The following is a 243,793-nucleotide window of genomic DNA, read 5'->3' on the forward strand; positions in this document are numbered from 1 at the left end:
GGGAGTGGGTACCTGTCAAAGCCAGGTACCCGCTCCCCCCAAAAGGTGCCAAATGTGGCAGCAGAGGAGGGAGGGAGGCAGAAAAGCAGAGATTCCACTTTTGGGTGGAATTCCACTTTAAATGGGCCCAGAGTATCTGGGAAGGTTTAAAGATGACATAAAAACTGAAAAAAGCCATGTAACTTTGTTTATATTGTGTATTCTTACATGAGAGGACGAGGGCTGTATCAGCTAAAAAAATTGTTTTGGAAATGTTATATTTTGAGATTCCTGTACTTGCTTCTAGCAGAAACACCTGTTTTTTTTTTCCACTAAGAGCAGTAGTTTTGACTGGTGTCATCCGGTCTCTTCCCTCTAAGTGGTGTCCCTGCCAGAAGTGAATATTGACAGTTCCCACACCACACAGACACATGGGGCACAGTGATGGTACAATAAGAGCTGCTTGTGCCGGTCTCCTGTACCCACATCACCACTGGTGAGAAACAGTGATAGCTTCCTCAATGGGGCAAATATCTTACGACCCACATTTGTGCTACAGCTAGAACACTTATCATACAGACATGTATAAAATGTATACTATGTCAGTGACTTTCTTGCCACACACTACAGAAATGCTAAGAGCGATACTTACTGTGTATATGTGTGTATACACACACACTTTATAAGGTACACCTGTTCAATTTCTTGGTAACACAAATTGCTATTCAGCCAATCACATGGCAGCAACTCAATGCATTTAGGTATCTATACATGGTGAAGATGACTTGCTGAAGTTCAAATTGAGCATCAGAATGGAGAAAAAAGGGGATTTAAGTGACTTAGAACATGGCATGGTTAATGGTGCCAGAGGTCTGAGTAACTGCTGATCTACTGGGATTTTCATGCACAACCACCTCTAAGGAAATCAAGACTCATCAGACCAGGCAATGTTTTTACAATCTTCTATTGTCCAATTTTGGTGAACCTGTGCAAATTGTAGCCTCCGTTTCCTGTTCTTATCTGACCAGAGTGGCACCCAGTGTGGTCTTTCTGCTGCTGTAGCCAATCTGCTTCAAAGTTCGATGTGCTGTGCATTCAGAGATTGTATTCTGCATACTTGGTTGTAACAAGTGGTTATTTGAGTTACTGTTGCCTTTCTATCATCTTGAACTAGTCTGCCCATTCTCCTCTGACCTCTGACATCAACAAGCCATTTTCCTCCACACAACTGCTGCTCACTGGATATTTTGTCTTTTTTGGATCATTCTCTGTAAACCCTAGATATGATTGTGCGTAAAAATCTCAGTAGATCAGCAGTTTTTTAAATACTTGGACTAGCCCGTCTGGCACCAACAATCAAAGTCACTTAAATCCCCTTTCTTCCCTATTCTGATGCTCAATTTGAACTTCAGAAAGTTGTCTTCACCACGTTTAAATGCCTAAATGCATAAAGTTGCTGCCATGTGATTGGCTGATTAGCAATTTAATAGCAGCCCATCTGGCACCAACAATCATGTCACGTTTAAAGTTTATTTCAGGTACCTATATAGCCCCGTCAATTTACACAATACTTTACACACACAGATATATATATATATATATGTATTGTACATTCACATCAATCCCTTACTCTCAAATGGTGTACAATCTAAGGTCCCTAACTCACATTCATAAACTAGGGCCAATTTAGACAGGATCCAATTAACCTACCAGCATGTCTTTGGAGTGTGGGAGGAAGCTGGAGTACCCGGAGGAAACCCAGGCACGGAGAGAACATGGAAACTTCAGGCAGGTGGTGCCGTGGTTGGAATTCAAGCCAACGACCCTAGTACTGCCAGGTGGAAGTGCTAACCATTTAGCCACTGTGCAGCCCCCCTTTTTTCCACATTCTGATGCTCAGTTTAAGCTTCAGCAAGTCATCATCACCACTTCTAGATGACTAAACACATTGAGTTTATATTTTAGTGCATGTATACATATCTCAAGATCATATGTGTTGTGATCCAGAGACACAAAGCTCATTCTCTTCTTTTTCACTGCATACTAGTGAATGTACACCACAACGTACAGTATACAGCGAGGAACAGAAGTATTTGAACATCCTGCGATTTTGCAAGTTCTCCCACTTAGAAATCATGGAGGGGTCTGAAATTCACATTGTAGGTGCATTCCCACTCTGAGAGACTGAATTTTTTTTAAAAAATTCAGGAAATCACATTGTATGATTTTTAAAGAATTTATTTGTCTTGCACTGCTGAACATAAGTATTTGAACACCTAAGAAACAGCAAGAATTCTGGCTCTCAAAGACCTGTTACTGTGCCTTCAAAAAGTCCACCTCTACTCCACTCATTAATCTAACTTCATAGCACCTGTCTAAGCTCTTTAAAGACACCTGTCCATGCCACAATCAGTCAGACGCCAACTACTACCATGGGCAAGATCAAAGAGCTGTTAAGACACCAGAGACAAAATTGTGGACCTCCAAAAGGCTGGAAAGGGCTACGGGGCAATTGCCAAGCAGCTTGGTGAAAATAGATCAACTGTTGGAGCAATTGTTAGAAAATGGAAGAGGCTAAAGACGACTGATAAGAAAGGTGAGGAATCAGCCCAGAACTACAAGGGAGGAGCTGGTCAATGACATAAAGAGAGCTGGGACCACAGTTTCAAAGGTCACTGTCGGTAGAACACTACACCGTCATGGTTTCAAATCATGCATTGCAGGGAGGGTTCCCCTGCTCAAGTCATCACATGTCCAGGCCCATCTGAAGTTTGCCAATGACCATCTTGATGATCCAAAGGAGGCATGGGAGAAAGTCATGTGGTCAGATGAGACCAAAGTAGAACTTTTTGGTCTAAACTTCACTCGTCGTGTTTGGAGGAAAAAGGATGAGTTGCATCCCAAGAACACCATCCCTACTGTGAAGCATGGGGGTGGTAACATCATGCTTTGGGGGTGCTTTTCTGCAAAGGGGACAGGACGACTGCACTGTATTAAGGAGAGGATGAATAGGGCCATTTATTGTGAGATTTTGAGCAACAACCTCCTTCCCTCAGTCAGAGCATTGAAGATGGGTCGTTGGCTGGGTCTTCCAACATGACAACAACCCGAAGCACCCAGCCAGGATAACCAAGGAGTGGCTCTGTAAGAAGCATATCAAGGTTCTGGAGTGGCCTAGCCAGTCTCCAGACCTAAATCCAATAGAAAATCTTTGGAGGGAGCTGAAACTCCGTGTTGCTCAGCGACAGCCCCGAAACCTGACAAATCTAGAGAAGATCTGTGTGGAGGAGTGGGCCAAAATCCCTGTTGCAGTGTGTGCAAACCTGGTCAAGAACTACAGGAAACGTTTGACCTCTGTAATTGCAAACAAAGGCTTCTGTACTAAATATTAACACTGATTTTTGCAGGTGTTCAAATACTTATGTTCAGCAGTGCAAGACAAATAAATTCTTTAAAAATCATACAATGTGATTTCCTGAATTTTTTTTTAAATTCTGTCTCTCAGAGTGGGAATGCACCTACAATGTGAATTTCAGACCCCTCCATGATTTCTAAGTGGGAGAACTTGCAAAATCACAGGGTGTTCTAATACTTCTGTTCCTCGCTGTGTGGGACAAACGTTCCAATATATTTCCCCTCCTGAGTTCTGCTAAACCACCAAGTATAATCTGATCTGTTGGGCATATGTGATTAAAAAAAAAATAATAAGAGTAATATATAAAGATAGCCTTAACAGACATCAAATACATTTAATATTTACATGTTTTTCCTGATCAAATGGCTTAATCAGTGTCATTAATAACAAAATATTTGAACCAATATATTTAATAACTAGTGAAGGTTCCTTCCTCTGCAGTCAACAAAATGCTTTCTGTAGCTGTTGGCCTGACCTGCACAGCAGTTATAATGTATGTTCACCATTCTGCTATACTGAATTACTCTAGGACATTTTTCTTGATTTTACCTTTTGGATCCTTGTCACACTGCATAACTTAACAATCGTCACTGACATTCTGATGTAAAATCTTATACAACTTCAAATTCATGAATTCATCAATGACAACATGCAGTCCAGATCCTGAGGCAGCAAAGCAGCCCCACACTGTCATACTCTCTCCACAATGCTTCACAGTTGGGATGAGTAAGTGATGCTGCTTGTGCTGTCATACTAATGGTTAGCTGACAGCTAGCCAACAAAACTGACAGAAGCAGCGTTGTGTTTCATTGCATCTGCAATACAATTACATAAACTGCAGTTACAATATGATTGTAGACATATCTCTCACAAATGCATACAATTAACACATTTCTTGCAAACAGCAACCTACAAATCACATTAACCACTTACCGTCCGCCCTATTGCAGAAATACTGCTACAGGATGGCACGGGTGTGCAAAATCACGTGTGTATATATACGTGATTTTGCATTTCCGGGTAGGGGGCGTGTCGATCGCAGCTCCGGGTGTCAATCACTGGGTCCTGGCCAGTGATTACCAGCTGGCACCAGGTGATAGCCGAGGATCACTGATGGGGAGGAGGGCTGCTTTGTTTACCAACAGTCCTCCTCCCTGTCAGTTTGGGCATACTGCTCTGGATGGCTGAACAGATCCATCCAGAGCAGTGTGCTTTACAGTGAAGCACCCCCCCCACCCCCCAGTAAAACACTCCCAGCACACAGTTAACCCTTTGATCACCCCTCATTATTAACCCCTTCCTGCCCAGTGCCATTAGTACAGTGTCAGTGCTTTTTGTTAGCACTGATCACTGTATTGGTGTCACAGTTTTTTTTTTTTTTTTTTAGCAAAGACATGTTGTAGAATACATTTTTGCCTAAATTAATGACAAAATTAGATTTTGAAATTTTTTTTTTACTGGACATGTTTAACCGCTTCTGCGCCACCCTATAGTAGAAATACTGCTACAGGGAGGCACGGGTGTAGAAAATCACATATATATACGTGATTCACGCTCCCAAGGTTTTCGCGCCCCTCCCAGATAGCATCAGATTGCCCATCAGTACATCAGTGCACTAGTAATCACATTTAACCCCTTGATTGCCAAGAACACGCTCACATACACAATAAACCTCCAATGCTAGTATAGTATCTGAATGGATCAACATCTTTGATCAGATCAGCACTATACCAGCGTTCATATTAGTATGGGGTCCACAAAAATACATTGTTTTAGCGATATCACCCCTGGCACCTGCCAGCACCTGCGTTTAGTCCCTATGCTTCCCCCCCCCCCCTTCTCTCCCAGCAAGTGCAGTGTCAGTAGGTCACTGTCACTTGATACATTACACACAAAACCACAGTGTTTGTAGAATCAGGCTTGATCTCTGTTAGCACTTGCCGGTAAATTTTTTAGTAGCAGTTCAAGCAGTCCCTGGCAGCCAGGTGCTCCGTGGTGAGTCCCATAAGTGCAGTACAAGCTGGTGCAGTGGCAAGCACAAGCATTGTCCCACAGCCACCAAGAATTCACATATAGGCCCGTAGAGTCCCTAGTCTCCATCCGGATGTGCTTGCAAATCCCGATTGGCAGCCTACAAATTCTGCAGCACCCGTACTTCCACCAACCCGGAATTCAGGTGGAAACAGCAAATTTAAATACTCCCCTTGATATTTTGGAGCTGTTTATCACAGAAGATCTGTATGCATTGATTGTGGATCAAAGCAATTTATATGCACAATAGTTTATCGCCGCTAACCCAAATTCAAACCTTGCCAGACCATTCGCATGGAAACCTATTATGGTTTCCGAATGTAAAGTTTTTTTTGGGCCTAACCCTCAACATGGGCATTACTAAAAAAAATTAATTGCAGTTGTATTGATCCACAGATTCAATTCATCATATGCCGTGTTTTCTCCTGCCATGGCCAGGCATAGATATGAGAGTATAATGTGTTTTATGCATTTCAATGACAACACACTGTCATCTTCAGGGTGACCCTGAATTTGACTGGCTCCACAAAATTCGGCTCCTCATAAATCACCTTAACCAAAAATTTGCAGATGTCTATACTCCCCAGCAAAACATCTGTATTGATGAGTCCCTCATTAATTTTCCTGGCCGCCTTCCATTCAAACAATTTCTCCCCAGCAAGCGTGCCAGATATGGGGTCAAGATGCATAAGACCTATGAGAGGGCAACAGGCTATACATATAAGTTTCAGATTTATGAGGGAAAAGATAGTCACGTGGCGCCTCCCAGATGTCCAGACTACATGGGGAGCAGTGGCAAGATAGTTTGGGACTTGGTATCATCCATTTTCCATACGGGGTACGATTTATACATGAACAATTTTTATTCAAGCGTGCCAATATTTAGACATTTGCACAATCTTGAAATTGGTGCATGTGGCACCGTGCGACCTAATTACCGGGGCTTCTCCCCATCTTAGAAAGGGAGAAAAAGCCTGCTCAAGAAATGAGGATGTCATTCAGCTGGAGCACCGACTTGTTTATTCTGACAGCAACAGGGTCTTGCTCTTAGAATATACAAGTCAGTGTGGGCAGCACTGTTGGATGAGATTTTTCATCTGCAGTTAAAAAGAGAGCATATATGCTGAAGCATGGGGGCCTGGGGTGGCCAGTGGGCGGGTGACCCCTATGCTTCGGCATATATGCTCTCTTTTTAACTACGGATAAAAAATGTCATCCAACAGTGCTGCCCACACTGACTTGTATATTCTAAGAGCAAGACCCTGTTGCTGTCAGAATAAACAAGTGGGTGCTCCAGCTGAATGACATATATTCTAATGGTGGGCATACCACACACTTTTTCTGGCAGAGATTTCTTCTGTTTTTTTCATTCAGCCCACATAAAAAAAAGAACCTAGCATTAACACTCAACAAGGACCAGCGACGTACTGGTACATCACTGGACTTTGAGTGATTATAACAGGATGATGCCTACAGCTGCAGGCATCATCCTAGTAACATTTTTTTCAGCCGGCAATCAGCTTTCATGTAAAAGCAATCCTAGTGGCTAATTAGCTGCATGATTGCTTTTACAAGCAGCGGGAGAAGATGCCCCCATCCCCCACTGCCTTCAACGGCCTTCTTGGGCAGTCCCGTGCCATCGGGGTACCTGAGAATGCAGCTGGTGTTTCTGCCAGACGATCATAGAGCTGATTGGAGGCTGGAATGGTGCCAATAATCTCTATAGTCTAAGAAATCGGAAGCTACGAGCATTTCATCACTTCAGTTTTGCAGGATATAAACAGCGCCATTTGTAAATTGGGAAAGCATCTGATCACACCGATCTTGGTGAGATTAGATAATGTAAGGGCAGCGGAGATATCTAGAGTCTGATAGACCCCAGATTACAAAAAAAAAAAAGAAATCAGAAAGCAAGGTCACGCTCCACTATCAACGATGATGTGAAATATATAGACATACATAAATAGGAATAAATGGAGAAAAAAAAATATATATATATGAATTGAATAAAATGAATGAAGTGAATAAGTCCGACAGTAATTCAGCAGCGTGATGTTATAATCATGCTGGTGCTGCATGCGTTTCTTTGAATAATCTGTGACTTTGATGTGTCTTCTAATAAAAAAATAAATAACGTATACTCCACCAATCTTTAAATTATGTGCTCCTTCACCAGTTGTGCTCTTACCTGACATGTATGACCAAACCGTTAAGTGAGGTCAAAAAAACTTGTGTCCCTTTAATTGGACTCAGAGATGAACAGATGAATGTATCCCTGTTTCTCAGACCGATGGATGAATGGAGTTTTTCCCTTTTCCCAGCAGGGGGTCTCGCCGCTTCCTAGAGACCTATTTCCTGGAGGTGGATGGATGGAGTTATCCCTCTTCCCACTAGGGGGTCTCTTCACTCCTTTCAGATTTTTCTCTCCATGTGCATAAGTACATGTAATTTAAAAATAAAATCTAGTGCCTTATCTTCTTTTTAAAATATTTATTAAACAAATGTAGAGCATTCGCATTAAATTTGAATTAAAATAGCTTTTTATACAAAAATATAGGATCCTCAATGTGTTTGCCACACTCCAATATACTTACTGTGTAGTTGCCTGTAAGCGTCGTGATGTCAGAGCCCCTCCCCTACTTTCCAAAAAGGGGTCATTTGGGGGAGTTTGGTGCTATCTTGGCATTTCCGGGCCTCCGAAACTGTGATAGGTAGTGAGGAAGTGAAATGAGGAAGTTATGCACCATCAGGCTTTCAAAGTGGTCATTAGATTTCAGGCTCCTGTATGTGGCAAGGCTCCCAAAAAAGTCTCACACATGTGGTATCCTCATACTCAGTAGAAGTAGCAGAATGTATTTTGGGGTGTAATTCCACATATACCCACGGCTTGTGTGAGCAATACATCATTTAAGTGACAATTTTGTGTAAAAGAAAAAAAAAGTTTTTTGTCATTTTACAAAAACTTGTGGAAACAAATAAATCTTCCATGGACTAAATATGCCTCTCAGCAGATAGCTTAGGGTGTCTACTTTCCAAAAAGGGGTCATTTGGGGGTGTTTATGCTGTCCTGGTATTTTAGCACCTCAAGAAAGTCAGAAAGTTTATAAATGCTATAACTTTCACACAAAGCAATCAATATACATTTATTGGGATTTTTTTTTTTTTACCAAAAACATGTATCAGAATACATTTTGGCCTAAATTTATGACCAAATTTGAGTTTTTTGGATATTTTTTTATTGCAGAAATGAGAAAATATCGTTTTTTAAAAAAATAATTCGGTCCTTTTCTGTTTATAGCGCAAAAAATAAAAAGTGCAGAGATGATCAAATATGCATACAGCATTGCATGACCGTTCAGTTACCAGTTGAAATAGTGCAGCGCCGAATAACAAAAAGAGGCCTGGTCAGGAAGGGGAGTAAATCCTCTGGATGGCAAGTGGTTAAATAAATTTAAATGCAATCTGGATATATGTATACATGATTTTAACAAACACAACCAATGAACTTACAGGCATATGTATATCAAAGGGAGAATGGAGGATACCTTCACTGGTGTTCTTCAGGAAGCTAAAATGGCTGCAGTGGTAGATGGAAAATCTTTATTACCAAGACACTCCCTATTCTTGTTGAAAGGAATAATAAAAACAAGCGCAGTTGCAGTGAACACTCAATAATGTCTCCCTTCTCAACACAATGATGAAATACAGAATACTGATATACAGTGTTTTTTTATTCAAGCATAACACTATGCCTTATCTATCAAAATGCGGTAATGCTGAGTAACTTAGAGGTGGTATATTTATAGCAGTTGATGACCCCTGATACTTAACTGTCACCTGAGGCTACTTTATAATCTCTTTGAGGATTGTAGGACATGCAGTCATTTTTCTAGAATGGCAGCTCTTAGGGAGTGTAATAATGTTGCTGGATTTGAAATTGAAATGAATGGCTATTTATAGACTGTGATCAAAACTATTATGTAACCCCTTTTGTGAACCTCAAGTGAGTCCTCCTTTCATAGACTGATATACAGTATGTGTAGTGAATTTCAAGGTTTCTACATCATTTTAATGGATAGGAAGGAGGGGGGGTGTCACGATCGCGGCATCAGATCCCAGACCTTCTCACCAAACTCGTGACCGAAGGACTGGCTGATCTAAAACCGCGATGTGACGTGCGTAACAATGCCACACCCAACTGCACCCTACACAGCGATTTTACAGCTAATGGATTTCAATCTGTGCCTGCAGCCTGGATGCGCTTGTTACTGGGTCAGGTTAATTACGCAACTGACCCTTGCACACTGCCACCGCCCCTTTTTTTGTACAGAAAAAAGGAAACTCTCTTTATCAAATATACCCTATAATGGTTGAAAAGTCTTCTGTCCAAATACGGTCACCGCAGGCCAATTGGGCAGAGGATTAAACAAACACAGTAGCGTCTCTTTAGAGGCAGGAATTCGTAGATTGCAATTAAGCGCTTTAGAAACAGTCTAACACTTTCAGAAAGAAAGATTTATTACTAAAAGAGTCGAACAGGTGCAGTAAAATATTTACAGAAAAAGATGTAACTAAGATATATATATATATATATATATATATATATATACAAAGAACCATAGCACAGCAAAGAGATGACAGGGAGAAGTTAAAGGGTTAAGTTACTTGCCATTTAAGCCTTTGATGTAAGCAAATCCAAGTTGCAGAGCGAAAGGGTCTCCCCAGGTGGTATCTTGATGTTAAAATTGGGAGAAGACTTTTAACTTACTTATTAGGCCTGCTAGCCTGTGTTTTTAAAGTCCCCCAGCAGGAGGGTAGCTCTGAGTAACCGACCAATACTCTTTAGGGAGGGATCGTCGGGTGGAACTCTGAATTAGAAACAACATCTTTCCTAATCCATATTTTGGCCTATAACTTTCCAGCTGCACAAACGACAATCTCTCTGCGGGTATTTTATTATGCAAATAAGTCTAAGGATCATGTAGATATGACTTATAAGATTGTAGGCCACACGGTTCATGAGATCTATGTTTCTGCTTCCCTGAGTGTGCAAAACGAATGGAGAGACCTATCAGAACGTTCGTCTGCGCGTTGGCCATCTGACGAGGTGCCCGGTTTTTATGTAAGTCTTCCATATTTCAAGATATGACACATAGGGGAAAAACTGATTTGAGGAATGTTCATTTAATTCTGTCACCTACGCTGCTAGGTTTTATGAGGTTGCAATCTCTTTCAATTCCTGGGAAAAGCTGCCTTATCTTGGTTACGAGGTGAGAAATTACACATGTTCTCTGGCAGAGCTGCACCACGTGGCTCCCTGCTGGGATCTGGCCTGTGACACTTTTAACACACACACATCTGTCACTGTGCCTCTCAGAAAGGTTGGGGGAAGGAGAATAAAGAATAAATGAATACTTTTAATAAAAGGGGGAATCTACGTTCATCTCTGATGCGCAAGTTTGCTACAGGGGGTGCTAAAAAATAATCCACTCCAGGTACCAATTCATTGGCATGTACATCTGATCTGAAATTGACCTACCCAGCTGTATTTGACCTGCTGCAGGCAGCTTTTGCATTCTAATAGACTTTGTTGGTCTATGGTTTGAAGCGAACAAAAGCCTATAGACACAGGTACCACTAGTTACTGTAAGGTGGTGACAGCAAATGAGTTAAAAATGTATAGGTTTTTCTTTATTGTACATTACAGGACACAGAGCAGCCTTACTATTCTTTATTCATAGGGTTATGTACCACCTACAGGTAATTAGCCACACTGAGGAGGGAGGGTTTTGGAGAAGGTGGCCACCTCATTCAAGTTTCCTTTACTCAGTTCCATTCCAGACCTTTGCAGAATGTTCTGTTGGTATGAGACAGGGGCACACAGTCATTGGATTCTCTAATGTCCCTTCATCCCAAGACTCTGCGGTCTCTGAACTAGTGGATGTCTCCCCAAAGGTTGAAGGCAGAGAAGTATTTTCTACCCTTTTCTTGAAGTTGCTAACGGTGTGTTGCCGTCGATCCCAACAATTTTCTGGAACTGCAGGTGCTACACTTGGTTCCCCACCATTGGTCAGTACAGTTGCAGGGTCTCCATTTAAGGACCAGAAAATACCACAGCCGTGGTATGCATAAATAATCAAGGAGGCTCCAGAAGTTAAGCGGTCCAGGAGGGGGTTGATCCCATCCTGCCTTGGGATGAGTTTCTTGTCCCTGTTCTGGCTGCTGTTCAATGCTAGGAGCAGAAAATTGGCAGGCAGATTTCCTCAGGCGTCGACATGTTAATCTACAATGCAAAATTGGACGGGTTCATTTCCAGGACCAAGGATCCTCAAGCATTATAGTGGAGACCTTGGTGACCCCTGGGACCAGTTCTCCCTTATTATTCCCTTTATCTTTTGCAGCTCTTTCTGCTCCTACTTTCCTGGCCCACCGGCTGAACAAAAACTACTCATCTATGGCCAGCTTAAGGCTTAGTTTACACTTGCAGTTGAGGGGGAAGAGGGGGGGGGTAGGAGGCTGAGCTACATTTGCCCCCTAACCACCTTCCCCCCCAAAGCTACAAAGGCAGCCTCGTGGGGTATACACATGCCACATAAATTATCACCCTCGACCATTCACTTGAACATGACCCAAGTGAATGGGGACGCATAACAATTGCCCGCAACCCGATGCAATGCATGTGATTATCGCTTGATGGTGCAGGCTTTTAGGGGTTACAACAGGGCATGAGGAGGTGGCATATCATCTCCTCACTGCCTGTCAAACACCCTCTGAAAAGCAATCAACCATGCATCTCTTCAGAGAGCTACTACATATGTTAATGAACCCAAATAGTCACAAGTAACAAAACTTATGGTAATTACATCCACAAGACATTCAGATACAAATACAAATTTCCATGAAATGATTTCTCTATAATAACAAACCTGTAATAGCACAATTATCTGACACTTAGCCACACATGATTCAGACAGAAACAAGTTAATGCGGCTTTATCCTTAAAAAGATCATCATTTTTGCTGCTTAGAATTCATGACTAATCATTCACTCCTACGCAGAGTATTTAGGGAATAACACGATCATCGTTACATCTCCTATACCTGGAAACTGCAAAAAGAGCTGAAGGTTAACAATTTATCAGGCTTAATCATATTAATTTTGGTCTCCAGCAGAGACAACAAATATATTTTCCTTTCAAGATGACCTCACTGTGTGTAATCTATGTTGACTGGAGCTGAGCAGTCAATAATAGTTGTTTGGTAACAAATTCCTGCTTTCATGAAGCACGACTGATGCTTTATTTGGATGCCATTCTGTTTTGTACATCTTCATCTACACTGTTTCTTTCCACATGGGAAAGACTACAACATTGCTAATGAATGATTTATGTGTTTCAGAAAAAGGATGCATGCACAGAACTAAACTGATTCTCTGCCCTGCAGATATGAAACACAAAACATTACTGTTTTTAACGTTTAGAGCAACAGGCACAATAAGTATTTGAATTTTAGGTAAGTGGAATGAAACTTAAAGTGTATCTAAAACCAATTTTTTTACATTTTGGAAAAAATAGGGAATGGTTCAAACCACTGTCAAGTTTTTCCCATGTTTGTGCAGTTGAGGAAATTTACCTATACATCAAGTTCTGCAGACACAACAGGAAGTAAGATAAATCCCTCCAAAGTGAGGGTAATGTATTAGTTGTTACAGGGTCAAGTGTCCCCAATGGAAATTTTCCCTCTATTGCTTTTCTATTGACAACTCAAAATTTGGGTTTCTCATCACTTTCAGTTCTAGTGACAGCAGTCAACATGACAAACAGTGAAGGTGAATCTTCCCAAAGGGGATACAGGCAGCTCTACAAATCTAGAAAGTCTGAGATTGAAGAGCCATACCAAAAGTTGAAAGTCCAGACACAAATTTTTTCCAAAATAGGTTAAACCAACTGCTGACAGACACTGTGCTTTTAAACCAGCTAGGATCAAACAGCACCTACTGTATACCTTACTACAGTGTTTCTCAACCCTTTAAAGTTATGAACAGTCTCAAGGCACCCCATTCTAAAATGTAAAAAACTATTCTAATAGTTTTACATAATACAGCATCATCCACACATGTAGGACACCCAATGTTAGAGCGGTTTATTCTCACAAAGCAAATACACTTTTGCACACTGATACTGAATAGTATTCCAATGTTTCTCTTCTCCCTCAGTTTCTCTCTATCACTCAGCTAATGTGACCCCATTACTGACAGAGGGACAGGGGAGGGGCAGCACAGTGGCTAAATGGTTAGCACTTCCACCTGGCAGTACTAGGGTCATTGGTACAAATGCCAACCATGGCACCACCTGCCTGGAGTTTGCATGTTCTCCCTGTGCCTGTGTGGGCTTCCTCTGGGTACTGTGGTTTCCTCCCACACTCCAAAGACATGCTGGTAGGTTAATTGGATCCTGTCTAAATTGTCCCTAGTATGTGTATGTATGAATGTAAGTTAGGGACTTTAGATTGTACGCCCTTTGAGGGTTACGGACTGATGTGAATGTACAATATATATGTAAAGCACTGCATAAATTGAAAGCACTATATAAGTACCTGAACTAAAAAAATAAATAAAACAAGGATGCCATGCAGGCAACCAACATCCTCCATTACAACTGATGGCATCATTGGTTGTTAGGAGGCTGACTGCTAGAAGGTTGTAATGGCGCACAACAAAAAACCTATGGCTTTGTGCAACTAAAAGGTACGTTTGATCTACTTGCTGTCTTGAGTACAATGTGCCACAATGTACAATGAAAACTTCAAGGCACCCTGGTTGAATAAGGCTGCCTTACTCAATCCAGTATGCTCCAATCTTTTTCTTCAAGCCCTGATTAGGAGGGAATGTTCTGTCCCTGGAAACATGCTTGTTCTGCACTAAAATCTTTTATTCTATTCTGAAATAAATTTTTACCTGGACAATGAATTTCCATTCAGTCTTAAGCTGCCCATAGAAGATTTGAATCTTGGCCGGTTTATAAGAGACCTCCCACGATTCTAACCATCTATGGGCAGGCTGATTGTACCCAATTTGATTGTTGCACGACTTGGGTACAACCAGCTTGTCAGATTTTTCATGCGATTATTGCCAGTGACTATAGCTGCTAGCAGTAATCACTGTGTTCCCAGGCAGCGATGGCTCTCCCCCATGGGGAGAACACGTTCGCTTCTGTGTTTTTAATATCACGTATTTCTAAATTTTAACTTACTATGTAGGGCTATTAGACTGCGTATGCAGCCAGGTATTTATTATACTCTGATTGTTTGAACTCTTGATCATGGGTGTCAGAAGTATTATTTACTTTTCTTACGTAATCATGATCTATAATTTATAAAGGACTTAATCAGCACTAAGGTGAATCATCCTTCGATCTATGAAATATAAATGCATGATTGGTACATACTGCTCTTCCTTTATTTACCCTTTCCTCAGTTTTTTGCACAGTGGCTAAGTGGTTAGCACTTCCAACCAGCAGCAATAGGGTCCTCAGTTCAAATCCCAACTATGGCACTACCTTCCTGGAGTTTTCAAGTTCTCCCGGTGCCTATGTGGGTTTCCTCTGGATTCTTCGGTTTCCTTCCACACTCCAAAGACATGTTGGTAGGGAAATTGTATCCTGTCTAAATTGACCCTAGTATGTGTATGTATGAATGTGAGTTAGGGACTTTAGATTGTGCACCCCTTGAGGTTTAGGGATTGACATGAATGTATAATATATATGTAAGGCACTGTGTAAATTGACAGCACTATATAAGTACCTGTAATAATAATATTAAAGACTGTTAATAGTGTATCTGTATGAATCAGAGTTAGGGCTCATTCACCAGCCCATGCAGAGACCTGTAAGGTGTGAAAGAGACATCTGTTTATATTTCTGAGCAGTGTGAAGCTGAGTGAAGACAGCCTGTGTTAAATCAATGTACGCAGCGGCTGTACAGGCTCACCTGCACATCTGAGTTTGACATGCGTGCAGGGATGGGCATCGGATGCAGACAACGTATCTTGCATGGTCTAGGGACCTCTGCACCAGTTTGAATCAGCTCTTTTCCTTATATTTTAACCAGGCACCAACTCAACTTTGTTCAGAAAAACACTAACATTATGATAAAGAAACTCATGCATTTTTTAACAACAAAATCAGCATTTTGTTTAGCTTTCCTTAGGAGTAAAAAAAAGTTCTTCACTTCGGTACACTGCTCTAAAAGTTTTGTTTTCAAATAGTTTTTTTGCAAATTCATTCTTCAGTTTTGCAGGACCTAGTCAACTGCCATAGTTTTGACTTTTTGTTCTTCTAGTGATTCTGCACTTCTTCAGCTGATGAGGTGTGATTTCTGGCCAATCTACCCTTGAAAGTCCTCAATCACACTGGACGTTTTTACAGCTGCTGTTTTTGGCTTTTGACAATTTTTTCTACAGCTAGTGAACCCCCCAGCATGTTATCCTATGTGTCCATGCACACAGACTGTAATCAACGTTTTTTGGCAGGGATGTTTTTTGGCTGGAAAAATGCTCTAACACTGAAAAATGCGGTAAAACGTCACAAACCAGCGTTTTTGGCACTTTTTTTTTTTTACAATAAAACCCCTTTTTTTGTAAAACAAAAAGCTAAAAAAAACAAAAACGAGGGAAAACGCCACTAATCTCGGCAAAACTCCGCTAAACGCTAATGCAAAAACGCTAAAAAAAAGCTGAAAAACATTACACAGCTAACGTTACCAGCGTTATCAAATTGCCCAGTGTGCATGAGGACTAAGTGGGGTTTATTTACTAAAGCTGGAGAGTCCAAAATCAGACTCCCTTCTGCATAGAAACCAGATTCTAACCTCAGCTTGTTCAATGAAGCTTTGGCAATGAAACCTGGAAGCTGATTGGTTTCTATGCAGAAGTTAGTCTGATTTTGGACTCTCCAGCTTTAGTAAATAAACCCCAGTGTGTCATCTATAGACTTCTATGCTACGCAGGTATTGACTGTGTTTGCTGTGTTTTAGGTTTGTTATATAGTTGAAATAACATTTTTGTAAATTTTGTAGGTTCCTAAATAAAGTCACCATGAAACAACAACATTTTTATTTCCACCATTTCTTGTGCCATCATTTTCTTAAATAAATTCTTTATTTAGGAGAAGCAGTATAAAGATAATATAAATGTAGGCAATCATGAAGTGCCAAATGCAACCAGCAATTATACAATTCAATATTATCAACATCACAGAAACCACCAAAGCTGGTAATGCCTAAGACATACATGTCGATAACATGACTCATGTGGCCTGATCGAGGTATCTTTGATCACTGTCAGCAGGCAAGCAACTACCGTTTCTCAGCCATTTTTTTTGTAGTTGAATTAATCAAACCAGGGGTAAAAAGAGAAGAGGAAAGGAGGCAAAAAAAAGGGGCCAGGGGACGGTGCAGGCGACTTGGGTTAGAGGGAGGGAAAAGAGAGGTGGAAAACATTATTAGGGAAAGGGAGAGGGACATATCCACCTCTCTGCTTCAGCAGGACATCAGTTTGATACGTAGAGGAGTAAGGTGTAGTCCATCTTACGCTTTGGAAGTCAAGGGTGTTTGGTCTTTATAGAAGAAATATGACGTCCAGGTCTACCGGTATTTTTTCACTTGTTCATTCATGGCCATAGTGAGATTCTGGCATGTCAGTGCAATTTGGTAGGAAGCGATGATTTGGGACAATTTACTAAAACTAGAGAGTGCAATATCTGGTGCAGCTCTGCATAGAAACGAATCAGCTTCCAAGTTTTTGGGAGTCAAAGCTTAAAATAACAAGCCGAAGATAGAAGCTGATGGCTACCATGCACAGCTGCTCCAAATTTTGCACTGTCCAGTTTTAGCCCATTGTTTCTTATTCCTTCATTCTTGATTAGGTCCCCCAACACCCTCTGCTGAAATATTTTCCCAGGCCATAACACAGCCACCATCATATGTCACAGGAGGCATATTTCCTATTTACTTGTCTTCTGATATACTGGCTTCTTTGTAAACAAAACATTTCAAATTTGCATTTCTTTTTCTTAATTATATTTTGCATACTGAAATCCCTTTTGTTTGTTGCCTTACTGCAAAAATGGCTTCTTACCTGCAACATGCTGTACAAGGCCTTGTACTTTGGTGCTAAATTACTCTGCAAATTGCTAAGTGAGAATGCCACTGCATAGCCTTCTGTCTCTTTAACTAAACCTGTCACACCTATGTTAGGAACCTTCTGGTGCCTCTACTTACTTTACATTCATTTCCAAAGACTCCAGCAATTGTCACCAATACACAGTACAGTAGTTTTCAGACTAACTCTAGGATATTAGCACTAACCGCTGGTATGGGAAAAAAAGACCATCCCAATGATGTATTGACTTTCCAAAAAAACCCATTATACTCACCTAGGTGGATGCAGCATTGATCCGATGCTGTATCTGTCCCCCACTGGCGCTTCACTGAGAACTGGTTGCTCAGTTCTTCCTTCCATCTCCCTGGCCCTCAGTCTCTGGCTCTCTGCTCTGCTCCTCCAGCGCTCACTTGAGCACTAGGCTGTGGAGGCAGCAGGAGGGGCTGGCTTAGGCTCTCAGCAGATCTATGAGAGGCTGAACCAGATGCAGGTCCAGGCATCTTGGCTGATCTCGACTATATGGTTGGGATCTTTTCAGAGCCTGGACCAGCTCTGTGATGTCAGCCGACAATGGTCTTTAGCCCGTTGTTGGCTGCAAACAGGTCACAGGAGTGCAGAATGAACTGCACTCCTGTGATCCATACGAGAAGTGAAGCCATCACTGTCTGCTTGATGGTCACACCTCCAATTGGTATATGAAACACTTCCAATGACCAGGTCCCCTTTCCTAGGCTGTAGAGGCAGGAAAACTCACAGGGAGTTGAGGTGCAGGAACAAATGTCTGGTCCCCAGGGCAGGATATTATCTTGGCTCAAAGAGAAAACTGTGACTTTGACCTATTATGCTGCAGGATGGCTTAGGAAGAAGTGTTTGGAATCAAGCCTGAGGCGTAAGGTGATTGATGTACAATGCGCTATTTAAATAAAAAAATTTTTTCCAGGAGTTGGGCTTTAACCTTCCTAGCGGTAATCCCGAGTGTGGCTCGGGGTTAATTTACAGTACCAAAAGCGGTAACCCCCGAGCCACACTTGGAATTACTCTATAGTGCTTCTCCTGCAATCCCCCGATCCTTACCTTATCTTGCGATCCCCCGATATCCTTCTGCTGTGTCCTCCGGCCAATGACGGTATCCGTCTTCCGGGTTCCGTTCCCTTCGAGCGTCGGCACGCAGGGGGGCGGAAATGGCAGGAGATTCAAAAAAGTAAAAACATGACATACACACAATACATTGTAATCTGTTAGGATTACATTACTGTATCAAACCATTTCACCTAAATTGTGTCCCTAGTGCTTTGTCCAGTGCCTGCACTTTTACCATTCTTTCTGCCTGGAAACGTGAGAACGTTCATGGCATCCAAAAAGCATCCCTTTAGGTCAAAGGTGGTTTTGCACCAGCTAGAAAACAGTAATAGTGAATTACATTCACTTGCAGAATTGAGCGATAGTGATTCGTGGGGAAATTTGTCATCAGACACTGAAAGTGACGACTGCGACGATTCTGCGACTGAGCTCAGTGATGTGCGAACTTGGTGCTCTATTCTCAAATTTCAGTGTTTTTGGTTTGATTACATTATATAATTAAATTTATTATTATATTATTCGTGTTTCAAACTTTATCATACCCGGAATGTTTACTAGACTCTTGTTTGGACAGATTTAAGTGAGTTATTCCTAAGAATTACAGGCCTACAATATAAAACAACAAATTTCCATGCAAAACAATGTACCGCTTTGGCATTCAAAAATATTGATTAGCTAGACTGCCAGGGAGGTTAAAGTAGTACTGTGACCTCACCTTCTGTGGTAGCACCCAGATGTTGTAGAGCTCCCCTTTAATCTCTAACACTTCTAGCAGCCTGTGTTTGTAAAAGCAAAGTTTTTGGCTCATCTTCCTCCCTCCCTTATTTCCTGTGAGTATAATGTGTACCTGGTACGTAGCTGGTATTCTTATCTGTAGCTGCTGTCCAAGGTTATTCTGTAGAGTTTAGGAAGACTTTTGAGTCTATAGAAAGTGAAAGAAGAAATGTATGCCTTGTGACATAATTGTTGGTATATACGCTTGTAAGAAGTTTTGTATAACTCACTTAGCAGCTGAGAGCATGAGCCATCTGTTGAGTCAAAACAGTGCTGTTTTTAATAAATTGGTTTTATTCCTTAAGAGTCCATGTCCGGAGTTTTCCTGATTTTCCAAAAATTGCTACTACACTTCAACAAAAAAATATGTGCCACAGTACTTAATTGTGAGTGCTCTTACAGCTTTCTCTTCGTCCCAGTTACTGCCGAGCCTTCCAGTTCAGTACACCTAATGGAGCTTCTTGTGATGGAGTGGCAACAGTGCTGCACTGCCCCTGAATTCAGGGCAGAGTTGTCACTCTCCCGTAGACTGTGCCTGCTTGCACTACAGTGGGAAGAAAAAAATTTGCATGAGTCTGTAGCACCTGGCCACACTTATTCCTGCCCACTGGGTTTTGAATTGATAGCACTACCTCTGTTGCTGCACCTCCCACTCCCAATGACAGCTGCGGTGTCTGGGGGGAGAGATACCAATAAAAGTGGATTTGGCTTACTCAGAGAAGGTAAAATAAGTTTTTTGCTTACTTTATGAAGCTTATGCATCACATAGTAACTGGATTTGGGACTTATTTAGACTGTTATACAGGAGTCTTTACATCTACTTGAAAAATTTTGTTCATGACAGTTCTTAAACCTGGAGACATATAATTACTTTGCAATGCAATGGGGACACTAACCTTTAGTATACTGGGAGATACACTGTCAGTGAATCAACCCCCCCAGCCCTTCCTTTTCCACGTCTTTTTCCTGGATAGACTGCACTTTGTAACAACATGTATAATCATAGTTCAAATAGATATGCAAATTGAAGACAAATAACTATTACTGAAGTACTGGGCTGCATGCAGCAGAGCAGGCTTTGTCCACAACCATCTTTTAATTAAAGCATTTTAAGACAAACATGGCAGATTGTTTCATTTTGACCAATAGTAGTGCACAGGCATGGCCTTATTTAAATTAATTTGTTTAATAGCCTGGAAAGGTCCTGTTAGTTAAAATCGGTTATGAAAGTGGTAGTTTGGTTTCCCAAAATCTACTGCAGGATTGAAGCAGCTTTAAATATTAATCCGTGTCCTTGGGAAAGGTTGTTTTGCTTGCTCCAGTTCCTTGTTTAATGTGACAAAGATTTCAGCAGCTAAAAATACAGCTTGTGACCTGAAGTGTCTGCTACATTTGTTTCCTTTTCTCTTTGCAGACAAACAGGTCATCGATTGAGCCTTTCAATATAGAAACAAGAGGTTTATTGTTACTCCCATTCTATGAAAGGATGTTTGCTCTCTTGCTAGCTCTGCAGTAAGCATAAGAAGACAAATTAAAAAGAATGTACTGTTTGAGCAAGTAAACACACAAAAGTTGACAAAAAATTAAACAATGATTTTGCAAATTGCTGGATTATGTAGTATTATACAATGTGGAAATTAATATATGATTTTTCATTTTGACCATAGATACAAAGATAAGGCAACACCTCTCACACAGCGGTGGGAAGAGTTTGGTAGTCCAGGTGGGCAGTGGTCCTTTACCACTTGAAAGGTCACAAATATTAAATCATGTGCCCCATCCCCTACTTTCCTTAATATACAATGGTGCTATTCCTAAAATGATAAGCAAATTTGTAAAGTACAGTTTGTTTTTTTGTTTTTTTGGAGGAGGGGTGAGACAAGAGATTAGTATGTTTGGGAGCTTTGTTTAGAGCAGGTACAAGACTTTAATGTGTGCATTCCTAATTTGACATTTATCAGAATGTTTATGTAGTGGGGTGCACCTTTACTTATCATGATCAGATGCAGGCTTGGGCTCCTTTAACTCTGTTTCCCACAAACCCTCTGGATTCCTGGACTCGCCCAGGGGGTATAAATTGCTGTGTCCTGTGCCCTCTCATGCTCAAAGAGACTGGGCTTGGGAAAACATTAAAGAGTTACTAAACCCAGGACCCTGCATTCACTATATTTTGTCTCCCACAGTACACGCAACATGGAAATGCAATTATTTTAGTAAATATAAACTGCTAAATACCTTTTCTCATCAGCAGTTATAGCAGTCTTGTGACTTCAGCAGAGCACTAGTTAAAGCTTGTAAGAGGAGTTTTCTTTCTGCTCTATGAGGATATGAAACTCCTGACCCTCTGTCTGGAGAGTGCTGATTGGCCCTGTGCTGATCACATGCACCCTCTCAAGAAAAAAAAAAAAAAACCTCGCAATACACACCAAACTGAGCATGTGCATGGGATCACAGGTTCAGTCTGTATCAGGTGGTCATTTCAACAAGAGGAGGGGCAGAGAAGAAAGGATCAAACAGCCTTTTTACACAATGCAGAGGATTAACCCCTTAGGTTCCACAGTGAGTATAACAAGCATGCTTTACTGCATATATAGACTGATTTTACTGTTTAGTAACACTTTAAACCAGGTGTGCAGGCTGCCTGGTTTGAGCACAAGAGCATGCAGCTTACTTTCGAGCACCAATCACTACATTGAGCACTGTGTCAGCCCTGTCCTGAGAATTGAGTCTAAAGTGGGGTAGTCCAGTGCATGCAGCCATTATTCTGTGTATCCTGAGCAGACTGTTCTTGCCACTACCCAGTGGAACACAATTCCTTCAGTTGTCCACCTAGACTACCAAACTTTTCCTACGGCTGTGTGAGAGAGGTGTTGCCTTATCTGTGTATCTATGGTCAAAATTAAAAATCATATATTAATTTCCACATTGTATTTCAATTACTCCAATTACACTGAGTGATCTTGAAATTTGTAAAATTGCAACATATGTAATGGTAATGTGTACTGAGCCCTCACAAGCTGTGTGAAAGGGCAAGGATGCCACGTTGTTCAGATTGCAGCCATGACAGTTTGTATCACAAGTTGGTGAATAGCAGCACTAATTCCCTTCTCTTCATCCCCAGGAAGCCTGGTGCAATATACAAACTGTTAACTGAATCCAGTGATCAGACACACAAACCTCTTTATTACTCAATCCACAATTTCAGGCTAGAACCCCTAATAAAATTGTCACCCTTGTAAACTTGAGCAATCTGGATGGCTGTGGAATACATATGTCTGACAGATTATCAGCCAAGATTCTAAAACATCAGCATGTTTCATAACTCATGAAGTTATTGGGTAGGATTTTGAACCCAAACATCCCTATGGAGGTGCCATAGTGGATTAGACCTCCACACCCCTGCCATGAGAAATGGATGTCCGAGACCTGCCATATTTAAATCCATTTTGAAGCTAAATTCATGCTGGACAATAATCTGCATGGTAGCAGACTAAAGGACAGGTATTCAGAAATATGAATACTCATAGGCAACTGTATTTGGGGCTTGGTCATAAACGTGATGACCTCCTAGCACTCACTCCTTAAACCAGATGATTGGTCAGATGGTCTCTGTCAACACCCCTCTGATACCACAGAAAAGGGTAATGGCAGGACCTATTGTCAAGCTCTCATTTAACATCAACCAAGGCTAACCAGACTGGAGAGAGCCACTGCATTGTTTTTGCTTGAACCAAGGACTTTGCAAATATTCTTCATTTTCAAATCCTTCTTAATTCTCTGTTGCTTTATTGTTTTCTTTATTTCTTTGTAATATCCTTTTTTTGTCAATATTTTATTTACACCAATTTGACCTTTTTATCATTAAAAAGTTTTGAATTGTGTTAAACTATCCCTGAGGCTTTTAATTCAAACTAAAGAATCTCTGTATCTTGAAGAGTGCTACTGTATATGACAAATCTCTCAATATACCTGTCTGTGGTGACAGTGCATGTACAGGCGTTTATTTTTCATTTGTTTTTGCTAAGATTATGAGTTCCTCCTTCTCAATCAAAAGGGAGTGGTAATAGCTTAAAGGGATAACAATATATGAATACCTCTTGCGCTTATATATTTATTTTATATATATATATATATAGCTTAAAGGGATAATTGCTAACTAACTTAACCCAGTGACAATCGTTTTCAGCTGTGGCACCTAGATTGTGGCCCCACGAGCTGGAAAATCGTTGTGCAGGATGCAGCTGAGAGTGGCATTGTTATGTAAGTGAGATTGGCCAGTCCTTTGTCACAATTTGGGGAGAAGTGCGGGGGTCAGGGCAGCGCGTTCGTCACAACATATGATAGCCAGCATAGCTTATAAATATCCAGCTTCTGTAATAACTAAAATCATTAGGGAAATCAGAAGTGTGATTGAAAGACAGCACAATAGTTCTAAATATACTATAGATTTTAAAGCTTAAAGGGTAAGTTCACCTTTGGGAACATGTTACATGTTCCATCCGTTTTTATTGTGAAACATGTAACATGTTCCCACTGCTGCAGCTGCTGCCTGCTGTCCTCTCTCCCTGTGATAGCAGTTCAGGGAGAAGTTCCCCATACTAGCTGTCACTTTTTGAAAACAGCGCCACCCACACAGCCACATCATTCATTAACAGAGTTCTGTGAATGAATGAACTACAAGTCCAGACAGCCTTTGCAGCTGTCGGCTTGTAGCTCCAAAGAAGTGCAGTAGTTCATTGATTCTTCCTGTCAATATTCATAGGAGGTGCGAATACATAGATACACTGACAGGTTTGCAGGAGTCCTGCATGGCACCAGCAATCTACTGATTGCTGGTGCAATGCTTTCCAGGCTCAAAAAAAAGTAAATGCACATATTTTTATCTGCAAAAAAATGGGTATTTATTATTTAAGTGAACGTATCCTTTAATCGCATTTCCGCCACCCAGATATACTGCTACAGGGTGGCAGGGGTGTGCAAAATCACATGCATATATAGGTGATTTTTCATTCCTGGGAAGGGGGCACGCGCGAGGCCATTCGTGGCCGCGGTTGTCAATCATCAGGTCCAAGCCGGTGATTACTCGCCGGGTGATTGCCAAGCATCTTCGATGGTGGGGGGGAGAACTGTTTGTAAACAAAACAGTTCTCCTCCCTGGCAGCTCCTGCACACTGCTTTGCATGGCTGTGCATAGCCATGCAAAGCAGTGTGCTTACAGTGAAGCACAAACACACAGCCCCTAGTAAAACAGCACACAGTTAACCCTTTGATCTCCCCACATGTTAACCCCTTCTTGGCCAGTATCATTAGTACAGTGTGAGCGCTTTTTATTAGCGGTGTCACTGGGGATGTCAGTGACACCAAGTCAGTTCCCCCCAGTGTCAGAATGCCTGCTGAAGTCCCGCTATAAGTCACTGATAAATTCCAGTATATATACATCACCATTTGTAAACGCTATAACTTTCATGTAAACCAATTAATTTACACATATTGGGATTTTTTTAGCAAAGAGATGTCGCAGAATACATTTTGGCCTAAATTTATGATGCAATTTGATTTTTAAAATTTTTTTTATTGAACATGTTTAATAGCAAAAAGTCAAAAATATTGTTTTTTCTCAAAATTGTTGGTCTTTTTTTTTCTTTATAGAGCAAAAAATAAAAACCACGCAGGCGATCAAATACCACCAAAAGAAAGCTCTATTTGTGGGAAAAAAGGACGTAAATGTCATTTGAGTGCAGCGTTGCATGACCGCACAATTGTCGGATATAGTAACTAGAGATGAGCGAATCGAAGTATCCGAAGTGGAATGCGAGTCGAATATCTGAAAAATTTCGATTCGTGCCGAATCCGAAAAATAGCCTAATTCGGACGCGCGAATCGAAATTTTTCAGAAAATGGCGGCTGACATGTGCGGCGACGGAGCGGGGATGTCTGGGAAGGCGCGCAGACAAGGCGCGCTGACCCATAATGCATGCCTCAACTACATGTGATCGCATCAGCCTATCAGCAGCCAGCCAGCCAGCACTGTGTAATGGTCGAGCTATAAATAGCGGCCATTTTGGAATTCTTCATTTGCCTGCAGTTATTGAACAGAGGCAGACCGCTCTGTACTAGGGACAGGGACAGAGTTAGGGCCACAGAAACGATAATTGGGGACAGAGAAAAGTTACTTAGGGACAGAGAACCATTACTCAGGGACACAGACTTGTTAATGAGGGCCACAGAATCGTTATTTAGGGACAAAGAAACGCTAGTTAGGGCCACAGAATTCATAATCAGGGACAGACAGAATTGTTACTCAGTGCTAGAGAATTGTTACTTAGGGCCACAGAAACGTTATTAGGGCCACAGAATTGTTACTCAGGGACAGACAGAATTGTTACTGAGTGCCAGAGAATTGTTACTCAGGGACAGACAGAATTGTTACTGAGTGCCAGAGAATTGTTACTTAGGGCCACAGAAACTTTAATTAGGGCCACAGAATTTTTACTCAGGGACAGACAGAATTGTTACTCAGTGCCAGAGAATTGTTACTCAGGGACAGACAGAATTGTTACTGAGTGCCAGAGAATTGTTACTCAGGGCCACAGAAACTTTACTTAGGGCCACAGAATTTTTACTCAGGGACAGACAGAATTGTTACTGAGTGCCAGAGAATTGTTACTCAGGGACAGACAGAATTGTTACTGAGTGCCAGAGAATTGTTACTTAGGGCCACAGAAACTTTACTTAGGGCCACAGAATTGTTACTCGCACAGACACAGAATTGTTACTGAAGGCCACAGAACTGTTACTTAGGGCCACAGAATTGTTACTCGCACAGACACAGAATTGTTACTCGCACAGACACAGAACTGTTACTGAGGGCCACAGAACTGTTACTTAGGGACAAAGAAACGCTAGTTAGGGCCACAGAATTCATACTCAGGGACAGACAGAATTGTTACGGAGTGCCAGAGAATTGTTACTCAGGGACAGACAGAATTGTTACGGAGTGCCAGAGAATTGTTACTCAGGGACAGACAGAATTGTTACTGAGTGCCAGAGAATTGTTACTTAGGGCCACAGAAACTTTAATTAGGGCCACAGAATTTTTACTCAGGGACAGACAGAATTGTTACTGAGTGCCAGAGAATTGTTACTCAGGGACAGACAGAATTGTTACCGAGTGCCAGAGAATTGTTACTCAGGGACAGACAGAATTGTTAATGAGTGCCAGAGAATTGTTACTTAGGGCCACAGAAACTTTAATTAGGGCCACAGAATTTTTACTCAGGGACAGACAGAATTGTTACTGAGTGCCAGAGAATTGTTACTCAGGGACAGACAGAATTGTTACCGAGTGCCAGAGAATTGTTACTCAGGGACAGACAGAATTGTTACTGAGTGCCAGAGAATTGTTACTTAGGGCCACAGAAACTTTAATTAGGGCCACAGAATTTTTACTCAGGGACAGACAGAATTGTTACTGAGTGCCAGAGAATTGTTACTCAGGGACAGAGAGAATTGTTACTGAGTGCCAGAGAATTGTTACTTAGGGCCACAGAAACTTTAATTAGGGCCACAGAATTTTTACTCAGGGACAGACAGAATTGTTACTGAGTGCCAGAGAATTGTTACTCAGGGACAGACAGAATTGTTACCGAGTGCCAGAGAATTGTTACTCAGGGACAGACAGAATTGTTACTGAGTGCCAGAGAATTGTTACTTAGGGCCACAGAAACTTTAATTAGGGCCACAGAATTTTTACTCAGGGACAGACAGAATTGTTACTGAGTGCCAGAGAATTGTTACTCAGGGACAGACAGAATTGTTACGGAGTGCCAGAGAATTGTTACTCAGGGCCACAGAAACTTTACTTAGGGCCACAGAATTTTTACTCAGGGACAGACAGAATTGTTACTGAGTGCCAGAGAATTGTTACTCAGGGACAGACAGAATTGTTACTGAGTGCCAGAGAATTGTTACTCAGGGACAGACAGAATTGTTACTGAGTGCCAGATAATTGTTACTCAGGGCCCCAGAAACTTTACTTAGGGCCACAGAATTTTTACTCAGGGACAGACAGAATTGTTACTGAGTGCCAGAGAATTGTTACTCAGGGACAGACAGAATTGTTACTGAGTGCCAGAGAATTGTTACTTAGGGCCACAGAAACTTTAATTAGGGCCACAGAATTTTTACTCAGGGACAGACAGAATTGTTACTGAGTGCCAGAGAATTGTTACTCAGGGACAGACAGAATTGTTACGGAGTGCCAGAGAATTGTTACTCAGGGACAGACAGAATTGTTACTGAGTGCCAGAGAATTGTTACTTAGGGCCACAGAAACTTTAATTAGGGCCACAGAATTTTTACTCAGGGACAGACAGAATTGTTACTGAGTGCCAGAGAATTGTTACTCAGGGACAGACAGAATTGTTACCGAGTGCCAGAGAATTGTTACTCAGGGACAGACAGAATTGTTACTGAGTGCCAGAGAATTGTTACTTAGGGCCACAGAAACTTTAATTAGGGCCACAGAATTTTTACTCAGGGACAGACAGAATTGTTACGGAGTGCCAGAGAATTGTTACTCAGGGACAGACAGAATTGTTACGGAGTGCCAGAGAATTGTTACTCAGGGCCACAGAAACTTTACTTAGGGCCACAGAATTTTTACTCAGGGACAGACAGAATTGTTACTGAGTGCCAGAGAATTGTTACTCAGGGACAGACAGAATTGTTACCGAGTGCCAGAGAATTGTTACTCAGGGACAGACAGAATTGTTAATGAGTGCCAGAGAATTGTTACTTAGGGCCACAGAAACTTTAATTAGGGCCACAGAATTTTTACTCAGGGACAGACAGAATTGTTACTGAGTGCCAGAGAATTGTTACTCAGGGACAGACAGAATTGTTACCGAGTGCCAGAGAATTGTTACTCAGGGACAGACAGAATTGTTACTGAGTGCCAGAGAATTGTTACTTAGGGCCACAGAAACTTTAATTAGGGCCACAGAATTTTTACTCAGGGACAGACAGAATTGTTACTGAGTGCCAGAGAATTGTTACTCAGGGACAGACAGAATTGTTACGGAGTGCCAGAGAATTGTTACTCAGGGCCACAGAAACTTTACTTAGGGCCAGAGAATTTTTACTCAGGGACAGACAGAATTGTTACTGAGTGCCAGAGAATTGTTACTCAGGGACAGACAGAATTGTTACGGAGTGCCAGATAATTGTTACTCAGGGCCCCAGAAACTTTACTTAGGGCCACAGAATTTTTACTCAGGGACAGACAGAATTGTTACTGAGTGCCAGAGAATTGTTACTCAGGGACAGACAGAATTGTTACTGAGTGCCAGAGAATTGTTACTTAGGGCCACAGAAACTTTACTTAGGGCCACAGAATTGTTTCTCGCACAGACACAGAATTGTTACTCGCACAGACACAGAATTGTTACTGAGGGCCACAGAACTGTTACTTGGGGCCACAGAAACGTTAATCAGGGACACAGAATTGTTACTGAGGGCCACAGAACTGTTACTTAGGGCCACAGAATTGTTACTCGCACAGACACAGAATTGTTACTCAGGGACACAGAATTGTTACTCAGGGACACATAATCGTTTAATTAAAGAGTATGTCAGACAACATGCAGAGGAGTGGCAGAGGAGGCAATGTTTTAGGAGCGAGCAGACGTGGCAGCAGAGGAAGGGGTCGAGGCAGCACTATTCGCAGCCAGAGGCCAGTGCTCCCGGTGTCATCCAGCGGTCGTGTCTCCACCGACAACCCTGCCGTCGTCGATTGGTTGGCTCGGTCGTCTTCCTCTTCCCAGGTCACCTCTGACACCTACAGCCAACGGTCGGTGGGTACGTCAGACACAACCGTTAGTTGGCATGGCCCGGGACCAAGCCCACTGAAATCACGTGTCCTCTACCTGCCCCTGTCCTTTGGTGTTCCCTCACCAAGCGAAGTATCGCATGCTGTGGGCTCAGCCCCACTGTACAGTGAGGAAGAGCTAACAGAGGGCGGTCAGGAACGGGGGGAGACATCCGCCTTTTCAGCAGCCAGGCGAAGAAGTAGTGGCGAGGAGAGTGGCTCGGTAGCCGGTCTAGAGACAGGTCTGTCTCCTGACCCAGACGCAGCCGAGGGGGCTAGTAGTGAGGCGGAGACCCTACTTGATGATGAGGAGGTTGATCGCACTTGGCAGCCTCGTCGTCATCAGGCAATTTCTTCCGCATCATCAGGAGAAGAGGGTGGCAGCTTGGCAGCGAGCAAAACAGTCGGTGGGTTGCCCAGGAGACAGCAGCAGGGTCGCAGCAGTGTCAGTGGAGCCAAACGGCCACGGAGTAGAGCACCAGCTCCACTGCAGCCTACCACCACGGCCAGTAGTGGTGCCGGTGTGCACGGAGGAAGCAGCAGTCAGCCAGTGAGGAGTATCGGGGGCAAAGTTTCCTACTCGGCGGTGTGGCAATTTTTCGTCAAGCCGCCCGAGGAAGTAAACGTAGCCGTATGTCGACTATGTGGCCAGAAAGTCAAGCGTGGCCAGGGGGCCCATGTTGGGACTACAGCGTTGCGGCAGCATATGCAGCGTCGCCATTTGGTGGCCTGGGAAAACCGTGATAAAGATACGGCGGTTCTGCCCGCCCCAGCCCCCGCTCCATCACCCGCTCCGTTACTTGCTCCGTCACCCGACGTCAATCGCCCTCCATCAGCCAGTCAAGGCTCCAACACCTCTGCTGAGGGGAGTTGTCGCTCGTTGGCATCTTCCGCTCGTTCAGATGCTCCTTCTCCTGCTACTCCTCTTCACGGATTCCGTCAGCAGTCTTTCTTGGAATCCGTTTCCAAGAGACAACAGTTTGCGAGCACGCACCCGACGGTGCAAAAGCTGAACGTCCTCCTGTCCAAGTTGCTGGTGCTGCAGTCCCTCCCTTTCCAAGTGGTGGACTCAGCACCTTTCAGAGAAATGATGGCTTGTGCCGCGCCGCGGTGGAGAGTGCCAAGCCGTCATTTCTTCGCCAAAAAGGCAGTGCCAGCCCTGCATTCACATGTAGAAGACATGGTGGGCCAGTCTTTGAGCATGTCGGTCTCTGCCAAAGTGCACGGCAGCGCCGACGTGTGGAGCTGTAACTACGGTCAGGGACAGTACATGTCATTTACGGCCCACTGGGTGAACGTGGTGCCGTCACAGCCGCACCAGCAACTTGGACAGGTCACGCCGCTTTTGCCTCCACGTTTGCACGTCCTTGGTCCGGCAAAGATGTCCGCCTCTACCACCTCTTCTTCCGCCGTGTCCTCAGCCGCCACCCCCGTGCCAAGTCCCATTACCCGACCGGCATATCACATGTGCAGGGCGCAACGGTGTCACGCTGTTCTGCACCTGGTATGCCTTGGCGAACGTAGTCACACAGGGGAGGAACTTCTGAGTGTAATGAACAGAGAAATCGACAGATGGCTGTCTCCGCGCAAACTGAAAATCGGAACCATGTTGACCGACAACGGAAAGAACATGGTGTCTGCTCTGCGTCAAGGAAGGTTGTGCCATGCGCCATGCATGGCTCACGTGTTCAATCTGGTTGTCAAGCGGTTCTTAAAATCCACCATCCCACTGCAAGACATCCTTAAAATGTCACGTAAACTTTGCATGCATTTCAGCCATTCCTACACCGCAAAGCACACCCTCCTTGAGCTGCAGCGGCAGAACGGAATTCCACAGCATCGCCTGATCTGCGACGTTGCAACAAGGTGGAATTCAACCCTACACATGTTAGACCGCCTTTACGAACAGCGAAAGGCCATCACCGATTTCCTGATGTTACAAGCGGATAAAGGTACTCCCCTGTGTAACTTAGATGTCAGCCATTGGCAGCTCATGCGTGACACCTGCCGCTTGCTCAGGCCCTTTGAGGAGGCCACGCTATTCGTGAGTCGGCAGGACTATGGGATGAACGACGTCATTCCTCTGTTGCACGTCCTTGAACAAATGCTGTTAACAATGGCTGGTCAGGGTGCGGTAGACGTGGCGCACAGATCTCAACGCCACATGACCCCTGTGGGGGCAGGACAGGAAGAAGAGGAGGAGGTAGAGGAGGACATTTGTGCTCAGGAATTATTGAGTGAAATGGGTGGTTTTTCCACTCAGCGGACAGGAGTGGAGGAGCAGGAGCATCTGGTAGAGGAGGAGGAGGAGGAGACAGAGGACCCAGACGCACCGTGGCAGTATGCTGTGGAGATGGAGGCAGGGAGTCCCTCGCATTCCTTGGCACAAATGGCCCATAGCATGCTCGGTTGCTTGCGTAGCGACAGCCGAATAATAACCATCAGACAGAGGGATGACTTTTGGCTGTCCACCTTGTTGGACCCTCGCTACCGTTCCAAAATGGTGGCCTTTTTCACACCTGCTGAGAGGGAGGCCAAAATAACGTACTATAAAAACCACCTATGTAGTCAGTTGGTCTCTGCCTTTGTGCGCCAACGTCCATCCTCAGACACTGTGGGCCCTGTGCGCTCGCGTTCCGCTGCCATGGCAGCAGGGGAGGGGTGGGGTGGTAGGAGCAGTGGCAGCTCCACCAGCAGCAGCTGCCTCAGTCTGCAGTCGATGATGAGTAGCTTTCTTCACCAGCGCAGTGAGGAAACTACTAACCAGCCGCAGCAGCAGCAGCAGCAGCAGCATCAGGTGGACCTGGAGCAGGACCTCAAACAACAGGCTTGGGCCTACTTGGACAGCACCCTGCCAACCGAGGTAGACAATCCCCTTGACTACTGGGCAACGAAACTTGACCTTTGGCCCCAACTAGCTGAATTTGCCCTTGAAAGGCTGTCATGCCCAGCCAGTAGCGTGGCATCGGAGCGCGTGTTTAGTGCGGCAGGAGGTATTGTAACTCCGCGGAGGACACGACTGTCCACCCAAAGTGTGGAGAGACTCACGTTTGTGAAAATGAATCAGGCGTGGATTAGTCTGGATTTCAAACCACCAGTTCCTGACACAACTGACTAAATCCGCCATGAATCATGCCTCAAACATGTGCCACTTTGAGGTCTCCTCACACACTGCTGGTGTGTAGAATTTTTTGACATAGGGTGCTGGCAGATTATGGGCCTCCTATAGCTGCTGCCAGGCCCCTAATCTGCCATAGGCCCCTATATACCGCTTCCTCATGCTGCTGCCAGGTCCAGAGTCTCTCATGCCATGTGCCACTTTCAGGTCTCCTCACACTGCTGGTGTGTTGAATTTTTTGACATAGGGTGCTGGCAGATTATGGGCCTCCCATAGCTGCTGCCAGGCCCCTAATCTGCCATGGGCCCCTATATACCGCCTCCTCATGCTGCTGCCAGGTCCACAGTGTCTCATGCCATGTGCCACTTTCAGGTCTCCTCACACTGCTGGTGTGTTGAATTTTTTTACATAGGGTGCTGGCAGATTATGGGCCTCCTATAGCTGCTGCCAGGCCCCTAATCTGCCATAGGCCCCTATATACCGCTTCCTCATGCTGCTGCCAGGTCCAGAGTCTGTCATGGGTCCCTGTACGGCCTCCCATTGCTGCTGTCTCCATCGCCACACTCTGCCATGTGCCACTTTCAGGTCTCCTCACACACTGCTGGTGTGTAGAATTTTTTGACATAGGGTGCTGGCAGATTATGGGCCTCCCATTGCTGCTGCCAGGCCCCTAATCTGCCATAGGCCCCTATATACCGCTTCCTCATGCTGCTGCCAGGTCCAGAGTCTCTCATGCCATGTGCCACTTTCAGGTCTCCTCACACTGCTGGTGTGTAGAATTTTTTGACATAGGGTGCTGGCAGATTAAGGGCCTCCCATAGCTGCTGCCAGGCCCCTAATCTGCCATGGGCCCCTATATACCGCCTCCTCATGCTGCTGCCAGGTCCAGAGTCTGTCATGGGTCCCTGTACGGCCTCCCATTGCTGCTGTCTCCATCGCCACACTCTGCCATGTGCCACTTTCAGGTCTCCTCACACACTGCTGGTGTGTAGAATTTTTTGACATAGGGTGCTGGCAGATTAAGGGCCTCCCATAGCTGCTGCCAGGCCCCTAATCTGCCATGGGCCCCTATATACCGCTTCCTCATGCTGCTGCCAGGTCCAGAGTCTCTCATGGGTCCCTGTACGGCCTCCCATTGCTGCTGTCTCCATCGCCACACTCTGCCATGTGCCACTTTCAGGTCTCCTCACACTGCTGGTGTGTAGAATTTTTTTGACATAGGGTGCTGGCAGATTAAGGGCCTCCCATAGCTGCTGCCAGGCCCCTAATCTGCCATGGGCCCCTATATACCGCCTCCTCATGCTGCTGCCAGGTCCAGAGTCTGTCATGGGTCCCTGTACGGCCTCCCATTGCTGCTGTCTCCATCGCCACACTCTGCCATGTGCCACTTTCAGGTCTCCTCACACACTGCTGGTGTGTTGAATTTTTTGACATAGGGTGCTGGCAGATTATGGGCCTCCTATAGCTGCTGCCAGGCCCCTAATCTGCCATAGGCCCCTATATACCGCCTCCTCATGCTGCTGCCAGGTCCAGAGTCTCTCATGCCATGTGCCACTTTCAGGTCTCCTCACACTGCTGGTGTGTAGAATTTTTTTGACATAGGGTGCTGGCAGATTAAGGGCCTCCCATAGCTGCTGCCAGGCCCCTAATCTGCCATGGGCCCCTATATACCGCCTCCTCATGCTGCTGCCAGGTCCAGAGTCTGTCATGGGTCCCTGTACGGCCTCCCATTGCTGCTGTCTCCATCGCCACACTCTGCCATGTGCCACTTTCAGGTCTCCTCACACACTGCTGGTGTGTAGAATTTTTTGACATAGGGTGCTGGCAGATTATGGGCCTCCCATTGCTGCTGCCAGGCCCCTAATCTGCCATAGGCCCCTATATACCGCTTCCTCATGCTGCTGCCAGGTCCAGAGTCTCTCATGCCATGTGCCACTTTCAGGTCTCCTCACACTGCTGGTGTGTAGAATTTTTTGACATAGGGTGCTGGCAGATTAAGGGCCTCCCATAGCTGCTGCCAGGCCCCTAATCTGCCATAGGCCCCTATATACCGCCTCCTCATGCTGCTGCCAGGTCCAGAGTCTGTCATGGGTCCCTGTACGGCCTCCCATTGCTGCTGTCTCCATCGCCACACTCTGCCATGTGCCACTTTCAGGTCTCCTCACACTGCTGGTGTGTTGAATTTTTTGACATAGGGTGCTGGCAGATTATGGGCCTCCTATAGCTGCTGCCAGGCCCCTAATCTGCCATGGGCCCCTATATACCGCCTCCTCATGCTGCTGCCAGGTCCAGAGTCTGTCATGGGTCCCTGTACGGCCTCCCATTGCTGCTGTCTCCATCGCCACACTCTGCCATGTGCCACTTTCAGGTCTCCTCACACTGCTGGTGTGTTGAATTTTTTGACATAGGGTGCTGGCAGATTATGGGCCTCCTATAGCTGCTGCCAGGCCCCTAATCTGCCATAGGCCCCTATATACCGCCTCCTCATGCTGCTGCCAGGTCCAGAGTCTCTCATGCCATGTGCCACTTTCAGGTCTCCTCACACTGCTGGTGTGTAGAATTTTTTTGACATAGGGTGCTGGCAGATTAAGGGCCTCCCATAGCTGCTGCCAGGCCCCTAATCTGCCATGGGCCCCTATATACCGCCTCCTCATGCTGCTGCCAGGTCCAGAGTCTGTCATGGGTCCCTGTACGGCCTCCCATTGCTGCTGTCTCCATCGCCACACTCTGCCATGTGCCACTTTCAGGTCTCCTCACACACTGCTGGTGTGTAGAATATTTTTGACATAGGGTGCTGGCAGATTAAGGGCCTCCCATAGCTGCTGCCAGGCCCCTAATCTGCCATGGGCCCCTATATACCGCCTCCTCATGCTGCTGCCAGGTCCAGAGTCTGTCATGGGTCCCTGTACGGCCTCCCATTGCTGCTGTCTCCATCGCCACACTCTGCCATGTGCCACTTTCAGGTCTCCTCACACTGCTGGTGTGTTGAATTTTTTGACATAGGGTGCTGGCAGATTATGGGCCTCCTATAGCTGCTGCCAGGCCCCTAATCTGCCATAGGCCCCTATATACCGCTTCCTCATGCTGCTGCCAGGTCCAGAGTCTCTCATGCCATGTGCCACTTTCAGGTCTCCTCACACTGCTGGTGTGTAGAATTTTTTTGACATAGGGTGCTGGCAGATTAAGGGCCTCCCATAGCTGCTGCCAGGCCCCTAATCTGCCATGGGCCCCTATATACCGCCTCCTCATGCTGCTGCCAGGTCCAGAGTCTGTCATGGATCCCTGTACGGCCTCCCATTGCTGCTGTCTCCATCGCCACACTCTGCCATGTGCCACTTTCAGGTCTCCTCACACACTGCTGGTGTGTAGAATTTTTTGACATAGGGTGCTGGCAGATTAAGGGCCTCCCATAGCTGCTGCCAGGCCCCTAATCTGCCATAGGCCCCTATATACCGCCTCCTCATGCTGCTGCCAGGTCCAGAGTCTGTCATGGGTCCCTGTACGGCCTCCCATTGCTGCTGTCTCCATCGCCACACTCTGCCATGTGCCACTTTCAGGTCTCCTCACACACTGCTGGTGTGTAGAATTTTTTGACATAGGGTGCTGGCAGATTAAGGGCCTCCCATAGCTGCTGCCAGGCCCCTAATCTGCCATGGGCCCCTATATACCGCCTCCTCATGCTGCTGCCAGGTCCAGAGTCTGTCATGGGTCCCTGTACGGCCTCCCATTGCTGCTGTCTCCATCGCCACACTCTGCCATGTGCCACTTTCAGGTCTCCTCACACTGCTGGTGTGTTGAATTTTTTGACATAGGGTGCTGGCAGATTATGGGCCTCCTATAGCTGCTGCCAGGCCCCTAATCTGCCATAGGCCCCTATATACCGCTTCCTCATGCTGCTGCCAGGTCCAGAGTCTCTCATGCCATGTGCCACTTTCAGGTCTCCTCACACTGCTGGTGTGTAGAATTTTTTGACATAGGGTGCTGGCAGATTAAGGGCCTCCCATAGCTGCTGCCAGGCCCCTAATCTGCCATAGGCCCCTATATACCGCCTCCTCATGCTGCTGCCAGGTCCAGAGTCTGTCATGGGTCCCTGTACGGCCTCCCATTGCTGCTGTCTCCATCGCCACACTCTGCCATGTGCCACTTTCAGGTCTCCTCACACTGCTGGTGTGTTGAATTTTTTGACATAGGGTGCTGGCAGATTATGGGCCTCCTATAGCTGCTGCCAGGCCCCTAATCTGCCATAGGCCCCTATATACCGCCTCCTCATGCTGCTGCCAGGTCCAGAGTCTCTCATGCCATGTGCCACTTTCAGGTCTCCTCACACTGCTGGTGTGTAGAATTTTTTTGACATAGGGTGCTGGCAGATTAAGGGCCTCCCATAGCTGCTGCCAGGCCCCTAATCTGCCATGGGCCCCTATATACCGCCTCCTCATGCTGCTGCCAGGTCCAGAGTCTGTCATGGGTCCCTGTACGGCCTCCCATTGCTGCTGTCTCCATCGCCACACTCTGCCATGTGCCACTTTCAGGTCTCCTCACACACTGCTGGTGTGTAGAATTTTTTGACATAGGGTGCTGGCAGATTATGGGCCTCCCATTGCTGCTGCCAGGCCCCTAATCTGCCATAGGCCCCTATATACCGCTTCCTCATGCTGCTGCCAGGTCCAGAGTCTCTCATGCCATGTGCCACTTTCAGGTCTCCTCACACTGCTGGTGTGTAGAATTTTTTGACATAGGGTGCTGGCAGATTAAGGGCCTCCCATAGCTGCTGCCAGGCCCCTAATCTGCCATAGGCCCCTATATACCGCCTCCTCATGCTGCTGCCAGGTCCAGAGTCTGTCATGGGTCCCTGTACGGCCTCCCATTGCTGCTGTCTCCATCGCCACACTCTGCCATGTGCCACTTTCAGGTCTCCTCACACTGCTGGTGTGTTGAATTTTTTGACATAGGGTGCTGGCAGATTATGGGCCTCCTATAGCTGCTGCCAGGCCCCTAATCTGCCATGGGCCCCTATATACCGCCTCCTCATGCTGCTGCCAGGTCCAGAGTCTGTCATGGGTCCCTGTACGGCCTCCCATTGCTGCTGTCTCCATCGCCACACTCTGCCATGTGCCACTTTCAGGTCTCCTCACACTGCTGGTGTGTTGAATTTTTTGACATAGGGTGCTGGCAGATTATGGGCCTCCTATAGCTGCTGCCAGGCCCCTAATCTGCCATAGGCCCCTATATACCGCCTCCTCATGCTGCTGCCAGGTCCAGAGTCTGTCATTGGTCCCTGTACGGCCTCCCATTGCTGCTGTCTCCATCGCCACACTCTGCCATGTGCCACTTTCAGGTCTCCTCACACACTGCTGGTGTGTTGAATTTTTTGACATAGGGTGCTGGCAGATTATGGGCCTCCTATAGCTGCTGCCAGGCCCCTAATCTGCCATAGGCCCCTATATACCGCTTCCTCATGCTGCTGCCAGGTCCAGAGTCTCTCATGCCATGTGCCACTTTCAGGTCTCCTCACACTGCTGGTGTGTAGAATTTTTTTGACATAGGGTGCTGGCAGATTATGGGCCTCCTATAGCTGCTGCCAGGCCCCTAATCTGCCATAGGCCCCTATATACCGCCTCCTCATGCTGCTGCCAGGTCCAGAGTCTGTCATGGGTCCCTGTACGGCCTCCCATTGCTGCTGTCTCCATCGCCACACTCTGCCATGTGCCACTTTCAGGTCTCCTCACACACTGCTGGTGTGTATAATTTTTTGACATAGGGTGCTGGCAGATTACGGGCCTCCCATAGCTGCTGCCAGGCCCCTAATCTGCCATGGGCCCCTATACCGACTCCTCATGCTGTGATGTTGCAACAAGGTGGAATTCAACCCTACATATGTTAGACCGCCTTTACGAACAGCAAAAGGCCATCACAGATTTCCTGATGTTAAAAGCGGATAAAGGTATTCCCTGTGTAACTTAGATGTCAGCCATTGGCAGCTCATGCGTGACACCTGCGCTTGCTCAGGCCCTTTGAGGAGGCCACGCTATTCGTGAGTCGGCAGGACTATGGGATGAACGACGTCATTCCTCTGTTGCACGTCCTGGAACAAATGCTGTTAACAATGGCTGGTCAGGGTGCGGTAGACGTGGCGCACAGATCTCAACGCCACATGACCCCTGTGGGGGCAGGACAGGAAGAAGAGGAGGAGGTAGAGGAGGACATTGGTGCTCAGGAATTATTGAGTGAAATGGGTGGTTTTTCCACTCAGCGGACAGGAGTGGAGGAGCAGGAGCATCTGGTAGAGGAGGAGGAGGAGGAGACAGAGGACCCAGACGCACCGTGGCAGTATGCTGTGGAGATGGAGGCAGGGAGTCCCTCGCATTCCTTGGCACAAATGGCCCATAGCATGCTCGGTTGCTTGCGTAGCGACAGCCGAATAATAACCATCAGACAGAGGGATGACTTTTGGCTGTCCACCTTGTTGGACCCTCGCTACCGTTCCAAAATGGTGGCCTTTTTCACACCTGCTGAGAGGGAGGCCAAAATAACGTACTATAAAAACCACCTATGTAGTCAGCTGGTCTCTGCCTGTCTGCGCCAACGTCCATCCTCAGACACTGTGGGCCCTGTGCGCTCGCGTTCCGCTGCCATGGCAGCAGGGGAGGGGTGGGGTGGTAGGAGCAGTGGCAGCTCCACCAGCAGCGGCTGCCTCAGTCTGCAGTCGATGATGAGTAGCTTTCTTCACCAGCGCAGTGAGGAAACTACTAACCAGCCGCAGCAGCAGCAGCAGCATCAGGTGGACCTGGAGCAGGACCTCAAACAACAGGCTTAGGCCTACTTGGACAGCACCCTGCCAACCGAGGTAGACAATCCCCTTGACTACTGGGCAACGAAACTTGACCTTTGGCCCCAACTAGCTGAATTTGCCCTTGAAAGGCTGTCATGCCCGGCCAGTAGCGTGGCATCGGAGCGCGTGTTTAGTGTGGCAGGAGGTATTGCAACTCCGCGGAGGACACGACTGTCCACCCAAAGTGTGGAGAGACTGACGTTTGTGAAAATGAATCAGGCGTGGATTAGTCTGGATTTCAAACCACCAGTTCCTGACACAACTGACTAAATCCGCCATGAATCATGCCCCAAACATGTGCCACTTTCAGGTCTCCTCACACTGCTGGTGTGTTCCATTTTTTGTCATAGGGTGCTGGCAGATTACGGGCCTCCCATAGCTGCTGCCAGGCCCCTAATCTGCCATGGGCCCCTATACCGCCTCCTCATGCTGCTGCCAAGTCCAGAGTCTCTCATGGGTCCCTGTACGGCCTCCCATTGCTGCTGTCTCCATCGCCACACTCTGCCATGTGCCACTTTCAGGTCTCCTCACACTGCTGGTGTATTCCATTTTTTGTCATAGGGTGCTGGCAGATTACGGGCCTCCCATAGCTGCTGCCAGGCCCCTAATCTGCCATGGGCCCCTATACCGCCTCCTCATGCTGCTGCCAGGTCCAGAGTGTGTCATGGGTCCCTGTACGGCCTCCCATTGCTGCTGTCTCCATCGCCACACTCTGCCATGTGCCACTTTCAGGTCTCCTCACACTGCTGGTGGGTTCCATTTTTTGTCATAGGGTGCTGGCAGATTACGGGCCTCCCATAGCTGCTGCCAGGCCCCTAATCTGCCATGGGCCCCCGTACCGACTCCTCATGCTGCTGCCAGGCCCGTAATCTGTCATGGGCCCCTGTTGTCGCTTGTTGGCATATTCCGCTCGTTCAGATGCTCCTTCTCCTGCTACTCCTCTTCACGGATTCCGTCAGCAGTCTTTCTTGGAATCCGTTTCCAAGAGACAACAGTTTGCGAGCACGCACCAGACGGTGCAGAAACTGAACATCCTCCTGTCCAAGTTGCTGCTGCCAGGCTTGTAATCTGTCATGCGCCCCTGTACCGCCTCCTCATGCTGCTGCCAGGTCCAGAGTGTGTCATGGGCCCCCGTACCGACTCCAAATGCTGCTGCCAGGCCCGTAATCTGTCATGGGCCCCTGTACCGCCTCCCCATGCTGCTGCCAGGTCAAGATTGTGTCATGGGTCCCTGTACGGCCTCCCATTGCTGCTGCCAGGCCTGTAATCTGCCATGGGCCCCCCTACCGACTCCTCATGCTGCTGCCAGGCCCGTAATCTGCCATGGGCCCCTGTACCGCCTCCTCATGCTGCTGCCAGGTCCAGAGTGTGTCATGGGTCCCTGTACGGCCTCCCATTGCTGCTGTCTCTATCGCCACACTCTGCCATGTGCCACTTTCAGGTCTCCTCACACTGCTGGTGGTTTCCATTTTTGTCATAGGGTGCTGCATGGCCTCCCATTGCTGCTGCCTCCACCGCCACACTGTGGCTCCACACTCTGGTTTTGGCCCCGTGACTGGCCAAATGAGTGAAGTGTGCGGTGATTCTAAGATCGACGGCACTCATCTGCATGTCATACTGCCTGACAGTATTATTTCTCTTCCCCAGCAGACTCCAAGGGCATTTAAATTAAAGGTACAGTGTTCAGCACTAATATTAAGTCTCTCTGAAGCCTAGAAACACCCTTTTTTAAGTTAAATTCACAGCGAATATATTCGACTCGAATCGAATTTTTTCTACGAATTCGCCGAATCAGTCGAATCGAATTTTTGAATACTTCGCTCATCTCTAATAGTAACGTAGTGCCGTAACACAAAAAATGGCCTGGTCAGGAAAGGGGGTCAATCCTCTGGAGGGCAAGTGGTTAAAGAGGAATGTAAGGTATGGTTATTTTATACATAATTACTTTGGTCCAGTTTGGACCAATGTACCTATGCATAAACCATACTTGGCCAATGCTCCTAGATGGCATGGGACCAGGAAACAAGTGGAGATCACTGGAGCAGTAGTATCTACCAGGGGCAGACTGACCATTTGGAAACTCGGGCACTGCCTGAGGGCCCGGGGTCAGTAGGGGGCCCCATGAGATGCCCCTGGTACCTTTTTCATAGGCTTTTTTGAGTTTGGGCAAGGACACAGGGGCCTCATGATCCCCTATTGCCCGGGGGCCCCATGAGTTGTCAGTCCACCCCTGGTATCTACAGTACTTTAGTGGCTTTCAGCTTCCAGGGGCTTCGGCTAGGTATGTTAAATACAGTTACATTGGTCCACATTGGACCAATGTAACTACTATGTACAAAATATCCATACCTGGAATTCCTCTTTAACTGTAAGCAGATGTTTAAAAAAACACCAGTTAATGACATAAAAACATAATTACATGTCTTTGGAATGCTCCTGATTTTCACTTGGGTTAAGCCTTGTAATGCTGCATTGTATGTGCTGGAAGGAAACATGCTGACAGGATAAGAAAGAAAGGTGAACTGAGTGATGACTCATTATTGTGCTGCTGGTACTTGTTATCTAATCAGCAGGCTGTGGGATGTGTTCTTGGCCATCCTATATTGCTGTAGAAGTAGAGGTACAGGACCTGGAGAAGAGGTGCCTGGATAACATGATGAGGCATCTGGGTCAAAAAAATTACATATTTGTCAGTGGGTTAAAATATTTTCCATAGAGTGCCTTGAAAAAGTATTCATACCCCTTGAAATTTTCCACATTTTGTCATGTTACAACCAAAAACGTAAATGTATTTTATTGGGATTTTATGTGATAGACCAACACAAAGTGGCATATAATTGTGAAGTGGAAGGAATATGATAAATGGTTTTGAACATTTTTTACAAATAAATATCTGAAAAGCGTGGCATGCATTTGTATTCAGCCTCTCTGAGTCAATACTTTGTAGAACCACTTTTTGGTGCAATTACAGCTGTAAGTCTTTTTGGGGATGTCTCTACCAGCTTTGTACATCTAGAGAGTGAGATGTTTGGCCATTCTTCTTTGCCATATAGCTCAAGTTCTGTCAGATTGGATGGAGAGTGTCTGTGGACAGCAAATTTCAAGTCTTGCCACAGATTCTCAATTGGATTTAGGTTTTGGCTTTGACTGGGCCATTCTAACACATGAATATGCTTTGATCTAAATCATTCCATTGTAGTTCTGGCTGTATGTTTAAGATGTCGTTCCTGCTGGAAGGTGAACCTCCACCCCACTCTCAAGTCTTTTGCAGACTCTAACAGGTTTTCTTCTAAGATTGTCCTGTATTTGGCTCAATCCATCTTCCCATCAACTCTGACCACCTAACTTGTCCCTGCTGAAGAAAAGCATCCCCACAACATGATGCTGCCACCACCATGTTTCACGGTGGGGATGCTGTGTTCAGGGCAAGGGCAGACTGACAACTCATGGGGCCCCTGGGCAATAGGGGATCATGGGGCCCCTGTGTCCTTGCCCAAACTCAAAAAAGCCTATGAAAAAGGTACCAGGGGCATCTCATGGGGCCCCCTACTGACCCCCGGCCCTCGGGCAGTGCTCGAGTTTCCAAATGGTCAGTCCATCCCTGGTTCAGTGTGAAGTGCAGTGTTAGTTGTTTGCCATACAGAGCATTTTGCTTTTAGGTCAAAAAGTTCAATTTTGGTCTCATCTGACCAGAGCACCTTCTTCCACATGTTTGTCCCCCACATGGCTTCTCACAAACTGAATACTGGACCTCTTTCTCTAAATAATGGCTTTCTTCTTGCCACTCTTCCATAAAGGCCAGATTTGTGGAGTGCACCACTAATAGTTGTCCTGTTGACAGATTCTCCCACCTGAGCTGTGGATATCTGCAGCTCCTCCAGAGTTACCATGGGCCTCTTGGCTGCTTCTCTGATTAATGCTCTTCTTGCCCAGCCTGTCAGTTTAGGTGGACGGCCATGTCTTGGTAGGTGTGCAGTAGTGCCATACTCTTTCCATTTTTGGATGATGGATTGAACAGTGCTCCGTGAAATGTTTTTTTATAACCTAACCCTGCTTTAAACTTCTCCACAACTTTATCCCTGACCTGTCTGATGTTGTTTATTTACTAATGTTCTCTAACAAACCTCTGAGGGCTTCACAGAACAGCTGTATTAATACTGAAATTAAATTAAACACAGGTGGACTCTATTTACTAATTAGGTGACTTCTGATGGCAATTGGTTCCACTAGATTTTAGTTAGGAGTATCAAAATAAAGGGGGCTGAATACAAATGCACACCACACTTTTCAGATATTTATTTGTGAAAAACATTTTGAAAACCATTTATCATTTTCCTTCCACTTCACAATTATTTGCCACTTTGTGTTGGTCTATCACATAAAATCCCAATAAAATATATTTATATTTTTGGTTGTAACATGACAAAATGTGGAACATTTCAAGGGGTATGAATACTTTTTCAAGTCACTGTATATGCATTTAAACTGTGTATTTAGCTTCTTGCCTGCAGTTAAGCTTTAAGCAATATCTCTAATCTAAACATAATATTCTAATCCCTTGCAATCTCCCGTTTTTCTGCTACATTGTGGCCTGTGAAGGTTATTCCATTGATTATGCAAGGTCAACCTACAATGGACAAGGGTCCAATCTAATTTTTTACTGTAAAAAATAAAATCATTTATATTTCAGTGTGTCAAGCTTTATTTACTTTTATTTTTTCATTCCTTATATGAGTCTTTACAGCAGTTTCTGTTCTTTCTGGATACACAGTATGTGGTTCATAGAAATAATATTCAAATATTCAGTTTTTCTCTACAAGCACTGTATCTCAGCTGTTAGGATGTTGTGAACTGCATGGTTCATGGCTAGTATGTCTCCAGCAGTCATTTTATGTACACATGGATGATCTATTTACAGTAATGGTGTGCAAATCTGAAAATCCAGGAGTAGGCTTAAAGATACAATATCTGATAAAAAATGTCATTCTGTTATCCATGACCAACTCCTATGATTGGCAACCCAGACCTGCACTTTCCTGCCTCTCTCAGCTCACTTTTGTCCGATAAGTACAAAATGTAGGAGGCAGTAGGGGGCCAGGCACTGTGTAAATGCTGTTAGTCTATAGGGGAATGCTAGCGGCCATGAGTCTGGGGTAGGATGCCTGTGAGTGTAGGGGTGAGAGTGACTATGACTGAGGTGTGATGTTGTTGGTGAATAAGAGTCTAGGGGGCAATTTGTTGTCCATTACTGGCAATGGGCTATCATTGCACAGTTTCCAACTTTCTGCTGTCATTATACCAAATGTGTGCTTAAACTTTATTAGAGTGGATCATTTGTATATGGAACCAGTTCATTTGTAGATTAATGTCCTGGTTATGTCTATATATAGAAAATGATGGCTGAAGGTTGAAAGGAGAAGACTGAGAGAAAGGGCTGTGGTAGCTTATGACATATTCAGGGAGCAGCACATATTACCAGAAATGTGGGCAGTAAGTTACCTTTAGTTGCAACCAGGAAAACCCCTTTTGGGGTCAAAACGTTGATGGGTAAAAGCATGTTGGTGCAAGAAATGAAAGTCAGGTCTTAGCCCTCCTTCCCTTATACTCCCTTATGCTCATTCAGCTCCTTGATAAAATGGCCCCCAGATATGTCCAAATTTGAAGAACTCTGTTATAGGCTGTGTGAGTTTGTTGAAAAGCTATGATTAATATTTGTACAAAAAAGAAATAAAATTCAGGCCGCAGTCCTGCAGTGTTAATCTGTGCAGAGCACAGTTACGTGACATTTGATTTATTAGACTATTATAGCATTACTGTTGTTTTTGATAAGCAAAGCTAACAAAGTCGAACAGTGTACCTAATGAAAGTGTCACTGTGGAATATGTCTAATCAAGATTGTTACCTTGGCATATTGTAAACACATCACAACAGCTAGTTTTCAAGTACATGAAACACTTTGATGTTTGAAAAAAGATTAGAGGTACATAAAGGTGTCAGCAATGGTAGCTGCCCTTGATCTGTACTGTACTGTTCAAGTAGACATGTTCTTGTCCTCTGGTTCTGGCACCCACTGCTAGGTTGGCTGAAGTAAATGGCTATTCCCTTATGTAAAAACCTTTTGTGTTCTATGTTCATGTCCTCTGGTTCTGGCACCCACTGCTAGGTTGGCTGAAGTAAATGGGTATTCCCTTATGTAAGAACCTTTTGTGTTCTATGTTCATGTCCTCTGGTTCTGGCACCCACTGCTAGGTTGGCTGAAGTAAATGGGTATTCCCGTATGTAAGAACCTTTTGTGTTCTATGTTCTTGTCCTGTGGTTCTGGCACCCACTGCTAGGTTGGCTGAAGTAAATGGCTGTTCCTGTATGTAAGAACCTTTTGTGTTCTATGTTCTTGTCCTCTGGTTCCGGCACCCACTGCTAGGTTGGCTGAAGTAAATGGCTATTCCCTTATGTAAGAACCTTTTATGTTCTTGTCCTCTGGTTCTGGCACCCACTGCTAGGTTGGCTGAAGTAAATGGATATTCCCGTATGTAAGATCGTTTTGTGTTCTATGTTCTTGTCCTCTGGTTCTGGCACCCACTGCTAGGTTGGCTGAAGTAAATGGCTATTCCCTTTTGTAAGAACCTTTTATGTTCTATGTTCTTGTCCTCTGGTTCTGGCACCCACTGCTAGGTTGGCTGAAGTAAATGGCTATTCCCTTATGTAAGAACCTTTTATGTTCTATGTTCTTGTCCTCTGGTTCTGGCACCCACTGCTAGGTTGGCTGAAGTAAATGGCTATTCCCTTATGTAAGAACCTTTGTGTTCTATGTTCTTGTCCTCTGGTTCTGGCACCCACTGCTAGGTTGGCTGAAGTAAATGGATATTCCCGTATGTAAGATCGTTTTGTGTTCTATGTTCTTGTCCTCTGGTTCTGGCACCCACTGCTAGGTTGGCTGAAGTAAATGGATATTCCCGTATGTAAGATCGTTTTGTGTTCTATGTTCTTGTCCTCTGGTTCTGGCACCCACTGCTAGGTTGGCTGAAGTAAATGGCTATTCCCTTTTGTAAGAACCTTTTATGTTCTATGTTCTTGTCCTCTGGTTCTGGCACCCACTGCTAGGTTGGCTGAAGTAAATGGCTATTCCCTTATGTAAGAACCTTTTATGTTCTATGTTCTTGTCCTCTGGTTCTGGCACCCACTGCTAGGTTGGCTGAAGTAAATGGCTATTCCCTTATGTAAGAACCTTTGTGTTCTATGTTCTTGTCCTCTGGTTCTGGCACCCACTGCTAGGTTGGCTGAAGTAAATGGATATTCCCGTATGTAAGATCATTTTGTGTTCTATGTTCTTGTCCTCTGGTTCTGGCACCCACTGCTAGGTTGGCTGAAGTAAATGGCTATTCCCTTTTGTAAGAACCTTTTATGTTCTATGTTCTTGTCCTCTGGTTCTGGCACCCACTGCTAGGTTGGCTGAAGTAAATGGCTATTCCCTTATGTAAGAACCTTTTATGTTCTATGTTCTTGTCCTCTGGTTCTGGCACCCACTGCTAGGTTGGCTGAAGTAAATGGCTATTCCCTTATGTAAGAACCTTTGTGTTCTATGTTCTTGTCCTCTGGTTCTGGCACCCACTGCTAGGTTGGCTGAAGTAAATGGATATTCCCGTATGTAAGATCGTTTTGTGTTCTATGTTCTTGTCCTCTGGTTCTGGCACCCACTGCTAGGTTGGCTGAAGTAAATGGCTATTCCCTTTTGTAAGAACCTTTTATGTTCTATGTTCTTGTCCTCTGGTTCTGGCACCCACTGCTAGGTTGGCTGAAGTAAATGGCTATTCCCTTATGTAAGATCATTTTGTGTTCTATGTTCTTGTCCTCTGGTTCTGGCACCCACTGCTAGGTTGGCTGAAGTAAATGGATATTCCCGTATGTAAGATCGTTTTGTGTTCTATGTTCTTGTCCTCTGGTTCTGGCACCCACTGCTAGGTTGGCTGAAGTAAATGGCTATTCCCTTTTGTAAGAACCTTTTATGTTCTATGTTCTTGTCCTCTGGTTCTGGCACCCACTGCTAGGTTGGCTGAAGTAAATGGCTATTCCCTTATGTAAGAACCTTTTATGTTCTATGTTCTTGTCCTCTGGTTCTGGCACCCACTGCTAGGTTGGCTGAAGTAAATGGCTATTCCCTTATGTAAGAACCTTTGTGTTCTATGTCTGTATATCCTGCTACTAGTTAAAGTGATACTAAACCCTATTTTTTTTAAATGTAATTAAAGGAAGTCAAGACTTTCATAGGATGTATAGGCATTGACAGGCATATTAGAAGAGGAGTGTTTACAGACAGAAAAAAAATCACCAGCGCGTTTAAGAGTGCAGCTTTTCAGCAGAAAAAAAACACATGACACGCGTAAATGTATCTAAACGCGCTTAAACACTACATGCGTTAAATGCTCAAACGCTTGACATGCCTAAACATGTCTAAACGTGTGCAATAGCAACCAGTGTATACATCAGCAATCCCAGAAGCTCCTCTCCTTTGCTTGCATCCACCTTATATGCAGCTATGCATGGCTCTGCTACACAGATTGCACAGCGTTCCACCCCTTCCTGCTCCATCAGCCTGGCTGGCTCTCATCTACAGTGGCTCCCCTGTTCAGGTAACATGGCCGCCTGGGAAAATAAGGGCTGAATTCTGCCTCCTCATTGCAGGCTGCACACAAAACCGCAGCCCAGACATCTACCCTGGCTGTCTCCTACCTGCCTTCTGGACTACCTCCTCCTCCTGAGGGATCCTGAAACCCAATCTACAGAGGGAACCTGACGACTTCTCACACAGTCATCAATAAATCCAGTTACTTTCACAATTAATCTCCAAACATTGGTACATTATTTAAAGCAGGAGTTTACCCATAACAGTTTGAAAACATTGGATAATACAGAGTCCGGTTGCAATAAACAGAACTTGTATTGACGATAAAGCTCAATGATACAAACAGCCCAGTAGGAAGGCACCTGCCTGGGAACACCCACAGTATGTCTGGCAAATTAGAACTGAGTGGGTCTTGAGCTAGCTGACAGTGTCTGTCTTAGAGGACGGAATACAGCCTGGCCGTACGTATGTACAGCCTGGCCGTAAGTATGGCATGTCTCTAGCCTGTCCCTACTTGTCTGGAACCTCTCTCTACTACTAGTCACTTTTCCCTGACAGACGGGTGAGCTATCCCTATCCTGTCCACTCGCAAAATGCACACCAAGCCCGGGTGTCAGTGTCTTAAATAGACTCTGCCTGACCCAAGATGACCGCCACAGTCACACGGGTCAGCAACATCCAACCAGATCGCTTTCCAATGACCCAGGAAACCATAAAGCAGTAAGTTCCTCCTGACTACTCCCTCTGCAGTGCCACCTATATTGGAGAAAAAAACTGCACCTTCCTAGAAACAATTAAAGTTCTTTAATAAAAGAACATGCATTCTACATTAATAATTATGCTACCTAAATTAGTGTGTGCTGTAAGCCTGAAGTGATCTAGCGGGACTTAAAATGGTTCTAATATTAGAAGGTTTTTTCTTTACCTTAATGCGTTCTCTTCATTAAGGTAAAAAAACCTTTTGTGTTCTGCTCCCCCATAGCCCCCTTAATACTTACCTGAGCCCGATCTTGATCCAGTGCTGTGTCTGAGAGCAGCGGCTCACTGCGCTCTCTCTTCTCACTGCCCATTGAGGCAGTAGTGGAAGCAATGTCAATCACTGCCTGTAGCTGGCCAGCTAAGACCAGTCCTAGGTTGTTAATATGGTTCACATATATGTGTATACCAAACCTGCCAATAACCTTAGTACAGTGTATATGTGCATATGTTAAAGCCAAAAGCAGAATCATTGCTGTAATTTATGTCTTTGATTGTTATATGACATTTATATATTCATTGTGTTAGCAGAAGCAGAAAAGGAAAATATGCCTTTAAGAGTTAGTTAAAGATGAGCCAATCACAGACAGCCTTATACTGTACAGAACCTTAACCAATCCCAGCCAGTTTCACATTTATGCCTGTGTAAAACTCCCTGCTAGGATTTCCTAGAGACACATGCTCACCAGACAGAAGAGGAAACAGACAGTTCCAATCAGAAGAGCTTTATGGAGGCAGAGCAGGCCAAATAGGTATTTAATGCACTTGTGTGTTCCTCTATTGTTTGGCAGTGCAGGTGGATCTGTGTGTTGAAACTGTTGTGTGTGTTTTACTTGTAGTTCCACCGAATATATCGAACGAACGAATATAACGAACTTATCGAATCGAACTTACAAATTTACCGAATCGAACAAATTTATCAAGCTATCAAATCAAACCACTGTAATATAAAGAAATAAGCTACTGTATGATAAATGAAACAAGCCATTGTAAGCAGTTATATGAAGAAGATTGAAGTTATTAAAGAAGTTAACTAAAGTATTCGGTGTGCTCTTTAAACCTACTGCATCCATAGAGCGGCATTGGAGGAATTACAGAGTAAAGTCAGTCTAATCAAACAAACAAACAGCAATTGCATAATTTTTCTAATGCCACAGTGCACTAGGCACCAAAGGGTGCTGCGCCTGCCACACTGCCTGTGAGGAGAGAGCAGGAGGCATGGCTGATATGCGCTCTGTGTGGGGGCACAGCCAGAAGTGTCGGTGGGGGACCCAAGAAGAGGAGGATCGGGGTTGCTCTGTGCAAAACTATTGCACAGAGCAGGTAAGTATGACATGTTTGTTATTTAAAAAAAAAAGTTACCTTTTAGAATCACTTTAACCCCTTCACACCGACATCACACAAATGTGATAGCCTTTGATTGGCTATCACAGTGATCAGTCACTGTACAGCTTGCCCCTTTGTTTTTTTATCTCTCTGAATGGAGGAGAGAGATACATTGTATCTCTCTCTCTCCTTGCATAGAGGAAAAAAAAACAAGTTTGTTAAAAAAAAAAGAAAAGAAGATAAATAAAGAAATATTAAAAAATAAAATAAAAAATACCCAGATCAAGGTTTGATCTAGTTCAGTACCAGGGTTAGTGTTTGGGTCCAGGTCAAAAGTCAGGATTTTTACATTTTTAAAAAACATTGGTATCAATGTCAGTCAGTGCCAGTGTGTTTTAGGTAAAAAGAATTAAAAAATGCACGCTATTGCTTCCGGGCTGTACTACGGGTACAAACAACAAATAACATACACATATATGGTAACGCTGCGATTGTCAAGAGCTTGAAAATTTATTTTGGGTTGTTCTTTGGTGGTAGGTTATGGTAGTAACAAGAAACACACAGCTAAATTTAAAAAATTATTATTTTTTTACTATTTTGGGTCAGTTTTTCTTTTGGGTTGTTCTTTGGTGGTAGGTTATGGTAGTAACAAGAAACACACAGCTAAATTAAAAAAATTATTATTTTTTTACTATTTTTGGTCAGTTTTCCTTTTGATAATAAAGTAAATCAATAGATATCCATTACCATTTACCACCAAATGAAAGCCCAATTTGTCCTAAAAAAAAAAAAAACAAGGTGTAATTCACCTGGATGTACAAAGTAGTTGTGATGATATGTACGGTTTTACTAACACATGTCAAAGTTGCAAAATTGTGCTTAGGTGTTAAGATTTGTTTTACCCTTAGGCGTGAACGGATTAATTTTCTGACTAAAGTTCCACCTTAACTGTTGAAACCTGTGTCTGGCTGATCTTTTTATTGTTTTACATTCTTAGGAAATTATATGATCAATTCCTGGCTACCGGCCCCATTTTTTTTATTCCTTTGAGTCCTCATGCACAGTTGATGTTTTTCCAGCTGCTGTTTTTGGCTTTTGACGTTTTTTTCTACAGCCAGTAAACTCCCCAGCATGTTATCATATGTGTCCATGAACACATAGACTGTAGTCAACATTTTTTGGCTGGAAAAAAACCCCAGGACTAGTGGGTTTCTAGAGGGGTTTTTTAGCTGTAAAAACGCTCTAATGCTGAAAAACGTGGTAAAACACCACAAACCAGCATTTTTGGACAAAAATTTTTTTGGGGTAAAAAAAAAAGCTAAAAAATGCAAACATGGGAAAACACCACTAAACACCAATGAAAAAATGCTAAAAAAGCTGAAAAACTTACGTTTTTAACGTGACTTTATACAGTTAACGTTACCAGCATTATCAAAACATTCAGTGTGCGTGAGGATTAATTCATTCAGTTCTATAGCTCCTCCTCCCCCTGGTTCAAGCATGCATCAGATTTATGCCAGTATCTAAACTCATTTATTTTTGTGCAATTTGTTGCTTGCTATTTCTTTTTCTTAGTGTGCAAAATACATCAAATGACAATAACACATAAAAACACAGAACGCAAGAAAAAATATTTTAAGCCTGACTAATCTTTAATAAAAACTATTTTTGTCTTAAATATTAACTCTAATACATTTGTTGTAATGAAATGAATGAATTGCAAAATAAAAAAATCAGTCAATATAGCAGTTCCCACAGCCCGCTCACAGCTGTCAAAATGAACCACTGATAACCTCAGAGAACACAAAGGGAAAGAAAGGGCAGACCACATAAGATGATGTTGCTGGGGGAGCAGGAGCTCCTGTCCCCTGACGAAGTTTTCTTTGCAACAAAACGGATTGGCCAGGGCCTGCCCTGTGATGTCCTCATGCCCAATGACTGGTTAGCAACGTGATGCATGCTTAGTCTTTCTATGTTCCACTGCGAGTATCTTTAATTTATAAGCACATTGTATAGTGGTGTTACACAATGCGGTCTGCCTTTGTTCCCTCTTGTGTTCTCTGAGGTTATCAGTGAGTCATTTTAGGAGCTGCGAGCAGGCTGTGGGAGCTGCAGATATCTTATAACTCACTGATATCTGTTAAGATGCTGAAGCAGTTGGTATGACAGGTGGTATGACACACTAAAAGAAGCCCTGGATTATACATATTCTGTCTGTATTATTCTCAGTGAACTTTTATTTGATTACACAATTTAAGGGATAAGCACTTGTCTTGCATTACTTTATTTAAGCAATCTGGTCCCTGAAAGTAAGCATCAATTATTTATGGAATTATTACCAATTTATTAATAGCGCGCTTATTTTCGTTTAAATCAATTGCAGGTTAGTAGTAGTAATTCTTGGGTGCACAGTGGAGTATAGTTCTCAGTGTAGTAAAGCTGGCCATACATGGATCAAAATTCAGCCGGTTCAGTAAGGACCTTGTGTGGCCGTTGTGATTGAGCACAGTAGCCACACAAGGTTGATCTACGATCGACTTCTGTTTAACCACTGTCAGTATATTTTTGCCTATTCAGTGCTGCAGACAATAGGCTGCAGAGCTGATCTGTGTATTCTGATGGCGGGGGAGTCTTTTAGAATACTTCTCTCTTAGATTGTAAGCTCCAAGGAGCAGGTCCCTCCTATCCCTCTTGTATTGAACGGTATTGTTGCTGTATTGTCTCCCGTTATATTGTAAAGTGCTGAGCAAACTGTTGGCGCTATATACATCCTGTATTATAATAATAATACAATGACACACGAGAGGATTCCCCCACCCACCTCAAATGTTTGGGTGGGAGAATTGGGTCAGTTTTTTTCCATTCAACCCACTGGCTGAACAAAAAAAAACTGACCGTGAATGGCAAGCCTAAGAAAAAAAATGATGTGTTCAACAGGTGAATATATAACACAGCAATCGGCAACCTTTTCACATTGTGCCAATTTACAAGCATTAGGCAGCCAGCATGTTAGTGAACAATAGTATTCCTCATTTTTTAGTTTAATTTTTTATACTCAAAGTAGCAAGTTAGACTCATTAGTTATTACTAGATCATTACTAGATCAACAGGTGTACACAGAGAACGTTTTCATATTTACTATTGACGTGTACTGAACAGTAAACTGGTCTTTGTTTCAGTGTGATTCCTGTCCCTGACTTTTACTGCATAGTTGTGCTATGTCTAGATTGTAGGATGTTCATTTCAGCTGCACAAACACCTCGAAATTATCTATTGTAAGGCTAGGCTCACACCTATGCAGTTTGTGTTTGAGCCGTTTCTGCATTGCGTTTTTGCTGCGTTTTGTTTTTTTTATTTTTCTTGTTGCTAGGCAGATTTAAAATGCAGCAAAACCGTAACAAAAATGCACTACATGCTTTTCAGCAGCGTTTCCATTAAAGTCTATAGAACCAAAAATGCAACTTTTTGCATTCAAAAAAGTCCCTGACTCTTTCCAAAAAATGTATAGATTATGAATGTGAATGTGTTCCATGGGAAATCATGTCAAATGGACTGTACTGCGTTTCTGCAAAATGCAAAACGTTGCAGAAAACGCTTAGGTATGAACCTAGGGTAAGCCAGCTTCTAGATGGTCAAGGATTTTTACCTGCATGCATTCTTCTGTGTGCAGCAGTGCCCCCAGCTCCCTCAATACTTACCTGAGCCTCATCGTGATAGCGATATGCACAACAGCCTCAGCTGTCCCATGTCTCTGCATCCTCATTGGCTCCCACTGCTGTCAATCACAGCCAGTCAGCCAATGAGGAGAGAGAGGGGGCAGAGAAAGACACACAGAGCAGCGGGTGCCCCCATAGCAAGCTGCATGCTGTGGGGGCACCTGACAGAAAGGAGGAGCCAGGACAGCCTGTGGGGAACCAGAGAAGAGGAGGATCCAGGCTGCTCTGTGCAAAACCACTGCACACAGCAAGTAAGAATAACATGTTTTTATTTTACAAAAAAAAAAAAGAACCTTTAGTATTGCTTTCACCACTTGCCCTCCAGAGGATTTACCCCCCCCCTCCCCCTGAACAGACCATTTTTTGCGTTATGGTGCTGCGTTACATTAACTGACAATTGCGCGGTCATGCAATGCTGCACCCAAATGAAATTTACATCCTTTTTTCCCCACAAAATGAAGCAGAATCACAGCACACATTGTAAAACAGCACACAGCACACAGTTAAACTTTTGATTGCCCCACATGTTAACCCCTTCCTGCCCAGAGCCATTAGTACAATGTCAGTGCTTTTTATTAGCACTGATCACTGTATTGGTGTTACTAGGGATGTCAGTGACGCCAAGTCAGTTCCCCCCCAGTGTCAGAATGCCCGCTGTAGTTCCACAGTCCCGCAGTCCAGCTATGGGTCGCTGATCACTGCCATTACTAGTAAAAAAAAATCTCAGAATATATATCGCCATTTGTAACACTGTAACTTTCACGTTAATCAATTAATTTACATGTATTGAGAATTTATTTTAGCAAAGACATGTAGCAGAATACATTTTGGCCTAAATTTATGACGAAATTTGATTTTTAAATATTTTTTTACTGGACATAAAGTCAAAAGTATTGTTTTTTTCTCAAAATTGTCGGTCTTTTTTGTAAATAAAAAAATAAAAACCACACAGGCGATCATATACCACTGAAGGAAAGCTGTATTCATGGAAAAAAAAAAGGACATAAATTTCATTTAGGTGCAGAGTTGCACAACCGAGCAATCGTTAGTTAGTGTAACGCAAAAAATGGCCTGGTCATTAAGGGGGTAAATCCTCTGGAGGGCAAATGATTAAAGGCAGAATTTCTTTGTTTAAAAATAAGAAACATGTCATACTTACCTTCTCTGTGCAGTGGTTTTGCACAGAGCAGCCCCGATGCTCCTCTTCTCCGGCCCTCCACTGGTGTTCCAGGCCCTAACCTCCTGCCTAGTGCCCCCATTGCAAGCAGCTTGCTATGGGGGCACCCAAGCAGGCTCCCTCCTAAGCTGCTGCTTTGTGTGTCCATTTACACTTTGAGTGCTGTTTGACTCTGCCCCCAGTCTGTCCTTGTTGGCTCACTCACTGTGTCTTGGACTAGGTCACTTACAGACCATTTACCGTGATCTACCAGTGAGCCAAATTAATATGAGAATACGTGCACGTGGAAGTAAGACACTGACACTTCGCAGTCTGCCAACTTCCTAAAATTCTGTTTTATTGAGGAACTAACAGTATCATTTATAGGGCATATGATGCAGGCAAAGCATATACATTGATTGGGTGAAAAGTCCACTGGGTTTCTGCGTGTTCGTCCATCCGTGTTGATATCTTCCAATCATTGTCCCCAAAGAGACTCATTCCCTTTTATGGGGGTTGTTTACATTAAAAGATACTTTTCTCCTAATGAGTCACCAAGGGTGAGACTCCAGATGAAGGCGCCATCTTAATTATCATCATTGTTCTGTCAACCTATATCTGATTGTTTACTTAAGAGAGTAAGGAATTTAAAGAGCAAGATACAGACAGTAGCAAGACTATAAAATTGTCATTTTACTGATCATCTAATAAAACGTGGACTGTCAATCACGATCCACTACAATCCCCCCTTAAAATGGCTATTTTATTCCTGACTGTCCCTATATCTTCTAATGTCCTAACTGCCTGGTGGCCCTCCCTCTGGAACTCTTTTAAGACGCATATAGAGCCCCTGAGTGGCTAATCCATCCCAAGAGTCTCGATACATCCTGAGAAGGCCACAGTCAGGCACTGTCTTTCCCTGCTTATAGTTGTCTGTTAGGGGGGGGGGAAATTTGTAGCATTCCCCTTTTTTTATAAGTCTGAAATATGATGATCAGGGGCCATAGTCTGTAAGGGAGTATAGGATTCCCTTTCTTCACGGGGGAGTTCAACATTGTTATAGTTCAGGAATGTAGGGGAGATCTCGTTCACAGCTTTTCCTATTAGCCTCTTAATGCAAGGGATCACACAGCAGGCGACTATTGCCATTAGAATGATAATACCCAGGATAACCACCCCTGATTGGGCGAGGGCTTTCTGCCAGCCACTCAGCCATCCAAACCACTGATCCCAGGGATGTGTAATACCTGAGTTTTCCTTATGCTCATTTGACAGGTCCTCCAACCTCTTGATGGCCAGTGTCACCTTCCCATTTGGGCCTGTGTTATCTGGGATATACGTACAGCAGGTCATGGTCTTTGGTATCATTTTACAGACCCCCCCTTTTTCAGCTAATAACATATCGAGTGTCATACGATTTTGAAAGACCATGTTAGAAGTAGCCTCCAACTGCTCTGCTATCCCCTTTAAGGCATCTCGTGTGTAGTTTACAAATCGTTGTTGATTATAGTAGATGTAGTTTATCCAATCTACATTCTTGTTCTCAGTGATGAAGAGGAATAGGGATTCAAATCCCGCAGCCACCTGGTCTCTGGCCTTGAATTCATCGGGTACCCCCCTTGGGACTCCTATCGCATCTATATAGACATGGGGGTCAAAACTCCCTTGTGGGGCACTTCGTTTGTGCTTGGTTGCATGGGGGGGGTTGGGCGGCCCCTTAAGTAATGGATCTGAGAGGATGTGCAATGGCATTATGGCATTGGCAAGGGTACATTCCCCTCTCCATTTCCCTATCAGTCGGGTCCTAATCTTCTGATCACCACAGATCCAGAATATATCCCCCAATGATATGACCTGGTTCTGGGTGAGATCTGACCGGGCTGTACTATAAGCAGCACAGAATCCCTTTGTGAAATTCCCCAGGAACCTTCCTCCTCCCTCATAGTTGGCATAGCAGGTATAATTACCGGGATATATAGTTAAACCATTTGGGGCCTTTTCGTCTCCTTGGATCAAGGGGTAACGCTTCTTCCAGTCCTCACATAAAGACTGGTTCGTAGAGATGTTAGTATACAGGCTTAAGACACACTCCTCTATGGAATCTGGTAGGGTTAGTGGCACCGTCCCCAGATGTGGTCTGGCATGCCCACACACATAGCAGTTGGACTTATTATGCGAGTTTACATTGTATCTCATCCATTCTAACCACAGATTAGTGTCTGAGAGGCCGGTTTCTACTGCTATAGTATGTAGGGTTTGCTATGGCCACCATCTCTGCCAACGTTTTGATCTTTGGCATAAGTGGGTTATAGATAGGAGCGGTATCTCTGGAAGATTTCCATCGGTTTGATCTATACATATCCCTTATCCAGAATTGTCCCATCACTCCCCCCATGTCCCCAGTATCCCAACCAGTAAAGCCCCTCATCTCCTGGGCTGGGGTTCTCTATGGTGAGGGTGAGTGGCATAGTTCTCCCTGTTGGGTTTTCATATGAACATGTGCCTTTTTTAAATATAGTCAATCTATCAATTAGGCTCTTCCCATTTTTATCTTTGCGGTTTAAGGCACTTAGCAGTTTATACCCCCAGTCAGGCCCCGTATTCCATCCTACTGAGCCCCAGTATCTGCATTTGTCTCCCCAATAGTCATCCGTCACACATATATATATATATACTACTGGAGTGATCCTGATACGTAGTACACTGCCAAGGTTGTTTAGGACAAGGCGCTATGAAGCAGAAGTCAAAGGCAAAAGTGGCCACACGGGTGTTGGAAGAATTGTACCAGAATGTTATCAGGCCACTCTGTTCGGGTGTCCCACCTTCCCTTGTGATTGCCACTCTTTGTCCCCTACCCATTCCCGAAAGCACATACAAAAGGATATATGTGTATAGTCTCATGTTTCTAGTTGTCTTCTGGGGGTGCAACTTTCTTGCAGTGAGAGGCGTGGATCCAGGTACTCTTTCCTTCTAGCTTCACTGAGGTGGCCGTCACCAGAAGCACCTGGAAAGGACCGTCATATCTGGGTTCCAATGTATGTTTCCGCAGAAACTTCTTGACCAAGACCCAGTCTCCAGGTTGCAAAGTGTGCGTTCCAGTGTCCGCCTCAGGATCTGGAATGGAGGAGAAAACTTGCGCATGGATATTAGTCAACACACGTGCCAAAGATATCACATACTTTGTCAATGAGTCAGACTGCAACTGTAATTGTTGAGGATAGTAGGTACCCAGTCTAGGGGCGGACCCAAACAAAATCTCATAGGGAGACGACCCATGACTTCCCCTTGGTGTGTATCTAATGCTGAAAAGAGCAATAGGCAAGCTGTCCGGCCATCCCATGCCTACCTCTTGGGCCATTTTTAACATTCTTGACTTCAGGACCCCATTTAGGCGCTCTACCTTCCCACTACTCTGGGGATGATAGGGTGTGTGAAACGCAAGTGTGACCCCCAGAGCCCCCCAGATCTCTTTTGTGACATTGGCAGTAAAAGCCGGTCCCTGATCGCTTTCAACCACCTCGGGCACTCCATATCTGCAGACTATCTCCGTGAGCAGCTTCTTGGCAGTGGTTCTTGCCGTCTGGTTGGTTACTGCGAATGCCTCTGGCCATCCTGAGAACATATCCACCACCACTAGGGCATATTCAAATCGTCCACTTTTTGGCATCTGGATATGATCTATCTGGATCCTCTGAAATGGATATAGTGCCCTGGCCAGATGCTTGCTTGGAGGTTTCTCAGGTCTTCCAGGATTGCACTTGGCACATACAACACAAGACTTACAGAATCTGTCTGTGTAAGCTGTAATTCCGGGTGCCACATAGTATTTACTGATCAAAGAGTTCATTAGCATCTTGGACAGGTGTGACGCTCCATGTGCCCACTGCACTGTTGCCGGATATAAGGATCTGGGAAGCAAAACCTTCTTCCCCACCACCCAAAATCCTTTGTCCTCAACTGCTCCTTTCTGTATCCATTCCTTCCTTTCTTCTTCTGAAGCATTATCCTGGGCTTCCTGGAGTTGGTTGTCCTTGGGCTGATGAATTAACACAGACATCACCTCACTGCACATCTCTTCACCCTCTTCCTGCTCCCTGACCGCAGCTTGCTTAGCAGCCATGTCTGCCAGATGATTTCCTTTTGCTTCCATAGTGGTCAATTTACAGTGGGCCTTCACCTTCAGTATGGCCACTTGGGCTGGTAGTAAGAGTGCTTCCATAAGGCGGTTGATCGCCTTTCCATGCTTTACAGGAGTCCCAGCTGCCGTGAGAAAGCCCCTCATTTTCCAGATTAGGCCAAAATCAAGTGCAACCCCCAGTGCATATCTGGAGTCCGTGTAAATGTTAGCTGTCTGTCCTTTTGTTAATTCACAGGCTTTGGTGAGGGCCCTTAGTTCAGCCTCTTGTGCAGACATAAAAGGTGGAAGAGGTCTAGCTTGCAGTACCATTGTGTCGGTAGTCACAGCATATCCAGTGTGGTAGGTGCCAGCATTATCTGCAAAGCGGGATCCATCCACAAAAAGTATTAGGTCAGGATTTGATAGGGGCGTATCATGGACTGTTGGTAGGTGTGTAGTTTCTGCCTGCATAAGTTCCAAACAGTCATGTACCACATCCTCTGGTGCCATGTCTTTGGTGTCTTCTTCTGCTTCATCTACCCCCCCCCCCCTGGAAAAAAGGGAGAAGAGTTGCAGGGTTTATCTGGGTGCATCTGACCAGGGTGACATGATCAGGTAAAAGAAGGGAGCCTTGCAGTCGCAGATGCCTGGCGGCAGATAGATGTTTTGGTTGGGTTTGGTTCAGTATTGCGGTAATGTCATGGGGGGCCAGAAGTGTGAGTGGATGTCCTAAGACCAAATCTGCTGTTTTATCCAGAAGAAGATGAGCAGCAAAAACAGCCCTCAGACAGGAGGGACCACCTCGTGCAACCGGGTCTAGCCTGCAGGAGTAATAACCCAGAGGCCGGAGGCGACCCCCATGGCGTTGTGCCAGAACTCCTGTTGCATGACCCTGTCTCTCAGCCACAAAAAGCTTGAAGGGCTCATCATAATCTGGTAGACCTAATGCAGGTGCAGTGGAGATGGCTTTTTTCAGGCGATGGAAATCAAGTACAGCTTCTTCTGTCAGGGAAAAGGGTTCAGATTTCAGGGCATCATAAAGGGACTGCATCAAGATGGAAGCTTCTGGGATCCAGGAACGACAATAGGAAACCAACCCTAGAAAAGCATGCAGGGTTTTTGGTCCCTGAGGTATTGGGACATTCTGGATAGCCCGTACTCTATCCGGTGTGAGGTGACGAGTGGCTTGGGAAATGCAATGTCCCAAGAAAATGACAGAAGTTTGGCACCACTGTAACTTGTCCTTAGAAACCTTGCAGCCCTGTTCAGCCAGGTGGTGGAGGAGGCTCAGAGAGGCGATTTTTCCTTCAGAATGGTTGGTGGCACATAGGAGCAAGTCATCCACATATTGGAGCACTATGACTTCCGGGTGTGACTGTTGCCAGGTGCTGAGGATAGTTGTCATGGCCTTTGTAAATTGGCTTGGCGAATTTTGGGCCCCTTGGGGCATAACTCTCCAGGTATACTGTCGGCCAGCATGGGTAAAGGCGAAGAGATACATGCAAGAGGGGTCCAGCGGAACACTGAAGAAGGCATTTGCCAAGTCAATAACTGTGAACACTTGGGCTGTGGGAGGTACCCCTGCAAGCAGGGTGTGGGGGTTTGGTACAATGGGGGTTTCCAAAATAGTTGCCTCATTGACTGCTCTCAGATCTTGAACCATGCAATATTTGGTGGGCTCACCTTTTGGAGTTCTTTTCTTCACTGGGAAAAGGGGTGTATTGCATGGGGACACACAGGGAATTAATGCCCCATTTTCCAGAAGTATATTGACTTGTTTGGAGATGGCGTCCATCTGGGCTTGCTTCAGAGGGTATTGAGGCTTCCGTGGCAATGGTGCTCCAGGCTTAAGCTGGACTAACACTGGAGCAACTTTCAGATGGCCAATATCCTCAGGGCCGGTGGACCAAAGAGTGAGTGGCAGCTCCTGTAAGGCCTGTTCTACATGGTCTGGCAAGGGGTGGCCTGAAACTTCCTGTAGAGACATCATCAGTGGTAATGAACATAGAGCCGAGGTGTCTTCCTCTCCCAAGGGGGTGGAGAGCTGAATGGTGCCATCTGGTTGGTAGGATATAGTTGCTTGCAACCTGGACCAGACATCAGCTCCCAGCAGATTCAATGGGCAAGTATTTGACACCACAAAACGAGACAGAAGATTGGGTAAGGTGCCGATATGTAGAGGTTTTGTAAGCCAACTGCGTTGTGGGCAGCCGTCTACTCCAACGCAGGAAACATCAATGTTTGAGAGGTATGTTTCATTGGGTAAATCTTCTCTCCACAAAACACTTCTGGCTGCACCTGTGTCCACTAAGAATTGTGTAGGATGTCCCTCGATGGGGACAGTGACCTTTGCTAGGGGCCCACTAGCACAATATCCATGAGAAGAAACTGTCATAAGGGGAGTGGACACAGGTTTGCCCCTGTCCTATTGGAGAAGGTTTAGATGTTCTTGGGTAGGACCTGTGCGTGGGGGTCCTGGAAGCGGTGGAGGTGGTGGCATTGCAGATTCTTCCCACCCTGAGTTGTAGTCATTGGGTCGTCGTGAACGTCTGGGAGCTCTGCATTCCCTTCTGAAATGTCCTGGTTTTCCACAGTTGAAGCAAATAAGTGGGTTTCTTCTAGAGACCTGCTCTCCAGCCGACAACATGAGTGGTGTCGGCTTCCGGGCCACCTGGGCGGTCTCTAGACCTTTTGCCACCAATAGCAGTATATCCAGGTGGAGGGTACGGTACTCTGGACGGGCAGTGATCAAACCCTTGCGAACAGACTCCTTTAGTCCTGATACAAATGCAGAGGCCAGCATTTGAGTATGTACCTTGTTATGGACACTGAATCCCAGGTCTGTAAACACCTGTGTTAGTCTGGTATGGAACTTTTCCACCGACTCAGTCTTGTCTTGGGTAATGTCCTGCAATGTGGTTGCCTGGTCCGCCAGTCTCTCTCTGGCCCACTGCTGCAACTGGTCACAGAAAGAAATTCCCGAGGCATAAGTGGTGTCCTCATTTGGCTTTACTCTGGTGAGATCCTTTTCTATTATAGGCCAATATGCATCCCCAGCCTTGATCTCACACAGACTGACCAAATCCCTCCAGGCTGTGGAATAGGTCTTGTGGATCTGGGCTATGCGCCGGTAAAAAGGCATCGGGTGTTTCTCCGGGTTCGGGAGAGTTGTGACTAGTGCGGAGGCTTGGGATGGAGTGAAGGCCACATACATGATAGGAGCATCAGGTAGGTTGGGCACCGGGCGGGGATGGTCTTCTTCAGATCCTTGGGGGCGATAGACAGGATTGTGGTAAGTGGAAGAAAAAGGATGAGGTGCTGAGTCTGCTCCCATTCCAGACTCATACATAGATAATTTTTGACGATGGGGTTGTGTGGTTGGGGGAAGTTGAACGAGTGGTTTGCTTTCTGGACCATGGCCTTCTGAGAACGGATCATTCTGTTGGGAACAAATGGAAACAGCATCATCCTCTCGGGTACCCTGGCGGACTGCCGCAGCCACTGTCTTTTCTTGAGCCCATCCTCTTCTGTCTGGCAGAGAGGTAGGGGTTACCACATCTGTAAAATTCCAGCCCTGCCATTCTGTGGGTGTCTTCAGTTCAACTTGGGCTGAAGCCTCTGTTTGTTTTGGTGGTGGTGGTACTACAGGCATTAGGGGTGTGTGGAGGGCCGAAGGTGGTTGGGAGCCAGAGACAGTAAGCACTGGGCACAAGGTGGTAGCTGGTATGAGGTGTGTATGGTGTATCGGTGTACTAAGCCCAGAGTCAACATGGCTTCCGGTGGCCTCACTGGGCGCCGCCATCTTTGAAGAGGGCGGAAGCGGAAGGGGCGGGGCCGGAGGCAGAAACGGAGGTGACTGGGTTGGAAGCATCGGATGTTGCATAGTCAGCTTCCGGTCACATCCCTTGCAAATCTCCTCCCACCCCGGATTCTTAACTGAACACCCCTTACATATCCGGAGGTTCTGACTACACGGTATGCAAAAATCTGGACTCTCGGGGTGGGGCCTTCCTGTATTTCCACATGCCTCGCACCTCCAGGACGGGCCATCATCATAGGGGGGCGGCGCCTTGCCGGGCGCATCTCCTTTCCTGTAATATACATATACAACTCCCACGTCCTGATTCAGTTTTTGCTCCACCCACCCCTCATGGTGTAGGGCGCGGGCCACATTAAACCAAGTTTCTGCTGTCTTTAACATGTTATATTTCAGTAGAAGCCCTTTCTTCTCTTTACACAGCTTTCTCCAGTCCTCCGCCTGCAACCTCCCACCGTTCTTACATGTTCCACCCAGCTTGTTTAACTGTTTTAACTTTTTTACATACTCTGGTCCCTCTCTCTCCTCCACCAGTTCACAAGCAAACGAACTGTTCTCTGGCTTTATAAGTTTCTGTCCCATTTTGTTTTACTTCCCTCCCGGGGACCCTAAGGTGGTCCCCAAAGCCGTCACTCTGTTCTGAAAGTGCTGTGCCGTGAGACAGTGTAACCCGCGCAGCACTTTGCCCCCTGCTTCTCCTCCAGTAACTTCCCTATTTTCCTGCTACACTGAGAATAATGTACATTAACCCTGTAAACCAATATATCAGGAGCTACGATTGTCACTGTACTACTACTACTACTAATCCCCACACTTAGTGGGGGGGAATAAAATGTTTTTTTTCTTTTTTTCCCCACAAGCCAATCCCTGGCTGTGGTTATTTTTTCCCTCGAGTCACCATTACTGCGACTACGAGTTTCCCCTCGACAGTCACCATCACTGTGACTACGAGTTTCCCCTCGACAGTCACCATCACTGCGACTGCGAGTGCCCGGCACCCTCTCTCAAATCAGAGTGTATCCTGTCCACTCCTGACGAGGAATATTTTGCCGTAATTCTCCCCTACCTCACAGGCGCATCAAGAACAACCCAACCAATCACACTGGTACACACAGACAACACAAAAGACAAGACATATCACACTGGTAGATGACGTTACACTGACAGGTGGGTTCAAAGGAGCCCCGGGCAAGTATACCTGTCACTTTGCTGATCAACGGACAGCCAGACGGGTGAGTAGTCCCGCTGGGCAATTCCAGACTACGCAGGTAAGGAATTATTAGACATAAAAATTCACTTACCGCTTTTTGGAGGTGATCAGTCTCCGCGTCTGGAATGCTCCACGGTCCCCCTCATCCACTCTGGGTCGGGCTGAGCCGGTGTGTTCAGAACCCGGGCCCCACGTTGGGCGCCAAATGTCTTGGACTAGGTCACTTACAGACCATTTACCGTGATCTACCAGTGAGCCAAATTAATATGAGAATACGTGCACGTGGAAGTAAGACACTGACACTTCGCAGTCTGCCAACTTCCTAAAATTCTGTTTTATTGAGGAACTAACAGTATCATTTATAGGGCATATGATGCAGGCAAGGCATATACATTGATTGGGTGAAAAGTCCACTGGGTTTCTGCGTGTTCGTCCATCCGTGTTGATATCTTCCAATCATTGTCCCCAAAGAGACTCATTCCCTTTTATGGGGGTTGTTTACATTAAAAGATACTTTTCTCCTAATGAGTCACCAAGGGTGAGACTCCGGATGAAGGCGCCATCTTAATTATCATCATTGTTCTGTCAACCTATATCTGATTGTTTACTTAAGAGAGTAAGGAATTTAAAGAGCAAGATACAGACAGTAGCAAGACTATAAAATTGTCATTTTACTGATCATCTAATAAAACGTGGACTGTCAATCACGATCCACTACAACTGTGATTGACAGTAGCAGGAGCCAATGGCTACCACTGCTGTATCAGGCAATGAAAAGGGAGAGATCCTGGGGAACCCGAGGCTCTCATGCTCATCAGGTAAGTTTGAGGGGGGGGGGGGGTGCTACACACAGAAGGTTATTTACCTTCATACATAGAATGCATGAATGTAGAAAACCTTCAGCCTTTTCAACCACTTTAACAAGCTGTACTACAGTTATGATTTAGTGGAAATATCAAATCAGTTTGTAGACATGTAACTACTGCTTTTCTCGGTGAAAATGGCTTTGCACGATCATGGTATGCACGGCTTCATTTTGACCTTGGGTGGGGGGGGCACTCACTTTAGGATCGCTGGGCTCCTCACACACCAGTGTCAAGCTACACAGCAAACCACCAAATTTACACATAATGCCTCATGTACACTGAACATGAAAAACCCTGCTTATACAGACACTTGGCGTTTTTTTTTCTTTCAGCCCATAGAAGCAACTCCGCTACCCTCTGTGTCCGTGCTCATTTGGATGTTCGAAGGCATATTTGAAGAGGAGCATAAACAGGCTGTAAAGAAAAAACACATTACAAATTCGTATTTGAGAGGAGCTTCCATGCAGAAAAAAACCGCTTGACAAGTTTAGGCATGTTCAGTGTTTCCAAGTGTAAATTGATTATAGGGAAAAATCAGCAGAGTGGAATTTTTGGCCAAAAATGCTTATAAACGCACATACAGTGCCTTGAGAAAGTATTCATACCCCTTGAAATCTTCTACATTTTGTCATGTTACAACCAAAAATGTATTTTATTGAGATTTTATGTGATAGACTAATACAAAGTAGCATATAATTGTGAAATGGAAGGAAAATGATAAATGGTTTTAACATTTTTTTACAAATAAATATTTGAAAAGTGTGGTGTGAATTTGTATTCAGCCCCCTTTAATCTGATACCCCTAACTAAAATCTAGTGGAACCAATTGCCTTCAGAAATCACCTAATTAGTAAATAGAGTCCACCTGTGTCTAATTTAATCTCAGTATAAATACAGCTATTCTGTGAAGTCCTCGGAGGTTTGTTAGAGAACACTAGTAAAAAAACAGCATCATGAAGGCCAAGAAACACAGCAGACAGGTCAGGGATAAAGCTGTGGAGAAGTTTATAGCAGGGTTAAGTTATAAAAATATATCCCGAGCTTTGAACATTTCACGGAGCACTGTTCAATCAATCATCCGAAAATGGAAAGAGTATGGCACAACTGCAGACCTGCCAAGACATGGCCGTCCATCTAAACTGAAAGGCCGAAAAAGGAGAGCATTAATCAGGGAAGCCGCCAAGAGGCCCATGGTAACTCTGGAAGAGCTGCAGAGATTCACAACTCAGGTGGGAGAATCTGTCCACAGGACAACTATTAGTCATGCACTCCACAAATCTGGCCTTTATGGAAGAGTGGCAAGAAGAAAGCCATTGTTTAGAGAAAGCCATAAAAAGTCCCATTTGCAGTTTGCGAGAAGCCATGTGGGGGACACAGCAAACATGTGGAAGAAGGTCAGATGAGACCAAAATTGAACTTTTTGGCCTAAAAGCAAAATGCTATGTGTGCTGGAAAACTAAACACTGCACATTACCCTGAACACATCATCCCCACCGTGAAACGTGGTGGTGGCAACATCATGTTGTGGGGATGCTTTTCTTCAGCAAGGACAGGGAAGCTTGTCAGAGTTGATGGGAATATGGATGGAGCCAAATACAGGGCAATCAGAAAACCTCTTAGGGCAGGCACTGCGGAGGGTTGCACTCACGAAAAGAGCCCAATAAGGGACACCACATAGTGTGATATTGTATGGATGAACTTTATTCCAATGTAGGTACAGTGGGGATCGAAAGTTTGGGCACCCCAGCTAAAAATTTGTATTAATGTGCATAAAGAAGCTAAGGAAAGATGGAAAAATCTCCAAAAGGCATCAAATTACAGATTAGACATTCTTATAATATGTCAACAAAAGTTAGATTTTATTTCCATAATTTACACTTTCAAAATAACAGAAAACAAAAAAATGGCGTCTGCAAAAGTTTGGGCACCCTGCAGAATTTATAGCATGCACTGCCCCCTTTGCAAAGCTGAGACCTGCCAGTGTCATGGATTGTTCTCAATCATCGTCTGGGAAGACCAGGTGATGTCAATCTCAAAGGTTTTAAATGCCCAGACTCATCTGACCTTGCCCCAACAATCAGCACCATGGGTTCTTCTAAGCAGTTGTCTAGAAAACTGAAACTGAAAATCGTTGACGCTCACAAAGCTGGAGAAGGCTATAAGAAGATAGCAAAGCGTTTTCAGATGTCAATATCCTCTGTTCGGAATATAATTAAGAAATGTCAGTCATCAGGAACAGTGGAAGTTAAAGCAAGATCTGGAAGACCAAGAAAAATATCAGACAGAACAGCTCGCAGGATTGTGAGAAAAACAATTCAAAACCCACGTTTGACTGCACGATCCCTCCAGAAAGATCTGGCAGACACTGGAGTTGTGGTACACTATTCCACTATAAAGAGATACTTGTACAAATATGGTCTTCATGGAAGAGCCATCAGAAGAAAACCTATTCTACGTCCTCACCACAAAAATCATCGTTTGAACTTTGCAAATGAACATATAGACAAGCCTGATGCATTTTGGAAACAAGTTCTGTGGACCGATGAGGTTAAAATTGAACTTTTTGGCCGGAATGAGCAAAGGTACGTTTGGAGAAGAAGGGGCACAGAATTTAATGAAAAGAACCTCTGTCCAACTGTTAAGCATTGGGTTGGATCAATCATGCTTTGGGGTTGTGTTGCAGCCAGTGGCACAGGGAACATCTCACGAGTAGAAGGAAAAATGGATTCAATAAAATTTCAGCAAATTTTGGATGGTAACTTGATGCCATCTGTAAAAAAGCTGAAGTTAAAGAGAGGATGGCTTCTACAAATGGATAATGATCCTAAACACACCTCGAAATCCACAGGGGATTACATCAAGAGGCGTAAACTGAAGGTTTTGCCATGGCCTTCACAATCTCCTGACCTCAACATAATTGAAAATCTATGGATAGACCTTAAAAGAGCAGTGCGTGACAGACAGCCCAAAAATCTCAAAGAACTGGAAGACTTTTGTAAGGAAGAATGGGCAAAGATACCTCAAACAAGAATTGAAAGACTCTTGGCTAGCTACAAAAAGTGTTTACAAGCTGTGATACTTGCCAAAGGGGGCAGTACAAGATATTAACTCTGCAGGGTGCCCAAACTTTTACAGACGCCATTTTTTTGTTTTCTGTTATTTTGAAAGTGTAAATGATGGAAATAAAATCTAACTTTTGTTGACATATTATAAGAATGTCTAATCTGTAATTTGATGCCTTTTGGAGATTTTTCCATCTTTCCTTGGCTTCTTTATGCACATTAATACAAATTTTTAGCTGGGGTGCCCAAACGTTTGATCCCCACTGTATGTAAAAAAACAATACTGACCAGAGATTCAGAATGGCCACCAGCGGTGGCTAGATGTCTAGATGCTGTAGCCCCACTGACGTGTTTCGTGCTAGGCACGTATTCATAGGGTGCAGGGTTCACCTTCAAGCAGGACAACCACCCTAAACATACAGCCAGAGCTACAATGGAATGGTTCAGATCAAAGCATATTAATGTGCTAGAATGGCCCAGTCAAAGTCCAGACCTAAATCCAAATGAGAATCTGTGGCAAGACTTGAAAATTGCTGTTCACAGATGCTCTCCATCCAATATGACAAAGCTTGAACTATTTTGCAAAGAAGAATGGGCAAACATTTCACTCTATAGATATGAAAATCTGGTAGAGACATCTCCAAAAAGACTTGTAGGTGTAATTGCAGTGAAAGGTCGTTCTACAAAGTATTGACTCCGGGGGGCTGAATACAAATGCACACCACACTTTTCACATATTTATTTGTAAAAATGTTGAAAACCATTTATCATTTTCCTTCCACTTCACAATTATGTGTCACTTTGTGTTGGTCCATCACATAAAATCCCAATAAAATACATTTACGTCTTTGGTTGTAACATAACAAAAAGTGGAAACTTTCAAGGGGTATGAATACTTTTTCAAGGCACTGTAAGTGCTGTGCGATATGACAGTGTGCATGAACCCTGAAAGTATCTTTGATGCATGTCATTGGAACTGACAAGTTATACATACACAAATGAGTTTTATAGCTAAAGAAAATTCCTGTATATGTGTAAATTCATGCTAGCAAAACTCCAAGTCGATTTTTCAGAAGGCAAATTGCAAGGAATATAGCCCTATTATGCTATGTACTCTTTAGTTTCTATAGATAACAATTGCAGACTCAACAATTTACACAACAAAATTAAACTCTGAAAGTCAGTGCTAAAGTTATCTAAGCTAAGTAAAGTAATTTTTACCAACTTACCACTACATGCATCACATTATAATACATACAAAAAGGCTTTCTTTCTACTCTTATGCTGGGTATATGCTAAGAGAATTTTGTTCAAAATTTTTCATTGTAAGAAAGTTCATTTGTCTGGTCTATCACATAAAATCCCAATAAAATACATTTACATTTTTGGTTGTAACATGACAAAATGGGGAAAATTTCAAGGGCTATGAATACTTTTTCAAGTCACTGTATTTAATAATGCAAACAGCATAAGGACTAAAAATTGTTAATGTTAAATGAGAAAGTTTAGTTCCACTTTAAAGATGTTTGTCAAGCTTTATACATTTCTAAAAAAAAAGGTCTCTTAGCCTTTACCAATAAAGTGCATCAAGAAAAAATAGTTGTCCGTTTTAAGTATTTATAACGACTGACTGAGTGACTTCACAGATCTACATATTTTAGAACCAGTATTGAACTTTGACAGTATTGAACAACTTCAGAGCAGTTGCTGAGGAGGAATGTGCTGGACCCTGGTAAAGGTGGACTGGAGTTGCCCCGAAACACATTGGATGTTTTTATGTGACTTTTTTTTTATTATCAACAAGTAAAATGATCTTGACTCTTTTATCTGATTTTAATCTGGCACTCCTTCCTGTATTTCTATTGTACCATTTGCGATACATTGGACTCATACATAATAAAAAGAAAAATATATGGTTTAAAATGCTGAATTTGTTTCTACTTTTCTTTTACTTGGAAATTAAGGTAGATGCTTGTATCTGATCTTCAATATACTGTTATCAATGTCTTGTATTCTGTTCTAATTTGCCAGATACTATGATACAGCTGTAATAAGGGTAGTAATGGAGTACACGCATCGCCACTTTCAGCTGCCAAAATTGTAAGCTGTCTTTGTAAAACTGAAAATAATGAATGTTTTTTATTTTAAAAAAAAGTTATTTCTTAAAGTGGAGCTAAACTGTGTCTGAGCATCACAAACTGAAAATGCTATTTATTTAGTTTTTAATATTCAGAACAAACTCACCCATCCTTCTATGTCTCCATGCTTTCATTTATTGAGAATTAGCTTTGAAAAACACCACCTATCATTTCTATCTGCAGCCATCTTGAGTAAGGGCAAATAATTCATGTAGCATTTACATCCTGGAATCCATTTGCTCATGCCTAACTTGTCTATGGCCTGCCTAAGCCTGGAAACCAGGAAGTAATTGTTAAAAGAAAACAGTTTAAAGTGGTAGTAAACTCCTTCTGTATACTTTTACCTGCAGGTAAGTTTATAATAAAGCTTACTTGTAGGTAAAATGAATATCTCCTAAAAGTACACCGTTTAGGAGATATTCCCTCCTTTTGACGGCCGGTGCTGAAGGAACGGCATACCTGTGCTATTCCTTCAGAGCACTGTGCCATGACTTCCAAGCGCAAGTGTGGGTCTGACGTCATTGTGGCATGGCCAGTCAGATGGCCGGAGCTTGCGAACATAGAAGGAAGACCAGGTGAAGATGGAAGCCTATGCACTGGTGAAAGCGTGCCGCTGGAGGGCTTCGTTTTAAGGTAAGTCCTTCATAATGTGCACACTAGCACATTATGACATTAATTGCAGGGGAAACTTTTTTTTAAGTGCAGTTTACTACCACTTTAAAACAAGTAAATATAATCTACTTTCCTATCTATGTACTAAGGCTAGCAGCATAAGGAATAAAATAGTCAATGCTGAGTGAGATAGGAAATGGCAGGCTAGAGGTGGCTGTCATTTTGGGAGGATGGCATAGGACGTCCTCCCACTCTAGCTGTGCATGCGTGGCCCCGGGGGCATGTGGCATGATGATCGGTGGTGCGCTGTGTCCCTCGATGACACAGGCTCTATCATGTGATCAGCTTTGTCCAATCACAGCTGATCGCATGTAAATAGGAAATGCCGGTTATCAGCAATCCTCTCCTCATGCTGACAGCGCATGAGGAAAGGAGAGCCAGTAATTGGCATTCCTCAGAGGGGACATCTACACTGATCATCAGGTCACTGATCATCAGTGTCCTGATTATCAGTGTAGCCCCATCAGTGCTGCCTTTCAGTGCCTAGTCTGACTCAGATTGTTGTGATAGCGATTTATTCCTTGTGAGACCTCTCTGCCTAGCCTGTATAAGCAGATATAATCACTGTGGACAATCCTTATCAGATAGCTCGAACTCACCAATACTGTGTTCATCCAGAAGTTGCTTTATTCTGTACATGTGAAACAGGATACAGCAGAATGAATGGTTTCCAGTATTATGCGGTCAAAAGATGATACTTTCTGTAGCGTACTATGCAGAATACATGTGTCCCTGTTACATGTGGTCTGTTAGCTGCCTCCATGACACAGGAAGTGCTGAACTCAAGAAGAAGGGAGGAGCTTCATATACAAAGGAACTTCCTCATAGATCTCAGGGAGGCAACATGAAAAACAAATGCATTACCAAATAAGACCACTGGATGGCAGCATTACTAACTATAGAAATGTCCATAGGAAATGGTACAAAGAATAAACTATATGAATTCTCATGTACATTAACATAAATATTAACTGTGTAACAGCATACTCCCCGTCTGGCATTGTAAATGTCACTATTTAAACCATAACGGTAGTTATACAATTGCAAATAAAGAACAGTGCAATTTGCTTGATGTCTTGAAGACCTGAAAGACATAAAAAAGAGAACATGCATATAGTGCAACAATTATAACATAAGGCTTCAAGTTGTATCAATTAAAGTTCAAGACACTTCCTTCTTGAAGTCACAGGTTGGATCCAGCAGCATACGCAAGCAAGTTCATTCTCCAAAGGGCAAGAGCAGAACAAGTTCCGTGATAGGTCTGCTGAAAGTCTTTACAGTCCCTTGTCTTGCAACTTTCACCTCCACCTTGCGTACCTTGCCGTCATCGCTAGGAATGCTCTTTACAATGAGTCCCATAGGCCACTGGATTCTTTCAGCTTGCTGGTCCTTCAGCAGAATGAGATCTCCAACTTTAATGTTAGGGTTCAGGCGTTGCCATTTTCTGCTTCTTTGCAGAGTAGAAATATACTCCATTCTCCAATGATTCCAGAAGCAGTTGGAGAGGTGTTGTACTCGTTTCCACTGGTCATAGCACAGATTTCCTGCTTTAAAGTTTCCAGGTGGAACAGGAACAGACCCAAGCTTCTGGGTAAGTAGAGTAGCTGGGGTAAGGATAGTTGGGGTCTCTGGATCTGTAGAGACTGGAACAAGTGGTCTTGAATTGATTATGGCAGATGCTTCTGCCAGGAAGGTGGTTAGAATCTCATGGGTAAGTCTTGTGGAGTTCAAGTCCATAAGCATAGAGTCCAGTATTTTTCGTATGGCCTCAGTAGATGCATCTGAGGAGATGTAAAGCTCTTTTCTCTGATTTGTAGCAAGGGAAGCTGAGGTGTAACAGCGTGGTATACTGATTCCATCTAAGGCATGTAGAGATTGTTTCCAGGACTCCCACTTTGGAAGCTTGTCTGTAGGCAGCGGAGCATCCCCACCTTTAATAGACTCTGAGAACTGTCTAAGTAAGGCTTTACCTTGTATGGTGATGGGAGCCACGAATCCCAATGGATCATATAAGCTGTTCACCACAGACAGAACACCACGCTTGGTAAACGATTTGTCTGCAGAGCCGACTTGAAAGCCGAAGGTATCTTTTAATAAGTCCCACCGTAGGCCCAGACTTCTCTGTACAGGTGGCATGTCCATCCCAAGATTTAAATCTTTAAACCCAGTGGCATGATCGCCAGGTTGAAAGGCTTTCATAACAGCGACACTATTCGAGGCAATCTTGTGTAGTCTGAGGTTAGCCTCAGAAAGCATACCTTGTGTCCTTTTGAGCAGGTCTATGGCTTCTTTGTCTGTAGGTAAAGACTTAAGTCCATCGTCAACATAAAAGTCTCTCTCAACGAAGTGTCGAGCATCCGCACCATACTCCTTTTCTCATTCAAAGGGCAGTCCTTCGTAAACCATATGTTGCAACAGCGGGTGAGGGACTATTTCCAAAAACATGTACCTTCATGCGGTATTCAATGATCTCATTGTCCATGTTGTTGTTACGGTGCCACAGAAACCTTAGGAGGTTCCTATGGTCTTCACGTACAATGAAGCAATGAAACATTTGCTCAATATCAGCAGTTATGGCAACTGGTTCTCTTCTAAATCTCATAAGTATACCTACAAGGTTGTTGGTTAGATTCGGGCCAGTGAGAAGAACATCGTTCAGGGATACGCCTTGATGCTTGGCACTGGAGACAAATACTACCCTGATTTGTTTTGGCTTACGTGGATGATACACTCTAAAGAAAGGCAGGTACCAGCACTCATCGTGTCTTTGAAGTGGTGGTGCTGGTTCGGCGTGATCATTGTCAAAGATCCTTTTCATAAAAGCAATGAAATGTTCCTTCATTTCAGGCCTGTTCTTTAGTGTTCGTTGAAGCGAGTTGAATCTGGATAGAGCCTGTTCACGATTGGTTGGGAGTGTGGCCCTTGTAGCACGAAGAGGTAATGGTGCCATCCAGCTGTTAGACTCATCCTGGAAGAATTCTTCATCCATTATTTTGATGAACTCTCTATCTTCCACTGACAAGGCTATTTTGTTGTCATCACTTGTAGTACAAAACACTGTGGTACCTAGGTTGTCATCACAAAGAACAGGAGTAACATCAGGTACTTGGATGATGTCAAGAGGCTTCTCCTTTACTTCATAATGGTGAGGGCACTGTTTGAAGTGGGATGCACGTCCATTTCCCAACATGTAAGTTTTGAAGGAGTGGATCTCAGATAACGTTCTGTCCAGGCATACATCGCCCACTATTACCCTGCCTAGGTCAAGTCTTTGTGCATAAGGGGCATTGTTAGGTCCATTGCATTGGTTGCGTACTTTATGTACTCTGAGAATGTCTCTTCCTAGCAGGACCAAGATTTCAGCACTCTTGTCCATCGCCGGAATCTCATCAGCAAGGTGCCTTAAGTGAGGATGATGATATGCAGCTTCTGGAGTAGGAATCTCTTCTCTTTCGTCTGGTATCTGATCACACTCAACTAATGTTGGGAGGGGTATGCCTTCTCCATCCTTGATATGAGAGACCATGAATCCATCGACCCTTCTGCCAAAGGTCTCTACACGACCAGAACAGGTTCTGAGAGTATACGGTGTGGCGTGACCTTCTAAGCCAAAGATCTCAAACAATTTAGGCTTAACCAGGGATCTGTTGTTCTGTTCATCTATTATGGCATACATCCTAGCAGCTTCCTCAGGATGATCCTTTGGGTATATCTTGACTAGGCATATCTTGGCACAGCATTTGTGATCCAGTCCCTCTCCACAGACTTCTGTGTATGAAGAAGAAACATTACTTTTGGCTAGAGCATGACTTTGTTGCTCCCCGCCATAATTTGAGACAGGGGTTGAGGTAGGTAGCTGCTGCGGGTTGTCTGGAAGTGGAGTAGGATGCATGGCTGTAACATGTCCGTCGCTACCGCATTCTGTGCACTTGATGACAACTTTACAGTTTTTAGCAAAGTAGTTATAAGAAGCACAGCACTTGTAGCATATTCCAAGTTTCTGGAGAATCTCCCTGCGCTCTTGCAAAGGCTTTGCCCTAAGCACACGACATTTCTTAAGAGGGTGAGGCTTCTTGTGAATAGGACACTGACGATCAGGGTCTTTATCTCTGGCATCCACAATGCCTTGGTCAGTAGGTGAGGTTGTGGAGGGTGAGATGTCTGTCCTGTTAACAGATATTGCTCTAGTACAGTCTCTACGTTTAGCTGCTGTGTTATCATACCTTGATGATGATGAGGATGAAGCAGGCAAGTTTGGTTCGCTGAAGCTGGGATCGTTTCTCGTCCAGGCTTGATCACTAATGAACCTGCAAAAGTATGAGAATGGAGGAAAGGATACGTTATAGTCTCTTTTGTACCTTGAGCCCTGTTGTGCCCATTTCTCTTGCAGGCCGTATGGCAGTTTAGACCTCATTGGGTTGACACCATGAGCAGTGTCCAGGAAGCTTAGACCAGATAGACGTGGGTCTGTCTTTGCCAACTCTAGCTCCATGAGGAGGTCACTTAGATCTTGGAGCTTGCGATAGTCTTTGTTTCCTATTTTTGGGAAGTTTTGCAGTCTCTTGAATAGAGCGCTCTCTATGGCTTCAGAGCTACCATAGGCTTGCTCAAGTCTTGCCCATGCAGCAACAAGACCTGCGTCTGGGTGGTCAACATGTACTGTTCTCAGTCTTTTAACACGATCTGCAGATTCTGGTCCCAGCCACTTTATGAGCAAATCAAGTTCTTCCTTAGTAGTAAGGTTGAGATCAGCAATAGCAGCCTTGAAGGTTGATCTCCAGGCCCTGTAGCTCTCTGGACAGTCGTCAAACCTTGAGAGGCTGGTGTTAATGAGCTCACGGCGAATCGTATATCTGGCAAAGTCATTCAAGTCTGATCTCTCACTCTTTGGTGCCAAAGTAACTTGTGGAACCCCTTGGGTGTGAAAGTTCTCTGGTGATGTAGGGTGAGGTTTACCAGGGTAAAATGATGTTGCATGAGCGTTTAACTGTGGTGTAGTCTCTAAGGCTTGTGCTGGCTGTGGCTTGAGCTGCGACTTGTCACTGGAAGTCACCTTGTTGTTGGCAGGAGTTGATGTGGTTTGCTGCATAGATGTACTTGTGTTGTAGATTTGAAGAGGCTTAGGCATATGGAGCTGAGAGGTCTCTGTGTTGAGTGTCAGAACAGTGTTGTTAATAGGAGGTACAGGAGATGACTCTGTATCTTCGCACATGTTATGCTTTAATACGTATTCACTGGTGCGTTCAACTGGATCTTCCAGTTCTGCTGGGATAAGGCAATCTGAATTTGTACTTTGTCCCATTGCTTGTTCAAGAACTTTCAGCCTTGCTAGGGAAGCTGCTTCCTTCCCTTCCATCTGCAGAATCTTTATTTGGGAATCTGCCTCTGCTTGTTGGGAAGCCATTTGTGCTTGGAGAGCTTTGCTTTGAGCTTCCATCTCTGCTTGTTGAGCTTTGCTTTTAGCTTCCATCTCTGCTTGTTGAGCTATCTTGCGTGCTTCTATCTCTGCTTGCTGAGCTATCATCTGTGCTTGTTGAGCTATCTTGCGTGCTTCTATCTCTGCTTCCTTTCTGGTAAAAGAGCTTTGCGCCTTTTTTGATTCAGCATCAGCACGGGCCTCTATTAGCTTATCGCTTAACGTCGAACTTCTGGAGCGAGAGGATCCAGAAGAAAGTGCAGTGCGCTTGGTTGAGGTGGATCTGTGAGATCTGGTCTCCTGCAGTTGAGTAATGCGGAGTTCTGCTTTAAACGTAGCATTTTGCACTGCAAGATCCCTTTGTTGGTTTAGTGCATCAGTCCTGGTCAGTTCTGCTGAAGAATCCTCTATATTAGAGTCCTGCAAGAAAGCTGAGTATTTTACAGACAGCCACTGGTAGCGTTCATACGCAGCAGATAGGCGATTTATAGAGTCTCTTAATTCAGCTGGTTGATCATTAAAGTGTGACAAAACTGACATGCATTGTGAAGTTCGGTCCCAGAGGTCTGACAGATTACTGGAGAACTCATCTCTAGTGGCTTCATAGTTTTCCCTGAGTTTCTGTGTCGGTTTTATTGTACGTTTGGGTTTTACGCTCTGTTCGGGAATGTCTGCAGAATCTGCTCCCTGTACGTCTGCTGGTTCAGAGGAATGATGTATCTGCGTTGCTTCGGTCATAAAGGAGTGTTCAGAGCCTTGTCTAGACATTTTTTACTGTTCTGCAAAAATTGGTACTGTCTCTTTAAGAAGACGAACAGCAGCTTAGACAGGTGGGGTAACACAGTTCAATGCAGAGAAACAGTTTTCAACATTCACATAAAGAGCAGTAAGCTTGTGCGACCATGTGCTTTGCAAGATGGCGGATGGCACTGAGCTTGATTGCAGATTAGGCACACACATATACACAGTGGGCTGTAGGGATTCTATGCATCTTTTGACTATTCTGACTCAGATTGTTGTGATAGCAATTTATCCCTTGTGAGACCTCTCTGCCTAGCCTGTATAAGCAGATATAATCACTGTGGACAATCAGATAGCTCGAACTCACCAATACTGTGTTCATCCAGAAGTTGCTTTATTCTGTACATGTGAAACAGGATACAGCAGAATGAATGGTTTCCAGTATTATGCGGTCAAAAGATGATACTTTCTGTAGCGTACTATGCAGAATACATGTGTCCCTGTTACATGTGGTCTGTTAGCTGCCTCCATGACACAGGAAGTGCTGAACTCAAGAAGAAGGGAGGAGCTTCATATACAAAGGAACTTCGTCATAGATCTCAGGGAGGCAACATGAAAAACAAATGCATTACCAAATAAGACCACTGGATGGCAGCATTACTAACTATAGAAATGTCCATAGGAAATGGTACAAAGAATAAACTATATGAATTCTCATGTACATTAACATAAATATTAATTGTGTAACAGCATAGTGCCCATAATTTCAACCATCAGTGCACATCAATGCCACATATCAGTGCACATCTAAGCTGCCTTTCAGTGCCAACTATCAGTGCCACCAATCAGTGTCAACTATCAGTGCCCGTCAGTACCGCCTATCAGTGCCATATATGAGTGCTGCTTGTCAATGCCCATTAGTGATGCTTCTCAATTCCCATCAGTGCAGCCTATCAGTGCCCATCACTTCAGCCTCATTAGCACACATCAGTGAAGGAGAAAAATTACTTATTTACAAAATGTAATAACAGAAACTAATTTTTTCTAAATTTTCAGTCTTTTTTAGTTTGTTTAGCAAAAAATAAAACCCAGAGGTAAGTAAATGCCACCAAAATAAAGCTCTATCTGTCTCAAAAAATTATAAAAATGTTGCTTGGGTACAGTGTTGCATGACCACGCAATTGTCATTCAAAGTGCGACAACGCTGAAAGCTGAAAATTGGCCTGGGCAGGAAGGGGGTAAAAGTGCCCAGCAGGCAAGTGGTTAAATTACAAACTTTCAGCAAAATTGACGGTGAGATCAACACTCTTTATTTATTGTCCCCCGTCAAGGATTGGCACCTCTGGGGAACATGGGGGGGTGGGTACCCGAATTAACAGGTACCCGCTCCCACTTCTGCTGCGATCGCCTAAGGCGATCGGAAGCGGAAGTTGTCCTCCTCCCTCCCCATAGTTTTCTGGGGCACGTGACAGGTCCCAGAAGACTACGGGACCATTCGCAAAGTGCAGCACTTCTTGCACATACGCAATGGGCACCCAGCTGTGAAGTCACAAGCTGTCACAGCCAGGTACCCACACTGAAGATGCCAGTGCCGGGGAGATAAGATGGCTTGTGAAACCAGCGGTGGTGAGGACACCGCAGGACCGAGGGACAGGTAAGTGTCTGTATTTTAAAAGTCAGCAGCTACAGTTTTTGTAGCTGCTGACTTTAATTTTTTCTGTAAGCAATCCATACATATGATGAACTTCAGTGACCATCTAAGTAACGTTTGTGAATTTCAAAGAGATGCAGTACTTTGGTGAGAAGAAATGTTATGGATACATTCAGATCATGCATCCTAACTGGCAGAAACAGTGCCAACTGCTGTGAACTGATTTAAGAGCATTATTTTCCTTTGCTTACTTGCCAGCTGATACAAATGCAGTATTAAATATTTATCGGATGTACTAGATACACCAAAAATGTTGCAAAGAGGGACGATCATATCCTTGTACAAAAAAAAAAGTGTTAGCATAAAAAGTACAGAGTTAGATTAAGGGCAATGCCATACAAGCGATCAAACATAGTACACAAAAAATCATACTGTGTCTACTCCCTACTGAGCTACGGTACATCATCTTGGCTTGTATATGGATAGAAATCACTTTCTCTATGTCGGACAAGGGTGGGGGGAGAGTAATGCATTTCAAAAACACTATAGCTACCATTCTTGAGTCTGGACCACTATGTCATTCTTATGTCTTTCTTCTATAAGGTAGTTAATATAGTTGTTAGACGGGTTAGGAGAAGTCTTAAAGTATAACTAAAGGCAAAACTTTTTTTTTTTAATTTTTGATAGAAGGGAGAGGGATTAGAACACCTGTCAGATTATTATTCGTGCCTGTGCCTCCCACTAGGGAGATCAAAAGTGAAAGTAAAAGAAAATCCCACATTTTGGGTTGTCTCCAAAAAAGTAAAAGAGGGAAAATGTTCCAATGAGGACACTCTGATAACCTGGGGGGTCCCCAAGCAATTCTCGTAATTTGCAGGGGTTTCCTCTCACTTCCTGTTTGACAATGGGACAGTAATTGAAGGGAAATCTCCACAATGGAAAAAGATGGTGGAAAAAAAATCTGGTGTTATAACCTTCCCTTACTCTATCCAAAATGAAGAAAAAAGTTTTGCCTATTGTTCTACTTTAAGATTAGGTAAAAAATGTTGTCCCGGATTTCCACTTTAATATCTACCTGAAGGCCTAATCAGATTGACTCTCATTGAGGCCAAAACAGACACTCTCACAGTGTCTATTCACACATGCTATTTGTGCAACAGCTTGCCTCCAGGGGGAAAAGCCCTGAACAATAGACAGCTTCTGTATTAAAAATGCTGTGCAAACCTGCACAGAAAAGATGCAAGTTTCCAGTAAAATGTAAATCCAGAATAAGAGACTTCAGCCCTTCCAAGTCTCTACAAAGCCTCTGAGCTCCAGAACCCAATCCAGGAGTTACCAATCCTGGAGAAAACCGTGAAAATAGTTCATTCAAAACAGACATCCCGGTGCTCCTAAACCTTCATAAGTGAGGACCCTGGCTGACATCTAACCTTCAACCACTGTGATAAGGTGCGACCCTGTCATGACATGCAGAACAAAATGTAAAAAACTTCCACTTCTTTGCAGTAGGAAGATCCCTCTACAAAAGATTTGACCGTGCCATATGTGCCAGCCCAAAGATGTCCCTACTGGCCTTACGATGTGGATGACAGTAGAATCAGTAGTTCAAAAGCCACATACATGTGCAGCTGAACAGTTGCATTTTCTATCCTACTGAGTGGTAACTGAGCAGATAACTATAGAATTAGTAAGCTGGGTATTGAGACGTAATTATTAAAGGTAGAGAATGTCTAAAATGTATTCCTTAGCACATGAGTCATTTTCATTCCGTTGCTTATCAGAAGATAATTTAGATCTTTTTCCATGATGTTCAGTATTATCTGCTTGACAATAGTCCAGCTGCTGCCTAGGATAGATCAATTTCCACACTCAAATATTCCTGAAGCCTGACTGCACTGTATAAATGTGGTCTATGCTAATAGACGTGTATCTAAAAAGTACTGGGCTGTGAAAAATATTCCGTTAAACACATACTGGAGAACAGAGGCAGTGTATCTCTACGTCAATGTTATGAATAATTTTTTGTTTTCATTATTTTCTGTATCATGGCTGTCTTGAAGAATACAATATTGAATCATAAAACAACTACACCAGCTTTTATAAATTATGTGGAACTACTATTCCCAGTAGGATTTGTCAGCTCTTGATAACAGATTCGAGGCAGTAATAAATCTAATCAGCATGCAGTCCTTCAGGCCTTGCTTCCACCTCCCTGAATGTTACCATGTCCATTCGGAACACCATCTTTCATGCAAATTTGCTGGCACTTTCACAGAGTAAAATTTAATAATCCGCACTTGATCAGCTGATATCATATGACTATAAATAACAAAAAAAAAGATCTAAGGAAGTGTAGGAAATGTTCAGAGCCTCACTTCTCACTAGAATCAGTACATGAAGTATTCAGTATATGAAAATGCCAATGGAGTTACGGATATAGGTTCCAAATAGGTCTTACATAGAAAATGAACATACAAGGAGATCAGTTAAAAGTGTAAATTGTTTTCATGACAACACTGGGCACTGGCTTGTCCAACACTACAGTCCAGTTGGAACCAAGGGTGGACTGACCATTTAGACACTCGGGCTCTGCTCAAGGGCCCGGGGTCAGTATGGGGCCCCATGAGATGCCCCAGGTACCTTTCATAGGCTTTTTTGGGTGTGGTTTGAGTGTGGGTGAGGACACAGGGGCCCCATAATTTCCTATTGCCCAGGGGCCCCTTGAGTTGTCAGTCTGCCCCTGGTTGGAACTATTCATTAGCCTCTTGTATACCTGTTATATTAAAACTGATCCCCAAGCAGATTTAAAAGACACAATTGAATGCAGTTATGTATGCATCGACACATCATTTAATGTCTTTTTTTAAATACAGATAATGTATTTCCAAGAATTTGACTTGATATCACCCTTTTGTAGTCCTCCGCACAGTATCACTCCCGTTGGGAGAGGGAGGGGAAGCCCTGGAATCCAAGCAAGTGTGCTACATGCAAATATGCCCACAAAGTACATGCTGACAGTAGGAAAGTTCAGAGAGATGACTTCATCAGTCTCCCACTGCCTCTTCACTGTTTTATTAGCAGGCTGGGGGCAGGGAGATGGTACAACTGTATTTGATAAAGTGTATGTAGACTCTAGTAATGGACTAACTGTTGGTATGAAAAAACAAAAACCTATCAAAAACCATATTTACCTGAAGCCAACATCATAAGACAATCCTTCCTTAGTCTTATGTTTGCTTCCTGGTGTCCTTCTTTGGGTGCCCACATTACTGTCTGCTCCAGAGGTAGGAGAATTCATGAGGGTGGTGAGGAGCCCAACGCCCAAGAAGATAATGAGTGGGGAAAAATGTCAGATTCCCAGGTTTTGGAAATTAACTTGACTCATAGATGAAAATGCGACTTTGGTCCATTACACTGCAGGTTGGCCTAGGAAGAGATGTTTGGAATCAAGACTCAGGAGTAAAGTAATTGATGCACAATCAACTATTTAAATATCATCTTTGCCCGGAGCTAGGCTTTACCTCCTTCTGTCTGGCCTATAGCCAAATGATGAGTGGGAGCTCTCTTATCCTGGGTGGATGTCACATAACATGCTTCTGTGATAGCGCCTTGCCCGTTCCCTGTTACCCACTGTGTTCAGTTGACACAGTGGATGAGAGATCAGTGTATGGGGCCGCTGTCGGTACTATTTGATCGCTGTGACCAATCACAGCATATCACATGACAATTATACACAATGAATGGATTTCATTCATACCATTCATTGTGTGCTATTGTGTTGATCTCTGTGAATGGTCACAGTGATGACATGGTACAGACAGGGCCAATCGCACAATGAATGAATGCATTTCATTCAGAAAACATGGTTGCTTAACCCTTTGAGGACCGTAAGATTTTGGAACGCCAAAAGAATCCATTTTTTTGTTTTTAAAGTTCGTATACTTCAGTTGCTGTAACTAAGCCATTTCATGAAATAATTGGCAAAAAGCTAGATCCATTTGTTGTTTGTTGATAAGAACTAATATTTTGACTCAAACCAAAAAAAAAAAAGATTTTTAAGTTCTTAATCAGATGATATACGCAATTAAAAACATGGGACAAATACGTCCCTTGGTCCTCAAAGGGTTAAAACAGTTATTATCACTGTTCTACGCAATCTGATTACCTCCCCAGAGTATTACACTGTTACTATGGTAACACTGTATTGCTCTGGTCACAGTATGATAAAAAATTTAAAAAATAAAGAAAAAAGAAAAAAATATAAAACATTTTTTTTCGCATATTGCCACCAGTGTCCCTGATCACCGCCACACTAGTTATATGATGGTGCTGCACTGCACTGGTGACAGTATGTTAAAAAAAAATGAGAAAAAACTATTTAATTTCTTCATTTTTCAAAATATTGTGACAAAAAATTACAACTTCAATAAACTTGCCATGCCTCTTGCTAAATACCTTGAGCTATCTATTTCCCAGAAAGGGGTCATTTGGGGGGTATTTGTACTGTCCTGGCATTTTCAGGCTTTAAGAAATGAGATAAGCAGTTAGTACATCAGGACTGACCAATTTCCAGATACTGTATCTACGATAGTTTGTAGACTCAATAACTTTCCTACAGACTAAATATTATACACTGATTTGGGTTATTTTTACCAAAGAAATGTAGCAGTATACATTTTGGTCTAAATTTATTAAGATAGATTATTTATTTGCAAATGTTTATAGCAGATACAAAGAAAATTTAATTTTTTTACATTTTCAGTATTTTTTATTTGGCAAAAAATAAAAACCCAGTGGTGATTAAATACCACCAAAAGAAAAATCTATTTGTGTGAAAAAAAATATAAAAATGTGACAGCTCTGCAAGCTGAAATATGGCTAAGGCAGGAAGGGGGTGAAAGTGTCTGGTATTGAAGTGGTTAAATACACCGATTTGTTTGATAAGTCAATACCTGTTGATCATGTCAGAAATTCAAAGATGTTGTGTCCATAATTCCTGTGGTATTTCAAGGAACCTAGTTAGACCTAGCCTAGTTAGACTATAGAATAATATGTGTCTATGTTGTAGAGGTGATGAAAATGGATTGATTTAAGTAGTTTAGCTAAAGACAACTGGGCAGGGCTCACACTACTCAGTCTACAAAAAAAACTGTGTGTTGTCAGGCATATGAAGTGCACTTTTGTCAGATTAAAAAATATTTTTCTGTACTTGCAGGGTCTTTAAAGGGATAGAAACATGGAAAAATGTGCATGTATTGCAGATGAACTGCATATGTTTCTTTTAGTTTGTCATAATGTACGCTTTAAAGAGGAACTTCACCCAGGCATGTGAAAACTAAAAGTCACCACCTACAAACACTGTAGCTAGCTGCTGACTAAAGACAGAAAACACATACCAGTCTAATAAGTCCTGCCTTCCCTGCATTCAATTCTTCTCAGGGTTTTGGGTTCTTTGCTGACAACATCTAGGTTTTGAGAGCTGGCTGTCAGTTCCTGATGAATCACAGCTGGCTCCTCACTGCGAATGCATGAATTTGAGGTCCTGTAGCCTTCTGGGATGTATGACATTACCCCGGGAGGCTGCGGGAAGGAGGGAGATGGCTGTCTGCGGTGACATCATTCTCTCCTAGGTGAGGATTGAGTAAGTAGGACCAAGTACCATAAAAAAAAAGTACTGGCTCCCTGAAAAAAGCTGTAATTTAAAATAGAATGAATAGAATAATGTATCTCCTTCCTAGTTTAGCTTGGGGAGCTAGATCCTAATGGTTAGTCAGGAGCTGGTTAGCAGTTCAGGTGAGATAGCCAGAGGGGTCAAATTCTGGTCAGGACTAAGAGACTCTGCAGCCAAACCCCTCTGGAATTTCCCCTGCTCTGAGGCTTTCAGAGGAGGCCCTTGGAGGTCGTGGGTGGATCTGAGGAGCGGCTGGCTGCACTCTTGAGGGACCTCAGCCAATCCTCAACAGAAGGCTTGGCAAGGTGCTGGGACTCCCTTAAAAGTGTCGGAGCCTGCTCAGCAGCAGGAATAAGAAGGGAGAGGTGTAGCGAGGAACAGGAAGATGTGAGGCTGGAGGTGGGAGACTGCCAGGAGGCCCAGTGGGTTGCGGCCTGTCTGCAAGTCTGGAGCTGGAAAGGAGGAAAACTCAGGACGCACTGGCCCCCTGAGCGAGGACCACCTGTATGGCAGGGAAGGAGCAGCCCAGCTGATCGGCCTGATAGCAGCAGCCATCCCACAAGCGGTACAGGAGAAGATCTGAGTGAGTACACCTGCACCACTTGGGCAGATAGAGGAAGGATTACTCTGTTGGGAGACCAGATTAGCCCTCTGCTACTGTCTGTGCACCTTATGTAATGGAACAGGAGCCAGATCCCCTGCTCAGGAAGAAAGTCTCCAGATTGTTGGGTGAAAAGGAATTTATCTAGGGTATGGGGTGGCACAACTAGGAGCTGTTGGCTAGCACTCCAACAGAGACTGTGTTACAGAAAAGAAACTGTGAATAGTTTAGGAAGTTGTCCTCAGATATCAGTTCCATTTTGCATCCTATACCCCCTTACCCTATCTTGGTTCTAATCCCCTTAATAAATACCAAAACCAAAGCTCAAGGACTGGTTTCTGTCTCCGGATGAAAGTTTATTTGCAGAATACTGAATGACTGGCCATATGGGGGGGCCAAATTCATCAGCAACCCCTAAGGGGGTAGTTCTACAATAGTAATATAATTCATAATATGAAATAAAATAGAATAGAAGAAAATAGAATAAATAGAGGGCAATTTTCATTATCGGCTGAAGGTCCGCTTTAACTGTAACAAAGAAAGTGATGTAATCTGGCTAGGCTTGCTATGTGACAGAGCTGTGTAAATCTTAGTGGATCGAAATGCAAATCCTTTGGCATGTAAAACAGGTCCCTTATATGTATTCAGTCTGTGTAATTAGCTATTTGCCCTGAGTTCAGCTTCACAGCAGAAATCCAGGCAACCATAGCTGAGTAATGTATTAATTAAAACTCATCAAATGTATTATTGAAATACTTCTCATAAAATTGCAATGTATTTAAAACAGACTTCATAATTATCCCCTATAATATTCCCAACAATATGCATCTCAGCAAATGTCCATTGACATGCGCTGGTGATGTGCATTGTGGTGCATTTGTACATGCACTGTGATGCATTTTTATGTGTTTTGGTGTATACTTGTTTGATATTCTTTAAGAAATGCATTATTTTGCTTTTTCACATCCGCATCCCATTGCGCTACAATGCAATAAAGTGCTGCCTGTCTCATTTTTATAAGTGCACACCAATGCTGCATTGGAACTGGAGAACAAAGCTGTTTGCCTTGTCCATTCGTTGGGATTGCATTGACCAATGCAGCCAAACGTGTGCTGTGAACAAGTGTGAGGTTATGTACTGACAAACAGTCAGGCCTTATTGTAAAAGAATGTAAGTAGTGATGATACATAGGAAGCTACTGAGCTGCAGTAATAAAAAGCGATGCCCCCTTCAGATTATGCAGTGTGGAAGAGTTCTGTGAACACAACAGGGGGCAAACAAAACTGCTAAAATTCTGGCAGGTTAAAAATCTGGGTTAGATGTATTATAATTATGTATTCAGCTGTTTGGCTGGAGTTCTGCTTTAGGTTAAACAATGGTTGTACAAACGAACATGTCAGAATAAAGAGTAAAGCTGGCCATTCACTGGTAGATTTTTGAACGTAGGAAAATTCTCATCACTACTATCAACAACTTGGTGAATATTGTTCAAAAGCACTTCAAAATTGTGCTTGCTTTTAACATTTAATTTTGGAATTAATATAATTTCCCAATGAAAACCACAATGATGGCAGAAATACACTCATTAACCACTTCCCGTCCCGCTGCTGTATATAAACAGCCAGATGGTGGCAGTGCAGGGGTGGGTTGCCGTTCATAAATGGTGCCCGCCATTTTGGATTGTGCACGCTTCCTGGGAGCACGCGGCACTGCTATCCGGTGCCTGCTGTGTCCGATCGCTGTAAGGGACCTCTGTGTGAGGTTACGATCATGTGATCACTGATTGGCCAATCAGTGATCACATGAATAGGTGAAAGCAAGGTGTCACTTCTGACATCATTGCTTACTACATGTGAAATCTGTGAATGATCACAGAGATCACATGGTACAAGGCTATTCACAACAGCCTTGTACCATGTGACAAGCTGTGACCAATCACAGCTCTCACAGCAATAATGCAGCCAGAGAGAAGGAGAAATGATTGCTTTTGCAGCCTTTATAGGTGTAACAGCAATCAGTGTAAAAAAAAAAAAATCTTCATCACCCCCCACAAGTAGTACAGTGTCACTATGGTGACACTGTACTGCTAGGGTGACAGTATGTTAAAAAAAAACCCATAAATAATATAAAAAAATAAAAATGTAAAAAAAAATTTTTTTTAAATTATAATTTTTGGTTATACACTAATTTGGGTTATTTGTTTTTTGCTAAAAAGATAACTGAATATATTTTGGTCAAGTTTTATGAAGAAAGATTATTTATTTGCAAAATTTTATAAGAAAAACACTTTTTTTCAACTATTTTGGACTTTTTCATTTATATAGCAAAAAAAATTAAAATCCCAGTGGTGAATAAATACCACCAAAATAAAGTTTTATCTGTCTCACAAAATGCTAAAAATTCATATGGGTACAGTGTTGCATGACCGCGCAATTGTCATTCAAAGTGCGACAACACTGAAAGCTGAAAATTGGCTTGGACAGGAAGAGGGTAAAAGTGTTCGGACATGAAGTGGTTAAAGAAAAAATTTCCATCCTGCTTTTCTTGTCACTGTGGTGGAAAATGACTGCCAATTTAACCGCACTAACGATTTAAAAATCAGACAAACGTCCTTAAACAAAAGTTTTCAAACAAAATTCTTCTAGTGTATGGCCAGCTTAAATTAGACAAAGGTTTGTGTGGTTATCTTTGGTTTTAAGTTCCTGCCAGATGAGCCAAATGTTGATTTAATGGTAGTATGTCTAGGGCAGAGAGTAGGATTTCCTAGTTTCCACTATAGTAGCAAAGTTTACTAAAACAGTCCATTTATGAGGGAGTACCAATTGTTTTCCTGTAGAAGGAAATAAGGGATTTGGCAGTGTTAATTAAAGCATGAAGGTAAAAAACCTTTTGTGCGCTCCAGCCCCCCTAATACTTACCTGAACCCCACCCCGGTCCAGCGATGTGCACAAGATCCTCTGTTGTCCGGGGACTCTCCCTCCCACTGGCCATTGGCTCTCACTGCTTTCAATCACAGCCAGTGAGCCAATAAGAATAGAGAGAGGGCGCAGCTCTGTGTACGAATGGAAACGCAGAGCAGCAACTCGGGAGTGAGCCAGCTTGAGTGCTGCTTGCTCCCAGGACACTCGGCTGGAGGAAGAGGCCAAGAGCGCCAGTGGGATACCCAAGGAGAGCAGGATCGGGGCTGCTCTGTGCAAAACCACTGCACAGAGCAGGTAAATATAGACATGTTTGTTATTTTGTTTAAATTTGCCTTTAATATCACTTCAAGTGAATTGTGAAAAATGTTATATGTATATACTGTATATATACTGTATGTTAAGCAGTGAATATGACATTCATCAAACATTTGCAAGTAGTTAATTAGCATCATGTCATTTAAAGCTCAACTGAACCCACTTTATTTATAAAATTATCACTGTAATGCAGCCAGGCTAATTAACAGCAATGAATATGCCTCTTATTTACTTATTATACCTTCTAAGTGCTGCGGCAAGCGCTAAAAAAAACCTTGTGCTGGCAGCGCTAGGAAAGTTGAAGCAGCTCCAGCTCTTTGACATGTCCTCCTACTCCTATCGACAACTGTGGTCAGCAATGGGAGTGAATGATGTTGATAAGAGCAATGTTCACTGGGCCATGTCAGACTGCAGGAGAGCTCCTGTGTTAGAGCCTTAGTCCTACTCCACTATGTGCTGGCAGTACCTGATTTAGTACTCTAGCTAGGGTTGCCACCTCATCCCTTTAAAACTGAACACATATTAATTACACAGGTTCTGCGGCTGATTAAGGTGGTAATTAAACTCACTTAGTGCCTTCTCTGCATTAAATTAGCCTCAGAATCTATATAATTAATATGTGTTTGGTTTTAAAGGGATGAGGTGGCAACCCTAGATGCAGCCCCAGTGCTGGATTATCAAAAACGCAGAGTAGGCACCAACCTATGGGTCCCACGCTGTTTAAGGGCCCTATGACAATAAAATAAAATATATAAATAAATAATATTGATTTGATCTTGAAAGAAACTTACAATAAAGCTTCCTTCAATTGTTTACAAAAGATAAAACAATAAATCAACTCAAAGAAAAGAAAACTTTACATTAAGGACTCTATAGAGAAAATACTGTATTAATGTAATGTACCCAGTAACAACTTAAAGTACCGGTACATAAATCATAGACATCAGGTTCACATTACAAGTTGTCTCTTAAAAGATCACTTTCTTTCAGCTGTCAGTTTGTAAAAAAATTTGGTGCAACCTCCGTAAGTGTAATGTACAGTAGTGATAGTCATCTCCATCTAGCAACCAACATGCGCACTATTCAATATTATTCTACTAGAGTGCATGCATGAGAAACCTCTAGAAACCTGTGAGGGGAGTCCCAAGGCTTTAACTGCCTGGGGGCCTCCACAGAGCCTAAAGTGTTACTAAACCCAGGAGCCTGCATTCACTATATCTGGTCTCCCACAGTACACAGAACATGGAAATGCAATTATTTTAGTAAATAGAAACTGCTAAATACCTTTTCTCATCATCAGTTAGAGCAGTCTTGTGGCTTCTATCAGTGTATCAGTGTCCGGCCCAGCACTAGCTGTAGGAGGAGTTTTCTGTTTGCTCTAGGAGAATGCAGAACCCCTGACCTCTGTCTGACCAGTGCTGATCACATGCACTCTCCCAAGAAAACAAAAACCTCTCTAGCAACACACACCAAGCTGAGCATGTGCAAATGCCTACGATTCACTCTGTTTTATCAGGTGGTTGCTTGAAAAAGGGGAGGATCAGAGAAGACAGGATCAAAGGTCCTTTTTACACAATGTAGAAGATTAACCCCTTAGGTTCCACAGTGAGTAAAACCAGCATGCTTTGCTGCATATACAGACTGATTTTACTGTTGTGGGTTTAGTAACACTTTACTCCAGCACTGTATAGCCCTATAAAAACATGAACCTCTCGGTATGGAGAAAACAGGCTTGTGTCTTCCCCATCCCCATTGTGCATTGCTCAGTGCCTGAGTGACCTATATACAGTATATATTGTATATGTATATTTTGAAATTAAATGGCTGTTACCCTTTAAATAAAGGCTAAGAGACATACCAAGAGAGTGAGTGTATTCTTGTGTGAAATTAGTTAACAGCACTTTGACGTAATTGCCAGACTCAACGTGCTGTTTAACAATTGATTTGTGGAAGGTTGGAATTCATTTGACATCTTGGAGAACTTGATCAATGAATCCATATATTTTAATCCTGGGGCTGAAAAGATGCAATCATCAAATCCATTTTATAACCATAAGATGCTTTCCTTCTCTAAATAAGCTCATTATGTCTATTACAACTGAAGTACAGGTATTATACATTATTAAAATTGATGTAGTATGAGACAAAATATACAGGACGTTGTTTAGGGTTGCTATACACAGGTACAGTATATGCTTTTCAGGTTCTTTCCTGTCTTATATAAATTAGAGTAAATGCAATTTGAATAAATTCAGATGCAACTTAAAGCAGCGCAAGCAAGAAAGAGGCTGAAGCAGCTCATACACTAATCATGATCAGCCAGGTTAAAAGCAGGTCACAGCAGTACAACATAACACAGACACATACTGAATTCAACTTTTTTCAGTGTGCTTAAAACCCCGACAAACGTGCAAATACAGTTGTAATTTATGTGCATGAACTGTTTTACCTACCAAAGGATTTAAATTAACAACTTAAGCTCCGAAAGTTTTACACCCTTCATGCCCAGGTAATTTTTTGCTATTTGGCATTACGCTACTTTTATTGGCAATTGTGCAGTCACGCTGTACCCAAATTAAATTTATATCATTTTTTTCACACAAATAGAGCTTTCTTTTGGTGGTATTTGATCACCACTGGATTTTTTTATTTTTTGTTATATAAATGAAAAAAGACTAAAAATATTTTTTACTTTCTGCTATAAAGCATATAAGATAAAAAAAATTGACAAATCAAATTTCTGCATGAATTTAGGTCAAAATGTATTCTGCTACATGTCTTTGGTAAAAAAAATTATTATTTTATACTGTAATGGCAAAAATCAGCAACTTTTAATGGGTGGGCAGACAATCTGACACGAACTGGCACTTTGCAAGAACTAACTGACACTGACATCACCAGTGACACTAATACAGTGATCAGTGATAATAATATACACTGTCACTGTTTAGGGGCAATCAAACAGTTAACTGTGTGCCTAACAATGTTTACTGTGTTAATATATGTTGCACTATATGTGCAGTGCATAGTCCGCAAGTGGTTAAAGTAGATGTAAAACTAACTGAATGACATTTAGTTTGCTAAAGCACTGTGTATCATAAGCAAGTGGCTTTTTTTTAAATAAGATATTTGTTGACATCTTTTTAGATTGTAAGCTCTGATGAGCTGCCACCTGGTGATCTGGCCAGTAACACACCTCCTGTATTAGGATGCCCACACTGGGGAGAGGAGAGTATTAGATGGACTAGCAGATTTAGATACACTAACAAACACTGTTTCAACAGTTACAGCATACAGTTTTTTCCTTTTGGTATAAAGGTTTTACATAAATAGATACATTATGATCATTGTAGGTATCAATATTCAAAGGTTTGTCTCAACCATCTAACTGCTATATCTGCAGGACTGCTAATTCTGTGGAAAAATTACAGACTTATTGGTAGGATCACCAAGTAAAAATAACCGAAAGACAGCCTAACAAACGAAAACAAATGCAGCCATCACATCTAAGAATTGGTAAGCTGCAGTATAGCAAATGTTTGCTTTTGGCTTTAACCGCTTGCCAACCGCGCTATAGCTGAATGATGGCTACAGCGCAGTTGTCCAGTTCTGAGAGGGCATCATATGACGTCATCCCAGAATGCGCTTTCCCGCGCACCCCCAGTGCTGCGCACCCGGTGATCTCTGTGATAGCTGTGTCCTACGGACACAGCTGATCACTTGATGTGGTAAAAGGCCAATCACAGTGGCCTTTTACCACGTGATCAGCCATGTCCGATGACACAGCAGATCACCGGTAAATGCAGTTGCCGGTTATCAGCTGCACTTTCCTCTCGCTGTCACAGCGTGAGGAAAGTACTGCCGATAACCAGCAATTGTCAGAGGATCAGCACCAATCATCAGGGCACTGATGATCAGTGCCCAACAGTGCCACCCACCAGTACCGCCCACCTGTGCCCAGCAGTGCTGCCCACCTGTGCCCAGCAGTGCCACCCACCTGTGCCCATCAGTGCCCAGCAGTGCCACCCACCTATGCCCATATGTGCCAGTAGTGCCACCACCTGTGCCCAGCAGTGCCCCCATCAGTGCCACCCATCAGTGCTGCCCAGCAGTGCCACTCATCAGTGCCCAGCAGTGCTGCCAGTCGTGCCCATCAGTGCCACCTATCAGTGCTCATCATTCTTGCATATCAGTGCAGCATCAGCAGTGCCGCCTCATCAGTGAAGGAGAAAAATTACCTGTTTGCAAAATTTTATAATAGAAACAAAGAAAAACTTCATATGGGTACAGTGTTGCATGACAGCACAATTGTCATTCAAAGTGCGACAGCGCTGAAAGCTGAAAATTGGCCTGGTCAGGAAGGGGGTAGAAGTGCCCAGTAGGCAAGTGGTTAATATCACTTAAAGTAATGGCTGTATGACATTTCTCAGAGTAGGACTGCTGATGGCACTAATAGTGAGCCATGAGTGGGTAACGTGTTTTGAAAGACCACTTGAAGTCTCCTTCAGAAGCCCGTGACAGGGTGACAATGAAGAAGAGCGATTGGGAGACAAGGACAGAGTTTTGTCACTCTATAACAGGATGTTCCAGAATAAGGACCTTCGTGGCAGGATTACCAGTTATTTAATGAAAGCTGCAAATTTAAAATATTGACAATTATATAAGTAAATCAAACATTATATGAGATTGAAGTAATTGAGAGTACATCTACTTTAATTTCAGCTAGTCCTTCAATCCAGGGACCTCAATTGAACAGCATAGCTAGGTACTTTTCTCTAGAGTAGTTAAGCGATACACTTTGGTTGCCAAACTGTACAACCTTGGACTGGACAATGAAGGAAAAGTAGTACACTAATGAAGGTCATCCCTTCATTAGAAACCTAATTGGCTCCAACAACTGTCCTTCAACCAGCTTGTTGGAAAATGTTCTCTTAAACAATGCTGCCGGCTATAACCAACAGTGCTGATGAGTGTATACTGACAATGGGGAAGACTTCCTTGCCGTCAGAATACAGTAGCTCTTCAGGAAGGAATCCCCCATCCACATCAAGTGTGTGGATGTGGAAATCGAGTCATTGTCTTTCGTTCAACCAGCGGATTGAACCAAAAAAAATTAACCATATATGGCCAGCCTTTCCAGCTAAGCAGCCAAAAAAAAATTATATCGTCTAACAATTTTTGTTCAAAATTTTGGATTTTAGATATAAATATATGTGGAAGGTACACTGTCTTGTCAAGGCCCCTCTGTGTAGTGTGATCCCTAACTCTAGTCTATGAGAACCTCCATGTCGGAGCATACAGTATGTAGCAATATACAGGCTTATTTTAATTTTGAAATAAAAAAAAAAATAGAAAAGGGAGGGGGGAGGTAATAAGAACTAATCATTAATAAGGGCTCTGCTGTGAACCGGCTGAGCCCTAAAGTGTTATATAGGAGCTGCTTGTAGCACTACCCCCTTAGGAATTGCTAAAAGATTTGGGTCATGCACAGCCAGCATCATGCATCTTCACACAGGCTTGCATCCAGAGTCAGAGATCAGTCCTTGAGCTTTGGTTTTGTTGTTTTATTTATGGAATTTGACCTGGGTTAGGGTTAGGGGTGTACAGGGTGCCCATGGAAACTAATAAACTAAGGACAACTTCCTGGAACTATTTACAAGCCTTCTCTGCAGCACAGTCTTTGTTGGAGAGCTATCCAGCTTCTCCTTAATGTACTACCCCAGACCCCAGACTCCTCTTCTTTACCCAGCAATTTGGAGGTATCCCTGAACAGGGGTTCTGGTGCCTGTTACTTTAATAGTGGACGGTCCCAAATAAGCAGCGAATCTGGTTTCCCACCAGAATGCTTTTTCCCCTATCTGCCCAGGGGGTGAAGAGGTACTCCCTCAGATTCTCTCCTGTTCTGATGGTGGGCTATAGGATGCCACCAGGCCTTTCCAGCTGAGCCGCTCCTTCCCCTCCACACAGGCGGTCCTCACTGTGGGGACCAGTGAAGGTCTGAGCCTCCCCCCTTCCAGCTCCAGGCCTGCAGGTAGGCCTCATCCCATTGGGCCTCCCATCAGCCTCACAGCTTCCTCCCTGTCTTTCACCCGAACGCTCCTGCAAATGAGCAGACTCCAACACATTAAACGTGTTCTGGCCCCTTTCCAACCTCCTGTTGGGGATTGGCCAGGATCCCTCAGAGTGCAAGCCAGCCACTCCTCAGATCCGCCTACTGTCTCTAGGACCTTCCTTCAAAGCCCTAGACCAAGGGGGAATTCCATAGGGGCCGGCCTGCAGAGCCTCTCAGCTCTTAACCACAATTTGACCTTCTGGCTATTTTACCCAGGCTGCTACTCAGCCTTCCTCACTGACAATCAGGACTCTGGCCTCCGCCTAGCCAAACTTGGAGGGTACTACAAGTTTTTATTTATTTATTTTTTATTTGAACAGCCTATAACCAAAACACCATACAGTATATAGGCATTTTCAATAGGACAGTGGAAAGTGTATTGATACACAAGATGCTGCAATTCATTTTTAATTGTTCTGATACCTCTAAGGCAATTAGGCTATTCACCTTTAAGGGAATTTTCATTTTTCAAAGGAATTTTCCCTTAATTTGGTGAATGTGGTAAAGCACTGATGACTTCCATTATCCAATCACGTGCAAACAATAATATATTTTTTAAAATTGTTCTTTCATATGATTGGGTATTCTTTGAAAAGTGAATTTTCACTGAGGTAAGGGAATATCCTCTTTAACCGCCTTCCGCCCGCCATATAAGGAAAATGACGGGCGGGCAGCGGCTCTCTCATTCTGGGAGGACATCATATGACGCTCTCCCACTCTAACTGCGCATGTGCGCCCCTGGGGGCAGCGATTGGTGGTGCTCTATGTCCCTGGGACACAGCGCATCACCGATCACAGTAAAGAGCCGATTACACAGGCAGTGGTGTATTTTGGTCTCGTGCTGCCCTAGGCAACACAAAAATTGCCCCCCCCCCGTGAAGAGAGCCTGACATTGGCCAACAACACCCCAGCCCCCCTCCTGAGAGAGCCTTCCACTACCACTGCTCCCCATACACTGGCAACCCCCCAACCCCACTCCGGGAAGAGATAAGATGCTCACCTTCACAGTTCCAGACATGCTCGGGAACAAGAGTCAGGCTCTGCATACACCATCAAGTAGCCCGCAGCCTCTGTCAATCCCACCTGGTCCTCATGCTGCGTGTGTCCCTTCTTCCATCCCTTCTTTCATGGGGCGTCGCTGTCCCCCTGAAAAATACTGCGGCCCCCTAAACACTGCCGCCCTAGGCAAATGCCTTGTTTGCCTTGTGGTAAATACACCCCTGGACACAGGCTCTATCATGTGATCAGCTGTGTCCAATCACAGCTGATCGCATGTAAACAAGGAAATGCTGGTTATCGTCAGTCCTCTCCTCACGCTGGAAAAAGAGAGGAAGGCGCCTCTAAGTGCAGTATTGACAATTTATTCAGTAAACATTGGAAAATTTGCACTTACAAGATAAACGGGTAAAAGACTCATCGTGTGGTAATTAGATCCAGGTGGGACATCCAGCTGTCCAGCTGACAGCTCGTGAGGAGAGGAGAGCCGGTAAGTGGCATTCCTCAGAGGGGACATCTACACTGATCATCAAGGCACTGATGATCAGTGCCCTGATGATCATTGTAGCCCCATCAGTTCCACCTGTCAGTGCCCATCAATGTCACCTGCCAGTGCCCATCAATGCCACATACCAGTGCCCATCAGTGCACATCATTCCACATATCATTGCCTACCAGTGCACATCAATGCCACATATCAGTGCCCATCAGAGCTGCCTTTCAGTACCACCTATCAGTGCCACTCACTTCCGCCTATCAGTGCCACCTAACAGTTCCAAACAGTGCCAGTCAGTTCCGCCTATCAGTGCCATATATGAGTGCTGCCTTTCACTGCCCATCAGTGATGCCTGTCAATGACCATCAGTGCCTCCTCATCAGTGCTGCCTATTATTGCCCATCATTGCAGCCTCATTAGCGCACATCAGTGAAGGAGAAAAATTACTTATTTACAAAATTTTATAACAAAAACTAAGAAAAAACTTTTTTTTTCAAAATGTTCAGTTTTTTTTAGTTTGTTTAGCAAAAAATAAAAAACCCAGTGGTAATTAAATACCATCAAAAGAAAGCTATATATGTCTAAAAAAAAAGATAAAACTTTTGTATGGGTACAGCGTTGCATGACCGCAATTTTCAATCAAAGTTGAAAGCTGAAAGCTGATAATTGGCAGGAAGGGGGTAAAAAGGCCCGGTAAGCAAGTGGTTAAAGGCTAAGTTCATCTTTTGTAAAATAAATAAAATAAATAATAAATACACATGATTTTGCATGTAAAAAAGTGCATTCATTATATTTTTTTTTCACTGCAACCTGCAGAACATTGCATTTGCGGTTAGAGGATTGCGGGTGCAATGCCAGGCTCCTGCAGTCACTCAGTACAGCTGTCTGCCAGCAACTCCGTAGGGGAAGACAGTTACTGACATGCAGGAAGAATAAATGAACTACTAGCATGCTCGCCAAACAGCCACACTGTTCTTGAAATGTGACAGTAGGGGTGGGGAGAGGATCCCCTGCTTGCTGTCACAGAGGGTGAGGGGGGGAGAGGTTGGCTACTACAAAGATGTTACATGTTACACCCTACGCATGAGTGTAACATGTTACAACAAGCGAACCAAGGTCCCTTTCACATGGCCGAATCACTTTTTCTCAGCAGCGGCGGAGCGGAGCGTGCGGATGACGGATCCATGTCTGCTCCGCTTATGCAGAGCAGACACTGACACAGCCTGCTCTGCTTTATGGGCAGTCAATTGTAAGTGGACCAGCTGTCTGCATACACTCGATTGCCATCTGATCCAGTCCGGACAGATGGAGGTGAACGAATCCCCTTCCATTTATTTTTAGCAGATGGGATTGGAGGTAGACGAGTGTAAACAGACGCAAGTCCGTTTACATCCGCTGCTCCATAGAGAAGAATGGAGGGTCCTACAGGGTCCAGCTGAAAAATGTACAGGTGGACATGATCAGACCGCTTGTGTGAAAGGTTTATAAGCAGGTTAAAATTAGTTAGATAGGTGCTGCACTGGATGGGAGGATAGGGGTTTAATGCCTGTCCCTGTTTTTTGGCTTTTGGTGGGATCTTTGGGTCTGACCCACTGCTCCTGTGTGTATAAAATGGACAGTGGGCTGAGTTAGAGAGTCTTGCCTTTTTCCAAATTCCCCAGTAGGAGTTTGAGAGACTTGCGACTGGTCTATTAGCAGTGTTCTGTGAGGGATCCAGCCAGTGATGAGCCCTAAGGATGTAAGAGCCATCCAGCCTGGGGTTCGCACTTGAGATACCAACTACTGGAGGATGCCATTACTGGACCTTGCTTTACATGGACTCTACCTCTACAGGTGAGCCGGGGCAGCACATAGCCTAGTTATGAGTAGGGACTTAGAGATCTTGACTGTTTTAATGAAGTTCTATTGGACTGTCGTATCTGCTTTGGACTCTTTTGTATTGTTGCACTTTAATTCAAGTAAAGTGTCAAACTTTGCTGTTTGCCCAGTCTGGAGTCCTTTGAAAAGGGTGCATTGCCAGTAACCGGCACTGTTGCACACTTAGTCTACAGCTTGGGTCACTAGCATATGCGGTATGAGTCACCACGTTAAAAGTCACTTTAGTGCAAGTTGTACATGTGGTTGCCAGGAGCAACAGAAGGTACAGTCAGCAAGCGGCTGTTATAGGTGGAATTGCCTCTAGTCGTGAGGGTGATGTTGTCGGCACTCCCTATGCCGCATTCTGTCTCCCATTGCAACCGCAGCTGAACTGCACTGCAGAGGTTCCCATCCTATACAGAGGTGCAGAAGCTCAAGAGTTAAAATCAAGTGCATGTTGGAGCCTGCATAACTACTGGGACTGGTAGTGGAAAACGCTGGACAGGTGGCTGCGGTCAGTGTTCAGCATGGCCCATCTAATTGCAAGCTACAGTGGGAAGATGTACATGTACAGGGAGACACAAAAAATTAATTGGAGAACATTTGTCGTGCAAGTGTACACAGTGTATCGGTGATCTCTAAACTCAAAGGCCTGACTTAAAGTCGAATATTCCCTGACTGCAATCACAGCCTTGTCAAAGGGCATTGATGAAAGGGCACAGAGTAAAGGTACCCTATGCATGTGAAGTAGAGTGACCCTGTCTTGGGTGCCTGGTGTAGCCCAGAAGAACCCACCCCGGGGGTAGGCCTCTTATGTGACCCAGATTTGGCATCCAATGGGTTAATTGGTAAACATAGAGGATATCCTTTAAAATGAAAATTCCCTTGCAAACTGAGCAGCGTTTATGCCTATATAGTAAATTAACTCCTGAGTGCACTTTGTCCTACAGCCTTGCAGCTCTCAACTATGACCTAGTGCAAGCAGATTTCATTGTCTGAAAAGTATTATGCAGTCAGTGACACCAGTAGCAGGAATCAGAGAAGTGAGCTCACTTATAATTCCTGCAGACTGATGACATTATTATTATTATTATACAGGATTTATATAGTGCCAACAGTTTGCTCAGCGCTTTTCAATATAAAAGGAGATAATACAGCAACAATACAGTACAATACAAGAGGGTTAGGAGGGCCCTGCTCCTTGGAGCTTAATATCTAAGAGGAAGGGGCTAGTGGTACAAAAGGTAATACCTGTGGGGTATGGACTAGTAGGAGGAATAGAAGATTACATTATTAGCTGGAGGCAGGAGAGGCTTCCCTGAAGAGATAGGTTTTCAGAGATCGCCTAAAAGTGGGCAGAGTAGGCGATAGTCTGATAGGTTGGGGTAGAGAGTTCTAGAGGATGGGGGAGGCTCTGGAGAAGTCCTGGAGACGAGCATAGGAGGAGACAAGGGAGCTAGAAAGCAGGAGGTCCTGGGAGGAGCGGAGAGGACAGTTTGGGTGATATTTGGACATAATCTCAGCATAGGTACAGTCATTCACTGACTGGAGCTTCTCTCACAAAAGTTATACAGTTGCTATGTATTATGACATGTGACATATTATTATTACATGTGACATGTAAAAAAATGTTTATTGAAGAAATGAATCAGACAAATGCAAACAATATACAAAATTATTTGCAGGAGGGCAACACCAAGAAAGGCTCAAGAAATGTTCTAACCAAATCAATGAAGAACAATCTAAAAAACAATCTATCAAACACAAATGCAGAAAGAGTTGATCCACATGGAAGATTGTGGAGTGACATCAGGACATTCTTGAAGCTTCAGAAATGTGGAGAGGTAAAAAGAGGGGAAAGGAATAAAGTGATGGAGCAGAAAAGATGCTTATATTTGAGGGAAGAGGGAAGAGGTGTAGGGAGAGAAAAGGGGAGAAAGATAACCACAGAAAAGAAATGTTGCGATAATGACTAGGCAAACAGCCTCTAGTAGGCAGTATAATTCCACTGCCCTAGATAAATGGGTTAATTTACACACCAGGAGTCTATCCAGGCAGATCATATCTTGTTGAAATGTTTAGTACAGTTGCCACTCATGTAGGTTAACTTGTATATCGGTAAAATGCTATCAATAGCTGCACACTATGAAGTCAAAATAGGAGGGTGAGATGATGTCCACTTTAAAATTTTATGCAGCGTGGACACGGACAGAGCCCGTTTTGCTCTTTGGGTGGCTGAGTGTAAACGGACCAGCTGACTACCCTCCAATACACCTACATGGAGTTGAAAGGATCAGATTGGAGGTAGGGGGGATGTAACTGGACACAAGTCTGTTGACAACCATCGGTCCATAGGCATACAGTACACAGACCATCCAATCAAGCCCGCCTGAAATACTGACAGGCAGACCTGATCGGATCGCCCACTTGAAAGGGGCCCAAACTTCAGCTACTATTGCAGTCCTAAAAGGTCTAATGGAGGGGTATGTGCACAACATGTGTTGGAAGGTCCCTACAGAGGAGTGGCAACATGTGCAAGAGAAGAATGGGAAATAGCAGCCAGCTGTTGTGAAGTGAAACATGCAGCTGCTTTAATTGCATAAACCTAAATACCATAAATCTCTAGCAGAGATCATATACGTAATATAATAGCTGGTGTAGGTCTCTGTAGCAAGTCAGCGTTACATTGCTGGTTCAAGTCAGTTAAAGGCAGCGATCAGGGAGAGACTAAACAAAGAGGATAGCATCTTGATAGGAACAGACTCTAGAGTAAGTGGGGTGTGGAATTGTGCCTGGATCGCATGTTTCAACTGCAAATAAAATATCCGAAGAACAAACTATTAGAACTATTAGAAAGTTGTTATTTGACCCTAACATTAGAGAATCCCATCAGTCTGTGCGTCTGGGATATTTCGAGGGTGAGATAGGGTGGGATTACCCCACAAGGATGTTTGGAGAACAAGGGTCAGAGGAGAACATTATGCCACACCATAAAGGTTTTTCTCGTTGGACCAGGGTGCAAATGACTAGCAAGACTAAAAAGGCAAACTAAAAATGCAAACTGGGGGCAAAAGACTAGCAAGAAGCCCATATGCTCCCTGCAGCTGATTTTTTCACCATTACTGACTTACTGTGCTTTGTTCTGCTCTGTGTCTCTCTGTGGGGGCACTCATTATAATAGAGTAGCAGGTCTTTGCTTCATCATGTGAGAGCTATTCTCCCAGTGACTGGTGATCTGATGACTAGTGTGGAAATATACAAGAAGCAACAGTAGAGGCTCGCAAAGTACAGATCCACAGAATAAGTGAAACAAAGCAGGGCAACTCATTTAAAGCAGATTCTGTTCCAAGTAACAGCACAGTGATGACAATTACAAAGTATTACTCCCAATCCTGTGAGACTAGCAGTCCCAGCCAGCAGTACCTTGGATGATCTCACACTGCAGATATACAATGTGTGAACTTATTTTTAGGAGGAATTCAAGACAAAAGATACAGTTTTCAGGGCACTGCTCAAACACTTTGAGATGTTCCCTAAAACATAGCATATCTTCACTTTTTGAGTTTAGGTCCACTAAGTACTAAATATGTAAATTAAGCAGTCCTAAAAGAATTTCCCAGCATACAATTAGGGCAAAAATGAGACAGCCTGATTATTTATTGAATATTTGTATTTTTGTAGTGTTATCAGTCAGTCAGACTGGTTAGGAAAGAAATAGATGATGCTGGATGTCCTCCAGCCAGGAAATACAGTAGATGTAGGACATCCAACACAGTGGACAGTGAAACCAGAATAGCAGCAGAAGCAGGATCACACCTATCTCCCCTATGCCAGAATGAAGAAAGAGGATAGACCAAGCCAAAAAAAATGTAAACAGACGTCCAAAAAAAGATAGTATTTTATTAATAACAGAGAGGAGAGATTTGCATTTTGGAAAAGTTTAAGAATGAAGGACTGCTTTAAAATTTAACAACATACCGAAATGTAACTACATATAAAGACTTTACTATAAAAAAATCATCCAGACACTAGGGCAGAGTCCATGGTGATGAAAATGTCTTTTAGTCTGGTAATTATTAACATTTTTGTATTCAGGTCTAGTTAGCCTTTGCAGACTGTCTGCAGCTTTAGTTAGGTTGATAGTTCTTGTGGGATAATTCCCACAAGCTCCCTCCTGATAGGGCTGTTGAAAAAAGCATGAGCACATTCATATTCCTGTAATAGCTCTTTACAAAACTGAATTTCAATTTTTGGCAAAAGACAATCTATTAGATATACGTATATTTCAGTGTGGATCTTTGCAATATACTTCCTTTATTGTTATCGTTAATATCTTGTTGTATTTTAATGTGCAGTTAAGGATATTATAGAAACATTTTAAATGCCTTCAGTTGGAAGCATTCTCATGCATAATGTGAAAGACTAGTCTGATATTCTGGTTTACCATGTAGGGATTAACAAGGGAATGAAACGAATGCAAGTTTTTTGACAGTGCTAAACAGACATTTTCCTGTACATGCCTTTTCCTGTACATGTGCCACTCACTCACCCTCAAGATGCTGTTAGGGACCCCCATAGCTCAGGTGAACTAGCATTTTGCTTCTGGGTCAGATCCTTGGCAGTATCAATGTGAAGTGTACAGATGGGTGCCAGTCATGTGTTAGAGCAAGTATGGAGTTCATTAAAGGGGTTGTAAACCCTCACATATACCGAGTGAAGTGTTTGGCCTCAGGTGATACACAGAGATAAAAGAAACCCTCCTACATAAGTTGTACCTGTTTATCAGCAGTCTTCATTTCTCTACATCCATTTAAAGTGCAGAATTTACTTAATAGGATCTCTCAGATTTGAAAAGCAGGGGGCGGAGAGCTGAAGGTCCATCAATGAGGAGAGCTCTGAAAGCTGATTGGAGGTAAGGGACACATCCCCCTTCACACAGCACACAGAAACAGAGCTGAGGCTGCCAATCACAGGCTGTGCCCTCCCAGTCACCATTTTTCTCTTGGTGTCAGAAAAACTTGTCAGAAGTGACTCATGCTGATAGCACAGGAACGAGACAACAGACAGAAATGACACTTAGTACTCTGGAGTGAGACAAACACACACTAAGTGATATGATTTGTTCATATATGATGTCTGTGGTTTACAACCACTTTAACTCTACTCAACATCTTGAGAGAGGGGGTTAAGGCACAGGACACCAAAGAGGTGAGGCAGACTCCAGAGGAGGGACAACAAGTACACACAGCCAACCCAGGTTTTGTTTTCAAACAGGGACATACCTGGTTGCAAAATACTCAGTGCTCCAGCTGCAGACTTCTTGGGGAGAGGTGACCATACTTCAGTCATGGAACAAGCTTCTACCCTGCTTTGCTGGTACTCCACTTAGTCTGAAGATCCTCCATGGTGCTTCAATCCCCTTGATGAGCATTCTAGACCTCAGTCCAAGGCCTCTGTCCTGGACACATGATCTGCCTCTCCAGGTAGCAAGCTCAAGAGGATCAGACATATAATAGTGTTCCTCCCACAGCCAGGAGTCTAGTGGAAGACTTCCATTCCAAGGTCACTGCTGAATATTTATATCCTCCCCCAGCCTGCACCCACTTCAATAAGCCTCCTAGTGGTTGGCCAAGGAGATATAAATATTCATAGCTCTGATTATTTTAGCTTCCCTCTCTATTAACAGGGACACTTCCCAGCAGCAGGCGAAAGCAACAATAACCAGAGCTTAGGAGAGACCTACAGAATATTGAACTACCAATTAGGCTTAGGCTGACTACAACCAGTCATAACTAGATTTGATAAGTCATCCTGCTTGAGGAAGTGTGACTACATATGATATTCTCTCGTGGTAGCTGAAAACAGATACAGCATCATAAACATTTTGCGTAACCACTCGCCCTCCTGAGGGTTTACCCCCTTCCTGACCAGGCCATTTTTTGCTTTGCGGTGCTGCGTTATTTTAACTGACAATTGTGAGGTCATGCAACGCTGCACCCAAATGAAATTTACATCCTTTTTTTCCCATGAATTGAGCTTTCTTTAGGTTGTATTTGATCGCCTGTGCGTTTTTTATTTTTTGCGCTATAAATAAAAGTGACAATTTTGAGGAAAAAAAACCCAATATTTTGGACTTTTTGCTATTAAACATGTTTGGTAAAAAAATTTAAAAAATCAAATTTCGTCATAAATTTAGCCCAAAATGTATTCTGCTACATGTCTTTGCTATAAAAAATCCCAATACATGTAAATTAATTGGCTTTCATGAAAGTTATAGCGTTTACAAATGGCGGTATAGATACTGGGATTTTTTTTTTCTACTAGTAATGGCGGCGATCAGCGACTTTTAGCGGGACTGTGGCAGGTATTCTGACACTGGGGGGAACTGACTTGGTGTCACTAACATCCGCTATTATATTTGACATGAAAAAGTATTGCGGTTACAACAATGTATCCATTTGTATCCATTTCAGATACAGCTGGTTTTATTCGGATACAAATAGATACATTGTTGCAACCACAATACTTTTTATGTCAAATATAATAGCAGACAGGAATTCTTATTATTTTTCCTCTTCTTTTTCTTCCTCCTCTCTTTTTTCTTCTTTTTCTTCTCCTTGCAGGTCACTGCTCATGTGCAGATTCGGCCGATTTGCCCATCATTGCCGGGAAAATCGGGCGATCGGCAAAATCGCCTGATTTTTTTCCAACTTTACTGATAAAAAAAATGTGCCAAAACCCTGAAAAATGGCCGACCAATTAACCCACTAACAGGTCGAAAATCGGACGATTTTTTTTTTGGCCAAAAAATCGGCCGTTTTTCGACCCGTCTATGGCCTGCATTAGTGTGCAGACTGGTGTGAACGAGCCTTTGGCATGAAATTCTTAGAAATGTAGAGGCTTATGAACTGTTTACATATACCCCTGTAAGTATTATTATTATACAGGACAATACAGCAACAATACAGTTCAATACAAGAAGGTTAGGAGGGCCCTGCTCCTTGGAGCTTACAATCTTTTATGTACACATAAAGGGCGGTATATATTTTCAACATGAGGACAATGGCAACTGTCAGACTTCAGGTGGCTCCTCCCCTTTAAAATAAAACTGTATTCCATGTAAAAACTGTGAAAGGCATAAGAATTGACACAACACAAATATCTGCCAACTGCCATTCCAGAAGAGACTGTGAGACTGATACCTCCTAGGCACCTTCACTAGACAGGGTGTTGCAGTTGGTGGAACGTAAAATGGAACTAAACCTGAAATTTAAAAAATTGCGAGCAGGCAGCACTTTAGTGCAGAAGAGAAATGTCTCTATATCTATGTCTTATCTGCAATAAGATGCACTTACCTGCCTGCTTGCAGTCTTCTAATTAATGTACGCTGAGTTGTACATGCACAGCTCAGTGTGCATTACCGACTGTGCCAGAATGATTGACTCCCATGTACATGGGCCAGATGATATTATCTCCGCTGGCCAATCAAGAGGCTGAAAATCAGTGGTTGGTGAGGAATATAATAATTGCATTGTTGGAAGGTGGAGGTAAGTATTTTGCAGAGTTTAGTTTAAAGTGGCGCTAAGTTCAAAAAATAACACATTACTGGGAGGTACAGATTTTTGGTGCCCAAAAACTCTTTGCTTTCCCCCCATCTTTATTTTTAATTTATGCTGTACGGCTCATGCATCATGCAGTGCCGTTCCTGCAGAGAACTGTGCCGTGGCCTGATACTCTGGCGTGCATGCTCGGGAGTGACGTCATCATGGCTCAACCAGTCAGACGGCTGGAGCTCACGAACCCGGAAGATCTGGTGAAGATGGAAGCCTCTGCAGCCCTGACAGCATGCCACTGGAGGGCTTTGTTTTAAGGCTAGTATACAATGCATCCTAGCACATTATGACATTACCTTGCAGGGGATTTTTTAATACTTTTTTTTCAAACTGCGGTTTTCTACTGCTTTCATCAGCCACAGAACCTGTGTAATTAATATGTGATCAGTTTTAAAGGAATGAGGTGGCAACCCTAACCGGCGTGCATTTCTACTAGTAACAGACTTCATCACATACAGTCATGGCAAAAATATTGGCACCCCTGCAATTCTGTCAGATAATGCACCACTTCACCCAGAAAATTGTTGCAATTACAAATGTTTAGGCATTCTCTTGTTTGTCTCTTTTGTTTGTATTGTTATGACACAAAAAAGTGGAGAAACAAAAAGCCAAATCTGACACATTCCACGCAAAACCCCAAAAATGGACTGGACAAAATTATTGGCACCCACAATTGAATATTTGGTAGCACACCCCTTGGAAAAAATAACTGAAATCAATGGCTTCTTGTAACCATCCATGAGTTTCTTACACCACTCTACTGGACTTTTGAAGAACTCTTCTTTCACCAATTGTTCCAGGCCTCTCAGATTGGAAGGGTTCCTTTTCCCAACTGCTGTTTTGAGATCTCTCCACAGGTGTTCTATGGGACTGAGATCTGGACTCATTGCTGGCCAGTTCAGTACTCTCCAGCTATTTTAAACCATTTCTGGGTGCTTTTTGACCTCTGCTTTGGGTCATTATCCTGCTGTAAGACCCATGACCTCTAACAGAGACCCAACTTTCTGACAGGGGGCCCTACATTGCACCCCAGAATTCTTTGGTAGTCTTCAGATTTCATAATGCCATGCATATGGTCAAGACATCCAGTGCCTGAAGCAGCAAAGCAGCACCAAGACATCAGTGAACCTCCGCTATGTTTGACTGTAAGGACTGTATTCTTTTCTTTAAAGGCCTCATTGCTATTTCTGAAAACAGTAGAATGATGGGCTTTAGCAAAAAGCTGTAATTTTGTTTTGTCTCTCCACAGCATATTCTCCCAGAAAAGCTTTTGGCTTCCTCAGATAAGTTTTGGCCAAATCCAATCTGGCTTTTTTATGTTTCTGTGTCAGCAGTGGGGTCCTCCTGGGTCTCCTACCATAGCATCCCTTTTCATTCAGAAGGCGACATATAGCGTGAGCTGACACATTTGTACCCTGTGCCTGAAGGTCAGCTTGAATTTGTCTGGAAGTTGATCGAGATTCTTTATCCACCATTATATATATCGACCTTTGTTGCAATCTTTGATCAATTTTTCTCTTTTGTCCATGTCTCGGGAGATTAGCTACAGTGCCATGGCCTGTAAACTTCTTGACAATGTTGCACACAGTGGACACAGGAACATTGAGATCTCTGGAGATGGACTTGTAACCTTGACATTGTCCATGCTTTTCCACAATTTTTGTTCTCAAATCCTCAGACAATTCTTTGTTGCTCTTTCTCTTCTCCATGTGGCACAAAACATAAGGGTTGAGTCAATTTTCCACCATTTTACCTGGTTGTTGGAGTGATTTCTATATTGTCAGTACCTGCTAATTGATACAGATTAGTTTAAATACAAATTACAGGAGCATCACAAACTTGGAATGCAAAAATTTGGAGAAGGTGCCAATAATTTTGTCCAGGCCATTTTTGGGGTTTTGCGTGGAATGTGTCAGATTTGGCTTTTTGTTTCTCCACTTTTTTGTGTCATACCAGTCCAAACAAAAGAAGTAGACATGAGAATGCCAAAACATTTGTAACAGTTTTCTAGTGCATTATCGGACAGAAATACAGGGGTGCCAATAACTTGTGGCAATGACTGTATTTTTTCCCTGGGAAGTGTAAGGTGACAATGGGTTCTAGCAGGGGCGGACTGACAACTCATGGGGCCCCCGGGCAATAGGGGATCATGGGGCCCCTGTGTCCTTGCCCAAACTCAAAAAAGCCTATGAAAAAGGTACCAGGGGCATTTCATGGGGCCCCCTACTGACCCCGGGCCCTCGGGCAGTACCCGAGTTTCCAAATGGTCAGTCTTCCCCTGGTTCTAGTAGTATTTGAATGTTGGAGTCACCACAAAACACGTCAGATGGCCATTTTCACAGCGCTCAGCCTTTATTCCGGCTTATGTGCTTACAGCCGTCATTTTCCTGGAACTTTTTATTGCTTTTGTAATTAGTCTGCTTATTTTTGGACTGTGTGTTCATTTCTGGACGGTTGGCTTCCATTGTTGGGGGGGTAATTGTGTACATAAAAGGTGCCTTCTTTCCTCAGCACGCTCATGTCACCCAGCAAACACCACACAATGCCTTATTATTGTGGAGCACAGCACACTGGACTGGCAGCGGGTCACGTGACACACGGAGTCCCGAAGGAGTACCGCTTGTCAGGTGACGGCTTCGGAAAAGGACGCGGGGGCGCGCTAATGAGTGCACGCGCAGGCGGGAGGTGACAGCCGGTGTACGCGCTGTGTCGGTTGGCCGGGGCCGGAGAGCTTGCTGAAGAGGAGGAGGGCAGGGAGCGCATGCCGAGAGAGTGAGGAGAAAAGTGGGCAGGGACCGACGGGAAGAGTGAAAGAAGGAGCCCAGGCCTGCGTAGCGGGGAGACACAAAACCGAGGCGGCTCGGAGTAGAGCTGTGAGGTGAGTGTTGGATGAAGCCCGTAACGTTCCAGATGTTTCTCCAGGCCAGCCTAGGAAGGGGGAGAGCCCGGACGGCCCTGTGTGAGCGGGGACCCCCAGACCTCTCCATTGGTGTTCCTCTCCCAGCCTTTGTTATACATCTCCCCCCTCCTCCCTGTTCCCGGGCTGTGCTCCATCCCCCTTCCTCTCCTCCCCCGGGGGCTCTCTTCCTGTCATGATCCCCGGGGCTGTCCTCGTGTGACATGGTGTCATTCATCCCGGGGACACACATGTGCTGCTGCCGCCACTGCACTAACTCCGCCGAACTTTTCTCGGTCCTCCTCTGTGATCCCGGTGCAGGTGTGAGGAGGATGCTCGGTGTGCTGTGCTCCTCTCCTCCTCTACTGTGTGCTGCCTGACTCTGCTCTCACTGGACAGACATTCCATTGTTGACATGCTGCATACCTGCCATTCTTTGTCTTCTTTTAATGGGTTGCTAAGCATTCAATACAAACTAGTGTGAGCTTTTATTACTAGGAGTGTATGGATGTGTAACACTGCCAAGATCATCCTCCCTGGAACACAAGATCTTTCCTAGAGCAAGATCATGGTCTTCCCTGACTGCTGGGCTATGTGTGTCAGGTCCTGATCTCTGAACCTGTACAAGGGGACATCTACCTAGGCTGTGCCATTGCTGCAGCTCTTTAACTTTCTGTCCTGATGGGGTTCAGGCATAGAAGACTGAACTCCTGCTATGTGTACTGGTTCTGGGGCGCTGGGTCAGAAAGTAAGCCATTGGATCAGCATGCCCTCCAGATAACAACAGCAGTCATTGACCTTCCTGAAAATCGTTAAAATGATACTAAAAGCGGAGTTCCAGTGAAAACGTAAATAAAGTACACTTCTCCAAAAACTGTAGCTGCTGACTTTTAAAAAAAACAGCCACTCACCTGTCCCTCAATCCCGCGGTGTACTCACAGCAGCACATGCACACCAGCTGTCTTGTGTTCCTGGCGCCGGCAACTTCAGTGTGGGAACCCAGTTGTGACAGCTTGTGGCTTCACAGCCAGGTGCCCACTGCACATGTGGGAGTAGGGCTGTGCTTCCTGATTGGTCTGAATGGTCCCATAGTCTTCTGGGACCTGTCCCAGTAGATTATGGGGAGGGAGGGGGTGAGGTCAACTTCTGATTGCCTAGGTAATTGGAGTTGGTACCTGTCCATTTGGGTACTCACTGCATCTTTCCCCATCTCGCTCCCCAAAGGTGCCATTCCTCAATGGGGAGCAGGGGACCAGTCCTTAAAGTGGACCTTCCTCTTTTGCGTGGAGTGGCTTGTGCACATATAAGTGCATGAAAACTGATGGAAATTGCAGATTTCACTTGCAGAGATATCAGTTTTCATGCATGCTTTTATACACGTTGCATGTGCAGAAAAAATGCACATGATACCAGTGTTGTGGCGTGAATGGGGCACATAGAGAACAATTGATTTTGTTGTGCCCTTGCAGAACGCATGCAGAAAATTTCACATCTCTGCACCATGGTGTGAATAAGCCCTAAAGATAATCTAAGAGCTCATTAACACCATGGCGCAGAACTGGTATCTGCATACTAGTGTTGTGGTTTGAACAGGGGCACATAGAGAACAATGTATTTCATTGTGCCCTTGCAGAACGCGTTCTCTATGTGCCCTGTTTGTACCACAACACTAGTATCATGTGCAGATTTTTTTCTGAGCAGGAATCTGCAATGTGTAAAAAATGTTTGCTCAATCAGTGCTGCTGGCTATAGCCCATGGTGTTGATAAGTGTATTCTGACTGCAGGGAAGCCCCCCGCAGTCAGAATACAATACATGTGTGTATGGAGTAACTGATTTTCTTTTGTTCTACCCTGGGGTTGAGCGAAAAAAAAGTAATGTATGGCCTGCCTTTGGACTTGTTTATACCATTTCCATGGTCTGGCAGCTACAGTTTCCTTGACAGTGTTCTCTGTATAATGCTGCAAAGAACATTGTATGATAGGAGGAGAACCTGCTCACGTGACTTGTCAGTCATGTGCCCAATTTCCTCTCCTTCCAACATATTTTTTACATTTTTGTTAAAATGAATTGGGCTTTGTTGGTTCAGTCCCAAATCGAGCTAAGCAAAAAGCATATTTTTAAAGAAAATGCTTTATTAGTTTTTAGAAAGATTTTTGTCTTTGAAAAGCAGTAGTATGGCCCCAATATAGCTTTATAAGTTGGCCCCTTATGCAGGCCATAGATGGGTCGAAAACAGTCCATTTTTAAAGAAAAAAAACGAAAAATCGGTCATTCAATAGGCCGATGTTGCCACCAACGGTAAAAAATGTCGGTCGATTTTCGTCCCATCTATGGCTGGCATTTAATTACTTCTGTCCCTTGCAGAGAGCTCCACTATTATATTTGACATGAAAAAGTATTGCGGTTGCAACAATGTATCTATTTGTATCCATTTTGGATACAGATGTTTTTATTCGGATACAAATAGATACAATGTTGCAAACGCAAGACTTTTCATATAAAATATAATAACTGACAGGAATTCTTCTTTTTCCTCTTTTTCTTTTTCTTCTTCTGTCTTTTTTTCTTATTTTTCTTCTTCTTGCAGGTCACGGCTCATACGCAGATTTTTTATTGGTAAAACGATCGGCCGATTTGCCCATCATTGCCGGGAAAATCGACCGATCTGCAAAATCGGTCGATTTTTTTTTTTTTTTTTTTTTTTCTCCAACTTTACCGATTAAAAAAAAAAGCGCCAAAACCCTGAAAAACGGCCGACCAATTAACCCATTAACGGTGCGAAAATCGTCCAAATTTTTTTTTTTCGACCGGAAAATCAGCCGATTTTCGACCCGTCTATGGCCTGCATTAGTCTTACATTAATAGAATTCTACAGTCTTACCTATAAAATATTTATATTTAGCCCTTTGTTTAGCTTTACAAAATCTGGCCATAGATGGGTTTTTTTTTTCCTTTTTGTAGTTCAGACAGCGGGGTGAACAACGAAAAACAAACCGATTCCTCTGTCCACACTTGGTGGATATAAGAATATCCCCACTGAGACATTGTATTCTGACAGTGGGACTCTCTGCTGTCAGAGCACATTGATCAGTGGCTGCAGCAGAAACACATAAAAAACACAAGCACTGCGATTTTGATGCGTCTCCACTAATGTAACTTTTGATGAACAGGGACTGCCACACACAGGTCAAAAATTTGGCTGGTCCCTGCTGAACTTGCTGAATTTTGATCAATCTATGGCCAGCTTTTATTTTGTACAAGAATGTCTTTTGTAACTAAGGCCTGGTTCACATCTGTGTGTTTTCCACTGGTGTGTTTTTTGGAACGGGTGAGAGACTTTTTTTTTTTTCTCTGCAGCGGGTTGTGTTTTTGATTCCATAGACTTTAGTGGAAATGCATAAAAAATGCAGTGCTTGTGTTTTTGATGTGTTTTTGCTGGTTTCTCCTTCAAGACAACAGGCACCTCCCAAAAATGCGTGTGAAAAAATGCAAAACACACCCCAAAAATCCATTAACTGCAACCTGAATAGGTGTGAACCAGGCCTAAAAGGTCAGAGGTGACATATCCTGAAAGTTGCTTCTTTGTCAGGTTTCTGAAGTTAGGGCTGGTTCACACTAAAATTGCTCATGAACGTGGTCCACATTCCTGTGCTTTACTCTACAGTGCGATTTGACAGCCCTGTCAACTGGATTGCGCAAAAAGTAGTCCATGTACTGCTTTTAAAAACATCCCACACCAAATCACATGGAACTGTCTGTGTTTGGGGTGCTGTTAACCATGTATTTGCACCCGCAACAGGCATTTTGAATGCAGTGCAGGAAAAACGCACAGAACGTGCCTTTCCCGTACTGCATTCTGGTGCGAATCGGCCCTCAGGCTGTTGTATTCTGTGTTCTGGCTCCTAAGTATCATAAAACAGGGCCATGTAGTTTTTGGTAACTAAAGTATGCTGTCATGTGGTGTTTTTCCGCACACTTCGGAGCTGGTGTGCATTATCTGCATGAGGTCACCTGCCACCCAAACTTTGCATATTCTTTTGTATTTACTGTTTGTCCATAGGCACCATATGTGGTTAGTGGTTTTGTTAATTCCTAGGTGTTTTCAGACATCCACTTGTCACTTACAACAGTATGGTCTGTGGCTCTGCATTGTGATGTTGTTACTGGGTCCTGTGCAAACGAAGTAGAGAGAAAAAGCCCTTTTTGTAGCAATGTGTGCATGTGGTTCTACAGTACAACCCCCAATTCCAACAAAATTGTAAAAATCTACATAAAAACAATGCAATGATTTGCAAATCTCATAAACCCATAGTTTATTCACAGTAGAAAACATATCAAATGTTTAAACTGAGAAAATATCATTTTAGGGAAAAAAAATTATTGAAACGGATGGTGGCAACACATCTCAAAATAGTTGACAGGGCAACAAAAGCTGGCAAAGTAAGTGGTACTAACAAGGGAGAGCTGAAAGAACATTTTGCAACTAATTAAGTTAATTGGCAACAGGTCAGTAACCTGATTGGACATAAAAAGAGCATCTTGGAAAATCAGGGGCCCAGGACTGTTGTGTAGTTAGAATCTTCTATCGGGCAAGAATGGGATGTCTCCCAAAACTCTAGCAATATGGCCCTGTCCAAACTTTTTTCAGATGTGCTGCTGCCATTAATTTCAGAATGACCGTATTTTTTTCTTAAATATGCTACATTCTCTCAGTTTAAACAATTGATATGTTTTCTATTTTCTTCTGTGAATATAGGGTTGTACATGCACTGTACCACAATATATGTAAAGCTGGAACCAGAACTTGGATCAGGTAAAGAAAGCCTTAATTAGAATGATTTTTGCTTGCAAAATAGTTTGGTTATTTCTTTCACAATTTCTTAGTGTTTTTTGTTCATTCCCTTTCTCATTTTATGTGTTTTCTTTTTTTTTTTCTTTCTTCTTCCTTTTGATGTTTTTTTAATGGAGGTTGTGGGCAACTAGTTGTTGAGAATTGCAGTTTCAGCTTAAAGGATAAGTTCACCTTTTTGACCAAAAATAATAAATGCACATTTTTTGCAGGTAAACCCTTGCACCAGCAATCAGCAGATCTCTGGTGTCATGCAGGTCTTCTGCAGATCTGTCAGTATATCTGCTTGTCCGTACGGGATGTACAGGCAAGCAGATATACTGATAGAATGAATGAACTACCACAGTGCTCCATAGTGCTGTGGTAGTTCATTGAGAACTACATACCTAATTGGCTGTTTTTAAAAAGTGACAGTTTGCCTGGGGAGCTTTTCCCCGTATTTCTGTCCATGGGGGTAGGGGGGAGGGTTGGTGCAGTGGCCACAGCATTGGGAACAATATATTGCATGTTCCACCCTAAAAAATGGCAGGGGCTAGAAGCAGACAGCTAGCAGTACCACTGTGCTGGTAGGCATGCAGGTATTTTGGGAGAGCTGTATCTTAGAAATGCGTGCGTGCACAGAGGAAAGGGCAATTGACATAATATATTTGCCTACTGCAGGCCTAACTTCCTGGGGTTCTCCTTTGAACCATAGCATCTTTCTTGAACTGATTGGACTCAAAACGTTTGGATAAACAACTACACTCACCGGCCACTTTATTAGGGACACCTTGCTAGTACCGGGTTGCCCACTTTTGCCTTCAGAACTGCCTTAATTCTTTTTGTTGCATAGATTCAATTAAGTTTTGGAAACATTCCTCAGATTTTGGTCCATATTGACATGATAGCATCATGCAGTGGCTGCAGATTTGTAGACTGCACATCGCTGATGTGAATCTCCTGTTCCACTACATCCCAAAGGTGCTCTATTGGATTGAGATCTGGTGAATGTTGAGGTCATTGGAGTACAGTGAACTCATTGTCATGTTCAAGAAACTAGTTTAAGATGATTTGAGCTTTGTGACATGGTACATTATCCTGCTGGAAGTAGTCATCAGAAGATGGGTACACTGTGGTCATAAAGGGATGGACATGGTCGGCAACATTACTCAGGTAGGCCATGGCATTAAAACTATGCTCAGTTGGTACTAAGGGGCCCAAAGTGTGCTAAGAAAATATCCACCACACCAATAGCCTGAATCATTGATACAAGGCAGGATGGATCCATGCTTTCATGTTTACGCCAATTCTGATTCTACCATCTGAATGTCACAACTAAAATCGAGATTCAGAAAGGGGTGTGAAAATGATTTAAATCTACTTGTCCTTCATGTCAATCTACATGTCCTTACTAAAAAAAAAAAAAATTGCCAGGACAGAAAATATGATGGGTTGATGGTTTGTGGGGTTTTTTTTGTTAGGCAGAGGTGCTTTTAGGATTCTGGGGCTTTATGGCTACTTTAAACGTTTTTTAATTTTTTGCTAGAAAAAGTGGAGGCCCTAGAGAATAAATAGGTGGGTGTTGCAAACTTTGTCACTAGGTGTTTCCACAGCGGTTTTTCAAATGCAGCTTTTTTTTTAAATTAAAATACATTTATTGAATTTTAAAGCAAAGAAAATACACACAATTTTTTTTGTAAAATATAGAAGATAATGTTACGCAGAGCAAATAGATACCAAACATGTCACAATTTAAAATTGCACACGCTTGTTCAATGGCAACAAACAACGTACATTTTTTTCTATCCATAGGCGACGCTGTAAAAGCCTTTATATGTTACCGCTTTGGATTTACCCAGGAGGTCTGGTGCTAGATTTACTGTCCACGATCTGATGTTCGCAGTGATGTGTGTGGGACGATCGCTGTTTGCGTGCCTGCAGGACCAACGCGTGCGTTTGCCTTTGTGTGTTAGGATGTGGGTTCTTTACTTTTTTTTTTTTGTAATTATTTTTATACTGTCACTTTAATTTTTTTTTTTTTTTTTGCACTTTTACTGCTGTCACAAGGAACATAAGCGTCCTTTGTGACAGCAATAGGCAGTAACAGGTACACTTTTATGGAGAGATCTGGGGTCAAGAAGACCCCAGATCCCTTCTCTTCCCTTTAACAAATTTGATCACAACAAAATCGGTGTAATCAAATGTTTTTTACATGTTTAGAATGGCGCCATTTACAACCGGGAAGCGATTTATGATCATTAATTCCCGTTTCCAATATCAAAGGTGTACAGAGCAGATCTGGTCTTTCTTCGCCTCTATGATCAGTCTGCAGAAGCGCTTTTTTTTTTTTTTGTAGTATACACTATAGGACTGTAAAAGAGCTGGGACATCTTTGGATGGTCCAAGGAGGGAGTGCCTGTAGGGCAGTGGATGGAGTCAGAGCAGGGGACGGTGCCAGTAGGGCAGTGGACTGTGTCGGTAGGACAAGAATGTGGCCCATTCAAGTGAACGGGGGCTTCCCGCATTCACTTCCTGTCCCATGTGCAGTGCATGCAGTTGCAGGGTGCTGCTGTGGGGTGTAAACAGTTGGTGAGGAATTGACATAACACCTCCTCACTGCCTGTCAAGTGTCCTCTGAAGAACAATCTGAATGTGGATTTCTCTTCAGAGGGCACCATAGGTAAATGTGCCCTAAGGCTGTTCAGCTATTCCAGTATTTTCTGTGCAATCAGCAGGGAACTGGGGACAGGAACATAATTACTGCTGAGTAGCCTCTTGTATGCCGAAATTATAAAAAAACTTCTGCTGTGTTGGGGCCAGGGGATAGAACATAACTATTTAACCCCTGGGCTCAAGTGCTTACCTCTTGTAGTTCTCTGCACCGTTCCATGTTTATCAAGCACCAACGGTCTCATGTTTATGCAGCGGTTCTTGATCTCCACTAATCCTTATTCAGCAATTCCCACAATTACACTAGAGCCCTGACCTTCACTGCTAAACCAATCTGCTGGGGCGTGTAATTTCTGGGAACCTCAGCACAAGGATTACTCCACCTGTGCCCGAAAATCTACAAATTGTCCTGGCGGAGTAATCCTTGTGCCTCGGTTCTCGACAATTACCTGCCCCAGCGGATTTCTATAGAAGCGAAGGTTGGGACTGCTGCACAAGGATTAGACGGCTGTGTTTTGATAAACGTGTCTTGTTCTTCCCCCGGTCCCGAGCTGAGCAGATAGAGCCCAAGCCCACAGTCCCTAGATGGGACAGCTCGCAGATGACGGCAGGAGGGGGGTTGCACCGACTCTAGACCCAGCAGGGCTTAATGTGGGGAAAAAAAAAAAAAAGAAAACCTCTTGCCCAGTACCCGGAACTGCATGTCCCGAGCGTTGGGCGATAGGAATTAAACATCCCTGTCAGACCAAGCAACGTTTTTCCAATCTTCTATTGTCCAATTTTGGTGAACCTGTGCAAATTGTAGCACCCGGTGTGGTCTTCTGCTGCTGTAGCCCATCTGCTTCAAGGTTCGACATGTGCATTCAGAGATGGTATTCTGCATACCTTGGTAGTTGTGAGTGATTATTTGAGTTACTGTTGCCTTTCTAGCATCTTGAACCAATCCATCCATTCTCCTCTGACATTCAACAATTTTCTCCACACCACTGCCGCTTGCTGGATATTTTCTCTTTTTCGGAACATTCGCTGTAAGCCATAGAGAATACTGTGCATGAAAATCCCAGTAGATCAGCAGTTTTAAAATACTCTGGCACCAACAATCATTCCACATTCAAAGTTACTTAAATTCCCTTTCTTCCCCATTCTGATGCTCAGTTTGAACTTCAGAAAGTTGTCTTCACCATGTCTACATTCCTAAATACATTAAGTTGCTGCTATGTGATTGGCTGATTAGTAATTTATTAAAGAGGCCGGTGAGTGTGTGTCAGCAACTAAAATAGCATTAAATAACATTTGGTGTTATTGAACACATTGTTGCCTTATTAACGGGAACTTGGCATGCTTACATATAAATTATACTAAGTATCTAAAACATCACACTCAGATAACATTGTAAAATCTTACTTCAGCTTATAGGGTAACGTTGTTAGGTAACGGATACGTTCACCTTTTGCCCAAAAATAATAAATGCACATTTTTTTTCAGGTAAAAAAAATGTGCTTTTATTATTTTTGGCTGCAGAAGCCTGTAAAGCATTGCACCAGCAATCAGTAGATCACTGGTGCCAGGCAGGTCTCCTGCAGACTTGTCAGTATATGTTACCACCTGTACAGGTGGTGACTGCAGCATTGGTAAAATGTTACATGTTCCACTCTAAAATCGGGTTGAACATGTAACATGGTCCCAAAGGTGAACTTTTATGCTTTAACAACTGTAACAAGATGTTCATCACAAATGCCACCTTTTCATTGCCGCCTTGAAAATGCCATTGGCTTAACGTAGAGGACAGCTATCACACTTAGTATGGGCATACTAGATTGAGATACAAGGGGTAGCTGTAGACGGCCTGCAACTACATGGCTTTGACACTCCAGGAATTATTGGTTTAATGTGAAATAAGCAAACTCCTTATTCTGTATAGATGTTTGTATCAATGGGGACTAGTTTAAGTGGAGCCATCATTAGCTGATATTGTAAAATATTTGGTATGTTTTTTTTTTTTTGAAGTGTGCCCTTGCCTGGTCGTATTGGTGCTATAGATGCATTGTCATACTCAGTAAAAATTGTCAGGTAGACTTGTGTAGTGAAAGACTGCACCTCCCATGTATATTATGAACACTATAGATACAAGGTAACAAGTGCTCATTATTATTCATTAATGCATGCACTACCTTATTATCATTTTCAGTGCGTAGATTGGTTGCATTACTGGCAAAACTAGCATGATGTACAGGTGCCCTAAACCTCATATTAACCAGGTCCATTTAGGAGTACCTAATGGAAGCTGCCATGGAAAACTGCTTGGGATAATAGTACTTTCACAACTTGGTGTTTGCTTTCAAATAATGAACATTTGCTATGTTTTATAAGGAACATCTAGAACGTTAAAATTGTACTTTTTTTTTTTTTTTTGGTCACAAATTCCTACTGACATGATTGAGCACTTCAGTTTCATAGTTGTGTATTTGTAGTGTGAGAAGGTATTGAGCGGTAATGTGATTACTGTACCGCTCACTGCTGTAGAGCAAACTGTATCCAATGACTTGCAGTGGAAGGATTTCCCTGCTTCCTTTATTTTGTGGATCTGTGAATTCCATAATCCTCCTCTGGGATGGTTGTCTAGAGAGATGACTCTGAGCATCTACAGGAAACATGACTAGATTTCCCAAATCATCTTCCAGGGCAGCATATGATACAGGCACCTCCTCCAACAGGAACTGGAAACACAACACCAAATACACTTTAAAAGTAAGTCCTGCTGCTTAACTGATCACTTTTTGTGTTTCTTCAGGCTGGAGGAGATACATCACCTGGGAGAGGGAGGCCTTTGTTTCTTTGACTTTTCTTTTCTTCCATCTACTTCTTTGCCTATTTGGCTGCCTGGTACCAGCTGTTAGGGTACTCTGTGAGGTTGCCAACACTATGGGATAGAGGTGGTTTGACTCCCTTTCTCCTTCTGTGCTTGATGACAGCTGTGTCTGGAAGTGGCACACCCCATTGACAGATCAGCATGGGTTCCCAGTCTGGGTGTCAAGGTGTGTGTGCTGTAAGGCACTTTGGGGTTGGTGCTCACGCAGTAGTGGTGTTGGTATTTGACCTGGCTGTGTTCCTGTTTGACCAGATGCTGCAGGGTCTTTAATCCCTGGTAGGGTGAAGACATTTCAAGGCATCGGAGGCTGTGGTTCCAAGCCTCATTCTCTGGGAAGGGGTAAGGACAACTGGTGCCTTAATGAAGGTTTCTTCCAGCAATGGATGTCAGGGTACTGCAGGTGGAAGAGCTAATACTGCATTTTAGATTCCTCAATGCAGACTGCAGCTCAGGCAGATACAGGTGTCCTTAGCACCAGCAGGTAACAGGCAAGTTGGAGGTTGGTGCACCTACTTGCTCTCACCTGTGGCTTTTTTTCCTAAATTTTCTCTTAGCCTGTAATCTGTCACCTGGGGCCCCTTGATATTGGGCTTAATGTGGCAGGGCACTGTTGAGCTCTTCTATTTAGGGCTTCTTAGAGGGAGTTTGGGGGTCCTGAGTGTTTTCCTTGCTTCACTGGTTAACTCCTGAGAGAGGAGGAGGTATCTGCCAGTGCTTCTTAAAACCTCCTTTATACTGAAAGGGGAGTTGGCCTCCACCTTTTAGGTAAATATGAGACCTCTGCTCAAGGTGACCAATGTCGAGATCCCTGACTCCTGTGCTTTCAGCTCTGGAGTTTCCTCAGAAAATGGATCTTGTGGGTGATATACTAGCCCCACTACTTTTTAGCTGGATCCATTTAGTAGGTCTAGTGAGAGGAAACTTCCTTTACTTTAATGGTTGAGGAGGAGGAGTCTTCTGTGAGTATAATTGCTAATTTCTCATCAGTAGGGGAATACAATAGAATAAATCCTCAAGGTTAAATGTCTTCAGAAGATGTGGATGCCCTTTAAAGGGCAATTAGGCCTTTGACATTGAAGGGAAAGTATGTGTTTTTGCATATTGGCATGTGTCAGAGTTTAAAGCTGGCTACACACTGGCCACAAATTAACCGGTTCATTGCTGTCAAAATTCAATAGAATCCACCTGGCTTGAACGAAAAAACTTTCAGTATGTACCCAGCTTTAGAATAAAAGGTCTTCTAGTCAACTCAAGGCTCACAGATTACAATAATCTTAGTTTTCTGTTAGCCGTTACCTGGGAGTGGCTCCCTCAGGAGTGTTTGGCTTGCCTTCATACACATGGTAAATTTGCAGACTGGTATGCCCTGTACATAGAGGCTGAATACCATCTGAAATCAGTCATCACTGTAAAAACTGCCCGACTTTCAGCCTGTGTGTACAGTTGCTTGTCTGAGAAAAGCAGATCTCGCAACTGGCCAACATTTGATCTGTGCCTATTACTATCACAGGGGATATTTTCATTCCCTGTGATAACAATAAAAGTGATTGAAAAAAAAATGAAAGGGACAGTGTAGAAATAATAATAAAAAAAAAAATTCATGCCTATACTCGCATGTAAAGGCAAACGCAAGGGGCAGTATGTAACCAGAGATTGCACCATACATGTGAGGTATCACCGCGAATGTAAGATTGAGGGTAGTAATTCTAGCACTTTACTTTCTGTGTAAATCTAAAGTGGTGACCTGTAAAGGCTTTTAGAGCATTGCCTATGGATATTAAAAATGTACGTAATTTGTTGTGAGTTTGCACAATTTTAAAGCATGTTTGGTCCTTTTACTTGGCGTAACATCATCATTTATACTTTATCAAACATTTGGGCAATATGTGGTTTTGTGCATTAAAATTCTAAAAAGTGTATTTTAAAATTTTGCATTTGAAAAATTGCTGCGCAAATACTGTGTGACATAAAAACATTTCAACATCCACCGTTTTAGTCTCTAGGGCCTCCTGCTTTAAAAAAAAAAAATGTTTGGGGTTCAAAGTAATGTTCTAGCCAAAAAAAAAAGTTTTCAAGTAAACAAAGTGCCAGAAAAGGGTTGGTGTTCAAGTGGTTAGAAAAGTGGGTGATGTCTGGCATAAGCTTCAAATGTTGGCCCTGAACTGCTAGGATGGTAGAAGCACCCCCCCAATGACCCCTTTTTGGAAAGCAGACACTCCCAAAGTATTTGCTAGAGGCATGGTGAGTATTTTGCAGATCTCAAAATACAAGTTTTTGAAAAACAGAGAATGAAAATGTATTGTTGTCTTTTTCAACACCGTGACAAAAATATCTGCAAAATACTCGCCATGCCTTTTATCAAATTCCTTGGGGTGTCTGCTTTCCAAAAAGGGGTTGTGTGTGTGTGTGTGGGGGGGGGGGGGGGTTGCACTTTCCTTTCATTTTAGGGCCTCCGAAATTGTGATAGGTAGTGAGGAAGTGATATGAGGAAATATGCCCTTTTGGAGAAGGAGCACAATGTGTTTTGGGGTGGTATTCCACATATACACATGGCATGCATGAGCATTATATCATTTAAATAACAACTTTGTGTGGAAAAAAGTAATTTTCCATCAATTTGTGGCAAAAAATAAAATGTTCCATGGACCCAACATGCCTCTCAGCAAATTTTTGGGGGTTTTTATACTACCCTGGCATTTTAGCACCTCAAGAAATGTGATAGGCAGTCAGAAAGTAAAAGCTGTGTAAATTCCAAAATAAATACCATAGTTTGTAGACACTAACATTTTCACACAAACCAATTTAATATACATGTATTGGGATTTTTTTTTTTTTTATATATACCAAAGACTTGTAGCAGAATGCATTTTGGCCTAAATTTATGACTAACGTTGAGTTTGCTATATATTTTTTATAACCAAAAAGTATTTTTTTTCTCCTAAATTTATGGTCTTTTTTTCATTTATTTTACAAAAAAAAAATACAATTGGTGATCAGATACCAGCAAAATAAAGCACTATTTGTGTGCAAAAAAGGGGCATAAATTTCATTTAGGTACAGCATTGCATGACTGCGCAATTACCAGATGAAATAGCACAGTGCAGAATAGCAAAAAATGGCCTGTTCATTAAGGGGGTAAATATTCCGGAGGGCAAGTGGTTAAGCTCCACGTTTTAGAGGCAGATAAAAACACTTCTGTTTTGTGTTTTTGAGCACCTTTTTCTGGCAGAAAAAAAGATAAAACGCTAGTACAAAAAACACTTGAAATTAACGTTTTTGTCTTTTGTTTTTTTATTTCTGCCCAAAGCACATTTTCTTAAGCCAGTGTGCATGGAGCCTAAAAACCTTTATGTAATGTCTTCTACTGATGCAGCACTTGTTTTGTTCTACTGCTGCAGCCAGTTAAGCTATAAGCCGTTGGCAGGACATGTCTGATACTAATGCACTTTGTGTGTTCTCCATCGTATACCACAGTGTTAACCTCTTTCATGACTTCCTGTCTATATGTTGGGATACTACGTGTTTGTGGAGGTTTTAGACATTTATGTAATGTACAGCATGGCAAAATTTGTCTTGGAGAGGGGTGCAGCCAGTTAATGTTTTCAACATCAGAACCTTTACAGGGCAAGTGTGGTTCTTGTGCACTTTTGGTGGTGTTCATCCTCGACCACTTTTTTTCGACCTCTACATGACTTCTTTTGTTTATGTCTTTTTTACTGCAAAGGTTTACAACATTTATGTAGATAATATCTTGTGCATGTGCTGTAGCAGGGGTAGGCAAGAGGTGGAGATCTACCTGAACAACATGGGAGCAGCCAAAGATCACCAAAAACATTGTTGCCTCCTCCCACCTGATTTAAAACTCTAATTGCCGTGCTAGTGTGTCGTAATTGTGTGCATTGCATAGCAATCATGGGTTTAAATTAGGTGTCGAGGAGGCAACATATTGCTTCCTCACCACGTGTCAAACACACTCTGATTGCTTTTCAGAGGAGCAGTGCAGTGCCTGTTGCACTTGTGAATGAGCTTTTAGTTGCATTGAGCAGCAGCACCCTTAATCACGGTTTTACCCCTATCCCTACCCCCTATAGCTGCTGAGGCAGCAGTTAAAGGTGTACACATGCCTCAGCAGAAATTAACCCCTCTGTTTTTGGTGGGTGCTACTGCCTGCCAATCAAGACCCATGCAGGCAAATAAGGCCCTGCAGCTGCATGCTTCTGTTGGGGTTCAAGGGGTTAAAGCAGGTGGTAAGAAAGCAACACAATGCTGCCTGCTCTAACCCCTTGTTTGTTGTACTGACACTACAGCTAAAGGGGTTGCGGTTGGTGCAGGGGTGGTAAAAATGCGTCTTAAATGTAAATGAACCCTAAATGTTCTGAACCCCCTAAAAGACTGCTTTCACAATCGTGTGCTGTGGTTTGCCTGCACCATGGGTGCAGCGCAGTGCATCTGTGACATTTCTGGATTAGCTGTGCTTTCTTTGCCATTGACTTTTATTATATCGTGCAGTTGTGGTGCCCTTTCTGAATGCGTACTAAAACTCCTGCATTCAGGAGTTTGGGTACACTTTCAGAAAGTGCACCAAACCCACTATGGCTAAGCACAGCTAACTCGCAGGAAAGCTGCAGGTACGCTGCACTGCACAGGCGGTGTGGGTAAACTGCAGCGCATCAGTGTGAAAGGAGCCCTACACTATTATGGCCAGTGTATTGCTTCACACTGACCTGCAGATCTCTATTTTCCTGCTGCTGGCACCACTCTGGAGACCGCTAGCCGGGATAAGAGGTGAAGTGCAGTTGGTATGGCTCCGGATGGGACAGAAGCTGGCACTAGAAGAGGTATTATTATTATTATTATACAGGATTTATATAGCACCAACAGTTTGCTCAGCACTTTACAATATAACAGGAGACAATACAGCAACAATACCGTTCAATACAAGAGGGTTAGGAGGGCCCTGCTCCTTGGAGCTTACAATCTAGGAGGGAGGGGCTAGTGGTACAAAAGGTAGTAACTGTGGGGGATGGACTGGTAGGAGGAGTAGATGATTCCATTATTAGCTGACGGCAGAATAGGCTTACCTGAAGAGAGAGGTTTTCAGAGATCGCCTAAAAGTGAGCAGAGTAGGCGATCGTCTGATAAATTGGGGTAGAGAGTTCCAGAGGATGGGGGAAGCTCTGGAGACTAGCAAGGAAGGAGGACACAAGGGAGCTAGAGAGCAGGAGGTCGTGCGAGGAGCGAAGAGGATGGTTTGGGTGATATTTGGAGACAAGATTGGTGATGTATTTTGGGGCAGAGTTTTATAAATGGCTTTATATGTTATTGTTAATGTTTTGAATTTTATCCATTGGGGAACGGGAAGCCAGTGGAGGGAATGGCAGAGAGGGGTGGCAGATACAGAACGGTTAGTAAGTTGGATGAGTCTGACAGCAGCATTCATGATAGACTGAAGAGGGGATAGCCTGCGATAAGGTAGGCCAATGAGGAGGGAGTTACAATAGTCAAGGCGTGCGATAACCAGGGAGTGAATAAGTTGCTTAGTAGTTTCCGAGGTTAAGAACGAGCATATCTTGGAGATGTTGTGGAGGTGAAGTCTACAAGATTTGGACAGAGATTGGATTTGGGGCTGATAGGACAGGTGGGAGTCTACGATTACACCTAGCACCCTGGCATGAGGGGAGGAACTGATGGTGGTGTTATTGATCTTGATGGAGAAGTCAAGGGAGGGGGCACGGGTTGGAGGGAATACTAAGTGCTCAGTTTTGGAAAGATTGAGTTTGAGGAAGTGGAGTGACATCCACTCATCGATATGTCGCTTAGTAGGTTAGTAATGCGAGAGGAGACTGAAGGGGTGAGGTGAGGAGTAAAAAGATAGATTTGTGTGCCATCAGCATAGAGATGGTACTTAAAGCCATGGGAGTTTATCAAGTGACCAAGGGAGGAGGTGTAGATGGAGAAGAGTAGGGGTCCAAGGACAGAACCTTGAGGGACCCCTACAGAAAGAGGGAGTGGAGAGAAGGAGCAGGAGTTATAGGTAACGTTGAAGGAGTGCTGCGATAGGTAGGAGGAGAACCAGGAGAGAGCAGAGTCTCAGAGGTCAAGAGAGTAGAGTTATTTGAGGAGGAGGGGATGGTCAACAGTATGAAAAGCTGTTGGGAGAGATTGAAGATGTGAGGGGGCATAGGATGGAAGAAGAGGGTGACCGTAGTAGTTGTGAGGGGACAGGATCCAGGGGGCAGGTAGTAAGACGGGCTTCTGAGAAAACCTTAGTGACCTCTTCGGTAGTAGCAAGGTCAAAAGAGTAAAGTGTTGAGGGAGGTTTAGTATAAGGTAGGCTAAGTGGGATAGATGTCTGTGCGGTGGAGATGCCCCTACGAAATGCATCAATCTTGTTTTTGAAATGATTTGCAATCTCGTAAGCAGTGAACGAGGTACTGGGTGAAGGTGGAGAAAGTAGAGTTAAAAGTGGAGAAGAGATGACGAGGACTGGATGACCAGCTATTGATGAGAGTGACAAAGTAGGCTTGTTTGGCAGCATGGAGGGAGGAATTGTATGTTAAGAAAGCAGATTTATATAGGGTGAAAGCTTGGTGAGATTTGGTTTTACGCCACAATCGGTCCAGCGCATGTCTACGTCATTTAAGATTTCTGGTGTCGTCAATCTGCCAAGGTTGTAATGGTCGGGGCCTGATGTTTCGTGTTGTTAGAGGAGCAAGTGAGTCTAGTGTGGATGAAAGCAAACTGTTGTAGACAGCAGTGGGCAGGACAGGGGAGAAATTCTGTCATAGAGGCGGTCAGTTGCAGAGTGGAAAGGAGCAGGGTTCAAGTTGTGGAGGTTTCTGCGGGTAATTGTTTGCTGCCTGGAGGGATAGGTGTTTGAAGATGAGGACACTGTGAAGGTGATGAGGTTGTGATCAGAGAGAGGAAAGGGGGTGTTTGTGAGGTTGTAGGGAGTGCAACGATGGGAGAAAACAAGTTCTAATGTATTCCCATCAGAGTGAGTGGAGGACTCTGTCCATTGTGTTAAGGCAAAAGATGAGGTTAGGTTGAAGAGTTGGGATGTAGCCGGGTTGTTCACATTAATGGGGATATTAAAATCTCCAAGAATGATAGTGGGCAGTTCAGAGGAGAGAAAGTAGGGTATCCAGGCGGAGAAATGATCAAGAAAGCTGGACACTGGTCCAGGAGGCCGATAGATCACTGCAATCCTCAAAGAAATGGGAGAAAATAGCCGAATGCAGTGAGTCTTGAAAGAAGAGAAGGCTAGAGAGGGAGGGTTAGGGAGGACTTGAAAGGTGCTCAGTGGGGATAGAAGCAAACCAACCCCACCACCTTTCCGACCACTGGGTCTGGGTGTGTGGGTCCAGAGGAGGCCTCCATAGGAAAGTGCTGCGGGAGAAGAGGAATCTGCTGCTTGAAGCCAGGTTTCTGTAATTGCTAGTAGGTTAAGGGAGTGGGAGACAAAAAGGTCATGGACAGAGGTGAGCTTATTACAGACAGAGCGGGCATTCCAGAGCACACATGAAAAAGGGAGGGTGGTTTTTGGGAGAATCGGGACTGATATTAAATTGAGCGGATTGAGGCTTTTCCTGGAGGAAAGAGGGTCCCTGGTGTGGGGGTGAGATAGTGGAGGACCAGGGTTTGGGGCGATATCCCCAGAGGTTAGGAGAAGGAGGGTGAGGAAAGTAAGGTGGGAGCGGGATGTATACAAGTGTACATGCCGTCCAGTTCTGGTGTTTGGGTCAGCAGGTGAGTAAAATATCAGCAGGAGGTGATGAGAGCAGTAGTAGGGAGATGGTAGCAGTGAGGGTGAGATTTATAAGCTTTGAGGTGGAGCAGAGGGGTAAAGAGATGAGATTTTGGGAACACAGGATAGTAACATGAAAAGGAGGAGTAGAGGTGGCATATTAAAAGGTACATGGAGTGGGACTCAGACTTGTAGGAGATGTTTCTTAAGGTGATTGCAGTCCATCCAGCGTGCAGTAGAGTTCTCTGTTATTTCTTCCTGCTGCTCGAGTTATCCTGCTTTGGTTAAACTACTGTGTTCAACTGCATCTTCACACTACAGCATAAACCACACTCACGCAGAGAACTGCACCTCGTCTGACTGTGCCCCCCCGTCTGTGACCTCCCCCATGAGCTGGTCTAAAATTATAGGGAGATGGTCAAATGAGCAACTCTTCTCCACCCCAATTAGGAACTGGTAAGGATCACATGAATTGGGGGGATGTTTCTCAAAGACAGACCAGACACAGGCCAGAGTCATACAAGAAGTGCAATAGGAGGTGAGAATCAATCACCACAAACAGACCAAAGGATATACACTAAGAGTTTTGCAGATAGTCTATGCATTGCTGAAGTTACAGTTTAGAGTGGAGATGAGAGTAGCAATTTAACTGTGAAAAAGCGAGGCATCAGCTTATGCGGCTCTTGCTCCCTACTAATGTAACCATTAACAACAAACCTTTAACCACTGTGCAGGGGCTGGTGGCCATTTATAAATGGCCTCCCCGCTCTCTGTTGTGTGCGCTCACTGGGAGCGTGCAGCACCGCGATCCGGTGCCCGCTGTGTCCTCCAGACACAGTGGAACACCGATCGTTTGACGGGACCTCTGTGTGAGGTCCCGATCATGTGATCACTGATTGGCCAATGAGTGATCACATGAAGAGTAGCAAGCAAGATGTCACTTGTGACATCAGATTTCACACGTAGTAAGCAATGAATGATCAGAGGTCACATGGTACAAGGCTATTCACAACAGCCTTGTACCATGTGACAAGCTGTGACCAATCACTGCTCACACAGTATTTCTCAATGGCTGCAAGAATGCAGCCAGAGAGGAGAAATTATTGCTTTTACAGCCTTTATGGGTGTAAAAGCAATCCGTGTAAAAAAAAAAAAAAAAAAAAAAAAAACCCCACAAGTAGTACAGTGTCACTATATTGACACTTTACTGCTAGGGTGACAGTATGTAAAAAACAAAACAAAAAACCCATAAATAATATAAAAAAATAAAATCACTTTTTTTTCAAAATGTTTGGACTTTTTCATTTATGTAGCAAATGGTGAATAAGTACCACCAAAACAAAGTTTTATTTGTCTCAAAAAAAGCTAAAAAATTCATATGGGTACAGTGTTGCATGACCGTGCAATTATCATTCAAATTGTGATAGCGTTGAAAGCTGAAAATTGGCCTGGACAGGAAGGGGGTAAAAGTGTCCAGACTTGAAGTGGTTGCTTTACTCTAAATACAAGCAGTTACATTGTGTGTTGCATATGGAGCAGTACACTGACTTATCGGGAAGAAAAGACTGAACTGGACAAGTGTATGTGTGTTATTTATTACCTTGCTTGATGCAGTTAATTCCTGAAAAGCCTCGACCAGCAATGATTGCAGGTAGTTGATTGATAGAAATAAGGTTGTCCCCAATCTTTAATATCAAATAATTTGAAGATTCTAATGAAGATACTAATGCAGTAAAAGCTTATTTTTATTCCTTCAGCATTAGAGTATTTTTACTATATGGTTTTCACCCAGGATTCACACTTTTTTTTTTTCCTTTTTTGCTTGATCTAATTAGAAAAATGTGTGAATCTAGAGTGAAAACATTTATAAATAGACCCGTAAGAGAATCAGCTTGCAACCCTGTTATGTATACTTTAGTAGGTTGAGCTTATTATGAAGGATTACTGCACCGAGTGTTTATTCTTGGCTGAAACACTTGCATAGTGTCTTAACGTCTGAGAAAATAGCTAGATATGCAGTGTTAATGACACAAACTTTGAGCTTGTAATTATTGTATTTGCATGGCTCTCTTCTACTTTCCTAACACCAGGAAAAAATTAAATTTAAATAGTACATTGTGCATCAGTTACCTAACTCCTTAGTCTTAATTCCAAACACCTCTTCCTAAGCCATCCTTCAGTGTAATGGATCAAAGTCACATTTTCTTTACTGAGAACCTAATATCCTGCCTTGGGGACCAGACACATTTTTCCTGCTCATCGTCTTCTTGGACACTGGTTCACTCACTGCTCCAGGAGTACTCTTGCCTCTGGAGCCTATGAGGGAGAACCCTGCTGCTGGAAGTGTTGCCTCCCTCAATAGAAGCTCTTCACATCGAGTAGGCAGAAACCCAAAAAAGGACCCCAGGAAGTATTCAGAAGGCGAGAAGGATAATCCTGTTGCCTTGGCTTCAGGTAACTAAAATGGGCATTTGGATAGATTTTTGTTTTTTTTCATATCGGCAGTCAGAGGGAGGAAGGGTTGCTAATATTTTGGAGTTTGAGCTTTAATATAATTGCGGTACAGGCAGTTCCCAAGTTACGGACAAGATGGATGCTGTAGGTTTTTTCTTACTTTGAATTTTTATGTAATTTGAAACCAGTCCATTTTTTGTAACGCCAGCCACAAAATTATTTTTAAGTTTTGGATAGCATAGGGAAGGGTTAATACCCCTGTAATGTTTATTTTTCTATTTTTGCCCCTGTTCAGAAGATTTCACCTCACTTTCTGTCCCTGTGACAATTGAATTTTGAAAATTTTGGGTTGTCATGGAAACAAGGATTGATTATAAAGCCTCAGTGGAGACACTTTTTTTTTTTTTTCCCATGATAACTCTCTCACAGGAGTGAATATCCCTTCCTAGGGATAGATTTTTTTTTTTTTCTCACTTTTTTGTCTCGGGGACAGGAAGTGAGATTTAAATCTTTCTAATGAGGATACAAAAATCAGTAAAAACCTCACAATGGCTCTAACCCCACACCATACTAACCAAAACTAAAAAAAAATTAAATTTATTGACCAACTATAAACAGTACAGTAAGTTACAAGTGGAAACTAGGACATACTCCCAATAGTAGTGGGCACAGAGTAATGCCCACAATGCACAGGTTCTTCCAGCCTGGGGGACAACGGAGGTAGCTGGGATTGTTATAAACCTTGTCTCACCAGTTCCACACATTCTGGCTGCTTCTGGCTATGCAATGATGCCGGATTGCTGACAGGTCTGCCAGACAGTAGGCGCTTGCATGTGGTGAGCAGCAAGATGGACGCCCAGCAGTTTTCGGGACCAGCATGGAGCACAAGCAGCATGAAAGTGACTACACACTGACCCCATTTGTACATAGGAATCATACATAAGTCAAATGTTCGTAACTCGAGAACTACCTGTATATGTAGTGGCTTGCCAAGATGATGCAGCTGAGTTGTATTTCGAAGATTAAATATGCATGGTCTGGTGTATACACTATAATACTAAAAGTATTGGGATGCCTGCCTTTACACGCACATGAGTGGTTAGTTGTAAAGGCTCAGCAGTGTGTAGCAGTGCCTCCAGACCCCTCAATACTTACCTGAGCCTCATCGTGATCCAGCGATGTGAACAACAGCCTCGGCTGTCCCGGGTCTCTGCCTCCTCATTGGCTGAGACTGCAATCACAGCCAGTGAGCCAATGAGGGGAGGCTGGGCCAAGCCGTGGCTCCATGTGTATATGGACACATGGAGAAGCGGGTGCCCCCATAACAAGCTGCTTGCTGTGGGGCCACCTGACAGGAGGGAGGGGCCAGGAGAGACTGCGGGGCACCCGAAAAGAAGAGGATCCAGGCTGCTCTGTGCAAAACCACTGTACACAGCAGGTAAGTATAGCATGTTTATGTTATAAAAAAAACCAAAAACCTTTAGAATCACTTGGCAATGGCATCCCAGTCTTCGTCCATAGGGTTTAATATTGAGTTGGCCCACTCTTTGCAGCTATAACAGCTTCAATTCTTCTGGGAAGGCTGTCCACAAAGTTTAAGAGTGTGTCTATGGGAATGTTTGACCATTCTTCCAGAGGCACATTTCTGAAGTCAGGCACTGATGTTGGGCAAAAAAGCCTGGCTCGCAGTCTCTGCTCTAATATATCCCAAAGGTGTTGTATCGGGTTGAGGTCAGGACTCTGTGCAGGCCAGTCAAGTTCCTCCACCCCATACTTGCTCGTCCATGTCCTTATGGACCTTGCTTTGTGCACTGGTGCGCAGTCATGTTGGATCAGGAAGGGGTCATCCTCAAATTGTTCCCACAAAGTTGGGCTCATGAAATTGTCCAAAATATCTTGGTATGCTGTTGCCCTAAGATTTCCCTTTACTGGAACCAAGGGGCCAAGCCCAACCCCTGAGAAACAACCCCACACCATAATCCCCCTTCCACCAAACTTTACACTTGGCACAATGCAGTCAGGCAAGTACCATTCTCCTGGCAGCCGCCAAACCCAGACACATTCAACGGATTGCCAGACAGAGAAGTGTGATTCCACACTCCAAAGAACATGTCTTCACTGCTCAAGAGTCCAGTGGCAACGTGCTTTACAGCACTGCATCTGACGCTTTGCATTGCACTTGGTGATGTAAGGCTTGGATGCAGCTGCTCGGCCATGGAAACCCATTCCATGAAGCTCTCTACACACTGTTGTTGTGCTAATCTGAAGGCCACATGAAGTTTGGAGGTCTTTAGCTATTGATTCTGCAGACAGTTGGCGACTTCAGCGCACTGTGTGCTTTAGCATGCACTGACAGACTCTGTCATTTTATGTGGCCGAGTTGCTGTTCCCAGTTGCTTCCACTTTGTTACAAGAGAATGAAACAGGAAGGCGCTTCTAAGTGCAGTATATCCAGATGGATCTGGATATACTGCACTTAGAAGCGCCTTCCTGTTTCATCCTCTTCTACATACAGAGTCTGCTTCAACTCCCAGAAGTGCTGCCCAGTGCATGTGTTCCAGATCCTCTTCCATCTTTGACTGACAACTCCCTGTCCACAGTCTCCTCCATAGATGCGCCCTATACACATCCTCTATTCCACTTTGTTATAATACCACTAAAAGTTGAATATGGAATATTTAGTAGCAAGGACATTTCACAGATGGACTTATTGCACAGGTGGCAATCTATCACGGTACCACTCTTGAATTCGCTAATCTCCTGAGAGCGACTTATTCTTTCACAAATGTTTGTAGAAGCAGTCTGCATGCCTAGATACTTGGGTTTATATACATGTGGCCATGGAGGTGATTGGAACACCTAAATCCAATGATTTTAGAGGGATGTCCCAATATTTTTGGCAATATAGTGTATGTCCTACACCGACATTTCAGATTCAAGTCTCTGCTTAAAGGAATCTTTCTCTCTGTATTGATGATTGCATTAATGGTCAGGAGGCATTTAATCCCCATGCCAATATCGTGCTCCTTCATTGGTAAAACATTGTTTAATATATTTTTTTGTGGGGGAATCCTGTCACAGAGCAGACATTCAATTCAGATATGCATGATCATACCTTCTCTGTGCTCTGGCTTTCCTTGTAGTCATAGCACACTGTACAATGGCATGTAGTGTGTGTGCTGGAATTGTTTTTTACTTGCAATGTTTGTTTTGCAAATTAATATTTATTAGATGGCAAATGATTTCTAGAATATTACAGTTTAACTAGAGCGAGCTTAGCAGGCACTGCTTGCTTTACTACTCCTTTTGACTGACTGAAACCTTTGGGGGAGCCTTCTGATAAGGAATGTATCACTTCTATAAGTCACCCTTGTGTAAATTGCATCTATGAAGCCCATAAAGAGGCACTTTTAAAAGATTGAAAGTACTTGGCGCTACAGTTGGGAATAAGAAGCCAAGAGCTCCACATGCTAGACAAAAAAAAAAGCCATAAATCTAAATCGTACAGGACACAGGCAAAGTTATTCATAGACCCTGGGTTATAGGTTCTTACCTTTTTTAGGTGTTTTGGATACTGGAAAAGCTTTCAAGGACAACCCCTGAACACCTCCCCTGAAACCCTACCCTAGTCCGTGAATCCTCAGTTATATTGGTAGTGTTTTCAAGGTGTTAGACCTCCTCTCCCTTTTGGAGAAATCACTCTTGGCTTAACTGTGTGTTTTGTTTTTTTTTGTTTTTTTATTTTCAGATTCTTAAACTCTTCAATCCTCTCCTTCACTGACTTCTAATATCAAAAGTAGAAGCATATGGATTGGCACAGCCTCCTTAAATCCTAGGGAGCTGTATCTCTAGACCCCTCGCTTTGGGGATGACCTTATTGTTTCAGGCTCTGGATCCTGCAGGGGTGCTTACCTTATACTTATCCTTTCAGTTCACCTTTTGTAACATGTTACACCCGTATACAGGGTGTAACATGTTATGAAAGGACTTAGCCCTGATTCCCCCCCCCCCTTGTGATAGCTAGCGGAGGATCCTCCCCCCCCCCACTAGCTGTCACAATTTATTTTTAAAAGTGGCGGTGCGAGGCTCCTGACGCATCACTCATTCACAGTATTCTGTGAATTGAAAGCTACAAGTGCTGACAGCCTTTGCAGCTGCCGGCTTGTAGTTTTCAATGAACTACCAGAGCACTGTTAAGTGCTGTGGAAGTTCATTGATTCTTGTCGTCAGAGTGTATCTACTTACTCATACGAGGTACGAACACACAGATACACTGACAGGTCTGCAGGAGCCCTACGTGGCACCAGTGAACTGCCGATCACTGGTGCAATGCTTTACAGACTCCCAAAACAAAAAATAGTAAATACATATTTTTTTTTTTTCCTGGAAAAAAATGTGCATTATTTTGTTAAAAGGTGAACTTATCATTTAACCTCGAAATGATGATGCTTCCCTTGCACCAAAGGCAAGAACCTGTATTCCAGGACCATGATTTAGGCATTTTTATTCTCTTTTGTGTGGATGATGTAGAGCAGTGGCCTCCAAACTGTGGCTCAGGGGCTAGATGTGGCCCTTTGCTTGCCTTTATCTGGTCCTTGGGGCACTAATCCTCCCACTGACACCAACAACGGGGCATAATTTCTGTCACTGATACCAGACACTACTGATGAGGCACTATTCCCTCCATTGACACCAATGGCAGAGCACTATTCTTCCCACCAATGATGGAAAACCATTCCTTCCCTTGAAACCAGCAATGGGGCAGGGAAAGGAATAGTTTCCCAGGTGCTGAGGTCAGTGGCATATGATGATTTACATCCACTGCTGATCCCTGGTCAACCATGGATCAATGTGGCTTTAGCATACTACTCAATGGTCCTTTGTTCTCTGTCCTACCCATTATTACTTTGACGTGCTTGCTTTGGAAAACGAGTGAAGTACTGTGGAGGTGGAGGAGACCCCCCCCCAATTGGATGATTTCTGCGATGTTGATTTGTTATCATTTGGAGTTCATTACCATTTGGTAAGAGAACTGGCATGCTTGTCTGAGGTGGTTTGGGATTCTTACACGTGAACTTTAACCACTAGCCTACAGGGCACTTATACCCCCTTCCTGCCAAGGCCAATTTCCAGCTTTCAGCGCTGTTGCACTTTGAATGACAATTGCGGAGTCATGCAACATTGTACCCATATGAAATTTTTATAATTTTTTTTTTGTGACAGAGCTTTATTTTGGTGGTATTTAATTACCTCTGGGTTTTTTATTTTTTTCTTAAACAAACCAAAAACCACTGAAAATTGTGAAAAAAAAAAAGTTTTTTCTTAGTTTTTGTTATAAACTTTTGTAAATAAGTGATTTTTCTCCTTCACTGATGTGCACTAATGAGGCTGCAGTGATGCACACTGATGGGCTGCAGTGATGCACACTGATGGGCTGCAGTGATGCACACTGATGGGCTGCAGTGATGCACACTGATGGGCTGCAGTGATGCACACTGATGGGCTGCAGTGATGCACACTGATGGGCTGCACTGATGGGTGGCACTGATGGGCACTGCTGAGGAGGCACTGATGGGCACTGCTGAGGAGGCACTGGTAGGTGGCACTGATGGGCATTGACAGGCATCACTGATGGGCACTGAAAGGTAGTATTCATATATGGCACTGATAGGCAGCCCTGATGGGCAATGATAGGCGGCCCTAATTGGCAGCACTGATAGGTGGCACTGACTGGCATTGATAGGTGGCACTGATAGGTGACATTGAAAGGCAGCTCAGATGGGCACTGATATGTGGCATTGATGTGGCACTGATGGGCACTAAAATGTGACACTGATGGGCACTGCCAGGTGGCATGGATGAGCACTGAGAGCTGGCACTGATGGACACTGACAGGTGGCGCTGCTGGGGCTACACATATCATCAGGGCACACTGATCATCAGTGCTCTGATCTGTGTACATGTCCCCTCCGAGGAATGCAGATTACCGGCTCTCCTCTCCTCACGAGCTGCCAACGTGACAGCTCGAGAGGAGAGAAATGCCGATAACCGGCATTTCCCTGTTTACATGTGATCAGCTGTGATTGGACACAGCTGATCACATGACCGAGCCAACATCTTTGGCTCTTTCCGTGGATCGGTGATCCGCTGTGTCCGAGGGACACCGCGCACCACCGATCGCTGCACTCCGGGAGCAGCGCATGCGCGGTTAGAATGGGAGGACGTCATATGACGTCCTCCCAGAACGAGTGAACCACCTTGAGTCCGTCATAGATTTCACATTTGAACTTTGATATATTTATTTTTGAAGTTTTCTTCTTTGTTATGCACAAGTGAATTATATGTTATGGGAAAGCTGTTTCACCATTTATATGATGCACATTGTTCATTATGGTTTAATATTAGTTGACTTTATTTTTTGTGCACCTTTTTAGATTATTTTTGTAAAGACAAAGATGTGCCAAATGTTTTCAATTGATGAAATATCAGGACTGCAGGCAAGCTATTTGGATACCCAGACTTTCTACTACAAAGCCATGCTGTTTTCATAGATTCAGTATGCGATTTAGCATTGACCTGCTGAAATATTAAACTCCTTCAATGAAAGACATCTGGTTGGGAGCAGATGCTGCTCTAAAACCTGGATATATCTTTCAGCATTGATGGTGCCTTTCCAGATGTGAAAGCTGTCCACTCTACACACACTGATGCACCCCCATACCATCAGAGATACAGGCTTTTTAAGTGCGTGCTGAGCAAGCCAGAAGGTCACTCTTCTCTTTAGCCCGGAGGATACAGCACACATGGTTGCCAAAAAATGCCCAATTTTGATTTGTCTTACCACAGAACAGTATTCCACTTTGCAAGAGACCATTTTCAATGAGCTTTGGCCCAGAGAAGATGGGGGCATTTCTAGATCATGTTCAGATATGACTTCTGTGCATGATGGAGCTTTACCTTGCATTTTTGGATGGCACAGCGAACTGTATTTACAGACAGTGATTTTTGGAGGTATCCCTGAGTCCATGTAGTGATGTCACAGAATAATGCATGTTTTTGATGCAATGACGTCTGATGGCCTGAATATCACAGGCATTCAGTATTGCATTTTGGCAGTGTCCCTTGCCATAGAGTTTTCTCAAAATTGATGGAATCATTTGATAATATATACTGTAGATGATGATATATTTAAAATCTTTGCAATTTTCTGTTGAGGAACATTATTCTGAAATTGTTACATTTTTAGACGCAGCTTTTCAGATTGGTGAACTCATGCCCATCTGTACTTCTGATACACTCTCAGAATGCTCTTTATACACAATCATATTACTGTCCTGTTGCCAATTAACCTAATTAGTTGCTAATGTTGCTAAAATGTTCTTCATGCCCAAGTTTTTTGAGACAAGTTGCAGCCACCAATTCCAGGGTTACATTACTTTTTTTCCTTTAACATTTTCTCCGTTTAAACATGTGTTATGTTTATTTTTGTTGTGAATAAAAGATGAGTTTAAGACATTTAAAAATCATTGCATTCTGTTTTTATGTAGATCTTATACAGCGTCCCAACTTTTTGGAATTGGGGTTTTACAAGCCTATAACTCAAGGACTATGAATACTTTGCCTGTCCGTTGTGCTGTACTCCATGATATGGAATTTACAGGCAAGTACAAATTCCTTTTTATTTCATAATTAACTGACCAAAAAAACATTTTGAAGCACTTTTTATTTTTTTACTTCTGACTACAAAAGAAATAAAATGTGTAAAAGTACTATGTTTCCTTTTATTAGAAAACAGACACCATAGTTTGCATTGACACCCTAACCAGGGCCCGTCACTACCACTAGTCATTAGCGTACCAGCTAATACGTAGCTTCCGGTGCGCGGTGACGCACTTCCGGCGTTCGACGCCATCTTGGTACACTCAGGAAGTCCCACTCACATGCAGTATACCCACACATCGGTGAGGAGGGAGAACTGCAGGACATGTGAGTGGCATTCTTCTTTTCTGAATAAAGGAGTCTTGGTTTCTAATAATACTGCACTTAGAGGGTCTTTTCTTGGCTCACTGGGCTGGTGAGCTATTGTCCTTTAGAAACTCCTGGTCTGACCAGGGGCAACGGAGCCCCATAAGGAGATCCACTGGAGGAGGAAGGTTGCCAGCCTTTATGATTAAGGATCCAGGGTGATCCTGCAAGCGGTTTGGCCCCTTGGGGTCACCCGGAGGAGGTGAGGAGGCAATCTAGCCGTAATAGAAGAAGTGTGACACAGTCACGGAATTGCAAAACACTATTGCACATTGCATGAATTCATATATCACCTATAGATTGTTTATGGACGTTTTTTTGATCATTTGAGTATTTTGAAGTGTGGACACTTTATTGCACTTTAGCACCTTTTTTTAACCCCTTTGATTTGAGGGGGTTTTCTGCATCTTATTTAGTGTGTGTGCACGGTTTTTGAGTGAGAGGCACATTATATTGATTTATAGATATTGTTATCATTTTTGGTTTTGACACTTTATCTGCTTAGCACTTTTTAAGGTATGAATTACACTTCACAATATTTATTATATATATTTTTCCTATAAGCGCTGCACTAACAATGGGAACCTGGTGCACAGGCAAGCTCAGAATTTCTGTTTTTTAAGGCACAGACAGAGATACAGCCAAATGTCTGTATGCAGACATACAGCACCCTCTGTACATTGTTGATGATCATCATCATCATAATGATGACGATCACATAAGCACAGTGAGATGCTTCTTGTTCTTCTTTGCACTTGTGTTTGAGGGACATTAAAATGTGCGGCTGAGCCACACTTTTACCATCCCCCAACCACTCCCCATTATGCAAAGGCACTACTACCATAGTATGGCAATAGCGGCTGTACTACATTGGCAGTGCCTTTGCAGAATAATGGGTAATGATTAGGAGACTGTAACCGTGTGGCTCAGCCGCCACTAATCTCCCCTTCCTGGTAATGACCCGGAAGCAATGTGTAAAACATCACTTTTGGGCCCTGGTGCCGCTGTTCCCAGACAGGTTTGGAGGATGATAGCTAGAGATGAAGCCATATCCTACAAACTTCAGCCAATCCGTGAAGAAGAGGTATCCAGCCAATGAGGTGCTGTGTAAAGGTTTTTGTTTTTAATAATAAACCTGTTATATTTACCTGCTCTGTGCAACAGTTTTGCACAGAGCAGCCCCAATCTTCCTTTTCGTTTCCCCCCCACCAGTGTTTCTGGGTCCATTCCCCTTCCAAGTACCCCCATAGCAAGCCTCAGAAGATTTTTTACCTTTAATGCATTAAGGTAAAAAAAAAAAACCTTCTGTCTTTACAACCACTTTTAAAAAATATTTCCAAGTATGGTATTTTTTTTTTACTTCATTGCATTGGTCAAGCTTGGAACAATGTAACTATGTATATTACTGTGGAATCTATCTAGAAGCTGAAAATTACTGTTTGCCACCCGTGCCCAGAAGCCAGTCTCCTGTGCTCACAATGCAGCAGGGCAGCCACTCAGCGTGGGACCCATAAGCTATTGGAGATCACTGGAATAGTGGTGTCTATTGTAGTGATTCCCAGCTTGTAGGGGGATCCCACAAGTATGGTATATACATAGTTACATTGGTCCAAGCTGGAGCAGTGAACTTCCGGAAAAAAAAAATGCCATACTTGGAATGCTTCTTTAAATCAACACTGTTTTGGGGCCTGTTAAGGTCCAGCCACACTAAAGTCATCTGTTGCCATGCGATAATGTGTGGTTCTTTAGGCCAGCCTATTGATTGAACACACCACAGTGCATGAAAAATTGCACATTACTGATACAGAGGTGTGGAAATCTTTTAGAAAACTACTTGTCCAGGGGACTAAATCGTTTCCCCAATCTACTTGTCCTTCATGACAATCTACTTGCCCTGATTAAAAAAAAAATCAAAATGATCATTTTACCCAAAACCGTGTTTACATAGGGTCTTTATTGAAGCATTGATGTTTTTTTTTTTATTAGGCAGAGATGCTTTTAGGAATGTCTGGGGCTTTTAAAAATGAAAGGGACTTTATGGCAACTTAAACTTTAATGTTATCAACATCACTCTATTTATCTCCTATTCACTTCCCTGCCTGTCTTCAGCACCACACCCAGGGGATTAGCAGGGAGGGGAGAGATCTTGCAGTGTGACAAGCAGAGATTGGGTGCTTGTCCAGAAAGGGTATTGTCGAGCCGATTCACACACGTGCAATGCAGATTGAAGCTTTTAGGTTCAGGACAGGATTAGGTCAGGATCTTATTCTGTTCACACATATGTGGTTTAGAAATGGTTCCCGTAGAAGTCAATAGCCTGTAATCCTCACCTGAACCTGAAGGCACTGCTCACAAACCGTACATGACTCTTTTTCAAACCGCAATGAATCTGCACCACCAGTGCACCGGACATCTGTGAACAGGCACCATAGGAAGCAGTGTTTTTTTTTTTTTTTTTTCCATGTCATGCAAATTTGATGCAGTTCAAACTGTATCCAATCCACTAACACTTAGAAGAGCATCTGCTGAGCGAGTAAATGAGACGCCAGCCCCATTGAAACAAAAAAAAAAAAAAAACTTTATTCCTTCAGGTTACCCTCACACCTGAAAGCACTTGGGTGCTCAGTACAAGCTCCTGCTGAACAGCCAAATCAAGCTCCAGTGTCTGCTCCATTAGCTACTTGAAGAGCCTTTTCTGGCCCTTGATGTTTACATGTAACAATTAGTATTTTTTGCTAGAAAATTTCTTAGAACCCCCAAACATATTTCTAATGCAGAGGCCCTAAAGAAGAAATTGGTGGATGTTGCTACTTTTTATTTATTTATTTATTTATTTATTTATTTTTTTGTCACACAGCATTTGCACCATGGTTTTTTTTCAAAGTAAATTTTTTAGGGAAAAAATACACTTTTTTGGTAAAATGTAAAAGATTAATGTTAGGCAAAGTAAATAGATACCAAACATGTCACGCTTTAAAATTGCACAAGTCTGTGCAATAGTAAAAAGTGACATAAATTTTACTATCCATAGGCGACGCTTTAAAAGCCTTTACAGGTTACCACTTTAGATTTACAGAGGTCTGGTGCTAGAATTACTGGCCATGATCTGATGTTCATGGTGATACCTCACATGTGTGGGAGGATCACTGTTTGTGCGTGGGACCGACACATGTGTTTGCCTTTACACTGGAGGACAGGGGCACTTTAAGAATGTAAAAAAAATTCTTTATTGTTACACCGTCGCTTTAAAATTTTTAATTTTTTTTTTTCAATCACTTTTATTGCTATCACAAGGAATGTAAACATCCTTTGTAACAGCAATAGAAAGTGACAGGTACTCTTCATGGATTTCCTCTGCCCTTAAAAGCATTTGACCACACCAAGATCGGTGTGATCAAATATTTTTCATTTTTAAAAATGGTGCTGTTTTTGTCTGGGTAATACAGAAGTCATGTAAGATCATCACTTCCAGTTCCCTATATCAGAGGTAAACAGAGCGGTTCCGGTCTTTTGTTTGTCATTATAATAAGCCTTTGGAAGCTCCAGCTGGTCGATGGGCATCTCAGTGGGAAGGGACAGCCTGGTAAAGTCATATGGGTGTATGATGGAATCAGACAGCTACAAGATAAAGATTAGACATGATACCAAGTTCTAAGATTAATGGGGGGGGCATGTCGGATATTCTGGGCTCATGGAATGAAGCAGGAAGGCCTGCTGTTAGAATCTTGCTTCAGAAAACATGAAAATAGACTATACAGAACAAAATGGCACCCAGCATGCCCATGTAGAGATAAGTTCAGGCCTACCTCTTTCATTCTGTGAACCCAGAATATCCGACAGTACAGTATAGTGCTTTGGGATGCCATTTACAATGAACAACACTGTAACTTATCGCGCAGTTGTAGTACCACGTGTTAACGTGTGTTACCACAATGCACAAGTGTGAATTGGCTCTTGCAGTTGATTGGGCCTGACCTACCTGCCATTTCACAACTCTGTAGCTGTAATTTCATGCCTTCATGCATTATTTCCTGCATTTTGGGTTGGTTTAAACGCACATTGTTTGATAATGGATCATTTCCTGTTCATGTGTTAGAACGTATGAGTTGATTCTGTCTATGTTTTCAATAGACTTTTTATTTTGTGTGTCAGCATTTAGCATGGATGTTGTTAAACCTGTCGATCCTTTGCATGGTATAATTACAAGTTTAAATCTTGCTGGTGAATTTGTCAATTTGCATTTCTGTCTTCATTAAATGCATCTATAAATACAGTGTGTAGATGATCCAGGTAATCAGATGTGACTGAATATAAATGTGTAAATGCTGCAGTTGTCAATGTTGTGTTTTTTTTGTTTTCAAATTTCACACTCCTTTTCTGTCTGATTCTCGCTTTAGTTCAGCTAAATTGTTAAATTGCACAAGGTCTTGCATCCTTATTCCTCAAGCTCATATTTGTTCTTATTTGTACAGGACATTGTAATTATTTCTTCGACCATGGGTTATAAGGCACTACCTTCAGGTGACTGGACACTGGCAAAATCTTTGCTGAGGCTGCCCCTTGGTGTATCCATGTAACACCTCCCACTTCTTGAAACTTTTGTTTTTTGCTAGTGTCCTTAACCCCTTCATGCCTAAGGGTAAAACAAATCTTAATGCCTAAGCACAATTTTGCAGCATTGACGTGTTAGTAAAACCGTACATATCATCACAACTACTTTTTACATCCAGGTGAATTATACCTTGTTTTTTCAGGACAAATTGGGCTTTCATTTAGTGGTAAATGGTAATGGATATCTTGTGATTTTTTTTTTATTTTTTTTATTATTATTATTAAAAGAAAACTGGCCCAAAATAGTAAGAAAAAAAAATTTAATTTAGCTGTGTGTGTCTTGTTGCTACCATAACCTACCACCAAAGAACAACCCAAAATACATTTTCCAGCTCTTGAAGATCGCAACAATACCATTTGTGTATGTAATTTGTTGTCTGTGCCCATAGTACAGCCCAGAAACAATAGTGCGCATTTTGTTTACCTGAAACAAACTGACACTACTGCCAATTAAAAAAAACAAACAAACTAATCTTTTGACCCTGACCTTACATAGCTACGTAGTTAGTCTGGCTGAAAAAAGACAAAAGTCCATCCAATTCAACCATAGGAAAAAAAAAAGTTATACTTTTATACCCACAGTTGATCCAGAGGAAGGCAAAAAAACCCCAGCAAAGCGTGATCCAATTTGTTCCTGCTAGGAAAAAAATTCCTTCCTGATCCCCCCGAGAGGCAATCAGATATTCCCTGGATCAACTTTACCTATAAATGTTAGTATCCAGTTATATTCTGTGTATCTAGGAAAGAATCCAGGCCTTTTTTGAAGCGATCCACTGAGCTGGCCAACTCTTGAGGGAGTCTATTCCACATTTTCACAGCTCTCACTGTGAAGAAACCTTTCCATGTTTGGAGATTAAATTTCTTTTCCTCCAGACGTAAAGAGTGCCCCCTTGTCCTCTGTGATGACCTCAGGGTGAATAACTCTACACCAAGTTCACTATATGAACCACTGATGTATTTATACATGTTGATCATATCCCCCCTTAATCTCCTCTTCTCAAGAGAGAATAAATTCAGTCCCTCTAATCTTTCCTCATAGCGGAGCTCCTCCATGCCTCGTATCAGTTTAGTTGCCCTTCTTTGTACTCTCCATTTCCCCAATGTTCCTTTTGTGAATTTGTGCCCAAAACGGAACTACATATTCCAGATGAGGTATTATTAATGATTTGTACAGGGGTAATATGATTTCTCTCTCTCTCTCTCTCTCTCTCTCTCTCTCTCTCTCGTCTATACCTCTTTTAATACAAGAGAGAGGATTTTGCTCGCTTTAGAAACCGCAGCTTGGCCATTATTAACCTCCCTGACGGTATTCCCGAGTGTAGCTCGGGGTAAAGTTTCAGTACCAAAAGCGGTAACCCCGACCTACACTCAGGCTTACCATGCGGTGCTGCTCCGGCATCTATTCTTCACTTACCTTGTCCTGCGCTCCCGCGATGTCCCTCCTGCAGTGTCCCCGGCAATGTAATCCAGCGGATGCCGGCATCTGTCATCTGGGTTCCGTCCCCTGCGACGTCAGGACGTACGGGGGACAGAACTGGCGGGAAATTTGAAAATGACAAAAAGTGACATTCACTAAATACACTAAAATCACATAGTAAAACATTACTGTATCAAACCATTTCACATACATTTTGAATGCTTTGTCCTGTGCCCTGCATGCATTTTTACTGTTCTTTCTGCCTGCAAACTGAGAAATGTCCATGGCGTCCAAAAAGCGTCCCTTTTAGGTCACAATTGGTTTTAGACCGGCTAGAGAACAGCGATCGTAAATCAGAACCACTCAGAATTGAGTGCTAATGATTCGTGGGGAAATTCGTCATCAGACACTGAAAACGATTTTGCGACTTTGCTCAGTGATGTGCGAACTTGGCGTTATATTTCAAATTTCAGTGTTTTTGGTTTGATTATATTATTGAATTAAATTTATTATTATATTGTTATTATTTATGATTATTTATTAAAATATAATTTATGATTTTGTGTTTCAAAGTTTATCATACCAATGATGTTTACTAGACTCTTGTTCAGACAGATTTCAGTGAGTTATTCCTAAAAATTACAGGCCTACAATAAAAAAAATACATATTTCCATGCAAAAAAATGTACAGCTTTGAGCACAGAAATATGCACATAATCAGACCGCTAGGGAGGTTAACCCCTGCGCCGGCCGAACACAAATGTGTGGCCTCCCGGTGTCTGGGCCTAGATGCCGAGCGGCCGCACATTTGTGTTCATGTAGCAAAAAACGTGTGTAGAGAGCGCGCTCCCAGCACACGTGTGGTACTCACGGAAAGGTCCCGGTCCGCTCTTTCGATCGGGACCTTTCCTGATCATGTGACCGCCGTGTTGATGCGTCACGGCGGTCACATGATTCCTAAACCACGCCCCGCCACCTGGCTTCTGAAACTCGTAAAGGGCCGGGAGGCGCCGGCGGGAAGGGGTTAAGCTTGTAAACTATCAGAACTCAGCCTTGGAAAATTAGCTCTCTTGAAATTAAGCATTTTTATTTTTCCCGTATGTGCTTGCTGTTTACCTTGACCCAAACACTTACCCTGGCGCTGAACTAGATCAAACCTTGATCTAGATATTTTTTCTTTATTTTTTCCTTTATTTTTTAATATTTATTTATCCTTTTTGTTTGCAAAAACAAAAAACATTTTTCCCCCTTTATGCCAATACAATGTATCTCTCTCCTCCATTCATAGAGTGAAAAAAAAAAAGGGGCCAGGCTGTTCAGTGACTGATTGCTGTGATAGCCTATCAGAGTGATCATGTGACCTGGAATCGGGGATCCCGATCGTTAGAACGGGATCCGGGTCTCTCAGTGACACCACGGTCTTTGTGCTGGGAGCACGCTGTGCGTCGCGCTCCCAGCACAAAGACAGTTACGCAAATATGCGGCCCCATGGAAAAAAGCCCAGTTTTGTGAGGCCACATATTTGTGTGATGTCGGCGTCAAGGGGTTAAGTAATGAACCCATTTTTTGGGTAAAGATATTATACAGTCATGGCCGAAATTGTTGGCACCCTTGATATTTCTCCAGGAAATCATGTATTTCTCACGAAACGTATTGCATTAACACATGTTTTGCTATACACATGTTTATTCCCTTTGTGTGTATTGGGACAAAACAAAAAAAGGGAGGAAAGAAAGCAAATTCGACATAATGTCACACAAACCTCCAAAAATGGGCTGGACAAAAGTATTGGCACCCTTTCACAACTGCGGATAAATAAGAATGTTACAAGCATGTGATGCTCCTGTAAACTCACCTGGGGCAAGTAACAGGTGTGGGCAATATAGAAATCACACCTGAAAGCAGATAAAAAGGAGAGACGTTCACTTAACCTTTGCATTGTGTGTCTGTCTGTGCCACACTAAGCATGGACAACAGAAAGAGGAGACGAGAACTGTCTGAGGACCTGAGAACCAAAATTGTGGCAAAATATCAACAATCTCAAGGTTACAAGTCCATCTCCAGAGAACTAGATTTGCCTTTGTCCACAGTGCGCAACATTATCAAGAAGTTTGCAACCCATGGCACTGTAGCTAATCTCCCTGGTCGTGGACGGATGAGGAAAATTGATGAAAGATTGCAACGCAGAATAGTCCGGATGGTGGATAAGCAGCCCCAAACATGTTCCAAAGACATTCAAGCTGTCCTGCAGGCTCAGGGAGCATCAGTGTCAGCGCGAACTATCCGTCGACATTTAAATGAAATGAAACGCTATGGCAGGAGACCCAGGAGGACCCCACTGCTGACACAGAGACATAAAAAAGCAAGACTACAGTTTGCCAAAATGTACTTGAGTAAGCCAAAAGCCTTCTGGGAAAACGTCTTGTGGACAGATGAGACCAAGATAGAGCTTTTCGGTAAAGCACATCATTCTACTGTTTACCGAAAACGGAATGAGGCCTACAAAGAACAAAACACAGTACCTACGGTAAAATATGGTGGAGGTTCAATGATGTTTTGGGGTTGTTTTGCTGCCTCTGGCACTGGGTGCCTTGACTGTGTGCAAGGCATCATGAAATCTGAGGATTACCAAAGGATTTTGGGTCGCACTGTAGGGCCCAGTGTCAGAAAGCTGGGTTTGCGTCCAAGATCCTGGGTCTTCCAGCAGGACAATGACCCCAAACATACGTCAAAAAGCACTCAGAAATGGATGGCAAAGAAGCGCTGGAGAGTTCTGAAGTGGCCAGCAATGAGCCCAGATCTAAATCCCATTGAACACCTGTGGAGAGATCTTAAAATTGCTGTTGGGAAAAGGTGTCCTTCCAATAAGAGAGACCTGGAGCTGTTTGCAAAGGAAGAGTGGTCCAAAATTCCGGGTGAGAGGTGTCAGAAGCTTATTGATGGTTATAGGAAGCGACTGATTTCAGTTATGTTTTCCAAAGGGTGTGCAACCAAATATTAAGTTAAGGGTGCCAATACTTTTGTCCAGCCCATTTTTGGGGTTTTGTGTGACATTATGTCATATTTGCTTTTCTGCCTCTGTTTTATATTTGTTCCAATACATACAAAGGGAATAAACATGTGTATAGCAAAACATGTGTTAATGCAATACCTTTTTTGTGTGAAATACTTGATTTTCAGGAAAAATATCAAGGGTGCCAACAATTTCGGCCATGACTGTATATATTTTTTTTCACCAGATTTCCCTTCTTCCACTGACACTTCTATTCTGCCTGTTTATTGAATTAGGGCTCACTAGTATTTTTTTAGATCAGTTTAACTTCGTATATACCTTGGGAACCATACCTGGACCGTGCGACAGCAGTGTCTGCCCTGTAATGTTTGTTTCGGGCACTGAATCCTGCATGTGTGTAGTTTACTGCCAGTTGCCATACAGTTCCAGGGCTGTGGTACATTTCTGTGGCACCCAGAGCCTGAAGACCTCTTTTGAGGGTATTAATACTGTGACAAGTAACCCTTGGACCCTGGATGGGCCTAACAATGTGGACAGGGTAAGACTGTGTCCTTGTACCTTACATACCGGTTTCTGGCTCTGCATGTTTTGTTGGATCATTACTTAGACTAGTAATATACACTATATTATATCCTTTTATCCTTTAGCACGCTAAAGTTTTGAAGGCACAGTTGGGTCTTATGGTTTTTCTATAGTCATTGATTTACTTGTTTCAGCCTGTTGGGTATCATTATAGCATTAATATAGCATTTTCCTTTTTTTTTCTTTTTCCCACCCCAGAAGTCCCTCTTAGGCTAGGGACGTAGGGAGTATAAAATTTCTAGCTGCACACTTTCAGCCATCATTTTCTGCTGATGACGCAATCTGATTATTTTCTGTCTCACCTGCCACAAGAACATGGCACCTGGGTTATTGCGATTCCTTCATAGTGAACCCCTTGAGGCTGCATCCATTTCATGAGTACCCGACAGGGAAGAGATGGCAGATTACAGACACATGGGAGCACGTCACAAATAATGAGTTCTGCTGCAGCCCCTGAGGAAATTCCGAGTTCCTACCTAGTTGATAGCTGTTCCCTTGTTTCAGAGTCTTACACTGACACAGCTCCATCCCTCTGATCGGGCTTCTTCACAGAAGTGCAACATGTGGCCTGTCTGACTAAAGCAGAGTTTTGTGAATCTATATATCTATTCCAAAAGGCTGTTGCCACTTCTGAAAAACGCTTGTGCCAACAGCTGAAATGCTCTTTTGCCTCGCTAGTGTCTCTTCTGGTCCATTGACCCTTGTTTTTTTCCTGTGGGCTTGTTGCTGCTGTTGGTTATTTTTTTGCCCACCCATTGACTCATTGCTTAGGGATAGTTCATGGTCTAAGAATCAGTTCTGGTGTCCCGTACTGTACAAATAGGATAAGTAAATACCTGTAAATTCCATATTTTGAATTGCAGTACAGGACAGACACAGGTCCCTCTCCCCTTTCCTTTGTGATCTCCTGACTGCTAGCTAACAAACCGGACATCTTTTCTGCCATAAAAACTCCTTCCCTGCCTGCTAGCATTTTTCTTCTAATTCTACACGGTGTCTCACATGCCTAGCTCAATGTACAATCTCCGCATGCTGTGGATTCTAGATCAAAGTAACTTCCATTTGCATGTATGTGTAGTCGTGGTGTCATCCCTGGCTAGCCATTTAAGATATCTGAAGACTGAGACTGGGAAAAGATATCTGAGGGAGCTGCAAGTGGGAGAGCTGACCCTGCATTTTTAGGGGCGGGCACTTGGGAAGGCAAACGCAAGATCACGTGGTCTACAGCAGCTCTGCCTTTTGGGGGCTGATGTCATTGAAGCCGCCTTTCTTTTTAGGCGCATCACTGCATGGATGTCCGTTCCCCAGTTCATTGCCACTTTAGTTCATATGAAACAGAAATGCAACACCTTACTCACTTTCCAAAACTCCCTCCTGTTTTAAAACACAAGTTTAATTCTGCCTAAAGTTGCATTCACGCCTGCATGACTCAACATGTGTGTGGTTTTTTTTTTTTTTTTTTATTGTGCGTTTGTCATGTGGTAGTAAAGGGCAGCCCACTGACTTGGAACGCACTGCCCTATGCATGGAAAACGTGTCAAAGTAGCTCCTGCTAGTGTTGCGCTCTTTTTGGCTTGCTTACGGGAAAGTATTCAAAAACATGTCTTTCTGTGCATGTTCCCGACACAATGGTGTGACTGGAGCCTCAGTGATATAAAATAATTTTAGAATATCTACTAAAAAAAAAAAGATACATGATGCCTGGCTCCCAAGAAATACAACAAACATTCTTTTACTAATCGGTACCTACGTTTGTAAATGAAATTAATAAATCAGTACCTAAATTTGTAAAAGAAAAAACCTTCACAGATACCTAACAACAAAGCCCAGATGTTGCCTGGACCCTTTGCAGGGAGACAGCTATTAATTTTATATATAGTAATGTGTTTGAGAATTTATTAAAGTGTTACTAAACCCCAGATCCTGCATTCTCTATATCTGGTTTCCCACAGTACGCACAACATGGAAATGCAATTATTTTAGCAATTATAAACTGATAAATACCTTTCTTCATCAATAGTATATAGCAGTATTCTCTCAGTGTCTAGCTGAGCACTGGATAAAGCGTGTAGGAGTTTTCATTCTGCTCTGACTGTCCTATGAGGCTGCATAACCCTTGACCTTCTGTCTGGGCAGTGCTGATTGGCCCTGTACTGATCACAAGCACTCTCCCAAGAAAAAAAAAAACTCTAGCAAAACATACTAAGCTGAGCAGAGTGACTCCTAGAACTCTATACTGTCAGCAGATGGATTGGGGACAGTAGAAAAAGGGAGAGCCAAACCTATGTTGATTACTAAAACTTTCTGCTCTACTGCAACAAACCCTAGGAATGAGATTTCCAGTTCACACCCAGCTTGTAACACTAGCTACGTGGACCCATACAGTGTAATGTATGTTGAGAACAACCAGCACATCGAAATGGAATGATTACTCAAAAATTCTACTTTCAATAATTTTTTTTTTTTTATCACTAAAATTGCTTTATAAAAAAAAAAAATCTAGAGACATTATAAATCACTAATTCTACCTGGATTGTTATATAATGGGAGTATAACTTCCAAAGTTTTTTAATATTCATGATCAGACACTTAAGACACCAGAATGATTTCACAGCTGTTTGTGCTTGAAACACCTCTGTCCTCATTATTATTTTTTTTTTTTTGTTAAAGCTTGTTTATCACTGTCACTACAATTTTACCTCCTACGGTTACCTTTTTTGCTCCGTGGCGGGGACAACAACGTATTTAATTTATTTGTACTTTGTTTCCTAACAAAATATTTGGAAACGAAAAAGCTACAGTACATAGGCATGATTTGTTAAAGAAGTGTTTCTAATATCCTGATATATGTAGTACACATGATTCCCAAGTGTTTGCAGGTCTGATCAGAGCACTGCAAGTCCCACCAGCAGTGTAAATATAGGCTGATAATATAGCTGCCCCTATTGATTTTACACTCAGAATCAGGAAGAGGAAGAACCAGTAATTAGGTTTTAGTGTTGTAGATTTGCATTACTACACCACTGCTCCATCTATTCGTTTTTCACTGAGCAAGCCTTAAGCAATGCTAGAGGAACCCAGACTAAAGGGATTCCTCCTGGCCTTTTATGCAGTGTAAATACAATATGAAAATTATGTTCTGGCTTTAAATCATTAAAACAATAGTAAATCACAGAACACCGTGCCATCTATTTGTACAAATAAATCTACAAACCTATACATAGAGTAATTTGGTGGGTGATTTTAGCTTTAACTTTTGGGTCAGTATCTTCTTGGAGCCATGACCTGTGATTGAATGAGAGCTTTGACATTAGACAATTCTGATCCTGAATGCCTTGATCATTTTGAGGCTGTTTTGTGTTAAAAAAAAAAAAAAAAAAATCTTATAAACATAACCTAACCTCCTTCATGCTTTACAGTAGGTATGGTGCTCTTTTCCTTCAAAGCCTAACTTGTCTGTGAACATAGACCTGCTGTAACTTGCCAAAAATGTCCAGTTTTGTCTCATCTGTTCAAAGGACAGTCTCCCAGAATCATTGCAGCTTGTGAATATATTGTAGCAAATTTCAGTTTTGCATTTTTGCGGGGTTTTTTTTTCCACCAGTGGAGTCCTTTCCTTGTCTCTTTCATTCACATAATTCTTATGTTCACTCTTTGGTTGATTTTCCTCTTGCAGGCATGTCCAGGGAGGTTGTCCACATTCCCACAAACCTTAAAGGCTAAGTTCACTTTTTTTTTTTTTTTTTTAATAAAATCCAGCTCCCCTATGCACCAATATACCATTAGTGTACCTCAGTTGCAAAAATATTCAAGCTCTCTTTGATATGGAGAGCAAGGCCCTTAGCCCTTGGTAAATTTCTTGGAAAACTTTTTCAATTCCTGAAATGTAGACAGAGGACAGAGTATCCAGTAGGACCCTGGAAGCAGGTTACCAGCTGATCTCATTAGCACACACATCCTGCACTGACCTAATTAGTACACGCCCTTCACTCATCAACTATTTTTTCACTGCATCCCTGGAATCTCTCAGTGCATTTGCCTGGCTACCCCAGTGTGCCTTCTGATGGGCTTAGGCCGCATGCAGGCCACGGGACACCCTTGATGTAATGCAAGGGCCGGCTTGATTGGATATAAAGTGATTGGATAGATGGTGTCTTCTCCTATTACACTGCTCAAAAAAATTAAAGAAACCCTTTTTTTAATCAGAGTATAGCATCAAGTCCATTACACTCCTGGGATTTTGATTGGTCCGTTAAGTAACAACCCCCTCTGCTAATCGGTTTCAGCTGCTTTGTTGTTAATGAAATTAACAGGTGCAATAGATGGGCAACAATGAGACAACCCCCAAAACGGGAATGGTTTTACAGGTGAGGCCACTGATATTTTATTCCCTACTCCATCTTTTCTGACGGTTTTTCACTAGTTATGCATTTGGCTAGGGTCAGTGTCTCTACTGGTAGCATGAATCGATACCTGGACCCTGAAGAGGTTGCACAGGCAGTCCAACTCCTCCAGGATGGCACATCAATACATGCCATTGCCAAAAGGTTTGCTGTCTCCCAGCACAGTACAGCACAGAAGAGTATGGAGGAGATTGCAGGAGACAGGCAGTTACTCTAGGAGAGCTGGACAGGGCCATAGAAGGTACTTAACTCATCAGGAGGACCAGTATCTGCTCCCTTATGCAAGGAGGAACAGGATGAGCACTGCTAGAGCCCTATAAAATGACCTCCAGCAGGCCAATGGTGTGAATGTCTCTGACCAAACAATCGGAAACAGACTTCATGAGGGTGGCCTGAGGGTATGACGTCCTCTAGTGGGCCCTGTGCTCACAGCCTGGCACCATAGAGCTTGATTGGCATTTGCCATTGAAAACCAGAATTGGCAGGTCCACCACTGACACTGTGCTTTTCACAGATGAGAGCAGGTTCACCCTGAGCACATGTGACAGACATGAAAGGGTCTGGAGAAGCCATGGAGAATGTTATGTTGGCTGCAATATTGCTCAGCATGACTGTTTTGGTGGTGGGTCAGTGATGGTCTGGGGAGGCATATCCATGGAGGGACGCACAGACCTCTACAGGCTACACAATGGCACCCTGGCTGCCATTATCGGGATTAAATACTTGGACTCATTGTCAGACCCAACGGTGGTGCAGTGGGTCCTGGGTTCCTCCTGGTGCATGACAATACCTGGCCTCATGTGGCAAGAGTATGCAGGAAGTTCCTGGATTAAGGAATTGATACCATTGAATGGCCCCCTTGTTCGCCTGACCTAAATCCAAAAGAACACCTCTGCAGAGGACTACTTTTCCCCATTTAAATTGGCTGGCTGACTACAAGATTAAAGACGTGATGCTAATTACAGAAAACAATTAGTTTTGAAACACCCTAAGGATCCAAATATTTATATTCTTCTAGGTGTACCAACTAATCTGCCAAGGCCATTTAAGAATCTCTTTGAAGAATTAGCTATAATTTATCTCTTTTCACACTGTCTTCGTTTTACTCTGCCATACTGATGGCATGCAGCTATATGTGAAACAATTCGTTTTAATTTAATGACTTTTCAGGAGGAATGAAGCAGTTGTTTCAATGAGCTGTGAGGGCACCAACAAATTTGTCCATGTCTGTGTACTGGATTTAAGCGGGGTGTACACAGGGAGGTTTTTTGTTTTTTTGTTCAACTGGTGGCTTGAACAAAAACAACTGACAGATTCCCGATTCTGCACAAGTGATGTAGATGCAGGGATCTCCCCTGCAGCGCTTGTATTCTGACAGTGGAGACCCCATCCTCCTTGTCAGGATAAACAGATCAGCGCTGCGGCCATTGGCTGCATCCATTGTTCGAATGCTGGTTTTCTAGCATGACCATTGAACAGACAACATAACACCTAGGGCAAAATTCAGCCTGTTCCTGCATGTCTGTGTATACCAACTTGTGCCATGTACATTTTTTTGAAAAAGTATCCTGTTCTTTTTATTTCTTCCTTTGTGTGAAATCCTTGGTCTTCCTGCCAGTCCCTCTGCTTTCCTATTACAAACTTACTACACTAAGCAGGAGAACTCACTGTGGTCAGTTATCTAGCTGTGCTGGGAACTCGGCCTACTCTCCCTCCAATGATCAGAGTGGGTCCCCCCCACACAACCATTCACTGGCAAGATTAGTGTACTTCTGTTTCTTCTCCCCCAGGGGTTGAAATGTTTTGCCTTTCATTTTAAACTGAATGGGTTGTTTTACCAGGTGAGGGTTTACATATACTTTAAGAAGTCAAATCTACAGGGTTGTATAACCCCTGCTACATTTTAATATGTGCCATGTAGATGTTCCTAGTTTCTCAAGCTGTGCTGCAATTATAAATTCTAGCTCAGAAAAAACAGGCTTAAATGTCTGTAGGTGTTGGTATAAAAAAAAGCAGTAAAAAGCTTTGTTTTGGGAGGATTATTAAAGTGGTAGACAATTTGCACAGATGTGCCTTAGGTGGGGGGAAAAACAGCAGTGCTCTGACATTTTAAATAAACAAAAAAAAAACATGTCATACTTACCTGCTTTGTGCAATAGTTTTGCACAAAGCAGCCCTAACTCTCCCTTCTTGGGTCTCCCGCCGGCACTCCTGGCTTAATTTCTTGTTTACAGCCGGCGAAACCAGAAGTGATGAAATATTCACCGCTGCCAGTTTCTTAGACCATAGAGATAATCGGGGCAGTTCTGAACCCCAATCAGGTCTGTGGTCAGCTGGCAGAACCGGTGGGAGAGCCCAGGAAGGCGACAGGGCCGGGCATCCTGTCGCTTGTAAAAGCAATCCAGTGGCTATTTAGTAGCTAGGATTGCCTTTCCAAGAAAGTGCTGCGCTGGCTCTAAAAAAAAAAAAAAAACATGGTAATGCCTGCATGCATCATCCCAGTATAACCACTGAAATTTGCACAGCATACAGGTTCGCCGCTGGGCGTGAAGTGGTCAAATCATGTTGTCTATTTGACAGGTTCAGCTCTATCAACAACATAAGAGACACTATATAACATAACCTCATTTAACCACTTGCCCTCCAGAGGATTTACCCCCCTTCCTGACCAGGTCATTTTTTGCGATACGGTGCTGCGTTACTTTAACTGACAATTGTGCAGTCATGCAGCGTTGCACCCAAATGAAATATATGTCCTTTTTTTCCCCCCCCCACAAATTGAGCTTTCTTTTGGTGGTAATTGATCACCTCTGCGTTTTTTTTTTTTTTTTGTTGTTGTTTCTTTTTCATTTTTTGCATTTAATAGTAAAAAGTAAAAAATATTGTGTGGTGTTTTTTTTTTTTTTTTTTTTGTTTCCCCCTCAAAATTTGCTGATTTTTTATATATATATATATATATATATATATATATATATATATATATATATATATATATATATATATATATATATATATATATCTTCTGTTCCAAAATATTATGCAGATGATATTTTTCTCATTTTCCTAAATAATTGATGTAGATAAGTCAGCATAATTCTCATGTTATCAACTATTAAGAGAACAATTCAAATTTTATTGAACAAACCTCCTAATGATAACTTTATTTTTTTTTAAACATAAACTTCCAATGCACTGTTCCAAATTATTCCGCACAATAAGTTTCAAAACACTTTATAGGTTGTAAAGAACTGAAAATTGTCATTTGTTGTGTTTGCAGCATATTTACTGAAATCAACAGCTATTTCAATCAAACGTTTAACAACATTTTAACTTTTTAAAAATTTTAACAGGTCGTATTACATTGTAACATAGGACCCCTTATTTGATAGCAGCTTCACAAGTCTTGCATCCATTGAACTTATGAGTTTTTGGACAGTTTCTGCTTGAATTTGTTTGCAAGATGTCAGAAAAGCCTCCTGGAGCTGCTGTTTGGATGTAAACTGCCTCCCACCCTCATAGATCTTTTGCTTGAGGATGCTCCAAAGGTTCTCAATAGGACTGAGGTCAGGGGAGGATGGAGGCCACACCATGACTTTCTCTCCTTTTATCCCCATAGCAGCCATTGATGCAGAGGTATGCTTTGCAGCATGAGATGGCGCATTGTCATGCATGAAGATGATTTTATTACGGAAAGCGTAGTTCTTCCTTCTGTACCAGGGAAGAAAGTGGTCAGTCATAAACTCCACATACTTTGCAGAGGTCATCTTTACACCTTCAGGGACCCTAAAGGGGCCGACCAGCTCTGTTCCCATGATTCCGTCCCAAAACATGACTCCACCATCGCCTTGCTGACGTCATAGCCTTGTTGGAACAGGGTGGCCGTCCACCAACCATCCACTACTCCATCCAGGGTTGCACGGCACTCATCAGTGTACAGGACTGTTTGAAAATTAGTCTTCATGTATTTTTATGCCCAATGCAGCAGTTTCTGCTTGTGAGCATTGGTTTTAATGGTGGCCGAATAGAAGGTTTATACACAATTGCAAGACTCTGGAGGACTCTACACCTTGATGTCCGTGGGACTCCAGAGGCACAAGCAGCTTCAAATATCTGTTTGCTGCTATGTAATGTTATTTTAGCAGCTGCTCTCTTGATCCGATGCATGGATCTGGAAGAAATCTTCCTCAATGTGCCTTTATCTGCACGAACCCGTCTGTGCTCTGAATCAGCCACAAATCTCTTAATAGTGCGATGATCACGCTTAAGTTTTTGTGAAATATCTAATGTTTTCATACCTCATTCAAGGCATTGAACTATTCCACTCTTTTCGGCAGCAGAGAGATCTTTTTTCTTCCCCATATTGCTTGAAAATGTTGCTCTGCTTAATAATGTGGAACACCCTCCTTTAGTAGTTTTTCCTTAAATTGGGCTCACCGGCCAATCTAAGTATCACAGGTGCCCGAGATTGGTTTCAGTGATCAAAAGAGCCCTGAGACACAATGCCATCCATGAGTTAAACTGAAAAACAAAATATTTAATTTTTGTGACACGTAAAGAGAATTTGCATAATAATTTGGAACAGTGTGTGTAGATAGATAGATAGATATATATATATATATATATATATATATATATATATATATAATATATATATATATAATGTCCAGTAAAAAAAATCAAATTTGGTTATAAATTTAGGCCAAAATGTATTGTGCTACATGTCTTTGCTAAAAAAAATAATCCCAATATGTGTAAGTTAATTGGGTACGTGAAAGTTAGAGCGTCTACAAATGGCAGTATAGATACTGGAATTTTTTTTTTTTATACTAGTAATGGCGGCGATCAGCGACTTATAGTGGGACTGCGGCAAGCATTCTGACACAGGGGGAAACTGACTAAATGTCACTGACATCCCAGTTGACACCAATACAGTGATCAGTGCTAATAAAAAGTACTGACACTCTACTAATGACACTGGGCAGGAAGGGGTTAACATTTGGGGCGATCAAAGGGTTAACTGTGTGCTGTTTTACTGTGTGCTCTGTGTGTGCTTTACACTGTAAGCACATTTCTTTGTATGGCTTTTTTTAATTTAAATATTTTATTAGTTTTTCAGATTAACACGTTGTACAAACAAACCCTTTAAAATTGTTAACACAGTATCAAAACATTAATCATTTTATATTTACCCCTCTCCCAACCCCCCCCCCCACTGATGTATCGCCCACCTCTCCCCCCCCACTGATGTATCGCCCACCTCTTTCCCCCCCTCCCATCCAACCCTTCACCGCATCTACTTTGCAAAAATAAAGCCATATTAATTCTATGTTAATCACCCATAAACTCTAGAATTAACTTTGACTTTTTAAATTCCTCCCATTTGTTCCATCTTATATGGAAACTCTCTATCTTATCTTCATTCATATGGTAAAGTTCCTCCAATCTACATATTTGATCCACCCTGTCTACCCAATCCTTTATTTTTGGCACCTCTTGTTTCTTCCAAAATTTGGGTATCAATCACTTTGCTGCATTCAAATAATACAATAAACCAGATTTCTTATTTTTTGACTGAAATCTTAGTACCATGAAAAAGGCAAATCTCTGGGTCTTTTGGGATATTAACCTCTGTAATTTTCTGAATCAGGCGTACTATTTTCCCCCAATACTCTTGAATTTTAGGACACTCCCACCATATGTGATACATTGTGCCTCTACCTTCGTATCTACACCAACATAAAGGTGAACTGTCTGCACTTAATCTGTGTGCCACACTCGGTGTGATATACCATTTTGCCAAACATTTATAATTCATTTCTACCTCCTGCATATTTACATTTCGATGAATAAGTCTGTACATTTTCCTCTGTTTTTCCATGTCTATTGTTACTCCTAAATCCCTTTCCCATTTCTCTATAAATGAAGGTCTTATATCTGTGTTTACTTCAGTGAGAATCTTATATATTTTAGTAGTCCCATGTTTCCCATCTCCCCATGTATCTAATAAATGCTCAAAAGGGTTCCAATCCTCTCTTGTTCTTAATGGATTTGAAAGCTTCCCTATAAAGTGTTTCAATTGAAAATAACGCCACTCATCCATTCTCGTGAAAACTTCATGCATTTCTTTTCAATTCCTTAAGTGAACCCATTTCCTCACCCACCATTATATCCCTTAATTGTACATCTTCCTTCTTTATCCACTTCCCTGTGATACCTTCTTTACCCGGAGGGAAAAACTCTGTGGACCCCAAAGGCATTAACATTGAATTACAGTCAGGTCCATAAATATTGGGACATCGACACAATTCTAACATTTTTGGCTCTATACACCACCACAGTGGATTTGAAATGAAACGAACAAGATGTGCTTTAACTGCAGACTGTCAGCTTTAATTTGAGGGTATTTACATCCAAATCAGGTGAACGGTGTAGGAATTACAACAGTTTGCATATGTGCCCTCCCACTTGTTAAGGGACCAAAAGTAATGGGACAATTGGCTTCTCAGCTGTTCCATGGCCAGGTGTGTGTTATTCCCTCATTATCCCAATTACAACAAGCAGATAAAAGGTCCAGAGTTAATTTCAAGTGTGCTATTTATATTTGGAATGTGTTGCTGTCAACTCTCAAGATGAGATCCAAAGAGCTGTCACTATCAGTGAAGCAAGCCATCATTAGGCTGAAAAACAAACCCATCAGAGAGATTGCAAAAACATTAGGCGTGGACTAAACAACTATTTGGAACATTCTTAAAAAGGAACCTACCGGTGAGCTCAGCAACACCAAAAGACCCGGATGACCAACGAAAACAACTGTGGTGGATGACCGAAGAATTCTTTCCCTGGGGAAGAAAACGCCCTTCACAACAGTTGGCCAGATCAAGAACACTCTCCAGGAGGTAGGTGTATGTGTGTCAAAGTCAACAATCAAGAGAAGACTTCACCAGAGTGAATACAGAGGGTTCACCACAAGATGTAAACCATTGGTGAGCCTCAAAAACAGGAAGGCCAGATTAGAGTTTGCCAAACAACATCTAAAAAAGCATTCACAGTTCTGGAACAACATCCTATGGACAGATGAGACCAAGATCAACTTGTACCAGAGTGATGGGAAGAGAAGAGTATGGAGAAGGAGAGGAACTGCTCATGATCCTAAGCATACCACCTCATCAGTGCAAGCATGGTGGTGGTAGTGTCATCGTGTGGGCATGTATGGCTGCCAATGGAACTGGTTCTCTTGTGTTTATTGATGATGTGACTCCCGACGAGCAGCAGGATGAATTCTGAAGTGTTTCAGGCAATATCATCTGCTCATATTCAACCAAATGCTTCAGAACACATTGGAAGCCGCTTCACAGTGCAGATGGACAATGACCCAAAGCATACTGCAAAAGCAACCAAAAAGTTTTTTAAGGGAAAGAAGTGGAATGTTATGCAATGGCCAAGTCAATCACCTGACCTGAATCCGATTTGAGCATGCATTTCACTTGCTGAAGACAAAACTGAAGGGAAAATGCCCCAAGAACAAGCAGGAACTGAAGACCGTTGCAGTAGAGGCCTGGCAGAGCATCACCAGAGATGAAACCCAGCGTCTGGTGATGTCTATGCGTTCCAGACTTCAGGCTGTAACTGACTGCAAAGGATTTGCAACCAAGTATTAAAAAGTGAAAGTTTGATTTATGATTATTGTTCTGTCCCATTACTTTTGGTCCCTGAACAAGTGGGAGGCACATATGCAAACTGTTGTAATTCCTACACTGTTCACCTGATTTGGATGTAAATACCCTCGAATTAAAGCCGACAGTCTGCAGTTAAAGCACATCTTGTTCGTTTCATTTCAAATCCATTGTGGTGGTGTATAGAGACAAAAATGTTAGAATTGCGTCGATGTCCAAATATTTATGGATCTGACTGTATATCTCTCACTTATTTTATTAAACACTCTTCTCTTATCTTCTTCCAGAAAATGTATTTAATTCTTCTCTTTTATTTGTTACCCTCTGCATAATCTCTTTTGTTACTTTGTTTGTGTGTCTATTCTAGTTTACAGAGTTCCCTGAGAAGCGTATTTATTTTTTCTCTTCTTTCCCTCTTTTCTTTGCTCCAATTGCTATCGGGATTCCTCTACTATAGGCCTTATGAGCCTCTCACACCGTTGCTACAGACACTTTCCCTGAATCATTATCTTAAAAAAAAATGCTCTTTCTTTTTTAATTTTTTGATCTGTCTCTTGATCCTGCAGAAGTGTCTTATTTAACCTCCATACTTTTCCCCCATTCAGCTCCTTTCCCCATAATAATTGCATTGTGACAGGAGCATGGTCCGATATTGACATTACTTCTATTTTTACTTTGACCAAAGACTCAATAAGTCAATGGTCTAGCAATATATAATCCAATCTTGAGTACATCTCATTTGCATGAGAATAAAACGTATAGTCTCTGTACTTCATATGCTTAATTCGCCATATATCTACAAGTTGGCATTGATATATCATTTTTTTCAAGGATTTCAAAGACCTACTTTCCTCTCTCTGCACAGGAGACATCATGTCTATCTTCGGATCCATACAAAGATTGCAATCTCCTGCCACAATTAAACTGCCTTTTTTGAAATACATAAATTTTTTCAGAGTATTTTTTAGGAATAACTCCGGTTTCTTATTCGGGCAATAAATATTTGCTAATCTACAATCTATTTCTTGTAGTTTTCCCTTCAGAAACAGAAATCTCCCTTCAGGATCTACCAATCTATCTTCCAATTTAAACCTTATATTTTTCGCAAAACCTATTGCCACTCCCTTGGCTCATCTAATTGGGGAATCTGCATTAAACCACAATGGATAATATCTGGAATTTAGTTTCACATTTGTTTCTCGTACCAAATGTGTCTCATGTAAGAAAACCACTGAAGACAATCTATGCTGAATTTCTTTAAATATCCTAAATCTCTTCCCAAGGCTATTTAATCCATTAACATTATAAGTCACAAATTGAATCTCTTCCATTCTTCCCTTCTTCTCCTCCTATGCTCTCCTCCATCTCCTCCTCTCTTGTCCATATCTTCCCCTTCGTTCTCTAGGACTTCTCCAAACTAAAATATCTCCTACTGTTTCACAGAGTCTTAAACTACCTGCCCCCTCCCTGTACCCTCCGCCTACCCACCCACCTTCCCATCCCCCCTCCCTTATCCCCCCCCAATGCCCTCCCTAACCCCCTTTAGGCTTATAATTTGCCTACCAATCATTTGTGGTCCTAATCCCACCTTTGATTCAACTTTAAGGTGGAGCTCTGACTATGTACTTCCTCCAGATTGCGTGTCCCGTCTCCCTTGTCCCGCCTTTCTCTGGTAACCAAGGGAGAGGGGGAGGATGGATAAAGAAAACGAAAGGAAGGACAGAAAATCTACTTTCCCTTCTCTCCCCCCCTTCACCCCCACAGATTCAAACGTGGGGTGGATAATACAAAAATGGGGATAGAGAGAGAGGAAAAAAAAAATAAAACCCACACATCCCGCCTCCCCCCCCCCCCCCCCCCACACACATTATTAATTATTATTTCTATTTATTCCCCCAGGAGCTGCCTGCCACCTCTTTTTCTATACCCCCCCATCTCCCTCTCCCCTTCCCCCCCCCCCCCCCAGGAATAACTATTTTCTGCAACTCAAGACTTTCACAGAAATCTCTCAAGTCCTCTGGGAATCTCAGTCTTGCTCATTGGCCATTTTTCCAACCGATTAAACATGCTGGGAATCCCCAGCTATATCAAACGTTCTGCTTTCTCATTTGTTCTAGTAATGGTTTCCGTGTTCTCCTTCTTATTAAGGTTTCCACTGCTAGGTCAGCAAAGATCTTCAAATTTATTTCACCATATTTTATTGCTGCCCTTCCTTTTATCTTCTTCCAAAGCTCCTCTTTATCTCGGTAATAATGGTTTGTACAATCACATCTCTTGAATTTTCTTTTCTACCTTCTTTCTGTAATCTTCTGATTCTATAATACTTTATCAATTTTAAGAGGCTCTGTTGCAGGTCTGTTCATTGCTATAACAAGCATTTTCTCTATTGTTTTCAGCAAATTTTTCTCCTTGGGAGATCTCTGGGAAACATCTTATCCTTAAGTTGCGTCTTCTATCCCTGTTCTCCTGGTCTTCCAATTTATATAGCAGATTCCTCTGTTCTTTTCTCATTTCCGTCATCCGACTCTCTAAATTTAATATGGCTTGGGCATGTTTATCCAGTTTTTCCTCAGTCTCTTCCACCCTCGACAATACCTGTCCCAGGTCATTGTGCAATTTCGCCATCTCCTGTTTTATTGATCTTTCTAATCCTTTAAACATTTCTGCTATTTCTATTTTAGTGGGCAATTGTGAGGTCTTCTTTTGTTCTTCTGTGTTCTCCAAATCCACTATTTTTTCTATATCTCCTTCCTCTATATCTTGACAAATATTTGTCATTTCCAGGGATACTCTAGAGCATTCTCCAGTACTGTTTTCCATCTCAGTTCTTCCACTTATTCCTTGTCTCTCGGGGGTCTGTTTCTCTTGTTTTGGTATATATTTTTTAATTGAGCTTGTCTGGGAGGCCTTTGGCCCTCCTCCTTTTTATCGCTTTATTTTTCATACTGTTGAAGTTTTTCTTTCTCTTTTCTCTTTTTCTTCCCCCTCCTAGAGACTTCTGTTAGCATCTAGAACCCTTTTGGGTCCTATCTATTTTAATTTATCCTCCTTCTTCTTTTGACAAGACTCCCTGGGTGCAGTCCCCTGGGTGCCAACCCCCCCTCCCCTATTTTACTACACAGTTCCACTCAATTTTTAAATTTTAATGAATTTACTTCATTACATTTCATCATATCTGCCGCTCTCACTTACCCTCTTGGTCCCTTTTTCCTCCACACTGAGTGAGGCAGGCTTCCAATGTTCTCTCCTGGGTGAGTGGGATGCCAGCTTCAGTGACAGATGGTATAAGGTTTCGGGGGGGGGGGGGGGTCCCTCGATGTGCCTACAGAGGTCCCGACAGCTCCAGCTATATTCTGATGGTAACGGGGGGAGATAGAGAGGGGAGAGAGATTCGCTGCTTCCCTCACTCCTTCATGCCGGCCGGCCACTCTCACCTCCCAGAACTCCTCTGTGGCGGATCACGTGACCGCTCGGCATCCACGCTGCTCTTTCCAGCTGCCAGGGATCTCTGCTCTCCTCCTCCACCTCAGCCACGCTTTCTGCCGCCGCTAAGCCCAACATGGCAGGGTCCGCACGACTCACTCTCTTCCACAGGGGACCGTACCCGTATTTAGGTATGTCACGACGGCAGCTCCTCAGGGATTTCCTCCTATGTTCTAGTGGGACATTGGAGACACGTGGTGCTGGGAGATCTCACATTGATCTCCCTCTTGGCGCCATGTTCAGGCTCCTCCCTCGACCAAAATATTTATTGATAAATTTGCACTTGCGTAGACTTCAGTAAAAACCGGCTTGTCAATTGAGTTGTTTCAAACTGACAAAATGGCTGCTGTCCTTTCGGAGCGCGATGTTCATTATTATCTTTTGCCTTTTGAATGTGCAAGCTGCTTTTTCTGTTTTGGTAGCTTGGTGTATAAGCGCAAGTGCTTTTTACACATTGTGTTGGTCTATAGGTTGGGTTTTCACTCTGCATATTAATTTTTCATCATGTGCTCAGACTAAAGTGCCTAGGCTTGTGATAGCTTGACTTTACCATAAAAACTACTCTAGATCAGAGCATGGGCTTAGTGGAAATACACTACATTTTCCCTTTTTAATGGTAAGGAAACGTTCCTATAAAGTTGTATTCTTTGCCCTCACCTTCCTACGTAGATCCCAGTAGACCCATTTTTTTTGGAGTTTTATAAATGTTTTCATGTAAACGAAATGCACTTTCTAGGTGTGCTCAAAATGGAATGGCCCCAGCAGTAAAAGGTTTAAAGCCCAAATCCAGCCTTTTTTTTTTTTTTTTTTTCTTTGTTTTGAACAGAATGGAAAAAAATTGAATTTTTGTTTTCTTTGTCCTTGTCTGGGAGATTTCTTTTGCTTTCCTGTTTTTCTCCTTGCCATCTGCCTTGATTGTGACAAAGCACAATGGGAATACAGACAGCAGTAAACACTAATTTTGTAAGTGTTACAACTTCTGTCAGATTTGTATTGCTGTGTCATCATTTCCTGCCAACATGAAGGGTGTGCAGCAAATTCTAAATTCGGGTTGAAGCTTTTCAATGGGGATACAAACAGCATTTAATACCTGACAAAGGTTCTAACCCTTTCCCACTTCATCCAAAGCTAATAACAAAAAGTTTTGGCTGCTGTAAATGGACATCTTTTTATTAAAATTGTTAATATCTTGGTTTTAACAGCCAGAATATTTTAAGGTGAAAAGCACTAGGTAAAATTATAATTGTGCATTTAACTTGACACTAATTCTTAAAAAGAAAATCACCTTTTTTTCCCTTTTCTTTATTTTTTTTAGATGTCCTGCAGTTTAATGGATCATTCTTTTCTAAAATTCGGTCAACACTTTGCATGTAAGTACTGTAAAATGGTCTGTAATATAAATCAGTTCATTATCTGGACTGCAATGTATGAACTTCTCTTGGAAGTAATGCGGAAACTGACAATAGTGCAACTTGAACCAGAACTTGTTGTTTTCCCTCAGGCAAATGGGTAGCTGAGTGGTAACCTTGACATTATGTCCCATCCCTTCCCCACTCAGTCCAAAATTTTCACACCTTGTTGAAGCTGAGCTAAATTCCACTGTGTGGGGGTGGGCTGTTACCATAATGTGCAAGTAACATGGTGCCTTCTTCCATCAGTGACAGGTCTAGGTGACATCCCCCCCCCCCTACTGCTACCATATTCTCTGCTGCTGCTTATGTCTTGTGGCACTTCTTTTTGACCATTGGGCAGTCACTGAGGATGTAACCCCTTTTGCACAGGAACTGAATTGACCCCAGCTATGTTATGACTGCTGGGATTGTACACTGCATGGCAGATATGTTGTGCAGTGTACCTAGCAAAAAAGAGACTTTGCGTGTATCTTAGGAGACATTAGTTTACTTTAGCCCCTTGTGTAAGGAGGTGCTTTTTCAAATGTCCTGGTATTCAAGGGGTTTAAACAAGCTCACTGCTGCTACAGCAGCTATAAGCTTGGTATTGTTTTTTTTTCAGCCCCCGACTTTCATATAAAAGTGATCCCTTACAGTATAGTGGATTTTTTTTTTGCCTCATTTCGGGGCAAGTGTAACTTTAAGGCTTGGCATGTTTGTTCTATATTTGACAAAACCCCATTACTTTAATTTACCAAAAATTAGGTATTGTATTGTGTTTGTATGCATTAAACTTCATTTTAGTATATTTTGTCTGAAAAATATGCATTTGACAAACCGTTGCAAAAATATCATGCTACACAAAATATTCCACCATTTTATTCAACATGGATTTTGTTTTTATAAAATACGTAACTGTTTAGGGCTTTAAAGTAATCTTCTAGATAATAATTATATTAACATGCTAAAAATGAAAAAATTGCCCTGGTAGAAAAGTGGGTAAGAAAAATAATCAACTTGAATGGCTAGTTCAAAATGGGTTTTTAGGTGTTCAGGTCAGTAGTAGTGTAGCTTACATAGGGTTTTATATTAATTATAGTTCATTATAAACTGTTATTAGTAATGTTTCATACATTCAGAGTGACAGTTTAAAATGACTTCACCAGAGGAGCATTATGCTGCATGACTACCGCAGCTGGTGTTGCATTGTAGCTATACATGTACAGTGGGATAGAAAAGAATCACCCCCACCTTTAAAGCCTGAAACGAAGACAGAGTTTTTGCTGTATTTGTCCAGCTGTATTTACTCAGTGCAACTTCTAACATCTAAGTGAAAGATATAACATTAACACATCAGAAAAAAAATCAAAAACAGAATCATTGAGTTGGAAAAAGGATCACCCCCTTGTGTCAGTATTTTGTTGAACCACCTTTTTTGCTTTAATTACAGACTTTAGTCTATTGGGATATGTCAACATCTAGACCAGTTGTTCTCAACCTTTCTAACGCCGCGACCCCTTAATACAGTTCCTCATGTTGTGGTGACCCCCAACCATAAAATTATTTTTGTTGCTACTTCATAACTGTAATTTTGCAGTAGGAGGAATAGTGCCACGTCATTGGTATCAGTGGGAGGAATAGTGCCCCGTCATTGGTGTCAGTGGGAGGAATAGTGCCCCGTCATTGGTGTCAGTGGGAGGAATAGTGCCCCGTCATTGGTGTCAGTGGGAGGAATAGTGCCCCCTTCATTGGTGTCAGTGGGAGGAATAGTGCCCCGTCATTGGTATCAGTGGGAGGAATAGTGCCCCGTCATTGGTGTCAGTGGGAGGAATAGTGCCCCCTTCATTGGTGTCAGTGGGAGGAATAGTGCCCCGTCATTGGTGTCAGTGGGAGGAATAGTGCCCCGTCATTGGTGTCAGTGGGAGGAATAGTGCCCCGTCATTGGTGTCAGTGGGAGGAATAGTGCCCCGTCATTGGTATCAGTGGGAGGAATAGTGCCCCGTCATTGGTGTCAGTGGGAGGAATAGTGCCCCGTCATTGGTGTCAGTGGGAGGAATAGTGCCCCGTCATTGGTGTCAGTGGGAGGAATAGTGCCCCGTCATTGGTGTCAGTGGGAGGAATAGTGCCCCGTCATTGGTGTCAGTGGGAGGAATAGTGCCCCGTCATTGGTGTCAGTGGGAGGAATAGTGCCCCATCATTGGTGTCAGTGGGAGGAATAGTGCCCCCTTCATTGGTGTCAGTGGGAGGAATAGTGCCCCCTTCATTGGTGTCAGTGGGAGGAATAGTGCCCCGTCATTGGTATCAGTGGGAGGAATAGTGCCCCGTCATTGGTGTCAGTGGGAGGAATAGTGCCCCCTTCATTGGTGTCAGTGGGAGGAATAGTGCCCTTTTCATTGGTGTCAGTGGGAGGAATAGTGCCCCCTTCATTGGTGTCAGTGGGAGGAATAGTGCCCCGTCATTGGTGTCAGTGGGAGGAATAGTGCCCCGTCATTGGTGTCAGTGGGAGGAATAGTGCCCCGTCATTGGTATCAGTGGGAGGAATAGTGCCCCGTCATTGGTGTCAGTGGGAGGAATAGTGCCCCATCATTGGTATCAGTGGGAGGAATAGTGCCCCATCATTGGTATCAGTGGGAGGAATAGTGCCCCATCATTGGTGTCAGTGTGAGGAATAGTGTCCCATCATTGGTGTCAGTGGGAGGAATAGTGTCCCATCATTGGTATCAGTGGGAGGAATAGTGTCCCATCATTGGTATCAGTGGGAGGAATAGTGCCCCATCATTGGTGTCAGTGGGAGGAATAGTGCCCCATCATTGGTATCAGTGGGGGGGAATAGTGTCCCATCATTGGTATCAGTGGGAGGAATAGTGCCCCATCATTGGTGTCAGTGGGAGGAATAGTGCCCCATCATTGGTATCAGTGGGAGGAATAGTGCCCCATCATTGGTATCAGTGGGGGGGAATAGTGTCCCATCATTGGTATCAGTGGGAGGAATAGTGCCCCATCATTGGTGTCAGTGGGAGGAATAGTGCCCCATCCTTGGTATAAGTGGGAGGAGGAATAGTGCCCCATCCTTGGTGTCAGTGGGGGGAGGAATAGTGCCCCATCCTTGGTGTCAGTGGGGGGAGGAATAGTGCCCCATCCTTGGTGTCAGTGGGGGGAGGAATAGTGCCCCATCCTTGGTGTCAGTGGGGGGAGGAATAGTGCCCCATCCTTGGTGTCAGTGGGGGGAGGAATAGTGCCCCATCCTTGGTGTCAGTGGGGGGAGGAATAGTGCCCCATCCTTGGTGTCAGTGGGGGGAGGAATTGTGCCCCATCCTTGGTGTCAGTGGGGGGAGGAATTGTGCCCCATCGTTGGTGTCAGTGGGGGGAGGAATTGTGCCCCATCGTTGGTGTCATTTGGGGGAGGAATCGTGCCTCATCGTTGGTGTCAGTGGGGGGAATAGTGTCCCATCGTTGGTGTCAGTGGGAGGAATAGTGCCCCATTGTTGGTGTCAGTGGGAGGAATAGTGTCCCATCGTTGGTGTCAGTGGGAGGAATAGTGCCCCATCGTTGGTGTCAGTGGGAGGAATAGTGCCCCATCGTTGGTGTCAGTGGGAGGAATAGTGCCCCATCGTTGGTGTCAGTGGGAGGAATAGTGTCCCATCGTTGGTGTCAGTGGGAGGAATAGTGTCCCATCGTTGGTGTCAGTGGGAGGAATAGTGCCCCATCATTGGTATTAGTGACACCAATGATGGGGCACTATTCCCACTGACACCAATGATACTTACCTTGCAGACCCCTGCTCCAGCCTGGGCCTGCTCGCTCCCTCCCTCTCCCATGGTACCAACACTTACCTGTCAGATGTCTTCCTTCTCCGGCCGCTCTCCTCCTCTTCACTCGCTCGATCTTCGCGGTGCCGCTCGGCTCCTCCTCTCCAAGCTCCACCTCTTTGCCGGTGATTGGCCGCCTGTGTGCCTCTCCTGAGCTACAGTGCCAGCGGCCAATCACAGGCGAGGATTGATCTCGAGGTGTGTGCAGATGACAGGGGCGGCATGTCATCCCGCCCACACCTGGAGACGGCGGCGGCGGCGAGGAGCGGTGTCTCGGTTCCTAAGACCATCGGAAATACCGTATTTGCCGGCGTATAAGACGACTTTTTTGCCCTGAAAAACATGCCTCCAAGTGGGGGGGTCGTCTTATACGCCGGGTGCACTTCAGTTGGGATAGATATAGCTGCCATAGTGGCCTCCCGATGCCCGCCCACCTCATTCTACATACCATCCAGTGCGGCCGCAGCGGGTCATCAGCGTGGCTGCGGCGAGCATCAGCAGCGATACAGGGGTGCCAGCCTTTTCTGCTCGGCGGGAAGCAGCGGTGCTCCGGCCCGCCCCTTGTCTATGCAGAGCTCGCACATGCGCACTAGTGCCAATTACAGGGAGATGCAGGGACTGGCCGGAGGCGCTGCGGTCGCGTACAATGGTGACAATGACAGGTACTGTAGTGGCACTAATACTAATGGCACTCATGTGAAACCGGTAACAATAAATGCACACAGGGGTATACTGCGAATATAAATTAAGATGTTGAAATCAAATCTGATGTTCTTTTACGTTTTATTTGGTGTGTGGAAGGTGTGCGGAAGAGGGGGTAGTCTTATACGGCGAGTATATAACAAACTCTATATTTTGAGTGGAAATGTTGGGGGTCGTCTTATACGCCCAGTCGTCTTATATGCCGGCAAATACGGTATGTGTTTTCCGATGGTCTTAGGCGACCCCTGTGGAAGCGTCGTTCGACCCCCAAAGGGGTCGCGACCCCCAGGTTGAGAACCGCTGATCTAGACATTGCAATATTTGACTTCTCTTCTCTTCTTTTCAGAACTGCTCAAGTTCAGTTAAATTTGATGGCAACTGTTTGTGGACTCAGTCTTCAAGTCATTCCACAGATTTTCAGTGGGGTTTAAGTCTGGGCTCTGACTAGGCCATGCAAGGACATTCACCTTCTTCTCCTTCAACCACTGTGTGGTCATTTTCGCTGTGTGCTTTGGGTCATTGTCAATGGGGAGAAGGTTTACCTTCCAACATGACAACTTTTTGGCAGAGAATAGCAAATTCCTCAAGAATTTGTCGGTATTGTGCCCCATCCATTTTTCCTTTTTATCTAGACACGTGCTCCAGTCTCTGCTGCAGAAAAAACACTCCCATAACAGAATATTACCACCTGAATGGTGTTATTTGGATGGTGAGCTGTATTGGATTTCTGCCAGACATATAGTTTTAGTGTTGAGGCCAAATAATTCAATTTTAGTCTCATCTGACCATAACACCTTTTTTCCATGTGGCCTCAGCATCTTCAAGGTGCGTTTTAGCAAAGCTCAGTTGTAATAGCATGTGGCATTTCTTGAGGAGTGGCCTTTTTCTTGCAACCCTCCCATACAAGCCACATTTGTGAATTTTTGATATTGCCACATGCACAGAATGACCACTCTTTGTCATAAATTCCTGCAACTTCTTCAGAGTTGCTATACGCTTCTTGGTAACCTCTCTGACCAGTTTCCTCCTGGCTCTTTAATCCAGTTTGGAGTGGTGTCCTGATCCAGGGAGGAACTGTGTTGTACCAAATACCTTCCACCTCTTAATATTAGACTTCACTGTGCTTCTAGACCTTTGAAAGCCTTTTGAAAAAAACATTTTTTGTATCCATCTCCTGACTTGTGTCTGTACACCACTTTATCCTGAAGATCTTTTGATAGTACCTTGCCACCCATATTTGATTATTCACTTCAGGTGCACTACCAGGGACTGAAATGTTCCAGGAAAGCTCTTTTCATTCTGAGCTAATCAAAATGACCACAGCTGTTCACAGTTAACCACTTGAGCCCCAGAAGATTTACCCCCCCTTAATGACCAGGCCTTTTTTTGCTGTTTGGCACTGCACTAATTCAAATAATAATTGCGCGGTCATGCAATGCTGTACCCAAACGAAATTCATGTCCTTTTTTTCACACAAATAGAGCTTTCTTTTGGTGGTATTTTATCACCTGTGCGCTTTTTATTTTTTGCGCTATAAACAAAAAAACCATGAAACTTTTGAAAAAAAACAATATTTTCTACTTTCAGCTATAAAAAATATATCGTAAACTCAAAGTTAGTCTTAAATTTAAGCCAAAATGTATTCTGCTCCATGTTTTTGGTAAAAAAAATCCCAATAAGTGTATATTGATTGCTTTGTGTGAACGTTATAGCGTCTACACGCTATGGTATAGATACTGTAATTTATGCCTTTTTTTGCTATACAGCACTGCACTAATTCAAATGATAATTGCGCGGTCATGCAATGCTGTACCCAAACGAAATTCATGTCCTTTTTTTCACACAAATAGAGCTTTCTTTTGGTGGTATTTTATCACCTGTGCGCTTTTTATTTTTTGCGCTATAAACAAAAAAACCACGAACATTTTGAAAAACCATGAAAATTTTGAAAAAAAACAATATTTTCTACTTTCAGCTATAAAAAATATATCGTAAACTCAAAGTTAGTCATAAATTTAAGCCAAAATGTATTCTGCTACATGTTTTTGGTAAAAAAAAATCCCATGCATTAGCGGGCAAACTGGCGCTATCTAGGAGGGGCGCTAACACTATCGGAAGTCACCAGTGACACTAATACAGTGATCAGTAAAAATCTGTTCACTGTAATCAATGACACTGGTGACAGGGCAGTGAAGGGGTGAACTGGGGGGGGGGAGGGGGCGATCAAGGGGTTAAATGGGATTTCTGGTGCACTAGCGGGCACACTGGCGCTATCTGGGAGGGGCACTAACACTATCGGAAGTCGCCAGCGACACTGATACAGTGATCAGTAAAAATCTGTTCACTGATCAATGACACTGGTGACAGGGCAGTGAAGGGGTCAACTCAGGGGAGGGGGGGCGATCAAGGGGTTAGACGGGATTATTGGTGTATTAGTGTGCAATCTGGCGCTATCTGGGAGGGGCGCTAACACTATCGGAAGTTGCCAGCGACACTGATACAGTGATCAGTAAAAATTGGTTCACTGTTCAGTGACACTGGTGACAGGGCAGTGAAGGGGTTAACTGGGGGGGGGGGGGGGCGATCAAGGGGTTAAACGGGATTACTGGTGTACTGGCGGGCAATCTGGCGCTATCTGGGAGGGGCGCTAACACTATCGGAAGTCGCCAGCGACACTGATACAGTGATCAGTAAAAATTGGTTTGCTAATCAATGACACTGGTGACAGGGCAGTGAAGGGGTTAACTGGGGGGGCGATCAAGGAGTTAGACGGGACTACTGGTGTATTAGCGGGCAAACTGGCGCTATCTGGGAGGGGCGCTGACTCTATCGGAAGTCGCCAGCGACACTGATCAGTAAAAATCGCTTCACTGATCAGTGACACTGGTGACAGGGTAGTGAAGGGGTTAACTGGGGGGGGGGCGATCAGGGGGTTAAATGTTACCTAGACTGTTCTAACTGTCAGTGTGTAGTGTTTTACTCACTGTTTGGATGTCTTCTTCTTTGTCTGGAATGGAATGTGTCCAGGCAGAGAAGAATGACATCATATCCTGCCCTGTGTAAATGTCAACACAGGACAGGATAGGACAGGGACCGATCATGTGATTTCAGCCAGAAATCAATGGCTGAAATCTAATGATTGATCCCTCCGGGATCGATCCTGTCACTTGCGGGTCGGCGGGAGCGCGCGCCCCCTACCCGCGAATGTGTCGGGAGCGCGGAGCACGTTTTAAAACGTACTTTTGCGCTCCACTGCCGCCCTGCACACGTATATACACAGTGGCAGGGCGGCAAGCGGTTAAAAGTCAAATGGCGTTGTGTGCCATTGAGAGGGTGATTAGTTACACCAGATTAAGTTTACAAGTCATTTTTAGGAGGAAGGTGATCCTTTTTCAAACTCAGTTATTCTGTTTTTTATTTTTCTGACATGTTGATGTTATATCTTTCACTTTGGATGTTAAAAGTTACACTGAGTAAATACTGCTGAATAAAACAAAAATGTCTGTCTTCATTTCCAGCTGCAAAGGAACAAAATGTGATTATTTTAAAGGGGGTGATTCTTTTCTATACCCACTGTACATGTAGAGCTACAATGCAACACTAGCTGCGGTAGTCACGCTCCTCTGGTAAAATCATTTTAAACACTGTCACCGTATCTATTCCTCAGTAGCAGAATTCCCTATATCTGTGTACGAAATGAAGACTTCTTTTAACCCTTTGCAGTGTAATGCATTGTGTTCTGCAGACATCTACCATCTTTAGGAGGACCTCCTTGTCCCCTTCACATGCATGTTGCTGAGCACATTGTGCTTCTGTGCAACCAAACAGATATTCTGCTGGGCAATAATTTCATACCTCCCAACTGTCCCAGATTCTGCTTGGCTGTCCTAGGATTTCAACAAAACCTCAGCCTCCTGCGGATTTGGACAGAGTCCCAGAGCCCAGTTCAGAAACGAGGCAAAATAGAACCAGGGGGGAAAAAATCTCCTTCTGCACTGAATCAAGCTTCAGAGGGAGGGCTCAGGATGGAAGCGGGAGAGAATTTTTGTTGAAGGGAGGAATAGGGAAGGGGATGATTTCTGCTGGGTGGGGGGAGAAGGATTTGTGCTAATGAGAATTCGGGGGGGCACAGGATTTTTGCTGGGATAGTAAGGTGGATTTGTGATGGGATTTTGGGGGCAGGGAGAGGAGGATTCATGCAGGGAGGGTTAGAGAATTTGTGCTCAAGAATTTGGGGGTGAAAGGATTTTTCCTGAGAAGGGGGTGTGAATGGGGGTGAATTTGCTCTGAGATGGGGGAAGGAGCATTTGTGCCAGCAGTGGGGATTTGGAGGGGAAGAATATTTAAATTTGGGGGTGGGGTGATTTGTGCTTGAAGGTGAAGAGGATTTGTGTTTTCTGGGGAAGGGCGGAGTAATGTGCTAGGTTGCTGGTGGTGGAGGGTGGTATTTGTGTTTTGAAGCGTAGAGGGAGGATTTGTGCTGGAGGCATGGGGGTTTGGGGGAGAAGTTTGTTCTGGGAACTGATTGGGGGGGGAGTATTTTCTATAAGGGGAATACGTGCACGACAGGTCACGATCTCCCTGAAGTGTCCCTCATTCTCAGGTTCTAAAGTTGGGAGGTATGTAATTGCCATCTTGCAGACAAGGAATGTGCCATATTCTTATATCCATGCAATACTTAAGAATATCTGTTCTGTGTTAAGAGTAGCAATATCCATTCATCTATTCAGCTGTCACACTTCTCAAACACTTACCCCAAGATTAATAAGCAGTATTGTCGTCTTACTCTGAGAACAGACATAGTAAAGGGTTCAACCATACAGTATGTCTGTATCTTTCGTGGAGACTAAAAGGGGCATTTATCAAAACTGGAAAAGAGAATCTGGAACAGCTGTCAATTATAACCAATCGGCTTCTGTCTTTTGCTTGTTCAGTTAAGCTTTGAAAGAGATAGATGACTGGTTGCCATGTATACAGTAGCTACTCCTGTCTTAACCAGGGTATACATGTATTGAAATTCATATGGTTCAGCAGGAACTAGCTGAATTTTAGTACATATGTATCCTTTTCTGTTTAACAGGAGGTTGTCTAAAGACCGGCTTCTGACGAACGGTCTTGCTGGAAAGTGTGCAATCGATCAGTGCATGCAGCCAATGACTGCAGCCTTGATTTTTTTTTTTTTTTTTTGCATTCTGACAGGGAGGAATGTCTCTGCTGTCAGAATGCAATAGCGCTGTGGGTGGGGATCCCTGCATCCACATCACGTGTGGATGTGTGGAACTGTCAGAATGGTCTGTGTACTGTGACTGGTTTTGTTATTTGTATGTGCATTATTCTGATTGTGTGTACACATGCACTCCATTTGCTGTATTCTTTATGTGGCGGTGAACCAAAGCCTTAATTTTCTAAGTGTGCGTTACTCCAGAGTCTATGTACTCTGAGGGCTTAGGCAGTCAGGTTGGAGGGGGAAGGACAGGAGAAACCGTTTTTAATATATAAAAGAGATACAAAGACATCTATAATGTACCGTATTTTTTGCTCCATAAGACGCAACTGACCATAAGACGCACCTAGGTTTTAGAGGCGGAAAACAAGAAAAAAAATATTCTGAACCAATGGACAGCAGACACAGTACAGGAGATGACCTGATACTTCAGACATAGTACAGGAGATGACCAGATACTGCAGACATAGTACAGGAGACGACCAGAGACTGCGGTCACAGTACAGGAGACGACCAGAGACTGCGGTCACAGTACAGGAGACGGCCAGAGACTGCGGTCACGGTACAGGAGACGACCAGAGACTGCGGTCACGGTACAGGAGACGACCAGAGACTGCAGTCACGGTACAGGAGACGACCAGAGACTGCGGTCACGGTACAGGAGACGACCAGAGACTGCGGTCACGGTACAGGAGACGACCAGAGACTGCGGTCACGGTACAGGAGACGACCAGAGACTGCGGTCACGGTACAGGAGACGACCAGAGACTGGGGAGGGAGGGGGAGCAGGTACCTGAATTTGACAGGTACCCGCTCCCACTTCCGCAGAGTTGTCCCCCCTTTAGTGTGGTCACCCAGCTAACAGCCAGGTGCCCAGTGCGCTGCACTTTGTGATTGGTCCGGCATCTTCTGGGACCTGTCATGTGTCCCATAAGATGCAGTACCATTCACAAAGCGCAGCGCTTCTCGCCAGTGCGCACTGGGTACTCGGTTGTCACAGCCAAGAGCCCACACTACAGATGCCATCATGGGAAGACTGTACAGCGCAGGACCGAGGAACAGGTAAGGTTCTGCTGCAGGGAAGAGACGAGCGGCCAGCCCGGTATTCTTAGACGGCGGTGGGATTACCGGACCGGCCGCTCCATAAGACACACTGACATTTCCCCCCTTTTTTGGAGGAAAAAAAGTGCGTCTTATGTAGTGAAAAATACGGTAATTTTTAACTTTTTTTTATATTTACTACTATCACTAGGGGGACTAAAAAGGCCCCCATGTAAAAATAACAAGTCCTCTTTGTGGAGACATCTAGGGGCTATTAGACAACTAGTACGTAGCCCCTGATCTGCTTCTGCACCCAGCATCTGTGCCAGGAGTTTGATCGTTCTGGCCTGGAAGTGCTCAGTGCTGCAGACTTGTGTGTTCAGTCTCACTAGGAGGAGATTTGGACCACTCGACACTCTGAAGCTCCCTGTTTCAGTTCGGGCTCACAAAGCACCAAAGTGATCTCTGAGAGCAAGTGGGATGCTGCATCTTTAGTACTGCTAAAAGGTAGAAGAGATCAGGTGATTTTACAGCTGCCTGGATCCCCTTCACATGAAGATTTACAACCGTAAAAGAAAACAAACCTGTATTTGCAACTTAGGCTCCATGCACACTGGGCGTTTTAATAACGCTGGTAACGTTAGTTGTGTAAAGTCACGTTAAATTAGGTTTCTTTTTTTTTTTTTTTTTTTTTTTTAAGCAGTGTTTTTTGTTTTTGTTTTTTTAGAGTTTTTTGTTTTTACCAAATAAAGTCCAAAAACGCTGGTTTACCCGCTGTACAGCTAAACTCCTAGAAACCCACTAGTTCTGGAGGGGTTTTCCAGGCAAAAGCGCCGATTACTGTCAGTGTGCATGGATGCATAAGATCACATGCTGGGGAGTTTATTGGCTGTAGAAAAAAACGCAAAATCCAAAAATAGCAGCTGTAAAAACGTCCAGTGTGCATGAGGACTTAAAGTGATACTAAACACACACTGTTTAATTTACATTATCCCTTCTATTTCTGTATGTGGATGATGGCGCTGTAATTATTTAGGAAAAAAGAACTTGGATGTTTCTTTTTTTTTTAATCAATATACAGCTATCACATGACCCAGATCTTTCCCAGCCTGTCTGCAGGGAACCATAAGCAGGAGAAGCTTCTAATCCTCTGCTGTTAGTCACATGTTTTTGTTTTTTTTAAAAAAAAGCATTTGGAATATAGAGTAAAAATAAATATCAAACTGTTTTAAACCCACAACAGTAAAATCAGTCTTTATGTGCAGTAAAGCATGCTTGTTATATTCACTGTGGAACCTAAGGGGTTAATCCTCTGCATTGTGTAAAAAGGCTGTTTGTATCAGGTGGTCATTTCAACAAGAGGAGGGGCAGAGAAGAAAGGATGAGACTGAACCCGTGGTCACATGCACATGCTCAGTTTGGTGTATATTGCTAGAGGGTTTTTTTTCCCCCTTTTCTTGGGAGGGTGTATGTGATCAGCACAGGGCTAATCACTGTCAAGACACAGGGTCAGAGGTTTCACATCCTAGAGAAGAAAGAAAACTTCTACAAGCTTTAACCAGTGCTCTGCTGAAGTCACACGACTGCTCTAACTGCTAATGAGAAAAGGTATTTAGCAGTTTATTTATACTAAAATAATTGCATTTCCATGTTCTGTGGGAGACCAGGTATAGTGAATGCAGGGTCCTGGGTTTAGTAACACTTTAAATTGGCATACACATTTATATATTTTAAATCAAATCTTTATTATTTTTTGGAAATAACATGGTGTGAGTTGATTTCATGCCAGTCACAGGCTGTGTCACACCTCTCCAACCTGTATCTTAGAATAAGAGGGAGGTGATTCTTACATGAATCTGCATGTAATATCCCACCCCCACTGTGTTTAGCTGGCTAGTGGGCATGAAGGAAGAAAAGGGAGGGAGTGGGCTGTCATTTACAACTGTGTATATCAGTGGTTCTCAACCTTTCTAATGCCGCGACCCCTTAATACAGTTCCTCATGTTGTGGTGACCCCAAACCATAAAATTATTTTCGTTGCTACTTCATAACTGTAATTTTGCAGTGGGAGGACTAGTGCCCCATCATTGGTATCAGTGGAAGGAGTAGTGTCCCATCGTTGGTGTCAGAGGGAGGAGTAGTGCCCCATCATTGGTATCAGTGGGAGGAATAGTGCCCCATCGTTGGTGTCAGTGGGGGGAGGAATAGTGCCCCATCGTTGGTGTCAGTGGGGGGAGGAATAGTGCCCCATCGTTGGTGTCAGTGGGGGGAGGAATAGTGCCCCATCGTTGGTGTCAGTGGGGGGAGGAATAGTGCCCCATCGTTGGTGTCAGTGGGGGGAGGAATAGTGCCCCATCGTTGGTGTCAGTGGGGGGGAGGAATAGTGCCCCATCGTTGGTGTCAGTGGGGGGGGAGGAATAGTGCCCCATCGTTGGTGTCAGTGGGGGGAGGAATAGTGCCCCATCGTTGGTGTCAGTGGGGGGAGGAATAGTGCCCCATCGTTGGTGTCAGTGGGGGGGGAGGAATAGTGCCCCATCGTTGGTGTCAGTGGGGGGGGAGGAATAGTGCCCCATCGTTGGTGTCAGTGGGGGGGGAGGAATAGTGCCCCATCGTTGGTGTCAGTGGGGGGGGAGGAATAGTGCCCCATCGTTGGTGTCAGTGGGGGGGGGGAGGAATAGTGTCCCATCGTTGGTGTCCGTGGGGGGGGGGAATAGTGCCCCATCGTTGGTGTCCGTGGGGGGGGGGAATAGTGCCCCATCGTTGGTATTAGTGACACCAATGATGGGGCACTATTCCTCCCACTGACACCAATGATACATACCTTGCTGACCCCTGCTCCAGCCTGGGCTCGCTCTCTCCCATCTACAGCCTGCATAACTGGCTGCAGCAGCAAAATTTGCACTTACCTGTCAGCTGTCTTCCTTCTCTGGCCTCTCTCTTCACTCGCTCCGGCAGCTCCCTCGATCTTCTTTGATCTACGCGCACTGCCGCTCGGCTCCTCCTCTCCAAGCTCCACCTCCTCGCCGGTGATTGGCCGCCTGTGTGCCTCTCCTGAGCTACAGTTCCGGTGGCCAATCAGCGGCGAGGAGGCGGAGCTGTTGAGTGATCCCGGAGGTGTGGCCAGGTGACAGGGGCAGCATATCATCCCGCCCACACATCGCCTGAGACAGAGGAGCGGTGTCTCGATTCCTAAGACCATCATAAATATGTGTTTTCCGATGGTCTTAGGCGACCCCTGTGAAATGGTCGTTCGACCCCCAAAGGGGTCGCGACCCACAGGTTGAGAACCGCTGGTGTATATGCTTCCATCTGTGACTCTAGCCACAAGGGCTGCTCAGATGTGATAGAGAGGAAATGCTCAGCATAGAAACTCACTGAAAACTGAACATGTGCAGAGTTGCCTCTACAGCTGTAAAATCTCTAGCTGATTTGGGGACATAAACAGAAGGTGGAGATAGAGAGCAGCAGGATAAACCAGATTTTTTGCAGAATACAGAAAACTAATCTCATTGTGACTGAGTGTGAACAGCATGTAATTCAGCATTTATTGATAGTGTTTTTATGATGTGGGTTTAGTAACACTTTAACTACAGGTTTTGTTTTCATTCTTTAATTACACTGCCCTACCACACTTACAGTGGTGGCAGTAAAAGGGTTAATTATGCACAAGATTTGAGCGATTACCAAACAAATCTTCCACTCCTCTTACTGCAGTCGGCATCTATCTCAGAAAACTAGAGTGATTTCCAGGTGCTGCAGTTGCACACACTGAACTTGCATAAATGCACTCCCAGCATGGGGTACATGTACAGATGGTGGGCGGGAAGGGGTTAAAGAGAAGACATGGCATTACAGAATAAGCTTTCAGAGTCAAAATAGTAATGACAATGGCTGCTTTAGCTATTTGTGGCTAATAAAACAAATACTCTTTAGCAGCAATTAATGTCTTTGCAGAACACAAAGCTGAGGCAGAAATGAAGAATTTAGAGACTGATGTTTAGATAGTGAGTGTGGTGTGTGTGTTGTGTTTTGTTTTTTTTTTGTATCAACAGCAGCATATCAAGCATGCAAACCAAAGCTGTTTCTTCTCCCTTCCCTGGATATCTCCTGTGCCCTGTTTTTGTATGGGAAAACAGTGCAGTCTTGTCTTGTAGGTTCCTCCTATCTTCCATATGTACCTTTCCTCTGCTTTTTATACATTGGTATTATTGGGGGCTGCCAGTTTCAGGTTTGTTGTATGGTGCAGACACGTGGCTCCTTTTGTGTGAGTTGTGTGTTCCCCTCCCCCCTTCCCTAGTGGGTATGGGTCTGACTGGGGGGTATGAAATGCGGGAAATAATAATAATTCTGCCCTCTTGGTGTGTGGTCAGTGCCTTTTATTGCTGCAGGTACTTTGGGCTGCCTGTTGTTTTTCCGTTGGGCTTTCCGTGGGTGGGGGATTTCTAATCAATATACAGCTGTCACATGACCCAGATCTTTCCCAGCATGTCTGCAGGGAAACATAAGCAGGAGATGCTTCTAATCCCCTCCCCCCTTCCCTAGTGGGTATGGGACTGGCAGCTGTGGGGGGTATGAAATGCAGGAAATAATAATTCTGCCTTCTTGGTGTGTGGTCAATGCCTTTTATTGCTGCGGGTGCTTTGGGCTGCCTGTTGTTTTTCTGCTGGGCTTTCTGTGAGTGGGGGGTTCCTAATCAATATACAGCTGTCACATGTCCCAGATCTTTATAATAATTCTGCCCTACGCTTAAGGCGGTGCTGGTTGGAAGTGGCTGGCCCTTTTTAGTGCCCACGAGTCGGCTCGCTTGGCTGAGATTTTTCTCTTGTCCTGGATAAATTTATTTACCTGGATGGGAAAAGGCACAGATGTTCTTTTTTATTCAGCATGTTACTCCTTTTGAGGAGACCCTTCTAACATAGTTGACCGCTCCTTCTGTGGTAGATTCCCCCCATCTCTAGGTTGAAGGAGATAACCATGTTAACGGTCGGGAATCTCTCCTTTCAGGTTCCTCTGAACTGTGAGGCAGACTAGGTCGCATGAAGTAAGTTTACCTTCAGTTTGGCATTGTGGACTGGGATGGTGCAGGTTCAGGTATATCAGATGTTTTCTGAGTGAGCTGAGATGGTACGTCAAGGTTTGAAGCCGGCACAGGTGTGCCTGGTGTATTGCGGACTGGTGGACCTGTTGGTACAGAGTCTGAAGTAGGTGTGTGTCGCATCTCTTGATTCAGCCCCGTTTCTGTCTATACCGTTTTGGTGGTTACTTTGGCTTCAGTATGCTCCGCTGACTGAAAGTCTATGACCCTGGTGGCATTTCCCTGCCTGGGTGAATGTCTCCCTGGGTGACATTATCAAGAAACTTACAGGTGGCAGGAGTACTTCCGCCCACAAACCACAAATATATATTAGCCACATTGTAAGCCCGGTTCCTCCTCCTCTCCTACACTCGAAGGATTTGTCATTCTTCTGACAAGGACTCTAAGCACTCCAAGGCTCCCACGAGTATTGCCAAGGGCACCTGGCCTCACAAAGCCTGCAGATTGGACCTCCTCGTCATGTTGATGCACCCCACTTCAGGATGTGTACCTTCTTGATTCCTTTCTGTGCGAGCATCAGTGTCTTCCCAAGATGTTGACCCAATCCTACTGTTGCTGAGACAATGGGGGGTTGCTGTAATTGGTTACCTGGGCAACCTGCTTCTTCGAGCAGGGGCTCACTCTCTGCTTATGGACAATATGGGGATAATGATGTGTACTCTGAGGGATTTTGGATGGGATCTCAAAGTCCACCGTAACCCTGACCAGGGGACTGAAATCTTTGGGTCTGCTCCATGACTCAATGGTCAAACTCTGGTCCGTCAGACTGAGGTCCAGCTGTTTTTGCTCTGCGGATGTTTTTTCCTGTGATCTTGCTTGCTGGTCCTTGATCACCTGGTGTCCACCTTTGCTGCAGTCCTGTATGCATGGTCCTTCATGAGGGTTGTGCAGAGGGAAATCCTGGTGAACTGGGCTAATTTTTCTGCTTCCGTGGACATTGGGATTTGTCTGGCTTGTTCATGCAGAGCCTCTCTCCTGTGGTGGCTTTGATTGCCCTCCCTAGAGGCCAAGAAATCCTCCCATCCCCTTCACTGGATGGTAGTCACGATGGGTACCACCCTATCCAGCTGGGGAGGAGTCCTGGGTTTGAGATCAGTGCAGGGTTGCTTGTTGCTGGAAGAGGCTTGGTTACCCACCAAGGTTCTGGGGCAGGTTGTAAGAAGGCTGTGTCTAGTGGGCAAGACAGCCTTCTCCGTGGATGGCTGGTCTGGATCAGAACAGACAGCACAGTGGCCTAGGTCGACCTCCTAGAATGGCACAAGGCATGCAGCAGTGGTGCTGGAGGCCTCCTGCATTCTTTGGTGGGTGGAACTGCACATGCCAGCGGTTTCTGGCGTGTATATCCCAGGTTTCGGGAACTGGAAGATGGATTGCCTTGTACAACGCTGGATCAGGAGAGTGGACCCAGATGTGTTCTGTCCAAACTTCCGGCACCAGAGAACCCTGGACAAACCTTTCCTGATATGTTGCTTCAACTGGAAGGTTCCAAGGTCATAGTGGGAGTGAGGGATCCCCTGGCAGGTGCAACTGATGTACAGGTTGTCTCGTGGGATCGGTGTCACCTTGTCTACGTGTTTCCTTCTCCCAAGCTGGGTCCCCCGTCTGATAATCGGGATGAAGGCAGGAGGGGGTCCAGTCTTTCTGTTGGCTGCGCCTCATCGTCGTGGTGCGGCTGGTCGCTGGCACTCCCTGGCAACTGTTTCTTTAAGAGGCTCTTCTGTTCTATAGGACATTTGGTCACCCTGCTTTCCTACCTCTAGTTTTGATGGCATGGCTATTAAAATCCTGATTCTGAGAGTTAGGGGGCTGTCAGATCAGTGAGCCCTACAATGCTGATGACATGCAAGTATATCTCTTGGGGATTTATCATCGCAACTGGCAAGCTTCTCTCCTCTGGTGCGAGACTCTGGGTGCCCCTACTCGCTACTGCTACAGGTTTCGGTATTTTCTGATAGGGTGCTGGTCCTGAACTTACCTTGAGTACCATTTAAAGGCCGAGTTCTCTCCTGACCATAATTGGACATCTGTGTTTCAGATTACAAGGCGGCTACCTGCTCGTCTCTTAAATTGATGTGCTGTCAGCACCTGTGGATGCTTGTTTGGCTGAAAGGTTTTGCTGGCTGTTGTTGGGTTCCTTGTCCCCCCCCCCCTTTTAAGGGTTTGTGTGGGTGGTTGTCATGTTTGCACTGTTGCTCCAGTTCTTTGCCTAATGTCCATTAGGGCACTGCTTTGGGACGTCCCTATTGTCAAGAAAGGAAGAGCTGTGCCCATTAATGAACCTAAGAGAAAACCGGATTTGTTGCTACTCTACGTAAAAATCCCTTTCTCTTAGTTCATTGATGGACACAGCACTCGCCCTTCTTTGCGCAGTCATTATTGGTGTGAACCTTCTCTCTGCTATAAGCAAGCCAGTTAATCCAAAGCAGTGTAGAGTTCTTATTCTGCCTAGTGTCCTACTCTTGTAGGTGGCACTATAAACCCTATGGTCAAAAATTGAAGAGCTGTGTCCGTGAATGAACTCTGAAAGAGATCTCAGAAAAACCCTTTCTTTTGCATAGTGCATAGATTTTCCATACTCGCATAAAACTTTATGCGGTTCAAACAGTGTGTGTGTGTGTGTGTGTCAGAGTAGACATACATTTCACTCTGTTAGTATCCCAGGTAGGATTGCACTCACAGCTGCAAGGAAGGTTTATCCTAATTTTGTGTGTAATTAGCCATAGCATTGCACTATCTAGATCAGGAGTGGGAAACTGTGGTGCTCCAGCTGTTGGTGAACTACAAGTCCCATCATGCCTCTGCCTTTGGGAGTCATGCTTGTAACTGTCAGTTTCGCAATGCCTCATGGGACTTGTAGTTCTACAACAGCTGGAGGGCCACAGTTGCCCACCCCTGGTCTAGATAATAGACTACAACTTTTTCTAAAGAAAACATGTCCGTTTTACTTGTTTTGTGTACATAAGTTATGGCTACTTTTCCTCTTCAATATCCCAAATGCTAGTGGTCTATTAGAGTATTCTACAGTTCCTGCTAAGCAAAAGGACAGATGTGTTCTTACAGTATGCAACACCAGAAATTTTGTTCCACTTTGAGTAGGCAGGCTTTTTATTGGAGAAGAGTTATGCACTGTCTCTTCTGCAAGAAACTACACCTGCCTTCTTACATCAATCCCCGGAATGTAAACTGAGCTGTGCATGTGCAGCTCAGTTTACAACGGCCAGCCCGATACCTGTGAGCCGGAGTGACTGAAGATGTCAAAAACTGGCACAGAGGAGAAGATGCTGGTGAGGGACCATTGGAAATGTGAGTATTGATCCCTTTAGTTCTACTTTGAGGAGTTGGAGCCTATATGAATTCCCCCAAAATATAAGCAGCTGGCCTTTTATGGAACTAGACTTTTGTATCAGTCAGTTTTTTAAAGTGTTTTTGAGTATTGAAATGGGAGAAATTTATTTCTACTTTTGCACCAAATTGAGATAACACCTACTTTATATTTTAACCACTTCAATCAAGGACACTGTTACCCCCTTCCTGCCCAGGCCAATTTTCAGCTTTCGACACTCAGTTTGAATGACAGTTGTACGGTCATGCAACACTGCTCAGACTAAATTTTTTTTTTTTTTCACACAAATAGAGCTTTCATTTGGTGGGATTTAATCACCACTGGGTTTTTTCTTTGTTTCTGTTATAATATTTTGCAAATAATTTTTCTATATAAATGTAGGCCAAAATGTTTTATGCTACATTTCTTTGGTGAAAATAACTAAAATTTAGTGTTTATTACTTGATATACTGATGGCCAATCTCATTTCATGAGGCCCAGAAATGTCAGGACAGCACAGATATCCCCTAAATTACTCCTTTTTGGAAAGTAGACAGTCTGGAGTATTTAGAAGGAGGCATGGTGAGTTTTTTTAAGTTGTAATTTTTTTGGCATAGTCTTTTGGAAAATGAAGACATAAAACAAAAAATGCATAAAGTGACCAGAGTAATATAATGGTACCATAGTATAACATTGTACTACTCTGTGGAAGTGATAAGTAATATTAATATATATACAGTTGTGTTCAAAATAATAGCAGTGTGTTGAAAAAAGCGAATACAGCTCAAAATCCTTCTAATAGCTTTTATTTCCATACACACAAATGCATTGGGAACACTACACATTCTATTCCAAATCAAAACATGAAGAAAAATATATCAAATTTGTGTTGTTCCTCTAAAAATTATAAACTGAAAAATGTTTGAAGATTTTGCTTTCCTTTGAATCACTTAATTAATATTTGGTTGTATAACCACTGTTTCTGAGAACTGCTGTACATCTGTGTTGCATGGAGTCAACCAACTTCTGGCACCTGTGAACAGGTATTCCAGCCCAGGATGATTGGACTACATTCCACAGTTCTTCTCTATTTCTTGGTTTTGCCTCAGAAACTGCATTTTTGATGTCACCCCACAAGTTTTCTATTGGATTAAGATCCGGGGATTGTGCTGGCCACTCCATAACGTCAATCTTGTTGGTCTGGAACCAAGATGTTGCACGTTTACTGGTGTGTTTGGGGTTGTTGTCTTGTTGGAACACCCATTTCAAGGGCATTTCCTCTTCAGCATAAGGCAGCATGACCTCTTCAAGTATTCTGATGTATTCAAACTGATCCATGATCCCTGGTATGCGATAAATAGGCCCAGCCACTAGACACAAAAAGAACAATCTTACTTTCATCAGTCCACAAAATGTTGTGCCATTTCTCTTTAGGCCAGTCAATGTGCTCTTTGGAAAATTGTAATCTCTTCAGCATGTCTTTATTTTTCAACAGTGGGACTTTGCGGGGGCTTCTTGCAGATAGCTTGGCTTCACATAGGCGTCTTCTAATTGTAACAGTACTCACCTGTAAATTTAGACCACCTTTGATCTTCCTGGAGCTGATTGTTGTATGAGCCCTTGCCATTTTGGCTATTCTTCTATCCATTCGAATGGTAGTTTTTCGCTTTCTTCCACGTCTTTCAGGTTTTGGTTGCCATTTTAAAGCATTTGCGATCATTTTAGCTGAGCAGCCTATCGTTTTCTGTACTTCTTTATATGTTTTTCCCTCTCCAATCAACTTTTTAATCAAGGTACGCTTTTCTTCTGAACAATGTCTGGAACAACCCATTTTCCTCACAATTTCAGAGAGAAATGCACTGTAACCAGCATGTACAACATTTGCTGCCTTCCTTCCTTAAATAAGGGCAATAATTGCCACCTAATTTTCAAAGAATGAATGACCTCACTAATAGAATCCACACTGCTATTATTTTGAACATGCCCCTTTCAATTAGTGATTCAATTACACAGAATCAGCAGCAAGCATGTCATGACTGTTGGGTCTGTTGGATTTCTTTTACTCTACTATACCTGCTAGTAAATTATTTCCCATGTAGAAATATTTCTACCAAAAACAGTGATTGATCAGGTTGGTGATGTCTGACTGCTATTATTTTGAACACAACTGTGTGTGTGTGTGTATATATGTATATATGTGTGTGTGTGTGTGTATGTATATGTGTATATATATATGTATATGTGTATATATATATATATATGTGTGTGTATATATATATATATATATATATATATATATATATATATATATATATATATATATATATATATATACACACACACACACATGACACAGGCTGTGATTGGCCCAGTCTGTCTGTACATGTGAACACTGTGACTAATCACAGCTAACACAATTGTATACAATGGATGGCATGAAAGGAAGACATCCATTGTTTACAATTGTCATGTGACCTGCTGTGATCAGTCACATGGTACCAGCAACGGACTGGTACAGAGATTGGATATTGGCTGTGTCCTATGGACATAGCCGGTGACAGATTTTGCCACAAGGCGGCGATCCGGGAGGATGCCATATGACAGCCATCCTTCTCCTATAGGCCGGGCAGGAACTAATTAAGTCCATACAAAAAAGGCCACACACTGATTTCAATCTTCAAAGATAAGTTTATTCATGACCTGTACTCTGACAGTCCCTGCCTGTAGCCATGCCCTCTGATGTGTTTTGCCCTGATTGGGTGTAATCAAACTCCCTACAACTAAGCTGAATCAGTGCAAAACACATTATTGCAAAATGGCTATAGGAAATTACTGTCATTGTGTTTTTTGTATACACACTTGTGCACACTTTTTAAAATATTTTTAGGTATTCTATTTAAATAGGGACATTTAACAAACATATAGTGGGGTTTTCTCAAATTTGACTACAAAAGTACAAATTCACTTTAGTACTAAAATTTTTCGTATACTGTAGTTGTTTTTTACAATGAGTGTTGGTCTAGACTAGTGTAATTTATGTGTTTGCTAATCTCACATTCCAGACAACTGGTAGTTAATGAGTATTTACAAACCAAGACCTGGTTATTTGGGTCACAATGTTCTTTGCCTTTTAACACTTTAATGCTAGCTTTACAGTGCTTTGAAAAAATATTCATACCCCTTGAAATTTTCTACATTTTGTCATGTTACTACCAAGAACTTAAATGTATTTTATTGGTCTTTTATGTGAGATAGACCAACACAAAGTGGCACATAATTATGAAGTGGAAGCAAAATAATAAATGGTTTTCAAAATTTTTTTTTACAAATATCTGAAAAGTGTGGTATGCATTTCTGTTCAGCCCTCCTGAGTCAATACTTTGTAGAACCACCTTTTCGCTGCAATTATAGCTGCAAGTCTTTTTGGCGATGTCTCTACCAGCTTTGCTCATCTAGAGAACATTTTTGCCCATTCTTCTTCGTATAATAGCTCAAGCTCTGTCAATTGGATGGAGAGCTTCTGTGAACAGCAATTTTCAAGTCTTGCCACAGATTCTTAATTGGATTTAGGTCTGGACTTTGATTGGGCCATTCTAACACATGAATATGCTTTGATCTAAACCATTCCATTGTATCTCTGGCTGTATGTTTAGAGGAGTTGTTCCGCTGGAAGGTGAACCTCCGCACCAGTCTCAAGTCTTTTGCAGACACCTAACAGGTTTTCTTCTAAGACTGCCCTGTATTTGGCTCCATTCATCTTCCCATCAACTATGACCAGCTTCCCTGTCCTTGCTGAAGAAAAGCATCCCCACAACATGATTCTGCCACCATCATGGTGGGGGATGGTGTGTTCAGGGTGATGTGCAGCGTTAGTTTTCTGCCACACATAGCGTTTTGCTTTTAGGCCAAAAAGTAAAATTTTGGGTTCATCTGACCAGAGCACCTTCTTCTACGTGTTTGCAGTTTGCGAGAAGCCATGAGGGGGGGGGGACACCGCAAACGGAAATTCTTATGGCTTTCTCTAAACAATGGCATTCTACTTGCAATTCTTACATAAAGACCAGATTTGTGGAGTGCACAACTAATAGTTGTCTTTGGACAGATTCTCCCAGTTGAGCTGTGGATCTCTGCAGCTCCTTCAGAGGTACCATGGGCCTCTTGGCTGCTTCTCTGATTAATGCTCTCCTTTGCCCGGCCTGTCAGTTTAGGTGGCCATGTCTTGGTAGGATTGCAGTTGTGCCATACTCTTTCCATTTTCGGATGATGATGAATTGAACAGTGCTCCGTGAGATGTTCAAAGCTTGAGATACTGTTTTACAACCTAACCCTGCTTTAAACATATCCACAACTTTATCCCTGACCTGTCTGGTGTGTTCCTTGACTTTCATGGTGCTGTTTGTTCACTAGTGTTCTCTAACAAACCTCTGATGGCTTCACAGAACAGCTGTATGTATACTGAGATTAAATTACACACAGGTGGATTTTATTTGCTGATTAGGTGACTTCTGAAGGCAATTGGCTCCACTAGATTTTAGTTAGGGGTAACAGAATAAAGGGGGCTGAATACAAATGCACGACACACTTTTCAGATATTTATTTGTAAAAAATGTTGAAAACCATGTATCATTTTCCTTCCACTTCACTATTATGACACTTCGTGTTAGTCTATCACATAAAATCCCAATAAAATACATTTACATTTTTGGTTGTAACATGACAAAATATGGAAGCGGTATGAATACTTTTTCAAGGCACTGTATGTGCTGTGGTATCAACAGCATGTCTGACCGACACAGGACCAGCATGCCTAATAAACATCCTGTAAATACAGTAAGTCTGTATATAATTTTGTTGTGTAGTTTAGTGGTCAAAATATTTCCACTTTTGCTATTTTCAGGCTGCTGCCTTAATTACCACTGAATTATGGTACCTGTAATTAACAAATGCGAAGTAAAAAAACAAAAAGTTTGAATTCTATGCTTGTGACTTGCCTGTGAATCTATCTTCAAATTACAAGAGTATAAATGTGTAATTTCTCATTATATCTGCTGGAAGTGTTCTATGTAAAAGTTTAATTCCAAGAAAATAGCTAAGTATTTGAAAGAGATACACAGAAGCTGCTTTACCTACCAAACGATTTTACTTTTGTCCATCCAGTCCTGAGCAATGCAGCCTATGTCGCACAGCAGGTTTTTTACCTGACGTTTTTTTTCTGCTGCAGATAAACACAGCTCGGTCATCGTCACCTTCTAGTCCCCCAGCCTGTGAATGGATAGTGAAAGAGCAGCAACAGACTGATGAGGTTCACTTTGCGCTCCTCCTGGCAGCATATACCTTGTTAGCACGTGTGAATGCAGGACGCCTAATTTGCCTCAAACATTGCCATTTCTTTTCCCAGTGCTTCTGTAAAGTGGATAACAGGCAGAAATCAAGTCAAATTCAGGTATTTATACTACTTGCATTTAAAATATATTTGTTAAATATCTTACTGCTAGAAGAACCAGATGATTGCGCTGAAAACTTCAGCGGTTAAAGCCCACCTCCACTCAAAAAATTTTCTTAATCCTACAGTACAGGATACAAAATCCTGCATTTAACTCTGAATTATGTGCAGCTGCCTTCAGGTAATTGGGCACTGGGAAAAAAGACAGCTGCAGGGTTCTCTCCTATATAATCCTTCCCACTCCCAGCTAGTATTGTTTTTTGGTTAGTATTCTTAGGTGATGGACCTCTTCTGTCTGAGAGAAGCTTACTTCTTTCCTCTGGCGGCTTTTTTTGTCTAAGACGTACCTCCTGTCAAAAATCCTGGCTGCACCTTCTGCAGCTTTCAGATAGGTTTGTTTGTTTATTGGTTGAGTCTTGGCGAGCCACACGCTGACCCCACTTGGATGACAGCTCAGGACTGACCTGTAAATTTGTATTTATTTATTTTGGGTGCTGGAGGACTGGATTCTGTACTGTACTCCAAGAAACTGATTTTATTGAAAAGTCAAAAATCCTTTACTTTTGGATGGCCTTGGGAAGGGTTAGAGCCATCTGTGTCCCCCATGTGGAGCTTTCCCCTCAGTTCTTGTCAGGACAGGAAGTTTTTTTAAATTTCTTAAATTAATAAATAGATAAGACAACGTTTTTGGTATTGTGGAGAAAAGTTAGAATTTCTGGCAATGTTGTTGTTGTTGTATTTGCCTTTTGTCACAATGACAAAGGCTTTCCCACTTATTTTTTAGGCCTGCAAATCTTTTCCACTCTATTCCAAATACAAAAAAAAAAAAAAATTTGGTTGAATTTTGACTTTAACACCTTCCAGGCTGTGCTAATTCTGATGGTCCTCTCCTATGTGTAAAAAAAACTTTTCTTTCTTTTGCTTAGAACCCCTAAACAATTTTATTTTAAGCAGAGACCCTGGATAATAAAATGGTTGGTATAGTTGCATATTTTTTGCAGCGCTTTTTCAATCGCAAATTTTTTAGGAAAAAAAAAAAAAAGTTTAATTTTAATGCACAAAAACACAAGATAATACCTAACTTTTTTTTTTGTAAAATATAAAAGCTATTATGTCCAGTAAGCAGATGGCAAACATGTGACTCTTTAAAATTGTCTATGCCAGTGGAACTGTCAAACTGTCCCTCCAGCACTGGACCCCCCCTACTAAAGTGAAATCTGATTAGGATGCAGTCAGATAATGCCACCAACAGTGGCATATATCAGCCATCAAGGGAGCACAAGGAGCCAAGCTGTCTTGAAGGAAGCAAACCAGATTCTCTCATTATTATTATTATTATTATCATCATCATTATTATACAGGATTTATATAACGCCAACAGTTTGCTCAGCACTTTACAATATAACGGGAGACAATACAGCAACAATGCAGTTCAATACAAGAGGGATAGGAGGGACCTGCTCCTTGGAGCTTACAATCTCAGGGACAGAATCTCGCTGTTCAGAGATTTTCTGTGATCCACATCCCAGGAGTGGACAATTGGCAGAGAGATTATGTTAGTCTGATATGCCAAAACTGGGGAACTCGAGATGTAGATATCCTAGCCTCCAGACAACAACAAAGTACCCGTGTTTGTATTCAGAACCAGGGATCCTCTAGCTCAGGGTTGAGATGCTCTAGTTACTCTGTGGTCACAGTTCAGTGTGTGGTCTTACTTTAGACAGTGAATCTTCTGACACCAAACTGGCCCCAGAGATTACTCTGTACCCCATATTCTGGCCTTCCTACAAATAGATCTGGGCCAGCATCTAGCTCTCGGAACCCTAAAAGGGCATGTTTCGGACTTATCCTTCATTTTCCAAAAAACTCTAGATTTTCCTTCCCTCATAAAAACCTTTTAATCAAGGTGTTTCTCTAATCAACCCCACTCCCCCACCCCTTACAGCACCCTGTGCGCCCCTGGGACATTAACTTGGTTCTTTCTGGCTTGCAGAGAGCGCCCTTTGAATCCATCAGGGATATTTCCTTGGAATCTCTTGCCAATAAAGTAGCTTTTCTGGTGGCCAAATAACACATCTGTTAGATGTACTCAGAACTGACAGCTCTTTCCTGTCAGGTGCCCTTCCTCGTACTTTACATTGGCAATGTCATATTACATCGTAGCAACACTGCAATTAAACCTGAATACTGCGGTTTTAGTTTAGAAAAAACGACTCATACAGTTGTCCGAACTAAATAACATCTTTGCCTTAAAAGAAAAATACAATAACAGAGCTTTCAATGACAGAAACCTCATTTCTGCATGTGCATTTATTTTTCCAAATGACTCTGTCCAGGTCTCTTGATCTTCCACGCTCTGTTTTCTGTTTTGCTTTTTTTGCTGTGCTCGTTTTTTGGTGTTCAACACTTGAGTCTAGAAAAACACAAAAATAAGAAAAATAATTTACTAACCCCACCCATATAGGATATGGCTGTAAATGTTCTCAAAATATGGCTATTTACAAGTCTGGATGAGAGCAACTTACATTTTTGTAGACAGATATAGGTATTGCCTTAGTCCAATGTCATGTGGAACAACAAGGCGAGTTGTACCCGGGTAAGAAAATCCTCATGGATACCTCTGTGCTTCAGGTGACACTGCTGGGTGTGGAAGCCAGGTGTGTGTGTGTGTGTCTGAAGGATCCAGAAGAGAGGGCTGGAACACTCAGAAGCCAGGTGTCAGGCGCAATGACGTCACTGGACAAGCCGGGGGGGTAGCAATCCATTCAAGTGCCCACAGAGAGGGCTCTGTGTGCTGGCTGTGGCACGTATGCCATAGGTTCGCCGTCGCTGCCCTAGACCATCCATCCCTCCAACAATGGTTTCAGCATTCATCCCAATGATGACATTTTTCTGTCATCCTTGTGCCCTGCTCCCAAGTACCCACAGGAAGTCTCTCCACATTGCCTGAACATTGTAAGAACCAATAGAGTGTACCTAAAAAGCTTATGCTCTAAAACACCTCCTCCTACACACACGCACACGCACACACGCACCAAATCTCTGTTGCTCAACTCAGTAAAGCCGCCACTTGTTCTTTTTTTCATCATTTTCAAAGTTTTACCAGGTGCATGTACTCTTTTGCTGATGCAGCATTCGGTTACAAGGTTCTTGCAGCAGCACTCTGAACCTGGATTTTTTATGTTTTTGGGCTTGTTGCCTAGTTGTTGTCCACCCTTGTGTTCATTGCTTTGGGATGTCCCATTGTATATAATTAAGTTGCCTGTATCCTGTATTTTATGATTCAGATGAGATCCATTTGACTTGTGTGAAGTCCTTATCTTGGAGTGTAGCACAGGACTCTGGTCATGCTCCCTAAGCTCTTCTTGTTAGTTTGCATTGCTTGCTAATACACTTAGCACTCACGGAGTGGGGTAGGGGTATAGGGGAGGCACCCAAGAGGCGTGTTTCCTCAAAAGCTTGCCAATGTCCAATCACCTGTAGCTACAAAGCTATAACCCATGCTGTATGAATAAGTTGCCTTTCTCCTGTATTGTAGTCAATGATATGGAATTTACACTTTGGTAATACAGTAGCAATGTTTAAACTGTTTAATCCCCAGGTTGGGTGTGCTTAATTGGCAGCCTGTCCATACTCTACACTCTTGGAGTTGCTGCAGACTTTTTTGATGTATTATGTTCATATCCCAGAAGGCTGCACACAGTTCCGATGGAAGTGGGAGGAAAAAGAAAGGGTATTTGAAAAAAAGTGACATTTATGACATTCGAGACATTAATATTATTAAAGTGTAAAAAGTGGGTAAAGGGCTGCTTTAAAACTGGTTTCAAATTTGCTTCCTTTGGAAGATGACAGGGACAGTCTTGTGAGTTAACCAGGCTGCACAAGACTTTTAAACCTAGCTATGAAAGCTTGTAAGAAGAGAAAACTATAATGGACCTAATTAGTGTACGCTGCTTGCTCACTGAATGGCACTGCTTTTATATATTTAAATATTTTTTCTGCGATGGGCATTTCTGTGCTATCTTAAAAATACTGATTAGTTGATGTGCTTTGTTGACAGTTTGACTCCATGAAAAATGACAGAAGAGGTCATTGTTATTGCCAAATGGGATTATATGGCACAACAGGACCAAGAACTTGATATCAAGAAAAATGAACGCCTATGGCTACTGGACGACTCTAAAACATGGTGGAGGGTGCGAAATGCATCCAATAAGACAGGATATGTCCCATCTAATTATGTTGAGCGGAAAAATAGTTTAAAAAAGGGATCATTGGTTAAAAACTTGAAGGACACCTTAGGTAAGCATTTTTTTATTGGTAACAATTTGCGTAAATATCATTTCTAAAAAGAAATTTCTTTATCAACTTTTTTTGGTTTCAACTACTAGATAAAATTTGTTTTAGGAAAGTTATAATATCCTTTTTTAGGTCTCTGCACACAGTTTGGTCATTTCTCATTTGTTTTACTTGGGGATTACTTTCCAATAGAATTTGGACTTGTGCAACACGAGCATTAAAAACTGAAACGATGATCCTTTTTTTTTTTTTTTTTTTTATTATTATTATATATTCTACATAGTCTCTTGGTCACCAAGGTTTACTTATCTTACATGCCCAGTGTTGAAGTAATATCAACTTGATTTTATTAGAGGCATTACAAAATGTTAACAGCAATTTTATTATAGGCTCACTTGGTTTTGCTTGTAAAATTTGGATATGTGGATTTTTTATTTTTTTTTTGTAGTGGTGGCATTTTATTAAACCTAATTACATGCATGTGGTCTTTTAACTACTGTCTTCTAACTCCTTTCCTGGTCTACCTAAATGTGCATCATGTTTTATGTGAATAACACTGTTCACATTGTTTAACTGTTAACTAAACCCAAGAACAAAAATATTATATATTGCAGCATATCAGTCTTTAAATGTGATGGCTGCTTTAGTTTTATTTTTCAAGATAAGGACATTTGCAGTTACTACAGAAAATACCTGTTATTCGTTACAGAAATGTAGTGTCCTTGCCACTTGTGAGATTAACTGAAACCAAATTTATATTTTTGTTCTGTAAACTAGTAATCTTATTTGTCTTATCTTGGTTGTAGTCCAGCCTGGGTGACCATCATAGCTCTCTTAAAGGATCAATTGAATGAGTGGGCATAGCCAAATAGGGAGAGGAAGTGTGTTAATCACAGGATGACCATGTGAATATAAAGGGAAAATCCTGAAGAAAGGAAAACTACCGTATTTTCCGGCGTATAAGACGACCCCCCTACTTTTCCTGTTAAAATGTAGTGTTTGGGCTATACTCGCCGTATAAGACTACCCCTCTTCCAATGCACACCAGTGGGAAGAATCGTGCCCCATCATTGATGTCAGTGGGAGGAATAGTGCCCCATCATTGGTATCAGTGGGAGGAATAGTGCCCCATCATTAGTATCAGTGGGAGGAATAGTGCCCAGTCATTGGTGTCAGTGGGAGGAATAGCACCCCATCATTGGTGTCAGTGGGAGGAATAGTGTCCCATCATTGGTGTCAGTGGGAGGAATAGCGCCCCATCATTGGCGTCAGTGGGAGGAATAGCACCCCATCATTGGTGTCAGTGGGAGGAATAGTGTCCCATCATTGGTGTCAGTGGGAGGAATAGCACCCCATCATTGGTGTCAGTGGGAGGAATAGCACCCCATCATTGGTGTCAGTGGGAGGAATAGCGTCCCATCATTGGTGTCAGTGGGAGGAATAGCACCCCATCATTGGTGTCAGTGGGAGGAATAGCACCCCATCATTGGTGTCAGTGGGAGGAATAGCACCCCATCATTGGCGTCAGTGGGAGGAATAGCACCCCATCATTGGCGTCAGTGGGAGGAATAGCACCCCATCATTGGCGTCAGTGGGAGAAATAGCGCCCCATCATTGGTGTCAGTGTGAGGAATAGTGTCCCATCATTGGTGTCAGTGGGAGGAATAGCGCCCCATCATTGGCGTCAGTGGGAGGAATAGCACCCCATCATTGGCGTCAGTGGGAGGAATAGTGTCCCATCATTGGTGTCAGTGGGAGGAATAGCACCCCATCATTGGTGTCAGTGGGAGGAATAGCACCCCATCATTGGTGTCAGTGGGAGGAATAGCGTCCCATCATTGGTGTCAGTGGGAGGAATAGCACCCCATCATTGGTGTCAGTGGGAGGAATAGCACCCCATCATTGGTGTCAGTGGGAGGAATAGCACCCCATCATTGGCGTCAGTGGGAGGAATAGCACCCCATCATTGGCGTCAGTGGGAGGAATAGCACCCCATCATTGGCGTCAGTGGGAGGAATAGCGCCCCATCATTGGTGTCAGTGTGAGGAATCGTGCCCCATCGTTGGTGTCAGTGGGGGGAATAGTGTCCCATCGTTGGTGTCAGTGGGGGGGAATAGTGTCCCATCGTTGGTGTCAGTGGGGGGGGGGAAGTGCCCCATCGTCGTTGTCAGTGGGAGGAATAATGCCCCATCATTGGTATCAGTGACACCAATGATGGGGCACTATTCCTCCCACTGACACTTGCTGACCCCTGTTCAGTATGGTGCTGCTGCAGCAAGCATATATGGTTGCAGCAGCACCTGTGCACGGCACACTTACCTTCACTTGATTTTCGTGGGGCCGCTCGGCTCCGCCTCCTCCCTGGTGATTGGCCGCCTGTGTGCCTTTCCCGAGCTACAGTTCTGGCGGCCAATCACCGGTGAGGAGGCGGAGCCGAGCAGCCGCACGAACATCCAGTGGCCGAACTGAAGGAAGGAGCAGCTGTGCTTCCTGGACCGGATCGTCGTGGGACCGGAGCCAGGTAAGAAACAGAAGCCCCTGCCTACCCCTGTACTTAGTTTCACTTCCGTTGAAAGGGGGGGGCGGGGGCGGCACCGCACCGCCCCCCTAAAAAGCGTCAGCATGCCGTATACCGGCGTATAAGACGACCCCCGACTTTTGAGAAGATTTTCAAGGGTCAAAAATTCGTCTTATACGCCGGAAAATACGGTAATTTAGCTACCTCATCTAAGACACATTGCAGCTTCAAGGTCCTTTTTGTTTTGTTTTTTTGTTAATTGGTTCAGGTTTAAATATGCTTTAACCACTTGCCTACTGGGCAATTGTACCCTGTTCCTGCCCAGGCCAATTTTCAGCTTTCAGTGCTGCCGCACTTTGAATTACATTCATGCAACATTGTACCCATATTGAATTTTTATCTTTTATTTTTTTTTTTCTTCACACAAATAGAGCTTTTTTTTGGTGGTATTTAATCACCACTGGGTGTGTTTTTTTTTTTTTTTTTTTTTTTTTTTGCGCTTTAAACAAAAAAAGAGCAAAACACTTAGAAAAAAAATGTTTTTCTTTTTCTATTATACAATTTTGCAAACAGGTAATTTTTCTCCTTCACTGATGTGCATTGATGAGGCAGCACTGATAGGTGGCACTGACTGGCGGCAGTGCTGGGCACAGGTGGGTGGTACTGCTGGGCACAGGTGGGTGGCACTGCTTGGCTTTATTATACGGCTTGCTTGTAGGCACTGTGTAAACATCTCCTAAACGTGCACCGTTTAGGAGATATTTACTTAAGTAGCAGCTGGTGACTTTACTGTCACATACGTGCTGCGCTCTGATGTCCATTCAGAGCTCTGTCCTGCAGCCATGACACCCATGCACATGCGTTGGGAGTGAAGTCATCACGGCTTCTCCATTCAACTGGCTGCCTGAGAACCCGGAAAGAAGGACAGAGGTGGGGAAGGAAGAGAGAGCTTCAACTCGGATGGGCATTAATGTAGTGCCCCTTGGTAACTGCTTCCTCTTGCCTGGTAGCTTCTAGACACGGAGGGAGAGGTTCATACACCTAGGTGTGCTTCAGACCCTGCAAGAAAAACAAAGCAGCTGTGAAGAACAGACTGCTAAAGTAGGTAATGAATCAGCCATGCAAAGTAGCTTATATGAAATATAACAAGTCTTTATTAATGATCACAGATAAAATAGAGATATATCTTCCAGTCTTGAAAATCCTACATAACCACCTGTTAAAACACCATAATAAAATCATACAGTCCGGATTGCAGTGCGGAGGTGATAGCCTATTGTAAAAGGTGAAGTATTAAGAGACACTAGTGCTAATAGTTTCTTAATAGAAGGTTAGATTTAAGGAACAAGTACAATTTACTTCCCCTGAGTAAACTACAATCAACAAAATAGCGTGTAATATTGAATACAGTAGGAAACTTAACCAATGTGCTATAATCTCTAAGGAATTCAAGCAGAATGAAAGTCTATCAGGCATAGGCGGACCCTAATTGGAATCCACAGTGTAGATGTATACAGCTGCAGAGATTTCAAGCCATTGTCGGTTAGAAATAAACATGCATGTAATGTCCATCGATGCAATGGTATAGAAGCAGAGATCTCTTGAATGAAGCTCAAGCTAAATGTTCTATAGGTTGATCCATCCAGAAGTGCAGACATTAAGCATATATTGGAAACCGCAAATGTAATGGCAGCCATGAAGGCCATGCTGACTCACATCTGCATCTCACACTTACTACTACCAGATTTTGTTTCAGACCCTGCATAGCAAGTAAAGATTGTCTGCGAAGGGTTCAGGACTGGATTGTCGCCAAGCAGATCGCACTTATCACCTTCTGCAGGCATCCTTTGTTGTGAACAAGGAATGCTTTTTGAATTCAGGGGCTGGTCCACCTGGAGTTAGGCCCTCTTTCCTTGGCTGATTTTAAGCATCTTGGAGAAGATTTTTTGGACATTTTTCCCTTGGTTAAATTTATTCAGGCAATTTGCAGTACTGCTAAGAATCCATCCATCGGATTCCACATATGCTGACTTTTTGCTGGAGCAGTGGGATCAGAAGCATTTCTAGTCCTATGGCTTTAGGTTTGGAATAGGCAGGTTTGTCCTTCAGCAGGATCCCCCTGGGGTTACCCAGAACCACCTGTTGCATACCAGAGAGGATGTTTTACCTTCATCCTCAGTTTCATCTGGTTGTTCCTTAGGCTAAGGTATATCTTTCATCTCCTGCCTACCCTGGTGGAGATGCTTCCTTTAGTCCTAATCTTTCAATTATGATAACTTTGTGAGATGAAAAATTCCTGAGTTTTGTGGCAGATTCAGAGCTCACCTCATACCCCTAAAGTGCTCTAGCTGATTCAGGTTTTCCCTAATGAGTCTTGCTTGGCGAGATTTGTTTGGCTAGATAATCTTTGGACACAATTCACATCCTTTGATCCTAGGGAGTCAGGGGTCTGAAGGTTTTTCCCTTGTGGGATCTACAGTATTTCTTCTGGGGCTTGTCCTCATTCATTGATTTATCTCTGGTCTTTTTTTCCTACATGGGAATCTGTTGTCCCCTCTGAATTCTGGTTAATTAGCTTTGCGCTTGCTCCAGATTTCTGTATTCCCTTCTGTGTGGATCATTCTCCTTTTTGGTTGTGACCTTTTTCTATTTAGCCTCAAGCATCAGGACTGTCTGCTCCCCCATTCGTGTTGGCAGGTTCTCCTATTTTAGTATGGGGTTTTGGTTTATTTTAAATCGATATTAAACACAAACCAAAAATGTAATATGTTTTCACCTGGCGATCTGGCCAGTAGCATACCTCCTGTATCAGAATGCCTCCTCCACTCTGAATAAATGAACACGGGATATATTTGGACAGCAGCATTGGCATTCTGGGGGTGGGGAATTGTTAGATGTCACCGATTTTAAATTTTGCAAGAGAGCTTGTTCTGTTGAAAAGCAACAGATTTACTGGCTAGATCACCAGATGAAAATGGAGAGCCTAAAAAAAAAATCACATTCATCACATCTAAGAAATAAGTAAGCTGCAACATAATGAGTGTTGGCTTTTGGCTTTAATACCACTTTAACCATTTGAGCTCTGGAAAGGTTCTACCCTCTTCAAGCCCAGTGCATTTTTTTGCTATTCAGCACTGCGCTACTTTAACTGGCAATTGCACTGTCATGCAACTCTGTACTTTAATGACATTTTATGTAATTTTTTCACACAAATAGAGCTTTCTTTTGGTGGTATTTGATCACCACTGTGTGGTTGTTTTTTGTTTTTTTGTTTTTTTTTATTGTATAAACAAACAGCAAAAATTTTTGTGAAAAAAGCAATATTTTCTACATTCTATTATAAAACATATCCAATAACTAAAATCTAATTTCTTTGTATATTTTGGCCAAAATGTATTCTGCTACTTGTCTTTGGTAAAAAAAAAAATAAAAATAAATAATAAATCCCACTTAAGTGTATATTAGTTTGTATGAAAGTTATAGCGTCTACAAGCTATGGTGTATATATACTGGAATTTATGCAGCTATAATGCTATATTGGTAATGGCATTGATCAACAACTTATAGTGAGACTGTGTTACTGTGGTGGGCAATCTGGAGCTAACTGACGCTGGGACCGGGATCTGCATGAACTGACGCTGACATCAATAGCGACACTAATACAGTGATCAGTGCCAATACTGTACACTGTCACTATACTAATGACACTAGTTGACATCTATGGGCAATCAAGGCTAGTTCACACCATGTGCGTTCCAGTGCTTTTTTTTTTTTTTCGGCATTCAAAATGCATGGAAAGCAGGTTACATTGCTTTCAATGGCATAGTTCACACCATTTCTTGCAGTTCCTGTGTGTTCCGGTTCCAGAACTGGTAGAGTCCTGCCTGACTCCCTGTTCACTGGGCTACCTCTACACCAGCTATTTCCCCTTCAGTTTATCATGAGTGTTGCTGCCAGACTTCTCAACCTTACCAACCATTCAGTGTCTGCTGTTCCTCTCTCCCAATCCCTCCACTGACTTCCTATTGCTCAATTAATAAAATGTAAAATATTTACAGCTTCTTACAAAGCCATCCATAACTCTGCTTCCAGTTGCATCACCAACCACGTATCAAAATATCAACCAGACTGACCACTTTGCTCCTCCCAAGACCACTTGCTCTATATCTCCCTTGTCGCTTCTTCTCATGTTCGTGTCCTGTCCTGAACTTCACCAGAGCCTGTCCCAACTTTTGGAACTGCCTACCCCAACCATGGGGGTATGGCTATCTCCTACTCTGCATTTAGACGATCCCTGAATAATCATTCTCACACAGCTTGCATTTGTATCAATTCCCCTTCTCTTCTCCTAACCTAAATGTAACAGAATTCCAGTGTCACCCAATAAGCTGCAATAAAATTGTATGGATAGAGCACAAATTCACTTTATTTACAGTAAAGCTGTGTAGCTTCTTTGAATATATATGCAAGGTTTTCTTCAGCTCCAATGTACATATGAATTATATTTTTAACCTGATTCACTTGCAGTTTACTGCAACGTCCTGTATTGTGGTTTTCTTGCTTTACAATGTACATATTTAATATCAATTATTTAGGAGGGGAATTTTGCAAGACATACTTCATGATGGCAGCATAATGACACTTCCAGTAACTGTCAGATCCTTTATGAAGTTCAGTTCCCAGGCTGGCTTGAATTGCCTGATCATTGGATTGACCATCCTTTTAAGACCTACTGTTGGCCAGTGAGACTGCCTATCAAAGTGAACATCCAGTATTAAATCTTTTGAAAGTGGGAGGGGCCAGGCTCTTAATGTGTTAATAATCAAGTGCTCAGGGATTCAAGTTATTAAGTGTATGTTGTGCTTACAGTACAGTTGTGTATAGTTTGTGAGGATACCCATATTTGCTCACTAAATATGTAGGCTCTGTAGTGCAGTTATTGTGTTCATGTACATTATTGGGCAGTATGTACAGTGCTGATGTTTTCATTTACTAAAGGGTCATTACTGTCACTTTACTATTTGGCTGCAAGCAACACATATATTCTTATTACTTTGCAGGTCTGGGTAAGACAAAGCGAAAGACTAGCACTAGAGATGCTTCACCAACTCCTAGTACGGATGCAGAATATCCATCAAACGGTACCAATGCTGATCGAATCTATGACTTAAACATTCCAGCATATGTAAAATTTGCCTATACGGCAGAAAGGGATGATGAGCTATCTCTTGTGAAGGGTGCTAGAGTCATGGTTATGGAAAAATGTAGCGATGGCTGGTGGCGTGGAACACTCAATGGACAGGTTGGATGGTTTCCATCAAATTATGTTGTGGAAGAAGTTGATGAAGCTACAGCAGATTCACCTAGTTTTCTCAGTTTGAGGAAAGGTGCATCAATAAGCAATGGACAAAACACTAAAATTCTCCATATTGTTCAGACACTATACCCATTTAGTTCGGTAACGGAAGAGGAACTGAACTTTGAAAAAGGAGAAATAATGGAAGTAATTGAGAAGCCTGAGAATGACCCGGAATGGTGGAAATGTAAAAATTCCAGTGGGCAGATTGGCCTTGTTCCCAAAAACTATGTTATAATTCTAAGTGATGGTCCTTCCATAAATAATTCACATTTCCATCAAATAAGCTACACTGGCCCTGCCTGTACAGGACGTTTTGCTGGAAAACCATGGTACTATGGAGGAATTACAAGGCATCAGGCAGAATGTGCCCTAAATGAAAGAGGAATGGAGGGAGACTTTGTCATTCGAGACAGCGAATCTTCAGTGAGTAATGCCATAATTGTCTTTTCATAATTCACTTCTCATAAAAATTAGTTGATCAATCCCTTTTTGTTAATATCAAAGCGTTTTTTAAACCTTTTTGGAATGAATATGCAAAGTGTAAAAGAAACCTGTCAGGGCATACGTGTTGTAGCCATCATTGCGGACTTGTGTTTTTTTTTTTTTTTCCCCGATGTTCCAAAGCTAGCATTTTTTTCCTTACTTTACTACTTCATGAATCAGTGACTCAGAGTGACCTTGCATACCAGGTGTCCTAACAGATAGGTTTGTTCTAGGTAATTGAATCAGTAATAAAAGAAGATGAAAGCCACCGTGTATGAACCTTAAACAAAAAGCCAGGCTATAGAGGATGTGACTTTCTCATCTACATAGTCAGTGTTTATAGGGGAATCCCTCCTGCTGAGCTATCCTGTTGGATTGCATTGCTTTAAATTTAACTTATCGTCCAAATTTAAGTTCTCTGGGTCAACTGAAAGTAAGCAATACAAAGTGATTTACACCTACCTCCTCCATGCCCTTCTCTTGAGATTTTCAGCTGAAAAGTTTGAATCCTGGAACACTGTTGTCTGTAGTTTCAAATCTAGCTAAAAAAAATCGTTTTTGACTCCAGATTAGTGGTCAGTGTGATTTCTTCAAAAACATTAATGAAAAAAAAAAAACCTCTGTGCATGACACTGCCCCCTTGCCACTGGGACCAAATGAACGCCATCCTGCATAGTAAAATGCGGTACGCTGATGTGAATGAACCCGTGAATGTTACCATATTATTACTAAGCAGTCAGAGCTTTAAAACGCTCTCACTAGGCTTTACTGAGAAATTGTTCTTCCAATTTCACAACCGAGGCACCAAAATCAAACCAAAATTTCCTTGTTTTCTGACAGCAGCCTACTAGCCTCCTGATGTTTATAAATACAGAGCAGTTGCTGTAGGCTGAAGAACAAAAAAAAAAGACATACCCCAGTGCAGAGTCTCTGTTGTGGCCTTTGAGGATGAATTACTCTACAGTAGCTACAGCGTCAGTGAGCATTTATCAGCTCTTTTACTGCTTGTTAAGAATGTCTAAATACTTTAATGTCCATAGTTCGGGCAAAGGATTATTTTAAATAAGGAAAATTTTTGATCTCACAGCTTTTACTTTGATGAGTGAGCTTCCAATTTTGCAGTGTTCACATTCTTAACGTGACACTAAGCGATATCTGTATGCTGCAAAAATAACCCAAACACATCCTGTGAGCTATGTTTCATAAATTTTGTTTCTCACTGTTTTTCTGCCTCCTTGTAATGTCCTCCGTGAGCTTGTGGAAGTCTGTTAGGGTGCCGCAGCTGCAAAGACACAGCTGCTTGTCCCAATTTGGCAGGAATGCGGGTGAGTGGCCGCGAATGCAGACTGTGTGTGTTTAGGGTTGCTCACCCATACCCACACGCCTGTCACATTTGGACCCAGCAGCTGTGTCCGTGTAGTTTCTGCATCGTAATAGACTTCCATTGGTTGCATACATGTGACACCTGGAATTCACAGGCTCTGCTAAAAAGAAAAGACCCATGCACGCTATACATCTGGACTGTATGTGTTGCCTTTCAGGAAGCCTGTAATATTCACCAACATATATAAACTAACATTATTGGAAAACTAGATGTTTATCTTCAGATCACTTAATTTGTGTCTACTAAGAGCCCTGAATCCTATGACGAGGCTGTATTCAAGGTCTTTCCAAGTTGAGAGTAATCTCCAGTCCCTCTGGAATGGTATTGTGGAATTTCAGTGGGAGGCTTGGCACTGCGCAGACATGGCTTAATCCTATTTTTGTCAGGAAAATCAAGGCCCTATATAAAGCATACATTATCCCTGCCAGGGGATCTCACTTTACCAGTACTGTTAATTTATATACTTTAGTGGGCGTGACAGGTGTACTTTGATATAGATTTTACAGGGAAGTTGTAAGTGTATGTGTGATTTGACTGCCTTCGGGCCTTTCTGGTAAGTGGCATCCTCCTGATTGCAAACCTCTACCTCAGTTGAAGAATCTTATTTATTCAAGGGTAACTTTTAGATTTGTATTAGCTTTGTAAATATAACACAATTCTAGCATAAGAAGAAGGCATTCACTTTTTAATGTGGTTTTTGATTAATGTATGTGCTTTCTGTTTTACAGCCCAGTGACTTTTCAATTTCTCTAAAGGCATCAGGGAAGAACAAACACTTTAAAATACAGATGGTGGACAGTGTCTATTGTATTGGGCAAAGGAGATTTAAGAGCATGGATGAACTGGTGGAACATTACAAGAAAGCACCCATTTTCACTAGTGAACATGGAGAAAAGTTGTATCTGGTTAAAGCATTACCATGACATCAGACTTAACTCCGGCCTCTCAAGATTCAAGCCTTAGTTCCAAAAAATAAAATACTTCCATGGAACAGAGCCATCATTACAAAAGAAACAGTCTTAAAAATACAGGTTCTTCTTAAATCACAAACACTCTTGCATAGTACTTTTATCTTTTTATTATTTGTGCGTTTGTTTCTGTCTTTTTCTGTTTGTAAGTCATCTTGCCCTCAGGTTAAAGAAAACCTCACTTAAGTGACCATTGTAAGCACTCACTGTCATGCCTTGGTTTAAAGTCTCCTATTCTGCACATGTTTACAGTACATAGCTAGCTATTGCTAGCAAGAGGAGTAGGAGGCAACTTGAAACAGTGTTAATATGCTCTAAATTTTTTATCATGTTTAAAAAAAAAAAAAAAAAATCTTTATTGAAAGACATTAGGCACAGTTGACATGCACTGAAGCTGCAGCAAATAATAATGTAGATATGCTGTATCGGTTGTGGCTGTGAATATTGTAGCCTTGTTGCTTACCAGGTAGTATACTGAGACAATGCATAGGCTCTAGAAACACTCTTTACACTGTAAAGTACTCTGCCACTGCAATACCTCCTCACCTCGCTGCAGAGTACTCCAAGTAAAGTATTGTAGCAGTACATCCAAAATTTCTTTGGTAAAAATGATTGTAGTAAATAGTTTATTTGGTATGTAATTACTACAGAAATAGTAGAAAGTGGATAAGCAAGTTATTTAATTCAAAGTTTTACATGAAAAGTAACCAAATGTGCCATCCACGTTTTTCTATTGCTCTCCTGCCTGTTATAATTATACATTCATGTATTTAATTATGAAAGTCAAATGTATGTGTAGCTGACTGTCTATGCTAATACAGACAAATAAACTTTGTTTTTTGAAATGCTTTTTTTTTTTTTTTTTTTGCACTTTTAAAATGTATTTTATGGTACTCAGTTTCTTTAGACCAGGGGTGTCCAAACTTTTTTCAAAGAGGGCCAGATTGGATGAAGTGAACATGGTGGAGGGCCGAACATTTTTCCAAACATTCTTTGAACCATTACAATTAAATGCAAATAAATTATTTTATGCCAAGTTACCGTATTTTTCGCCGTATAAGACGCACCTGACCATAAGACGCACCTAGGTTTTAGAGGCAGAAAACAGGGGAAAAAAAAATTCTGAACTAATGGACTGCAGACACAGTACAGGAGATGACCAGAGACTGCGGACAGCACAGGGATGACCAGAGACTGCGGACAGCACAGGGATGACCAGAGACTGCGGACAGCACAGGGATGACCAGAGACTGCGGACAGCACAGGGATGACCAGAGACTGCGGACAGCACAGGGATGACCAGAGACTGCGGACAGTACAGATGACTGCTGACCTTTGGGGAGGTGGGGAGCGGGTACCTGAATTTGACAGGTACCCGCTCTTACTTCTGCAGTTGTTCTTTGATCTTACCTGTTCGTCGATCCAGCCGCGCGCTGTCTTCCCGGCTTCTGTAATGGCGCTCGGCATGACAGCCGGGTGCCCAGTGCGCATGAGCGAGAAGCACTTGCGCTTTGTGATTGGTCCGGCGGCTTCTGGGATCTGTCATGTGTCCCAGGTACCGCCTTACCATTCACAAAAAGCACCGCTTCTTGCGCATGCGCACTTGGCACCCGGCTGTCATGCCCAGCGCCCACACTACAGAAGCCGGGAAGACAGCGCGCCGCTGGATAGAGGAACAGGTAAGGTCCCGCTGCAGAGCTGAGCGGCCGGCCCGGTATTCTGACACGGCCGCGGTGGAAATACCGGACCGGCCGCTCCATATTCGCTCCATAAGACACACTGACACACTGACATGGAGGGCCGTATTAAACCGACCCTCGGGCCGTAAATGGCCCGCGGGCCGGACTTTGGACATGCCTGCTTTAGACGTTTGATATTTAGAGATATTGCTGTTTTCATTTTCCTTGGTAAGGAAGCTGTTACGGTCTTCTATTTAAACAGTCCAATTAATGTTAAGTGAATCTGCCAGAGAAAAAAAATAAAAACAGTTGTGCCTTCAACAGCATGCAGATTCTCATTACTTTTCCCAAACCTTGGGCTATTTTGATATGTAGCCTCTGAAGCTCTGTCACCTTCTACACATTTCTGATGGTCTATTGCTGTGATGGGTTAACTCACTGACCAAAAGGAATGTAGGAGAGGCAAGACTGGGCGAGCAAGCTTGGATAAAACCATGAAGTATGGTAATCTGCAGACCAGCTTGGTTTGGGATTAGTGTGTAGTGAGGAGAACTTTCAGGCTGCTGAAAGTGCAGTACAGGCAGTCCCCAAGTTGCAAGCATCCAACTTACATACGACTTATACTTAAGAACAGAGGTAGCGTGTGGTCACGCTGGTTCCAGAAACCGTCAGGCGGCCACCTTGCTCCTCACCCTATGCTGCCACCTACTGTATTACGGACCTGTCAGCTATACCACATCACTGCATAGCCAGTTAAATATTCACTATACAAAACCTAAAAATAAATTTTTGGCTTGAGTTGCACTTAAAAATATACCTGTTCCAGCTTACATACAAATTCAACTTAAGAGCAAACCAATAGAACCTTGTTCGTAACCCAGGGACTGCCTGTATATGCAGGCAGCAATAATGTTTAAATTTTTCTGTTTTTTTTCCCCTAACAGACTCACTTAAAAAAAAAAAACAATCACTCTATGAAGGATGCCAACTTGGGATCCATGCACACTAGCGTTTTTATAAAGTAAAAACAGCTAGAAAAAAACACTATATGGAAAAATGCTGATAATAGTGTTTTTGTACTGGTTTGTAATAGCGTTTTAGTAGTGTTTTAGGAGCATTAGCATTTTATTAGTGTTTTTACAGTTCATGAAGGAAAAAAAAATGCTTGAAAAAAGGTTTTAGGAGCTTTTTTGTAGCGTTTAGGAGAATTTAGCATTTTCTTCCTGCTGGGAAAACACTCCCAAAAACTCTGCAAAAACTTTTTTTTTTCCCCTTTCCCTGCTTCTAAACCCTGAAGCTTGGAAAACGCTTCTAGCATAAAATAGTGTGCATGGAAACATAGGATAACACGATTAGCTTTTAAGAGCTACAAAAATGCTCAATAGTTTCTAGGAGCTTAAAAAAAAAAATGCTAGTGAGCTTGGACACTTAGAATAGCAAGATTTTGTTACTCGGGCATTTTAGATGATCTCTGTGCATGCAGAGTTCAGTAAATACTAAAGAGAGGTTGAGACAGCCACAAACCTATATCAACAGAAGTAGAACTTTTTTGTGCACTCAATTTGACATTTCGGGGCTCTGTAACCATACTTTACTGTGACTCTTTACAGATTCTTATGATAAAGTACAAGGGTTCTACCCATCGCTCTCTCTGATGAGCATAAGATAATTGCATGTTCCTGTGATCATGCAGAATTCTTGCGTTGTGCAGCCAGTACTGAGAAAGCAGGAATATCCTAATGACAAATATTCTGATTACATGTATACAGGTAAAATAAATGAGTTATTTATCAGTATATAATTATTATTGAAGACTTTATTTTACAAAGAGTATGTGCTAATAGAGAAGCAACTGGGGCTGGATGCCATTGTTTAGGGTCAATCTTGTCTTATATAAAACATAAAAAATGTGCTTTGTGGGTTTCTGACTGAAAGAACAGATTAAACAAAGCTAACCAGATCTGCACCTGGTAGGGGGAGTATACTGTGTGGATGGTGAATAAAATAGAAATCTAAAAAGATCTATGTGTCTGCCCATTGAAAATAACCCTTTTTCATATTGCTCAATATATAAAAGTGACTGTAATTACAGAGCTAAATAAAGCAGACCATTGATACCCACCTGTCTTTGCACATGCTGCTGAACTAGTGGGTTGAATGAATAAAAAAAAATCCATTCACCTCGTCCACACGCTGTGGATGGGGGAAATCAATCCTGCTATATAATACAATGAATAATATTGTCAGTTATAGCCAGTTATACTTGCCTGTATTAAGTGAACTTGGCCTCATAGTGCCTTAGCTGAGATCAAACACCTTGCCTTATCTTGTGTCCATCCTGCTTGCAATTTATTAAGGGCAGAACACCACCATGTTTCATTTTATTAGCTTTTAATTGAACTATTGTCTAAACCCCCCCACCCATCCAAGTATAAATTCAGTACAGTCCTTGGGACGGCTGGTGAGGGGACAGGCTGGCAATCCTTGCGCAAAGTGTCATTATGACACTAAGTGCACAGCTCTTTGACTAAGACAAGTACAAACAGTGCTCCAACCCAAGTAGTCTGCAAGTGCTCCTTCCTCTCTTACCTCTTTCCCTCAGCCTTCCTTTATTTCTCCTCTCTCCAGCATACTCTTGTTAACTCTTTGTTGCTATAATGCCCTCTCTTCTCAAACTCTCTCTTCTTTACCCCTTCTCCCCACCCCACAACCTGTACATATCACCCTCACTTCTGCCCTCTCAATATCATTGCACTTATCTCCTGCTCTCTCTTGGTCCACATAATGTTACCACTACAAAATCACTGTGGTATTTGCCCTCATATAAATCCCCTTCCCACCTCACCTCCCTCACCCTCCTATTCCTACTAACTTCTGGAGACATCGCCCCAAACCCTGGCCCCCCACCATCAAACTCCAACCCACAGAAGTAGCATCCTCTCCGCTCTGGCCTCAGCCGCAACCCTCACTCTTATCTCAATTCCCCTGCTTTCATGCGCCACACCCTCCCTCTTATGTGCCTTCACAAATACCCGCTCAGCCTTTAACAAACTTTCTACTATCAATGACCTCTCCCACTCCCTCAACCGACTTGCTTTTACTGAAACCTGGCTCAAGGATTCCGACTCTGTCACTCAGCTGCACTCTCCCATTGTGGCCTCCTCTAGACTCACTCACCCAGACCCAGTGGACAAATAGAGGGCGGAGTTGGACTTCCTTCCCCACAAAGCATGTTCCAGGTTCTTCCTGCCCCTCCGTCTTTGTCCCTCTGGTCTTTTGAAGTGCTTTGTATTCGTCTCTTTTCTCCTGTTTGTCTGAGGATCGCAGTCATCTACCGGGCCCAGTTTCACACTTTTCTTGATGACTATTCGGCATGAATAACATACTTTCTATCCTCTGAGGTGTCTGCCATCAACCTTGGTGACTTTAACATCCCAGTCAATGTTCACATCTCAGCCACTTCTCAACTACTCAACCTAACTTCCTCCTTTAACCTAACACAATGGACACAATCCTCCACACACTCTAACGGCAACACCCTCAACCTTGTATTCTCCCACCTATGCACTCCCTGTAACCTCTCTAACACCCCCTTTCCTCTCTCTGATCACAACTTTATCAGCTTCACACTCTCCCTGCCTCCTACCTCCCATGCCTCCAATCAGCAAACTTCTACCTGTAGAAACCTCCCATGCTTGCCTCCAGGACTTCTCGAGAGCCTCTCCCATCCTCTGGAACTGCCTACCACAGCATGTCCGGTCAGCCCCCACCCTGTCTGCCTTTAGACGATCTTTGAAAACTCACTTATTCAGGGAAGCCTACCCCGCCTCCGCCTAGGAACTGTACTTGAATCACCTCCACCAGATAATTCCCTGCAGCTATCACCTTTTTGTATCACCTCTCCCTTCCTTTAGATTGTAAGCTCCAGGAGCAGGGCCCTCATATTCCTTCTATACTGAAATGTATTGAAATTGTACTGTCTCCCTTATATTGTAAAGTGCTGTGCAAACTATTGGCACTATATAAATCCTGTATAATAATAATAGCCAACAGGCTGGATGTACAGATGTTGATTGATAGGTTGACTTGTACACAACCAGCTAGTCCATACGTGGATCAAAATTCTGCTGGTTCCTGCTTCACTGGCCTAATTTCAATCCATGTATGGCTGGCTTTAAAGTGCACCTGTACCCAAGCTGTGAGCATTAAACTATTTATACTGTATATTCTTAATTAGTAGAGATGCTTTAAAGCAACTGTCATCCACTTTTTTTTTTTTTTTTAGCTAATGTATTGTGAAGCAGCTCATTCTCAAACCTCTGAAGTCCTGTTTTAAGTTGATTTCTAACTGTTTAGATATACCAGCTGTTTGTTAAACGCCTGAGTTGTGAACTTTGAAAATAATTGCTTTAGAATGTTTATAGATAGAGATGAATAAGAGATTGTTTTGAGATATATATATATAAAAAATTTTCCCTGTTTGTTCATATGTAAATGCATACGCATGCATGCTCTGGGTACAGGTGCTCTGTAAATCTGTATGTTAATGTTACCTATTGCATAGGATAATGTTTTGCATATTAGACTGTGTTTGTGCAAAAAAAAAAAAATAATACACACACAATATAAAAAGTCTACACACCTCTGTTAAAATGAGACAAAGATAAATCATTTCAGAACTTTTTCCACCTTTTTAATGTAACCTATAAACTGAACAACAAACTGAAATCTTTTAGGTAGAGGGAAGTAAACCTAAAAAAACTAAAATATGGTTGCATAAGTGTGCACACCCTTAACCGCTTCCAGTCCGCCCTATAGCAGAAATACTTCTACAGGGTGGCACAGGTGTGCAGAATCATGTACGTGAATACGTGATTCTGCATTACCAGGTAGGGGGCACGCGTGAGCCCTACCTGCGCTGCCTTTGATCGCCCCCCATGTTAACCCCTTCCTGCCCAGTGCCATTAATTAGTACAGTGTCGGTGCTTTTTTTTTTTGCGCTGACCACTGTATTAGTGTCACGGGGGATGTCAGTGACACCAAGTCAGTTCCCCCCAGTGTCAATGTCCACCGCAGTCCCGCTATAAGTCGCTGATTGCCACCATTACTAGTAAAAATGAAAAAAAAAATCCCAGTGTACAGTTGTGTTCAAAATAATAGCAGTGTGCTGAAAAAAGTGAATAAAGCTCAAAATCCTTCTAATAGCTTTTATTTCCATACACACAAATGCATTGGGAACACTACACATTCTATTCCAAATCAAAACATTAAGAAAAATATATCAAATTTGTGTTGCTCCTCTCCTCCAAAAAAAATTGAAGAAAAGTGAATATTAGACTGTTCAAAAAAATAGCAGTGTTTGTATTCTTCTTTGCAAACTCAAACATTCACTATATAAACTGAAAAATGTTTGAAGATTTTGCTTTCCTTTGAATCAATTAATATTTAGTTGTATATGCACTGTTTCTGAGAACTGCTGTACATCTGTGTTGCATGGAGTCAACCAACTTCTGGCACCTGTGAACAGGTATTCCAGCCCAGGATGATTGGACTACATTCCACAGTTCTTCTCTATTTCTTGGTTTTGCCTCAGAAACTGCATTTTTTTATGTCACCCCACAAGTTTTCTATTGGATTAAGATCCGGGGATTGGGCTGGCCACTCCATAACGTCAGTCTTGTTGGTCTGGAACCAAGATGTTGCACGTTTACTGGTGTGTTTGGGGTCGTTGTCTTGTTGGAACACCCATTTCAAGGGCATTTCATCTTCAGCGTAAGGCAGCATGACCTCTTCAAGTATTCTGATGTATTCAAACTGATCCATGATCGCTGGTATGCGATAAATAGGCCCAACACTGTAGTATGAGAAACATCCCCATATCATGATGCTTGCGCAACCATGCTTCACTGTCTTCACAGTGTACTGTGGCTTGAATTCAGTGTTTGGTGGTCGTCTGACAAACTGTCTCCGGCCACTAGACCCAAAAAGAACAATCTTACTTTCATCAGTCCACAAAATGTTGCGCCATTTCTCTTTAGGCCAGTCAATGTGCTCTTTGGCAAATTGTAACCTCTTCAGCACGTGTCTTTTTTTCATCGGTGGGACTTTGCGGGGGCTTCTTGCAGATAGCTTGGCTTCACAAATCTTCTATTTGTAACAGTACTCACAGGTAACTTTAGACCTTTGATCTTCCTAGAGCTGATTGTTGGCTGAGTCCTTGCCATTTTGACTATTCTTCTATCCATTCGAATGGTAGTTTTTCGCTTTCTTCCACGTCTTTCAGGTTTTGGTTGCCATTTTAAAGCATTTGCTATCATTTTTAGCTGAGCAGCCTATCATTTTCTGCACTTCTTTATATGTTTTCCCCTCTCCAATCAACTTTTTAATCAAGATATGCTGTTCTTTTAAACAATGTCTGGAACAACCCATTTTCCTCAGAATTTCAGAGAGAAATGCATTGTAACCAGCATGTACAACATTTGCTGCCTTCCTTCCTTATATAAGGGCAATAATTGCCACCTGTTTTTCAAATGAATGACCTCACTAATAGAACTCCACACTGCTATTATTTTGAATATGCCCCTTTCAATTAGTGATTCAATTACACAGAATCAGCAGCATGCATGTCATGACTGTTGGGTCTGTTGGATTTCTATTATTCTACTACACCTGTTAGTAAATTATTTGCCATGTAGAAATATCATTTCTACCAAAAACAGTGATTGATCAGGTTAGTGATGTCTGACTGCTATTATTTTGAACACAACTGTATATATACTGCTATTTGTAAATGCTATAACTATCACGTAAATTAATTTACACATATTGGGATTTTTTTTTTGTAGCACAGACATGTCGCAGAATACATTTCTTTGTAAATTTTTGACTAAATTGGATTTTTTTAAAAATTTTTTACTGGACATGTTTAATAGCAAAATGTCAAAAATATCCTTTTTTTTTTTTTCTTAAAATTGTTGGTCTTTTTTTTTTTTTTTTTTTTTTTCTATAGTGCAAAAAATAAACTCTCAGGCGATCAAATACCACTGAAATAAAGCTCAATTTGTGGGGAAAAAAATGTAAATTTAATTTGCGTGCAGCATTGCACAACTGTGCAATTGTCAGTTAAAGTAATGTAGCACCGTACCGCAAAAAATGGCCTGGTGAGGAAGGGGGGGTAAATCTTCAGGAGGGCAAGTGGTTAAAATAATACTTTGTTGAAGCACCTTTTTGTTTTTATTACAGCACTCAGTCTTTTTTGGTATGAGTCTATCAGCAAGGCACATCTTGACTTGGCAATATTTGCCCACTCTTCCTTGCAAAAACACTCCAATTCTGTCAGATTGCGAGAGCATCTCCTGTGCACAGCCCTCTTCAGATCACCCCACAGATTTTCGTTCGGATTCAGGTCTGGGCTCTGGCTGGGCAATTCCAAAACTTTAATCTTCTTCTGGTGAAACCATTCCTTTGGTGATTAGGATGTATGCTTTGGGTTGTTGCCATGCTGAAAGATGAAGTTCCTCTACATGTTCAGCTTTCTAGCAGAAGCCTGAAGGTTTTGTGCCAATATTGACTGGTATTTGGAACTGTTCATAATTCCCTCCTACCTGGACTAAGTCCCCAGTCCCAGCTGAAGAAAAACAGCCCCAAAGCATGATGCTGCAACCACCATGCTTCACTGTTGGTATGGTGTTCTTTTGGTGATGTGCAGTGTTTTTGCCGCAAACATCTTTTGGAATTATGGCCAAAAAGTTCAACCTTGGTTTCATCAGACCACAACACATTTCCCCACATGCTTTTGGGAGACTTCAGATGTGGTTTTACAAAATTTAGCCAGGCTTGGATGTTTTTTTTCTTTATAAGAAAAGGCTTCCGTCTTGCCACTCTACCCCATAGCCCAGACATATGAAGAATACGGGAGATTGTTGTCACATGTAGCACACAGCCAGTACTTGCCAGATATTCCTGCAGCTCTTTTAATGTTGCTGTAGGCCTCTTGGCAGCCTCCCAGACCTGTTTTCTTCTCGTCTTTTCATCAATTTTGGGGGGACGTCCAGTTCTTGATAATGTCACTGTTGCACCATGTTTTCTCCTTGCTGATGACTATCTTCACTGTGTTCCATGGTATATCTAATGCCTTGGAAATTCTTTTTTTTTTTTTTTTGTACCCTTCTCCTGACTGATACCTTTTTAACAATGAGATCCCTCTAGTGCTTTGGAAGCTCTCTGTGGACCATGGCTTTTGCTGTAGGATGCAACTAAGAAAATGTCAGGAAAGACCTACCAGAACAGCTGAAATTTTATTTGGGGTTAATCAGAGGCACTTTAATGGCAGGTGTGTACTGACTCCTATTTAACATGCTTTTGAATGCGATTGCTTAAAACTGAACACCGCTACATCCCCAGTTAAGAGGGTGTGCACACTTATGCAACCACATTATTTGTTTGTTTACCCCCTCCTTAAAGATTTAAGTTTGTTTTTCCAATTGAGTTGTACAGTTTATAGTTCACATTAAAGGTGGAAAAGATTCTGAAATGATTTATTTTTGTAATTTTTATTTTTTACATCACAGAAACCTGACATTTTAACGGGTGTGTAGACTTTTTATGTCCACTGTGTCTTTGTGCAATAAATATATATTTGTGTGTGTGTGTTTACGTGTACATTTTACTGCATTTTGTTTTTTTGTATTTGCGTTAATCAAACATGCATTGTTGTTGTACATGGCAGAGGATCCAGAAGGCTATGCTTCCTTGCACAGCAAACTCACATTTTAACACAGTCTTGTAAGATGTCACTGTTACAACACAAATGTCACAGCCTTGTGTTACATGATAAAACATAGGGGCCTGACGGTCCTGTGCAAGCTATTCTTTATTGCTCTGCACAAGACAGGGTTCATTTCACTACAGTATATAATACAGTGTCATAGCATGAACCTTCACTGAGATACCAATCCAGAATGATGAATCCTTCTAGAGTGATGTTGCTTTTTGCCACCTGCCTGATCTGCTTGGCTTCTATTAGTAAGATGTTGCCTTTTTTTCTGCAAAAACTAATCCTCTAGTGTTACATGCTTTATTAAGCTTTACTGGCATTGACATTTTTCCAGACACATAACACAGAGTACTAAACAGTGCATTTGTTTTTAGGCTGCTGTTTCCTTTTGTTTTTCTAAATTGCTTCTGAATTACACATTACTAAATCTGGTGTATGTATTTCTACTGTCATTACTAGAATTCTTAGCATTGTTACATTGATATTTTACAGTTATTCTAGAAGCTTTTGTAAACTGCATTTCACAGACAGATATCGTTTATGAAAAATGATGGACATTCATAAACCTTGCACATAATTGAACTGACCATTCTCTGCAGATTTTATTTATTTTTACAAAGCTTTTCAGTATAAAGTGCAATTCAAACTGCACCACTGTGTACTTTTTAAAATCTCAATTTGCAGTTTTGCAAAGGCCAGTTTTCAGTTTTAGAAATGTCCCTTTTTAGGTTTGGTGGCTTCATGTTCAGCGTTCTATGAAATGTATTTATATGAACACAAAATATTTGCAGAAAGTACAGTTCACAAGTTGGGAGCAGAAAATGTATGATTAGAACTTGTTTTGGCAATTATCTCTGATCTTTTGCTGTACATGAGAGAGATGTCCATGGATTCACAACAGTAAATAGATTTCATATAGATTTTTGAATGTAAGTAATGTGATTTAGCAAATATGCTAAGCCCTGCAATGTGTTCTAACACATTCAATTTGGCCATTTAAATGTGTGATTTTGGTTCAGCTCACTTGATCTTTGAACCTACATTCTTACAAGAACTTGAGTTTTCGCAAAGCTGTTATAAAGGCCTTTTTTTTTTTTTTTTAAATAAAAGTATCTTAACCTTTTGTGACTTAAAATGCTGGAATATGAAAGTTAAAATCTGATTACATGTGGACAATATACACAATTCCAATATCGGACCACATAATGTAAACCCAGCGTTGGCTTAATTTTTCATGGGAAAGTAAAAAATAATTTGAAACAAATGTAGCTTTTTCACGTGTTCAGAATGGTCACAAGTATCATATACTGTACTATCCTTTAATGAGACTTGTATAACTTAAAATGACTAGTTGTTTCTTGTAAAATAAAAACATGATGCTGCGCAACTCAAGAAATAACTTATCGAAAAATCTGACTAAATATAGAAATAAACACCCCACAGAGCACTAAATGCAATCATATGTAAAAATAACACAAAAAATAGTGTCATAGATGCAACAATAATGAACAAATCAATAAATATTGATATAATAGTGAATAAATACAGTGCTTAAGTAAAAAAGCAAACTAACTAATAGTGACCAATAATCATATGTGAAATCATATATAAAGTGCAAAGTCCTAATCAATGCATAAATCTTCAATAAACTGTGAATCAATCAGTGACCACTGATAAAGCTCCTCCACCAGCTAACGTGTGCGCTTACCTCCAGCCATGACCCTTAAAGGGTCATACATGCGTCAAATGAATATGCTCAGCTCACTCAGTAGTAATACCTCAGATGTCTCCTCCATGATGCACCAAAGGAATCCTCTTACATGGGTCACACATGAGAGAACAAATCACGAGGGACTTCCCATAGTGTAATATGTTCTCAGATTTATTAAAAAATAACCGCAGAGTTGCTTACTCACATAAAACTCCAGGTCCACAGACCCAAACAGTACATAAAATGGCAGAGTTGTGTGGCCCATGTGAGAGGATTCCTTTGGTGCATCACGGACATCCGAGGTATTACTACTGGGTGCGTTTTTATTTGGAGCGTGTATGACTATAGTTGGTGTTTGATCCATATTAGAGGATTTCCTTGACGCATCACGGAGGGGACAACTAAGGATATAATCGCTGAGCATATTAATTTGACGTGTGTATGACCCTTTATGGGTCATGGCTTGATGTAAGCGCACACGCTAGCTGGTGGAGGAGCTTTGTCTTTGGTTACTGGTTGATTCACAGTTTGTTGAAGATTTATACACCAATTGGGACTTTGCACTTTATATATAATTTCACATATGATTATTGGTCACTATTTAGTTATTTTTCTTTTTACTTAAGCACTGTATTTATTCACTATTAATTATATCAATATCTATTGGTTTTTTTATTGCATTTATGACACTATTTTTTGTGTTATTTTCACATATGATTGTATTTAGTGCTCTGTGGGGAGTTTATTTCTATATTTAGTCTGATTTTTTGATAAGTTATTTCTTGAGTAGCGCAGCATCATGTTTTAATTGTATTTATTTTACACTGATTTGATCACGGTTGGGTGCTTGCTGCAACTCCTCTTGCACTTTAGGGGTTATGGGCTGCGAAGGAGGATTTTTATATTCATAGTTGTTTCCTGTAGTTTGTACTTTGAACTGTAGAAAATTATAGTTTTGTGGTTCCCATGTGTTGCAAAGAAGTATTCGCACTGAAAATCTTTCTCTAAAAAAAAAAAAAAAAAACAACCTATATACCAAAAAATTATTTTACAATTAGATTGAAAATCTGTGACCATTTCTTTGGGTCCTATATAGTGCTGAGCAGCTAAACAGACTGTTTAATTTGTGGGGAAAAAAAAAAAAACAAACAAATATTGTATAATAGTCTGAATTGTGTGATTCATTGTAGATCCAATAGATAGAATGGGCAGCACAGTGGCTAAATGGTTAGCACTTCCACCTGGAAGTACTAGAGTCACTGGTTCAAATCCCAACCACGGCATCACCTGCCTGGAGTTTCCATGTTCTCCCTATGCCTGCGTGGGTTTCCTCTGTTTTCCTCCCACACTCCAAAGATATGCTAATAGGTTAATTGGATCCTGTATAAATTGGCCCGTGTATGTATGAATGTATGTTAGGGACTTTAGATTGTACACCCCTTGAGGGTTAGGGACTGATGTGAATGTACAATATATATGTAAAGCGCTGCGTAAATTGATGGCGCTATATAAGTACCTGTAATAATAATAGATTTGAATACAGATGTTGAAGTGAATGGAATTTAGAAGGGATTCTCTTTGACTTGATATGATCCTCAGCACCTACATTATAACTGAGTTTCTGTTTTGTTTTTTGTTTTTTTAATTGAATCTTCTGAAAGAAAAAATATACTGTGCATGCCCAGCCTAAGGTTATTCGTATCCAAAAATGCTGTTGGTTTTTATTTTGTCATATGCACGTACAGTGGAAATCTTTAACATATCTTACTTTTAATATTCAGCCCACATATCTATGATTTGCATTATTTCCAGAGTTTATCTGATATGGGTTTTCCTGTCAAACACTGTTCTATGTAAAGGTTTCAGAATGTATTACAGTATGTAACAATATGTGTAGGGTAAACTTAAAGATTCTGTAAATGGATGGTTTCCATAATCAGCACACTTTACTTTTTAGGTGTGATGTAACGAGAGAGAATACACTTTTATGCTCTGCTTTCTTTGCACTCCTGTCCTGGATGTTTTTTTTGTGACAGGAAGGAGGCTGAGGCATGTGCAGAAATAACAAATTTTTCGGTGGTAAAAGGGCTCCATCAATAACTGATATGTCAGTGCTGTGCTGAATTGATATCTCAGGGGTAATTTATTGACATGGTATCACAAAGAAGTAGTATGCGCCACAGATGTGTTTTTATAATGTAGAATATTCAACTAAGTTGGAATTTGGGCAACAATAGTGGAACACTTTGCTGTGACTTTGAGTTTATAAACAAATGATCACAGGGAAATTTTTGCCACTGGATTTTTAATGCAATAGGACTCAAAAAGTTGATTCAACCCTTTTGCTTCAACTCAGAAGTTTTGATGAGAGTGACCATTTTAGCCATATCGGCTTAGATTACCAAAATGTTTTTTAAAAATCTGAAGTTTTTAAACTAGTTTATGCCATCTGTTCAAGATCTCAGTACTTCCCCACTCCCCTGCAGACTCTTTGCTATAATTTTGACTGGCAGTGTAGACATTTATTTTTTTATTTATTACAGGTACTTATACAGCACCATCAATTTACATATAGATTTTGTACATTCACATCAGTCCCTAATCCTCAAGGAGCGTGCAATCTAAGGTCCCTAACTCACATTCATACATACTAGGGCCACTTTAGACAGTAGCCAGCATGTCTTTAGACTGTGGGAGGAAACCAGAGTACCAAGAGGAAACCCATGCAGGCACAGGGAGAACATGCAAAACTCCAGGCAGGTGGGATTTGAACCAACGACCCTAGGGCTGCCAAGCGGAAATGCTAACAATTTTTTAACCACTGTGCTGTCCCTATAGTCCTGTGAGACACTGGTGTGTCTGGCTGCAGAACATTATGAATTTCTTTTCAGTCAATCAGCTTCTCCCTTTCATTTTTCTAGAGTAGGTTAGAACATGTAGGGGAGGCTAGAAGACACACAGACTGATCTTCAGTCTGACATTTCATACTTTAAGCCAAAAATGTTGTAAGGATTCCTTTCTTATGAATTATGCATAGGATCATGAGCAGAGCACATCTCTGCAAATGGAACATTGGAAAAGACCCAGAAAGTGACAAGGTCTTGCATCACCCACATTAGACAAATTCATTTAGGTAAGGATGATAAATTCTATCTGTAGGTATTTAGCTTTATGAAAGGATTACTGCAGAATTCAATCCTAATGGACAGTGACAAGATACAGTATGTTGCCATGTGATGACTGCATGTGTATAATAAAAAAATATAGTGTATGTGTGAGATAAATATATATCTCTTCCCATCCCCCCCCGCACTCCCACCAAGGGAGTCACCAGCACAGCTGTGTAATAATAGAAACCGTTCCTTTAATTAATTTATTTTCAAAACAAATTAACAATACTTCCAGCAGCAAGGAGACCGTGGCTTCTCATCCACACAATAACCTAAAGCAAAGTCTGCTTATCTTCAGCATAATACAGCATCACACCTATTCAAAGCTTTACCTGCAGGAGGGATATCACTGGCTCTCTCCCTGACAAACTCCTTACTACCCTCTGTATGCTCCCAGGAATTTTCTGAATAAAAACCCTTTTGCAGGTAAGGTAATACCCCTACTGGCCTTTAAAGGTACCATAACCCAAATACTAGGGAGATGTATCACCCATCCAGTTTCCAATCCTGGCGTCTTCTACATATCTTCCCCCACCTCCATCCTGAGGTGGTCTAGGCACCATAAGATACCATACAGTGAATTCAAGAGCGGACATCAGGATTTTTATGCTGTCTCCTGGGTTTTTGCTGTACTACAAAACTATATTCCTGGAGAGACAGAAACCACTATACCATTCTTGCATTGGCATGCTTGTTTTGTCTCATCAAGGTGTGGTCTGACAACAACTATAATCTCTTGCCAAGCAGAAAGTATTCTAAAGCGACCACAGCACATTTTATGGCCAGGTGCTCACTCCACCAGTGCATAGTTTCAGTGGCTGTCCATTTTCTGCTGAGAGAAACAACGGGTTGTTGCCCAATGACCTCTTGAAACTGTACTCTACCCAAAGCCTCACTCAAGGCATCTGTACGGTAAATTCTCATGAAAATCCAGAGCAAAACAGCACTGGCTATTGACTTAACAGTCTTTTGTTTAAAGTTTATTGGCCTCAGCATTCTACGGGATCATCATCGACTTCTGCCCTTTGTCAGGCCGGTCAGTGGCGTGATTGTGATGTCAAAAGTTGGGGACAAACCATCAGTAGTACCCAACTATGCCCAGGAATGCTCAGACCTGTTTCTTTGCCTTTTCCTCCCCATTTGCACATTTCTCAGGTACTCCCAACTGGTGCTGAAAATGTCATCCAGGTAGACTGATGTAAATTTTTACTAAGGACATAGTATTTTATCCATTGCTCTTTGAAAAGTGGAAGGAGCAGAATGTAACCCAAATGGCATTTACTTGTACTAGAACTGGTCCTCAGAAGTAGAGAATGCAGTTTTCTCCTTGGCCGTCCTGGCCAAGGGTATCTGCCAGCATGCCTTGATGCGGTCCAGTGTGGTTATATTCTCAGGCTGATCCCAACCTCTATCAATTCATCCACCCAGGGAATGAGATACAAATCATACTTGGACATCTCACTGAGTTTTCTGAAGTAATTGCAGAACTGCAGTGCCGTTGGGATTTGGTACCAACACAGTTGGGCTTGACCATTCACTCTGAGATTCATCAGTGATGTTGAGTTTATTCCTTCCTATGGCCTTCCTTTGGGCTTCTGGGATACGATACAGTAATGCATGGACCCTCACACAGGGTTCTGTGATAATGTCATGTTCAGACATTTGTGAGACCAGGTAGGTCTGAAAAGATTTCCTTGACTCTTTGTACAAATTTCCTTGCTTTCTGAGTTTGTGATCTGGACAGGGTGGTAGCAATCTTTTCCTGGTCGATATCTGCTGGGCACCCTAAAGTGACATCAGCCAGAGCTGGATACCTGTCTCTCTAGGGTTTCATGTTCATGTGGTAGATTTGTAAGGTTTTCTCTTTGTGGGCTGATGTACCCCATAGTTTACTTCCTCTACCTTTTCCACAGCTACAAATATTCCCTGCCATTTGACTCTCTTCTGTAAGTATTAACATAACCACTCAGTCCCCTACCTGAAATTGCTCAACTTTGGCTGACCAGTTGTGCACTCTTTTCCGTGCCTCCTGAGTACTCTGGAGATGTTAGTTTACTAACATCTTTGTATTTGTGATCCTCTCTTGCTTCTAAGAGATATGTGCTTTTATTGTTTTGTGGATAATGGGCTTAGTATCCCATGTCTGTTTCCCCAGATCAAGCAATCCTTGGGGTCTCTGCTCATACACCAGTTCAAAAGAAGATAATCCTGTGGATGCCTAGGAGATGTCCTGTATGGAAGTATTTCTAAGAGGAACAGTCTTTGGATATCTAGTTGCTTAATCAAGAACTACCAGTGTATGTATCTTTTGGCTTACTTTTCAAGGAAACCAGTCTATCTTATTTCAGCACACTGCAATGAATCAGAGGTACCAAGGGGTTTTGAAAGTGTGACACCAGTGTAGCTGGCAAAGGAAGCAGGAAGGACATGTCCTAAAGGATAAGTTCACCTTTTTGCAAATAATGCACATTTTTTTGCAGGTAAAATGAAAATGTGCATTTATTTTGGGGCATCTAAAGCATTGCACCAGTGATCAGCAGATTGCTGGTGCCATGCAGGTCTCCTGCAGACCTGTCAGTATATCTGCTTGCCCGTACGGTATGTTTGGGCAAGCAGATATACTGACAGGAAGACTCAATGAACTACCAAGGAGCTTCAAAGCGCCATGGTAGTTCATTGAGAACTACAAGCTGACAGCTGCTAAGGCTGTCGAAACTTGTAGTCTTCTCATTCACAGAATACTGTGAATGAGTGATGCGACCAGGCAGCTAGCAGGGAGAAGATCCCCCGCTTGCTGTCAAACAGGAAGCGGAGGCCAGTCCATTCGTAACATATTACACCCTGAGTATGGGTATAACATGTTATGAAAGGTGAACTTATGCTTTAACCCCAGCCAGTAAACCAAATGGTTATCCATGCCTTTGTGTTCTCAGCCTACAGGTATCCTCTTAGTGTTTCATTGTGATCTAAATTAAAGTAATTCTAAAGTATTTTTTTTTAATTAAAGTGGAGTTCCAGCTGAAAAAAAAAAAATAAAAGTCAGCAACTACAAAAACTGTAGCTGCTGACTTTTAAAATACAGACACTTATCTGTCCCTCGGTCCAGCGGTGTCCGTCTTCTCTCCCGGCGCCAGCATCTTCAGTGTGGGCACCCGGCTGTGACAGCTTGCGGCTTCACAGCTGGGTGCCCACTGCACATGCGTGAGAAGTGCTGCACTTTGTGAATGGCCCTGTAGTGTTCTGGGACCGGTCATGTGTCCAAGAAGACTATGGGGAGGAGGACAACTTCCGCTTTCGATCGCCTAGGGAGTGGGTGCCTGTCAAATTCGGGTACCCGCTCCCCAAAGAAGCCTATCCTTAATGGGGAGCGCGGGACAAAGGCTTAAAGCAGAATTTCCCCTTTTGGGGTGGAACTCCGCTTTAAAATATGACACGTTATACTTACCTAAACAGCGCAGGACACCCGCCGACACTGGCTGCTCTTTCTTCCTCCTAGTGTCCCCTCAGCAAGCCAGCTGCTAAGGGGGAACTCATATGGGAGTGTTTCCAGTCTGGGCTGAATGCAAACATAGAATGACACAATTCTGCTAAACCCTGCTCCCTCCTTACATGAGTTTGACTGATAGATGCTTATGACTTCCACTGCTTTCAGTGTCTCCTGTGAAAGCAGGAAGGGAGGAGAACAGGGCTTCAGCCAGAACAGCATTGGATCAGTGACTCGGCGAGGCAAGTCTTTGGGATGGGGGTGGGTATATTGGGTAGTATGGAGTTTGTTTTTTGTTTTTTTTTACCGTACTTCGGATAATGCATTATAATTTTGCATTTGAACTACTTTAAGTGCAACCCACTTCTATGGCTGAGTACAAGCAATTGCTTTACAACCTCATCGCAGACTTTGGTGACTCAATAAAGCAAATCAAAATTAACTGCAAAACAAGTAAACCTTTTTGTTGGTGTCAGGCATGGGAGGCACTCCACTCACAACAATAATCTGCTCTCTAGCATTTATCAGTGCGAGATCTCACATTTGGGTGGTGTCAATGCTCTCCTTGACACATGCAACTGAGAATGTACCTCATCAATCCCTACCATGACCTTTAAGAGGGAAGTTTCCTCCCTCCCAGCTTGTTCTGTAGACCTGGAACATTGTTACCAGCAACGCTATCATCATCACTGTCAATAATTTTTCTTGTTTTGTAAGGTTCCCTTCATTTGCAGAAGTTGGGGGAATGTTACATTTCATCAAGTGACTGGGTTGTACAGTTAATTTCTCACATGCTCACACAGCTTCAAAAATTAAAGATCAGTTCCATCCCACTTTGATATGCATCAAGCATTTATCCTACTAGCCCAACCTCTTGTGTGACAGTTCCACAGATGATTGAAACTGGCACTGGTTGGCAGTCTCACATGTCCCTATGTATGCAACCTGGACGTTTTACAGTCAAGCAATTCTTTCAATTGCCTGGTTGCACAAGTGTTTCCATGCTGCAAGACTTTGAGGGGAAGGGGCTCACTTGCACAGCATTCTCAAATTGCTGTCCCGATCAGTGTGCTTACAGTGAAGCACACACCCCCTGCCCCTAGTAAAATACTCTCATCACAATGATCTCCAGGCAGCTGGGGACCACAGTCACCAAGAAAACAATTGGTAACACACTACGCCGACAAGGATTGAAATCCTGCAGTGCCCACAAGGTCCCTCTGCTCAAGACAGCACATATCCAGGCCCGTCTGAAGTTTGCCGCTGAACATCTGAATAATGCAGAGGAGGACTGGTTGAAAGTGTTGTGATCAGATGAGACCAAAATCGAGCTCTTTGGCGTCAACTCAACTCGCCGTGTTTGGAGGAGGAGGAATGCAGCCTATGACCCCAAGAACACCATCCCATCTGTCAAACATGGTGGTGGAAACATTCTGCTTTGGGGGTGTTTTTCTGCTAAGGGGACAGTACAACTGCACCACATCAAAGGGACGATGGACGGGGCAATGTACCATCAAATCTTGGGTGAGAACCTTCTTCCCTCAGTCAGGGTGTTGAAAATGGGTCGTGGATGGATGTTCCAGCATGACAATTACCCAAAGCACAGGCCAAGGCAACAAATGAGTGGCTCAAGAAGAAGCACATTAAGGTTCTGGAGTGGCCTAGTCAGTCACCAGACCTTAATCCGATTGAAAATCTGTGGAGCGAGCTGAAAGTTCGAGTTGCCAAAAGTCAGCGACCAAACCTTAATGACTTGGAGAGGATCTGCCAAGAGGAGTGGGCCAAAGTCCCTCCTGAGATGTGTGCAAGCCTGGTGACCAACTACAGGAACCGTCTGACCTCTGTGATTGCCAGCAAAGGATTTGTCACCAAGTACTAAGTCATGTTTTGTAAAGGGGGTCAAATACTTATTTCCCTCATGAACATGTAAATCAGTGCATAATTTGTTACACATGTATTTCTTTTGAATTTTTTGTTGCTATTCTGTCTCTCAGTGTTACAATACACCTACCATTCGATTTTTAGACTGATCATTTCTTTGTGAGTGGGCAAACGTTCAAAATCATCAGGGGATCAAATACTTATTTCCTTCACTGTACATACACATACATGCACACACATATTATGTGTATATAGCTATATATACACACACTTCAGTCTTTTAATCACATTTTGTTGCTAAATGTATTATGTAAGAAAAGCCCTTTTTGTTTTATCAATTCTGACATTGCATGATTTAGAATGCATACAGTGTCTTTGGCTGAAGGTTAACTGTCATCGTCTTAGGAGGATGTCGCTCCCATGAGATGAGCTTTGTGTCTCAGCATGTTTTTTGTTGACAGACTGCTTCTCATCAATAGTCTGTTTTGTCAGTTGTAGGAGTTGGGAAGAAATTGTTTAATTAAGACCGTTAATGATCGCTGAACGTTTACGGTATTTTTTTAGCTGTACTACAGTTCCCTCCTTGAGAGAAATGTCACACTTGCACCAGACACCCAGGTAATAACACAAATATTTTCCTGACATGGTATTGTACGGTCAGGTGACATGCATTCTTTACCATATCTGCCTTCTGTAGTATTGAATTCTTCAATTTGACTCATGCTTGAGGTGATTGTAGCCATATTAGGAATTATTTTTACTCTGACACATCTTGCACATTCCATATTTATAACCCTTGGACTTTTCAGCTTTGATAAAGCTTGCCTTTAGTGACGTGGATATGGCAAGTGATACAAGCAAAATATTTGTAATCCAAGTTAAAAAAACATAACCAGGGAAGGCTTTTTGATGACCCTTTTCATGCACTATTGACCCCCTAAACATGGAATAAGAGATCAATTATTAAATGAATTCTATACATAGTATGCATACAAGTGTATATTATTACATAATCGACTGCTGTTGTATACAACTTTAATGCCTTCTTTTAAAATGGTTTTACAGCCTTGTCTATGTTTAAAATTCGTATACAGTATTGGAGCTATAAAAAAAAAAAAAAGAAAGACCCTGGACTAACCTGTGGTTCTTCAATTGTACTGAGCCAACGTGTGTTGCAAAGCATGCTGGGACTTGTTTGGAAAAAGCAGGGCTTGGCAATTAGGAAAATCTATATTCAGATTCATAGGGAGTAGTGGCAATCAATTAACAGGTCCACTGTTGAAACTACAAAGCATTAGACATCTTAAATAGCCAAACTGTGCTTGTATCTCTACGTTTATCAGTTTCAGTGCTCACATCTTGCGTTGCAATTTTGGACATACACCAAACCAACAAGGGGTGTGGCCATAAGGTATAATTGCGTATCTTCGTCTCAGTACTGTACTTCTGCTGGAGTTTTGGCTCCAGAGAATTGGTATAGGATAACACCCAGTTTAAGCCTGTGATGTGGATATGAGAACTTCCATTTTTTTCAAAATGATATTTTGCCTCCTAGCAACAATACTTAATGAATCATTGGCGCAGAAAGTGAAGTCTTATAAATGATCCTCTATCCTGCATTCTTGATTTATGTTAGTGAATTATTGGCTATTTTAAATCTGAATCCAAATGAGGGGGCTGCAAAGCCTGCATATGTACATGATATTACCACAAAGGTCTAGGAAACGCACAATTCCAGTGAAAAAAATAACTTAATTTTAGGGCAGCAATAAATCACCCATTCTTTTTTCTTGGTAAAATATAAAAGATGAGGTTGCACAGAGTAAATGGATATCCAACATGTCAAACTTTAAATGCTGATTCACACATCGGCAGCAGTGCTGCTGCTCAAATGCCTACACCTGCCTGTGAGCTTTGCTGCTTGCCTGGAGCAGGGCTAAAGGTTTAACCACTAAGGGACTGCCCACAGTACATATACTATGGCAAGGCGGCTCCTGTGTGCAGGATCACGTATATAAACGTGATCCTGCATTTCCAAGTAGGGGACACACCGCAACCGCCCTACCTGCGCTGCTGATCATGGCCCCAGGAGTCAATCACCGGGTCCCGGCCGGTGATTACCCCCCCCCCCCCTGGCGCCCGGTGATTACCGGAAAACACCAACAGGGAGGAGGAATGCATTGTATACAATGCAGCTCTCCCTGTCAGTTTGGCACACTGCTCGGGATGCCCAGACTATATGGGGAGTAGTGGCAAGATAGTTTGGGACTTGGTGTCATCCTTTTTCCATATGGGGTACCGCTTATACGTGGACAATTTTTATTCAAGCATGCCACTATTTACAATCTTGGAATTGGCACATGTGGCACCGTGTGACCTAATGTGTGCCCACCATTTAGAAGTGGGTGGATGCAGGGCGGTATATTCTAATAGTGGACATACCACACACTTTTTCTGGCAGAGATTCCTTCGCTTTTTTTTTTTTCATTCAGCCCACAGGGTGCATACAAAAAAAAAAAAAGAACATGGCATATATACCCAACAAGGACCAGTGACATACTAGTACATCACTGGACTTTGAATGGTTATACCAGTATGATGCCTACAGCTGCAGGCAATCATCCTGGTATAGTTTTTTTTTCAGCCGGCGATTTGCTTTCATGTAAAAGCAATCCTAGTGACTAATTAGTTGCAGGATTGCTTTTGCAAGCAGCGAGAGACAATGCCCCCCTCCCCGCAGCCTTCCATGGCCTTCTCTGGCAGTCCTGTGTCATCGGGGTAACCTGAAAATGCAGCTGGTGTTTCTGCCATCTGACTGTAGAGCTGATTGGAGACCAGAATGGTTCCAATCATCTCTATAGTCTTAAGAAATCGGAAGCTATGAGCATTTCATCACTTCAGTTTTGCAGGATATAAACAGCGCCATTTGAAAATTGGGAAAGCATCTGATCACACCGATCTTGGTGAGATTAGATAATGTAAGGGCAGAGGAGATATCTAGAGTCTGATAGACCCCAGATTTCTCAAAAATGAATATATGCCAATGCCCATTGAAGTTATAGGGGATATTTGCATTCCCTGTGATAGCATTAAAAGTGATAAAAAAATTAAAGGGACAGTGTAAAAATAATTTTAAAAAATCAAAATAACTTAAAAGAAAAAAAAAAATCACCCTCACCCCTCTGCGCGTGCACACCTGCGTGCTCGAGTGTTGATCCAGTGCCTTTGTGTAAACAGCAGTTGCACAATGCATGTCAGGTATCGCCGTGAACGTCAGATCAAGGGCAATAATTCTAGCACTAGACCTCCTCTGTAAATCTAAAAAGATAGCTTTTAAAGGATTTTAAAGCGCTGCCTATGGATATTAAAAACGTATGCAGTTTGTCACCATTGCACGGGGCATGCGCAGTTTTAAAGCATGTCATGTTTGGTATCTATTTACTCGGCATACCATCATCTTTTATATGTTACCAAATAATTGGCCAATATAATGTGTTTTTGTGCATTAACAGTAACAAAAATTGTATTTTTTAAAAAACATTTGCGTTTGAAAAATCGCTGCGCGAGTACTATGTGACTTGAAAAATTGCAGCACCCACCATTTTATTCACTAAGGTGTTTGCTTAAAAAAAATATATTGTTTGGGGGTTTAAATTAATTTCCTAGCAAAAATAGATTTTTTTCATGTGAACAAAAAGTGTTAGAAAGGCTTGATCTTCAGATGGTTAGAGGTCAGTGGTTAGAAGTGAGTGATGTGTGACATAAACTTCTAATGCTGGGCATAAAATGCCCCCACCCTCCAAAACGACCCCTTTTTGGAAAGTAGACACCCCAAACTATTTGCTGCGAGACATGTTGAATTGATAGAAGAATTTCTTTTTTTTTACCACAAGTTTTTGGAAAAGGACAAAAAAAAGTTTTGTTTTTTTTTAACACAAAATTGTCACTTAAATGATTTATTGCTCACACATGCCATGAGTATATGTGGAATTACTCCCCAAAATACATTCTACTACTTCTCCCGAGTATGGGGGTACCATGTGAGAGACTTTTTGGCAGTCTAGCCAAGTACAGGACCCCAAAATCCAATAAGCACCTTTAGGCTTTTAAAGGGCTTTATTTCCTCATTACACTTCCTGACTACCTATCACAGTTTCAGAGGCCCTGAACCCCCCCCCCATGACCCCTTTTTGGAAAGTAGACACCCCAAGGAATTTGATAAGCATGGTGAGTATTTTGCAGATATTGTTTGTTGCCACAAGTTTTTTTTAAAATGGAGAAAGAAAAAAACACTTTTTTTTTAATTTTCTTTTTTTATATTTCAAAATCTTGTGAGAAAAAATGAGATCTGCACAATACTCACCATGCCTCTTTTTAAATTCCTTGGGGTGTCTACTTTTTATAAAGGGCTCATTTGGGGGGGTGCTATCCTGGCATTTCAGGGCCTCTAAAACTGTGATATGTAGTGAGAAAAAGAAATGAGGAAGTTGCGCACCTTCATGCTTTCAAAGTGGTCATTGGATTTCAGGCACCTGTATGTGGCTAGGCCCCCAAAAATTTTCACATGTGGTATTCCCATACTCGGTAGAAGTAAACAGAATGTATTTTGGGGTGTAATTCCACATATACCCATGGCTTGTGTGAGAAATAAATAATTTAAATGACAACTTTGTGTAAAAAAAAAAAAAAAGTTTGTCATGTTCCAAAAACTGGTGGAAAAAAAAAAAATCTTCCATGGACTCAATATGTATCTCAGCAGATAGCTTAGGGTGTCTACTTTCCGAAAAGGGGTCATTTGAGGGTGTTTGTACTATCCTAGTATTTTAGCACCTCAAGAAATGTGTTGGGCAGTGAGAAAGTAAAAGCTGTGTAAATTCCATTATCTATACCATAGTTTATAGATTGTATAACTTTCACATATACACCTATTGGGATTTTTTAACCAAAAACATGTAGCATACATTTTGGCCTAAATTTATGATGAAATGTTAGTTATTTGGATATTTTTTATGACAGAAATTAGAAAATATCGTTTAAAAAAAAAAAATTCAAAACTTTTTTGTTTATAGCGCCAAAAATAAAAAGCGCACAGGTGATCAAATACCATCAAAAAAAGCTCTATTTGTGTGAAAAAAGGACAAATTTCATTTATGTACCGTATTGCATAACCACGCAATTGTCAGTTAAACTAGTGCAGCGCTGTATAGCAAAAAGAAGGCGTAAATTGCAGTATCTATACCATAGTTTGTAGACACTATAACTTTCACACAAAGCAATCAATATACACTGATTGGGATTTTTTTTTTAGCAAAAACATGTAGCAGAATACATTTTGTCTTCAATTTAAACTAACTTTGAGTTTACTATATATTTTTTATAGCCGAAAGTAAAAAATATTGTTTTTCTTCAAAATTTTGGGTCTTTTTTGTTTATAGCGCAAAAAATAAAAAGCGCACATATGATCAAATACCATAGAAAGAAAGCTCTATTTGTGTGAAAAAAGGACGTAAATTTCGTTTGGGTACAACATTGAATGACCGCGCAATTATCAGTTGAAGTAGTGCAGAGAGGAGTAGCAAAAAGAGGCCTGGTCAGGAAGGGGGGTAAATCCTCTGGAGGGCAAGTAGTTTTTTGAGTTTGCATTTTTTTTTTCGTTTTTTTTTTAACCATCTGCCCGACGCCCAGAACTACATGTGCCGGGCGATACAAATTGAACAGCTCTTTGGACTTTCTGCACAAACAGCTTCTACTTCTGCTCTCCGAGGTACACATCTGGTGACAGATCTCACCGCAGCGAGGCCCTGCGGGCACACGCAAGCGTGATCTGGGAAGGATGTAATATGACGCCCTCCTGGAGGGACAAGGGGCTCGTCTGGCCATCATTTTACTATAGGCCAGGCGGGAAGTGGTTAATAGATACACCTCCTAATGAATGTTGCAATAAAGTTTAGTTGTAGGGGCCCCTAAGGATGATCATGATGTAGTGTCCATCTTGGTGCTGGAGACCAGAAGACAAGATCTGTGATGATGAGGAGACCCTTCAGCCATTTTCCAACCAACCTAGAATGCAGCTTTCACCAGCAGAAACAGTGGAGGGGCACTAGAACCCAGAGTCAGCCTATGTACAGTACTCTGTCTTAGTTCATAGTAGCTTCTAATCTGTCATGCAACCAGACCTCGAACTACCAGAAGTGGCTGTTGGATGCCTAACCTGGCTCCAGCCTATACTGGTTATTGAGCCTTGCGCAGGTTTAGGAATCCCATAGCAGAAGGGACAGGGTTAACTAATATAGCAAGAGCTGCATATAAACTCTATTGCAATAATTAAACTTGCTTACTAACATACAGCAAAGTGTCCAACACACACACGTATCCATCACAGACTAAAGCTGGGCATCCATGGGTACATTTTTAGAAACAGCCAGCAAGCTGATCAGCTCTGCAGCATTTATTCAACAAGCATTTTCCAACAAGCTTGCCCGTTCATGAGACGTTGATCATTAGATCGACATCTTACAAACGTGAACGGCCATAAATGTATCGAAATTCGGGTGGTCCCTGCTTATTGGGTGAATTTTGATCCATCTGTGGCCAGCTTTAGTTATCTGGTATGGTGCATGTGAGATAACAAAGGGACATATATACTTCAGCAGTCTTTGTGTGTGTGTGTGTAAACACCCAAAAGATCTGGACAACAATACTAAACATCTGAGCACTCGCCTAACAATCCCTGCTTCTGGTTTCAATTCAATAACAGCTTTTCCATGGACAGGATTTGTCTCAGACTTTCTCTTTAACTTTTTTCTTTTGTTAAACCTCTTGTTTGCTAACAGTTTTCCCCATCCTCCCTCACTAGCCCGCTCAATATATATATATGTCAGTCCCCCATCTAGCAGGTCTGTACTTTCCTTGTCTGAGGGCTGCTTTGTCTACAGCCTGGTCAGTAAAAATCTAATGCCAAGGTGTCAGTTTACAGGCACTGGTAGCTCAACTCTGGTGGTTTTTTTGTTTGTTTTTTTATCACCCAGAATGCAGGTAACGCAAAGCTTGCAGACATCCAACAAGGTAGGTAGGATCCTGCTGGAGTGAGAGACCCACATGTACTTTAAACATAGGTATATCAAAATTGTTGTTGAAATTTACTGGTGAATATAATTGCCATAATTTTAAAATTATATTTTGTTTTCTTTGTATTGTAATAAAAATAACATTTGATTTCGAGTACAGTTGAGTAACGTTGGTGTTCTATTTTTTTTTTCTGCAGGTTTGGGTGCTGTCATGAGAAACAAAGGTAAGTGCTTTGGAGCAATTATGACTTTTGGGGAAAATTTGTTATGAAAAGTGCTTCATATTGTTAAACACTAATTGGTGGTCTGGTTTTGAGGTATTACATATGGTTTTTGCAAATCTAGATGCAGGGCTTAAAGCCTTTGTTAAGCTAAGCCTGTAATCGTCTGGTGCTACGGGAGGTTATTATAGTCAACTGGATGTGTCATAGGCACTGGTAAAAAGAACTGACTATGGCCCCCCCTCTCTGTAAATGGACGAGGCGGACCTGTCATTTATCCACCCCCTCCTCCATTTAGAGGAAGCTATAGTATAACTATAAGCTAGGAGAGTGGTGGAAAAGGTGGTCTTGACAAGCAGCTGTGACATGTCCAGCCGGTCATATTAACCCCTGCCGCACCGGAGGATAATGGGGGAGCAGAGGACTTTGGATTTAAACAAGAGCAGCCAGCAGCACAAGGGGAACTTGGCACTGAATGAAAGTACAATCCCATGTGCTAATTAAAATTAAAAAAATCATTTAAACTTTAGTTTTATATGTGAAAAATAATATCACGCAACAGCCCCAATTGTAGCTGCAAGCACAGTGTGGTATACACCTTTAAAATAAACGTGAATAAGTGATGTGCTAGTGATGTAAACAATAATAAAAAGTAATCATAAATATGCAGTGAAAAATAAAGTTAGACATCAATCAAATAAAAAATATCTAGCGCCAACATACACCTGTGTGTGAAACACTCAAATATATGTGCAAAAAATATATGATCAGTCCTCATAGTCCCACCTTGCCAAAAAAAAGGCCTTTTCAGTGGATTGCATGACGTTATAAACTTATAAGTGATGCACCTCCACTAAGCCCTTAGGAGTATTTGCTCACCACTATTAACTGAATCTCATTACAAAGGTCATACACGCAGGTCTCCAGATGGCGTCATTCTGATGAAATGCATCGGGTGGAACTAAGCAATCTCACAGTGAATTGACTGTTGATGTTTAACGTTTTGTTTTTTTTTACTGACTACTTTTTATTGTTTATTAGCAGGGCATTAATTCAAACTTAGGCTTTAAAAAAAAAAAAAGTGGCAAGTCAAAGTGCAGGTATGACTATGGCATTAAACCACCGCTCCAATCAAAATGTTCTTTTACATAAATTGTCATGTTTTTATTGCTGCCTGTGCCCCCTTGTTCTGTGGTTGAAAAAAGTTTAAATCGTTCCAATGCAATGATAGACAGTAGTAAAAACATGACAGCCTTATAATAATGAATTAAGGGTATGTATATATTTTAAGTGTGTTTTATTAACATTTTTTTTCTGCCCTCTGTAATCCTATTGTTTTAGGCAACATTCACACTATTGCGAGTGCAAGAGAGCTTGTAAATTGCACACTTTTCTGCACCCGCAGCAAAAAATGCACTGCTGTTAGCAGACGTGGGGGTGCCATTAATTCTTAATGGCAATCCCACGCATTGGAGATCATGGCTCATTTCCACGTAATGGGAAATGCAAAGGACTATGCAGTTTTTCTGCGCCTAAATTTTAGAATAGGTGCAGGGACCCTTTTTTTCCTCTGTGGTTTTCGCAGGTACAGTGGCCCATTCAAATGCAATGTGTCACAAAGAAACCACAATAGTGTGAACTTAGTCTTCTATGTAGTTAGCATTGGCTGCTTATAGAGCTTAATTTGCATAATCCTCTTTTCACTCAATATGCATGTTTAACTACCTGCCGACCGCAGATAGCCAAATGACGGCTTCACTGCGGCCGGCCAGTTCTGGGTGGACGTCATATGACGTCCTCCCAGAACGCGCTCTCCTGCACGCCCCAGGGGGCGCGCACCCGGCGATCTCCGTGATCGCTGTGTCCTACGGACACAGCTGATCACGTGATGTGGTAAAAGGCCAATCACAGCGGCCTTTTACCACCTGATCAGCGGTGTCCAATGACACGCTGATCAGAGGGAAATGCAAGTGCCGATTCTCGGCTGCACTTTCCTCACGCTGTCAGATCGTGAGGAAAGTACTGCCGAGAACCGGCAGTTGTCAGAGCGGGGATCGGCACCGATCATCAGGGCACTGATGATCAGTGCCCTGATGATCGGTGCCCAGCAGTGCCACCCGCAAGTTCCGCCCACCTGTGCCCAGCAGTGCGCCCTATAGCTCCGCCCACCTGTGCCCAGCAGATCACCCACCTGTGCCCAGCAGTGCACCCACCTGTGCCACTCTGCAGTGCCACCTACCTGTGCCCAGAAGTGCCACCTACATGTGCCCAGCAGTGCCACCCACCTGTGCCCACCCACCTGTGCCCACCCACCAGTGCTGCCCACCAGTGCCACCCACCAGTGCAGCCCAGCAGTGCTGCCAGTCAGTGCCACCAGTCAGTGCCCAGGGGTTGTGCCAGTCAGTGCCGCCAGTCAGTGCCCAGCAGTGATGCCAGTCAGTGCCGTCTATCAGTACCCATCATCAGTGTCACCTATCAGTGCCGCCTATCCCTGACACCTCATTAGTGCTGTCTATCAGTGCCACCTATCCGTGACACCTCATTAGTACTGCCTATCAGTGCCCTTTAGTGCTGCCTATCAGTGCCCATCAGTGCTGCCTCATCAACGCACATCAGTGAAGGAGAAAAAATGCCTGTTTGAAAAATTTTATAATAGAAACAAAGAAACTTTTTTTTTTTTTTCAAATTTTTTGCACTTTTTTATTTATAGCGCAAAAAGTAAAGTGCCCAGCGGGGAGTAAATACCACCAAAAGAAAGCTCTATTTGTGAGGAAAAAATGATCAAAATTTCATATGGGTACAATGTTGCATGACCGCGCAATTGTCAATCAAAGTGCGGCAGCGCTGAAAGCTGAAAATTGGCCTGGTAAGGAAGGGGGTATAAGTGCCTGGTAGGCAAGTGGTTATTGAATAAGTTGTTAAAGATTTTAAATCTTTTCTGCAGTCTGTTACATTTATCCATCACCCCTTGCACACCAAATAAAACTCACAATTGGGGGAAAAAAGGGACAGAGCACTAATAATCCCCACTCACCCTTACATACTCATATATGCTGTTCTGAAGTGTTATATCACATGTACTCTGTAAAGGGTAGCAATTGCTTAGACCAATGATATTGAGCAATATGTACAGTATTAGGAGGCAGAGTTATGACTTCCTAAAAACAGCTGCAGCCCCAGTCTATTTTTTTAAAGGGTATATTAACCCCATATGCGGTGGAACTGTATTGGATGGCTATTCTAGCCCAGTCACACTACTGCATTGCAGTGGTGTGCACTGATAAAAAAAAAAAAGTACAGTGCACAATACTTTTTTCCAGTGCAGTGTGAGGCAATCCACATATTCACACCATGTGGCCCTCAATTGAACTTAATGAATTGTCTCTGTGACATTTCAATAAAGTAAAAAAAAAAAGGAACTGTGATGCGCCGAGAACAGTGCATTGGCACTGTAGCAATCCTGCTGCACTGCACACCAGCCACTGCGTTGTAACACAGCTGCTGGTGTGAATTAGCCCTTAAAGGATAAGTTCACCTTTTGATAGAATATAATAAATGCACATTTTATTGCAGGTAAAAAAAAATGTGCATTTATTATTTTTGTCTGCAGGAGCCTGTAAAGCATTGCACCAGTGATCAGCAGTTCGCTGGTGCCATGCATGTCTCCTGCAGATGCAGATGTACAAGCAAGCAGATATACTGACAGGAAGAATGAATGAACTACCACAGCGCTCTAAAGTGCAGTGGTAGTTCATTGAGTACTACAACTTAACAACCGCTAATGTTTTTCATTCACAGAGGAGTGACACGGCTAGATGGGCAGAGCCCCACACGGCCATGGTTTTTATTTTTTTATTTGACAGCTAGTGGGGGGTATGGGTGGTTGGGGTGGGGAAAAGATCCCCCACTAGCTATCAAAGCAGGGGATCGTTGGGTAGCGGGGGCCAGTGCTTTAATAACCTGTTGCAAACTGAATATGTAGCAAATTAAATCAGAAACCCTGATTTACATACTTGTTCCAGATCAATAAGTATTGATGCCAAAAGTAAATAGTTCTATCAACATTTCAGCTCTCTTGGTACTTAGTAGTAATAATCATAAATAATTCAGCAGTGTCAAGCCTGTGAATGGTAATTAGAATACTTACAAGGAAATGTTTAATAATTTAGGAAGATAATACTAAGTATTCCACTCTTAAAATTATTCTCGTTAAAGGACTTTTCCAGGATAAAAAAAAAGTTGTCATAGTCATGCTTGCATTATTTCCTATCATAAGATTTATATGATAATAGGAGTGACTGACATCTTACAGTACTACAATTTTATTATATGAAATAGCTAAATTGTGTCTTCTTCCTTAGTAATATATTTTACTATGTAGAATATATTACTGTCTAAAACATAATTTACATTTTGCCCTTTTAGTGACATGCAATTACACACTCTCTCCACAAGATGGGGCATTGCACTCTTTAAGGAGGCCTGCAATAGCGCTGAGCAAAATATTACTTTTTTTTATTATGTTACAAAAAAAAAGCTTGCTAATGCTTTTGGTGTTAATATTTTAGAAAGTCACTAATATTGTCTTTTGCCATCCTATAGATATACTTTATATCTACATTCTAAGTCTTCATGCACACAGTACGCATGAAGCATGCATAAATATCCAGGGTAAAGAAGCCACAGGTGCAGCATACAGACTCCTTTTGCAATGAATGGCTTTACGCTGCTATGAGGGCTTATACTGGAGCATGCCCATGGGCATACATCCCTGAGTACATACAGTCATATAGCAGCATACAGACATTCAATGCAATGGGAGGCTGTACACTGCACCTGTGGCTCCCTTATGTCTTGATCTGCCTACCTGTCCTGGATCACTAACCCTCTGGAGCAATTTTTATCATGCAAATCATACATATTAAAATAAACATTTTTAGCTACAAAATCACTTTATACCACCAGAATATTATATTTTCTGAATGTGGTGGTCCTGTAAAATAAATATTTGTGCATCCATTTACCAAATCTTTACAGAAAAAATACACTTAAATTAATTTTGGTGCACTTAAGCACCATTTAATCCTCAAATATATTGTGCAAAATAAAAGATGAGGTGGTGTCAAGTAAATTGATACCAAACATGTCAAGCCTTTGAACTGATTTCTGATTGCACCTTTTTTATTTTTATTTATTTTAAGCCCCTATGAATTGCCTTGGGCAGGTGATAGGCAGGTACTCTTTATGAAGACTTCAGGATCTGTTAGGCCCCTAATGTCTCCCCCGCCTTCTGTTCCAGCCAATGAAGCACAGACTGTGATTGGTACACTGTGCAGGCAGCTTTCCAGCCAGGATTATCACAGTTTTGAAACAGGAAATGCTCAGAGCTAGGGGTTCCCATGTTTGCATTGTTCAGAGGAGATCATACACGCAAGTTCTGTAAAAGCGATTGGGCAGCTCTATAGCAAGGGCCAATTTTACATGAATGCCAGGGAGCTGCAGAGCAAAACTGAAACAAGTTCATGGCAAGCGAGCTTATTTTATCTCTTCCCACTTTGGACTTTTTGCCACATGGGTCAAAAGTATTCTGAAAGCCAGTCTTCCTTTCTTCCCTGAGGCTCCTTATCTTCTGTGGGAAAGTCATTCTCCCTTCCCATGTCCTGCCGCATGTCAACCGATTGCAATCCACTATATGGATGGGTTCAGGGCTGCCATCTATGGCTGCCTGCCATATATTCCCTTTCAAACTGACCCCTCTTCCATTCCTGACAGGGCAGTTCCTCTATTTGATTCCTCTGATCTCTGTCACCCACATGAGGGGGGGGGGGGGTTGCAGCCTTTTCTAGGGTTTATTTCCTCGCAAATGGCACAACCACCACCTTTTTTCTGTTGACCCTTTCAAAAATGTTTTTTTGTTGGGTGGCTATTTGAGACTCTGCTGATGCTTCCTTTGGCTACAAGGTACTTCTGCTATCAACTGTCTGTTCAGGTCTGTTGACTCTTCCTTGTTTTTTTTCTATGGGTCTTTTGTCATTGCTTTGGCCATTTTTGTTGCCCATCCTTGAATTTATGGCATAGTAACCTCACATGGTTTAAGAATCAATTCCTGCGTCTTATGCTGTATGATTATGATATTAGAAATAATGATGCATCTGTATATTTCATACCCTCTAACTACAGTAAACAGGTTCCTCCCATCTTTCCTCTGTGATCTCCTTACTGCTTGCTGAAAAACTGAAGCCTTGCAAACTGGGTGGGGTTTGAAAAACTGGAGAGCATTTCACAGGAAAACGTTTGCCAGTGTCCAATCACCTAAGCCTGTACCATACTCCAAGATATGGAATTTACAGGTTCATTAAAAATCCCATTTTTAATTTTTTAGTAGGGAAGGATCAAAACTCTTAGGTTTTACTGCTGTCGGAGGCTCTGTTATAGAGCAATTTCCTGTCACTTTATGTCCTGGGTACACCTTACTAGACAGGAAGTGTCTAGTATCTTTTTAACTGCAACCAGACACTTGTCGTAGCCCAAGTTAACACAGGAGTGGTGGTGGAAACCTCCGGATTCTCAGCTGTAGGAGAGGAGAATAAGCCATGGCAGTGCTGCAGTTGATGCTGATCAATCAAATGTCATTTAGCCTGTACAGTCATCCCTGCAAGGAGTGGCGAGAAAGCTGTGGGGATTTCAAATCCATTTTTTTTCTGCACTGTCCCTGGTGTTCAGCTCCCTCTTAGGAGTTGAGTCTGCCCCTGAACAGACAAGCTGAGTGACGTCATGTGTTTCCATGATGACGGCCGGTGTCCTGCTGTTAAGTAGCTGTGTGCACATGCACCACTCGAGGCACACCCGGATTGGTGGCCACCCACCGATCTGGCTAGTGGCCCGATCAGCAACATATATTAGTACCACAACTGCTGCGCTTGGCATAAGGTCATTTTTAGCACTTGGAGGTTTATACTGTACACACAGCACTGAGACTATTTGTAACTATATTTTGTACTATTTGTTGGGATTGTGACGTCATGAGAAATCAGAGGATGGGGGTAGTGATGTGTTCTTGGTTTTGATTTGTGCTTAATGTATATATATTCTGTATAGTCACTGTTGCACCTTTATCACAAGCCTGACGAAGGGGTCCTGCGCAGCTCTGAAATGTTGCACTTTCTTTTGTGACGTAATCGTTTTGCAATAAAAATCTCTATGGACCATATTGGAGATCCAGGGTGTACTGGCGAATATGTACGTTTATCAGTGTACAGTATACATCCCTACATGCCCTCCTCCACTCCCTGCTCAGCATGGGATCAGTGCATGGAGATTTACCGCACTGCTCCTGTGTGAACGTAGGCTATGACAAGCCTGGGTTCACACTGCAGCAGTGGGGAAACCGCAGGTGATTTGGACAGGAATTGCATTCCTGTTCAAATCGTATGCTCTTCTTGGCGTATTTTTTTTCTATACTTTTTGTATAGACACACATCGCATTGCAAAGTATCGGTTTGAGTATCAGGAGCATATTTTGCACAAGTACTCATATTCGTGAAAATACTCGGTATCAGTGCATCCCTACTTTACAAGGTTAAATAGAAGTCTAAGCAATAAGAAAAGTCTATGGGCTGCTATTGCAATCCTTGAACGCTGCAAGAAGGAAAAAGGCAAAGTATGCCAGGAGGTGTTATTCTCATGATGATGTTGTCTCCAGGCTTGCCAGGAACGACAGGAGTATGTGGAAAGGAGGGAATAAACTGCTGAACTTTCAGTCTAGATGAAAGGGTTCCCTATCAAAAGAAGTTTTTTTTTTGCAGTGATACTTTCTAAACTGATATACCCAAAGAGATTCTGAATTAATAATTCCATATTGGCAGGATTGCTCAATTATTGATAATAAAGGCAAACCCTTTACTCGACAGACAAAAAGCTGCAATAAAGTCTTCAAGACAGATTGAGGGAAAGTCCAAAATTATACTGCTGTTAGCAGATCAATAATAGGGAAGTCTTCCAGGAGTGACCCTGTTCTGGTGATAACTAAAAGAAAATGTCATCCTACTTTTAAATGATTTCCACTCTCTTCCTGTTGTCTCTGGGACTTTCTTGAATAGGATACAAACATATAAAATAGCTACTAGGTATTTTAGCACACCTTGATCTACTTTAGCTAGTTAGTGGTGATTGTGACATTACAATAAGATTATATAAATATACAGTATTTTGTTCTACAATGTGTCACCAGCCACGTTTTTTAGAAGTAAAAGTTAAAATAACATTTTATTTATCAAACATAAAACATGCATTAAAACAATCAAACAATATATGCTTGTCTAGTGAACCTAGTTGTGCAACTACAGCAATAGTTACCTTTCTTTTTGTACTCTACAAACAAGTTTATTTTATGTAATGTCTTTCAGCCTTCTGGCAAATTCACTAACAGCTCCTGCTGAAAATGTGATGTTGAGTACATAAACTTTGATTATATCCAGCAAAAGTGTCTCAAGCCTCCTTTCAATCACCCCAGCACTATCCAAAGCGTCCTCTGTCTGCTCTGCACAGACTCAAGCAAGCATAATTCCAAGCTAGTATGTGAGGATAAGTTCACATTGCTGATACTGAGTCCGTATAGGAAGGAATATATAAAAAGATACAGGAGCTATCATGTGCATTGACGGGATACAATCTCATCCCTATGTTTTCTAGGACCTTAGCTTTTTCAAGTGGTTTAGATTTTAATCCCTTTAAAATGCTAGAGTTACTGGGCATAGTAGGAAACCAGGCATGATCTTAAACCCAAACGTATAAGACTTGGTGTGCTAGAGGGCTTCCTCGGCTCAGAACGGAGAGTTTTTAATAAAAGTAATGATACCCACTCATGGGAATTTTGTTTTAGTTTTGTGATTTCAACCAGTTTAAAAAGTGTTCCTTATTATATGTAACCCATGCTACCATAGTGTAATAGGCTGCTGTAAATGTCTTCCAGTAGGAAGTTGAAATGTAAAGTATAAACGTGCACAAAATTTGATTTAACTGTCATGTGATTTCTTTTATAGCTGAGAGTCGGGAGAAGAGAGCTATGCCAAACTGGAGCATGACGGCTTCTGATTTCTATGGATGGGTGGAAGAATTGCGTAGACTGGCTGCCTATGACAAGACTAATGAAATGGCCAAAGTTTACTGGGCTCACTTTCCAATTGCATCTCATTTAGGCTATGATGAGCCTGAAGCTGAAGATTAGTTATACCAGTGATCTCATCTCTTGATCTCAATGTAAAGTTGACATGAAGCCTACAGTGCTATTACACTGCTCAGTACCACTGCTTATATTGAATACATATATTTGCTGATGTATAATTATCATGTACATTTTTTTTTAGATAGTTACTTGCTACCTTTTGTTTTCTGAATAATCCTGCAGTTCTTGCCAGAATTATTTAGCTGGATACTGAAGAAAAAAATTACTCTGTTCTAAAAGGACATGTAAAAGTAAAACACAAATATGTTTATGTAAAAGAGATTTTTTTTTGTATTTGTAAACCTAATTGTATGCAATTACTGGGCATAAAGACCAGCTGAATAAAATTGGAATTATCTCCACCTTCTGTACTGGCTTTTAGTCCCAAGTATGTTTAGTTACAAGCACCTGGACATTTATCTGTGTGTCTCAAAAGTGGACCTAATATAAAATTTAAATTTTCATATAATTAAGCAAACCACATGCCAGCATTAGCAAGTCACGGGATTTTATTTTTTAAAAATATCTATTGCTTGCCAAACACAAAAATACTGCGTCTGAGCATCATTATGTGAGCGAAGCAGCCTAGGTCATATGATCTCTGGGCAGCATATAATGGTCCTTACTTGTGACACCTGACATCACCAAAGGGCAAAAATGATGCTCAGTTTATGTAATGCTGTAGAAAAGGGTCAGACTGGACATACAGTGAATGAAATAAGTATTTGATCCCCTGCTGATTTTGAATATTTGCCCACTCACAAAGAAATGATCAGTCTAAAAATCGAATGGTAGGTGTATTGTAACACTGAGAGACAGAATAGCAACAAAAAATTCAGAAGAAATGCATGTCTAACAAATTAGGCACTGATTTGCATGTTCATGAGGGAAATAAGTATTTGATCCCCTTAACAAAACATGACTTAGTACTTGGTGGCAAATCCCTTGTTGGCAATCACAGAGATCAGACGTTTCCTGTAGTTGGCCACCAGGTTTGCACACATCTCAGGAGGGATTTTGGCCCACTCCTCTTGGCAGATCCTCTCCAAGTCATTAAGGTTTAGTGGCTAACATTTGGCAACTCAAACTTTCAGCTCCCTCCACAGATTTTCAATCGGATTAAGGTCTGTAGACTGGCTAGGCCACTCCAGGACCTTAATGTGCTTCTTCTTGAGCCACTCCTTTGTTGCCTTGGCTGTGTGTTTTGGGTCATTGTCATGCTGGAACACCCATCCACGATCTATTTTCAATGCCCTGGCTGATGGAAGAAGGTTCTCACCCAAGATTTGATGATACAGTGCCCCATCCATCGTCTTTTTGATGCGGTGCAGTTGCCCTGTCCCCTTAGCAGAAAAACACCCCCAAAGCAGAATGTTTCCACCACCATGTTTGACAGTTGGGATGGTTTTCTTGGGGTCATAGGCAGCATTCCTCCTCCTCCAAACACGGCGAGTTGAGTTGATGCCAAAGAGCTTGATTTTGGTCTCATCTGACCACAACACTTTCAACCAGTTCTCCTCTGCATCATTCAGATGTTCAGTGGCAAACGTCAGACGGGCCTGGACATGTGCTTTCTTGAGCAGAGGGACCATGTGGGCACTACAGGATTTCAATCCTTGTCGGCGTAGTGTGTTACCAATTGTTTTCTTGGTGATTGTGGTCCCAGCTGCCTGGAGATCATTGACAAGATCCTCCATGTGTAGTTCTGGGATGATTCCTCCCTGTTCTCATGATCATTGACACTCCACGAGGTGAGATCTTGCATGGTGCAGCAGACCTAGGGAGACTGACAGTTGTTTTGTGTTTCTTCCATTTGCGAATGATTGCACCAACTGTTGTCACCTTCTCACCAAGCTGCTTGGCGATAGTTTGTAAGTAACCCAGTCCAGCCTTGTGTAGGTCTACAATCTTGTCCCTGACATCCTTGGACAGCTCTTTGGTCTTTGCCATGGTGGAGAGTTTGGAATCTGATTGTTTGATTGCTCCTGTGGACAGGTATCTTTTGTACAGGTACAAAATGAGATTAGCAGCACTCCCTTTAAGAGACTGCTTCTAATCTCAGCGTGTTACCTGTATGAAAGACACCTGGTAGCCAGAAATCCTGCTGAATGATAGGGGATCAAACACTTATTTCCCTCATGAACATGCAAATCAGTGCATAATTTGTTAGCCATGCATTTCTTTTGAATTTGTTGTTGCTATACTGTCACTCAGTGTTACAATACAACTACCATTCGATTTTTAGACTGATCATTTCTTTGTGAGTGGGCAAACATTCAAAATCAGCAGGGGATCAAATACTTATTTCATTCACTGTATGTATTATAGTAGATGATCAGAGATGGTTGAAGTGTTACAGGAGATGATCAAAGACTGAAGACAATGTTATGGGTGTTGTTGGAGACTAAGGAGACATGCTGCAGAAGACAGGTTACCAGCCATTACTGTCCTTTTCACTAGTAGAAGCCACCACTTCAACCAAGGACTTTTACCCCCTTCCAGGCCAATTTTTAGGTTTCAGTGCTCTCACACTTTGAATGACAATTGCGAGGTCATGCAAAACTGTACCCAAACTACATTTTTATCATTTTGTTCACACAGCTAGAGCTTGCTTTGGTGTTATTTAATCACCACTGGGGTTTTTATTCTTTGCTAAATTAACAAAAAAAGACTGAAAATTTTGAAAAAAAAAACACATTTCCCTTTGTTTCTGTTATAAAAGTTTGCAAATAAATAATTGTTCTTCATAAATTTAGGCCGAGATGTATTCTGCTACATTTCTTTGGTAATAACCCAAATCAGTATGTATTATTTAGTCTGTAGGAAAGTTATAGAGTTCACAAACTACGGGATATATCTGAAAATTGATCAATCCTGAAGTACTGACATCCAATCTAATATCTTGAGGCCCAAAACTGTCAGAACAGTACAGATATTCCCCAAATGAACCTTTTTTGCAAAGTAGACAGTCTGACGTATTTCATAAGAGGCATGGCGAGTTTTTTGAGGTTGTAATTTTTTTGTCTTCTTTTTGCAAAATGAGAAAAAAATAATAATTTTCACAAATTGTTTTTTACATACTGTCACCATTGCAGTACAGCGTCATCATATAACAGGTGTGGCGGTGATCAGGGACACTGACTGGTGACAGTACGAAAAAAAAAATTGTTAATTTAATACATATATATATATATATATATATATTTATTTATTTATTAAATTTTTTTCTCTTTTTTTTAAGATTTTTTTTTTCTTTGTACACTATGACCAAAGTATTATAATGTTACCATAGTAACATTGTACTACTTTGGGGAAGTAATCAGTATTTTTATTTTTTTTTTACACAATTTGATTGCTTATAGCAAAGAATTTCTTTGCTATAAGCAAGCATTTAACTGAATGAAATCAATTCATTCAGGTTTTTTGTTGTGATTAGCTGTGATTGGCCACGGCTAATCACATGACACAGATGGGCTATTATTGGCCCAGCCTGTGCATGTGATCACTGTGACCATTCACAGCTAGACACTAGTATACAATGGATGGCATGAAAGGACGCCATCCATTGTTTACAATTGTCATGTGACCTGCTGTGATTGGTCACAGCAGGTCACATGGTACTGGCAATGGGGCCGGTACACAGATTTGTCTTCGGCTGTGTCCGAGGTACACAGCCGGTGACAGATCTCACCGCAGCGCTGCCCTGCGTCCACGTGCAAGGTGCGATCCGGGAAGGACGTCATATGATGCCCTCCCGGATCGACGAGTGTCCCG

General features: G+C 42.7%; 2 protein-coding genes and 1 pseudogene across 4 annotated transcripts; 2 read left to right on the top strand and 1 right to left on the bottom strand.

Moving 5' to 3' along the window:
* Positions 1 to 106,172: 106,172 nt before the first annotated feature.
* On the bottom strand, positions 106,173 to 106,805 carry LOC149459374 (uncharacterized; annotated as a pseudogene).
* A 918-nt stretch (positions 106,806 to 107,723) lies between these two features.
* NCK2 (NCK adaptor protein 2) lies at positions 107,724 to 203,652 on the top strand. 3 transcript variants are annotated; one of them, XM_089681266.1, is made up of 8 exons: positions 107,724 to 107,974; positions 112,751 to 112,807; positions 136,110 to 136,222; positions 163,085 to 163,139; positions 187,575 to 187,796; positions 191,857 to 192,098; positions 199,674 to 200,395; positions 202,568 to 203,652. In XM_089681266.1, exons 6-8 carry the CDS (start codon positions 191,873 to 191,875, stop codon positions 202,760 to 202,762), a joined length of 1,143 nt encoding a protein of 380 aa, XP_089537392.1. In that variant the 5' UTR covers positions 107,724 to 107,974; positions 112,751 to 112,807; positions 136,110 to 136,222; positions 163,085 to 163,139; positions 187,575 to 187,796; positions 191,857 to 191,872; the 3' UTR covers positions 202,763 to 203,652. The 3 variants fall into 3 exon arrangements, with proteins under 3 accessions (XP_089537392.1, XP_089537394.1, XP_089537393.1); XM_089681268.1 differs by lacking the exon at positions 187,575 to 187,796; XM_089681267.1 differs by lacking the exons at positions 112,751 to 112,807; positions 136,110 to 136,222.
* A 9,726-nt stretch (positions 203,653 to 213,378) lies between these two features.
* LOC149459376 (otospiralin-like) lies at positions 213,379 to 240,381 on the top strand. The gene is made up of 3 exons (XM_089681269.1): positions 213,379 to 213,510; positions 230,773 to 230,799; positions 239,838 to 240,381. Exons 1-3 carry the CDS (start codon positions 213,447 to 213,449, stop codon positions 240,020 to 240,022), a joined length of 276 nt encoding a protein of 91 aa, XP_089537395.1. The 5' UTR covers positions 213,379 to 213,446; the 3' UTR covers positions 240,023 to 240,381.
* Positions 240,382 to 243,793: the final 3,412 nt, after the last annotated feature.

Source organism: Staurois parvus, unplaced genomic scaffold (assembly GCF_062004578.1).
Source record: "Staurois parvus isolate SC_StPar_1 unplaced genomic scaffold, SC_StPar_1.0 ptg000262l, whole genome shotgun sequence".
In the NCBI taxonomy this organism is placed as follows: Eukaryota; Metazoa; Chordata; class Amphibia; order Anura; family Ranidae; genus Staurois; species Staurois parvus.

Excerpts from the sequence above, each read along its gene's own strand:
- NCK2 (XM_089681266.1), top strand. The coding sequence starts at position 191,873 with ATGACAGAAGAGGTCATTGTTATTGCCAAATGGGATTATATGGCACAA. Across the intron at positions 192,099-199,673 it reads AAACTTGAAGGACACCTTAG|GTCTGGGTAAGACAAAGCGA; the intron begins GTAAGCATTTTT and ends ATTACTTTGCAG. Across the intron at positions 200,396-202,567 it reads TTCGAGACAGCGAATCTTCA|CCCAGTGACTTTTCAATTTC; the intron begins GTGAGTAATGCC and ends TCTGTTTTACAG.
- LOC149459376 (XM_089681269.1), top strand. The coding sequence starts at position 213,447 with ATGATGAATCCTTCTAGAGTGATGTTGCTTTTTGCCACCTGCCTGATC. Across the intron at positions 213,511-230,772 it reads GATCTGCTTGGCTTCTATTA|GTTTGGGTGCTGTCATGAGA; the intron begins GTAAGATGTTGC and ends TTTTTTCTGCAG. Across the intron at positions 230,800-239,837 it reads TGCTGTCATGAGAAACAAAG|CTGAGAGTCGGGAGAAGAGA; the intron begins GTAAGTGCTTTG and ends TTTCTTTTATAG.